This window comes from Oncorhynchus mykiss, chromosome 17, assembly GCF_057628025.1.
Source record: "Oncorhynchus mykiss isolate SJ-2025 chromosome 17, ASM5762802v1, whole genome shotgun sequence".
NCBI classification, from domain to species: domain Eukaryota; kingdom Metazoa; phylum Chordata; class Actinopteri; order Salmoniformes; family Salmonidae; genus Oncorhynchus; species Oncorhynchus mykiss.
Genome location: NC_143038.1, coordinates 64,867,286 through 65,155,643, shown reverse-complemented (window position 1 = coordinate 65,155,643; position 288,358 = coordinate 64,867,286). Strand labels below are relative to the sequence as shown.

Genomic DNA, 288,358 nt, shown 5'->3' with positions numbered 1-288,358 from the left:
ATAGGAGGTGACATTAATCACCATTAAAGCTGGTGGATGCGGAGGGCATGGACTCCTCCTGACCGGGGCAGCTCCATGCGAGGTGTCCCGGCTCATCGCACTCATAGCAGGGCCTCTGATCTTGGTCCAGCAGCAGATGTCCCCCCCCATTCACGACGCAGCTGGTTCCGTCCGGGCCCCCTTGAGTCCCTTGCCTCTCTCAGTGCTTTTCTGGAAGTTCTGGTGGATTTCCGACATGGTCAGCAATTTGTCCATGCTCTGGGGTTTCTGCATGCTCGCCGCCTTCCTCATCTCATATGGGAGGGCCTGAAGGTACCGTTTATCAGTAGCCATCCCTAGGTCAGGCGCACCAGGTTGCTCATCTGGGGGGAGATGGTGGAGTCAAAGGCCCAGTCGTGGACCAGTTGTGCTCCGAGTGCGGGGCTGAATCCATAACGGCTCAGGATCTCACATTTGTGTCCCTTATAATTAGCTGCCTGGTCGGCATTCAAGACGAAGTAGGCCTTCTGGGCTTCCCAGGAAAGATAGGGTGCCAAAAGGCTGGCCCACTTGGACTTGGGTCATCCTTCTCTCTGCGCCGTCCCCTCGAAGGTGCACAAATATGTCTCCACATCATCTTCCTCCTTTAGCTTGACCAGGAACTGATTCGGGCTAGACTCCAGAACCATCCTACACTTCACCTGGGATACCTCCACTACCAGTTTTGTTGGCACTGCTCCTCCAGCACTTGTTTCTGTAGAGCCTGTTGCTTCTGCTGACAGGATAAACTGAGCCACCAGTTCCTCCGTGGTAATCTCTGTACACCCAACCCCACGGCACTGAAAGCTACTGAGATGCATTCATTCTCCACCCTATGTGATAAAACGTGAGGAGTTGAGTTGAGCATGCAGAGGTTAACACAAATACAGGGAGGTTCTAGTCAGTCATGACTTTACTAGGCAACAAAATAAACATAAGAACAAAATTTAAGTTTGGCTCGGTCCTTCTTCTCAGATTCTGCTCCGTGTCTATTTCTCTGTCTCTCCTCGAGGGGTGTCACGGTGCTCCTTTTATGTGGCCTGCACGGCTGGTTGACACTCTCCCCTAATTACCTCTACTTGGGCCATCAGCGTCAGGGTGCCAGCCTGTGTAATCCCAGCAGAGGGAGCCAATGTCGAGGCACGTACCTCCCCTCTATCACCAACCCCCGGGGTAGACCTCCCGGGATACCACAGCACATTTATTGTAACGTGCTACCCACATCCTGGCCAGCAACATTGTAATGGCAACAGTCATAATGGTAGTTATGGGCGGCATGTAGCCTAGCGGTTATTAACGTTAGGCCAGTAACCAAAGGTCGCTAGTTTAAATCCGTAAGCTGGCAAGGAAGAAAAAAAATGCTTTTATTCCCTTGAGTAACGCAGTTAAGCCTCAACAACAACTGCTCCCTGGGTGCCAATGATGTCGATTAAGGCAGCCCATCACACTTCTCTGATTCAGTGCGGAAGAAACATTTTGGTTGAACACATTGAATTGTGCAAATGATTAGCTATCTCCCTTGCCAGTTGCAACATTGTTAGGGGGAAAAATTGTGTTAGATAATAATATAGTTGTGCTGATTCAGACAGATTTAAAAAAAGGTCATATGAATTACCAAAGACTATGCAATTACAAATGCAATACACAACAATAGACAAAGACTAGACTCCCAGTCAGGACACCAAATTCTCAGTGGAAACAAGCATGGGCTAAAATATATACATGGCAAAGAAGAAGCCTCTTTTTAAAAAGTGAGCTTTATTTTAATCCCCTTTTCAAAAACTTTCCATCTGGCACATAAATATCTGCTCTTTTCCACCATCCCTGCTTCACTGGGGCATATGATGGGAGAGGTTTCAGCACTGTCCCAAGGTAGGAGATCTGTGGGAGATGACAGGTTCCATTTTTATTATGATTTATTCCGGCCAGCCAGTTTTCTGTAATGGAAATTCATTTGAATCAACGCCTCTCTCTCTTTCTCTGCAGAGCCACAGACAGTCTAAAACCATACTCGACATCTCTGAGCCAAGAGACATGGAAACTGCCCCTGTTTGAGCCAAAATGAAGAAAACCTTTTGTTTTCTTCAATACAAAGGTACAGAGCTCTGAAACCAGGCTTCAAGCGCAATTTCTGTTTTTCTGTTGGCTGATATAGTCAAAATAAAATCTGCAGTCGAGTTGTGGCTGGTTCCATTATCCTGCATCTCTGTTTTGTTGATTCAACAAAACCTGCATGTGTAGAAACAGACACTTGAGTTTACAAAACATTATGAACACCTGCTCTTTCCATGACATAGACTGACCAGGTGACTCCAGGTGCAACTCAATATTAGGAAGTTGTTGTTAATGTTTGGTACACTTAGTGTATATCTACCAACATAATGTATTTTTTAAATATTTGTACTAATATTTGCCCTCTGATTGCAATAACAAAGATAAAAGACTTGTGATAATCAACAGCTTGAGTGCCACTTTCAAATGTAGACTAAAAGATCAAGCCCATTTCTCCGTGTTACGTCTATGGGAATTATGTGATACATTTCTTACTACAGTAGGATTTCCTTTTATACTGCATGCATATATTGCAACAGGGCATTAGCGGTTGACAGAATGACATATTAAACATCATCTCTAGAAAGCAGATTCAACAGGACTAACATGTCTCAGACTAACAGGTCTCAGATTTGTATTCAGAATGAACATGAAAACCACCACTGGAAGTGCGTGTGTATCTATCTATCTTGACATGTATGTTCCTCCTTAATTCACTAGCAGCAGTAATTCTCTATTAAAGACAGAGTGGTATGCTGCTATGGTATGCATTTTCAGTGAAGGATCTTTTCGTTCTTGCTTGAGCGTTATACATTTCTCAACAATCTTTAGGGAAAAAAATCAGCTATCACAATATTCCAATTAAGAATCATCCAAGGTTTTCATCCTTGGAACTACAGTGAATGATTTGCTTAATCATTAAATGTATTTCAGCAAAATCAGATTGATCTAGGAAATCTTATTAAGTCATGTGTGAGTGTGGCCATTTGTCTTACAAAGTATTTGGAAGACAGGATTTTGTTTTTGTAAGAAGTATAAAGACTGTTATATGACCAAAACAGTTTCTGCAAAATCTGACAACTAATCTGCTTTAAAAAAACATTCAAATTGTAACGGTTTTCTTCTGTGGACGAAGGATCGGACCAAAGCGCAGTGTGGTTAGAGTTCAACATGTTTAATAAAGACCATAAACGTGAACACTACAAAACACCAAAACAACAAATGTGAAAAACCGAAACAGTCCTATCTGGTGCATAGACACAAAGACAGAAGACAACCACCCACAAAACCCAACACAAAACAGGCTACCTAAATATGGTTCCCAATCAGAGACAATGACTAACACCTGCCTCTGATTGAGAACCATATCAGGCCAAACATTGAAACAGGAAAACTAGACACAACATAGAATGCCCACTCAGCTCAGGTCCTGACCAACACTAAAACAAAGAAAACACAAAAGAACTATGGTCAGAACGTGACAGAACGTGACGAGGGGTAGCTAAGGACCGAGAGGTAGCTCAGGACCGAGGGGTAGCTAAGGACCGAGAGGTAGCTCAGGACTGAGAGATAGCTCAGGCTGGTTGACAGCTCTGGCAGCTTCTGGCGGCTCTTGCGGCTCTGGCGGATCGTGGCGGATCCTGGCCGACTGGCGGCTCTGGCGGCTCCTGTCAGACTGGCGGCTCTGGCGGCTCCTTGCAGACTGGCGGCTCTGGCAGCTTCTTGCAGACTGGCGGATCTGGCAGCTTCTTGCAGACTGGCGGCTCTGGCAGCTCCTTGCAGACTGGCGGCTCTGGCGGGAGACTCTGGCAGCTCTGGACAGGCGGGATACTCTGGCAGCTCTGGACAGGCAGGAGACTCTGGCAGCTCTGGACAGGCGGGAGACTCTGGCGGCTCAAGACAGATGGGAGACTCTGGCGGCTCAGGACAGACGGGAGACTCTGGCGGCTCAGGACAGACGGGAGACTCTGGCGGCTCAGGACAGACGGGAGACTCTGGCGGCTCAGGACAGACAGGAGACTCTGGCGGCTCAGGACAGACTGGCGACTCTGGCAGCTCAGGACAGACGGGAGGCTCTGGCGGCTCAGGACAGACTGGCGGCTCTGACAGTGCTGGGCAGGAGGAAGGCTCTGGCAGCGATGGACAGGCGGGAGCACCTGTAGGGAGAGGACCGAGAGACAGCCTGGTGCGGGGGGCTGCCACCGGAGGGCTGGTACGTGGAGGCGGCACCGGACAGTCCGAACCGCAAAGGCGCACTGGAGCTCTTGAACACCGAGCCTGGTTGAATGCTCCCCGTAACCAGGCCAGTGCGGCGAGGTGGAATAGCCCGCACTGGGCTGTGCTGGCGAACCGGGGACACCATGCTTAAGGCTGGTGCTATGTACACCGGCCCGAGGAGACGCACTGGAGACCAGATGCGCTGAGCCGGCTTCATGGCACCTGGCTCGATGCACACTCTAGCCCGGTCGATACGAGGCGCTGCAATGTACCGCACCAGGCTATGCACACGCACTCTGCGCACGCCTCTCTCTCTACAGGTAATGAGTGGAGGACAGAGGAGCCTCTTAAAGAAGAAGTTACAGGTCTGTGAGAGCCAGAAATCTTGCTTGTTTGTAGGTGACCAAATACTTATTTTCCACCATAATTTGCAAATAAATTCATTCAAAATCCTACAATGTGATTTTCTTGATTTTGTTTTTCTCATTATGTCTGTCATAGTTGAAGTGGACCTATGATGAAAATTACAGGCCTCTCTCATCTTTTTAAGTGGGAGAACTTGCACAATTGGTGGCTGACTAAATACTTTTTTGCCCCACTGTATATATATATATATATTTTTTATATATACATATATTAGTTGGTTCTGTATTGCAGCAGTGTGACTGGACGTCCTGGATAGTTTTTATTATTAACCTTTATTTAAACAGGGCAAACAGGCTGAGTCTCTTTTACAGTTGTGCCCTGTTATACAACAATAAACACAACACAGCAAATCATAATCAAACAACCAAACCAAATTAAAACATAAAAAGTACAAGATAGAGATTAAAAATATTAAAATAAATAGATTCTAGAAGAAAAACACACATTACAAAAATCACAGTTTATAATAAAGTAAATGTAACATGCATTTAAACTATCTTACAGGCACCAAAACATCTAACTGGAGTTCTCTCTGCAATTCATTCCATTACCAAACATACAATCTGTAAACCCACCCCTCAGCCACTCTCAGCTCATCCCAACTATCACCATAGTCCACCCTCGTTTGGTTTCCATGTGTCATATAATTTGATATACAGAAGAATATACATAACTGTCTTATGATTTATATTATCTTGTTTGATATTGTAAATTTAATTGTAATTTATTGTTCCTAGGCCGTCATTGAAAATAAGAATTTGTTCTTCACTGACTTGCTTAGTTAAAAATAAATGATATTCAAATGCTGTTTTGCCTCATTTTTATTTTACCTTTATTTAACTAGGCTAAGAACAAATTCTCATTTATAACGATGGCCTAGGAACAGTGGGTTAACTGCCTGTTCAGGGGCAGAACGACAGATTTGTACCTTGTCAGCTCAGGGATTTGAACTTGCAACCTTCTGGTTTCTAGTCCAACGCGCTAACCACTAGGCTACCCAGACACCCCTGACATTCAATTCCACTCAGAGTGATTCCAGGGTATCTCTAGCACTAGCATGTCCTGTGACCAAGTCTGATAAATACTGTTTGACCACTGGATTTTTGAGTTAAGATATTTAGGATGTTTCTGTAAGACAGGTTTATAAACAAATATCAACCAGAGTTCATAACAGCCCCTGCATGTAGTGCACTCTGTCTCCGTCTTGAGAATGAGATTACAGTGGTATAGATAAAGGGGAGAATGTTAAAGATTACTGCAGTAGCTCACAGATGAATGCTTCCCATGTGTGAGGGCTGAATCAGTTAGCATGGATGAACCCATTAACACTGTATAGGCAGTGGGTGTGGTTGACAGGGTTGTCAATATAAGATCAAATTGATGACTGGTGATGGTCAGCATCTCAATGGTTCTTTTTGGGGTTTTTATGGTTCCTATTTTTTTTAACACAACCATAGTGGGCTATACCGTTACTGCTTCCCTGTTTCCCTTATGACTGTATATCTTCAGGGTAGCCAGGGTAAAGACTTCATTAAAGCAGTGATATTGTACTGTATGAAAAGGAGAGGAAAGCCTTGTGAAGAATATTGACTTGAATTAATTGTATTAGACTTTTGTAAAGCACTTACCCCAGGTACTTTTTAAATCGTTTTGTTTTCAGAAATAACTACCATAATTAGTGGTTATGATTGCAAGTCATTTTATTCAAATGTAAATATTTTTACGCTACACAAAGGCCAAATTGGATTAGAGGAATAATATTACCTATGAAAACAAATCACTCTTTTTGACAGTTTATGCAGTTTAACTGTTGGAAGGATATGAAAAGCAAATGATAGAGAAGATATGAATAAAACATTGACATTTAGAAACATATATAAATGGGCTGGGTATGTTTTATGTAAATATGCTAAACAAATATCATTCCCGGATATACATAAATGTGATCTTCCTACGCATGGAAATCAAAGGAAACGTGGTAGGAATGAAATGTCAGTTTGATATAAAATAAAAGCACTCATCATGAAGGAATGACAATGACAGTGTCATGAAGGAGAGGAGCTATTGCACAGAGAGAGAGGGGAGAGAAGACATGCTCTTTGTTTGGATTCAATGGGGTTTACTCCTGAGGTAGAAAACAGTATCCACAAGTTCATCTGACTCTGGGGAAGTAGATAAAGGGCCTCATTGCCAAAATCCAGAAGTATCCCTTTAAGAGCACATCTCTCTCTCTCTCTCTCTCTCTCTCTCTCTCTCTCTCTCTCTCAAAAACAATATCTCACTGTTTAAGGAAAGTGGTTTGCATCAAACAGTCTGCATTAATGTAAAAATAATTATGAACCCATCCACATTACCAAACATATGATCTTTAAACCCACCCCTCAGCCACTCTCAGCCCATCCCACCTATCACCATAGACCTCAGCTCTTTAAACCCACCCCTCAGCCACTCTCAGCCCATCCCACCTATCACCATAGACCTCAGCTCTTTAAACCCACCCCTCAGCCACTCTCAGCCCATCCCACCTATCACCATAGACCTCAGCTCTTTAAACCCACCCCTCAGCCACTCTCAGCCCATCCCACCTATCACCATAGACCTCAGCTCTTTAAACCCATCCCTCAGCCACTCTCAGCCCATCCCACCTATCACCATAGACCTCAGCTCTTTAAACCCACCCCTCAGCCACTCTCAGCCCATCCCACCTATCACCATAGACCTCAGCTCTTTAAACCCACCCCTCAGCCACTCTCAGCCCATCCCACCTATCACCATAGACCTCAGCTCTTTAAACCCACCCCTCAGCCACTCTCAGCCCATCCCACCTATCACCATAGACCTCAGCTCTTTAAACCCACCCCTCAGCCACTCTCAGCCCATCCCACCTATCACCATAGACCTCAGCTCTTTAAACCCACCCCTCAGCCACTCTCAGCCCATCCCACCTATCACCATAGACCTCAGCTCTTTAAACCCACCCCTCAGCCACTCTCAGCCCATCCCACCTATCACCATAGACCTCAGCTCTTTAAACCAACCCCTCAGCCACTCTCAGCCTATCCCACCTATCACCATAGACCACCCTCGTTTGGTTTCCATGTGTCATATATTTTTCAATTGTACTGTGATGTTTTACATGAACTTCTAACCTTTCTAATCATATAGTATCCACAGAGTGTGAGCTAAAGATGAAAATCTTTCCTATGAGTATTATTATATTATTGATTGACTGACTATGGCTTTCCAAATCACCAACACTGATATTTAGAAGATACATTTTAAGGGAATGTTATGATTTGATTACCATTACTGAACCTGTGACCAGTGACTACCTTAGCCAAATACATTTACACTCAGTTTTTCACAATTCCTGACATTTAATCCTAGTAGAAATTCCCTGTCTTATGTCAGTTAGGATCACCACTTTATTTTAAGAATGTGAAATGTCAGAATAATATTAGAGAGAATGATTTATTTCAGCTTTTATTTATTTCATCACATTCCCAGTGGGTCAGAAGTTTACATACACTCAATTAGTATTTGGTAGCATTGCCTTTAAAAGGTTTAACTTGGGTCAAACATTTTGGGTAGCCCAAAATGGGTGAATTTTGGCCCATTCTTCCTGACAGAGTTGGTGTAACTGAGTCAGGTTTGTAGGCCTCCTTGCTCACATACACTTTTTTAGCTCTGCCCACACATGTTCTATAGGATTGAGGTCAGAGCTTTGTGATGGCCACTCCAATATCTTGACATTGTTGTCCTTAAGCCACTTTGCCACAACTGGAAGTATGATTGGGGTCATTGTCCATTTGGAAGACCCATTTGCGACCAAGCTTTAACTTCCTGACTGATGTCTTGAGATGTTGCTTCAATATATCCACATCACCCCCAGAACATGATGCTGCCACCTCCATGCTTCACGGCTGGGATGGTGTTCTTCGGCTAGCAAGCCTCCCCCTTTTTCCTACAAAACATAACGATGGTCATTACAACAGTTCTATTTTTCTTTCATCAGACCAGAGGACATTTCTCCAAAAGTACGATGTTTGTACTAAAAGTACAATCTGCAGTTGCAAACCGTAGTCTGGCTTTTTTATGGCGGTTTTGGAGCAGTGGGTTCTTACTTGCTGAGAGGACTTTCAGGTTATGTTGATATAGGACTCGTTTTACTATGGATATAGATACTTCTGTACCTGTTTCTTCCAGCATCTTCACAAGGCCATTTGCTGTTGTTCTGGGATTTATTTGCACTTTTTGTACCAAATTACGTTCATCTCTAGGAGACAGAACATGTCTCCTTCCTGAGCGGTATGACGGCTGAGTGGTCCCATGGTGTTAATACTTGCGTAATATTGTTTGTACAGATGAACGAGGTACCTTCAGGCATTTGGAAATTGCTCCCAAGGATGAACCAGAATTCTGGAGGCCTACAATTTTTTTCTGAGGTCTTGGCTGATTTCATTTGATTTTCCCATGATGTCAAGCAGAGCCACTGAGTTTGATGGTAGGCCTTGAATTACATCCACAGGTACACCTCCAACTGACTCAAATTATGTCAATTAGCCTATCAGAAGCTTCTTTTATATATAGCATCCTGTTGGTGCCAAGAATTTTTAATAATAATTGAATTGAAAACCTTGAAGTGTTGAATAAAGTGTTGTTATTTGTATCAGTTCATATACCATGTGCCATGGAATCCATACATGGAAGATCTCTTCCCATGTATTTTGCACCCTGTATGGCACAGCTGTAAACATTTCTGTCCTCAAATGAAACTCTTATTTTTGTCTATTTATGCCAAACCTTTTCAGCCAATTTGTATCTTTAATATTTGGCAGCAGTTGCAATTTCTGCATGTAAATCTTGCTGAGGCAAATGCCATTAAAGCCACTACAGAACACAACACTAAACAATCCATTAATTGCACTATAACGTTGACAAAACGGTGCCCACAAACTGTTAGAGCCTACATAAAGCTGTCCCAACAGCAGAGCTTTCTTTTCAGCACCATGGAGTGAATCCTTATCACTGCCACACCTGGTTATCAGCGTACCCTTGTCTGGCAACAAACCAGTTAATTCAGCCTCTTTTCTGCCTTTAAAAAAACATAGCTGATATGGCTAACTTGCTTAAACAAATGTGGTTTCTTCTGACAATTGAGATGTACATAAGGGGACGATGAGCGGATAAGAGGCAATCCGTAATTTTGATTAAGACATTAATGAGCGAGCTAGGACAGACGTAGTCAATATAACTATTTGTTCAGCACTTTTTAAAATGTACAGCGACAGAATTCAGAACATGAGCCGTTATTACAGTATTGTCCCTGTACACCATGTTAGAACCGTAGGATAAATAAAGGGGGCATATAAGCCAACAATAAATGATTACATTTCTATAAATCAGGCTATAACCTACATGTACACCACTAAGAACAGTAAGATATGTTATGAGGGGGAACGGGACCAAATTATTATGGTGAGGCACAAGGGCTACAACAGCTTACTACACAACATACACTTAGTATTACTTTCTTAGCGACAGTATACACTACCTGGCATATTACATAATTTATGCAGCAGTATACAAGAAATTTTTTGGACTCAACTTGTTGTGCTGTACTCACTTGAACAGGAAGGTGGCACGGCAGTCCTTGTGGGCACATTTTGTCATCAAAGTCTAGCATTCTCTCGATTTATGGTGCTTTTAAGACAGCTGGAACTCGAAAAAAAAAACAGGTTGAATCATGACATCCGTGATCTTCAGTTCGGAACTCCAGAAAGGGGCCCGAGTTCCTGACTTGGAATTCCGAGTTGGATGATCGTTCAAAATGCATTTTCCCAGTCAGAGCTACATTTTTCCCAGTTGTCTTGAACTCACTAAAGTCTGAGATTTCCAAGTTCCGAGTTTCCAGTTGTTTTGAACATGGCAGAGGTCAAATGAGTGTTATGTGAATGTGTATCCTTTAAAGCTTGGATGAGAGACAATTAAACCCAGACTTGGACCACACTGAATAGCAGGCTGGTGTTTGCTTTGCAACTCTTGCCACTCATTCCTTCAAACCACTCATTATTGAATTAGCAATTTCCAACTTTTGTAATCTTCATGTCCAAGGGTTGATGAGCACCAAATACTTACATTTTTATTTATTTAACCATTATTTAACTAGGCAAGTCAGTTAAGAACAAATTTTTCTTTACAATGACGGCCTAGGGACAATGGGTTAACTGCCTTCTTCAGGGCGATTTTTACCTTGTCATTTCGGGAATTCGATGAAGCAACCTTTCAGTTACTTTCCCAACGCTCTAACCACTAGACTACCTGCCGCCCCATTATAGATACATTTTTTCTATAATTATCATATGACAAGGGTTGAAAAGGATTTGTCAATAGATTGTCGACGTGATTCATGATCATGACTGCATGCTAGCTAAGGTTTCGAAAGTATGACGTTGACATGATCAGTCCAATCAAATATACAGTAGATATAATGGTCTGTGGCCATTGACCTCTAACCATCTTGGATGGGCACTTTGAATGTAACTATGGTAGCACCTAAGGGACTAGAATATTCGAGCTCTCCCCCTAGATTTTGCTGTGACATAGTGTCCCCATGAGTGACAGAACACTGAGCCAATCACGGCGCGAATTGAGAACATTTCCCAATCACCACAGAAAGGACTGAGCTAGGCTGAAACACCTGCATTTTGGAGCTGCCTTACTCAAAAAAACAAAAAAGAAACCATGTTTGTATTAATTATTATTATTTTTACATTGTTTGCAAACTGATATGTGACATGCATTAATGCCAAAATAACATACAAAACAGGCAACAACAAGGCTCTGCCCTACCTGCCCTGAATGACGGGTCTCCATTGTATGGCAGACAAACAAGTTCCCTACCTTCCACTAATGCTGCAATCAGTTATATTTTCAATAGCTGCATACATGACATACCTCCATCATTTCTACTCATAATATAATTCATAAATACAATACAATTTGTTAAGAGAGATTCAGTCTACATAAAGTTAACATGCATTCTCTGTGCATTGTCAGAGGAAAGTGATCATTAGCAAAACATTATTGCAAACCAGTGTTTGACTAATGCTGGTGCTAATGTATCAGCAGTCAAGTCTACACCATTTGTTTACCATCTATAGTGATCAGTGGGTGTGGTGACCAAAACAGATATGCAGAATGCTGTTTGACAAGCAATTTAAATTGCATTAATACAATCTTTATTTACAGTGGTCCTTACTATCAATCTCATCCCCTGAACAGCTATTTGATATGGTGGGCTTAATGAAGCAAACCAATTCACTTCATCTGTGCAACAGTGTAATAACCCAACAACGGGATTATGGAAATGGATTGATTATACACACAACTGATGATTATGTCAGATCACAAACATTTGACGCTGTAATTGGAAATTATAATTAAATATCAACACATTTCTGAATTGTTATAACATTGGCAGTGTATCAGTGTTATTTCTGTCACTCTCATCACCCCAATCTGGGCTTGAACCAGGGACCCTTGCACACATCGAGAACAGTGACCCCCGAAGCATCGTTACCTATCGCTCCACAAAAGCCACAGCCATTGCAGAACAAGGGAAACAAGTACTTCAAGGTCTCAGAGCGAATGATGTCACCGATTGAACTGCTACTAATTAGCTAGTCATTTCATATTGGTTACAGTAGCATAAAAAGCCTAATGAATTCTCATGAAATCTGAGCCATATCCAAAAAGCCTCTCAGAGTAGGATTGCTGATCTAGGATCAGTTAAGACTTTAGATGTTAATGAAGAGGATTATATGGACAAATCTAAATCAAATCATATATTATTTGTCACATGCACCATGTAGACTTCACTGTGAAATGCTTACTTACAAGCCCTTTCCCAGCAATGCAGTAAAAATAAAATACTATTATTATTACATTTTTTGTAAATTGTAACACAAAATAACGAAGCTATATACAAGGAGTACTGGTACCGAGTCGGTTGTACTGGGGTACAAGGAAATATGTACATGTATGTTTTGGTAGGTGATTTATTGAAGTACTACAGTATGTACATGGAACTTGCCTAGCTGTTTAATTAACTGTTCAACAGTCTTATGGCTTTGGGGTAGAAGTTTTTCAGGAGCCTGTTGGTACCAGACCTGATGCTCCGGTACCACTTGTCGTGTGGGGGAGCTGAGAGAAGAGACTGTGACTTGGTTGGCTGGCTGGAGTTTTTGACAATTTCTTGGGCCTTCCTCTGGTATAGAGGTGGGGACTTGATCCTAGATCAGCACTCCTACTCTGAGGCGCTTTGTGGATATGGGTCCTGGTCTATCTTGTGAACGTAGAAACAGAATATCACAATATATCCGCTTTCTTTGATTAATGCATTATTATGTAGGAACAGATACAAAATATAACCTCAATTGCGTGCTAAAAAGTTTGTTGTCTGGTATAAGGACTCATGCTGGACCTGGCAGGATATTGCCTCGTCTTGCATAAGCATGCTTTGTGAATGCAACATCAGCGAAACAATGTCTTAGTATACAGTTGCGGCCAGATACATTGGCAACCTTGCAGGACCAGTTTGAATTTTGTAAACTTTTTTTAACAATTTTTATTTACAATAAAAAGACAAATGGCATGGACAAAATTTGGCGCCCCAGAGCTAGTATTTGGTTGCACAACCTTTGGCCAAGATACCTGCCAACAAATGCTTATTTTAGCCACCAATCAACAGCACACCAATAATACTTCAGTGTTTGAGGTGCCCTCTACTAACTGCTGTTTTCAGCTCTCATCATAGGCTATGGATGTGATTCAGATCTGGACTCTTCGCTGACCACTCCAGAACAGTGCAGGGTTTCTTCTTGAACCATTCCAGGGTGCTTTTGATGTGTGTTTGGGGTTGCTGTCCTGCTGGAAGACCCACAACCTATGTTTGATTGTAGGGTGTGTGTTCTTTTCTTTGAATAGTTTCTCACTCACTGTTAACCAACTATATGCTGGAATGGTAAGGTTATAGATACATTTCATAATTTGAATACCAAGTGGGGGATTTGAGACACCATATCAATATGCAATGCAACATAGGGTAACCTAAATCTACCTACAGTTAAAGTCCGAAGTTTACATACACTTAGGTTGGAGTCATTAAAACTTGTTTTTCAACCACTACACAAATTTATTTTTAACAAACTAGAGTTTTGGCAAGTCGGGTTGGACATCTACTTTGTGCATGACACAAGTAAGTTTTCCAACAATTGTTTACAGACAGATTATTTCACTTATATTTCACTGTCTTACAATTCCAGTGGTTCAGAAGTTTACATACACTAAGTTAACTGTGCCTTTAAACAGCTTGGAAAATTCCAGGAAATGATGTCATGGCTTTAGAAGCTTCTGATAGGCTAATTGACATCATTTGAGTCAATTGGAGGTGTACCTGTGGATGTATTTCAAGGCCTACATTCAAACTCAGTGCCTCTTTGCTTGACATCATGGGAAAATCAAATGAAGTCAACCATGACCTCAGAAAAAAAATAGACCTCCACAAGCCTGGTTCATCCTTGGGAGCAATTTCCAAATGCCTAAAGGTCCATTGTTGATCTGTACAAACAATCGTACGCAATTATAAACACCATAGGACCACACAGCCATCATGCCGCTCAGGAAGATGAATTTTGGTGCCAAAAGTGCAAAACAATCCAAGAACAACAGCAAAGGACCTTGTGAAGATGTTGGAGGAAACAGGTACAAAAGTATCTATATCCACAGTAAAACGAGTCCTATATCGACATAACCTGAAAGGCCGCTCAGCAAGGAAGAAGCCACTGCTCCAAAACCACCATAAAAAAGCCAGACTATGGTTTGCAACTGCACATGGGGACAAAGATCGTAGCTTTTGGAGAAATGTCCTTTGGCCTGATGAAACAAATTTTTGACCATAATGACCATCGTTATGTTTGGAGGAAAAAGGGGGAGGCTTGCAAGCCGCAGATCACCTTCCCAGCGGTGAAGCATGGGGGTGGCAGCATCATGTTGTGGCGGTGCTTTGCTGCAGGAAGGACTGGTGCACTTCACAAAGTAGATGGCATCATGAGGAAAGAGAATGATGTGGATATATTGAAGCAACATCTCAAGACATCAGTCAGGAAGTTTAAGCTTGGTCGCAAATGGGTCTTCCAAATGGACAATGACCCCAAGCATACTTCCAAAGTTGTGGCAAAATGGCTTAAGGACAACAATGTCAAGGTATTGGAGTGTCCATCACAAAGCCCTGACCTCAATCCTATAGAAAATGTGTGGGCAGAACTGAAAAAGTGTTTGTGAGCAAGGAGGCCTACAAATCTGACTCAGTTACACCAGCTCTGTCAGGAGGAATGGGCCAAAATTTACCCAACTTATTGTGGAAAGCTTGTGGAAGGCTACCTGAAACATTTGACCCAAGTTAAGGTATTTAAAGGCAATGCTACAAAATACTAATTGAGTGTATGTAAACTTCTGACACACTGGGAATGTGATGAAAAACATACAAGCTGAAATAAATCACTCTCTCTAATATTATTATGACATTTCACATTCTTAAAATAAAGTGGTGATCCTAACTGACCTTAAACAGGGCATTTTTATTAGGATTAAATGTCAGGAATTGTGAAAAACTGAGTTTAAATGTATTTGGCTAAAGTGTATGTAAACTTCTGACTTCAACTGTATGTTGCACTAACCTGTGTTTCCAAATCAATATTCAGATGATGCCAGGAAGATAAGGTCTGTTGGGTTCACAAACATTGCATCTGGAACAAAGTCACTATATTAATCAGTGTCAAATGTTTATTTATTATTTAGGGTCAGGTACAATGTGAAATGTTGAGATGTGAAATGTCACGTTATGGGAATTGTGTGTCTCCAGTATGTCTACCTAAAGAAAAATATACAATCAACTGTTACAAGGCATTATATTCCTGGGACGTAATTTGCAGTGTTACTATGACAATCTCTCATTTCTAGTAATCTGCAGCTAGATAATTATCTTACTTACATGCAGTGCAACCAACCACTATCACTTAGCATGCATTTTTTAAGAGACTTATTTATAATTCAGTCTCTGAAACTATTATTTTCAGGTAAGTGCACATTTACCATTCAGGGTCTATAACCTACACATTTTACCTTCACATTACATAGTTGGATCAATGCAGTGCTGGAAAAAGAACCCAATTGTCATACTTGAGAAAAAGTCAAGATAACTTGAGTCATTTTCTATTAAGGTAAAGTGAAAGTTACCAGTAAAATACTACTTGAGTAAAAGTCTAAAAGTATTTGGTGTTAAATATACATAAGTATCAAAAGTAAATGCAATTGCTAGAATATACTTAAGTATCAAAAGTAAAAGTATAAATCATTTCAAATTCCTTATATTTTAGCAACCAAGATGGCACCAAGTTACAGATAGCCAGGGGCAAGCTCCAACACTCAGACATCATTTACAAACAAAACGTGTTTAGTGAGTCCCCCAGATCAGAGGCAGTAGGGATGTTCTCTTGATAAGTGTTGTAAAGGCTCAGGAGAAGACCCAGATGCAGACAGTATCGAAGTAACAAAAGTTTATTTTAAAAACAGTGGGGCAGGCAAACGACAGTTCAATGGCAGAAAGAGGTCAGTAGTCCAGAGCCAAAGGGTACAGAACGGCAGGCAGGGACGCTGTTAGGCTTGACAAAACAAAGCGAACTGGCAACAGACAAACAGAGAACACAGGTATAAGTACACTGGGGATAATGGGGAAGATGGGCAACACCTGGACGGGGTGGAGACAAGCACAAAGACAGGTGAAACAGATCAGGGTGTGACAAGTGTCTGAATTAGAAAATTTTCCTGCCCTGCTAAGCATAAAAAATTTAACGAGTACTTTTGGATATCAGAGAAAATGTATGGAGTAGAACGTACATCATTTTCTTCAGGAATGTAGTGAAGTAAAAGTTGTTAAAAATATGAATAGTATAGTAGAGTACAGAAACCAAAAAAATACTAGTAAAAATACTTGAAAGTACTACTTAAGTACTTTACACCAATGGATCAATGCACTACTTGATCTGGTCTCTTGACTACTCTCTTGTTTTTGGCATTTTCCTCCATGGAGTCTTTATAATTCAAACCATCTAATGATGGATAACTGTTGTAGGAGGGTTGAAAACAGTTTTGATATATATTGCAATGGTAAAATGTAAATAACATATTTCTCAGACTTTGTTCTTTATTGTCTTTTCTGAGATGGTTCTGTATTTAAAATAGTTGCATACTGGTCAATTAGACAAACAACTAATGATGGTGGTATCATCATCATCAATCATCATCACCACCAGCAGCATCATTTAGTAGGCCTAGCTACATGAAATGCTTAAAAAGGGACGTGTCACCCATGTAATGGATACAGGGCGAACTGCTGAATGTTGATCAATGTGATGGAGGGAGGAGGCTCAGCTTGTCAGGGAAACAGCAGCCTCCCCAGGCAATCTCTACAGTCAGGAGATGGAATGAACACAGCCCTGAAATCCATCATATGCCACATTCGTATGAAGCGTCGTTTGATAGAGAGAAGCCACCGTCACAGTCCCCTGGGTTACACTACATGACTGATTTGGGATTTCAGCGCTCCTGGCACAATTTTCTGGGAGAATAATTAACTAATGCCACCCATTTCCTCCTAATGCCCAATGACTTGCTTTTTTTTACCCCCCCCCCCCCCCCAAACAAAACATACAAAAAATGGAGCTGATAAATGTCTGCGTTGAATAACTAGTCAAATGAAATTACATGGAGGAACATTTTAATAATTGTCACCATAGTCGCTCACATTAGATAGCGTTTAGTTGGATTTATTTGTTGTGTTTTGCGAGAACAATGGCATGTCTAATCTTGTGTGGCTGAACCTACTGTAGATATTGTAGTCTACATAAAATACAGATGAAATATCAATCACCTGTGATAGCGGCTGTGCTATAGAGTTACAGTAGAAGGTAAAGGGAAACGCTAGAGCAGTATTTCTCAACTGTTTGTACTAGGGATCGACATGCTTTGGTCCTTCCTCCTTGGAGGATTGCTCCATTAAAACAAACACTTGAGGACTGACTAAATCTGTGTCAGCTATGAATCTGAGCGAGCGGTCAGCAACATCCCAGGGTGGTACCAGGGGCTGAGAAACTGTGCAAGACAAGGAATATTATAATATACTGTATATAATGTATAATATATGCCATTTAGCAGACACTTTTATCCAAAGCGACTTAGTCATGTGTGCATATATTTTACATATGAGTGACCCCAGCGGGAATCGAACCCAGCTCTACCGACTAATCCACACAGGACCTAGTAGGATTATTAGAAGGAATATATATATATATATATGGTGTCTCTCTACCATCTCTTTAAAAATCCTCTGGAGCACATTTCTTTAGCTATGTACCGCAGATATGATTAGCCACATTTCTCAGCTCCTCACGGCAGAGTTATTTCCAGTCGCATCACTGATGTACTAACATGCTCTGCAGGGGAAAACAGATACTTATTACTGAGTATCTGACCCCAGTGAGAGATTACTTCATTATTTCATCAAAACAGCATTCCTTGCATTCTGAATCTCTGTATTTTGATACTCTTGCATTTGGGCCTTTCACCTGCATGTGACGGCACTCCGCAGGTTATCATAAATAATTAATTAAAAACAAAAACAGCTACTCAAAAATGGGTGAAAAAAGACGACTGTGGCCTTTAGTCCTCAACATACTTTGTCATGTCTGAGACGCACTCAGCAGCTGTTTATACCAGTGGAGGCTGCAGAGGGGAGGACGGCTCATACAAATGGTTGGAACAGAGCAAATGGAATGTCATCGAACACATAGAAACCATGTGTTTGGTGCATTTGATACAATTCCACTTATTCCGCTCCAGCCAGTACCACGAGCCCGTACTCCCCAATTAAGGTGACACCAACCTCCTGCGGTTTATATAATCCTCATAGGTACTGTAGGTTCACTAAGAATACACTCCCATTTATGGCAGCATGATCCACACCCTCTAAATACCATCCTCTTTGGTACTCTGGCCCTGTTGGTAACAGGATACGTGCCTGATTGTTGACACTCTTTCTCCATTGTCGTTTTCATGTCAGCCCTCCTCCCTTGTCAGCAGAGAACAGATATCTGTTACCTTCAGCAGTCCAGCCACAAGTATAACCACCAATGAGACCATTAAGCCTCAAGTGACTCCTACTGCCCAACCTCATTCTTCATACAATGGACACTCGTTTCAATAGGGACCAGTTCCAGACAGTTTGGCCTGACATCAACAATGGTGTTGGCTGGAGCCCAACCACCAAGGAGACCACCAAGCCTCAAGTGACTCCTACTGCCCAACCTCATTCTTCATACAATGGACACTCGTTTCAATAGGGACCAGTTCCAGACAGTTTGGCCTGACATCAACGATGGGGTTGGCTGGAGCAGAAAGACTGGCACCCAGGTCCGTGTTTCTGCAGTCAGTAAGGGTTTGATTCAATCCATCCCCTCTCATCTCCACTCCAGAGATGCAGATGTGTCCTTGGGCTTCAGTGAAGTACTGTATGTCTGAGAGCTCTCTAACGTTAATTACATGAGCCTCTGGTTCTTCTCCAGTGTTCCCCTTGAGAGGTCTCAATAAAAGAGTTCTGGAGGGGAACGTTGGCATCGCTAGACATATTACATTTGATTGACTGTGTGACTATGGAACGTTCTGATCCTGCTGTCAGGTACAAAATGGTGAAGGATTGTTCGGGAACAGACGAAACGACAGTAACAGACCACTGAGGTTTGAAACCAAAGCATTCAATCACACTCACACTCCCAGTTCCGCCCTACCTGATCTGCCCACACAGATCACTATCGCTACAGTATGACTCTGCAAGTCTGCAGGAGGTGCCGTGGCTAGTGAATATTCAGCGTGATCACAGTATGTTAAATATTATACAGATGGAACAAACACAGATCAAAGCCTGTAATTAGCCATCAGAGAAGGGTTGGCAGAGAGGAAGGAGGTTGGGATTAACAGTAACCTAGCAGGGGTAGAATGGCACCTGGGCAGACTTTCCACTTGCGTTTTTCAGAAGAAACGGAAGCTAGGTTGAAAATACTATATCCCTGAAAACTGGATGTGAGCATTTTCTGGTGACTCCACTTAGCCTAGAACTAACAGAGACAGAGAGGAAAGCTCCAGTCATCTCAAACCCAGGCCTTCTTTTTCCCTGTTTCTGTCAACCAAACTTTTTCAGTGGCTGCCAGCCCAGCCAAAACTATTTAGACTATTTCTATTGATACCTCAGAGAAAGTGGAGACAGATTAATCTGATGTGTTTCTCTGTGATTCAGAGCAGCGCAAATATTACACAAGTAATATGATAAAACATGTACCTTCCTGATTAGATAGCACTACTACGCTATCATAGTGCTCCTATCCCTGCATGAGGAAAAACACTCCTCGTGTCATTGATATGTTCTCAGAAAAAAAACAGGAGGGTGAGAAACTACAAAAAAGAGACAGGCCCTGGAACACTTGTAGTCAAGGTCATAGCCATCAATAGAGTCACAGCATTGGTAGGAAAGGGGAGGCTGGACAGAAATAGCTTGGATTCCAAGCCCATTGTCATGGGAGGCATCTCCATTTCCCAATGGGTCGCATAGCGATAGAGATCTAAGGGCCAGGGTTGCGATAAAGATCACAGATTGACTGGGAAGCCTCCCTCGGGATTTAATTGAAGTCAAACCAAGTCACATCATCTAAGATGTAAAAGATGACCTAAGTAACAGTCCATTTTTCATTCAGGCTTTTTTTATCAACATGGCCCCTCCTATCCTTTATCTAAAATAGACAACAACCATGAAATGTGGCTGAATGTAATGCGACATTGAGTATCCTTGACTAGCCTTTATCCTGGGTTTGTTGTCAGTTGGGGCAATCTTCTCAATATTTAGTTTCATGCTTGCTGTATATTTGTGTGCTGCATACAATTAAGCGGAGGTTCCCATTATTTTCTCTTAAAGTACATTGTACGGCAATTACTCTTTGGCCCATTATGCTATTGTATTATGAGGTGGACTGAGCCATCCATTGCTTGACTTTTTTCCATCTCCACAGTTTAAGGTCGCAACACACCTGTCTTCATTCGAACTGTGGTCTGACAACAATACCAATATCATCACACAATTATCAACTTCAGCCTGACAGCCATTCAGACTGCCATCGCACTAATGTATTCACTATTCAATGCACAATCTTAATTACCTACCAGACTCACTGAGTCTGCTCCCTCCTTTCCACCATGGTTCAGATACATCCTAACGGTCGTGTGGCATGCACAGGGCTGTTATTACTGTAGCACGCCTGTCATTGTAGGACAAGGAGTGTGTGATTGATGAATTTCCCAGAGTGGAGGAATGTTCCGCTGAGTTGCCTCATGCACCAATAATGACACATGATGGAAACCCCTGTCAGGCCGTCAAGATGGGGAATGAAGATGGATAGTGTCCAGGATACAAGCTCATCTGGTCGAGGCAGGAAGTTAAGGAACGTTTTGGTTGCGATAATCTCACGCAATTAGGCAACCTCCCGCCTGCTGTGCTGCAGTGTTGCAGGAGACCTAATGGAGACCATTGTTTCTGCGCAGGTTACATGATATCAGTGGCTGTCCAATTGTACAGTCTTTCCTGTCATAGACGACTAGGGATGGGCATTTTACATTATTTCAAATCAAATCAAATTTATTTATATATCCCTTCGTACATCAGCTGACATCTCAAAGTGCTGTACAGAAACCCAGCCTAAAACCATAAACAGCAAGCAATGCAGGTGTAGAAGCATGGTGGCTAGGAAAAACTCCCTAGAAAGGCCAAAACCTAGGAAGAAACCTAGAGAGGAACCAGGCTATGTGGGGTGGCCAGTCCTCTTCTGGCTGTGCCGGGTGGAGATTAAAACAGAACATGGCCAAGATGTTCAAATATTCATAAATGACCAGCATGGTCAAATAATAATAATCACAGGCAGAACAGTTGAAACTGGAGGTGGACTGGGGACAGCAAGGAGTCATCATGTCAGGTAGTCCTGAGGCATGGTCCTAGGGCTCAGGTCCTCCGAGAGAGAGAAAGAAAGAGAGAAAGAGAGAATTAGAGACAGTATACTTAAATTCACACAGGACACCGGATAGGACAGGAGAAGTACTCCAAATATAACAAACTGACCCTAGCCCCCCGACACATAAACTACTGCAGCATAAATACTGCATAAATTATTTCACTATTCGACTAATATCATAAATATTTTTTAAACATTTTATTTAACCTTTATTTAACCAGGTAGGCTAGTTGAGAACAAGTTCTCATTTACAACTGCGACCTGACCAAGATAAAGTAAAGCAGTGCGACAAACAACAACACAGAGTTACACATGGAATAAATAATAACAAAGAAAAAAAGAAAGTCTATATACAGTGTGTGCAAATTATGTGAGGAGGTTAGGCAATAGGCCATAGTTGCAAAGTAATTACAATTTTGCAAATTAACACTGGAGTGATAGATGAGCAGATGGTGAGATGCAAGTAGAAATACTGGAGTGCAAAAGAACAGAAACGTATATAAAAACAATATGGGGATGAGGTAAGTAGATTGGGTGGGCTATCTACAGATGGGCTATGTACAGCTGCAGCGATCGGTTAGCTGCTCGGATAGCTGATGTTTAAAGTTAGTGAGGGAAATAAGTCTCCAGCTTCAGTGATTTTTGAAATTCATTCCAGTCATTGGCAGCAGAAAACTGGAAGGAAAGGAGGCCAAAGGAGCTGTTGGCTTTGGGGATGACCATATACCTGCTGGAACTATGGGTGCTGGAACTACGTGTGCTACGGGTGGGTGTTGTTATCGTGACCAGTGAGCTGAGATAAGGTGGAGCTTTACCTAGCATAGACTTATAGATGACGTGGAGCCAGTGGGTCTGGCGACGAATATGTAGCGAGGGCCAGCCGACTAGAGCATACAGGCTGCAGTGGTGGGTGGTGTAAGGGGCTTTGGTGACAAAACGGATGGCACTGTGATAGACTGCATCCAGTTGCTGAGTAGAGTATTGGAAGCTATTTGTAAATTACATCGCCTAAATTGAGGATCGGTAGGATAGTCAGTTTTACGAGGGTATGTTTGGCGACGTGAGTGAAGGAGGCTTTGTTGCGAAATAGGAAGCCGGTTCCAGATTTAATTTTGGATTGGAGATGTTTAATATGAGTCTGGAAGGAGAGTTTACAGTCTAGACAGACACCTAGGTATTTGTAGTTGTCCACATATTCTAAGTCAGAAACTTTCAGAGTAATGATGCTAGTCGGGTGGGCGGGTGCGGGCAGCGTTTGAGTTTAAAAGCAGTTGGAGGCCACGGAAGGAGTGTTGTATGGCATTGAAGCTCATTTGGAGGTTAGTTAACACAGTGTCCAAAGATAGACTTTCCTGACCAATCAAAATGATGCAAACGCACAGAGCTAAACATTGGACAACACTTCCTCTGTAGTTTTTCGCTAAATGAGACAGTGAAAGAGAAGTCAGATTTTTGCCATAATAGAACGGATTGTGTTGCAAAAAGATTTTCTGGTGAGTGTTTTGCATTAGGTGTATTTGCAATGTCAGGGCAGAATGGATGGCTACATGCGTAGCTTTTTCATTGTCAAAACAGTCCTAAAAATGTTTTCACTCAATCAAGTAATCGAATACTAATGTCCGTTGGGATATTCGGAAAACCCATCCATAATAAAAACAGATATGAATCATACACATCATACACATGGTTTTTGGTCCAGTTTATATTCCTGGATTGAGCTATTGTCTATCCCCCAAATAATTTATAGGAACAAACGGACAAGTCTCTGAACAATTTAATTATCAAAAGGGACTTTATTTGACCAGGCAAGTCAGTTAAGAACAAATTCTTATTTTCAATGACAGCCTGTTCAGGGGCAGAACAACAGATTTGTACCTTGTCAGCTCGGGGGTTTGAACTTGCAACCTTCCAGTTACTAGTCCAACACGCTAACCACTAGGCTACCCTGCCGCCCCAGACAAGACAGTCATTTATTTTCTTTAGCCACAGATCCCCTAGCATTAATAATTACAACTCATGGCTCAATCCGGGGCATAGAGATTGATGGAGATTGATGGAGATCAACATGTGATATCATTGTATGCACATTTTACTTTATTTATCTGAAGCAGAACATTCTCTCATTCTCTCAGGACTATTGTTGGACATTCAAAGTGAAATGGGAGAAATTTGGAATTGGCATTATTTCAGTTATGACTCAAGTTGAGATAGTACAGTTAAGTGGAAATGGACGTTCACAGATGGAGATCTCACCCTATTTCTATGTTAGGTAGGGTCAACATTATCAAAATGAAAATTTTACAGTGCCTTCAAAAATGATTCACACCCCTTGACATTTTTTAAATGTTGTTGTGTTAGACTGAATTTGAAATGGATTAAATTGAGATTTGTTATCACTGGCCTACACACAATACCCAATACTGTCAAAAATGTTTATGTAAATGTTGTTACAAGTTAATAAAACAATTAATTAATAAAACATTTGATTAAAAAAGTATTCAGCCCATTTGTTAAGGCAAGCCTAAATTAGTTCAGGAGTAGCAATTTGCTTAACAAGTCATGTAATAAGTTCCATGGACTCTGTGTGCAATAATAATGTTTATCATCACTACCTCATCTCTGTACACAACACATACAATTACAATACCGTTGTTTTCCATGAAAACATACATGAAATGAATTGCAAAAAAAGAATAGTAAATATGGTCAAGATGGTGACAAGGGTATAAATAATGATGTTTAATTTAAACAATAATTGTGTCCATCTTCGTCAAAGAATACTCCATTTGCAGCAATTACAGCCTTACAGACCTTTGGCATTCTAGTTGTCAATTTGTTGAGGCAATCTGAAGAGATTTCACCCCATGCTTCCTGAAGCACCTCCCACAAATTGGATTGGCTTGATGGGCACTTCTTACGTACCATACGGTCAAGCTGTTCCCACAACAGCTCAATAGGGTTGAGATCCGGTGACTGTGCTGGCCACTCCATTATAGACAGAATACCAGCTGACTACTTCGTCCCTAAATAGTTCTTGCATAGTTTGGAGCTGTGCTTTGGGTCATTGTCCTGTTGTAGGAGGATATTGGCTCCAATTAAGCGCCATCCACAGGGTATTGCATGGCGTTGCAAGTGATAGCCTTCCTTCAAGATCCCTTTCACCCTATACAAATCTCCCACTTTACCACCACCAAAGCACCCACAGACCATCATATTGCCTCCACCATGCTGGACAGATGGTGTCAAGCATTCCTCCAGCATCTTTTCATTTTTTCTGTGTTTCACAAATGTTCTTCTTTGTGATCCAAATGTTCTTCTTTGTTCTTCCTCTGTCCAGTGTCTGTGTTCTTTTGCCCATCTTAATATTTTCTTTTTATTGGCCAGTCTGAGATATGGCTTTATCTTTGCAACTCTGCCTAGAAGGCCAACATCCCGGAGTCGTCTCTTCACTGTTCAAGTTGAGACTGGTGTTTTGCGGGTACTATTAAATGAATCTGCCAGTTGAGGACTTGTGAAGCGTCTGTTTCTCAAACTAGTCTATCTAATGTACTTGTCCTCTTGCTCAGTTGTGCACCGGGCCTCCCATTCCTCTTTCTATTCTGGTTAGTGCCAGTGTGCTCTGTTCTGTGAAGGGAGTAGTGCACAGCATTGCACGAGATCTTCAGTTTCTCTGCAATTTCTCGCATGGAATAGCCTTCATTTCTCAGAACAAGAATAGACTGACGAGTTTCAGAAGAAAGTCCATAGTTTCTGGCCATTTTGAGGCTGTAATCGAACCCACAAATGCTGATGCTCCAGATACCTAACTAGTCTAAAGAAGGACCGTTTTATTGTTCTCTAGGAGTGGGATTCTGTAACGCTCCGGGTGTCATGGGTGTGGAGTCAGACGCAGGAAACAGAGAGTGCAATACTGTGCTATTTTATGCACTCACGCAACACTGGGTGCTCAAAAACCAAATGCCCCAAACACAGGGGACGAAAACAGTACAGCAGAATACACAACCAGGAACAAACACGTTCCTCTACTACATACCCGAAGGTCACAATAATTAATCGCGCGCAAAGAAACAGGCAGGCCGGCTGTCTAATAAAGCCCAACTAATTACTCACTAACAGGTGCTAACATTAAACATACAAGGAGGGGGAGGAAAGAAAATCAGTGGCAGCTAATAGGCTGGCGACGACGACCGCCACCCGGTCGGACTCGTGACAGTACCCCCCCCCCGACACGTGGCTCCCGCAGCGCGCCGACACCGGCCTCGAGGTCGACCCGGAGGACGAGGTGCAGGGCAATCCGGATGGGGGCGATGGAAATCCCTCAACATTGATGGATCCAAGATGTCCCCCACCGGTACCCAGCACCTCTCCTCCGGACCGTACCCCTCCCAGTCCACGAGGTACTGCAGGCCCCTCACCCGGCGTCTTGATTCCAGAATGGCCCGTATCGTATATGCCGGGGACCCCTCGATGTCCAGAGGGGGGAGAGGGACCTCCGGCACCTCACTGTCCTGCAGGGGACCAGCTACCACCGGCCTGAGGAGAGACACATGAAACGAGGGGTTAATACGATAATAGGAAGGGAGTTGTAATCGATAACACACCTCGTTTATTCTCCTCAGGACTTTAAATGGCCCTACACACTGCGGACCCAGCTTCCGGCAGGGCAAGCGGAGGGGCAGGTTTCGGGTCGAGAGCCAGACCCTGTCCCCCGGAGCTAACACGGGGGCCTCACTGCGGTGGTGGTCAGCACTCCTCTTCTGCCGTCCACTCGCTTGTTGGAGAGATTCCTGGACGGACCTCCAGGTCTCCTTAGAGCGCTGTACCCATTCCTCCACCGCAGGAGCTTCGGTCTGGCTCGGATGCCATGGTGCCAGGACCGGCTGGTACCCCAACACACACTGAAAATGAGACACGTTAGTAGAGGAGTGGCGTAGTGAGTTCTGGTTCATTTCAGCCCAGGGAATGTATCTCGCCCACTCACCTGGCCGATCCTGGCAATACGACCGCAGAAACCTACCCACCTGGTTCACTCTCTCCACCTGCCCATTACTCTCGGGGTGATAACCGGAGGTCAGGCTGACCGAGACCCCAAACGCTCCATGAACGCCCTCCATACTCGGGACGTGAATTGGGGGCCCCGATCAGAAACTATGTCCTCCGGCACCCCGTAGTGCAGAAAGACGTGGGTGAATAATGCCTCCGAGGCTGTAGGGCTGTAGGGATACCGGGCAACGGAAGGAGACGGCAGGACTTAGAGAACCAATCCACAATCACCAGAACCATGGTGTTCCCCTGAGATGGGGATAGATCGGTCAAGAAATCTACGGATAGATGTGACCATGGCCGTTGTGGAACGGGGAGGGGTTGTAACTTCCCTCTAGGAAGGTGCCTAGGAGCATTACGCTGTGCACACACCGAACAGGAGGAGACATAAACCTTAACGTCCCTAGCCAAGGTGGGCCACCAATACCTCCCCCGAAGGCTCCCCACTGTCCTCGTCACCCCAGGGTGACCCGAGGAGGGTAGGACGTGAGCCCACCAAATCAGTTGCTCCCAAACACCAAGCGGCACGTACCTTTGCCCCGACGGACACTGAGGAGGCGCGGGTTCCGCCCGTAACGCCCACTCGATGTCCGAGTCCACCTCCCATACCACCGCTGCTACCAGCCTCGAGGCGGGAAGGATGGCAATAGGCTCGTGGACTGATCCTCCGTGTCGTAAAGACGGGACTGTGCATCAGCCTTTACGTTCTGGGAGCCCGGTCTATAAGACATGGCCCACCTTGCCTGACGTGGGTTCAGTCTCCTCTCTGCCTGAATATACTCCAGATTCTGGTGGTCTGTCCAGATGAGAAAGGGGTGCTTAGCCCCCTCAAGCCAGTGTCTCCACACCTTCAGAGCTCTGACCACCGCTAGCAACTCCAGGTCCCTCACCGATATAAAAAAACACTCCCTGACCGCACAGGTCCCTGAGAATCTCATCTACAAAGGTCTGAAAAACGGCTGGAGCATTTTTAACCCATACGGCATGACGAGGTACTCATAGTGGCCCGATGTGGTACTAAATGCGGTTTTCCACTTGTCTCCCTTCCGAATACGCCAGACTATATGCGCTCCTGAGATCCAGTTTTGTGAAGAACTGCGCTCCCGTGAAATTATTCCACCGTCGTAGCGATGAGAGGTAGTTGGTAACTATACCCCACTGTGATGGCGTTTAGACCTCTATAATCAATACACGGCCGCAAACCTCCCTCCCTTTTCTTCACAAAAAATAAACTCGAGGAGACGGGTGAGATGGAGGGCCGAATGTAACCTTGTCCCAGCAACTCCGTGACATATGTCTCCATCGCCAACGTCTCCTCCTGGGACAATGGGTACACGTGACTCTTGGGGAGCGCAGCGTTTACCTGGAGATCTATCGTACAATCCCTTCCCCATTGATAAGGTGATAATTTAGTCGCTTTCTTTTTACTGAAAGCGATTGCCAAATCGGCATACTCGGGGGGAATGCACACCGTGGAAACCTGGTCTGGACTTTCCACTGACGTGGCACCGATGGAAACTCCCAGACACCTTCCAGAACACTCCTCTGACCACCCCTGGAGAACCCCGTCTCCACAAAATTTTAGGATTGAGCCGGGCCAGCCAGGGAATCCCTAGCACCACTGGAAACGCAGGCGAATCAATAATATAAAGGCTGCCTATGATTCCCCTGCGTCACCATGTCCAGTGGAACCGTGGTGTCCCTGACCATCCCTGACCCTAATGGCCGGCTATCTAGGGAGTGCACGGGAAAGAGAGAATCTATCGGCACTAGCGGAACCCCTAACTTAAGGACGAGTCCGCGATCCATAAAGTTCCCAGCTGCGCCTGAATCGACTAGCGCCCTATGCTGGGAAGAGGGAAAAAAGTGAAGGAAAAAAGTTAAGACAAACATGTGGCCAACAGGGGGTTCTGGGTGAGTTTGATGCTGACTCACCTGGGGTGATCGAGAAGCGTTCCGCCTGCTGTCTCTACTCCCAGACGGACCCCCCCTCCTCCTCCGGTACCCCTCGGCACGGCCCCTCCCAACTCCATCGGAATGGGAGCGGAGGGACTGGGTGGTGGAACACACAGGCCCAATCCGAACGCCCGCGGGCAGCCAGTAGATTGTCCAATCGGATGGACATATTGATTAGTTCATCCAGGGAAAGAGCGGTGTCCCGACATGCTAGCTCCCTGCGGATGTCCTCCTGGAGACTACACCTGTAGTTGTCGATAAGGGCCCTGTCGTTCCACCCAGATCCTGCTGCCAAGGTCCAGCACGTAATCCTGGGCGCTCCTCTTCTCCTGCCTGAGATGAAATAGTCGTTCTCTGGGTAGTGCTCCTTAGCTGAGTCTTGGCCATTCCAGACTGCGTTCGCCCACTCCAGAGCACGACCCGGGAGGCAGGAGATGAGGACACTCACCCTCTCCGCTCCCGAGGGAGTGGGTCTGACGGTGGCCAGGTATAGCTGCAGTTGAAGTAAAAAACCCTGGCAAACTGCCGCCGCTCCATCATAAGCCCTCGGGAGCGTCAAACGGAGAGTGCTGGAGTCGGGAGATGGGAGTGCCGAAGGTGGAGAGAGGAGACCACTCCTCGGTCCATTCTCTTCATCATTTGATCCATCGCCGATCCAATCCGATGGAGGACGGTGGTATGGTGGAGAACCCGTTCCTCCATCGATGGGAGAGGGTTGGCTGCTGCTCCTGCTGACTCCATTCTCTAGGAGTGGGATTCTGTAACGCTCCGGGTGTCATGGGTGTGGAGTCAGATGCAGGAAACAGAGAGTGCAATACTGTGCTATTTAATGCACTCACGCAACACTGGGTGCTCAAGAACCAAATGCCCCAAACACGGGGGACGAAAACAGTACAGCAGAATACACAACCAGGAACAAACACGTTCCTCTACTACATACCCGAAGGTCACAATAATTAATCCCGCACAAAGAAACAGGCAGGCCGGCTGTCTAATAAAGCCCAACTAATTACTCACTAACAGGTGCTAACAATAAACATACAAGGAGGGGGAGGAAAGACCATCAGTGGCAGCTAATAGGCCGGCGACGACGACCGCTGAGCGCCACCCGAACGGGTTGGGGAGCCACCCTCGGTCGGACTCGTGACATTTATTGCTTCTTTGATCAGAACAACAGTTTTCTGCTGTGCTAACAGATTTGCAAAAGGGTTTTCTAATGGCCAATTAGCTTTCAAAAAATTATAGCTAACACATCGTGCCATTAGAACACAGGAGTGATGGTTGCTGATAATGGGCCTCTGCATCTATTGGTAGATGGGTGCAAATAAGAAAAGGGCACACATTGAATATCCCTATGAGCATGGTGAAGTTATTAATTACACTTTGGATGTTGTATCAATACACCCAGTCACTACAAAGATACAGGCATCCTTCCTAACTCATTAGCTGGAGGGAAAGGAAACCCCTCAGGGATTTTACAACGAGGCCAATGGTGACTTTAAAACCGTTACAGAGGTCAATTGCTGTGATAGGAGAAAACTGAGGATGGATCAACGACATTGTAGTTACTCCACAATACTAACCTAATTGACAGAGTGAAGGACACCTGTACAGAAGGACACCTGTACAGAAAACATGCATCCTGTTTGCAGCAAAGTAATACTGAAAAAAATGTGGTAAAGCAATTAACTTTTTGTTCAGAATACGAAGTGTTATGTTTGGGGAAAATCCAATCCAATACATTACCGAGTACCACTATTTTCAAACATAGATGTGGCTGCATCATGTTATGGGTATCATTAATTAAGGACTGATACTAAAGAAATAGACTAGAGCTAAGCACATGAAAAGTCCAAGAGAAAAACTTGCTTCAGTCTGCTTTCCACCAGACACTGGGAGATGAATTCACCTTTCAGCAGGTCAATAACCTAAAAGACAAGGCCAAATATACACTGGTGTTGCTTACCAAGAAGACAGTGAATGTTCCTGAGTGGCTGAGTTACAGTATTGACTTAAATCTACAGCAAGACCTGAAAATTGTTGTCTAGCAATGATCAACAACCAATTTGACAGATTTTGAATAATTTTGAAAATAAAAATGGGCAAAGGTTGCCCAATCCAGGTGTGAAAAGCTCTTAGAGACTTACCCAGAAAGCTGTAATTGCTGCCAAAGGTCCTTCTACAGGGGCATGAATACTTATGTAAATGAAATATTTCTGTATTTCATTTTCAATAATATAGTATAATTATAGTATAATAGTAGTATAATAGTATAATCTAAAAACACTTTCATTATGGGGTATTGTGTGTAGATGAGGGAGAAAATAAATAAATAATCCATTTTGAATTCAGGCTGTAACAGGGTCAAAGGGTAGGAATACTTTCTGAAGGCACTGTGCCAAGGCAGATGTATTTATTCCAGACCCTGCCCATTTCAATTCCATCCAACTTTTTTAAATAAAATTTAATAAAATAAAATAAAACGGCCTGCTCTCCAACTTTATTTGGAATGGAAAAACCTTAAGAGTCAAATGGACTATTATACACTTACCCAATAAAGCTGGAGGTCTTGGACTACCTTAAATGAAGATGTATTACAGGGCTGCACAAATGCCTTCCCTTAAACAGGAGACTATCCTTGTCACGTCTTCTCCTGCTCCTCCCATAGGGTATACGACGTCGCCAGAGAACTCACCTCCGGTCCAAGGATTCATAATTACGCACACCTGGCACTCATCATTACGCGCACCTGTTAATCATTATGATTCACACCTGGACTCCATTACCTTCATAATTTCCACCCCTTTATATGTCACTCTCCCAGGTTCACTCACCAGTTGGTATTGTTCTTGTGTATCGGCGTTCTGCCTTATGTTAATGTCGTGTTCTTGGTTTTGTTGTTTTATTAAAACGTTTCACCTGCACCTGCTTCTGACTCACCACCCCATCAGTACAATCCTTGTGCAGGGAGGACTATCAAATCAAGTTTTAATTGTCTATCACATGCTTCGTAAACAACAGCTGTAGACTAACAGTGAAATGATTAGTTATGGGCCCTTCCCAACAATGCAGAAAACAATCAAATAACAACAATACAAAAATCTGTAATATACAATAAGCAACAATACTAATAATAAATACACAATAAATAATGATATCTTGGCTATATACACGGGTACCAGTACCGAGTACATGTGCAGGGGTATGAGGTAATTGAGGTAGATATGTACACACAGGTAGGGACAACGTGACTAGGCAGCAGGATAGATAATAGGTTTGGCATAAAGCTGGATTGGCATAAAGCTTGTGGTAAAGCTCCAGCGTTCTCTGGAGTGAAGAATCAAGCTTCATCATCTGGCAGTCCGACGGACAAATTTGGGTTTGGCGGATGCCAGAAGAATGCTACCTGCCCCAATTCTTAGTGCCAACTGTAAAGTTTGGTGGAGGAGTAATAATGGTCTGGGGCTGTTTTTCATGGTTTCGGGCTCTAGCCCTTAGTTCCAGTGGGAAATCTTAACGCTACAGCCTACAATGACATTCTAGATACTACTTCCGGCGCCGACAGAGATGGCCGCCTCGCTTCGCGTTCCTAGGAAACTATGCAGTTTTTTGTTTTTTTACGTGTTATTTCTTACATTAGTACCCCAGCTCATCTTAGGTTTCATTACATACAGTCGAGAAGAACTACTGAATATAAGATCAGCATCAACTCACCATCAGTACTACCAAGAATATGTTTTTCGCGACGCGGATCCTGTGTTCTGCCTTACAAACAGGACAACTGAGTGGATTCCATGCAGCGACCCAAAAAAAAAACAACTCTGAAAAAGAGGGAAACGAGGCGGTCTTCTGGTCAGACTCCGGAGACGGGCACATCGTGCACCACTCCCTAGCATTCTTCTTGCCAATGTCCAGTCTCTTGACAACAAGGTTGATGAAATCCGAGCAAGGGTAGCATTCCAGAGGGACATCAGAGACTGTAACGTTCTTTGCTTCACGGAAACGTGGCTCACTGGAGTGACTCTATCCGAAGCGGTGCAGCCAACGGGTTTCTCCACACATCGCGCAGACAGAAACAAACAACTTTCTGGTAAGAAGAGGGGCGGCGGCGTATGCCTTATGACTAACGTGACATGGTGTGATGAAAGAAACATACAGGAACTCAAATCCTTCTGTTCACCTGACTTAGAATTCCTCACAATCAAATGTAGACCGCATTATCTACCAAGAGAATTCTCTTCGATTATAATCACAGCCGTATACATCCCCCCCCAAGCAGACACATCGATGGCTCTGAACGAACTTTATTTAACTCTTTGCAAACTGGAAACCATTCATCCGGAGGCTGCATTCATTGTAGCTGGGGATTTTAACTAGGCTAATCTGAAAACAAGACTCCCTAAATTTTATCAGCATATCGATTGCGCAACCAGGGGTGGAAAGACCTTGGATCATTGTTACTCTAACTTCCGCGACGCATATAAGGCCCTGCCCCGCCCCCCTTTCGGAAAAGCTGACCACGACTCCATTTTGTTGATCCCTGCCTACAGACAGAAACTAAAACAAGAGGCTCCCACGCTGAGGTCTGTCCAACGCTGGTCCGACCAAGCTGACTCCACACTCCAAGACTGCTTCCACCACGTGGACTGGGACATGTTTCGTATTGCGTCAGACAACAACATTGACGAATACGCTGATTCGGTGTGTGAGTTCATTAGAACGTGCGTTGAAGATGTCGTTCCCATAGCAACGATTAAAACATTCCCTAACCAGAAACCGTGGATTGATGGCAGCATTCGCGTGAAACTGAAAGCGCGAACCACTGCTTTTAATCAGGGGAAGGTGTCTGGTAACATGACCGAATACAAACAGTGCAGCTATTCCCTCCGCAAGGCTATCAAACAAGCTAAGCGTCAGTACAGAGACAAAGTAGAATCTCAATTCAACGGCTCAGACACAAGAGGCATGTGGCAGGGTCTACAGTCAATCACGGACTACAGGAAGAAATCCAGCCCAGTCACGGACCAGGATGTCCTGCTCCCAGGCAGACTAAACAACTTTTTTGCCCGCTTTGAGGACAATACAGTGCCACTGACACAGCCGGCAACGAAAACATGCGGTCTCTCCTTCACTGCAGCCGAGGTGAGTAAGACATTTAAACGTGTTAACCCTCGCAAGGCTGCAGGCCCAGACGGCATCCCCAGCCGCGCCCTCAGAGCATGCGCAGACCAGCTGGCCGGTGTGTTTACGGACATATTCAATCAATCCCTATACCAGTCTGCTGTTCCCACATGCTTCAAGAGGGCCACCATTGTTCCTGTTCCCAAGAAAGCTAAGGTAACTGAGCTAAACGACTACCGCCCCGTAGCACTCACTTCCGTCATCATGAAGTGCTTTGAGAGACTAGTCAAGGACCATATCACCTCCACCCTACCTGACACCCTAGACCCACTCCAATTTGCTTACCGCCCAAATAGGTCCACAGACGATGCAATCTCAACCACACTGCACACCGCCCTAACCCATCTGGACAAGAGGAATAGCTATGTGAGAATGCTGTTCATTGACTACAGCTCGGCATTCAACACCATAGTACCCTCCAAGCTCGTCATCAAGCTCGAGACCCTGGGTCTCGACCCCGCCCTGTGCAACTGGGTACTGGACTTCCTGACGGGCCGCCCCCAGGTGGTGAGGGTAGGCAACAACATCTCCCCGCTGATCCTCAACACTGGGGCCCCACAAGGGTGCGTTCTGAGCCCTCTCCTGTACTCCCTGTTCACCCACGACTGCGTGGCCACGCACGCCTCCAACTCAATCATCAAGTTTGCGGACGACACAACAGTGGTAGGCTTGATTACCAACAACGACGAGACGGCCTACAGGGAGGAGGTGAGGGCCCTCGGAGTGTGGTGTCAGGAAAATAACCTCACACTCAACGTCAACAAAACTAAGGAGATGATTGTGGACTTCAGGAAACAGCAGAGGGAACACCCCCCTATCCACATCGATGGAACAGTAGTGGAGAGGGTAGCAAGTTTTAAGTTCCTCGGCATACACATCACAGACAAACTGAATTGGTCCACCCACACAGACAGCATTGTGAAGAAGGCGCAGCAGCGCCTCTTCAACCTCAGGAGGCTGAAGAAATTTGGCTTGTCACCAAAAGCACTCACAAACTTCTACAGATGCACAATCGAGAGCATCCTGGCGGGCTGTATCACCGCCTGGTACGGCAACTGCTCCGCCCTCAACCGTAAGGCTCTCCAGAGGGTGGTGAGGTCTGCACAACGCATCACCGGGGGCAAACTACCTGCCCTCCAGGACACCTACACCACCCGATGTCACAGGAAGGCCATAAAGATCATCAAGGACATCAACCACCCGAGCCACTGCCTGTTCACCCCGCTATCATCCAGAAGGCGAGGTCAGTACAGGTGCATCAAAGCTGGGACCGAGAGACTGAAAAACAGCTTCTATCTCAAGGCCATCAGACTGTTAAACAGCCACCACTAACATTGAGTGGCTGCTGCCAACACACTGACACTGACTCAACTCCAGCCACTTTAATAATGGGAATTGATGGGAAATGATGTAAATATATCACTAGCCACTTTAAACAATGCTACCTTATATAATGTTACTTACCCTACATTATTCATCTCATATGCATACGTATATACTGTACTCTATATCATTGACTGTATCCTTATGTAATACATGTATCACTAGCCACTTTAAACTATGCCACTTTGTTTACATACTCATCTCATTTGTACATACTGTACTCGATACCATCTACTGTATCTTGCCTATGCTGCTCTGTACCATCACTCATTCATATATCCTTATGTACATATTCTTTATCCCCTTACACTGTGTACAAGACAGTAGTTTTGGAATTGTTAGTTAGATTACTTGTTGGTTATTACTGCATTGTCGGAACTAGAAGCACAAGCATTTCGCTACACTCGCATTAACATCTGCTAACCATGTGTATGTGACAAATAAAATTTGATTTGATTTGATAGATGATTCTGTGCTTTCAACTTTGTGGTAACAGTTTGGGGAAGGCCATTTGCCTTTTCTGCATGACAAGGCCCCCATGTACAAAGCAAGGTCCATACAGAAATGGTTTGTCAAGATCAGAGTGGAAGAACTTGACTGGCCTGCACAGAGCTCTGACCTCAACCCCAATCTAACAACTTTGGGATGAATAGGAAAGGCGACTGCAAGCCAGGCCTAATTGCCAAACATCAGTGCCCGACCTCACTAATGCTCTTGAGGATGAATGGAAGCATGTCCCCGCAGCAATGTTCCAACATCTAGTGGAAAGCCTTTCCAGAAGAATGGAGGCTGTTATAGCAGCAAAAGGGGGACCAACTCCAAATGAATGTCCATGATATTGGAATGAGACGAGAAGGTGTTCACATACTTTTGGTCATGTAGTGTATTTTGCAGTCTTATGGGTTGGGGGTAGAAGCTGGTCAGGAGCCCTTTCGTCCCAGACTTAGCACTCCGGCAGTGTTTGCCGTGTGGTAGAAGAGAGAACAGTAAATTACTTGGGTGGCTGGAGTCTTTGACAATTTGTAGGGGCTTCCTCTGACAATGCCTGATATGGAGGTCCTGGATGGCAGGGAGTTCAACCCCAGTGATGTACTGGGCCGTACACTGTAGTGCTTTGAGGTTGGATTTTGAGCAGTTGCCATACCAAGCGGTGATGCAGCCATTCAAGATGCTCACAATGGTGCAGCTGTAAAACTTTGAGGATCTGAGGGCCTTTGCTAAATCTTTTCAGCCTCTTGAGGGGAAAGAGGCGTTGTCATGCCCTCTTCACAAATGTGTTGGTGTGTTTGGACCATGATAGGTCCTTTGCGATGTGGACACCTAGGAACTTGAAGTTCTCGACCCAGTCCGCTACAGCCCTCTTGATGTAAATGGGGGCGTGTTAGGTACATTACAATTGGTTATTTAAAGAAGAAAAAAACAGCAAATGTTACATCATCCTCCACATAACAACAACATTGCGGCTCATGTTGACCTTTGATGAAATGTACTGTATCACAGAAACAACAGCCTAAAACACTGCCTTGGAGCATTTTTAGACGGATTAACTAATCTGCCATCTATCTTATGTGTGCCTGTCAAATAAAACCGGCTTGTGTATATATGCAGGATTAATAATGTTTCTAGTCATTAAAGGATTACTCAGTCACTCACTGTGTGTTCCACATATGTCCCTGCCATACAGATGTAGGATCTTAATTTGAGCCAGTTTGCTACAGCAGGAAAATTATCCTGAAAATTCTAAACTTAAAAAAAAGCCTTTTTAAATCTCAAATTCACTGCACGTTTTAATTGTCCTGCATCGCAGGAAAGTTATCCTGCAACAGGGTGATCAAATTAAGATTATACATCTGTACACAGTCCTGGCATGTGAATCTAAAGTGATAATCATCCTTTAGAGAAATCTCTTAGACTGCAGGAGGGAACTGGCACAATTGCAAAGGCAATAATGAAACAGTAGGATAATACTGTAGCTGTATGTTTTGGATGTGAACATGAAGTGCTAGCTTGGCATTCGTTCACTTAGAGGAATCATCCTCATTTCATATCATCCAATAGTATTACAATTAAATAACCTAGAGAACAGTAGTTGCGGCTCAGCAAGCCAAGGGGAGGGGAGGGATTGCTAATAGCCTCCTCTCCTCTCCAGTTTGCAGCACAGGCCCTTCACTTGAGCTGGGTGATTTTAATTTGTCAAAACTGTTTACCAGCATGGCTCCAAGGCTATTACCAGCATGTCATAAGGGAGCAGATAGGTAATGAAAAAAGAACTGCAGGAACCGGGGGATGTGTTTATTGTGTTTATTGTGTAAGGACTGGAGGAGACAGCTCCAACGACTGTGTCAGCGATACAATACACCACTCAGACCTACAGTTCGCCCAGTAGTAAGAGGGTGTCTGATATTATCGCTCTCTCTCACACAGTGTTGTAAACCTACCAAAAGTGTCATCTTTCAACCAAATTGACTCTCAATCCAATTTAGATATCCACCAATATGAATGATTGGATACATTATTTTGCAGTGTTAAATGAAATGTAAAATATCACTTTGATTTCAAGTGACTGGATAATGGGGTAAACAAGTGGTGCACAATGGCATCATCATCTTTATCCATGTCTGATTGATGACATCATCATCTTTGTCCATGTCTGAAGTAAAAAATATTTTCATGTACTACGTAAGTATTTTGGGAGGGGTATCTGTACTTTACTTTATTTTTGACTACTTTTACTTTTACTTCACTACATTCCAAAAGAAAATGATGCACTTTTTACTCTTTACATTCCACAAAAGCACTCATTACATTACGAATGCTTAGCATGACAGGAAAATGGTCTAATTCACACACTTCACACAAGAGAACATCCCTGGTCATCCCTACAGTCTTTGATCTGGCGGACTCACCAAACACATGTGTCACCTGTCCCTGTGATTGTCTCCACCCCCTCTAGGTGTCGCTTATTTTCCCCAGTGTATTTATCCCTGTGTTTCCTGTCTCTCTGTGCCAGTTCGTTTGCTAGTCTTCCCGGTTTTGATCACTGCCTGACTCTGGACTACTTTCCTGCCTGCCTGATCATCCTGCCTGCCCTGACCTTGAATCTGCCTGCCCTTCGGTACCTATTGGACTCTGAACTGGTTTTGACATTTTGCATGTACACGACCATTCTCTTGCCTACCCTAATAAACCCTAATAAACATCGTATGACTCTAACCATCTGCCTCTTGTGTTTGCATCTGGGTCTCGCCTTGTGCCTTGATACAAATGCTTCGTTTGCAAATGATGTTGGAGTGTGCCCCTGGCTATCCATAAATAAAATCAAAACAAGAAAATTGTGCCGTCTGGTTTGCTTAATATAAGGAATGTGAAATTATTTACTTTTGATACTTAAATATATTTTAGCAATTGCATTTACTTCTGATACTTACACATATTTCAAACCAAATACTGAGACTTTTACTCAAGTAGAATTTTACTGAGTGACTTTCACTTTTACTTGAGTCATTTTCTATTAAGGTATCTTTACTTTTTACACCACTGCTCTGAAACACAAACACACACACAAACACACACACACGCTGAGTTCTAAATAAAAACAACACACTAAAATGGTCTTTGCCTTTTCAGTTTTGTTTGTTCATCACTTGGATTTGCTAACATATTGGCAGTGGTAGATAACACAAAGTGAAGATCTATGAATACTAACGGAATTTCACAGTGTCTAAGTGCATGGTGGCTAGGAGTGAGTTAGCTTGATCCTACAGTGCATGTCTACTCAGAGGTGTGAAAGCAGACCGGCACAGCCCTACTGCAATCAAGGATGGTCTCTATTCATAAACCACACATCAATGTCCCTGTTCTACCCTTTGCTGTCATTTGATAGGAACAATAGACCACTGGACCAACCCACTGAATGGATGCATAACATTACACACTGTGCATGCCTATCAAACTAAATATAGTTCAACATATAGGGCTGCAAATGCTACCGTCATGGTAGCTCAACGTTAAGCAGCGTCGAGGAGGATAAGATGAGAGACACACACACATGCACACAGATAACAAAGAAACGTCTGGCCAGCTCTCATCGCTGTGGTTCTATTGAACAGGCCCCCAAACAGTCAACCTTCATTACTGTCACTATCCCATCATGGGGAATTAATTGCATCCCTGTTAATGACATGGCACTTATAATGCCTACCTAGCGAAGGACAACATCTGGATTGAAGACGTCAATGCCACTCCTTTTGCAGTGTTACTCCACGTCGCTAAATCAAATTAAGGGGCGGCAGGTAGCCTAGTGGTTAGTGTTGAACTAGTAACCGAAAGGTTGCAAGATCGAATCCCCGAACTGACAAGGTAAACATCTGTTGTTGTACCCCTGAACAAGGCAGTTAAACCACTGTTCCTAGGCTGTCATTGAAAATAACAATTTGTTCTTAACTGACTTGCCTAGTTAAATAAAGGTAATAAAAAATAAATAAAAAAATGTTATTGGTAGCATTTGCAGATGTTATCACAGTGTCACATTCTGACCTTAGTTATTTTTGTTATGTCTTTGTTTTAGCATGGGTCAGGGCATGAGTTGGGTGGGTAGTCTATGTTCCTTTTTCTATGTTGTGGTTTTGTGTTTGGCCTGGTATGGTTCTCAATCAGAGGCAGGTGTTGTTCGTTGTCTCTGAGAATCATACTCAGGTAGCCTTTTCCCACCTGTGTGGTGTGGGTGATTGTTTTCTGTTGAGTGTTTGTATCTGCACCAGACAGAACTGTTTCGGTTTCGTTCGTTCACTTTCTTGGTTTTTTTCAGTGTTCTATTACTTTAAAAAATATAAAAAATATGGACACTTACCACGCTGCGCATTGGTCCTCACCTTCTTCCACCACCAACGGCCGTTACAGAATCACCCACCAACCAAGGACCAAGCAGCGTGGTATCGGGCAGCAGCGGAAATCTCTGGACTCATGGACATGGGAGGAGATTCTGGACGGAGAAGGACCCTGGGCACAGGCTGGGCAATATCGCCGCCCCAAGGCAGAGCTGGAGGCAGCGAAAGCTGAGCGGCGGTGGTATGAGGAGGCAGCACGGCAGCACGGCTGGGACGAGAGGCAGCCCCAAAAATGTATTGGGGGAAGGACACGGGGAGTGTGGCTAAGTCAGGTAGGAGACCTGAGCAAACTCCCCGTGCTTACCGTGGAGAGAGGTGGACAGGGCAGGCACCGTGTTATGCCGTGAGGCGCAAGGTGTCCCCGGTGCGCAGGCATAGCCCGGTGCGTTACATCGCAGCGCCTCATATTGGCAGGGCTAGAGTGGGCATTGAGTCAGGTGCCATGAAGCCGGCTCAGCGCATCTGGTCTCCAGTGCGTCTCTTTGGGCCGGGGTACATGGCACCAGCCCTACGCACGGTGTTCCCGGTTCGCCAGCACAGCCCAGTGCGGTCTATTCCACCTCGCCGCACTGGCCTGGCGACGGGGAGTATCCAGCCAGGTAGGGTTGTGCAGGCTCGGTGCTCGAGACCTCCAGTGCGCCTCCACGGTCCGGTCTATCCGGTGCCTCCTCCACGCACCAGGCCTCCGGTGGCAGCCCCACACACCAGGCTGTCTCTCCGTCTCCTTCCTCCAGGTGCTCCCTCCTGTCCAGCACTGCCAGAGTCTCCCGTCTGTCCTGAGCTGCCAGAGTCTCCCGTCTGTCAGGAGCTGCCGGAATCACCCTTCACTCCAGCGCTGCCGGAATCGCCCTTTACTCCGGCGCTGCCGGAATCTCCCATCCATTCAGGGCCCGCTGCTAGTGTCCCCAGTCCGAGGTCGGCAGCAAGGGTCGCTACTCTAAAGGCGCTACTGTGGCAGGGAAAGAAGTGGGCAAAGACTATGGTTGGAGGGGGGTCCACGTCCCGCTCCAGAGCCGCCACCGCGGACAGACGCCCACCCAGACCCTCCCCTATAGGTTCAGGTTTTGCGGCCAGAGTCCGCACCTTTGGGAGGGGGTACTGTCACGTTCTGACCTTAGTTATTTTTGTTATGTCTTTGTTTTTGTTTTTGTATGGTCAGGGCGTGAGTTGGGTGGGTAGTCTATGTTCTTTTTTCCATGTTGTGGTTTTGTGTTTGGCCTGGTATGGTTCTCAATCAGAGGCAGGTGTCGTTCGTTGTCTCTGATTGAGAATCATACTTAGGTAGCCTTTTCCCACCTGTGTGGTGTGGGTGATTATTTTCTGTTGAGTGTTTGTATTCTGCACCAGACAGAACTGTTTCGGTTTCGTTCGTTCACTTTGTTGTTTTTGTTCAGTGTTCTATTACTTTATTAAAAATATGGAAATGTGCACTGAGTGTACGAAAACATTAAGAACACCTGCTCTTTTCATGACAGACTGACCAGGTGAATCCAGGTGAAAGCTATTATCACTTATTTATGTCTCTAAATCCACTTCATTCATTGTAGATGAAGGGAAGAAGACAGGTTAAAGAAGGATTGTTAAGCCTCGAGAGAATTGAGACATGGATTGTGTATGTGTGCCATTCAGAGGGTGAATGAGCAAGATGAAAGATTTAAGTGCCTTTGAACAGGGTATGGTAGTAGATGCCAGGCGCACCGGTTTGTGTCAAGAACTGCAACACTGCTGGGATTGTCCACACAACAGTTTCCCATGTGTATCAAGAAAGGGTCACCACCCAAAGGACATCCAGCCAACTTGACACAACAGTGAGAAGCATTGGCGTCAACATGCGCCAGCATCCCTGTGGAATGCTTTTAACACCTTGTCCATGCCCCAATTAATTGAGGCTGTTCTGAGGGCTAAGGTGTAGTACTCAAGAGTAGTTATATAGAATGAGCCTTGACTAGAATGCAGTTCATACCTACTGTATCGGTCCAATGTTGGGACACACCTACTCATTCAAGGGTTTTTCTATATTTTTTACTATTTTCTACAGTACCTTGTAGAATAATAGTGAAGATATCAACACTATGAAATAACACATATGGAATCATGTAGTAACCACTAAAGTGTTAAACAAATCAAAATACATTTTATATTTGACATTCTTCAAATTAGCCACCCTTCGCCTTGCTGACAGCTTTGCCTAGAGTTTGAAGCTGTTTATCAGTCTCTCGGTACCAGCTTTGATGCACCGGTACATTCTCCGCCTTCCAGATGGAAGCAAGGTGAACAGGCCTTGACTCGGGTGTCTGAGGTTCTTGATGATGATCTTCTTCGCCTTCCTGTGACACCGGGTGCTGTAGATGTCCTGGAGTGCAGGAAGTGTGCCAGCTGGGATGTGTTGGGCCAACCGGACCACCCTCTGGTGTACCAGTGATGGATGGTGATAGTTGGTGATACAGCCTTACAGGATACTCTCAATGATTAATCTGTAGAAGTTTGTGAGGGTTGTAGGGGCCAAGACAAATTACTTCAGTCGCCTGAGGTTGAAGAGGCACAGTTGAACCTTCTTCACCACACTGTCTGTGTGAAGGCGCCATTTCAGGTCGTCAGTGATGTGCACACCGAGGAACTTGAAGCTTTTCACCCTTTCCATTGCGGCTCCGTTAATGTGGCCGTGCTCTCTCTGCTGTCTCGTGTAGTCCACGATCAGATTGTTTTGTCGATGTTAAGGGAGAGGTTATTTTCCTGGCACCACTTCGCCAGGGCCCTCACATCCTCCCCGTAGGCTGTCTCGATGTTGTTGGTAATCAGGCCTACCACTGTTGTGTCGTCAGCAAACTTGATGATTGAGTTGGAGATGTGTGTGGACACGTGGTCATGAGTGAACAGAGAGCACAAGGAGCACACCTTTAGCCAGTGTTATACAGACCTTTATACAAGCCTACCTTATTACTAATAGAGTTATTTAACACATCCCCCATCAACTGTGAGGACAGAGAGGCCAGACTGTGGAGCCGTGTGAAAACACAACAGCTGAAGTAACTTGTGGAGGCTTCAGTAGGACACCGACACACCAGGGTTAATTAGCCCTCAGAAACAGAGGGATCACTTGATCCACTGCTTTCGAAGTGAACCGCAGGCTGGTAATCAGGTCACATCGAAGATTGATATGATAATCCCAGGGGCAGCACATAAAAGGAAAGGCTAACTCTGCATTGACTGAGAGCGAGCCATGGATGGAAGTGGGGGATCTATCCCTCTGAAGTCAGATTTATTTTTTTTATGCAAGAAGAATTACTCACTAGCTAGCTGTGTTTCTTCTTTGACGTCTTCTCCTGTATAGATAGATAGATGGAGGTATGTGTGGAGCATTTTTTTCTCTCATCAATGGAAAACTGCGACTTTGTGAGAAGTGAAGTGGCAGCCAGTGTGACAGTGTGTTGTGTAGTGTTACACCATCCCATCCCATCCCATCTAGGAGACACGGTGTCAGGGCTTAAGATCTGACAGTGAAAAGAAGAGGTGTGAAAACCCTCTGAGGAGAAGCTGTAGCGTGATGAGTCACCTTCCTGGTACAGCTGCTGGTTTTTAGATGCTCAACAATACCAGCGACTGATACAGTAGGAGTTACTGATAGGAACAGCTTCATGGAGCTTACATTTTTACTTGGCAGGTAACAATCACAAAAACAATGACAAACTCTGACACAACAAAGAAGTGTTGTATTCTGAAAGTTAAAAACCTACTGTATGAGATTCACAGTTCATGGAAGAAACATCATGAATTGGTTTGGTTGTGATCTAATGTCACACAACTGAACAGTAACATGTGATGTATGCACAACTGAACAGTAACATGTGATGTATGCACAACTGAACAGTAACATGTGATGTATGCACAACTGGAACTGGAACTGGAACTGGGTCAATTATTCTTCAATTCAAGTTACATGCATGTCTCAAGTTAGCGTTCAACCTCGGCATTATATCCCTCAAATCTAGATGATGGAGGAAGATCCTGGCGGGAAATGTGCAGAATATTTGAGCACCATATGAAGGAACCTGTTTGCTAGCTTTCATGTAGAAAGTTAATATAACATTATTTCAAACATAGCCTGGGTTTTGATTTTCCTTCCATATGCTTCATGCACACTGAAGAATTCTGCCCCCATATTAAAGAACTGGTATGGCACAGAGGGAGATTCCTAGTCCTAGGTGACTGTCTGAGCTGCATTGCGGGAGCTGTGTGGGACACTCGGGCACAGCCACTCATCAACGCAACGCTCTGTCTGACATTTGCAATTGCTTGGCCATTACCAAAAAGGGCTCGACTCTTCCAGACTGACATTTAGGCCCCGAGTGAGATATATCAACATTACATAGGCCGAACAGAACAGGGACCGATACCTTCTCTGCCTTCAGGGAAATGTTAGGACTGAAACAACAGGTGGGATGGGATCTCAATAATATAGAGAATAGCTTCATTAAAATTGGGACAGCCAGTGATTTATCCCTTCCCTCTCTCAGGGGCAAATTCATTCAACAGCCCGTTTAAGCCCACTAATGAGGCAGTGTCACGGTGATCATAGCAGAATTTTTTTTTCGGCACCATTGGGCATATCCACTTTTAGAAAGACAGTTTGGAGAGTCCCAACGGCTCAAATGATCCATGTGCAATTCCCGGTGATACTTCAACTTCACCCAGAGTCACTGTCTTCTCGATTATGATCATTTAAATCACAGTGTGTCCTACATTTGTCCCTGCGTATCCTAATCCTCATCATTTAAATCCAATACTTCAAGAAAGTCATTGCTCAGTCGGGATATGTTAATTAACTTCTTATGACTACCACCTCTACAGGTTTAGAAGACTCAAGTCTGCCCTGTTCTTCAGCAATCCTATAATAGTTTTTCTATCCCGTTAAAAATGTGATCCTTTCACAGAGCATGTGTTATCACTACCCCATTTCCATATCAAGGGAAAGACTCAGAGTCGGGAGGAGAGAAAGGAGCAGAAGACTGCTTCAGGAACACGATGTTCCAGTGGGAAAAAGGGAATGCACCTATCAGATGCAGTTCACGCAGCATGCTGTACAATGGAGTGACGCTTCTTTGGAGAGGCCGGGTTGACCTTTTCACTATTCATCACAAGATTGCATCTCCAGTCCCCAAACCAATCAGGATGGGGGAATTTTCAGGTCAGCATCACCACCTAAAAGTAAAGGTCAGCAGGGAAGCATCCAGGGGTGGCTTGCCTCCTGAAGCTGTAGGAGGTGGAGGAGGACTTATCTATCAGTAAAATAAGATGCCTTATCTCATCTTGGTCTGGGTCTGGTTCAATCAGCCTTCAGGACTGCTACTCACAAAATGTCTGGCCTTTCTTCACAGAGATGTTCCGGTTCACAGAAAGGCTGGCCCCTTAACTCAATTCACAATGTGTTGATGAGACATTGCTGGGAACAGACTCCGACTCATGATGCGACTAGTGCTGCGAAATACTTGGGAAGTTATTCAACCCGAGTTTAATATATTGAAAAGTACATATCTTTCAAGACATGAATATGTCATGGATTTCTACAACGAAGACATACTGTAACGCTGCATAGATAATGTGATGACACCATTCTCAAATAATTCATAGATCAATTTGATAACTTATTCAATCAAAAACAGATGATTTAACGAGGTGAAAATATGAATAACTCCCGATCAGACTTCAGTTTCTCATCCCAGTGGGGATAACCTACTGACGCTATTTATCAAATGCAACCCACCTCTCAGAATCAATGCCGAGTGAACCCAGTCAATGGCGCCCTGCCTAGGGAACCCGTGGGTAGAGGGGTGGGAAGGGATGGGGGAGGGGGTGAGAGACAGAAGAGGTCTGATGTGGGCTCTCTGATGCCTAAAAGCAAAATATATCTCCCAGTGACATTGAGGAGGGGTCGGCTGAATGAGGCGAAGGAGGAAGGTGGCAAAGGAGGAGGGAGGTGCAGGTGGAGGAGGAGGGGGGTAGGAGGAGGAGGAGGTACAACCTCCCTCAGCCTGGCTTCATCGATTTCCAGCCAGCACTCCATCTTCCACCTCAACCTCCACTACCCACAGCCTCGCAGGGATTCAGATCTCAGCTGTTTTATCACCAAGGTGTGATAGAGAGATGGGACCAGGGCCAATGTCCACAATGTTGTTAATTTTATCCACAGGAACCACCTCCAGTTAGACTACTCCTCGCTAAGTGCTGTAAAGTCCCCCGATAAGCTCTGTCAACAATATAGTCTGCTTTAGAAAACCACCACAATGTGCTACAAACCAGATCATTAATTTCATGATAGAAAGGAAGACTGACCTTTGACTTTTCCTAATCTTCATGTTAAGTATGAGAAATACTAACAAGGAAAAGAAGAGACCAACTGAGATAGAGGTTGTATGCAAGAGAGTGTGATGGAAATAGCCCTGTTGTCCATGAGGGAGTCACAAGGTGAAGAAGCAATAATAAGTGAAATGCCTGCTATATTATATATTATATATTATACACACAGTTGAACCAGAAAGTTGATTAGATGGAAATACAGATTAAAGGCTGGATTTCAATAAAATCTGAAGTGCAGAAATAGATGAAAATGAGTGATATTGCAGATATTGCACATCAAATAGCATTTTACAAACACCTGCAATAGAACCGTCCAAGAACCAGGAATGTTTTATTCACGGTCTGGTCTCTACAGTCGCTGCTATTCAAGATGAACTAAGCCATTATGAGATTTCAATTGTTTTTCAACAACAATAAAAAGCCGCTACAATATTAGCAACAGATATTCTTCCCTCTTAAATTTCTGCTCAAGCCTGTCTTGTGTCTTAGTGACATATTGTTTGAGGTAGACTACCTTAGCTCAGCGAGTATTAAAAGATTGAAAATGCAATACTGTATATACATAAACAAAACTGCAGAATGTTGTCCAAGGTCAAATGCTCAAATGAATTCCGTTTCTTATTTTGCCATCGGGATACAGAAATCAAGGTTACATTATCTTTGTATAATTACTTCCTTTAATTTTGGTGAATGGCAGTCAATGCATGTGTCACGACTTCCACCGAAGTTGGTGCCTCTCCTTGTTCGGGCGGCGTTCAGCGGTTGACGTCACCGGCTTTCTAGTGTCCACCGATGTACATTTCTTTTTCCTTTTGTTTGGTCTTGATTGTACTGGTTTCCATTACGTTATCATTTATTCCCTATTTAACCCTCTGGTTCCATTATGGTTTTGTGCATGTTTATTGTTGTCAAGTCGTCTCGTTTATGTGCTCTGGAATTTTGTTCTCCTTGATGGAAGATTGTTTATTGAGTCAAGTTACGATTATTACTGCTCTCTGTGTCCTGCGCCTGACTCCGCCTTACCCACATCACCTAGACTTTTGACAGCATGCGACACTATAAAGCACAAAAACAACACAAAAACATGCAAATAGCAATCAACAGACAGCAGAAGGTAATGCTTTACATGAAGTTGCCCCTATTACAATGTAACTAACAATGTAATAACTATTATCAACATAGTAGTCACATAGGTTTTGCTATGTAATTACATGGTAATAGGGTGATTGTGGAATAAGTTATTACACAGATGGAATAAGGACTGTGTAATTACGCATTCACTTGCTGAAGGTTATTCCACATGTGTAACTGCTGATGTTGTTACACATTGTCTTGTTCCACTCTCTAACTAATGTTCTGTAAACACACATTTGAAAGTCAATTACCATGTTAATAATCTGACCTTGTTACATCTACTGGATGTTACATCTACTGGATGTTACATTTACTGGATGTTACATTTACTGGATGTTACATTTACTGGATGATACATCTACTGGATGTTAAATTTACTGGATGTTAAATTTACTGGATGATACATCTACTGGATGTTAAATTTACTGGATGTTACATCTACTGGATGATACATCTACTGGATGTTAAATTTACTGGATGTTACATCTACTGGATGATACATCTACTGGATGTTAAATTTACTGGATGTTACATCTACTGGATGATACATCTACTGGATGTTACATCTACTGGATGATACATCTACTGGATGTTAAATTTACTGGATGTTACATCTACTGGATGATACATCTACTGGATGTTAAATTTACTGGATGTTACATCTACTGGATGTTACATCTACTGGATGTTAAATTTACTGGATGTTACATCTACTGGATGATACATCTACTGGATGTTAAATTTACTGGATGTTACATTTACTGGATGATACATCTACTGGATGTTAAATTTACTGGATGTTACATCTACTGGATGATACATCTACTGGATGTTACATCTACTGGATGATACATCTACTGGATGTTAAATTTACTGGATGTTACATCTACTGGATGATACATCTACTGGATGTTAAATTTACTGGATGTTACATCTACTGGATGATACATCTACTGGATGTTAAATTTACTGGATGTTACATCTACTGGATGTTAAATTTACTGGATGTTACATTTACTGGATGATACATCTACTGGATGTTAAATTTACTGGATGTTACATCTACTGGATGATACATCTACTGGATGTTAAATTTACTGGATGTTACATCTACTGGATGATACATCTACTGGATGTTAAATTTACTGGATGTTACATCTACTGGATGATACATCTACTGGATGTTACATCTACTGGATGATACATCTACTGGATGTTAAATTTACTGGATGTTACATCTACTGGATGATACATCTACTGGATGTTAAATTTACTGGATGTTACATCTACTGGATGTTACATCTACTGGATGTTAAATTTACTGGATGTTACATCTACTGGATGATACATCTACTGGATGTTAAATTTACTGGATGTTACATTTACTGGATGATACATCTACTGGATGTTACATTTACTGGATGTTACATCTACTGGATGATACATCTACTGGATGTTACATCTACTGGATGATACATCTACTGGATGTTAAATTTACTGGATGTTACATCTACTGGATGATACATCTACTGGATGTTAAATTTACTGGATGTTACATCTACTGGATGATACATCTACTGGATGTTAAATTTACTGGATGTTACATCTACTGGATGTTACATCTACTGGATGTTAGTTACATCTACTGGATGTTACATCTACTGTACACTCTTACTGAGAGTTGTGGCTGCTTTTGCGTGATGTATTGTTGTCTCTTCCTTCTTGCTCTCTGTGCTGTTGTCTGTGTCCAATAATGTTTGTACCATGTTTTGTGCTGCTACCGTGTTGTGTTGCTACCATGCTGTGTTGTCATGTGTTGCTGCCTTGCTGTGTTGTTGTCTTAGGTCTCTCTTTATGTAGTGTTGTGTTGTCTCTCTGGTCATGATGTGTGTTGTGTCCTGTATTTATATATTTGATGTTTTATTTTTAGTCCCCCATCCCCGCAGGAGGCCTTTTGCCTTTTGGTAGGCTGTCATTGTAAATAAGAATTTGTTCTTAAATGACTTGCCTAGTTAAATAAAGGTTAAATAGAATGAAATAAATGCTATGACAGAATCAAGTGTAATGCAAAAGCAATTTAGTTGCATATGTTATACTTGTAATGTACCTACCCAGGATCAAGCAACTTAATGTAAAGTGAAACCTAGTAGGGTATAACTTCTATAATTACTATTTAGTTACAATGTAACAACCTTTGCAGACAATGGGATCACCAGGAGAAATTAGGAGACAGGACAACATTAGGTATAACCCACTTAGTTACATTGTACTTACAATGTAACAATTTTTAACAATGAACTCTGTAATTACAATGTTACATGGGATATACATGTATTTACAATGTTCTTACCCATGGGAAAGCAACTTAGTGTAAAGTGAAGTGACATTTGAATATTTTTTTAGTTACAACGCAACAACCTTTGTAAACAATAGGCTAACCAGGATAAATAAGGAGACAAAACATTTTTCAGTGGATTTGACAAGATTCATATTTAAACCATTCAAATTCAATTCCCCATTTCATACTTATTAAAAACACTGAGTGGTAAAGCTAGCTAGCTAGCGTTTCCCCATCATTCACTAATTCAATGAAGCCCTTTATCTACTTACCCAGAATCAGATGAACTCGTGCATGCCATTGTTATGTCTTTGTGTCCAGAGTTAGGGGTAGTTTTGCGAGCCAATGCCAACTAGCGTTAGCGCAATGACTGGGAATCTATTGGTATCTACATGCACTAATGTGTTATCACTAACACACTGTGTCATGTTACTTTTGTCTTAGTTTGACTCCATAAAAATATATATATAAAAAACTTCCTTGACAGAATTTGTATTCTCCTCTTTGATTGTGCATTTTCGGTGGTTCTTACTTTCGCCACTAGAGGGCGACCTGATGATTTCTGAGGGTCAGTACTCCCGAAGTTGTTGACTGTTTTTGTGCTTGCCAGTTAGCAGCCAATGGCTCGTTTCTTACTGGCGATAAAAATGCATCATTACTAATTTACTTAAGCATTTCGCTACACTCACATTAACATCTGCTAACCATGTGTATGTCACAAATAAGATTTGATTTGATTTGATTTAATGTAGCAAATCAAACATTAAACCTCATAAACAATTCAGTTAGACCTGGCGTTTATTTGAAACAGGTGTTTATTTGCTGAAATGTGTGCCATTGCCCGGCTATAAAAAGGGGCAGTCAGATATTTGAGACTCTACATTTAATTGAAGTTTTACTGTAATTGAAAATGACTGGTAGTTAATCACAGGGTGTACCTTGTTACAATTGTTGTTACCATGTCCTATCCTATTTATCAACCCTGGCATTAAATGTAGATTCAATGGTAGTGGTACCTTGAATATACAGTACTTGTAACAAGGTCATATTTTGGTATGAGTTAATAGCATGGCAATTCACAAGTGACTTTATACATTTGTAATTACAGAACATCAGTTACATAGTGGAACAAGAGAATGTGCAATCACACTATGGAATAACCTTAAGCAAGTTAATTTGTAATTAAACATTCCTTGTTCCAATTGTTTAATAATTGCTGTTAACACTTATTACTGTGTTAGTTACGTAGCAATAGGGACAACTTAATGTAAAGTGTTACCAAGAAGGGTGACAGGAACACCTTCTTCCACTCTGACAATTCCTGTGCTGACATTTGCATAATTCAATTCGAAAACCACATGCATTTTTTTTGTATTTAATATTCATGTCAATCAACCTTAAATTGATACAACTGATACAAACGATTGACCTTAACCATAAATGACAGAAACTGCATGTCTGCATGCATCAAGTTGCGTAAAGTGTTTTGGGGTTATCAGCATTGAGCATGTACTGTATTCTCTTAACCATTATTCGCTGTACTCTGCGGAATCACCAGTAGTTGTTAAATATTCCCACTGATAACCCAGGCACCCTCTGGTTCTCTTCCCAGCATTGGGGGTAAACCAAGAAAAACATTCCTTTGAGGGGAAATATCTGCACAGGAGGGAAAGAAATACCATAGAAACAACATATGCTGGAGCTACTGAGAGAAGTTGGACAGTGCACAGACAGTTTCTTATTGCAACTCTTCTGGCACTAATGGTCAGGAGTGAACATTGATACTCTACTCCTGGATATTTAATCACCCAATCAATCTTGCCTTTGACAAAGGCTCCTTAGCGTCCCTTTCTGCAAGAACATCTCTCCCTGCAATCTCCCCACATCTCCCCCTCCATACGACTCAGGGGAGAAGGGGGAGGAGGGGGTGTTTAATCTAGTGATTCAATTCCTGCGAATGCACGTCATTCTCTTTTTCTGTCAGAGAGGGCAAATGAAGCATGCAGCTGAAAACACCCAGACCAAATCACATTTTCTCTCGAGTTCTCTCGCCTCCTCCCTCTCTCCGCTCTCTCCAGTGCTCCCCTTCGAAAAATGAAGCCTTTGAATTCGCTGCTGATCTGAAGAAATCAACAAGGTCCAGACAGCTGTAGCAGAGTGTGTCTATTTGTTGTCATGAACAGATTGCTGTCAACACGTCTGGAGGCCAACCAACCCAGTCGATAAAGACACATCAACACCCACCCACTTGCTTCATTTGAATTCTTCTTATTTAGTCATGTTTATCCATGATTTATGGTAATTGTTTCAGTCCATTACGTTTTATCGTTTCCTTCTTTGTGGTCACAGGGTAGTTCCATGTTGGGGGCAAGGTGATATGAAAAGTTGTCAAGGTACCAATTATCACAGGATGTTTGCTACTGTATTGGCCACCCTAGACCCACTTCAATTTGCGTACTGCCCTAACAGGTCCACAGACGATGCAATCACCATCACACTGTACACAGCCCTATCCCATCTGGACAAGAGGAATACTTTTGTAAGAATGCTGTTTATTGACTACAGCTCAGCATTCAACACCATAGTACCCTCCAAGCTCATCATCAAGCTGGAGGCCCTGGGCCTCAACCCCGCCCTGTGCAATTGGGTCCTGGACTTTCTGACGGGACGCCCCCAGGTGGTGAGGGTAGGAAACAACATCTCCACCTCGCTGACCCTCAACACTGGGGCCCCGCAAGGGTGCATGCTCAGCCCCCTCCTGTACTCCCTGTTCACCCTTGACTGCCTGGCCATGCACGCCTCCAACTCAATCATCAAGTTTGCAGACGACACAACATTAGTGGTCTTGATTACCAACAACGAGGCAGTGCGGGCACTTGGAGTGTGGTGTCAGGAAAACAAACTCTCACTCAACATCAACAAAACAAAGGACCCCCTTATCCACATTGAAGGGACAGCAGTGGAGAAAGTGGAACGTTTTAAGTTCCTCTGCGTACACATCGCCTCGTCAACCTCAGGAGGCTGAAGAAATTTGGCTTGTCACCCTAAACGCTGACTAACTTTTACACATCCACAATCGAGAGCATCCTATCGGGCTGTATCACAGCCTGGTACGGCAACTGCACCGCCATGAACCGCAACGCTCTCCAGAGGGTAGTGAGGTCTGCACAACGCATCACCGGCGGAAAACTACATGCCCTCCAGGACACCTACAGCACCCGATGTCACAGGAAGGCTAAAAAGATCATCAAAGACAACAACCACCCGAGCCATTGCCTGTTCACACCTTTACCATCCAGAAGGCGAGGTCAGTACAGGTGCATCAAAGCTGGAACCAAGAGACTGAAGAACAGCTTATATCTCAAGGCCATCAGACTGCTAAAGAGCAATCACTAACTCAGAGAGACTGCTGCCTACATGGAGACCCAATCACTGACCACTTTAATAAATGGATTAGATATTACTGCACTGTCAGAACCAGAAGCACAAGCATGTCATTACACTCACATTAACATCTACTAACGATGTGTATGTGACAAATACAATTTGATTTGATTTGATGTATTCAAGTTAGTATTCGTTAACATAATATTTATAGAATTTACCTGCCCATGAATTGCCTTCCACTGCTAATTCAGTAAAAGTGCATTACACAGTAAGTTGTACTAGTCTGTAGAAAATCCCAGAGTTTCAATGACCATACTTTGTTTTTACACGGAGATATGAACGCCATGACTTGGTTGTTTTCAGCTGATGTTAGGTGTGCACCATGGGACAGGTGAAAAGTGGGTTATAGTGTTCATGAGAACCAGCCTGAACATACTGCAGCTGTATCATTTTGTTCTCACTTCCCTCAGCTATTCATTTATCTCAGCTCTGTAACTACAACCAACTATTACTCTAGTGTTCACCTTGACACACATCAGAAAGGCATTGAGACGCAAATAGTAGCTGTTGACAACCTATAACTTTCACTCAAAAGGTTGTCTTGGGGATTTAATTCAGTATCTAGTTGTATATGGTTGAGTAGATTTTCAGAAAATACTGTACCTGTAAATGTTGTCTGTTCCTGAGGCAGATTACATACAGCAAATGTAATATTAATAAGTAAAAGGCTAGTGTTTAATCTGCCTCAGTTTTTAGAAGTTAATCTCAATATCATCACCCATTTTCCTCCTCATCCCGCAGCATCTTGATGTGGGTGTCAATGTCTAAACATAGTATTCAATATTCATCAGCAAAGCACTGGGCCGTGGCAATACGCATGGTCTGTCAGTATTAGTCATTGATAATCTAAATGTCATAAGAAGAAAAAAAAGAGTACAGTATTGAATATCTGTCACCCACAACCATTTCTCAGTTGTGTGCTGCATCGTCAGAGCATGGCTTCTTTCTCTATACTCCTGCCAGCTTTACTGAATTGACAAATTAGCATACAGGCCTTATGTTATGTCTATTTATCCATCTCTGCCAGGCCCAAGGCTGTAAGTGCAGCAGTGCCGCTGTAAGCTTTGTCACCCGCACATGGAGCCTGTCTGCCTGTGCTCCACACCAACCAGCCAGTCAGTCAGCCAGCCAGCCAACCAGCTCCCAGGCTCCTTCATTTACACTGAGCATAATTAAGAGTGTTCGACCCTGAGAAAGCTGGTGGCTCTCTTGTAGACAACTCCCAGCGGATTTCACACTGAAGCTGGCAAAGCAACTGAGAAGTACTGTAATTTGAAAAAAGAACATCACAAACATCCAGCCTGGGTGACTCTGCGTCTCTTTCAAGCTACTTAATGGAATTATGTTATGCTCAGTGTGTGGGTAAATTCAACAGACATGTGAGGCCAGAGGGGGTTGCAGTTTATAAAATACAGTCTCTTTGTTATACTGTATACAATGCAGAAAGCAGCCTAATATATTTCAAATGTGATTTCATATAATGTGATTCCATATAATGTAAATACATGCAACAAGGTTGTGATGCCGCGTCCTCAGAGCATGTGCAGACCAGCTGGCTGGAGTGTCTACAGACATGTTCAATCTCTCCATAACCCAGTCTTTTGTCCTCACTTGCTTCAAGATGTTCACCATTGTTCATGTACCCAAGAAAGAGAAGGTAGACTCACTGCTGTCATCACTTCTGTCATCAAGAAAATAAGGATCATGTCACCTCCACCTTACCCTACACCCTAGACCCACTACAATTCACATACCGCCTCAACAGATCTACGGAAGATGCAATGGCCATTGCACTGCACACTGCCCTATCCCACATGGACAAGATAAATAGCTATGAAATAATATTGTTTGTCGACTACAGCTAAGCGTTCAACATGCCGTACAAGCTCATCACACAACAACGTCAACAAAACGAAAGAGCTGATTGTGGACTACAGGAGACAGCAGAGAGCACGCACCCCATCCACATGGATGTACCGCACCTCACCGTGCACATCACTGAGGACCTGAAATGGTCCCTTCATACAGACAGTGTGGTGAAGAAGGCACAGCAGTGCCTCTTCAACCTTAGGAGGCTGAAGAAATGTGGCTTTGCCCCCAAGACCCTCACAAACTTCTACAGATGTACCATTGAGAGCGTCCTGTTCGGCTGAATCACTGCCTGGTAGGGCAAGTCTAGTGCCCGCAACCAGAAGGCTCTCCAGAAAGTGGTGCGCTCAGCCAAGTGCATCACCAGGGGCACACTGCCTGCCCTCCAGGACATCTGCAGCACCCGGTGTCACAGGAAAGCCAAGAAGATCATCAAAGACATCGGCCAGCCGAGCCACAGCCTGTTCCCCCCGTTATCATCTAGATGGCGGAGTACAGGTTTATCAAAGCTGGGACCGAGAGACTAATAAACATTCTCTATCTCCAGGCCATCAGACTGTTAAACAGTCACTACTAGCCAGTCTCTGCCCAGTACCCTGCCCTGAACCTTAGTCAATGTTGTTAACCAACTACCACCCGGTTCTCTACCCTGCACCTTAGACTGCTGCCCTACGTACATTGTCATTTAACACTGGTCACTTTAATAATGTTTACATACTGCTTTACCCACTTCATATTTATTTACAGAGATGGTCAGTATTTATGTATTTCAATTACGTCTGAGTATTTAGTCATTTGTATTACACTTCACTCTGATGTATTTTGTAACAAGATACTTTCGAGAACCGTAATTTGTACTTTCAAAATACAAATTACTTTTCTATAACATGTTTTTTTATAGCAGTTCACTATTTTGTGGCCCCCTTTCACACTGCATTGGTATCAGAAGTCGCACTATGGTGTGATAAGAGCATCTGCTAAATGAACTAAATATAAATGTACTGTATATGTAAAAATGGACAATTCCAAAGCACACTGAATATAATTCTATTGAGCTCCGCCCTGAAACAATGGCAATAATAATACACAGTGTGCTTTGCAGTTTATTTTGGTGTGTTCACTTTCACATATACTGTACATTTACATTTAGGCAATTTAGCAGACACTCTTATCCAGAGTGACTTACATTCAACTAAGGTAGATTAACAACAACATATCATAATTATAGCAAGTTAAACGTTTCTGTAACTGTTACTGAGAATGTTGTTGCTGTGTGGACCGGCTACTTGTAAATATATCTCTGTATTTTAAAATAGAAAATACACATATTTTACTAAAATACATTTCAAAATACAAGTATTTTGTAGTTTATTTTGATACAACGATCTTTATGGTATTTTGTTATTGTATTTTGTAATTCTTGCCCATCCCTGTGTATATACTGGATTCTATTTACAGTATATACAGTATATATACAACACTGTACAGTACTAGTCAAATGTTTGGACACACCCACATTCAAGTATTTTTCTTTATTTTACTATTTTCTACGTTGTAGAATAATAGTGAAGACATCAAAACTATGAAATAACACATGTGGAATCATGTAGTCACCAAAAAAATCTAAATATATTTTATTTTATATTTTAGATATTTCAAGGTAGCCACCATTTGTCTTGACAAAAGCTTTGCACACTCTTGGCATTCTCTCAACCAGCTTCATGAGGTAGTCACCTGGAATGCATTTCAATTAACAGGTGTGCCTTGTTAAAAGTTCATTTGTGGAATTTCTTTCCTTCTTAATGCGTTTGAGCCAATCAGCTGTGTTGTGACACATGCAATTATCTGTAAAGCCCCTTAGTTTAGCAGTGAATTTCAAACACAGATTCAACCACAAAGACCAGGGAGGTTTTCCAATGCCTCACAACGGGCACCTATTGGTAGATGGGTACAAATAAAAAAAACAGACATAGAATATCCCTTTGAGCATGGTGAAGTTATGAATTATGCTTTGGATGGTGAAATACACCCAGTCACTTCAAAGATACAGGCATCCTTTCTAACTCAGTTGCCAGAGAGGAAGGAAACTGCTCAGGGATTTCACTATGAGTCCAATGGTGACTTTAAAACAGTTACAGAGTTTAATGGCTGTGATAGGAGAAAACTGAGGATGGATCAACAACATTGTAGTTACTCAAAAATATTAACCTAAATAACAGAGTGTAAAGAAGGAAGACTGTACAGAATCAAAATATTCCAAAACATGCCTCCTGTTTGCAATAAGGCACTAAAGAAAAAACTGCTAGAAATGAACTTCATGTCCTGAATTCAAAGTGTTATGCTTGGGGCAAATCCAACACAACATATCACTGAGTACCACACTTCATATTCTCAAGCATTATGGTGGCTGCATCATGTTATGGGTATGCTTGACGTCGGCAAAGGAGTTTTTTGGGATAAAAATAAACGGACTAGAGCTAAGCACAAGCAAAATCCTAGAGGAAAACCTGGTTCAGTCTGCTTCAGTCTGCTTTCCAACACAAATGTACCTTTCAGCCGGACAAGAAACCTAAAACGCAAGGCCAAATACACACTGTATTTGCATACCAAGACAACATTGAATGTTCCTGAGTGGGAGAGTTACAGTTTTGATTTAAATCGGCTTGAAAATCAGAAAGACTCACAGCTGTAATCGCTGCCAAAAAGATGATTCTAACATGTACTGACTCAGGGGTGTGAATACTTATGTAAATGAGATATTTCTATATTTAGTTTTCAATATATTTGCTAACGTTTCTGAAAACATGTTTTCACTTTGTCTTTGTGGAGGTATTGTGTGTACATGGGTAAGACATTTTTTTTTAAATCAATTTAGAATTTAGGCTGTAACACAATAAATTGTGGAAAAAGTCAAGGGGTATAAATACTTACTTACTTTCAATAAATAAGCATTGTCGTATTTCAATGCAACAAGCCTACAGTAATGCTGTAGGTACTATATGGTGTGCGTTGATTGACCAGTGTGTCTATGTGCGCATGTGAATGTGTGTGTTTCCAACCACTCATTATTCACTACATTACGTCACAGCAGATAACCCCAACAGAAAAGCTTTATGAAATCAGCTAAGCCCATATTCCCCTACCCTCACCTAGCATTCCACCAGGAATAATACCACCAAGATTACTAACAATCAGGTATACAGGGATTCAAAGCCGCCATAATCTACCACATAACACCGTCACACTCAATATCCCATCTACACATAACAGAGGCCATTTGAGAGAGAGAGAGATACTAGAGAGAATACAGAGAGATAGAAAGAGAGAGAGAGAGCTCCCCTGCACCAGAGTGAGAGAAAGAGAGAGAGAGAGAGAGAGAGAGAGAGAGAAAGAGAGAGAGAAAGAGAGAGAGAGAGAGAGAGAGAGAGAGAGAGAGAGAGAGAGAGAGAGAGAGAGCTCCCCTGCACCAAAGATTAAAGAGGTGACCCTTATTTCCTGTGGGAGCACTTACATCCCACATCTCCCCAAATCCCCAGTGAATACATGATCATCCCTGAGACTGCGTCTGAGATGTAAACAGGCAGCAGAGGAGAAGAGAGACACCTTTCCACCAGACCTCTTTTATCAATCTGGTGGGAGGTGTTCAATGTTATTTTTTAAGCAGTCAGCCAATATCCATGCAATCTGTCAAGGGCGGGCTGAGGAGAACGAAGGTGAGACAGACAGACAGACAGACAGACAGACCCCTGCCCTGATCACCGAGTGTGCATAACAACCACAATATGACTGGGTTCCAATCCCAGAACACCAAAATCATCAGTTAATGGCAGGGTAGGGGGTGGGGGGGATTGACTGGATCTGTGCAAGCTGACCTCTGTAGCCTCTCCTCAGCTCCACTATGTTAGCCTTAGTCAAATGTATATAGTACACACACCATCACAGCGCAAACAGCTCAAACACACAAATAACCCTGTACCATTGTTGGAGGTACACAAACCAGAGTATATAATACCCCAAGGTAGTGATAGTGAGGTGTTAATCACTCCCCGTCCTGCAGTAACTATAATTCACAACAGTTCAAATAATCTATTTCATTCATTTAAGGTCAAAGTAATTTGCCAATTGCATCCATTTTTATGTTCAGCATGATTCACTGATCCACAGTAGCCTATACCCAGTAATGTGTTTCATTGCATCAGGCAGTTACAAACTAGATGAAATAACCAATACTATTAAATGTCAGATGACCTTGGACATGCTGAATCAAATTTTGAAATATAAAAGCTACATAAAAACCTCAGGGCTACCATATTTTCTCAACTTAACGACAGAGTAAATATCTATTGGGAAAACCTAGTAAAACAGTTGTATGTGTTTGTGTTATTAAGGTAGCCTAGCACTAACAAATGGGGATTGAGTGCTATAGGAATGTCTTTATCAAATTACACCCACAAAGCCAAGGATAGCACAAAATACCCTTGCTGTTAGCAGGTTGTTTGCAGGCAGCAATGAGCTTTCTCTTTTGTATGACAACATGCAGCTTGAAAAACATTGGGGATGGACTATCTAGCCAGTCCTGTTTTTCAATGGAAGCATCCTCACAGCTCCAGTACTGAAGCCTTGTATGGGTGGTTTACTACCAGTGCCAGAGCCAAGAAGGGATGTTAGAAGGCAGAGATTCTGAGACAGATTTCTGTCTTTTTTATTGAACCGTTATTTAACTAGGGAAGTTAGAAGGCCTGGCTTCACAGCCTGATGGTTTGCTCCCACCTCTACAATCCACAAAGCATCGTTACCTATTACTCCACAAAAGCCGCGGCCCTTACAAAACAAGGGAAACAACTACTTCAAGTGATGTCACCGATTGAACACTACTAGGGCACATAGCTAAATAGCTAGCCATTTCACATCAGCTACGTGTGTGTGTTTATCCTCCAATCTAATTCATAGATAAAAATGCTCCATATACTGTATATTTAAACTTATTAACATAAGTATTCAGACCCTTTGCTATGCAACTCGAAATTGAGGTCAGCTGCATTATGTTTCCATTGATCACCTATATACATATATAAGGTCCCACAGCAAAAACCAAGCCATGAGGTGAAGGAATTGACCGTCGAGCTCTGAGATAGGATTGTGTCGAGGCACAGATCTGGGGAAGGGTACAAAAACATTTCTACAGCATTGAAGGTCCCTTAGAACACAGTGGCTGCCATCATTCTTAAATTGAAGAAGTTTGGATCCACCAAGACTCTTCCTAGAGCTGGCCGCCCAGCCAAATTGAGAAATTTGTCCTTCTTGGTCAGAAACACTGACCAAGAAGGGCCTTGGTCAGTGAGGTGACCAAGAACTCGATGGTCACTCTGACAGAGATCCTTGATGATCCTTGATGAAAACCTGCTCCTAAGCCCTCAGAATCTCAGACTGGGGTGAAGGTTCCCCTTCAAACAGGACAACGACCCTAAGCACACAGCCAAGACAACACAGCAGGGATTTCAGGGCAAGTCTCAATATCCTTGAGCGGCACAGCCAGAGCCTGGACTTGAACTCAATGCTGTAATCGCTGCCAAAGTGAGTCAACAACGTACTGAGTAAAGAGTCGGAATAATTATGTAAATGTGAACCTTCAGTGTTATATTTTTAATACATTTGCAAACATTTCTAAAATCCTGTTTTTGCTTTGTCATTGTGGGGTATTGTGTGTAGATTGATGAGGGGATAAAACAATGCCTTAATGTAACAAAGTCTGGAATAAGTCAAGGAGTCTCAATACTTTCCAAATGCACTGTATGTTCCTAGAAACTGTATATTCCTTCATTTCAATACCGGACTTCTCTTTAAACAAATGGTAGAGGAAGGCCATCGTTCTAATGAAAGTAGGCCAACTAAAAAAAATGAGTAGTAAAATGGGAGTCCACATAAAACAAACATCAATTAGCTATATATATATTCAGTCATATTCCACAAATCTAGCAATGTAGTTTGATTATATTCCATTTCAAAGGTATTTATACAAAGTGCATATATATATATTTTTATAATTATACACTTCTATTTTCGCAATTTGAATTACATTTAGCAAAAACTCCTATACCAACAATACATTGCAGTTTTGACTTCAAGAGCGTAACAGCCTGCAGGTGGCTTCAGTGATGCCATGGAGGCGAAACAGGTAAGTAAGTACTAAAGGGCCCAAAGAGTTTTGTCATGTTATGATGCTAGTAGATGTTTAAAAAAAACTAAGATAGCCAGCTATTTAAGTGCACTGGGGCATGCAAAACGACGAACTGGCCCACTCGGATCTAGCATGGCGTTTGGGGATGGTATAAGCTAGCTAGTTAGCAAGCTAGAACAACTCCATCAACATTGCACGTTTTGCAGAAATGAATTAATGCTTAATTGCCTGATCTTTATAGGCCATTATACCTGGATGTACTGTTACTGCTGCTAGTTGTCAGGACCCGGTTACGAACACAGGTCTCCGGTGTGAGAAACAGTCACTTAGCAAACTGAGCCACGACTAGTCAGCAGAACCCAGAAGATGAGGCAGACACAGCAGTACTTGAGACAGTGTTTTAATAAAGTAAAAGGAAAGTTCTTCAGGCAAAAATATAAATCCACAACGTCAAAAGGAATTCCAAGAGAACAAAGGTAATCTTCCAAGTCAAAAAGGTAAATCCACAAGGTGGTAGGTACAGCAGAAAAAAGCCTCAAAAGATAATCAAAAAATAAATAAACAAGAACAAAAACAGAGTACCACAAGAGAGTCCAACTGGAGGACCAAATGTTCACAGCATCACTGGGGCTGGGTGCTAACATTCAAACACAGAGCAAAGAACTGAGGAAAACTAAGGGTTTAAATACATTCAAGGGAAACGAGGCACAGGTGCAAATAATAACTGGAAACAAGGGAAAACAAAAGGGTCAAAAAGCACAATGGGGGCATCTAGTGACCAAAACCGGAACAACCCAGGCAAAATCCTGACACTAGTAACGTTAGTACTCAGGTTAGCATGTGATTAGCTATAGCTACCATAAGCCAACAATAGAGTTTTAGCCAGTTTGGTTATCGACGTCTAATGTCTACTATGATGGTAAAGGTTTATCTTGAGTGTGTGTAATAGTACGAGAAATGCTGATGTGCTGAACTGCTCATAAGTGATGTGTTACAAGGCTGCTAGTGGTTAGCTTAAAACAAATCAGTATTAGACTTAAAACGAATCATCCAGCGATCATACACTGTTTACCAGGGGGCAGGGCTACCGTCGTTAAGGCTAATCTGAAGATGGTGCTGGCTAAAGCTAAAACTAATCACTGATCAAAAACTTGATGTGATTGGCCTGACTGAAACATGGCTTAAGCCTGATGAATTTACTGTGTTAAATGAGGCCTCACCTCCTGGCTAAACTAGCGACCATATCCCCCGTGCATCCCGCAAAGGCGGAGGTGTTGCTAACATTTACGATAGCAAATTTCAATTTACCCCCCAAAAATATGGCGTTTTCGTCTTTTGAGCTTCTAGTCATGAAATCTATGCAGCCTACTCAATCACTTTTTATAGCTACTGTTTACAGGCCTCCAGGGCCATATGCAGCGTTCCTCATTGAGTTCCTTGAATTCCTATCGGACCTTGTAGTCATAGCAGATGATATTCTAATCTTTGGTGACTTTAATATTCACATGGAAAAGTCCACAGACCCACTCCAAAAGGCTTTCGGAGCCATCATCGACTCAGTGGGTTTTGTCTAACATGTCTCTGGACCCACTCACTGTCACAGTCATACTCTGGACCTAGTTTTGTCCCATGGAATAAATGTTGTGGATCTTAATGTTTTTCCTCATAATCCTGGACTATCGGACCACCATTTTATTATGTTTGCAATTGCAACAAATAATCTGCACAGACCCCAACCAAGGAACATCAAAAGACGTGCTATAAATTCACAGACAACACAAAGATACCTTGATGTCCTTCCAGATTTCCTCTGTCTACCCAAGGACGCCAGAGGACAAAAATCAGTTAACCACCTAACTGAGGAACTCAATTTAACCTTGTGCAATACCCTAGATGCAGTTGCACCCCTAAAAACTAAAAACATTTCTCATAAGAAAGTGGCTCCCTGGTACACAGAAAATACCCGAGCTCTGAAGCAAGCTTCCAGAAAATTGGAACGGAAATGGCGCCACACCAAACTGGAAGTCTTCCGACTAGCTTGGAAAGACAGTACTGTGCAGTACCGAAGAGCCCTTACTGCTGCTCGATCATCCTATTTTTCTAACTTAATTGAGGAAAATAAGAACAATACAAAATTCCTTTTTGATACTGTCACAAAGCTAACTAAAAAGCAGCATTCCCCAAGAGAGGATGGCTTTCACTTAGGCAGTGATAAATTCATGAACTTCTTTGAGGAAAAGATCATGATTATTAGAAAGCAAATTACGGACTCAGTTATCCTGAGTCTGCACAACTCTGCCAGGATCTAGGATCAAGAGAGACGCTCAAGTGTTTTAGTACTATATCGCTTGACACAATGATGAAAATATTCAAGGCCTCTAAACCTTCAAGCTGCATACTGGACACTATTCCAACTAAACTACTGAAAGAGCTGCTTCCTGTGCTTGGCCCTCCTATGTTGAACATAATAAACGTCTCTCTGTCCACCGGATGTGTACCAAACTCACTAAAAGTGGCAGTAATAAAGCCTCTCTTGAAAAAGCCAAACCTTGACCCAGAAAATATTAAAAAACTATCGGCCTATATCGAATCTTCCATTCCTCTCAAATTTTTTTGAAAAGGCTGTTGAGCAGCAACTCACTGCCTTCCTGAAGACAAACAATGTATACGACATGCTTCAGTCTGGTTTTAGACCCCATCATAGCACTGAGACTGCACTTGTGAAGGTGGTAAATTACCTTTTAATGGCATCAGACCGAGGCTCTGCATCTGTCCTTGAGCTCCTAGACCTTATTGCTGCTGTTGATACCATCGATCACCACATTCTTTTGGAAAGATTGGAAACCCAAATTGGTCTACACGGACAAGTTCTGGCCTGGTTTAGATCTTATCTGTCGGAAAGATATCAGGTTGTCTCTGTGAATGGTTTGTCCTCTGACAAATCAACAGTACATTTCGGTGTTCCTCAAGGTTACGTTTTAGGACCACTATTGTTTTCACTATATATTATACCTCTTGGGGATGTCATTCGAAAACATAATGTTAACGTTCACTGCTATGCGGATGACACACAGCTGTGCATTTCAATGAAACATGGTGAAGCCCCAAAATTGCCCTCGCTAGACGCATGTGTTTTAGACATAAGGAAGTGGATGGCTGCAAACTTTCTACTTTTAAACTCAGACAAAACAGAGATGCTTGTAAACTCAGACAAAACAGAGATGCTTGTTCTAGGTCCCAAGAAACAAAGAGATCTTCTGTTGAATCTGACAATTAATCTTAATGGTTGTACAGTCGTCTCAAATAAAATAAAACTGTGAAGGACCTCGGCGTTACTCTGGACCCTGATCTCTCTTTTGAAGAACATATCAATACCATTTCAAGGACAGCTTTTTTCCATCTACGTAACATTGCAAAAATCAGAAACTTTCTGTCCAAAAATGATGCAGAAAAATTAATCCATGCTTTTGTCACTTCTAGGTTAGACTACTGCAATGCTCTACTTTCCGGCTACCTGGATAAAGCACTAAATAAACTTCAGTTAGAGCTAAATACGGCTGCTAGAATCCTGACTAGAACCAAAGAATTTGATCATATTACTCCAGTGCTAGCCTCCCTACACTGGCTTCCTGTCAAGGCAAGGGCTGATTTCAAGGTTTTACTGCTATCCTACAAAGCATTACATGGGCTTGCTCCTACCTATCTCTCTGATTTGGTCCTGCTGTACATACCTACACGTACGCTATGGTCACAAGACGCAGGCCTCCTAATTGTCCCTAGAATTTCTAAGCAAACAGCTGGAGGCAGGGCTCAACCTTTAAGTCTTTACTGAAGACTCATCTCTTCAGTGGGTCATATGATTGAGTGTAGTCTGGCCCAGGAGGGGAAGGTGAACGGAGCAACGAACCGCCCTTGCTGTCTCTGCCTGGCCGGTTCCCCTCTTTCCACTGGGATTCTCTGCCTCTAACCCTATTACAGGGCTGAGTCACTGGCTTACTGGGGCTCTTTCTCACCGTTCCTGGGAGGGGGTGCATCACTTGAGTGGGTTGAGTGGGTTGATGTGATCTTCCTTTCTGGGTTGCCCCCCCCCCCCCCCCCAGATCTTTGTGGGATATACTCGGCCTCGTCTCAGGATGGTAAGTTGGTGGTTGAAGATATCCCTCTAGTGGTGTGGGGGCTGTGCTTTGGCAAAGTGGGTGGGGTTATATCCTTCCTGTTTGGCCCTGTCCGGGGGTGTCCTCGGATGGTGCCACAGTGTCTCCTGACCCCTCCTGTCTCAGCCTCCAGTATTTATGCTGCAGTAGTTTATGTGTCGGGGGGCTAGGGTCAGTTTGTTATATCTGGAGTACTTCTCCTGTCCTATTCAGTGTCCTGTGTGAATTTAAGTGTGCTCTCTCTAATTCCCTCTTTCTCTCTTTCTTTCTCTCTCTCGGAGGACCTGCGCCCTAGGACCATGCCTCAGGACTACCTGACATGATGACTCCTTGCTGTCCCCAGTCCACCTGGCCGTGCTGCTGCTTCAGTTTCAACTGTTCTGCCTTATTATTATTGGACCATACTGGTCATTTATGAACATTTGAACATCTTGGCCATGTTCCGTTATAATCTCCACCTGGCACAGCCAGAAGAAGACTGGCCACCCCACATAGCCTGGTTCCTCTCTAGGTTTCTTCCTAGGTTTTGGCCTTTCTAGGGAGTTTTTCCTAGCCACCGTACTTCTACACATGCATTGCTTGCTGTTTGGGGTTTTAGGCTGGGTTTCTGTACAGCAGAGATATCAGCTGATGTACGAAGGGCTATATAAATACATTTGAATTGATTTTGATTTGATTTGATTTAGCTACTCGGGGTAAGTCAGGGGTGGAAGGGTTAAGAGCTTGTGCACTGTATAAGTGCTGAAACATATTTTAGCTGATACAGAACGAAGAAGTCACAGGATATGGTCAAATGATCAATGTGCTTTATTCACAGTGACAAAATATGTTGTGTGTCTTGATGTGATGTGTGTCTTTTCCCTCTTATGTGGACAGTGGCTTCACTCCTGCTGTGTATCCACGTGTGTGCTTTCTTGACATCACCTTTGCGAAAGCTTGTCTGACAGGACTTCGGTCCATTTCTGTAGGAGAATAACAATGTCTCCCATAATACAAATGTAAAGTAATGGTCTGTAATATTGGGAAGGATGAAACCAATCAGAATGTCTAACAGCAACCTAATTCAGCAATCTTTCCTTCAACACACACATGCATCTGCCAGTCAGGCAACTATGGATGGATTCACAAAGAGAGGCTTTTCATTTGAAGAACACACTGGCATGTTTCCAGATGTATAATTCATGACATACGCCTGCCTTTTCTCAAATGTTTCCTCTACCTACATTCCAGTGGGTTTCTGCATGCTATGATTATTCATTACGAAGGCCTGTACCATCCACAGTGACAGTGTTCATTATGATGGAGTGGGTTTTGTTTATCCTGCCTCTCACGTGCAGCTAGGCCAGCTGAATACTGAGTGACTCACCATGCAGTACAGGTGTGATACAGCATCACTTCACTCACTCATAAATCTACCATGTCACTGAGCAAACATAGGTCTGATATGACGGTTACCAGTTTGGCCACAATACTTCCCTGCACAACCAACCACATCCCATGGACTCTCTTGAGAGACATTAAAAGAAAAATAATTCAAAATCCATTAACAGAGTCCATTAAGAAATGTTTATTTTCAGTGTATATTTTAAAATATGCACACTCGCACACTGCCTAATTTGTTAATATCATTTATTGAGCTGCTCATGATGAAAATAGGCAATCCAATTGAGTGAATGTAATTACCTACTTAGTAATTAATCTATATTGTACATTTCTGCATTTGACACACACTGCATTTGGAGTGCAGTTATTATTAAATCATCTCGAAACACAATGACTGAATACAAACAGGGTCCAAAACAATGGAAACGCCATGGAAACGGTATTAGATAGAACATTGCGGCCCTGCCCGCCTGTGTGGCAAACAACCTGTGGTTACCTAGGTTACCCCATTGCCTCACAGCAAAACAATCACCTTTTTCAAATGCCTTCTTTTTGTCAATTACAAAACCACATTTAAGAAAAGTACAACGTCTAAATATAACTTTTCAACATTGTCTGCTCCCGAGCGTTCTCACTACTTAGAAAACTTACTATAGTAGGGCTTCCGTCATGCCCATTTTCATGCCCATACTAGACGCAACGTGAGTTAGTGAATGGTACCTAGCTACCGACCGGAACATTAAGCTAGCCAAGACCAGCAAACGGACTATACAGCTACAAGTAGTGAGTGGATTTACAAATGGACAATACTAAACAAGTTAAATGTCTTACCTGTAATGAAATGTTTTCCACACTCATAGCTACGTGTGTCCTACTTGGACACCGGGTCACCACATTTCCCACTATCCCACTCTGAATAGCCTGAAGCCCCACGGCTCTTCTCGCAGGCCCTATTTCCCTATGTAGGAGCATTGTGAACCGCAGGCCCTATTTCCGTATGTAGGAGCATTGTGAACCGCAGGCCCTATTTCCCTATGTAGGAGGAGCATTGTGAACCGCAGGCCCTATTTCCCTATGTAGGAGCATTGTGAACCGCAGGCCCTATTTCCCTATGTAGGAGCATTGTGAACCGCAGGCCCTATTTCCCTATGTAGGAGCATTGTGAACCGCAGGCCCTATTTCCCTATGTAGGAGCATTGTGAACCACAGGCCCTATTTCCCTATGTAGGAGCATTGTGAACCGCAGGTCGGGATTTTGACCTGGTGACATGTACATTGAATAACACAGCAGCTTTTTGGCATGTTTTGTTGTTTCTGTATAACAACATATCGACTACGAAGTTGGCTCTTTTACAATGAGGGTCAATGGGAAATAAATCAAATCAAATGTTATTAGTCACATACACATGGTTAGCAGATGTTAATGCGAGTGTAGCGTAATGCTTGTGCTTTTAGTTCCGACAGTGCAGTAATATCTAACAAGTAATCTAAGAATTCCCCAACAAGTACCTAATACACACATCTAAAGAGGTGAATGAGAATATGTACATATAAGTAAATGGATGATTGACGGCCAAGCGGCATAGGCAAGGTGCAGTAGATGGTATAAAATACAGTTTTGATATGAGTAATGTAAGATATGTAAACATGATTAAAGTGGCATTATTTAAAGTGGCATTGTTTAAAGTGAATATTGATCCTTTTCTAAAAGTGTCCAGTGATTGGGTCTCAATGTAGGCAGCAGCCTCTCTGAGTTAGTGATGGCTGTTTAGCAGTCTGATGGCCTTGAAATAATGTTTGTTTTCCCCAATTTGTGGGTGTGTTTGAGGGGAATTCCTTATTAGTGTGTGAAAATCGACTCGGAGCATTCCTCCATAGGAGAAAGATTAAGAATCTCCTCATTGCTGCCTATCAAAATGATACTACATTTAGGCCAGTGTGCGAATTACAGGGGGCCCCGAGTGAGACATGAGCTCCCCTAAATGCAACAAAAGTCAAACCTTGGGGGAGTCTCTAATTTAACCATTATCCTACACCGTTAATATTATGTGCTTTGTAACACCAACACTAGTAGCAACAAACATGCATACAACATCCTGTAAAAGAAGTTTAGAAGTGTTGAATTACCCACAATCCTCTAAAAACAGAGCCACGTGGCAAGATAGGAAGTACAATGATATTAAAACCAGACTTCCAATGATTTAAACAGGTCATCTTTTGTTTGTTTATTCCATGTGTAACTCTGTGTTGTTGCTTTTGAAGCACTGCTTTGCTTTATCTTGGCCAGGTCGCAGTTGTAAATGAGAACTTGTTCTCAACTAGCCTACCTGTTCAAATAAAGGTGACATTTTTTTTTTATTAAAAACTCAAAGGAGATGAAACGTTCTCTTTGCTGGAGTGGGAGCATTACCGGAAAAGGTTGAAATCACAATTTAGATGTTTTGAGTTCTGTTTAGTGCAGATACTTTCTATATTGTTTTTTTTTCCTCTCTCCAAAGCTTCTAAAAACAATTATGGTTTTTCAAATCCTGTCTTGTGTGGAATTAGATCTGGAGTATTTTAATATTTAACGTTGATATATTTAACCTTGTTACAGATCATTTGCTAGTTTAACCCATTAACCCATATAAAACTATACTTTTCTTTTTTCAAACATGCATACAACATCCTGTAAAAGAAGTCTAGAGGTGTTGAATTACCCACAATTCTTTAAAAACAGAGCCACGTGGCAAGATAGGAAGTACAAGGATATTAAAACAAGACTTCCATTGATTTAAACCTGTCAACCTGTCAACCTCTTAATCTTTGATAATACTCATAAAATATAAATTAACAAATCATTGAAACTGCTTTCATTCATTTTTATGAAGAATATGTTTTTATTGTCAATTTAAATTAGCCCCACAAAAAATTATTCACAGTGTGGCTGTGTGCTTGAGTGTGTAAAATTCTAATTCAATTTAAATTAAATTTACCATCTGGTGCCCCAGAAGTCAGAGGTTCAATTCCCGCTTCCGTATGTCCCACATTTACTCCTTCTCTGTCTCCTCCTGTTTCTAATCTTTCTAAATAAAACATTGAAAAAATTCAGCCGAAATTCCACAAAAAATATTCTCCATAGGCCCTTGCATGAATCAATATTTAGGCTAGAAACCATTTGCATTTCTCAACCATTTGATTATCTGAGAGAAACAGTCTTCAAAAACAGTCTGTTTTGATGCTGCGCTTTACATGCACTGTGACCCCAAAAAAGGTTTTCACAACAGTCTCTTAAAAACTCCAACATTCAGATTGAGGAACTACTTTGGGTGTTTCAGAGTACTTCTATTTGGTTTTGAAACACTTTCAGTGTACCATAATGCTTACATAGGGTTTACATAAAAATAAAAAATAAACGCCAGATCTCATGTTAGGTAGACTACGTTTCATGGTTTCATTACACTATAATTTATTCCAAATTAAATGAACACCCCCACCTCTCTGTCATGGTTTAAACCAGTGACAGATGCTTTAGGTTCTTTCAAATAGCATTAATCTCTACTCTGCCTGTCTGCAACTCTGTCTGTCTTCAGTTTTGCTAGTGATCTTGCAACCTTGTATCGATCGGGTTCAGCCCGCTAGAGAACTTGCAACATTGAGTATGTTTACATGCACACTAATAACTCGATATTTAACGGATTATGTCAGTAGGCTGATCATGTAATAGTCATGTAAACACTTTACTCTGTTTATCTTAACCGGTGTAAGGTCAAAAGCGATTTTCTGCATTTTCAGAATGAATAGGGAAATCGTTCTTCTTGCAAAGTATGGAAACGGTTTAATCAAACTAATATATTAATCTGATTATGCACAATATTCACATTATTTTGTGCACGTAACCACACTCAGTGTTTCAACTGGGTTCAGCCCGCTAGTGAACTTGCAACATTATCGACTGGGTCCAGCCTGCTAGCAAATATGCAATGATATTTCAACTGGGCCCTCACAGTTTGGGTTTGGGACAGACACAAATGCGTCAATAAGATACAAAAAAATGAATTGAGGGCACATGTTGGTGTTTTATAACAGATGTCTATTTCCATTCATCCAACTGTTTGGAGGCTGGAATTATATTTTGAAGTGGATGAATGTGCACAGGTAGCCTACTTTTTGAAGTGCTTTGTTTGACAATCAGATGAAAACATGACTGCTTGTGTTCACGCCACATTAAAAGGTAACACATGTTTACCATTAAAATACATGTCTTTACTTTTCGGCCCATATATACATTTGCGAAATGTCCATTGAAAAAACTACAGACCCCCGAACGTAACAGTATAATTCGTACTCTGATTAATGCTATTGTTTATACGTGTATTTCACAATATTTTGGGGTACATGTTTGTATGGATGACAACCCCAAATCATGTCGTAGTCACCAATGAACAGCATTACACTTAAAAAAAATATGTTTTCAACTACCACCACCGATTTCTATATGGCTAGGTACAGTGGTGGGAAACATACCTAATTATCATGCATGATTAAAGTAAAGACGCCTTAATACAAAATGACTAAAAGTGAAAGTCACCCAGTAAAATAATACCCAGTAAAAGTCTAAAAGTATTTGGTTTTAAATATACTTACAGTACCAGTCAAAAGTTGGGACACACCTACAGTTGAAGTCAGAAGTTTACATACACTTAGATTGGAGTCACTAAAACTTGTTTTTCAACCACAAATGTCTTGTTAACAAACGGTAGTTTTGGCAAGTCGGTTAGGACATCTACTTTGTGCATGACACAAGTCATTTTTCCAACAATTGTTTACAGACAGATTATTTCACTTGTAATTCACTGTATAACAATTCCAGTGGGTCCAGAAGTCTACAGTTGACTGTGCCTTTAAACACGTTGGAAAATTCCAGAAAATGATGTCATGGTATTAGAAGCTTCTGATAGGCTAATTGACATCATTTGAGTCAATTGGAGGTGTACCTGTGGATGTATTTCAAGGTGTACCTTCAAACTCAGTGCCTCTTTGCTTGACATCATGGGAAAATCAAAAGAAATCAGCCAAGTCCTCAGAAATAAAATGTAGACCTCCACAAGTCTGGTTCATTCTTGGGAGCAATTTCCAAATGCCTGAAGGTACCACATTCATCTGTACAAACAATTGTACGCAATTATAAACACCATTGGACCATGCAGCCGTCATACCACTCAGGAAGGAGTTCTGTCTCTTAGAGATGAACGTACTATGGTGCGAAAAGTGCAAATCAATCCCAGAACAATAGCAAAGGACCTTGTGAAGATGCTGGAGGAAACAGGTACAACAGTATCTATATCCACAGTAAAACAAGTCCTATCTTGACATAACCTGAAAGGCCGCTCAGCAAGGAAGAAGCAACTGCGCCGAAACCGCCATAAAAAAGCCAGACTACGGTTTGCAACTGCACATGGGGACAAAGATCGTACTTTTTGGCAAAATGTCCTCTGGTCTGATGAAACAAAAATAGAACTGTTTGGCCATAATGATCCTCACTATGTTTGGAGGAAAAAGGAGGAGGCTTGCAAGCTAAAGAACATCATCCCAACCGTGAAGCACAAGGGTGGCAGCATCATGTTGTAGGGGTGCTTTGCTGCAGGAGGGACTGGTGCACTTCACAAAATAGATGGCAAAATGAGAAAGGAAAATTATGTGAATATATTGAAGCAACATCTCAAGACATCAGTCAGGAAGTTGAAGCTTGGTGGCAAATGGTTCTTCCAAATGAACAATGACCCCAAGCATACTTCCAAAGTTGTGGCAAAATGGCTTAAGGACAATAAAGTCAAGGTTTTGGAGTGGCCATCACAAAGCCCTGACCTCAATCAACATTTGTGAGCAAAACTGAAAAAGCGTGTGAGAGTAAGGAGGCCTACAAACCTGACTCAGTTACATCAGTTCTGTCAGGAGGAATGGGCCAAAATTCACCCAACTTATTGTGGGAAGCTTGTTGAAGGCTACACGAAACGTTTGACACAAGTTAAACAATTCAAAGGCAATGCTACCAAATACTAATTGAGTTTATGTAAACTTCTGACCCACTGGGAATGTGATGAAAGAAATAAAAGCTCAAATAAATCATTCTCTCGACTATTATTCTGATATTCCACATTATTAAAATAAAGTGGTGATCCTAACTGACCTAAGACAGGGAATCTTTAAGAGAATGAAATGTCAGGAATTGTGAAACTGAGTTTAAATGTATTTGGCTAAGGTGTATGTAAACCTTCGACTTCAACGGTATGGTTTTTCTATATTTTTACTATTTTCTACACTGTAAAGTAATAATGAAGACATCAAAACTATGAAACAACACATATGGAAGCATGTAGTAAACATAAAAGTGTCAAACAAATCAAAATATTCTAGATTTTAGATTCTTCAAAGTAGCCACCCTTTGCCTTGATGACAGCTTTGCGCACTCTTGGCATTCTCTCAACCAGCTTCACGAGGAATGCTTTTCCAACAGTCTTGAAGGAGTTCCAAGCACCATCACACCTATTCCTCCATGCTTCCCAGTGGGAACCACACATGAAGAGATCATTCATTCACCTACTCTGCGCATCACAAAGGCACGGCGGTTTGAACCAAACATGTCAAATTAGGACTCATCAGACCAAAGGACAGATTTTCACAGATTTTCACCCCCCCCCCCCCCCCCCCCATTCAGCTGAAAAGGTGGCGCAGGGAATTAAAAAATATTATTTAGAAATATTTAACTTTCACACATTAACAAGTCCAATACAGGTTATACTGCTAACCTACAAAAGTTTTACTGCTAACCTACAAAGCATTACATGGGCTTGCTCCTACCTATCTCTCTGATATGGTCCTGCCGTACATACCTACACATACGCTACGGTCACAAGACGCAGGCCTCCTAATTGTCCCTAGAATTTCTAAGCAAACAGCTGGAGGCAGGGCTTTCTCCTATAGAGCTCCATTTTTATGGAACGGTCTGCCTACCCATGTCAGAGACGCAAACTCAGTCTCAACCTTTAAGTCTTTACTGAAGACTCATCTCTTCAGTGGGTCATATGATTGAGTGTAGTCTGGCCCAGGAGTGGGAAGGTGAACGGAAAGGCTCTGGAGCAACGAACCGCCCTTGCTGTCTCTGCCTGGTAGGTTCCCCTCTTTCCACTGGGATTCTCTGCCTCTAACCCTATTACAGGGGCTGAGTCACTGGCTCACTGGGGCTCTCTCATGCCGTCCCTGGAGGGGTGCATCACCTGAGTGGGTTGATTCACTGATGTGGTCATCCTGTCTGGGTTGGCGCCCCCTCCCCCCCATTGGGTTGTGCCGTGGCGGAGGTCTTTGTGGGCTATACTCAGCCTTGTCTCAGGATGGTAAGTTGATGGTTGAAGATATCCCTCTAGTGGTGTGGGGGCTGTGCATTGGCAAAGTGGGTGGGGTTGTATCCTTCCTGTTTGGCCCTGTCCGTGGTATCGTTTGGATTGGGCCACAGTGTCTCCAGACCCCTCCTGTCTCATCCTCCAGCATTTATGCTGCATTAGTTTGTGTCGAGGGGGCTAGGGTCAATTGTTATATCTGGAGTACTTCTCCTTTCTTATCTGGTGTCCTGAATTTTAAGTATGCTCTTTCTAATTCTCTCTTTCTTTCTCTCTCTCGGAGGACCTGAGCCCTAGGACCATGCCTCAAGACTGCCTGGCATGAGGACTCCTTGCTGTCCCCAGTCCACCTGGCCGTGCTGCTGCTCCAGTTTCAACTGTTCTGCCTGTGGCTATGTAATCCTGACCTGTTCACCGGACGTGCTACCTGTCCTAGACATGCTGTTGTCAACTCTCTAGAGGCTGATGTACGAAGGGCTATATAAATAAACGTGATTTGATTTGATCAAGACAAAGGGTCGCTACTTTGAAGAATTTAAAATATATTTTGATTTGTTTAACACTTTTTTGCTTCCTACTTGGTTCCATATGTGTTACTTCATAGTTTTGATAACTTTATTTATTTTACACTATTATTCTACAATGTAGGAAATAGAATAAAGAAAAACCCTTGAATGAATAGGTCTGTCCAAACTTTTGACTGGTACTGTACGTATAAATAGTAAATTAAATTGCTAAAAAAAATACTTAAGTATCAAAAGTAAAAATAATAAATAAATAATTTTACTTTCCTTATATTAAGCCAACCAGACCACATGTTCTTGTTATATTATTTTACAGATAGCCAGGGGCACTAACCAACACTCAGACATAATTTACACATGAAGCATGTGTTTAATGAGTCAGCCAGTAGTTCAAAATCCCCAAATGCATTCTGATTAGGCACCAAGCCATGCAATGTCATAAGGTACCGGAATTCATTACCTTGTTTAGGAAGCTCATTGCAGGGATTTGTTTCTAACAGATGGGGGAAAGTTGTTCACTTTTGCTGACAGCTACAGCTAATAATAGGCTTAGGCTAGGTAGCAGCTACTTGTTTCATTAAGTTTTGGTAGCGGCAAGGTGAATAATTATAGCTCGTTGGTTAAGCTTTGATCAACATGGATATCCAAAATGGCTGGGCACTGCCAAGAGCAATAACCTGAGGACCACCATGTCGATAGCGACGCCAAGTTCACCGACCAGCCTGCAGGCCTGACCACTGAGGCTGAGGAGCTTAGCATCAAATGTAATACCTGCACACCTACCCACACCACCAGCTGACCAATAAGATGGAGAAGACACAGGAGCACCAGGATAACATCACAACAAGCGCCTGCACCTCCGTTACTCCAGCCACTAGCACCTGACGACCTGTTGAATCTATCAAAAACTGAACTGGTGGAGGAAGAGTTTATTGTGGCTGGTACATTCTTACAAAGTCAAATCACAACCACAGCCAGCAACAACAAATGGACCCCACCCAGTGTTCTTCAAAGATACGGCAGGGCTTTGTCACCATTTCCCGACTGTGCGGTTGGCATTGAAACACGATTAAACATTTTGGGGTTACTCAGCAATGTGTGAAAAGGTGTTCTCCACCCTGAAGAACCTTTTCAGTGAAACCAGATTCTGAAAACAGTGCATGATACATCAAAGAAAAGCCCAGCTTGTCCAGCTGGGATTTGAGAGGGACCTGACAAGTACAATTAGCCAGGAAGGAGAATGGAATCAAAAACTTCTCATGAGTTTCAACAAAGCATCAAGGAGGCTGCAGGTCTTCTAAATGGTAAGCTACAACCTTTATAGCCCTGGCCACCATGCCATAATGATTTATTTATTGGTTTTCCTTCATGAAGGCCTAAGCCTACTGTTTGTTTGGTTCCTTTTTGAATGTAGTGTAGGCTATAGTTTAGTCCTTTGCTTTTTACTTCAATGCATATTTTAGATTAGCTGTGATTCTTAATGCCATTGCTTGCATTTGTGGGTCTAATTGCTATTGATAGATATACAGCTTTGCATTATTTGATGGGAATAGGGACAATTACCAATGTACAATTACCAATGCAGTCTAATTGGTTGTGCTCTGAGGTGAGCCCTGGCTCAGTGCCCCTGTTGTCCTGGCTGTCCACTCCGATGGTGCTGAAATTGGCAGCTCATCTAAAGTTATCCTTTCATCTTGTTGACTGGCGATAGCCTTCTTTCTGTCCATGGTCCTGAATCGATTGTTACGGTGTATGCTGTTTTAATGAGAGCATCTTGGGATACCAGTCTTCGTGGGGCTTCTCTTCAATGACACACACATTTTTCGCATCTACCCTGCTCTCTTGCTATAGTATTTGTGTAGGAAACTCTCCCACATGGAAAATATTGCGCGCCTGGATAAGTGATTGGCTTACTGTAGGTTCTTACTGCAGGTTCTTACTGTAGGTTACTCTTATTGTGTAGTGTCACACATTTTACATCAATGTAGCCTATAGTTGTAATTATTGAAGGCTGTAAGAATCATTGCCAGCACAGTTGTGCTCATCCTGAACATCTGACCTGTGCGTGTTGCTAGGAGTAAATTATGTGTAGGCCTACAGCAGCTACGAATGCATTTCAGATACACTTGTATGTAGTAGTGGGGAGCATATCTTTGTTATGTTATTCTATGAAACAACGGTTATTGATGTGTACGGCTACATTTCAGTAGTAGGGCCAATCTGCCTTTTATTAGGGCTCTAAATCAATACTAGTTGTGTTCCCTATGGATTTAAAATGCCCCCTCGGTCAAGTCTTCCTGGAGCCGGGCATGGTCGAGTTAATACAGTATTGGCCCAGTAACTTTAGAGTTTTTCAATCAAGCACTTTTGCTGATTATTTTTAATCATCTGTAGGCTATATTTTGTAAATAACATCTGGATTGTATCATCACCGGGACTGGTAAATAAATAGGCCTAGTACAACCTACTTTAGTTGATCTTCTATTAACCAGGTTGCCAGGTCCTCTATCTTTACCCCCAATTACTCAACATGAAAATAGAGATAGGAACAGAACTTGCAACAAACTCCCTAGCGACACTAGAACTTTGTGACGGCAACCCTCAAACCTCCCATTCAGACATTGGATGCAAATTAACGGTGCATTTCAATGTATTCACGATTTACAGTACAATACTGTAAAATCTTCCCCAGGTAGGTGTGAGAGAGATACAGTAATGAGTCAAAGGGCACGCGATCAGTTGATTTTGTATTCTCCCCAGACAGCCAGACCTCTGGCCCCAGGACACTGCTCTGCTCTGGGGGTCACATGGATAACAGGCTGGGTTCTGCATAGCAAAAGAGGGAAATGACGCACTGTTCTCTTCTCAGAAAGAGAGAGAGAGAGGCCAAAAGGAGAGTTTAACTATTATTGCATATCTCTTCTCCTGCACCTTCAGTATGCTCAGCTGAGCAGCGCTCCATTGACCTATAGGGACAGTAGTCAGTGGTATAGAATTGAGAATGCATGAGGCTGAATTGATCTCTGCAGGGTAGGCATATTAACACACCCTGATCTATTTAACCTGTCTTTGTGCTTGTCTCCACCCCCCTCCAGGTGTCACCAGTCTTCCCCATTATCCCCAGTGTATGTATACCTGTGTTCTATGTTTGTCTGTTCCCAGTTCGTTTTGTTTCGTGTAACCTACCAGTCTAGTTCCTGTTTCCTAGTTTTCCCGGTTTTGACCATTCTGCCTACCCTGACCCTGAGCCTGCCTGCCATTCTGTACCTTGCCACACCACACTGGATTATTGTCCCTCTGCCTGCTCTGACCTGTCGTTTTGTCAGCCCCTGTACTAGTATTAAACTTTTGTTACTTTGACACTGTCTGCATCTGGGTCTTACCTGAAACGTGATATAAAATGTCATGCTAAATGGATCAAAATGGGGTCTGAATAAGTAGAATCTAGTCTGGGGTTAAAACCACTATAAGGGAAAATATTTTTACCTGTGTGTGGTGTTCGGGTTTGTGGAAACAATTTTCAATGCTTACTAAAATAAAAATGATATAATAATTAATTGTTTCAATCTGAGACTCAATGGCCTCATTTTTATGTGAAGAACATGTAAAAGAACACATTTTCATTGAGTGTACACGGTGCACCCTTCTACACATTTACATGACATATGTGGTGTTCGGGTCATTTACAAAATAGCCTCCAACACTCTACTCATCAAACTGGATGCAGTCTATCACAGTGCCATCCATTTTGTCACCAAAGCCCCATATACCACCCACCACTGTGACCTGTATGCTCTCGTCGGCTGGCCCTCGCTACATATTCGTCGCCAGATCCACTGGCTCCAGGTCATCTATCTTTGCTAGGTAAAGCTCCACCTTATCTCAGCTCACTGGTCACCATAACAACACCCACCCGTAGCACGTGCTCCAGCAGGTACATCTCACTGGTCATCCCCAAAGCCAACACCCCTTTTGGCCGCCTTTCCTTCCAGTTACCTGCTACCAATGACTGGAACGAATTGCAAAAATCACTGAAGTTGGAGACTGTCTCCCTCACTAACTTTAAGCATCAGCTATCTGGGCAGCTTACCGGTCGCTGCAGTTGTACACAGCCTATCTGTGAATAGCCCATCCAATTATCTACCTCATCCCCATATTTTTTTTATTTACTTTTTTTTGTTGCTTTTTTGCACCAGTATTTCTACTTGCACATCATCATCTGCACATCTATCACTCTAGTGTTCATTTGCTAAATTGTAATTACTTCGCTACTATGGGCTATTTATTGCCGTACCTCCTTACTCCATTTGCACACATTGTATATACATTTGAAGTCAGAAGTTTACATATACCTTAGCCAAATACATTTAAACTCAGTTTTTCACAATTCCTGACATTTAATCCTAGTAAAAATTCCCTGCCTTAGGTCAGTTAGGATCACCGCTTTATTTTAAGAATGTGAAATGTCAGAATAATATTGGAGAATTATTTATTTCAACTTTTAATTCTTTCATCACATTCCCAGTGGGTCAGAAGTTTACATACACTCAATTAGTATTTGGTAGCATTGCCTTTAAATTGTTTAACTTGGGTCAAACATTTTGGGTAGCCAGCCTTCCACAAGCTTCCCACAATAAGTTGAGTGAATGTTGGCCCATTCCTCCTGACAGAGCTGGTGTAACTGAGTCAGGTTTGTAGGCCTCCTTGCTCACACAAGGTTTTTCAGTTCTGCCCACAAATGTTCAATATTATTGAGGTCAGGGCTTTGTGATGGCCACTCCAATACCTTTACTTTGTTGCCCTTAAGCCATTTTTCCACAACTTTGGAAGTATGCTTGGGGTCATTGTCTATTTGGAAGACCCATTTGCGACATAGCGATGGTCACTATGGCATAACAGTTATATTTTTGTTTCATCAGACCAGAGGACATGTCTCCAAAAAGTACGATCTTTGTCCCCATGTGCAGTTGCAAACCATAGTCTGGCTTTTTTAATGGCGGTTTTGGAACAGTGGCTTCTTCCTTGCTGAGCGGCCTTTAAGGTTATGTCGATGTAGGACTTGTTTTATTGTGGATATATATACATTTGTACCTGTTTCCTCCAGCATCTTCACAAGGTCCTTTGCTGTTGTTCTGGGATTGATTTGCACTTTTCGTACCATTGTACGTTCATCTCTAGGAGACAGAACGCGCCTCCTTCCTGAGTGGTATGATGGCTGCATGGTCCCATGGTGTTTATAATTGCACACTATTGTTTGTACAGATGTACATGCTACCTTCAGGCATTTGGAAATTGCTCCCAAGGATGAGCCAGACTTGTGGAGGTCTACAATTGTTTTTCTGTAGGTTTGGCTGATTTCTTTTGATTTTCCCATGATGTCAAGCAAAGAGGCACTGAGTTTGAAGGTAGGTCTTGAAATACATCCACAGGTACACCTCCAATTGACTCAAATGAGACTCAAATGATGTCAATTGGCCTATCATAAGCCTCTAAAGCCATGACATAATTTTCTGGAATTTTCCAAGCTGTTTAAAGGCACAGTCAACTTAGTGTATGTAGACTTCTGACCCACTGGAATTGTGATACAGTGAATTATAAGTCAAATAATCTGTCTGTAAACAATTGTTGGAAAAATGACTTGTGTCATGCACAAAGTAGATGTCCTAACCGATTTGCCAAAACTACAGTTTGTTAACAAGAAATGTGTGGAGTGGTTGAAAAATGAGTTTTAATGACTCCAACCTAAGTGTATGTGAACTTCTGACTTCAACTGTTGATTTTTCTAGTGTGTTATTGACTGTACTTTTGTTTATTCCACGTTTAACTCTGTGTTGTTGTTTATTGTCGCACTGCTTTGCTTTATCTTGGCCAGGTCGCAGTTGCAAATGAGTACTTGTTCTCAACTGGCCTACCTGGTCAACTGGCCTACCTCACTCAACTGGCCTACCTGGTCAACTGGCCTACCTGGTCAACTGGCCTACCTGGTCAACTGGCCTACCTGGTTAAATAAAGGTAAAAAAACACTCTCTTATCTTGGCCTGCTGTAACTATATATGTGAGTGAGTGAGTGATTGAGATATTAGTAATACAATTCCTGAACTAAGTGTTTTTATCATTCTAGATTGCAGCCTTTAGCAACAAAAAGAAGCACTGCCATGTGTGTGGCCCCAAAAAGGACAGAATTTTGCAACTCACACACAGTAAAACTCTGTCTGTCATGTGGTGTGTAGACCGACCTTAATTTGTGTTCAATGGGGCTCAATTATCATTTCCATAAAATACTGTATGTAAAATTTGTCCTTCCAATTGGTTCAGTTCAAAGCAATACACATCAATAGTGAAAACCGTTATATTTGTTCAAGAGAAACATGATTTATTCCACCCATGTCTTGATTATAAATGCACATTTTATAAAAAAAAAAAAACGAATGCCACTTTTATTGATAAATGTGATCTAGCAGAGATAGCAAATATTAACCATGTATGCTGACTATATTCCTTGAAATTGAAGTCAAAGTATTTTTTACATACATCGTAATGCTTGTATTGTTTTAAAAACCTGATAATGTTGACCTGCGAACATTGCGTGAATAACAAAAACATGAACACCACACAAGGGTTAAATGCTGTATATTAAGTGTTTACTTGAGCCCATTGGTTCCACTGCACCAGACAAATGCTATTTGAACCCAGGTCTGGTTTAGCAGGCAGGCAGGCAGGAAGGCAGGCAGGCAGGCAGGCAGGCAGGCAGGCAGGCAGGCAGGCAGGCAGGCAGGCAGGCAGGCAGGCAGGCAGGCAGGCAGCAACAGTGGAGGATATGATAGTGTAAACTCCCCGCTGACACTATTAGGCTGGACTACATAGTGTGATTTAGACTGTTTATGACTCTGCCTTGGGTGCCCACTAACCTCTAAATAACCTGTCATCAAAAATATATTCTCCATAAGAGGCTTTTAGAGACGGCCCAGTGTTGCAGTTGGCCTATTGACTGGTTTAGCCGAACTAGTCCTTCTCACTTCCCCATCCCTCATCATATTGCAATTTATAGAAGACCTGTTTACCTGCCCTCTACCTCCTCTCCCTGTGCGTCCTCTCCCCTGCATGGTAGTGCTTCCTATCCACACTATGTGTTTACTATATTAAAACATAATCTTGCAGGTGCAGTGACTGTTTAATCAATATTGGTATATTTTACTGCTTGGTTTCTATTGAATAATTGATGTCGCACACACTCTTTGGTCTAAGATTGAAATAAGATGTAGAGGCATTCAAATAACTTATCTGAGATAAAAAGAAAATGGATAAAAAAAAGGATAGCAGAAATTAAAGGGGAGGGGAGGGACCCTGCGGCACATGCTTAGCATACAAATGGATAGGAAAATAGGAAACTTCAGCAAAAGTTATTGGTCCATTTATTTAGCTCCATTCTTTAGGGTTTAGTGTGTAGCAGTATTTATTGAAGTAATCAGACGTTTTATCACTGGCACAGACCAGTCCGTCACATTTTAAACAAGCCAGAGTCATTAAAGCCTGGTAGCATTTTTCCTCTAATGAAATAATGATTAGAAGACTGGAGGAGGAGAACAGCACAGTGGGTTTATTTGGTGTTGAGTGATACTCACGCCCCCTGCTGCAGCCCCTGCAGCACTGTAGCTGAGACTACAAGAAAGTTAAGTGAGTTAATTTACATCATTAGAGGTGCTGCTTGCTTTCCTGGCTTGGTTTGCTGTAGACCCAGGCCCAGTAGTCCATCCCCAATACAGGATAACTAAGACTGAAGACTAAAAGGGACTCCCAGAAAGAGAGGTATGTAGTAATGTACCTCAGCTCAGCTGGCTAAATAACCAATTCCAAACATCATCACCATCCTCTTTGTAGGCCATTTGAAGGAGAGAGGCCCTGTCCCTCCCAGCACCAATCACTCCTGAGAATGCAGTGTGCTGGTAGAAACACTCAGAGGACAAAACTCACTGCTGCCTGCCACCAACATGTCAGCAACAGGGGCACTGCTTCCTCTCCTTAGCCAGGCAGGTATCATTTGAATTCCAGGGACATACAGGGGAGAGTGCAGAGAACAGTAGGGCACACGGGTTATTCCTACTAATGGTTTTTACTGTACCTTCACCCTCCCTGTGAAGGTGAACGTGGCCCTTTCCCTGGGTGGGACACAGACCAGGACTGGACAAACACTGTTATTTTATATTTTATTTAACCTTTATTTGACTAGGCAAGTCAGTTAAGAACAAATTCTTATCTTACAATGACGGTCTACCCCGGCCAAACCCTCCCCTAACGCAGACGAAACTGGGCCAATTTTGCACTGCCATATGGGACTCCTGATCACAGCCAGTTGTGATACAGCCCGGGATCGAACCATGTTCTGTAAGTGACACCTCTAGCACTGAGATGCAGTGCCTTAGACCGCTGCACCAGTCGGGAGGGTCCGATGGCGACTGATGAAAGCACAACAACAACAAGCACCAGGGGCTGATGGATGACTCCTTGCATGGGAAGGGGGAGCGAAGGGATTGATCCGAGGCCCCGGTATCTGCAGTGTTTTTACCCACTGTCAAACATGTGCCGAGGGGAGATGGATGCTGTCTGCTCGGGCAGTGGATTAATGGCTGTCTGATACTGAGACGGGTCCCCACCCCACCATCCCTCACCCCTAACTCAGCCAGCTGAGAGGTAGGCTCCTCTCGGCAGAGTTGGAGAGGTATTGACAGGGGCTCAAGGCACCAGGAGATTGGAGACTTCCTAATATCCCCCGCCCAACTTCCCTACCTCCACACCCTGCAGGACAGAGCAAGGATGGAGGGACGGGGGGAGCATGGCCTGGCTCTCCAGACTAGGGCCACCACTTCTAGCCAGACAGACAGACTGATTGTTAGAGGGCTTGGCCTCTCTCTCTCATCCACCTTCCTTCGGATTCTTTGCTCTTTGCGTTGGCCGGACGTTCTGTAAAGAATGTGCATGTGTTGCTGGATGACGGTCACTTCACTCCAACAAAGAGCATATAGATTTCCAATTACTCTCCGTTAATGACCAAAACACAACCTCTCGTGCAATTGCCAGTGACATAGTTACTGTGCTCCAAAATAAATGTGTGTCATGAAATTACAATGAATGTTGTCTGTGCATGCATAGTGATGTATTCAGTAAGCAAACATTCCATTAGTGTAATTGAGATGGGGAAAAAAACATGCTGCATCTATTTCAACATCAACCCAACCCCTTCGCAAAACAGAATGATGTTTCAAATGATGGTGCGATGAATATGTTATCTAGTGAGGGAAGGACACACAAATCATCGATACAGAAAGAATCAATAGTACTGAAATAGTATAATCGTGTGTGTGTGTGAACTAACAGAATGTTTGTATCTTCAAGGATTTTATGTAATCTATCAGAAGACATAGTGGCCCTTTAAAGTACTTCAGATTAACACAGGCGTCTGTTATAATCTCTGGTGCTAAGTGTGGCCTTGTCACATCTAAAACATGAAATCAATGAATAAGATTATTTAATTACAAAAAAATAGAATGCCAAAGCTGTAAAACATTATCCTAAATATAAACCATGAATTTAGTGAATACCATTCCTGTTTTTAATTAATATGAGGGTTTCAGCATGAAATATCATTTATATATTTTACTATGTCAAGATGTATTTGTTGTCAATGTTTTGGCGTCAAACTGGTGGCAGTTGTATAAAAAAAAACGTAATCATTTGAAGAGGTGCAACGTTCATTTAAAATAATGCCACAGTTGATTAGATGCTTTTTTCAATTGTTAGGCAATTTTATCTTGAACCATTTGGTCTATCTACAAGAAACTGAACAATATGGGCACAGAAATAATATACCGTTAAAAAAGTTATTTAATTATAAATTACCAAAATTACAATATATTGCCATAGATTTTTCGCTAATTAACAAAGATACTGAAGATTCCGGTAACCTTGGTAAATTACCATTAGCTTTGCAACCCTAGATGGAAGTAATACAGGAGATTGTGTTACATGTGTGCGAAACATGAATTGGAAATTATTGTACTTAAAAATATATATAATGTATAATAATGTATTAACAGTGGCTTCGGAAAGTATTCAGACCCCTTGACTTTTCCTCGTTTTGTTACATTACTCCCTTATACTAAAATGGATTAATAAAAAAATAAAAAGAAACACAAGGTTTGTAGCGTCATACCCAAGAAGACTCGATGCTGTAATCGCTGCCAAAGGTGCTTCAACAAAGTACTGGGTAAAGGGTCTGAATACTTATGTAAATGTATTATTTCTGTTTTTGTATACATTTTTAATATTTCTAAAAACTTGTTTTTGCTTTGTCATTATGGGTTATTGTCAAGGGGTATGAATACTTTCTGAAGGCACTGTATATATATGTTCTCTGATTGTCTTCCCAGAAATTGGCCCATTCTTTAGCTTTGGATTTTTAAAGAAAGTTATATGACCTCAAACTATATGAGTTGTAATGATGAACAGGCACAACCTCATTGGTATTCATATACTGTAGGACACATTGAAGGTCACAGTCCAAAAACAAGAACTCAAAAATTGTATGGATTTCTTTTAGGTTTGGGCATGTTGTGTGGAGTGAGAGTGGGGCTTCAGTATGCTGTTAGTGTTCTCTCTCTCTCCGCACAGCTCTGCCTCCAAATTTCTTAACTCTGCCTGCAGAAAATGCTACGGCTGGTTTTCACAAAAGATGCTCAGTAAGACAACAGGGTGTGTTCTGTCTCAGATTAATGAGCAGTTAAATGCAGGCGGACAGCAATGGAATTAACAAGAGCCTTCAATCCCCCCCCCCCCCCCTCTCTTGTTTTCACAAGATCTTCCTCAGCTTATATCTAATTAAAAAACTGCACCATGAAATATGCACTTCACACTTTTCTCCTCAGGATTGTTCCTTTATAACCAAAATATCTATGAAAGGTATGAAAAGAGGACACTGGTGTTTAATCAAGCCAGACTTTATATTAGAAAGTATGGTTCAATAGATAGCAGGTTGTATAATATACCTGTTCCTTTACTTCAAGAAGACACAACACTGCACACACTTCCCACTGAAATTAACAATTATTTTCATTGGATTAAGGTTAAAAGTTGGGTAAAAAAAAAGAAAAAATCCTTAGGTTGATGATTTTTCCAAATCCAATACATTTTCCATGTTTATTCAACATCATCACATTACATTTTTGGTTGAAATGACATGGAACAGCGTTGATTCAACCAGTTTTTGCACATTGGGTTGTAGGACAAGCTCCATTACCCAATGCAACCCCCCCCCCCCCCCCCCCCCCGCAAAAAAAACCAAAAGAAAGAGAACCACTTCATTTCCAGTGACATGGTTCTATCCCAGTAGAAGATGGCATCGTAGTGTGATCAAACACCAGCCAAAGTTTAGATCCAGCAGGAGGGGGACCCTCAGAGAATAATTACACACAGGTTGGGTTTGTGTGTCTAAAAGTAACCAGCAGTCATGGGAGCGGATGATCAATCAGTCCACAAGAAAATGGGAATGTGGAATCAAGATTGGGAATCAAGTGATTTGCAGACAGGACAGAGAGAGGCCCAGGGTTGGGGGGTTAGTGATGGATTGTTTTCTGTGAAGGGGAGAGAGGACTTGGAGTACTTTTTCTGCTGTCCCCAATCGTCCCATTTATCTGTGTCACAGAGCAGCTTAACACAGATGTGTGAATCTGGGCGTGGAAGAGAGGAGTTATTTTAAAAAGAGGACTTTATTGGGAAAGAACAACTCGGCAATCATCAATTCATCCTGTTATCCAATTCCAACCAAAGACGTTCAAAGAGGTTTATACTGCTCCTGGGTCATATCAAACAATAACTTTGGCCAAAACTGAACGAATTCAGAAAAATTACATTTGGTCAAATGATAAATACTTTCAACACACTTGAAAGTGGATCTATACTTCTCCCAATTGTTCTATTATCTATGCTATTCATATTTACATTGTATATAATACAATGACCTTCTCCAGGTTCCCCCAATCTTGACACATTGAATACATTTCCTTGACTCTAATTGGGTCAAAACAAAACAGATATGTCATTTTGTTTTTGCTGCAATTGATCATACCTTGGATATGTTCATAGAGACATTTTAAGAGGCAATGATTGTAGCTAAAGAGAGCAACTGGCCAGACATAAGGTTAACCTCTACACAGAACAAAAATAAAAGCACAACATGCAACAATTTCAAAGTCTTTACTCAATTACAGTTCATATAAGGAAATCAGTCAATTGAAGTAAATTGATTAGGCCTTAATCTATGGATTTCACGACTGGGAATACAGATATGCATCTGTTGGTCACAGATACCTTTAAAAAAGTGGGGGTGTGGATCAGAAAACCAGTCAATATCTGGGGTGACCACCATTTGCCTCATGCAGAGCGACACATCTCCTTTGCATAGAGTTGATCAGGCTGTTGATTGTGGCCTGTGGAATCTTATCCTACTCATCTTCAATGGCTGTGTGAAGTTGCGAGATATTGGCAGGAACTGGAACACGCTGTTGTACACGTCGATCCAGAGCATCCCAAACGGGCTCAATGGGTGACATGTCTGATGAGTATGCAGGCCATGGAAGAACTGGGTCATTTTCCGCTTCCAGTAATTGTGTACAGATCCTTGCGACATGGCGCTGTGCATTAATATGCTGAAAGATGAGGTGATGGTGGCAGATGAATAGCACAACAATGGGCCTCAGGATCTTGCCACGGTATCTCTGTGCATTCAAATTGCCATCACAAAAATGCAATTGTGTTCAATGTCCATAGTTTATGCCTGCCCATACCATAACCCCGCCGCCACCATGGGGCACTCTGTTCAGAACGTTGACATCTGCAAACCGCTCGCCCACACGACACCATACACGCCATCTGCCCGGTACAGTTGAAACCGGAATTCATCTGTGAAGGACACACTTCTCCAGCGTCCCAGTGGCCATCGAAGGTGAGCATTTGCCCACTGAAGTCGGTTACGACGTCGAACTGCAATCAGGTTAAGACCCTGGTGAGGAGCATGCAGATGAGACAGTTTCTGACAGTTTGTGAGAAATTCTTCGGTGGTGCCAATGTCCAATGTCATCAGCTGTCCAGGTGGCTCATCTCAGAAAATCCAGGTGGGGCATATTTTTTTATTTCACCTTTATTTAACCAGGTAGGCAAGTTGAGAACAAGTTCTCATTTACAACTGCGACCTGGCCAAGATAAAGCAAAGCAGTGCGACACAAACAACATGTCACGTTCTGACCTTTATTTCCGTTGTTTTGTATTTATTTAGTATGGTCAGGGCGTGAGTTGGGTGGGCAGTCTATGTTTGTTTTTCTATGTTTTCGGCCTAGTATGGTTCTCAATCAGAGGCAGGTGTCATTAGTTGTCTCTGATTGAGAATCATACTTAGGTAGCCTGGGTTGCACTGTTTGTTTGTGGGTGATTGTCTATGTTGATGGCTTGTTTCAGCACAGGTCTCATTTTGTAGCTTCACGGTCGAATTTGGTTTATTGTTTTTGTTACTCGTTTGTATAGTGTTCAGTCTTTCTTTATTAAAGATTTTACCATGGACACTTACCACGCCGCATATTGGTCCTCTGATCCTTCTCGCCTCTCCTCTTCAGACGAAGAGGAGGACGGCCGTGACAGAATCACCCACCAACCAAGGACCAAGCGGCGTGGTAGAAAACAGCGACGACAGCAGCAGCAGCAGCAGCAACAACAGCGGCCGGTATCACAGGACTCCTGGACATGGGAGGAGATACTGAACGGAGAGGGACCCTGGGCACAGGCTGGGGAATATCGCCGCCCCAAAGCAGAGCTGGAGGCAGCGAAAGCTGAGCGGCGGCGATATGAGGAGGCAGCACGGCAGTGCGACAGGTACGAGAGACAGCCCCAAAAATTTTTTTGGGGGGGGCACACGAGGGGTGGAGCTAAGCCAGGTAGCAGACCTGCGCTCACTCCTCGTGCTTATTATAAGCAGCGCGATACTGGGCAGGCACCGTGTTATGCGGTTAAGCGCACGGTGTCGCCAGTACGTGGCCATAGCCCGGTGCGCTATAGGACAGCCCCCCGAGAGTGTCATGCGAGTGCGGGCATCGAGCCAGGGCGTATGGTGCCTGCTCAGCGGGTCTGGTCGCCGGTACGCAGTTTTGGTCCAGGGTATCCTGCGCCGGCTCTGCGTGCTGTGTCTCCGGGGCGCTGGGAGGGTGCAGTGCGTCCTCTGCCTGCGCTCCGCTCGTGCCGGGCGAATGTGGGAATGGAGCCTAAGGGAGAGGTGCGTGTAGTAAGCACTAGATCTCCCGTGCTTACCCACAGCCCGGTTCAACCTGTGCCTGCACTCTGGAGGGTCCGGGCTAGAGTGGTTATCCAGCCTGGGGAGGTGGTGCCAAGGTTGCGCACCAGAGCTCCAGTGCTCCCCCACAGCCCGGTCCTTCAGGTGCCTCCTCCTAACCCCAAGCCTCCTGAAGGGCTCCCCAGCCTGGTGGTACCTGTGGCAGCCCCACGCACCAGGCTGTCTCTCTGTCTCCTCCCTGCAGGTGGTCCCGCCTGTCCGGCGCCGCTGCCGGAGCCTCCCGCCTGTCCGGCGCCTCTGCCGGAGCCTCCCGCCTGCCCGGCGCCTCTGCCGGAGCCTCCCGCCTGCCCGGCGCCGCTGCCGGAGCCCCCCGCCTGCCCGGCGCCGCTGCCGGAGCCCCCCGCCTGTCCGGCGCCGCTGCCGGAGCCCCTCTGCCCAGAGCAGCTGTCTCTCTGTCCCGAGCAGCTGTCTCTCTGTCCCGAGCAGCTGTCTCTCTGTCCCGAGCAGCTGTCTCTCTGTCCCGAGCAGCTGTCTCTCTGTCCCGAGCAGCTGTCTCTCTGTCCCGAGCAGCTGTCTCTCTGTCCCGAGCAGCTGTCTCTCTGTCCCGAGCAGCTGTCCCTCTGTCCCGAGCTGCCCCTCTGTCCAGTGGGGTCATTGAGAGGGGTGGTCATGCTGAGAAAGCCACGGAGGCGGACAATAAGGCGGACTAAGACAATGATGAGGTGGGGTCCGCGTCCCGCGCCAGAGCCGCCACCGCGGACAGACGCCCACCCAGACCCTCCCCTATAGGTCAAGGTTTTGCGGCCGGAGTCCGCACCTTTGGGGGGGGGGTACTGTCACGTTCTGACCTTTATTTCCGTTGTTTTGTATTTATTTAGTATGGTCAGGGCGTGAGTTGGGTGGGCAGTCTATGTTTGTTTTTCTATGTTTTCGGCCTAGTATGGTTCTCAATCAGAGGCAGGTGTCATTAGTTGTCTCTGATTGAGAATCATACTTAGGTAGCCTGGGTTGCACTGTTTGTTTGTGGGTGATTGTCTATGTTGATGGCTTGTTTCAGCACAGGTCTCATTTTGTAGCTTCACGGTCGAATTTGGTTTATTGTTTTTGTTACTCGTTTGTATAGTGTTCAGTCTTTCTTTATTAAAGATTTTACCATGGACACTTACCACGCCGCATATTGGTCCTCTGATCCTTCTCACCTCTCCTCTTCAGACGAAGAGGAGGACGGCCGTGACACAACAACACATGGGATAAACAAACGTACAGTCAATAACAGAATAGAAAGATCTATATTCAGTGTGTGCAAATGTAATAAGATTAGAGAGGTAAGGCAATTAACAGGACATAGTGGCAAAATAATTACAATATAGCAATTAAACACTGGAGTGATAGATGTGCAGATGATGAACGTGCAAGTATAGATATTTGAGTGCAAAGGTGGGCTATTTACAGATGAGCAATGTACAGGTGCAATGATCAGTAAGCTGCTCTGACAGCTGATGCTTAAAGTTAGTGAGGGAGATATGAGTCTCCAGCTTCAGTGATTTTTGCAATTCGTTTCAGTCATTGGCAGCAGAGAACTGGAAGGAAAGACGACCAAAGGAGGAATTGGCTTTGGGGGTGACCAGTTAGATATATCTGCTGGAGCGCGTGTTACTAGTGGGTGCTGCTCAGGTGACCAGTGTGCTCAGATAAGGCGGGGCTTTACCTAGCAGAGACTTGTAGATAACCTGTAGCCAGTGGATGTGGCGACGAGTATGAAGCGAGGGCCCACCAACGAGAGCGTACAGGTTGCAATGGTGGGTAGTGTATGGGGCTTTGGTGACAAAACGGATGGCACTGTGATAGACTGCATCCAGTTTGTTGAGTAGAGTGTTGGAGGCTATTTTATAGATGACATCGCCGAAGTCGAGGATCGGTAGGATGGTCAGTTTTACAATGGTATGTTTGGCAGCATGAGTGAAGGATGCTTTGTTGTGATACAGGAAGCCGATTATAGATTTAATTTTGGATTGGAGATGCTTAATGTGAGTCTGGAAGGAGAGTTTACAGTCTAACCAGACACCCAGGTATTTGTAGTTGTCCACGTATTCTAAGTCAGAGCCGTCCAGAGTAGTGATGCTGGACGGGCGGGCAGGTGCGGGCAGTGATCGATTGAATAGCATTCATTTAGTTTTATTTGCGTTTAAGAGCAGTTGAAGGCCACGGAAGGAGAGTTGTATGGCATTGAAGCTCATCTGGAGGTTAGTTAACACAGTGTCCAAGGAGGGGCCAGAAGTATACAGAATGGTGGCGTCTGCGTAGAGGTGGATCAGAGAATCACCAGCAGCGAGAGCAACATCATTGATGTATACAGAAAAGAGAGTCGGCCCGAGAATTGAACCCTGTGGCACACCCATAGAGACTGTCAGAGGACCGGACAACAGTCCCTCCGATTTGACTCACTGAGCTCTATCAGAGAAGTAGTTGGTAAACCAGACGAGAAAATCATTTGAGAAACCAAGGCTGTCGAGTCTGCCAATAAGAATGTTGTGATTGACAGAGTCGAAAGCCTTGGCCATGTCGATGAATACGGCTGCACAGTAATGTCTCTTATCGATGGCGGTTATGATGTCGTTTAGAACCTTGAGTGCATTAGGGACAGAGAATAAAAGGAGCAGATTTCTGGGACTGGAAGAATAGATTCAGGGCATAATGTACAGACAATGGTATGGTAAGATGTGAGTACAGTGGAGGTAAACCTAGGCGATGAGTGACGATGAGAGAGGTTTTGTCTCTGGAGGCACCAGTTAAGCCAGGTGAGGTCTCCGCATGTGTGTGGGGTTGGACAAAAGAGCTGTTCAAGGCATTTTGAGCAGAACTGAGGGCTCTACAGTAAAATAAAACAATAAGAACTAGCCAAGATAGCAGTAGACAAGGCATATTGACATGAGAGAGAGGCATAAAGCAATCAGAGGTGTTGATCAGGAGAGCTAAGACAAGAACGGGTAAATGACGATGAATGGCAGAGCGGGTCAGTTAGGGTCATACAGGACCTGAGTTCGAGGCTGGGGCCGACAGGGAAACAAAATGAGGTACCGTGTTATTGAAACCGTGTTATTAAAACAGCGGGCATCAGCTGTGTAGCTGAGTGATCATAGGGTCAAAAGAGCAGCAATAGGTGAGTCAGGGTGCCGTTCGGTAGCCACTACTATGATAGGTGAGCAGGGGACACAGTGTTCAGAAAAGCTAGCGGGCCGGGGCTGGTAGTTGGTTCTTCGGCGACATCGTAACAGAATAGCTTGTTGAGACCACATCGGGTGATCACGTCGGTAGTCCAGTAATGATTGATTATCGGGGCTCCGTGTCTACAATAAAGGGTCCAGACCAATTGACAAAGGAGGTATTGTAGCCCTTGAATTAGCTGGTATATGGGCCAGGCTCGAGGCTAGCTCAAGGCTATTTGGTGCTTGCTTCGGGACAGAGGAGTTAGCTAACAGCGGAAACTCGTTTGCAGCTAGCTAGCTGCGATGATCTGGTGTAATTATCCAGAACGGCAGGAATCCGTTGATATGGTAGAGAGAAGCAGTCCAATATGCTCTGGGTTGATATTGCACTGTGCAGACTGGCAGGTGTTGTCCAGACTAAGGCTGGCTGGTAACTGAGAAAAAGGTGAAGACCGCTAGCCGTGGCTAACAAAGACTAGTAACTAGTTAGCTGGCTAGCTCCAGATGGAAGTTCCAGTTATAAGGAATAAAAATAGCATATCCGTACCACATTGGGCGATGCGGGTTGCAGGAAAGTATATTTAGTTCGTAGATAGAATGTGAGATTAAGACATATATGAAAAAGACAGGATAAGACACGGGATAAGACACGGGATAAGACACGGGATAAGACAAAGACAAATACACATATCCTACTGCTACGCCATTTTAGATTTTTAAAAAGTTGATATACAGTACCAGTCAAAAGTTTGGACACACCTAATCATTCCAGGGTTTTCTTTATTTTTACTATCTTCTACATTGTCGAATAATAGTGAAGACATCAAAACTATGAAATTACACATATGGAATCATGCAGTAACCCAAACATTTTTAAACAAACCAAATATATTTTATATTTGAGATTCTTCAAAGTAGCCACCCTTTGCCTTTTTGACAGCGTTTCACACTCTTGGCAATCTCTCAACCAGCTTCATGAGGTAGTCACCTGGAATGCATTTAAATTAATAGGTGTGCCTTGTTAATAATTAATTTGTGGAATTTTATTCCTTCTTAATGCATTTGAGCTAATCAGTTGTTTGGTGACAAGTTGGTATACAGAAGATATCCCTATTTGGTAAAAGACCAAGTCCATATTATGGGAAGAACAGCTCAAATAAGCAAAGAGAAATGACAGTCCATCATTACTTTAAGACATGAAGGTCAGTCAATACAGAAAATGTTACGAACTTTGAAAGTTTCTTCAAATGCAGTCGCAAACACCATCAAGTGTTATGATGAAACTGGCTCTCATGAGGACCACCACAGGAAAGGAAGACCCAGAGTTACCTTTGCTGCAGAGAATACGTTCATTAGAGTTACCAGTTACCAGCTCAGAGAATGTGTGCAAAGCTGTCATCAAGGAAAAAGGTGGCTATTTTGAAGAATCTAAAAATGAAAAATGTATTTTGGTTTGTTTAACACTTTTTTGGTTAGTACATGGTTTGACATGTTCTTTCATAGTTTTGATGTCTTCACTATTATTCTACAAACCCTTGAATGAGTAGGTGTGTCCAAACTTTTGACCTGTACTGTATATATGTTTGTATTGCTTGTTTTGCATGTTATTTTGAAGCCTCACAGTAATTGGACACAGATAAAATGACGTCAAATCAAGTTATATCTACCATAGCTTTGATTGGACTGATCATGTCAACATCATACTTTCAAAATATTAGCTAGCAAGCAAAATGAGCAGTCATTATCATGAATCAAGTCAACAATCTACTGGCAAATCCTTTTCAATTGTTGTCATATGAAGAAAAGATATAGATAAAAAGTATCACTGCTCATTGGCCATTGGACATAAACAATACACAACAAGTTGGAAATCGCAAAATCAATGAGTGGTTTGGAATGAATCAGTGGCTAACTTCAAGCGTTCCAAAGCAATCACTGGTCTGCTATTCAGTGGAGTGGGTGTGTGGACCAAGTCTTGGTATAAAGGTCTCTTTTCCAAGCTTAAACGGATAAACATTCACATACAACACCATTGGCCAGAAAAGGTTGAATAGTTGGCCATGCTGTCAATCCTGCCGCGTTCAAAACAACTGGAAACTTGGAACTGTAGAATCTCAGACTTCAGTGAGTTCAAGACAACTGGGAACTCGGAAAAGAACAAGCTCAGACTGGGATAATATGTTTTGAACGGTCATCCAACTTGGAATTCCAAGTCAGGAACTCTGGCGTCTTTCTAGAGCTCCTACCTGAAGATCACTGACGTCATGATTCAACCTTGATTTTTTTTTTTAGCTCCCAGTAGTCTTGAAAGTACCATAAATCCAGAGAATGGCAGACTTTGATGTCAAAGTTTGATGTATGCTGTAGCTAAGAAAGTAATACTAAGTGTATGTTGTGTAGTAAGCTGTTAGTAGCCCATGTGCCTCACCCTAACAATTTGGTCCCTGTCCGCATCTTAGCTTAGGATACTGTTCTAAATTGGTGGTGCACACATAACCTATAGAGCTTTCATTGTAAGAGCTTTCATTGTCTGCTTATTTGCCCCCTTTATTTATCCTACGGTTCTGACTTTGTGTACAGGAATAATACTGTAAGAGCGGCCCATGTTCTGAATTCTGTCGATGTACATTTCAAAAGTGCTGAATAAATAGCTATATTCAATGTGTCTGTCCTAGCTCGCTCATTAATGTCTTTTTCGAAATTACAGATTGCCTCTTATCTGCTCGTCATTCCCTTTTACCATAGTTTATAGGTACATCTCAATTATCAGTAGAAACCACATTTGTTAAAACAAGTCAGCCATATCAGCTATGTTTAAAAAAAATGGCAGTAAAAGAGACTGAATGAACTGTTTCGTTGCCTGACAAGGGTCCGCTGATAACCAGGTGTGGCAGTGATAAGGATTCACTCCATGGTGCTGAATAGAAAGCTCTTATGTGGGACAGCTTTATATAGGCTCTAACGGTTTGTGGGCACCGTTTGTCACCGTTATAGTGCAATTAATGTATTGTTTAGTGTTGTGTTGGGTTGTGTAGTGGAGTGGCTTTGCTGGCATGCATAAAAAAAAAACATTTTTGAGTTTGCCCCACCAAGATTTACATGCTAAAATCACCACCGCCCCCAGCACCAGGTGCACCTGTGTAATGATCATGCTGTTTAATAAGCTTCTTGATATGCCACACCTGTCAGGTGGATGGATTATCTTGGCAATGGAGAAATGCTCACTAGTGGGGATGTAAACACATTTGTGCACAACATTTTAGAGAAATAAGCGTTTGTATTCATGGACATTTCTGGGATCTTTTATTTCAGCTCATGAAACATGGGAACAATGCTTTAAATGTTGCGTTTATATTTTTTGTTCAGTATAAATAACATTAGTGATTTTTTTTAGCTATTACTATTTGTAGAAAACATTGTTTTTCTCTCTCTCTCTCTCTCTCTCTCTCTCTCTCTCTCTCTCTCTCTCTCTCTCTCTCTCTCTCTCTCTCTCTCTCTCTCTCTCTAGAACCGAGAGGTTCGTACTTGGAGTTTAATGAAAGACAACTCATGCATAGCGGAACACCCAAACCTTCTGTTGTGATGCATTCTGAAACTTCAGAATGCATCCCAACAGAAGGTTTGCGTGTTCGAGTTTCAGAATGCATGCTAACAGAAGGTTTGCATGCTAGCGTTTCAGAATGCATCCTAACAGAAGGTTTGCATGTTAGGGTTTCAGAATGCATCCTAACAGAAGGTTTGCATGTTAGGGTTTCAGAATGCATCCTGACAGAACCATGCTGTATGAGTGCTCTTCTTCACTCTCTCTCTCTCTCCCCTTCTCTCTCTCAAATGTAATTGTAATACATTGTCAACTTGTATCTACTGTAGCTCTTTTCATTACATGTGTTTCTTTTGCCAACACAGATACAGTAGATGGTAGTCTGCCTTCTGTGCTTTCACATTACCACACACACACACACACACACACACACACACACACACACACACACACACACACACACACACACACACACACACACACACATCAATATCATTAGTCCCTAACGTAACCATCTGTTCTTCTGTAAATTTCTTATGCATAAACTGCTAACCAATTCTTGGCAAAAAGCCTTCACTCTGAGCTTCACATGCATCACAGCTAATTAATGACCTACCTGGGAGAGAACATGAATTGATATTTTGTGTGAGTCTTATGGGAAATTAAAAAATGCCTAACAACCCTGACTCACACCAAGTGGAGAGTGCTGCCATTGCCTTTCTGGACATTGTCATGACACCGCAGACAGTACTGCCAGTGTACACACTAATTGTCACAGAAGGAAGTAGCCGCTACGCCACCTTGTTTAATGAGGTGAGGTCTTTGAATAAATAACTAAATACAACTAAACATTAAATAACAAAAACACAAGTTCTTCACATCAGGGGTGGAGCATGAAAATTACAAGACATATTGCTATAGAAATTATATTAGAAAAATATTTTATTTACTGCAAGGTAATGAGAAGCAGACAAGCAGTAATGTGATCAATGAATTATGAATAAATAATAGGAGCGCTCCACATATCTCAAACGTCATCACATCTCAAAAATCATCACATCTCAAACGTCATCACATCTCAAACGTCATCACATCTCAAACGTCATCACATCTCCAACGTCATCACATCTCAAACATCCTCACATCTCAAACATCCTCACATCTCAAATGTCATCACATCTCAAATGTCATCACATCTTAAACATCATCACTTCTCAAACGTCATCCCATCACAATCGTCATCACATCTCAAACGTCATCACATCTCAAACGTCATCACATCTCAAACGTCATCACGTCGCAAACGTCATCACATTGCAATCGTCATCACATCTCATCATCACATCCCAAACGTCATCACATCTCAGACATCAACGCATCTCAAACATAATCTTCATACAACAAGCTATCCAATAAACAGATTCAATATTAGTTTCAGCACTAAACACTAAACAGTCAATCAGTATTCACAATAAGTGCACACAATTAAGGAGAGCGTGCCCTGGGAGAAGGAGAGCGGATCTGGAGGGAGTTGGGCACTCACGCACACTCACACATTCTGGTTCCACTGAATTTGGACTATGACACAGTCCCCACTCTCATTCTTTCAGCACACGCAAACCTGTACACACATAAACCAGATTTGCTGGACACGGGGAAAAACTGGCTATTCAAAAGGAAAACCCCACCCCCCTACCAACAGGTAGCACCTGGAGATAATCACAATTGAATGTCACATAATAATCACAGTCAACCCAGAGAGGGTTCAAAACTGAGAGGCTTAAAAGAGTGATTACATACAGTGTGTCTGTAAGTAAAACATGAATCAAAACAAGGTTAAGCCGAATAGGACAGCATTCGCTTGAATTGACATCAACAGTTCGCCCATGTTAGTGATATCACCTTGTAAGAAACTTTCAAATAACTTGTCAAAGCCACCATTCTCTTTGTTGAACGTTGTACTGTACATGTCCAGTTTTGGCAATATAACCCTATGAGCATAATAAGTTGAGAAGGTGAGAAGATGTCTTTTTGGTTGAAAATACATAGTTTCAATGTCTTTTTAATCAAAAATATGTTTTTTCATGTCATTTGATTACTGGGAACCTGATCCCACAGCATGTGCTCACTGCTCAGCTTGCCACCCCATTGTTTTCTAGCGTGATCAGGGATTTATATTGGAGAGACTGTTTCTATGCATCTTCCTACATTGTTTATCTTTGGTCACCCACAGAGTCCTCCCTTTTCTCTTCTGCCTTCCAAAAGGATATCATCAAATCCAGACGCAGTCGCCTGCAAAGGAATTGGGATCTCAGATTTGCTGCATATAGAGTGCATTCGGAACATATTCAGACCCAATCACTTTTTCCACATTTGGTTACATTACAGCATTATGCTAACATTTTTTTTTTTTTTTTAACTAGGCAAGTCAGTTAAGAACAAAAAACATTCATTATATAAATAAAAAAATCCTCATCAATCTACACAATAACCCATAATGGCAAAGTGAAAACAGGATTTTAGATATTTTTGTAAATGTATTAAAAATAGAAAACAGATACCTTATTTACATAAGTATTCAGACTCTTTGCTATGAGACTCGAAATTGAGCTCAGGTGTATCCTGGCACACACCTGTCTATAGAAAGGCCCACAGTTGACAGTGCATGTCAGAGCAAAAACCAAGCCATGAGGTCGAAGGAAGTGTCTATAGAGCGCCGAGACGGGATTGTGTCGAGGCACAGATCTGGGGTAAGGGTGCCAAAACATTTCTGCAGCATTGAAGGTCCCCAAGAACACAGTGGCCTCCATCATAATAAAATGGAAGAAGTTTGGAACCACCAAGACTCTTCCTAGAGCTGGCCGCCTGGCCAAACTGAGCAATCAGGGGAGAAGGGCGTTGGTCAGGGAGGTGACCAAGAACCCAATGGTCACTCTGACAGAGTTCCTCTGTGGAGATGGGAGAAACTTCCAGAAGGACAACCATCTCTGCAGCAATAAGGCCTTTATGGTAGAGTGGCCAGATGGAAGCCACTCCTCAGTAAAAGGCACATGACAGCCCGCTTGGAGTTTGCCAAAGGGCACCTACAGTAAAGGACTCTCAGAACATGAAAAACAAGATTCTCTGGTTTGATGAAACTCTTCGCCTGAATGCCAAGTGTCACGTAGGGAGGAAACCTGGCACCATTCCTACGGTGAAGCATGATGGTGGCAGCATCATGCTGTGGGGATGTTTTTCAGAAGGCAGGGACTGGGGGACTACTCAGAATTCGAGGGAAAGATGAACGGAGCAAAGTACAGAGAGATCCTTGATGAAAACCTGCTCCAAGGCGCTCAGACTGGGGGCAAAAGTTCACCTTCCAACAGGACAACAATCCCAAGCACACAGCCAAGACAACGCAGGAGTGGCTTCGGGGACGTCTCTGAATGTCCTTGAGTGGCCCAGCCAGAACCCGGACTTGAACACAATCGAACATCTCTGGAGAGACCTGAAAATAGCTGTGCGGCGACGCTCCCCATCCAACCTGACAGAGCTTGAGAGGATCTGCAGAGAAGAATGGGAGAAACTCCCCACATAGAGGTGTGCCAAGCTTGTAGCATCATACGCAAGAAGAATCGAGGCTGTAATAGCTGCCAAAGGTGCTTCAACTAAGTACTGAGTAGAGTCTGAATACTTGTATACATGGAATATTTTTTTTATACATTTTGCAAAGATTTATAAAAACCTATTTTCACTTTCTCATTATGGGGTATTGTGTGTAGATTGAAGGGGGGAAAACAATTGAATCAATTTTAGAATAACGCTGTAACGTAACAAAATGTGGAAAAAGTCAAGGGGTCTGAATACTTTATGAATGCACTGTATTTAATAATTTGAGAGAGAAGCCATAAATATTCTGTAACTCTTTGAAAACCTTATTTTGAATGTTTCTTATTCACAGCACACTTCACACTCCTTGACAAGAGATATTCAGGGATCAAATCAAATTTTATTTGTCACATGCACCGCATACATGAAATGCTTACTTACGAGCCCCCCAACCAACAATGCAGTTCAAGAAATGGAGTTAAGAAAATATTTATTGACTAGAGCGTTTTTTCCCCTCTGGTTGCACATGTGACATGCTGGTAGAAATGAAGTAATACCGATTTAAGTTTGCCTGCATGAAAGTCCCCGACCACTATCAGTGCCTCTTCTGGATGAGGATTTTCTTGTTTGCTGATGGCCTTATACAGCTCATTGAGTGCCGTCTTAGTGCCAGCATCGATTTGTGGTGGTAAATAGACAGCTACGAAAAATATAGATGAAAACTCTCTTGGTAGATAGTGTGGTTTACAGCTTATCATGAGGTACTCTACCTTAGGCGAGCAATTCCTCCTTTAATATTGTGCACCAGCTGTTATTGAAAAATAGACACACACCACCACCCCTCGTCTTACCAGACGTAGCTGTTCTGTCCTACAGAACGATATTGATTGTCATATAGGATACATATTTTAGGAAACCATGGGTTCGTAGAAAATGTTTTGCTCTGCATATCATTCAGCAAATGTACTGTAAGATTGATATAATGTAAAGTTCTTGACATGTCTGAACAACCTGGACTCGGGTAGACGTAACATAGTGAATGTAAATCCGGGACACACCAATTAGTATTATATATTACCTACAGGGATGTATTGTTGCCATAGTGCGGTGGACCGGCGCTCCCTCACTTTTTTCAATTTGAGAATACACAGAGCTTGTAAAAAATATTTCTGGAAAATGTATTCTGGTAAATTCGAAATAAAGTATATTTCATTACCATTCCATGAAAACGATAGAATGACAAACTAAATAAATATGTAGGCTATAGCAGCCTATACGTGGGTAAATGTTGGTTTCTACCCTGTCTTCTCTCTCTCTGAAGGTGGCACAAATGATGAGTAACTGCAGACGTGTGCAGAGCCCTGTCGGTCGGAGCCTTGACCACTTTGAGCAGGCCAAACCAGACAGAACAGCCACAGACAGAAAACTCTACCAGGGGTTGCTAAAACGGATGTCCTCAAAACATTTTGTTATGGACTTGGGGCTCATGTAAGGCTACGACGCATTTGAACTCGGACTACTGTCTGAGTGCTTATCTTATAGAAACGTACCACCTCTATTGCACATACAGACAAACTGATCCACTGCATGGACCTTATCATCACACTAACGAGATCTAGGATCCAAATTCACCGCGTGTCTGCCTTGATGTTCACAAACCTCCACGGGACTCCTCTTGGGCAGTGGAACCCATATATCACGATTTAAAGGGCGCTTTAAAAATAACCCTCATCAAGATCTGTTGCCTACACCTAATAGTCCTACTCTTCACTTATTATTACAATAAGTCATGAGTTATTAGAAATAGAAGATTCACTTCTCACAGTGGTGCCACTTTAGTCGAGTTACATCAAAGCTGAATCAATGGCTTGCAAGATCACATTGATGAATGAGTATTTTCCATATCAGAACCAGATATAAAAGTGTAAAGGCTACTGTAGCAGTAGGCCTATAATACAGTATGTTACACCAAAAACACCTCAGTACATTTCTTATCTGAAGCTGAATGGTCACATTTAATTCCTCCTGCCGCCAAAATGTCACGCCTGCTCCCGCTCCCCAGCATTACGCACTCCTGCCACCAACAGTACTCACACCTGCCTTTCCCCATCACGCGCATCAGCGTATTATTGGACTCACCTGGACTCAATCACCTGTTCATTACCTCCCCTATATTTGTCAGTTCCCCATTTCTGTTTGATGCTGCTGCATTGATTGTTGATTGTCGTTGTGTATCCGTGTGCTGACGGTGTTCCTGTCTTGTTTCCAATTAAATGTCAACTCCCCATACCTGGTTCTCCATTCCAGCGTCGGTATTTACAGTAACAGCGCGTGCAATTAGGCAGGATAGACTTTGATTGAAACTAAATACAAGAAAGGCTAATATTTTGTTAACACCATCTGCTTCAATTCGCCCACGAAACAGTCATTCAAGAAGATCTAAATGCATATTTACGTGAAACTGCTTGAGATCAGGTGATTGGCATGTGGACAGAGTTTGGACATTTCACTGGTAAAACGTGAAGAGTTATCATTCATGATTGACAGTGATGATAGCCTATTTTTAAACGAGGTATGCCTGACTTTGTTTTGTGGGTATTAAAAATAGAAAAACGTGTGGGCTTAGGAAGACGTTGCAATTGGAGAATGCATTTTATCCATAGAACTATTCTACAACGATATTCAATAGTCTACACCTCTCTGTACAAACTGATTGAGAAATGATAACATCATGAAAAAATAGCACTACACCACCGTTTACGTAATTAGCAACTTTGCAACTACTTAATTACGTTTTACTATGTTACGTCTAGTCTAGGAGACCAGGCTGGACTGAATGGTAATGACTATTCTAGATTTTGTCTTCGGGATCCAAATGAACCATATGTAACTGAAGGGTGAGATGTTAGACACCAACTGTGTTTCACTGTAAACACCGAACAAGGGAATGTTTTCATATCTATTCTAACCAATTATTATGAATTATCACCAATTATTATCCAATTATCCAGTTATTATAAAATGTTTTAAATCAAATGATTCTGAATATTAATGTAGTCAGGAGAGATGGGAGTCAGAAGGAACGGTAGTGTTACAGTAGAGCTACTATGTTTGGGAACGTCTTTCCAACATGTTACATGAGCATCCTCCTGTGTGATTCTGTGTAGCCAGATGACTAGGAATTAAAGACAGCAACACTATCCAGCCAGTCAGCACATCCAGTAACCCTCTTCCACCTCCCTTATCCTCACCTCGTCTCTCTACCAACAATACAGCATTATCTAAAACACAGCCCCAGGTGGTTGCAGAAGTCACTCTACATCCATATCATGACAATGCTGCTTCCTTTTTCCCAGTGGCAGTGACCTTATGGATTCCCTGTGATCTGTAGTGAAAAGACAGCCACCCCAACGCTAACATTGACAGGACTGCAAAGCCAGCCAACCATAGCTTAATCCATTCTAGCTGTAGTCACATGGTCTGGCTGAGTAGGTTCTTTTAGATGTTGAACCTCCCTCGACTTTCGTATCCATTATTGTTTTATCATTCAGCCTATTAGCACACTAGGTACTGTAGCGTCCGTGGGTTTTTATACAACTGGCATAACCAGAACTGTTAAAAAGCTAAAAACACTCTTATTTCCACTGACCTTCACCTTTTGAACATTTCAGATGGTGTTTGCAAATGTTTTGTGTGCTGTTTTAATTTGATCTTCTTGTAAATACTTCTTTGTTAAATTATTAATGTACGTACATGTGCTAACATGCTCATTGCAGGCTGTACTGTTAAGTTAAGAGCAGAGAACTTGATTACAATGTTCAAATCCTAAATTTCTTTTGGAAAGGATCCACACAAGATTAGGAGTTACAGTTGACTCAAATCGCTTGGGCTTGCATTTCTCACAAATTGTTCAATTTAATATTGTAAAGTTTATTGTGGAGGTCTGAAATGTCTCATAGGTCATAGATGAATTGATTGCTAATTAGTCATGTTAGGGTTAGCCATCACTGTGTGGTTACATCCTTGATCACATCTATTTAAAAAAGGTCTGTTCCCATAACAGTCGTGTTCCAGCATAAACCACACATTTATGTATAGCTATTGTGAAATCTTTCTACTAACACTTGAGTTTTTGTATGGTTGAGTAGCACTAAATATACACACAGTCAAAACTTGGTGTGCAATGACTTTATTCTAAGCCATGTAGAGTAGGACAGTTATCCAGTAGGCGTACAGTGTCATCAGTTTTCTCAGCAATCTACACACGATACCTCATAATTAAAAAGTGAAATCACGTTTTTCAACATTTTTGCAAATGTATTGAAAATGAAATATCAAATTTACAAAAGTACTCGCACCCCTGAGTCAAGACATTGTAGTAGAACCTTTGGCAGCAATTACAGCTGTGAGTCTTTCTGTGTAAGTCTCTAACACCATGCCCAGACTGGACGGCACGTGGGCCGTCGTGCGTAAATTGATTTTGTCCCCCCACACCAAACGAAATCACGACATGCAGGTTGAAATCTCAAAACAAACTCTGAACCAATTATATGAATTTGGGGACAGGTTGAATAGCGTTAAACAGTTATGGTAATTTAGCTAGCTAGCTTGCTGTTGCTAGCTAATTTGTCCTGGGATATAAATGTTAAGTTGTTATTTTACCTGAAATGCACAAGGTCCTCTACTCTGACAATTAATCCACACATAAAACGGTCAACCGGATCGCTTCTAGTCATCTCTCCTCCTTCCAGGCTATTTCTTCTTTGAACTTTATATGGTGATTGGCATCTAACTTTCAGTATTACCACGACCGACCGACCGACCTCACTTCATCTTTCAATCAGCCACGTGGGTATAACGAATGAGGAGATGGCAAGTGGGTATTTGCTTCTATGAACCAATGAGGAGAGGCAGGACTTGCACCTTCATTGTCACAAATAGAACTGTCTTCTATTTTAGCATTTGGCAACGCAGACTTGTGGCAAACAAGATGCATATTTTGTAATATTTTTATTCTGTAAAGGCTTCCTTCTTTTCACTCTGTCAATGAAGATAGTATTGTGGAGTAACTACAATGTTGTTGATCCATCCTCAATTTTATCCTATCACAGCCAGTGGTGGAAAAAGTACCCAATTGAGTAAAAGTAAAAATAAAGATACTCTTTGTGAGGCATTAGAGAACCTTGTGGTTGAATATGTGTTTTAAATTCACCGCTCGACTGGGGGACCTTACAGATCATTTTATGCGTGGGGTACAGAGATGTGGTCATTCAAAACTCATGTTAAACACTATTATTATGTGAATTGTTAAGCACATTTTTACTCCTGAACTTATTTAGACTTGTATACTTATTGACTCAAGACATTTCATCTTTTAATTTATTACTAATTTGTAAAAAAAAATAAAAAATCTGAACAAAATCTACATTTTATACATTTTAAATGCAGGCTGTAACAACAAAATGTGGAAAAAGTCAAGGGGTGTGAGTACTTTCTGAAGGCACTGTATATAGTAGACTGCAGGTAGCTGAGTGTGTTGCTGGTAGGCTAGACTCAGTGCTTCTGGTTCCCTTGTACAGATGGAGGGGAGTGCCCCAGGTAACAGGAGAACCGGAGACAGAGCCAAGGATATGAAACACAGATGACCAGCCTCCCACAGGATGGGATTCAGGGATATGTGAGATCTGCGCTACAATAGATAATTAGTTTGGAACATCTGTTAGAGGAGGTTCCCCAGTACCTCAGTTGGAAAATAATCTTAAATCACTCTATGGCTGTGGAAACCATGGTGAGCTTTTCTTATTTACTTTGATTAATTGTTTGTGCTCATCATCAAGGTCCACTTGTTTACATGTACAGTAATACCATATGGTTATGATAGGGTGGCAAGCTGCCTCAAGTGTTTTACAAGTAGTTCAAGAAGTTCAATGTCATTAAAAAATATATATCTGATGAAGAATCAAACAAGAGAGAAACAAATTAAACATTCTACAAGCCCCAATTTTCCTCCAGACCTTATCTTCCCTTAAAAGTATCTCTCGTTTCACCCCTCTAATAAAACAGCATTTTTAAAATGAACTGTGGAGGTGATATAATCTTCTACCAGAGTCGATTTTGTTTGAAATGTGGACACATGCTATCTCTGCAAATTACATCAAAAGCAAGAACAGATATCTTCTCAGATCCCTGCCAAGCTTATGTAACGAGAGCCTGGCCGTCTGTATTGGAGGGAAGACGCTGTGCACACTGCAGTGTTCAGTCGGGGAGAACCAGCATGGAGCTATAGCTTCAAGTTGCACTGCTTCCCTGTGATTTCAGTCTCCAATTGAATAGCTACACATCAGCCTGACTGACCGTGCCAGTGATGATAACAAACAAAAACAACTTGTCTATGACTGAAACAGGTGAGAGAACATTTGATGAGATACATTTTCAGTTTGTTCTAATCGTCATCAATCTTCTGCCATCTTCTAAATGATGGGCCATTGAACTCATCAAAGGGTAACTTTGGAAATGTATCTTTAATTTCCCCAGAATCGTTAACTGCCTCATTGGACCCAACCCAAATCATGCTACGGTAACTTGTCCAAATGCACACGCATCAAAAAAATGGAGCCAAGGATTAAAAAAGACAGAAATACATCAGAATGTCATTTCGTGCCTCTCTCCCTCTCTCTCTCTCCCTCCCTCTCCCTCGCTCTCTCTTTCCCTCTCCCTCCCTCTCTCTCTCCCTCCCCCTCTCTCTCTCTCGCCCTCCCTCTCCCTCTCCCTCTCTTTCCCTCTCCCTCCCTCTCTCTTTCCTGCTCTCCCTCCCTCTCTCTTTCCTGCTCTCTCTCTACCCCTCTCGCTCTCTCCCCCTCCCTCTCTCTCTCTCTCTCTCTTTCCCTCTCCCTCCCTGTCTTGCTCCCCCTCTCTCCCCTCCCTTACTCCATCTCTCCCCATCCCTCTCTCTTTTCCTTCCCCTCCTTCTCTCTCTCTCTCCCCCTCCCACCCTCTCTCTCTCTCCCCCTCTCTCTCCCTCTCTTCCTCTTGCCCCGTCCTGATAGGCATTAGCTCTTTCAAGTCTCACTCCCATTAACCTGTTCACAGGTTGCAAGGAGAGGAGTGTTACTTTCTTATTTTCTGTCCTCCTCCCCTATCTCTCTCTGATCTCTCCCACTTTCCATCTGTCTCAGTAACTATCACAAAAATATAATTTCCTTTTTAAATTACAGCAGGCCCTTTGTTATGACCCCTGGGCATTGTGATAATGCAGTGTGGGAGTGGAGAGAGTCTATGATGAGGATTCCTAACAGAAACAGACGCGCTGGCCAGCACTAATGCCAGACTGACAGACAACAGTATATTCGGACACAAGGATACGGGACCTCTACAGTAACACAATGGGAGGGAAAGGCTCCATCGAACCTAGTTGGACAGATTCATACATTCATTATGTGTCATGGAAAGGGCAAAATCGATGAGTGAGGGCCTGTATAATCAGCTGTCACCTACTTCCTCCTGAATCCATCATTAGTGTACGCAAGGAGAGGACTTGTCCAGAGCAGGTAGAGAAAATCCTTTGAAAGGGGGAACATACAGTGTGAATGACTGACTGGATGTAGCTGCTTGAGGGCCATGTTGTGTGATACACACGATGAATAGCCTCAGTCCAGGCAAGCATGAGGAACATGAAGAGGAGGAAGTGTCAGGTACAGGCATACAGGAATAGTTTGATATTAAAATGCCAGCCGCTATGCCTTGGCCCCGAGCACAATAATCCCATTGTGCTGCAGGTCATAGCAGAGAGAGAAGTGGCGCTGCCTCACTTCAAACTAAATTGCTTATTCTGACGAGAAGAACACAAAACAACCATCAGAATAGCATGAAATTCCCACCTAAAGTGAATTAGGGAAAACATCCAATTTAGATGATATGGGGAAGACATGGTGAGATATTGAGAACGGAGAGAGAGGCCAAACAATTAGATCAACATGTAGGAGGAACTTTCTTCACCGGCAGACTTCTACAGTTCATCTCAAGTGTTTTCAAGATCCAATGGTTTTTCATTACACTCAGTCAGATTTCATTACGAGGTGAGAAAATCTAATTTTGTTCCATGTATCTGACAGTTTTTCAGACTAATTCATCCTGTCAAGGTGCAGCCTCAACAAACTCACCAGATGGTGTTTATGTGTGCTGGAGCTAGTGTTTCTTGTTCATGTGTCTCTTAAAGTCAAGCGCGGTAGTTAGCTACTAGCTACTAGTTACTTAGCTACTAGTTACTTAGCTATTCGTTTTTCTGTTTATAAATGAGGTCTTCTCCTTCATAGGCCTATTTAATCAACAGAGCTTCCTCTGTCCCTGTTCTGAAATTCAATCATATATGTTTTTGGAGATCTCCATGCGTATTGGGCTGATGAACATACACAAAAGGTACTGCTATAATAGTGATAGTACTGCAATCATATTCAGACAGGCCTAAGAAAGTGCACAGTATTACGCTACACTCGCATTAACATCTGCTAACCATGTGTATGTGACAAATACCATTTGATTTGATTTAGTAAGCCTAAGCCTAAGCCTAAACCTAAGCCTAAACTCAACTATCCAGCTGTGCACTGGACAATGCTGTTAACAACATAGTAAGCCTTATCTTCTTAAATGTAGGATCTCTTAAACATATGACACATTTCACCATTTAGACATCCTTGCAGACAAAGGACATCCATTCATAGCAAAAGCTCAGCAAATACTGCAGTGAATATGGCACAAACAAAAACTCCACTCCTCTAGTCAGATTCTTATTTTCTGTGACAAGGTTACCGGCTTGAGAACTCTTGAGTGTCTTTTCAAAATGTCAATAACATTCTTAGATTCAAGCTGTGGTTTTCAAAACACCCTGAAATTATTTCTTGCTCTCAAGCTTTCGTTGAAAGCCTTTTATGCCTTGATATGCAAAACCCCAGAGGATTCATTTGTGAAAAGGCTTTCCAGTGTTAATAGAATATTAGAGCACATAAAGGTAAATCACTGAAGGAGTGTGTTTTAATACGTCCGGGATGTCATAGTGCAGAACAGGTTCATTCTCCTATCCAAGGGTAGATTCAAATCATTGTTAGTAGATTGAAAGGGCCTTTCTCTGGGACCGGTTTCATGTGTCCTCTTTCTCTTCTACCGAACGCCACAGTGGGATGCCGTCTGATTAATCTTAATGAATTATGGAAATTGCCTTTATCTCAAATAATTTAGGAATGTTTCTGTATTGTTTTATTAATGCACTTTTGAATTACTCTGTATAATCACGTAGCCTTTCTCTGAGCCGTTCAGTGTTTGTTCTTCATTGCGAGCTCTTTATAAAATCCTTGGTGGTCTCTGGCGTATTGCATGCTGGAACGAGATATTAGTCATTACTGTAATTTAATGATTTCTAACCAAACAAGAGTCAACCTGGATCACTAAACGTATCACCCCGTATCGCTCTATTCCCCGCGGTCTGGTCTTTGAGAGCATGTCTCGCCTAAAATGTTAATTAATTGTGTCCATCATCCGGAGAATCCTGTGTTGAATGTACTGTTTCAACTGACAGACAAAATATAAAATGCCTGACTGAAGCCCCGGAATAGCAAAATGGCACAAAGAACCTATTTCATTTCAGGTGTAATTTTTGTGTAGGTGAATACTTGAGTTAAATGAGTGATAGCCTGTAACAGACAATTGTCTGGCCGTGAAGACGGCTGAGTACAAATAGAGATTAAGCATCTGCTCTAAAGTGTAGTTATATAAACGCAACATGCAACAATTTCAAAGATTTTTGCTGAGTTACAGTTCATATATGAAATCAGTCAATTTAAATAAATCTATTAGACCCTAATCTATGGTTTTCACATGACTCGGCAAGGGCGCAGTGGGGAGCCATGCCCAGCTAATCAGAATGATTACTTTATTACAGACAAAAATACTCCTCTACTCCACTCCATCCCCTCAGATGATCCCGCAGGTGAAGAAGCCGGATGTGGAGGTTCTGGACTGGCGTGGTTACACGTGGTCTGCAGTTGAGGCCGGTTGGACGTACTGCCAAATTCTCTAAAACGTTGTTGGAGGCGGCTTATGGTAGAGAAATGAACATTAAATCTCTGACAACAGCTCTGGTGGACATTCTTGCAGTCAGCATGACAATTACATACTCCCTCAACACTTGAGACATCTGTGGCATTGTGTTGTGTGATAAAACTGCATATTTATTGTCCCCACCACAAGTTGCACCCGTGTAATTATCATGCTGTTTAATCAGATTCTTGATATGCCACACCTGTCAGGTGGAGGAACTATTTTAACAAAGGATAATATGCTCACAAACAGGGATGTTAGCAAATTTGTGCACAACATTTGTGAGAAATATGCTTTTTGTGCGTATGGAACATTTCTGGGATATTTTATTTCAGCTCATGAAACATGGGACCAACACTTAACATGTTGCGTTTGTATTTTCTGATCAATATATTTGCCAAGTTTATATTCCCTAAGAGTTATTCCTTTCCACTGAACATTTAGTGAACTGTCATCTCTAAATGCACCATCCAACCACTCCCAAACCAAGACTTACAGCTGTTACACAAGAACCTTTATGCTTCATCAAATCTGTCACTGATGTATCAGACGTTACCATTAGAGCGGCATCACAGACATACAGGAATTTCCATATTGTCACCAATTTATACCCAGGAACCATATCTATGTATCTACATGTCCCAATCATCCTTATCATACCAGCAGAAGCAGAACCCCACATTATAAGGTTACATATCATAACATTACAGGGTGTGCTGGGGTTAGGAAAGCCATAGGAGCAAATTCAACACAGCTCCATCTGTGTCCTCCGTATCTCTGTGCTTCCTGTGAGCAGCCTGCCTGCCTCTAACCTGTTTTTGGTTTCCACAGGGAGGGGAATAGAGCTGCATGTTGATAAGAACATCAAAAATTACAATGGCCGCAGTATATATCGGTGTGGAAATGGAAGAGTGTGCCATTCGCCCTTGGCCCCCCACAGATTAAGGCTGCAACACAAACAGTCAGAAGGTTCAGCATGCAGGACTAAGCCTTCTCTTCTCTATTGCAGCTAGGCCCTCTCTCTCTCTCTCTCTCTCTGCGCTCCATCCAGTTCCACCCCTGCTCGAGACTGTACGTCTTGAATTCCGGTTTATTTTCTGTAAGCTTTTAATGACATGCACTAACAACGTTTTTGGGATTTCTCGGAGGTGGCTTTCTAACAGGAAATCGCTCAGAAGGAAAGAGCATCTTTGTGCAAAAGGGCTTTCATTGAACGGCTTTGGCAGAAGGAAGGGTAATGGGCTACTCACTAAACAGGGTAAAAAACGCCAGCAGTTGGTTTAAGAAACTAACCCGAATGGTCCATTTTACAGTACTTGTTTTGGTTACCCTTAAAACATGTCTTTATTTAATTTATTTGGTGTTCTTATACCACTTATACCACAATCAAGGTCTACTATTGTTTTTAATGTATTTTTCTTCATAAAAAGCACAAACACACTCTTCAGAAGGCGGGGGGGGGGGGGGGGGGGGGTGAAGACCAGAGGAAAAACAGTGTGCCATGTATACAACTCTGGATTAATGCAACTCTGGATTAATGCAACTCTGAATTAACACAACTCTGAATTAACACAACTCTGGATTAATGCAACTCTGAATTAACACAACTCTGGATTAATGCAACTCTGAATTAACACAACTCTGAATTAACACAACTCTGAATTAACACAACTCTGAATTAACACAACTCTAAATTAATACAACTCTGAATTAACACAACTCTGAATTCACACAACTCTGAATTAACACAACTGTAAATTAATACAACTCTGAATTAATACAACTCTGAATTAATGATCAGCGCTCTTCCACTTCAATTAGTCCACTATTTGCAGGAGTGGCTAATTATAAATTAGTTCCAGTGTGGATACTGGACAATTATCGTATGCTAACATCATTTCCCTTGCACAAGACAAGTCCCACAGAGGTTGTCTGGGACTGTGACATAAACATGACTTTTTTCATGTAATCTGAGTTCATGCATATGCTAACCTCTGTGACAGTTGATGGTTTCCCAGAGAATGCAATGAAAGGGGATACCTTTAGGTTACTGGCCCAACACTCTTAACTGCTAAGCTACCTGTGGGAGAGGTGCTATATGACGTCAGTGCAGTAGGTTGCCCCCTTTTCATGCAGTTCATGGTTTCCCATTCTGACCTCTGTTTCATAATGCGTCATCAACCCCCATGACAGGACCATGTCAGAATGACCACTTTTAGTGTTGTTGATATCCTGCCTCACAGTAACGTTAACATTCAGTACTACGCTACTGTGATATAGCACAAACAAGTGCATGGAACGGTATTTTATATTTTTTTATTACATTTTGTGCTTGTACTGTGGGGGTTTATATGCACAGTAGGGGTGTTGAAATTCTTGGCTTTTTATTTTGGCTTTACAGTATTTGATGGTCTTGCGATGGTGGCCTCGACAATGTTGTAAAATCTATTGTGTTGCAGAGGCGTTTGAAACTATGATACAAAACCAAACCCTTGTTCACCCAGTGTTATCCTTTTGAAATAGGTTTATTGAGATAATACTGACACTTTTACTCAATGTTGGTCACCAGGCTTTTAAAAACAGATAGTAAAACAGTTAGTAAAACAGTTGGAGCTCAGCTTATGTCATTTTAATTGGTTTGGTGAAACCATCCTACTGGTCACACACACGGGTTAAATCAACATTGTTACCACGTCCAATCAATGAAATGACGTTTAACGGACATGGAAAATATGTTGAATTGACGTCTGTGCCCAGTGGGATGGTGTCTTTTGATTCAAAACACTGAAACATAGAGGTTAGAACTGTTTTTTCTACTGTGCCATCTCCTTTGATGTCTCAAGTTCTCAAAAACACTTCATATTTTTTGTCCAAATCAAAAACCTTAAAAAGAAGAGACATCTGCTTCACAAAGCTAAAAAGGGATGGAAATGCTTATGATCTAAAATCCATCTCGAACACAGACACATTGTTTTGGAGTCACTGAGCTCTCAGTGACAAAAAAGAGGGAAAAGATTTGAAAATGTCACGTCACATATTTCGAATTAAGGGTTATCTCGCTTGCGTAATCCACAGTATGTCTTTTTAATGAATAAATACCTTGCAGGTTGGATCTCCTACTGTAGTAGTCCGTTGGAGGAAAAAACACAAACAGGAATTTGGTGGGTGATACAATAACGGCTAGGAATTGGATGTAATCAGTAGTCCAGTTGTCTGGATAGGTGGTTCTATGCTATTTCCAGGTCAAGTCTCTGCTCTGCATCCGTTCAGTAGAATTTCAGGAGTTTTCCATGTTGCCTTACTGGTCCCTGGTTCCTTCCCAAAATCATTCAATACATAGTTCTCACATCCAAGAAGACCCAGTGGTTTCTGTCAAGGAAGAAATGACTGATGACACCAAGTCTTCAGATCCAGGACAGACAGCACTATCGCGTGACCTGTAAACAGGGGAGATAGCAGGGTGTTAGTTCATATTAATGGACACTACAGATTAAACTAGGATTTGCAACTATTTATGACACAGGCAGTGTGTAAAAACCTCACTCAGTCTGACCTGGCTGCTGGGCTACAAAACCAGAAGAAGATTTAGTGATTAATTACACAACATAGATAGAGCGTTGTTTATTCCAAAAGATCCATCTCAAAGTAAGACCCACACTGCCTGTTTCTGTGTAAATCTATATTCTATATCTGTCATACTGTGTAGATCTATCTGTCAAATGGGCTGCATACACCAGGCTGAGTTTGAATCCCCAACTGCTATGGCCATCACTCACCTGTCCTAGGGTGTCAGAGTCAAATACATTGTACTGTAGTATTAGGAATTAGAACTCTATTGCTATGCATTCCAATTAGACTAGTTTGGATTCCTGCTTCACCAAAATGGTTGCCATCATCAGTACATTCTGGAACTATGAAGGTCTATGACATCAGCCCCTGCTTGGTGGTACAGTACGTATGGTACAGTATATGTTATTTCAAAACATACTGCACATGATTCATTTTGACACCCTATTAAGCCAAGTATTTCACTGAACATTAATCCAAAGGGCCTTCAAAAAGTAGCAGGTTGACGTTTATTGTCATGAGTCTTGCCCAAGAGGCAGAACTAAGCGGTTTCCGCTAGATGGCCCAGCTGCAAAGTCAAAAATGTCTATAGGCCTATTGTAAAACAATATATTATTGTTCTTCATTTAAGGCTAGGGTTAGCCATTAGAGTTAGCAATGTGGTTAAGGTTAGTGTTAAGGTTAGTTAGTGTTAAGGTTTCAAATCAGATTTGATGACTAGCCTGCAGAGCTACCTCCAATAAATGACAACCTGTGAATATTAATCCAAAGGGCCTTTACAAAGTACTGTATGACGTGCCATATTTGCTGTTAACATGGTCATATTAACAGTGCTGTTTCCCAGTACGCGAAAAATTCCTCCCGCTTGCTATTTTCCGCTTTCCCTGCGGCCAAAACTATAATTTTCTACTGCCAGTGGGCGAGGGGAGTTTGCCATTCAAAACGTGATTTGCATCTCTGGTGGGTAGCCTCCACTCATACAGTAGGTCCGCTATAAGCCCTTGGCAGGCCACTTTTGCATCTCTGGCGTTTATCCCCCACTCAGAGGACAGTTATAAGCCCTAGGCAAACCATCTAGACATGAGTTCATTTGAAAGACAAGGAATTTCTCTAACCTCAAATTGGGCCTGTCACCTTCCAGCTAATCTCAGACAGCCAGAGGCTGCAAGTTGTTTCTGTTGTTTCTATAAATACCTTACATTTGTTGTGATTTTAATATGATTCGATTTTTTTGCCAATTTATAAACACAATACAACCACATGTGGCCAAACTGCATCTAAAATCATAGAAGATGACTCAAAGTGATACACCTAATCATTTACAGTTCAAGTAGATTCATGATATCATGATTATGACCAAAAATAGCCTACATTTTTGCCATTGATTTAATATACTATACTGTATTTGAAGCAATACAAACGGTTCCTCCTTAAAGCTCCTCACACACTTGAAGAAAAGTGTTAATCACTACGTACAATATTGGTTGTGGCACATCTTAAACACCACAGAAGAAGCCGAAAAGCCTTCACCAGGAAGTTATCCTTGTTACCTCCTTTGCTTCATTGAGTTTTCAGACCTGTCTTGATGCCTTGATAGTAGCCATTAGCTAGCTTTCATAAAATAAAAAAACACTGGAGTTAAAGATCGGTTGAATTGTTTGTATTTATCTCCACTGAATGTTTTGTGTGAGGAAACGGCAAGTGAATGGCAGGAGAACGGCTGCCGCTTTACAAAGCGGCATGTCGGGGGTGAATGAAGAAGATGGGCAAAAAAGCCGTCTCACATCGCTCGAACACTCTGGAGGGACGCCGGCCTCCCGAGTGCTCACTGCTAACTGGGTAGTTGTCCTCTCTTTACTGTTAACATGGTCATTGTAACAGTTCTGTTAGGTGTCCTCTCTTTACTGTTAACATGGTCATAGTAACAGTTCTGTTAGTTGTCCTCTCTTTACTGTTAACATGGTCATAGTAACAGTTCTGTTAGTTGTCCTCTCTTTACTGTTAACATGGTCATAGTAACAGTCCCCTTTAAGTACAACATGCTAACATATTTAGTGTGAAGAAGTATAAGTGGGTCTCATTATCACACACATTCATAGGTGTTCCTATTTGTGTATTGGCACATATTAGTGTCATTCAATTAGTGAGTGGCGGAGGCTCCATGGTCTTGGCCTGAAAAGCAGCGCGGAGCCTAGGGCTCGGAGCCAGGCGACAGGATGTGTCAGTACTCCAGTGCACACTGTTCCAAGATATGCCTTAATCCAAATCAAATCAAATGTTATTGGTCACATGCACGTGTTTAGCAGATGTTATTACGGGTGTAGCGAAATGCTTGTGTTTCTAGCTCCAACAGTGCAGCAATGTCTAACAAGTAATATCTAACAATTTCACAACGCATACCTAATACACACACATCTAAGTAATGGAATGGTATTAAGAATATATAAATATATGGACGAGCTATGTCAGAGCGGCATAGACTGAGATACATGTAGAGTCTCACTTTCTAACAGACATCACACACCAACATCTAACATTTAAAAATAGATTAGGCTGTAGTTTTCTGTTCACGGGTGCTGGAAAAGGGGAACATAAGTCAGTGAGACTCATCAGGAAGCTGGGATAAAAGAGCACATTTGACTGGTCAGGCTCAAACTAAGCCCTGATTCAAAGCTTCATGGACAAACAAACAAAAAACAAACACAAACAAACAATTGCCTACCCCTGATAAACAAAATGATGTTGTTATTTCCATGTTGTTCTTTGCTTGTCACCAATAGGGATTGGATGACACAGTAGGTTTGACATAGTATCTGCACTAGCATTGAAGGCTCAACCATGTAACGTCATGTGTGGCAAGGCTTACAATGAGTAAGAACGTCCATCACAGTGGACGTACAATACAGAAGCTCAACATGGGTCCCAAGCACCCTTCTTCATTATCTTAGTCCAAACTAGGGGTGTGAACAGTTTAAACATTACAATATTTAAACGAGGTTGGTATGCTTAACGTTAAGAAAAATCCCTAAACGAGAAAACAATTAAAATCACAGTGCCGTTATCACAAAACATGATTTCCCATGTTATAGCCATGTTATAGCCATGTTATAGCCTAACCAGACTATATGGCTATAAAGGCCTGGGGAAAGTTGTGTAATTTAAATTAAACCAGAGAGGAGGAGGAAAACTTTAGGCTACTTTGGTGAATATGTGAGGCATGCAAGACAAGACATATCCACATGGTTCTGCCTGCCCCTCCTCTCTCTCCCTCCAGCTGGCCTGCCTGCCTGCTCTTTCTCTTAGTTAATGACACAGGTGTGTATTCAGTCTTCGGTCTGTATTCGGTCTGATGCATGCAGAATATCCTAGTTTAGACAATTCATGGGACTGATGTCTCCGTAGTACAGAAGTATCTTCGGGCCAGTCTTGCGAGCACAGAGTAGGCTCCTCTTTGTTTCTGAGTGGGTGAGGATGTTTTTCACTCATAATATGAAATTACAGTAGGCTACCGGTATAGCCTGTATCGATTACCCTATAATATAATGGTAGGTGGCCCCTTGAAAGCGCCTCGGCTACTGTGTGTATGCTTGGCTGTTAAAGGCTCTGCATGATCAATCTGAAATCTGCAGTGGCTGTACATAGAGCAGAGCAGAGCTGTTGTGTCGAAAGTTGTCAAGGAAGTGAGTTTGTGTTTATACAGGACCTCTCGTCCCAACCTACCGTCAACCAATCAAGTCAATGCAGAGCTATACAGAGCCCTCCACATTGTTAAAACATTTGGGAGAAGCACAGCGATGCAGTATGGAGCTCGATTTGGCCTCCGCAAGCTCTGTGATTGTGTCAAACCCTCCGTGATTGTGTCAAACCCTCCGAGATTGTGTCAAACCCTCCGTAAGGACCCTCCTGATCGCATTTCCAGAGCAAGCATCCCAGCTAGCAATGAGAAATCGGCCCAGAAGCGGCCCGCTTCCCGGGGGACAGAACTGATTGTATCGGCACGGAATCGGGTGTCGGACTCGGCCCGGAATCAAAATGAATGACTGCCCAGAATCGGCCCAAGTACATAGAGCCGTTTCCGTTTACCAGAATTCATCTTAGCAGAATCCTCCCAGAAGCGGCCCGATGTAAGTGTAAATAAATGTATACAAAATATCCCAATTTAGTCATTTTAAATATTACTATTATACATTGCAAATTATACCCACCCACAAAGAAACATGTCTCGGAGGAAACACCATGCACCTGGTGACCGTGTCACTGTGCAATCGCCTAGCCCGCCACAGGAGTTACTTCAGCGCGATGGGACAAGGACATACCGGCCGGCCAAAACCTCCCCTAACTCGGATGACACTGGGCCGGATGACACTGTAGAAATGCAGTTTGCACTGTTACGCCACTCGGGAAGTTCCTTCCACAAAGTTTTTAATGCTTATCAAATGCCTTGACAAAGTATCAAAATACTTAAATACTACACAGGATTCTTAAAGAATTTCATTTAAATGTTAATTGTATATTTTTATCACAGAAACAATGAAAACATTTGGAAAAATAAATAATGAAATGTTATTTATATAAAGCAGCCCGTGTAATCTTCTGCCAGAGAGTAAAGTTAGCCCCAATCGGCCTGAGCCGCAAGTAATATATTTGGGCCGATAACTCTCACCGGAATGGTCCAGAGCTCAATCCCCACATCCTAGCCATAAGTGATACTGCCGAAGGCGACCCAGACTCGGGCCACATGACGTTGGCCGAGTTTGACTCTCAGCCGAGTGCCACTACTATCAGCTGGAATCGGTCCAGTTCCACTGTGCTAGCTGGGATGAATGGGTTTTTAGGGTAGGCTACACTACAGCTGTACGCAGACACCCTCTCTGGAGACATGAATGGCATTTTACTTGTCTGTAAAGTAATTCCTAACTTCCATCACTTGGCAACCTGAACTCTCAAACCTAGCCTGCCTGCTGCCTGAGCACAGACCACTCTTTCCTAAAAAAGTAATTTCAAGTTAGTTAAATATTGCTACTTATCAAGACATTTAATAGAACGAAAGCACATCTAGCTATCCTACCATAAAACAAACTGCTTAAACAACACAGCAGCACATAAATCAGCAATGTTTATTGTTGTCAGGGAAACAATAGAACAAAGAGACAGACGCCCTTTTTTTAGTTGTCTGAAAAGTTAAATTATCCGCGTTACTGTAGCTGCGTTCTGTGTCTGTAAAGGGTCGCGGTAGATAGAACTTCATTGCCCGGCCCTAGTGGTCATATACCCTTAATAGGAATATTATTCTGCAATGTGAATTGATGTGGAATTTTATGATTTTTATTATAATTTTGAAAGAAAAACATTAAAAAAATGGCAGTTTAAACGTTAAGAAATGTTCTCCATTTGTTACATCCTTAGTCCAAACACAGTAAGCCCTTTGTAGGCCTGTTATTTTGCAATCTTACCCAGCTTCTCATCACAGACATCCAACTAATTCTCTATTACATCACAACACTTGTCCTGTGAAATTGCTCTGTGACGCTTGTTATGTGTGATGTGTGTTGATTGATATGATGTGAAAGCAGGGGTGAGGGCATGACTGGTGACATTACCGGAAGGATTCTAACCCCTGGTCTGGTCTTGCCTGGCCAGTGTGAGGCTCTGTGTCTGCTCTTTGACATGGGGAGAATGGAGAGCTGCTAAGGTCGTTTGAGAGATGCCCTGGGGGCTTTGTGGAGGTGATTTGTTATTGTGAATCTGTCGTGATGTGATGTGACACCGTCATTTGTTATCAGCCATAAATAGGACTTGGATCAATATGGAGAGATGGTGAGCCACTGATAGTCTATTGATAGTTTGTTGATTTATAGGGGGACTCTATTTATTACAAAATAATGTATTACCAATTTAACATCGTAAAAACACACATTAGCACATATAGAAAACAAAGCATTGAATGAATGCTACTACCCACACACACTTCTTATTCTGAAAACGAAGTAAGTATCTATCTTTTTAGGAGCATGTAGATTTTTACAGAACCCCAAAAAATGCAAAGTTTAATTAGACCACTGAACAAAAACCTACTGCTTAAAAACAAACTTCTCATTTAGAAAAGAGCCTATGTGGCATCGATATGATGCTACAAAGAGTAAATAGGATAATTTTTGTAATAAAGTCAAGTCAACAATATTTTTTTGTGAGACTTGTGTTCTTGACTGCATCACAAAGTCAATTAAGGTTTGTTTCAATCCTGCCCACATCTGGCAGCACACAAGTAATTATCAATTCGAAGTGAAGCTGCACGCGACCCAATCGTAATGCCTGTGGTAAATTGGGTTGACTTTGGATATCCCTATGGGGCTAGTTAGGGACCATCTGTAAATTACACAATGTACAGGAGACTAAATCGAACAAACTGAAATAAAACCTACTTCCCCAAATCAAACAAACTGAGCTTCTGTCTAGCCCTACTGTAATGTAGCAGTCACCTGCACACCAGGCTGCCTGCCTGCCTCTCTGACTGCCTGTCTGCTGCCTGCCAGTCTGCCAGTCTGCCAGTCTGCCAGTCTGCCAGTCTGTCTGTCTGTCTGTCTGTCTGTCTGTCTGTCTGTCTGTCCGTCCGTCCGTCCGTCCGTCCGTCCGTCCGTCCGTCCGTCCGTCCGTCCGTCCGTCCTTCCGTCCGTCCTTCCGTCTGTCTGTCTGTCTGTCTGTCTGTCCGTCCGTCCGTCTGTCTGTCTGTGTGAGAGAGAGGGGGTATACATTATTAACCTGGCTAAAGTAAAATAAAAAGTCTGCCTCGCCCAGGCCCTCCACACAATGAATAATGGAGAAGGCAGCTCAAGTACAGGCGTTTGGTGAGTCAAACACCAGGCCGTGATAGATGGCTCTGGGCCCACTGTGTCACACACCCCCCTTCCTCCCTCACCCCCAACTCCACCCCAAACACAGACACACATAACCTCTGGAATCACCCTGAACATCCACCTCCACGGCTCAGTTTTTCTTCACAGGCTGTTTGTTTGTTTCTTTGTTGTTTTTTGACTGCTTTGTTTCCTTGCTGATGTTTGAAGTTACATCCAAGACTACTCAGATTTGTTCAAAAGCAGGCCCCGACCCAAGCCTGTTCTCTTATCCCATTGCCAAATGTAAGTGGGTCAGATGGAAGCGCAAGAGTTCTCTGTATACCGATAGGCAGGCAGGCAGGCAGGCAGGCAGGCAGGCAGGCAGGCAGGCAGGCTGGCAGGCAGGCAGGCAGGCTGGCAGGCAGGCAGGCTGGCAGGCTGGCAGGCTGGCAGGCAGGCTGGCAGGCAGGCAGGCAGACAGGCTGGCAGGCAGGCTGGCTGGCAGGCAGGCAGGCAGGCTGGCAGGCAGGCTGGCTGGCAGGCAGGCTGGCAGGCAGGCTGGCAGGCAGGCTGGCAGGCAGGCTGGCAGGCAGGCAGAGATATTTAAAGGCCCCCAATGCAGCCGTTTTTATATACATTTCTAATAATTTCTGGGTAAAAATTTGCTGCCTTACTATAAAAGATTTCCATTAAAATCTCAAGGAAGAATTTTGCAAGGACTGCCTGGATCTGAGTGGGAAGGGGAAAACTGAAAACTAGCTGTTATTGGCAGAAATGTTTGGAACTCTCTTTTTTATTGGTCTATTAACCAATTTACAGCATGGTGATGTCACCATGGAAATCAGAAACTCCAGCCCATGCAAACCTGCTGATTAGAAGGTGCTGTGTAGATTGTATTTTCAACCAACAACTGTCATAAATTAACACAGATAAAAAAAATCAGAATTGTACAGTGTTAGTTTCAACAGATGTTGTATAATATGATATAAAACACAGAAAAGATGAATGTTGACTGCACTGGGCCTTTAAGGATAATGTTGGCTTTCCTAGGTGGGCATGTTTTCAGCCGATGTAGGAGCTGGGATATACAGTCATTTGAACCATAGACTTGCATTTTCTATTTCAAGGTGATTCTTTTTCATATATATCACCAGAGCCTGCTGTCAAACTGTCATATGTACTTCAGAATTACACTTTTCATATGGAAAAAAAAAAATGGGTGAATATAATATTGATTCATTTTACCTTTATCTGAATGGGAGTCACCATTGAGACAAAGGTCTCTTTTACAAGGGAGCCCTGCATATACACAATTGACAAAATAAAGAAAAATGCAATTGTCACATCTGATCCTCCCCTCCTGCGTTCGATGTCTCCAGTTTACGAACCACCGGCCCTGGCTACCCATCATTACGCACACCTGCGCCTCATCAGTTACACCTGGACTCTACCACCTTCCTGATTACTCCCCGTATTATAGCACTCTGTTGTTATTTCCCATCAGCCGTTATAGACTGTTCCTATGTCCCGACGCTACTCCTGTTTTTGTATTGTTTATTGTTCGTGCTCTATTAAACTCTCCAAATGCACCTGACTCTCAGCGTCTATGTTACAGAATAACGTCTCAATATTATGGAAGCAGCAGTTGATCAAGGCTTCTCCTAGATGGTCAGCGAACAGGGAAACCTACTTCGCCAACACCACAACCAGCTGGCTCAACTGGGAATGGCTATGGAAGAGGTCCTCTTCGTTCTGCAGCGTCTCGACGTTATCCAAGGGGCATCACCTCCCTCGGGCGGAGGATCATCAAATCAATTCATATTTGTCACTTGCGCCGAATACAACAGCGTGAAACGCTTACTTACAAGCCCTTAACCAACAATGCAGCTCAAGTAATAGAGAAAATATGCCCTAAATAAACTAAAGTAAAAAATAATAAAAAGTAACACAATAACGAGGCTATATACAGGGGGTACCAGTACCGAGTCAATGTGCGGGGTACAGGTTAATCAAGTTAATTTGTACATGTATGCAGGGGTAAAGTGACTATGCATAGTAACTTCACCCCTAGAGAAAACAGTCTATGACTTGGGTGACAGGAGTCTTTGACAATTTTTTGGTCTTTCCTCTGACACTGCCTAGTATATAGGTCCTGGATGGCAGGAAGCTTGGCCCCAGTGATGTACTGGGCCGTACGCACTACACTCTGTAGCGCCTTATGGTCGGATGCCGAGCAGTTACCATATCAGGCGGTGATGCAACCGGTCAGGATACTCTTGATGGTGCAGCTGTAGAACTTTTTGAGGATCTGGGGACCCAAGCCAAATCTTTTCAGCCTCCTGAGGGGGAAAGGTGTTGTTGTGCCCTCTTCACGACTGTCTTGGTGTATTTGGACCATGATAGTTTGTTGGTGGACACCAAGGAACTAGAAACTCTCGACCAGCTCCTGTCACGTTCTGACCTTAGTTCCTTTTTTTATGTCTCTTTTTTTTGGTTTGGTCAGGGCGTGAGTTGGGGTGGGCATTCTATGTTTTTGTTCTATGTTTTGTATTTCTGTGTTTGGCTTGGGTTGGTTCCCAATCAGAGGCAGCTCTCTATAGTTGTCTCTGATTTAGAACCATTCTTAGGCAGCCTGTTTTCCCACTTTGGGTTGTGGGTAGTTGTTTTCCGTTTCAGTGTTTGCACCATACGGGACTATTTCGGTTTTCATTTATTCTCTTGTTCTTTTGTATTTAGTGTTCAGTTAATTAAAGGAAATATGAACACGTACCACGCTGCGCTTTGGGCTACTCCTTCTTCCTCGGATGAACATCGTTACAGCTCCACTACAGAACTGTCTAAGTTAATAGTGGCCTGTTCGGCCTGCTTTTTCTCCTGTAGTCCGCGATCAGCTCCTTTGTCTTGCTCACATTGAGGGAGAGGTTGTTGTCCTGGCACCACACTGTCTGGTCTCTGACCTCCTTCCTATAGGCTGTCTCATCATTGTTGGTGATCAGGCCTACCACTGTGGTGTCGTCAGCAAACTTAATGATGGTGTTGGTGTCATGTTTGGCCATGCAGTTGTGGGTGAACAGGGAGTAAAGGAGGGGACTAAGTACACACCCCTGAGGGCCACCAGTGTTGACGATCAGCATGGCAGAGTTGTTGCCTACCCTTACCACCTCGGAGCAGCCCGTCAGGAAATCCAGGATCCAATTGTAGAGGGAGGTGTTTAGTCCCAGGGTCCTTAGCTTAGTGATGAGCTATGTGAGAACAGTGAGCTGTAGTCAATGAACAGCATTCTCACATACAGTGGGGCAAAAAAGTATTTAGTCAGCCACCAATTGTGCAAGTTCTCCAACTTAAAAAGATGAGAGAAGCCTGTAATTTTCATCATAGGTACACTTCAACTATGACAGACAAAATGCGAGAAAAAAAATTCACAAAATCACATTGTAGGATTTTTAATGAATTTATTTGCAAATCTCAAAATTAAAGTGGAAAACCACACTACAGGCTGATCCAACTTTGATGTAATGTCCTGAAAACAAGTCAAAATGAGGCTCAGTAGTGTGTGTGGCCTCCACGTGCCTGTATGACCTCCCTACAATGCCTGGGCATGCTCCTGATGAGGTGGGGGATGGTCTCCTGAGGGATCTCCTCCCAGACCTGGACTAAAGCATCCGCCAACTCCTGGACAGTCTGTGGTGCGTTGGTGGATGGAGCGAGACATGATGTCCCATATGTGCTCAATTGGATTCAGGTCTGGGGAACAGGCGGGCCAGTCCATAGCATCAATGCCTTCCTCTTGCAGGAACTGCTGACACACTCCAGCCATATGAGGTCTAGCATTGTCTTGCATTAGGAGGAACGCAGGGCCCACCGCACCAGCATATGGTCTCACAAGGGGTCTGAGGATCTCATCTCGGTACCTAATGGCAGTCAGGCTACCTCTGGCGAGCACATGGAGGGCTGTGCGGCCTCTCAAAGAAATGCCACCCCACACCATGACTGACCCACCGCCAAACCGGTCATGCTGGAGGATGTTGCAGGCAGCGGAACGTTCTCCACGGCGTCTCCAGACTCTGTCACGTCTGTCACGTGCTCAGTGTGAACCTGCTTTCATCTGTGAAGAGCACAGGGCGCCAGTGGCGAATTTGCCAATCTTGGTGTTCTCTGGCAAATGCCAAACGTCCTGCACGGTGTTGGGCTGTAAGCACAACCCCCACCTGTGGACGTCGGGCCCTCATACCACTTTCATGGAGTCTGTTTCTGACCGTTTGAGCAGACACATGCACATCTGTGGCCTGCTGGAGGTCATTTTGCAGGGCTCTGGCAGTGCTCCTCCTTGCACAAAGGCGGAGGTAGCGGTCCTGCTGCTGGGTTGTTGCCCTCCTACGGCCTCCTCCACATCTCCTGATGAACTGGCCTGTCTCCTGGTAGCGCCTCCATGTTCTGGAGACTACGCTGACAGACACAGCAAACCTTCTTGCCACAGCTCGCATTGATGTTCCATCCTGGATGAGCTGCACTACCCGAGCCACTTGTGTGGGTTGTAGACTCCGTCTCATGCTACCACTAGAATGAAAGCACCGCCAGCATTCAAAAGTGACCAAAACATCAGCCAGGAAGCATAGGAACTGAGAAGTGGTCTGTGGTACCACCTGCAGAACCACTCCTTTATTGGGGGTGTCTTGCTAATTGCCTATAATTTCCACCTGTTGTATATTCAATTTGCACACCAGCATGTGAAATTTATTGTCAATCAGTGTTGCTTCCTAAGTGGACAGTTTGATTCCACAGAAGTGTGATTGACTCGGAGTTACATTGTGTTGTTTAATAAGTGTTCCCTTTATTTTTTCGAGCAGTGTAGATACTTTTGTACCTGTTTCCTCCAGCATCTTCACAAGGTACTTTGCTGTTGTTCTGGGATTGAAGTACGTTCATCTCTAGGATACAGAATGAGTCTCCTTCCTGAGCGGTATGACGGCTGCGTGGTCCCATGGTGTTTATACTTGCTTTGTTTGTACAGATGAGCGTTGTACCTTCAGGCATTAGGAAATTGCTGGATGAACCAGACTTGTAGAGGTCTACAATTGTTTTTCTGAAGTATTTTGAGCAAAGAGGCACTGAGTTTTAAAGTAGGCCTTTTAATACATCCACAGGTACAACTCCAATTTACTTTGTCAATTGGCCTATCAGAAGCTTCTAAAGCCAGGACATAATTTTCTGGAATTTTCCAAGCTGTTTAAAGGCACAGTCAATTTAGTGTATGTAAACTTCTGACCCACTGGAATTGTGATACCGTGAATTATAAGTGAAATAATCTGTATGTAAACAATTGTTGGAAAAATTACTTGTGTCATGCACAAAGCAAATGTCCTAAAAAAAAAAAAATTAAAAAAAAACTATTGTTTGTTATCAAGAAATTTGTGGAGTGGTTGAAAAACAAGTTTTAATGACTCCAACCTAAGTGTATGTAAACTTCCGACTTCAACCGAAGCTCCTCTGGTAGGTTCGCGTCATTGGGCAGCTCGCGTGTGGGTTTCCCTTTGTAGTCCATAATAGTTTGCGAGCTCTGCCATATCCGAAGAGCGTCAGAGCTGGTGTAGTTGGATTAAAACTTAGTCCTGTATTGACGCCATGGCTTCTGATTGGGACGTACTGTAGGGATGACGTCGTCGATTCACTTATTGATGAAGCCGGTGACTGAGGTGGTACAGTGGTTTGTCCTGTAAAAGTTGCAGCGTACTGCAGCACAGCTTGTGTGGTGTCGCAGAATTCTATGGCATGTTATTTAAGTGCCAACCACTGGTACCATTAATGCTAGTTAGTGCTAGTTTGGCCACCAGAGGGTATCATTGAGAATCATTTGATAGCCTTCAATAGTGTCTGTACTAGAGAATTTAAAACCTTTTTTGTAAGAACATAGTATATGGGACTGATTTTAAGAAATGTTTAATATATTTTATTAATATTATGCTGTTTCTATTAAACAAAATGAAAACACCTCAGTTTCAGTTAGGATGGAATGGAAAATATGGCACTGTCAAACATGATGGTCGAGAGTAGGACACAGTACTTGGTTATTTAGCTAAAGAATCCCTGTGTCGTGCGGGCACGCGGGAGACCGGGATTCAATTCCCCGACGGGGAGGAAGGAATAGTCTGTCTTTGTAAATAGGAATCTGACTTGCCTAGTTAAATAAAGGTTACACTAAGAGCATAACTGTCATGTACTGTCATGTTGTCTTGTCTCTGTCCTTTCCCTTCACCCTGTCTCCCTCTGCTGGTCGTGTTAGGTTACCTTTTCTCCCCCGCTTTCCCCCAGCTGTCCCTTGTCTCCTCTAACTACCCATTCACCCCGTTCCCCACCTGTTCCCTTTTTCCCTCTGATTAGGTCCCTATATCTCTCTCTGTTTCTGCTCCTGTCCTTGTCGGATTCTTGTTTGTTTGTGTCATTCATGCCTGAACCAGACTGCCGTCATGTTTGCTGTAACCTTGTCCTGTCCTGTCGGAATCTGCCGGTCCATCTGAGCCTACCTATGTTTGGTAATTAAAGAAGCTCTGTTTAAGTTGATTCGCTTTTGGGTCCTCATTCACGCACCGTAACAGAAGAATCCGACCAAGAATGGACCCAGCGACTTCGGATCCTCTCCACTCAGCCGTCGAGATCCAGGGAGCGATGCTAGGCAGACACAAGCAGGAATTGTCTGCTGCTCGACATGCCGTTGAGACCCTGGCCACCCAAGTCTCCAACCTCACAGAACAGGTTCACCATCTCCGCCTCGATCCACCGGCCACTTCCAGGGCTTTCGAATCTCCGGAGCCCAGAATCAATAACCCGCCGTGTTACTCTGGGGAGCCCACTGAATGCCGCTCGTTCCTCACCCAGTGTGATATTGTGTTTTCTCTCCAGCCCAACACTTACTCCAGGAGCACTGCTCGTGTCGCCTACGTCATATCTCTCCTTATTGGACGGGCTCGTGAGTGGGGCACGGCAATCTGGGAGGCAAGGGCTGAGTGTACTAACCAGTATCAAGACTTTAAGGAGGAGATGATACGGGTTTTTGATCGATCTGTTTTTGGGGAGGAGGCTTCCAGGGCCCTGTCTTCCCTATGTCAAGGCAATCGATCCATAACAGACTACTCTATTGAGTTTCGCACTCTTGCTGTCTCCAGTGGCTGGAACGAGCCGGCCTTGCTCGCTCGTCTTCTGGAGGGTTTCCGCGCAGAGGTAAAGGATGAGATTCTCTCCCGGGAGGTTCCTTCCAGCGTGGATTCCTTGATTGAACTCGCTATTCGCATTGAGCGACGGGTTGATCTTCGTCACCGAGCTCGTGGAAAGGAGCTCGCGCTCTCCGTCGCCTCCCTCTCCGCATCACTACCATCTTCCTCTGCCGGCTCGGGTGCTGAGCCCATGCAGCTGGGAGGTATCCGCATCTCGACTAAGGAGAGGGAACGGAGAATCACCAACCGCCTCTGTCTCTATTGCGGTTCCGCTGGTCATTTTGTCACTTCATGTCCAGTAAAAGGCCAGAGCTCGTCAGTAAGCGGAGGGCTACTGGTGAGCGCTACTACTCCTGTCTCTCCTTCAAGATCCTGCACTACCTTGTCGGTCCATCTACGCTGGACCGGTTCGTCAGCTTCCTGCAGTGCCTTAATAGACTCTGGGGCGGAGGGCTGTTTTATGGACGAGACCTGGGCTCGGGAACATGACATTCCTCTCAGACAGTTAAAGGAGCCCACGGCCTTGTTCGCCCTGGATGGTAGTCCTCTCCCCAGGATTCAGCGTGAGACGCTACCTTTAACCCTCACTGTTTCTGGTAATCATAGTGAAACCATTTCTTTTTTAATTTTTCGTTCACCTTTTACACCTGTTGTTTTGGGCCATCCCTGGCTAGTTTGTCATAATCCTTCCATTAATTGGTCTAGTAATTCTATCCTCTCCTGGAACGTCTCTTGTCATGTGAAATGTTTAATGTCTGCTATCCCTCCTGTTTCCTCTGTCTCTTCTTCACAGGAGGAGCCTGGTGATTTGACAGGGGTGCCGGAGGAATATCACGATCTGCGCACGGTGTTCAGTCGGTCCAGGGCCACCTCTCTTCCTCCACACCGGTCGTATGATTGTAGTATTGATCTCCTTCCGGGAACCACCCCCCCCCCGGGGTAGACTATACTCTCTGTCGGCTCCCGAACGTAAGGCTCTCGAAGATTATTTGTCTGTAGCTCTTGACGCCGGTACCATAGTCCCCTCCTCCTCTCCCGCCGGAGCGGGGTTTTTTTTTGTCAAGAAGAAGGACGGGTCTCTGCGCCCCTGCATAGATTATCGAGGGCTGAATGACATAACAGTGAAGAATCGTTATCCGCTTCCTCTTATGTCTTCAGCCTTCGAGATCCTGCAGGGAGCCAGGTTTTTCACTAAGTTGGACCTTCGTAACGCTTACCATCTCGTGCGCATCAGGGAGGGGGACGAGTGGAAGACGGCGTTTAACACTCCGTTAGGGCACTTTGAATACCAGGTTCTTCCTTTCGGCCTCGCTAACGCTCCAGCTGTCTTTCAGGCATTAGTCAATGATGTCCTGAGAGACATGCTGAACATCTTTGTTTTCGTTTACCTTGACGATATCCTGATTTTTTCACCGTCACTCCAGATTCATGTTCAGCACGTTCGACGTGTCCTCCAGCGCCTTTTAGAGAATTGTCTTTTTGTGAAGGCTGAGAAGTGCACTTTTCATGCCTCCTCCGTCACTTTTCTCGGTTCTGTTATTTCCGCTGAAGGCATTAAGATGGATCCCGCTAAGGTCCAAGCTGTCATTGATTGGCCCGTCCCTAAGTCACGCGTCGAGCTGCAGCGCTTTCTCGGCTTCGCGAACTTCTATCGTCGTTTCATCCGTAATTTCGGTCAGGTGGCAGCTCCTCTCACAGCCCTTACTTCTGTCAAGACGTGCTTTAAGTGGTCCGTTTCCGCCCAGGGAGCTTTTGATCTCCTCAAGAATCGTTTTACATCCGCTCCTATCCTTGTTACACCTGACGTCTCTAGACAGTTCGTTGTCGAGGTTGACGCGTCAGAGGTGGGAGTGGGAGCCATCCTTTCTCAGCGCTCCCTCTCTGACGACAAGGTCCACCCATGCGCGTATTTTTCTCATCGCCTGTCGCCGTCGGAACGTAACTATGATGTGGGTAACCGCGAACTGCTCGCCATCCGGTTAGCCCTAGGCGAATGGCGACAGTGGTTGGAGGGGGCGACCGTTCCTTTTGTCGTTTGGACTGACCATAGGAACCTTGAGTACATCCGTTCTGCCAAACGACTTAATGCGCGTCAGGCGCGTTGGGCGCTGTTTTTCGCTCGTTTCGAGTTCGTGATTTCTTATCGTCCGGGCTCTAAGAACACCAAGCCTGATGCTTTGTCTCGTCTCTTCAGTTCTTCAGTAGCCTCCACTGACCCCGAGGGGATTCTCCCTGAGGGGCGTGTTGTCGGGTTGACTGTCTGGGGAATTGAGAGGCAGGTAAAGCAAGCACTCACTCAAACTCCGTCGCCGCGCGCTTGTCCTAGGAACCTTCTTTTCGTTCCCGTTCCTACTCGTCTGGCCGTTCTTCAGTGGGCTCACTCTGCCAAGTTAGCCGGCCACCCTGGCGTTCGGGGTACGCTTGCTTCCATTCGCCAGCGTTTCTGGTGGCCCACCCGGGAGCATGACACGCGTCGTTTCGTGGCTGCTTGTTCGGTCTGCGCGCAGACTAAGTCCGGTAACTCTCCTCCTGCCGGCCGTCTCAGGCCGCTTCCTATTCCCTCTCGACCGTGGTCTCACATCGCCTTAGATTTTGTCACCGGACTGCCTTCGTCAGCGGGGAAGACTGTTATTCTTACGGTTGTCGATAGGTTCTCTAAGGCGGCTCATTTCATTCCCCTTGCTAAGCTTCCTTCTGCTAAAGAGACGGCACAAATCATCATCGAGAATGTTTTCAGAATTCATGGCCTTCCGTCAGACGTCGTTTCGGACAGAGGTCCGCAATTCACGTCTCAATTTTGGAGGGAGTTTTGCCGTTTGATTGGGGCTTCCGTCAGTCTCTCTTCCGGCTTTCACCCCCAGTCTAACGGTCAAGCAGAACGGGCCAATCAGACTATTGGTCGCATCTTACGCAGTCTTTCTTTTCGCAACCCTGCGTCTTGGTCAGAACAGCTCCCCTGGGCAGAATACGCCCACAACTCGCTTCCTTCGTCTGCGACCGGGCTATCTCCTTTTCAGAGTAGCCTCGGGTACCAGCCTCCGTTGTTCTCATCTCAGTTCGCCGAGTCCAGCGTCCCCTCCGCTCAGGCTTTTGTCCAACGTTGCGAGCGCACCTGGAAGAGGGTCAGGTCTGCACTTTGCCGTTATAGGGCGCAGACTGTGAGAGCTGCTAATAAGCGTAGAACGAAGAGCCCTAGATATTGTCGCGGTCAGAGAGTTTGGCTCTCCACTCAGAACCTTCCCCTTAAGACGGCTTCTCGCAAGTTGACCCCGCGGTTCATTGGTCCATTCCGTATCTCTCAGGTCATTAATCCTGTCGCAGTGCGACTTCTTCTTCCGCGATATCTTCGTCGCGTCCACCCGGTCTTCCATGTCTCCTGTGTTAAGCCCGTTCTTCGCGCCCCCGCTCGTCTTCCCCCCCCCCCCCCCATCCTTGTCGAGGGCGCACCTATCTACAGGGTCCGTAAAATCTTGGACATGCGTCCTCGGGGCCGTGGTCATCAGTACCTAGTTGACTGGGAGGGGTACGGTCCTGAGGAGAGGAGTTGGGTTCCCTCTCGGGACGTGCTGGACCGTGCGCTGATTGATGATTTCCTCCGTTGCCGCCAGGTTTCCTCCTCGAGTGCGCCAGGAGGCGCTCGGTGAGTGGGGGGGTACTGTCATGTACTGTCATGTTGTCTTGTCTCTGTCCTTTCCCTTCACCCTGTCTCCCTCTGCTGGTCGTGTTAGGTTACCTTTTCTCCCCCGCTTTCCCCCAGCTGTCCCTTGTCTCCTCTAACTACCCATTCACCCCGTTCCCCACCTGTTCCCTTTTTCCCTCTGATTAGGTCCCTATATCTCTCTCTGTTTCTGCTCCTGTCCTTGTCGGATTCTTGTTTGTTTGTGTCATTCATGCCTGAACCAGACTGCCGTCATGTTTGCTGTAACCTTGTCCTGTCCTGTCGGAATCTGCCGGTCCATCTGAGCCTACCTATGTTTGGTAATTAAAGAAGCTCTGTTTAAGTTGATTCGCTTTTGGGTCCTCATTCACGCACCGTAACAATAACATTACCAATACCCAAACGGAGATTAAAAAATGTCATCGATTAATCAACCAGTCCACATGCTTGTCTCAGAGCAGCGCGAAATGGTGCTAAAATAGTTGTAGGCTATTGCTTCAAATCCTATTACTTCTAACATCAATATGCTCTTTAAATAAATAAGACCTATACCACTTTTAACATCACACTACTAAACATTAGTGAGACTCATGTCAAAATATGATGTGACTCTCCACCAATAATTACATAAAGAGGATTGGAGGATTCTAAATTAAAACCAAAAGCTGCCTCATGGGTCTCCCGGTGGCGGCCGGGTATCGAACCTGCATCTGTAGCAACGCATTTTGCTCTGCGGGAGACCCCATCCACTCTGGAGCGCCCATCCACAAAGTATCAAAATACAGAGAGGTGTTGCTAATCGGGCTTCAAGTGTTTGAAAACCTGTTTTCAAAATGTCACCAGCTGTCCATCACTACTTTAAATAAAAACACAGCATCTTGTTCACATTCTTTATTATATAACGACAATGTCACAAATAATTTGTACAGCCAACCTAACTTAGATATACATTTGACGATAGAATTCAAATCAAATCCAATTTATTTGTCACATACACATGGTTAGCAAATGTGAGTGTAGCGAAATGCTTGTGCTTCTAGTTCCGACAATGCAGTAATAACCAACGAGTAATCTATCCTAACAATTCCAAAACTACTACCTTATACACAGAAGTATAAAGGGATGAAGAATATGTACATAAAGATATATGAATGAGTGATGGTACAGAACGGCATAGGCAAGATGCAGTAGATGGTATCGAGTACAGTATATACATATGAGATGAGTAATGTAGGGTATGTAAACATATAAAAGTGGCATAGTTTAAAGTGGCTAGTGATACATGTATTACATAAAGATGCAGTAGATGAAATAGGGTACAGTATATACATATACATATGAGATGAGTAATGTAGGGTATGTAAACATTATATTAGGTAGCATTGTTTAAAGTGGCTAGTGATATATTTTACATCAATTTCCATCAATTCCCATTATTAAAGTGGCTGCAGTTGAGTCTGTGTGTTGGCAGCAGCCACTCAATGTTAGTGGTGGCTGTTTAACAGTCTGATGGCCTTGAGATAGAAGCTGTTCTTCAGTCTCTCGGTCCCTGCTTTGATGCACATGTACTGACCTCGCCTTCTGGATGATAGCGGGGTGAACAGGCAGTGGCTCGGGTGGTTGTTGTCCTTGATGATCTTTATGGCCTTCCTGTGACATCGGGTGGTGTAGGTGTCCTGGAGGGCAGGAAGTTTTCCCCCGGTGATGCGTTGTGCAGACCTCACTACCCCCTGGAGAGCCTTACGGTTGTGGGCGGAGCACTTGCCGTACCAGATACAGCCCGACAGGATGCTCTCGATTGTGCATCTGTAGAAGTTTGTGAGTGCTTTTGGTGACAAGCCGGATTTCTTCAGCCTCCTTCTTCACAACACTGTCTGTGTGGGTGGACCAATTCAGTTTGTCCATGATGTGAACGCCGAGGAACTTAAAACGTACTACCCTCTCCACTACTGTCCCATCGATGTGGATAGGGGGGTGCTCCCTCTGCTGTTTCCTGAAGTCCACAATCATCTCCTTTGTTTTGTTGACGTTGAGTGTGAGGTTATTTTCCTGACACCACACTCTGAGGGCCCTCACCTCCTCCCTGTAGGCCATCTCGTCGTTGTTGGTAATCAAGCCTACCACTGTAGTGTCATCCGCAAACTTGATGATTGAGTTGAAGGCGTGCATGGCCACACAGTCATGGGTGAACAGGGAGTACAGGAGAGGGCTCAGAACGCACCCTTGTGGGGCCCCAGTGTTGAGAATCATCGGGGTAGAGATGTTGTTACCTACCCTCACCACCTGGGGGTGGCTCGTCAGAAAGTCCAGTACCCAGTTGCAAGGGGCGGGGTCGAGACCCAGGGTCTCGAGCTTGATGACGAGTTTGGAGGGTACTATGGTGTTAAATGCTGAGCTGTAGTCGATGAACAGCATTCTCACATAGGTATTCCTCTTGTCCAGATGGGTTAGGACAGTGTGCAGTGTGGTTGAGATTGTATCGTCTGTGGACCTATTTGGACGGTAAGCAAATTCGAGTGGGTCTAGGGTGTCAGGTAGAGTGGAGGTGAAGTGGTCCTTGACTATTCTCTCAAAGCACTTCATGATGACGGAAGTGAGTGCTACGGGGCGGTAGTCATTTAGCTCATTTACCAAGGCTTTCTTGGGAACAGGGACAATGGTGGCCCTCTTGAAGCATGTGGGAACAGCAGACTGGGATAAGGATTGATTGAATATGTCCGTAAACACACCAGCCAGCTGGTCTGCGCATGCTCTGAGGACACTCTGAGGACGCATGCTCTGGAGAGCCGTTTGGGCCTGCAGCCTTGCGAGGGTTAACACGTTTAAATGTTTTCCTCACGTCTGCTGCAGTGAAGGATAGTCTGCAGGTTCTGGTTGCGGGCCGTGTCAGTGGCACTGTATTGTCCTCAAAGTGGGCAAAACATTTATTTAGTCTGCCTGGGAGCAAGACATCCTGGTCCGTGACGGGGCTGGTTTTCTTTTTGTAATCCGTGATTGACTGTAGACCCTGCCACATACCTCTTGTGTCTGAGCCGAAGAATTCTGACTCTTCTTTGTCGCTATACTGACGCTTAGCTTGTTTGATTGCCTTTCGGAGGGAATAGCTACACTGTTTGTATTCGGTCTGTTTGTATTCGGTCATGTTTTCGGTCAATGCAGCCTCAGGATATGTGGTTTCCAGTTTACATAGAGTCAAATAAAGTTTGTTCAGGGCCATCGATGTGTCTGCTTGGGGGGAATATATACGGCTGTGATTATAATCTAAGAGAATTCCCTTGGTAGATGATGCGGACGACATTTGATGTGTGAGGAATTCTAAGTCAGGTGAACAGAAGGACTTGAGTTCCTGTATGTTGTTGTGGTCACACCACGTCTCGTTAATCATAAGGCATACGCCCCCGCCCCTCTTCTTACCAGAAAGATGTTTGTTTCTGTCGGCGCGATGCGTGAAGAAACCAGCTGGCTGCACCGATTCCGTTAGCGTCTCTCGAGTGAGCCATGTTTCCGTGAAGCAAAGAACATTACAGTCTCTGATGTCCCTCTGGAATGCTACCCTTGCTCGGATTTCATCGACCTTGTTGTCAAGAGACTGGACATTGGCGAGTAGTATGCTAGGGAGTGGTGCGCGATGTGCCCGTCTCCAGAGCCTGACCAGAAGACAGCTTCGTTTCCCTCTTTTACGACGTCTTTGTTTTGGGTCGCAGTCTGGGATCCATTCCGTTGTCCTGGGTGGAAGGCAGAACACAGGATCCGCTTCGGGAAAGTCATATTCCTGGTTGTACTGATCAAATCAAATCAAATGTATTTATATAGCCCTTCGTACATCAGCTGATATCTCAAAGTGCTGTTCAGAAACCCAGCCTAAAACCCCAAACAGCAAGCAATGCAGGTGTAGAAGCACGGTGGCTAGGAAAAACTCCCTAGAAAGGCCAAAACCTAGGAAGAAACCTAGAGAGGAACCAGGCTATGTGGGGTGGCCAGTCCTCTTCTGGCTGTGCCGGGTGGAGATTATAACAGAACATGGCCAAGATGTTCAAATGTTCATAAATGACCAGCATGGTCGAATAATAATAAGGCAGAACAGTTGAAACTGGAGCTGATGGTGAGTTGACGTTGGTCTTATATTCAGTAGTTCTTCCCGACTGTATGTAATGAAACCTAAGATTACCTGGGGTACCAATGTAAGAAATAACATGTAAAAAAACAAAAAACTGCATAGTTTCCAAGGAACGCGAAGCGAGGCGGCCATCTCCTAATTCAGTGATATTTATTCCCATAGTAATTCGTTATGGATCCAATAACTAAATAAACTTTGGCATTTTGAAAGATTATTTTTATAATTATTTTATTAACGAAAGCATAAAGATGCCATTGTTGGTTACATTGTTTTAGATTAAATGTGCAGACTGGCTCTAAAAACAGTGGGAATGATTCCCTAGTCAGCGCCATTATTAGTGCAATGCCCCCTAAAGTGTTGCTATGTGCTACCCAGTGTGGTGGGGTGGGGATCCACCATTCGGGAGCCATGACCAATATGACCAAAATACACTACCGTTCAAAAGTTTGGGGTCATTTAGAAATGTCCTTGTTTTTGAAAGAAAAGCAAAAATTTTTGTCCATTAAAATAACATCAAATTGATCAGAAATACAGTGTAGACATTGTTAATGTTCTAAATGACTATTGTAGCTGGAATGGAATTCTAATTCTATTCTAATGGAATATCTACATAGGCGTACAGAGGCCCATTATCAGCAACCATCACTCCTGTGTTACAATGGCACGTTGTGTTAGCTAATCCAAGTTTATCATTTTAAAAGGCTAATTGATCATTAGAAAACCTTTTTGAAATTATGTTCTGATTAAAGAAGAAATAAAACTGGCCTTCATTAGACTAGTTGAGTATCTGGAGCATCAGCATTTGTGGGTTTGATTACAGGCTCAAAGTGGCCAGAAACAAAAAACTTTCTTCTGAAACTCATCAGTCTATTCTCGTTCTGAGAAATGAAGGCTATTCCATGCGAGAAATTGCCAAGAAACGGACGATCTCGTACAACACTGTGTACTACTCCCTTCACAGAACAACACAAACTGGCTCTAACCAGAATAGAAAGAGGAGTGGGAGGCCCCAGTGCACAACTGAGCAAGAGGACAGGTACGTCAGTTTGAGAAACAGATGCCTCACAAGTCCTCAACTGTCAGCTTCATTAACCCTTCTGTTGTCTTAAGGGTCAAAAATGACCCGCCACTATGTTTTACAGCAGAGAAATCCCCACTAAATAATATATTTTCAACTTGAAATTGTATGACTTTTCCTAGAGTGACCCCAACATTTGAAAAAGTGAAACATTTGTTCACATTTCCATGAAAGCTGTACACCACCAGGGTACAAAGATTGTCTTAGGGTCATTTTTGACCCTGCAGTTATAAAATAATTTACACACCACATAAACCAAAGACACACACACACATGCACACAATGATAAATTGAGATTATGTGTGCTACTGATTGAACTCAGACAAAACTAAAACTTCTTTGTCCATGGGCAGCATCTCCCCTCCACGACCCCACACAGGACTCAAGTTCACAGACAATAAAAACAACTTCAGACAAATAAACAACATTTCAGGCAAAATAAACAAAAGGGTTTTCTAATGATCAGCTTTTTAAAATGATAAACGTGGATTAGCTAACACAACGTGCCATTGGGACACAGGAGAATAGTTGCTGATAAGGGCCTCTGTACGCCTGTGTAGATATTCCATAAAAAAATCTACCGTTTCCAGCTACAATAGTAATTTACAACATTAACAATGTATACACTGTATTTCTGATCAATTTTATGTTATTTTAATGGACAAAAAATGTGCTTTTCTTTAAAAAACAAGGACATTTCTAAGTGACCGCAAGTCAATAAACAGATCACTGACCATTTTGAATCCCACCGTACCTTCTCCGCTGTGCAATCCGGTTTCCGAGCTGGTCACGGGTCCACCTCAGCCATGCTCAAGGTACTAAACAATATCATAACCACTATCGATAAAAGACAGTACTGTGCAGCCGTCTTTATCGACCTGGCCAAGGCTTTCGACTCTGTCAATCACCGCATTCTTATCGGCAGACTCAACAGCTTTGGTTTCTCAAATGACTGCCTCGCCTGGTTCACCAACTACTTCTCAGACAGAGTTCAGTGATTCAAATCGGAGGGCCTGTTGTCCGGACCTCTGACAGTCTCTATGGGGGTACCACAGGGTTCAATTCTCGGGCTGACTCTTTTCTCTGTATATATCAACGATGTCACGCTTGCTGTGGGTGATTCCCTGATCCAGACAATACCATTCTGTATATATCTGGCCCTTCTTTGGACACTGTGTTAACAAACCTCCAATCGAGCTTCAATGCCATACAACACTCCTTCCGTGGCCTCCAACTGCTCTTAAATGCTAATAAAACTAAATGCATGCTTTTCAACCGCTCGCTGCCTGCACCCACCCACCCCACAAATACCTAAGTGTCTGGCAAGACTGTAAAATCTCCTTCCAGACTCATATTAAACATCTCCAATCCAAAATTACATCTAGACAATTCTGCTTCCTATTTTGCAACAAAGCCTCCTTCACTCACGCCGCAAAACATACCCTCGTAAAACTGACTATCCTACCGATCCTCAACTTCGGCAATGTAATCTACAAAATAGCCTCCGACACTCTACTCAGCAAATTGGATGCAGACTATCACAGTGCCATCAGTTTTGACACCAAAGCCCCATACAACACCCACCACTGCGACCTGTATGCTCTTGTCTGCTGGCCCTCGCTACATATTCGTCGCCAGACCCTCTGGCTCCAGGTCATCTATAAGTCTATGCTAGGTAAAGCTCTGCCTTATCTCAGCTCACTGGTCACGATATCAACACCCACCCGTAGCACGCGCTCCTGCAGGTATATTTCACTGGTCATCCCCAAAGCCAACACCTAATTTTGCCACCTTTCCTTCCAGTTCTCTGCTGCCAATGTCTGGAACGAACTGCAAAAATCGCTGAAGCTGGAGACTAATATTTCCCTCACTAACTTTTAACATCAGATATCTGAGCAGCTAACCTACTGCTGCAGCTGTACATAGCCCATCTGTAAATAGCCCATCCAATCTACCTACCTCATCCCCTTTTGCACTCCAGTATATTTACTTGCACATCATCATCTGCACATCTATCACTCCAGTGTTAATTTGCTACTATGGCCTATTTATTGCCTTACCTCCTCATGCCATTTGCACACACTGTATATAGACTATCTTTTTTTCTATTGTGTTATTGACATGTTTATTCCATGTGTAACTCTGTGTTGTTTGTGTCGCACTGCTTTGCTTTATATTGGCCAGGTCGCAGATGTAAATGACAACTTGTTCTCAACTAGCCTACCTGGTTAAATAAAGGTGAAATAAAAAATAAAAACATTGGTGCAAAGAAACTAAATGCAGATTTACCCAACTCTGAGGAGACCGAAGGGATTTCCACAGGTAGCCATTCCTGAATTAAGGCCATTCCCTTAATTATGTGAGGTACTGGTTCCCAACCAGGGGTACTAGGACCCCTGGGTGTACTTGGCCTATCCACAGGCATTACATTAGAAGGTAAATCAGGGGTATTCTGGGCAGTGCACATTTCAGTTGGTGGTACAGTAACCGAAAAAGGTTGGGAATCACTAGTGGGAGGTATGGCTGGAGTTTTTGTAAGAGAGCTTTATAGATAAAATAAATCACTGAATTGACCTACATAACTTCAAAGAGAGTCAGCCTACTTTCTGTAAAGAATGCAGTCATAAGTACTGCACCTATCACCCTTAATAAAACGGTGTGTTACGTAATACGTGATAAGTGGCTAAGTTTGCGTGTGTGGGTCTCTCACTGCAACCTCTAGATACTCCTCCTTCTATATACACATATTTGGCAGTATCTCAGCAGAATTGAGCCTTTTTGATCATATGCACTTTGAATGTATTGGTCCTGACAGGTACAGACACACAACCAGTAGGTGACTACAGTTGGCTATGTAGAGGACCAATAAACACCTTTACTTACTGAAGATTCTACGTCATGGTGGACTTTAGAAGAAACAAAATTGTGTGTGTGTGTGTGTGTGTGTGTGTACGTTTTTGTGTGTGTGTAACAGTACATGTGATGCGTTTGCTTACATTATGCACCCACCTTCGTCGTCTTCACTTTGTTTCCCGTACTGCAGCTCCAGCCTTTCAGATCAGGCAAAACTTTACACTCCTCCCCATCCATACATGGATGCATCTGACACCACCACTTCTGGGCAACTATGGAAGCTGCAAGAGGCAATGAGAGAGGGACACAAGCGATTAAAGTGTGCCCTTTACAAGTCAGTGAAAAGATACACCCACTAGTAGACTGCAGTAACAACTGAACCAACAAAAATATGTCTGTTTCTACAAACATGTCAATGAAAGTGAATGGAAAGTATTTTGATACACGACTGACAGTACAGTAGTGAGATCCTCCATGACTGACAGTACAGTAGTGAGAGATACTCCATGAATGACAGTAGAGTAGTGAGATCCTCCCATGACTGACAGTACAGTAGTGAGAGATACTCCATGAATGACAGTAGAGTAGTGAGATCCTCCATGACTGACAGTACAGTAGTGAGATCCTCCATGACTGACAGTACAGTAGTGAGATCCTCCATGACTGACAGTACAGTAGTGAGATCCTCCATGACTGACAGTACGGTAGTGAGATCCTCCATGACTGACAGTACAGTAGTGAGATCCTCCATGACTGACAGTACAGTAGTGAGATCGTCCATGACTGACAGTACAGTAGTGAGATCCTCCATGACTGACAGTACAGTAGTGAGATCCTCCATGACTGACAGTAGAGTAGTGAGATCCTCCATGAATGACAGTACAGTAGTGAGAGATACTCCATGAATGACAGTAGAGTAGAGAGAGATCCTCCATGACTGACAGTAGAGTAGTGAGAGATCCTCCATGACTGACAGTAGAGTAGAGAGATCTTCCATGACTGACAGTACAGAAGTGAGATAATCCATGACTTGACAGTAGAGTAGAGTAGAGAGAGATCCTCCATGACTGACAGTAGAGTAGTGAGATCCTCCATGACTGACAGTACAGAAGTGAGATAATCCATGACTTGACAGTAGAGTAGAGTAGAGAGAGATCCTCCATGACTGACAGTAGAGTAGAGAGAGATCGTCCGTGACTGACAGTAGAGTAGTGAGATCCTCCCATGACTGACAGTACAGTAGTGAGAGATACTCCATGAATGACAGTAGAGTAGTGAGATCCTCCATGACTGACAGTACAGTAGTGAGATCCTCCATGACTGACAGTACAGTAGTGAGATCCTCCATGACTAACAGTACAGTAGTGAGATCCTCCATGACTGACAGTACAGTAGTGAGATCCTCCATGACTGACAGTACAGTAGTGAGATCCTCCATGACTGACAGTACAGTAGTGAGATCGTCCATGACTGACAGTACAGTAGTGAGATCCTCCATGACTGACAGTACAGTAGTGAGATCCTCCATGACTGACAGTAGAGTAGTGAGATCCTCCATGAATGACAGTACAGTAGTGAGAGATACTCCATGAATGACAGTAGAGTAGAGAGAGATCCTCCATGACTGACAGTAGAGTAGTGAGAGATCCTCCATGACTGACAGTAGAGTAGAGAGATCTTCCATGACTGACAGTACAGAAGTGAGATAATCCATGACTTGACAGTAGAGTAGAGTAGAGAGAGATCCTCCATGACTGACAGTAGAGTAGTGAGATCCTCCATGACTGACAGTACAGAAGTGAGATAATCCATGACTTGACAGTAGAGTAGAGTAGAGAGAGATCCTCCATGACTGACAGTAGAGTAGAGAGAGATCGTCCGTGACTGACAGTAGAGTAGTGAGATCCTCCATGACTGACAGTAGAGTAGAGAGAGATCCTCCATGACTGACAGTAGAGTAGAGAGAGATCCTCCATGACTGACAGTAGAGTAGTGAGATCCTCCATGACTGACAGTACAGAAGTGAGGTCCTCCATGAATGATAGTACAGTTTTTTATTTTTTTATTTCACCTTTATTTAACCAGGTAGGCTAGTTGAGAATAAGTTCTCATTTACAACTGTGTCGTGTCTTTACTATCATTAACTGAAGACTGATAGATTTTATCAAAGATTCTCTGTAATTAGTATTACGCGATTAGACTGATTAATCATGTAACCGTAATTACTAGGAAGTCGGGGCACCAAGGACAAATATTCAGATTACAAAGTTATCATTTCCTAAAATAACTTTTCAGATATTTTATCTGATCAATGAGTCTTCGAATTAATGAATTATTTACTTTACCTCACGTTAGTCTCATTCCAAACGTCGTAAATTGTTGGTTATCTGCACGAACCCAGTCTTCACTATGATTCATCCATACATTAATTGTCTTAAATCATTTATTTATTACTAACTAAGTAATTCACAGAAATGCATAAACAAACAAACAAACAAGGTAAATGTGGTTACAAGAAATGATAGGAGAATGTGCCCTAGTGGGCTGAACCGGCATGGTGGCTTGTTAGACAAAAGGGGAAGTGGGGGTCGACTAAGAAGCCACTACAGAGTGATATTTATAACAATTGAAATGCTAATCCTTTACACATGAACGCTCACTCATTCGGGAACAATTGCAATGAATATATATATATTTACGCTCAGTGTCGTCTTGATCGCTGGTGAAAAGTTTGTTTCTTTTGTAGAATTGTCCGTCTCTCTCCCTCTGTCGTGGTTATAGTGGATAGTTCAGAGTGACATTCATTTGTTTTGTTATAGAGTGGATGTTTCGGCGGTTGTCGTTCTCACAATTCCCCACGGGAGAGTGCAGATGCTCTCCGCGCACTTGGCAGGGATCGCCTTTACAAAATCGTCAAAAACTTCCACCTTTTTGACCCCGTTCCCGGGAAAGCCAAACGACACTGAGACATTCTTAGCAGACATACAGGACGCCTTGGATGGCTACCCAAATGCTATGAATGCAGACAGGCTCTAGATTTTGAAGCAAACGTCCCACAGACACGTGACAAGGTTCATCCGTCTACAAGAGCAACACGTGCAAAACGACTATGCTAAACTTGCCACGGTTTTGAAAATAGAATTCAGTGGTTCTGCGACTCGCAAACACGATAGCTCATTGGCTAACAATATTAGACAAGCTCGAAATGAACATCCACAAGCCTACTATCACCGGCTTCGTTCAGCTTAATTTGGTATGCTCAATGAAAGCCCTACTGCCCACGTTGGGTTGCCAATCTCGAGCCTCCGAGAACTTGCAAGCACAGCTTTTGAAGCATCAAAAGCAAGCCGGGCTAAGAGCCCGGACACCTCGACTTTCGAGCTTAGGCAGGAACCAGTGAAGGTGCTGCAACGGGGACATGTGGGGTAAAAGATGACGATCAAAGGTGGTGGCTACCACGTAACCACCACCCCGCCAACCACCGCCATAATAATAGCTACGAGGAACGTCCCCAATCTAACAGATCCCCTAGAGATCAACCTAGCCGAAATGCCCGTGTGCCTAACTCTCACAAAGGGTCAGGACCTAAGGGTAACAAGCGTAACAAAGTGTTCAACAATGATCTAAACACTAACCAAAATTATCTAGAAGCTCTGATAAGAGATGTACTGCATCGCAAGATATCTGAGAAGGATGACAAGGATAAGTCATCATGACTAGGCGTAAAATTGTTGGAAACCAAGTTTTTAAATTTGACCCCTTTTTCTCCCCAATTTCGTGGTATCCAATTGTTTTTAGTAGCTACTATCTTGCCTCATCGCTACAACTCCCGTACGGGCGAAGGTTGAAGGTCATGCGTCCTTCAGATACACAACCCAACCAAGCCGGACTGCTTCTTAACACAGCGTGCATCCAAGCCGGAAGCCAGCCGCACCAATGTGTCGGAGGAAACACCGTGCACCTGGCAACCTTGGTTGGCGCGCACTGAGCCCGGCCCGCCACAGGTCAAAACCAACCCAGCAGACGTAATCACGAACGGACCCCCTATGGGAATCGTTCTCAACGACAACCTCATAATTAACTGCAGAGGTGTATGTCCGCCTAGATGCAGAGAATGTGTACCGTCAACGCATTCCACCTGCGGCGCATTTGAGTTGGGCCGGGGCTGACTGGACCAGCCAGGCAATTAACCACGCCCAGCTAGACACTGCCCATATGTTGGCCCAACTCCAAAAGTTCACAGTAACCCAGTCAGAACTAGCAGAGCCCAGGCGAGAGAAACGATTCGTCGGGGCGCTATTATCGATAGGGGCAGCCGTAAGGTCACTATTATCCCTAGGTACCACTGCCATCAACGCAGTCAGTCTAGCCACAGTCAAGAGGAATGTTAGGGAGATTACTGAAGAGATGCCACTTTTCCAGCAGCAGATGAAGGCGCAGGCCCTCAGGTTGCAGCATGTGGGAAAGTCTCTCCAGGACACTATTCTGGTGGTCAACACATATGCCACTGTCCTGAACAAAACTATCCTGTTTGTAGGAAAGCTAGCAGAGGTCATGAACCATGACTATGCCCATGTCCAATTGGTTCGATTGTTACTGGAGGATTTTCTCTGTGAAGTTAGCTCTTCTATGGACAACTTGGCCATGAATAGAATCCCCTCATATCTAGTGCCCCTCTCAATGGTGCACAACATATTGACCTCAGCTACTTCAACCACGATAAGGCCATAACAGTCACATTTGGGGTCGGCCAGAATAAATTCATAAAAAATCCTACAATGTGATTTTCTGGATTTTTTTTCTCATTTTGTCTGTCATAGTTGAAGTGTACCTATGATGAAAATTACAGGCCTCTCTCATCTTTTTAAGTGGGAGAACTTGCACAATTGGTGGCTGACTAAATACTTTTTTGCCCCACTGTATATAGAACATAGTCCAAATTAGATGATTAAGGTGTGGTAGACACATTTTGTATACTTTTATGTTTTTATTCCATTATTTTTCGCTTCATTTCCTTTGACACTTAGGAACCAGTAGAGCCTAATGCCGCTCGTTTGGGGAGGAAATGTAATGATGTATTGGCTGAGTGTTGTGCGTTATTAACGTCTGCCAAGTTACTGCCTAGGTCCACTAACCGGGATAACCGGACAACGGGTCGGAACACAGAGCCACTGCCGAACCTCCCGGGTCCATTCTGGTGGTGGTCCGCAGTTTGCGGAAATCCTACCAGGGTGAACCATCAAAAGGGGGGGGGGGAGACTGCTATGATGATCCACAAACCAGGACATCCATCCATTCTTATGGTGGGTTGCAACATACAGAATCATTCCAAGTTGAACCTACCAGAGGGGGACTGTCATGACTGTCTTGGTCAGGTTACAGGAGACCACAACCCTACAGATTATCTCTCAACCCCAACAGAGGGGGATAGATCTAGGGCTCTGATGATGCGGGGGGTTTTATGGCCCCTCACGGCCCTGGTAAATCTCAGGCCACAGACAAATTCCTTTGTCCCGTTACTATGGAGAACCAGCCTCAGAACATTAAACATGAAATAAAGGGACTTCGGAACAATGGTTTCCGTCAGCCACAATGATGGACTATGAAAATGTATGTCATTTTTGTTCTGTTATTAAAGGTTAATAGATGACGTTATTATGAAAACATTGTAATGTGAAGGGTTTTCCTAGTGTATGTCTGATGTTTATACCTTGTACGTAGTATGGAAAATATCCAAATCAAAGAGAATGTTTTGGGGAAGATGAAATGTTAAGTTAGTTGTCTAAAATGGGATTTGAGAAAAACCTAACCCTTGCCTCATTAACTTGGTACGCCCAGAGAATTTCCCTAAAGGCGGTTACGCCCACTTCTGACCCTAGGGTATAAAACCTGTGAGTATAGAATTTAAAACAGAACTACGTGACCCCAGCTGCAGCAGGGTCTGAAAAAGTCAACCAACCCAGAACTCAACGCAAGTTTGAGGACAAAGAAATCCTTTTCTACCCAAGCTACGGATGAGTAAGCGGGTGAATTCAAGTCGAACCACCTAGCTTCCATCTCCCATCAAATCGTGGTATCTAAAGGGTTTCATTCCTATGCTGTGAGCTCTGAGCTACAGAGGTGTCTGTCCTCAGAAGACCCCTTCCAGAGAAAAGGGGGGGGGGGACAGACTCCTAAGCCAAAAGGGACACAGACACCGGGAGGACGAGCAACGAGGTGTGCAGGAGAAATGCATCATCGAACAACAGAACGGTCCACGCAGAGAATCCCCGGAGATCACCCCCCACGTAATTACATCATTATATTCTGACCCATAAGAGCGGCAGTTTGAGGCAAGGCTAGGGTTAGAATAGCATAGCTGACAAATTCACCAAATGTATATTTCTCTTGTGTACTTCTTTTTTTTCCTCTCTTTTGAAATTCCCATTGTGGGTAACACGTGCCATAGTGTGTTGGCCCGTTATACTAAGTTCTAATCAATAGCCTATAATGTGTTTTGTCTATGTGTATCTTTTATCATCATTTTAGCTTTTTAGTAAATAAATATTCAATTAAGATTGGTGTGGTACGAATTCATTAGTGGGACTCGGATCCGTGCAGATTCGAGGGCTATACGACGTTCAGATTATGAGACTGGTAGAGGAAACTGGTTAATTAGCGGCTGTTGTAAAATCGATATTCTGATATTCTTTGAGTTAATTTGGGAAATGGAAACTCAATAAAAACTAGTTTACCCATGGTGCCCCAGGTTAATGAGTTAATAATTGCTTGATTCAGTTAATCACGTAATTAGAAACTTGTAATCATTCGATGAGCAACAGTCGTCACATTAACTAATACAACGTCACGACAATAGTCTAAGAGTTTAACCACGTGGTATGGTTAAAAGATTCAGCAATGGTCTACGACCTTTGTCTCCACCTAATGGAGAAAAGCATGGTCTGGTGATAATTTCTCAAAGTTGGGTTTTATTCGGAATGGCAGAAAAGGGCTGTCCCAGGATGTCTGACCCTAACTGGGCTCAGGGGCGGTCCTCTGATTTAGTTCACTCCAATCCTCTTTTTGAGTTTTCCTTCATTAAACAGTCCAAAATCATATTACACCATTTTACAAACAGTATCATACTCACTCATTCATCTTATACAACAATTGGATGTAAACCTCATATCTGAGGCTATTATATAAACAGTGTTATGCTAATGTTGCCACACTGTCTCCCATGAGCTTCCCCAAGTTGTGACAAACGGACCAGTTCGTAGCTGGATTCTTCACCGACCTTTTATACTTTCTCCGGAACATGACATTTGTTCGTACCTCAAGTTCTGTGAGGTGGAAGGAATTGCTTTGTTCTCTATGAAAATTTACTCTCTCTATACTGTGTCCATGAGGAGATCCTCAGGAATTTACGTCTCTCTGACCACAGCAACCTAGTTGAAGGAGGCAAGGGGGAGGCAGGGAGAGGGGGCTTGCTATACCCAAAGATGCCAACCTCCCCCATACCCCCCCTAGTGGTTTGGATCTTGTTTGTCCTACAAGTTACAAATCAACATAAAATCATGAACACTTGATGTCCTGTTTGTAGATCATCGTTACGTGATGTCCTGTTTGTAGATCATCGTTGCTGTCCCCTCTGGTGGTTGAACTTGGTAGGCTTCTCTGAGAGCGGAGCAGTCCACCACAAGGATGGCAGTTGATGTCCGGTTGGTGATCGCCGTTGCGGTCCCTTCTAGTGATGTACCTTGGTAGGTTCCCTGGAGCTGCAAAGTACCCCAGGGAGGGCCAGGGGATGTCCTGGTTGGTGATCGCCGTTGCGGTCCCCCCCACCCCCCTCTGGTGGTTTACCTTGGTAGGCCGCCACAAGGATGGGCCGTGGGTGTCTGGATTTGGGGTCGCTGTTCCGGACCCGTAGTCTGGCCGTCGTCCAGACTGGAAAGATCTGGGCAGTAACTTAGACAGATGTTAACAACGCACGCACGCACGCACACACACTCATGAAATATATATAATTACATTCATTCCCCAATGAGCGGCGTTGTGTCACTAAGTGATGGTTGTATGGGGACTTTGTTTATGGCGCTATCACATCAAAGGAACTGAACCGAAAAGGAATGAAAGCATAAACAAAAGATATACAAAAATAATCTAATTGGACTGTATTCTATATACGTACAATGTTCTGGCAAAATGACTATCATAGCATTGTCTCTAATGCCATATCTAGGGTTTGCCTACTTGGTATGTTGCTTAGGCACTATCCTAAGTTGATAACTATATGATAAGTCTACAGCTGTAAGGCACTAGTTTTGGGCAGTCTACAGGGATGACCTATGAACTTCTGGGAAGAAAACTGGTGAGTGCTGTAGAGTCAAAGGCCTAGAAGTAAATGTTCAACTTTACTAAGGCTGGTATTTTGCTTGGACCCTTAAGTGATCCTAGTATAAATACTAATTGGATGTACCGTTGTGCATGTGCGCTTATGCTTACACAAGCGCGCATGTCAAAGAAGGAAGAAAATCAAGTATCCTGGCAGATTACAACTTGTCCAGAATGAGTCTGACGTAGTCAGGTAATTTTCAGGTCAATGCCTGGAGGTCAGTCAGAATTGGTGTCCAGGGAATCTGTAGTAGTTTTTACTACAAGTCACTGTGTCTTCCACTATTGTAGTGGTGATAGGTATGAAGTCTATTTCATAGCTATGTTATCCACGGAGGAGCTAACCTCACAACGGAAGTACTCTTTAAGTATTGGACCAGTCGTATTGGTATTGGACCAGTTGATCATGGTTAATGACTTCTAATAATTTCCTCCTGAATGGAGGATTCTATTTGTTAGTGACATGCGTGTTAACCATTGGAAGAGTGCACTGGAGATTCCCTTCCACGTGTTGCACTCTGAGTGACTCCTATATCGCTACTGTCAAGGGTAATTTGATTGGTTAGGTCTCTAACCTTCTTACTGATTGTAGCTAGACTGACTGTCACTGGTATTGGTACTGGTGCTCAAAGGGACCAGTTATCCTACCAATTTATTCTGAAATATTATACTACCGGAACACATGACTGGAGCATTTTACTAGTTGCATTGTAGTTGAACCTACACATGGCAAGGAATTATTATTGTTGCCATTTGTTTTGGAGGTGGACAAGTCCACTGGACTTCCTTTACGACCAGTGTGGTACACCTCAGTACTATCTTAGATGTGTTCTAAGACAATACCAGTCTAGGGGCCTGTCTGGTCCTCACTGTTCTCATAGGGGAGTTTCCAACTAGATTTGATTTATGCTCTGGCGGCCTGGTACGGTGTTGTCCGTAGTCTCGACCCCCCCAACGGCCTCGATGAGGCTCATCATGGGTCTGGGCTACTATTTCCCCCCCTGTGTGTCTCCGGACTCCCCCACCAGCGGGTGGTGTTGGTGTCCGAGGGGCAATGTACGAGTTGTCAGCGGCCGAGTTGTTATGAGAATGGCTGTAACCTTTCAACCAAATCACCTGGTGTTTGTGTTTCAAAACGCTCAGTGGCTGTCGAGGCATGTCAGTCACCACCGCGTCCGCGTGTGGCAACCTCTTCAGTACCTGCGAACTGAGACGAGGATATCGGTCTGTGATATCGCAAAGTGTTTCAGCAGTGGGAGTCATCGGCTTAGTTGCTGGACTGACGCCATTTGTGTCATTGTAAGGGGTGACAGTCCCCAACAAAGCTGAAGGTGTATCATCGGAAGCAGAGTATACTCTGCGCATCAATGTGGTCAGGGCTCTTAGCGTTGTGAACTTTTGATGTCTCAAAAGCTGTACTTGCAAGCTCTCTGAGTTTTAAGATAGGCAAGCCAATGTGGGCTGGAGGGCCCAAGTAGGTAATGAAGGTGGGATACATGTTCGACAGGAACATTTGTTTAAAAGGTAACAGGTCTTCCATGCCTGTTTCAGTAGGCCAAAGTAAGCTGAACGAAGCCTATGGTAGTAAGCTTGTGGGTGTTCGTTCCAAGCTTGTTTGACGTGTTAGCCAGTGAGCTATCGTGTTTGCGAGTCGCAGAACCACTGAATTCTCATTTCAAAGCTGTGGCAAGTTTAGTGTAGTCATTTAGCACATGTTGCTGTTGTAGGCAAATGAACCTTGTCACGTGTCTATTCGACGTTCGCTTCAACAGGTAAACCCTGTCAGAACCCGTAGTGTTCGGGTAGCCATCCAACGCGTCCTCTATGTCAGCTAGGAACGTCTCAGTATCGTTTGGCTGACCTGGAACGGGGTCAAAGGTGGGGAAATTCTTGATGAGTTTGTCAAGGTATTCCACGCCAAGCGGGCGGAGAGGGTTGGCTTCATCCTGTGGAGAGATTGCGGCCGAAAGGCCAAGAGGAGAAGCCAAGCCTTGTTGTTGTTGTTGGCTAAGAGGCACAATATTACTCAGTGCCGAATGGCCAAGAGGAGAAGACTGAGGGACACATGAGGGAGGCAAGGTCTTGAACCTATCGTCTTTACTCCGGTGAGTACAGGGCTCGGTTGCTTGGATTGGTAGTCCCGCTGTGACCATTCTGGACTTCCTCCAGATGGTACCTAAGGGTGGTATTCTGCTGCATTGCAGAGTCCACTTGAGCACTTAGAGTACTGATTTTGGACACATGAGTGTCACACTTGCTCCTTTCGGTCTCAAACGTATCTGTCATGGTTTGCAGATAGAGGTCTTGAGTACGGAGTGAGAGATTCAGTGATGAGATTTCCTACACTTGCTTAGAAATTAATATTTCCATCTTCATCACCTGAGTTCTCTCATCATTCATTTGGTCAGCGACTTCAATGAGTTCTGCTGATTTGTCATCCAACTTTGTCATTGTGTTCATTAACTTATCGTCTTTGGTCTGTAGCTTTTTGAGTAGAACCGTGTTACTCTGAGTAACGTTCAAGAAAATTTCATGCATGTTATCAAGTTGAGCGCTCCTGTTTGTAGATAACTCTTCAAATTTATCTAGTTTGGAGTGGACATCATCGTACTTAGTTCTGGCTAAATCGAGTGCCCCTGTAGCATATGATTTTGTTCCTGTGGAAGACGATTTTGTTGAAGAGCTTGTGCCTGTTCATTGTCATACATTTTTGCAATTACATTTAATTGTTTAGTTTTCAAGCGCAGTTCCATAGCTAGCAGAATTTTTCCTATTTCTGCATTTGTCATTGGTTTCCCGGTTCTCTACCTCTGTCCCTTTATGTCTCCCATTACCTGCTCGTGCTTCAGCTGTGCACTGCGGTATTGGACAGATGCCAATCTCGGATGGCAAGACATCAGGGCTAGACTGGAGAGAACCTTTACGAGGCCTGCGCCCGATAGTGGATTTCGGAAAGCGCTATTGTCTGCTTTTCCACTAATGGCATAATTAGGGTTGGTATTGCTGCTGACTTCAGAGATCAATCCATTTGCGGGTGGAGCTTCAGTAATTAGCGGGCGAGTGGGGACTACCCCCTCTGATAGCTTGCACATTATTAGAACTTTTTGAAAGGAAAAAATGTTTTTCCTAATTTTCCAAAGTTTGGTTTTGGAATATATTGGGAGCTGCAAAGATGATTTTAATATATTTATAGATGTTAATGAACCACCAGTACTGGACAGTACTGTGGAAGTTGGACGTGAATGAATTTGCAAAAGCAAATTGAATTAATCAATGATAATGATTAATCATACCTGGATTGGCTATCTGGGTATTAAACTTTAAATTAACCTGGGAAGTTGGTTCATCTAGGTTACTATTGCAAATTTTAAGGTGTCTCATTTAATTGGAAGAACCTAGAAAAGTATGTTCGACAATTTAAATAAATAAATTGAATGAGACGATAATACCCAAGCAATTGAGATTGCTGGATTATCATAAAGATAATGTTAGGTACATTTACCACTATGGTACACTTTCCCCTCAGGCCAAAGCCATATGCAGACGATGAATGTGCAAGTAGAGATACTGATGTGCAAAGGAGCAAAAAAATAAATAACAATATGGGGATGAGGTAGTTGGATGGGCTAATTACAGATGGGCTATGTACAGGTGCAATGATCTGTGAGCTGCTCTGACAGGTTATGTTTAAAGTTAGTGAGGGAGAGATGAGTCTCCAGCTTCAGTGATTTTTGCAATTCGTTCCAGTCAATGGCAGAAGAGAACTAGAAGGAAAGGCGTCCAAAGGGGGAATAGGCTTTGGGTGTGACCAGTGAAATATACCTGCTGGAGCACGTGCTACGGGTGGGTGCTGCTATGGTGAACGGTGAGCTGAGATAAGACGGGGTTTTACCTAGTAAAGACTTATAGATGACAGTAGTGAGAGATCCTCCATGACTGCGAGCTGACTGGCTGCTTGGCTGCCTGGCTGGGCTGTGTGTTTCCAGAAGTGAATTACAGTCCGTGGGTCAATGTCAAGCCGATGAACACAGTGGCAGGAGCGGAATAAACAGAGCGGCGTAGTGGAGGTGGGAGAGGAGCAGAGCTCCAAGGTCTACAGCTGCCTCTAAGGAGGCCTGTAGGGGGTAAGGCTTCCCTTGAGATTTCTAATGCTTCAGCAAGCAGTGTCAAGACGGGAGGAAGCCCCTGTCAGAGCCATTACAGTACAGAACACAAGACAGGGATCGATTCACCTGTCGGAGGGGCCACTGAGGACATGATATTAAATGACCTGTCCCCGTCTCTACTTCAGTGAGCCAGCGCAGCAGCTCCCCAGGTCTTAGTGTCTCATAATCCAGCAGACAGACTGCAGACCGACAGCATATAGCTGGCTGGCTCAGTAAGAAGTTGACTGGGTCAGTTTGAAGTATCCTAAAACAGATCACATACAGAATGCTCTAAGACAAGTGCTCTAAAGAGCTCTTAACCAATTAAATGTTTAGATTGTTCAGTAGATTGTTCAGTAGATTGATCAGTAGATTGTTCAGTAGATTGATTAGTAGATTGTTCAGTAGATTGATCAGTAGATTGTTCAGTAGATTGATCAGTAGATTGATTAGTAGATTGTTCAGTAGATTGATCAGTAGATTGTTCAGTAGATTGATCAGTAGATTGCTCAGTAGATTGTTCAGTAGATTGATTAGTAGATTGTTCAGTAGATTGATCAGTAGATTGTTCAGTAGATTGATCAGTAGATTGATTAGTAGATTGTTCAGTAGATTGATCAGTAGATTGTTCAGTAGATTGATCAGTAGATTGCTCAGTAGATTGTTCAGTAGATTGATCAGTAGATTGATCAGTAGATTGTTCAGTAGATTGATCAGTAGATTGATCAGTAGATTGTTCAGTAGATTGTTCAGTAGATTGTTCAGTAGATTGTTCAGTAGATTGATCAGTAGATTGTTCAGTAGATTGTTCAGTAGATTGTTCAGTAGATTGTTCAGTAGATTGATTAGTAGATTGTTCAGTAGATTGATCAGTAGATTGTTCAGTAGATTGATCAGTAGATTGATTAGTAGATTGTTCAGTAGATTGATCAGTAGATTGTTCAGTAGATTGATCAGTAGATTGTTCAGTAGATTGATCAGTAGATTGATTAGTAGATTGTTCAGTAGATTGATCAGTAGATTGTTCAGTAGATTGATCAGTAGATTGTTCAGTAGATTGATCAGTAGATTGTTCAGTAGATTGTTCAGTAGATTGATCAGTAGATTGTTCGGTAGATTGATCAGTAGATTGTTCAGTAGATTGTTCAGTAGATTGATCAGTAGATTGATCAGTAGATTGATCAGTAGATTGATCGGTAGATTGATCAGTAGAAGAAAATATTTTACCCTAAATGTGACCCATCACCTGGATTCGGTCTTATGTAGCAACATTTGAAATGGTACTTTTACATAGGATAAAAGACTCCGAGCTACAAATTTGTATATCATACACTGCAGTTGAGAAACAACGGGAAAGTGAGTCTGCATTGAAAGTTAATAAACTTGTAACCCCACTTTTTAGAAAATGACACATGATATTTTTGGTACACCTACTGGAGAGCTCTTCTTTGTCTACACCCATTCAGAATTGTTCACACCCTCTTTAGCCTTAGCCCCACCCATTACTTTAAGGTTTCACATATGAGGCCATGTGCTAAACAGAGTGAATACGTAGTGTAGTAAACAACCAAAGATTTCAAGTCTAAAAGTGGTGAAAGTAGCAGCAAAAAGTAGTAGTATGTTGGCCTATATTCTAATCTGAATTTGGTGCAGGTCATGTTGTACTTTACATTACGCTCTCTGGTAAACACCCACTCTATCAAATAAAATCAAACTTTATTTGTCATATGTACAGGATACAGAAGGTGTAAACAGTACAGTGGAATGGTTACTTGCACAGTGGAGTCTTGCATAGTGGAGTTAGCTAAACAATTAATCATCATCCCAACTCATAATACCATGCACCATGCATGAATCTGCAGGTTACTAAAGCTAACCAACTAGGTTCAATGTTAGTTAGCTAATATTAGGCTATAACTAGCAATACAAATGGCTTTCTGAGATACAAATAATATTACTAAACAGATCCTACATGTAACGTTAGCTAGCGATACACATAATGTTAGCTTGCAATGAAAAACAACTTTCTGAAAAGATTTGAAACATATAATATCTGAAAATGTAGCTAAACTCTTACCCGTATACATTGATGAACATTTCTCCCTGTGTCATGGATGCCATGGTTGCCCTTAATTTGAAGATGTAATCCAGAGACAGGTGCTTTATACAACAGCCTCCTCTGTTCTCTTTTTGACTCTCTCCGTATTTGGCAATCATCTCTCTGCTTCCACCGGGCATTCCACTGATTTCAAATCTCAGTCAAATTCTTCCGTGACAACAACACTGTTGATCGTTGTTTCTTCCCCTATCACGGTCATCAGAAGACTTTACAATTTCAAGTTCAATGAAAATGTTTTTTTTTATACCTAAATCAGGTATTTCCTGATCATCTGATTTAGTCAGAGAGAGTCAACATGGCACATTCGTCCTCCAGAAAGTAGTCCATCACAACCTTTTCCCACTGATCTTTGTCAATAGCGCAATCATCTTCAGGGCAGCAATGCAACACTTCAGTTATTCATGATATCTTAAAAAAGAACGCTGTGGTAGAAAGGATTATCCACACATATTGAGCAGCTCATGTTATAGACAGAAGCATGTTACATGGCAGACCAATCCGAACTCATCTCTCGACATGTACAGCTTATCCATTTTCTCAGCCAATAATGGATAGCAGGAAGGTTCCTGTATTTTTCCGTGGCTAAACCAACTAGACTCAGAATTTAACAATTGTATTCAAATTTACAGATGGCATACAAGTTTTCTATTAAGGCACATGAAAGATCACATGTTCCAGAAGGCATTTTGGCCAAAAAACGCATACATTAAAAAAAGTATTTTTAAAAAACGTTAAAATGTCTTTCCTGTGAAGTAGTGACGTGCAACATATTCCTAGCTTCTTAAACGGGTAACACATTTTGAAAATTTGAAGAAAACATTTGAAACAACACTATTTCTAGGTGATACATGAGTGAAACTAGACCAATGTTGGTCCAATATATAGCCTCTTACTGTGGTGTTAATCCTGTCAATAAAAATACAAAAATGCGAGAGAAAAAACAACGACCGTACCGTCCACACAAGATGGGGCCGCTCTTGTTGTCCCGGCAACCTGTCCGGGGAAGCAGGAACATTTCACCGTCTGGGATCTCTCTTCGATCTTGTTCTTGTTGCAGCAGCGGTGGGCGGCGGTCACTTCACAGGTCCCTGCTTTGACATGCACTGCAAACACAGAGGTGGTTCCATGTTAGAATCATGTTCAACACTCCAGCTCCTGCAGAACAAACACTGTAAGCTACAGCTATGTCTGTAAGGACAGATCTCAAATGACCCTATTCTCATTAGTGCACTCTGTATGTTTGGCCCAGGTTTGAACAGTCACATAGGGCTGCCACATTGGGCTCTGGTCAGAATAGGGCACTACATGAAAAAAGTAGTGGAACTGGCTTTGAGGTCCATATCTGAATTTGAGGGCTACAGGGAGACAAAGACGGTACCCTACAGAGGCTTTGAAACACATACTCTTTGTATGTACCCTACAGAGTCAATAAGACACATCTTTCTTTGTACCCTACAGAGTCTATAAGAAATCTTTCTACAGTATCTACACTTCAGAGTCTAATCCAACTAAAGCAATGAGTATATTGATTGGGAATATCCCTGCTGATCTTAAATGGCCTTTAAAAAAGCCAGAGAAGAGTGGGCAGGAGGAAGTGTATTAGAACCTACCAGGCAGGGACCTCTATATAGCTGACCTGCAGCTCACTGCAAAGATACATCTCTCGTGTACTTTCATGCTTAAATTGTTCTCCACGTAGGGGGCCTTTTCTTTCCTGCAACTGATGAATTATGCATAGGGAAAATCCTTCTTTAAAAGCTGAGAGGGCCACAACTTCAGTGGTGAGAACACGGACAATATAGTCATTGCTTCATGAAGTAAGAGATATAAAAAATACCCCATATAGATTGGTGCTGAATTATTAATTACAAGTATAAAATGTAGACTTTTTTTTGTGGAGATGTTTGAACTAGCAACGCATCAATCCACAGCAATGTTAGCAGAAATACGTTGTCGATGTTGTGTTTTTAAATGCCTCCTTTGATGTAAGGAATCGTGGGCTGAAAGACCACAGAATTGTTGTGTCAATTGAGTTTACATCAATAACAGTATGACCTGTGTTATACCATTTAAAGAATGAGCATTTTAATATTTAGAATAATAATTTACTGCGGGTGATGATATCCTTCATGTACGCAGTTGTCTTTTTAGATTAAAAAAATAAAAATAAAATCTATTTGTGTCTATTTTATATTCATTACCTTTCTTCTTAGTAGGCTTTAGTTTTTTACACATCATTGTCAAGGGGGAAAACGATTCAAAGTTTCAGTGTTATTTTCAGATCAGCCTTAATTACGCCTGTAAAGATTTTCAATTTGGGACCTGAATTGAAAATAGATTGAAAATGGGCCTCCATCTTGTCATTAGTGAGCAATCCAAAAATCTAATCTACAACATTACAAACATTTTGCTTCCAATCAATAAGGGGCCATTCAAATTCCAACAAAAGGCCAGTTAACAATTGGTGATTGAGTGTTTTCCAGCCAACACAACCTTACTGATGCAAACACAGGTGAGGGTCTTCGTCTGTGATGTGATTATCTTTAAGCCAAAGGCATACCCCTGGGTCACAGTTTCAATTGCTCAAATTGAGTATTCAAACTTTTTTGAAGAGGGGTGATGTATGTGACTGATACATAATCAATAACGGTCCAGTAAAGCTCCGTGACACTCAGTCACTCAGTCACTCTGTTACACTGGGAGATAAACAGAACAATCGAATGTCAGAGTTGAAGGAAATGATCTTATAAGTGATCAAGAGGAGAATTTGAGAACACACAATAGATTCAGAAAACTGAAATGTCATAATAATAGCTACCAGTGATTTCTCCATAGTAATTTGATCAACTTGTTCACTAAAATGTACTGAGCATTCCACAGCAGAGAACTTTCTGCTCCAAACCGAGCAGCCATGTTTGCTAGCCCTGCATGGCTAGCTTTGCCAAGTCACCAGGTTCATCGGCTGCGCCTCCACCCTACGCCCACCAGGCTATTTGTGGTTGAGAGGAGGAGAGCCAGCGCAACAGAGCTACCGTACAGGGTTAGGTCTGGGCTGGATAGATGGAAGACTGGAAGGGTTTACTCATTAAGGTGCAGTTGGCAGCATGCAGCCAGAGCTGTGAGGAGAGGAACCTGTGAAAAATACTGATTAAACCTCAGGCCTCAGCAGCCCTCTACGGGTCAAGGTCACTGACTCAGGAGTCAAACCCCACACCAAGCAGTGTGCATGGTGGGGAGGGGGTAGAGGGGCAAGGTGAGGGAGATTAGGGTGTGAGTTACAGGGGTGAGGTGAGGGGTGAGGCGAGCCTTGGTTGGTAACTACACACAACAAAGAAAAGGCCATAAGCTGGATGACTGCTGATCCTATACCCTCAGCCTACACCCTCAGCCTATTGGGAGAAGGTGGAAGTGAAGTGTGAGAAATATGATGGTCCTGGTGCCCATACTGTAGGTGGACAGGATGCCCATACGGTATATGGGCTAGTTTCCCTGTTATACAGTACATTCGGAAAAGTACTTAGAACCCTTGCCATTTTCCACATTTTGTTACGTTACAGCCTTATTCTAAAATGGATTCAGTTGTTTTTTTCTCATCAATCTACACACAAATACCCAATACTGACAAAGCAAAACCAGGTATTTAGACATTTTTGCAAATATATACAAAAACATTTACGGAAATATTACATTTACATAAGTATTCAGACCCTTTACTCAGTACTTTGCTGAAGCACCTTTGGCAGCTATTACAGCCTTGAATCTTCTTCGGTAAGAAGAAGTGTCTCCCATTCTTCTGCACTGGCTGAGCCACTCAAGGACATTCAGAGACTTGTCCCAAGCCAATTATGCATTGTCTTGGCTGTGTTCTTAGGGTCGCTGTCCTGTTGGAAGATGAACCTTTGCCCCAGTCTGAGGTCCTGAGTGCTCTGGAGCAGGTTTTCATCAAGGATCTCTCTGTACTTTGCTCCGTTTATCTTTCCCTTGATCTTGATTAGTCGACCAGTCCCTGCCAATGAAAAACATCCCCACAGCATGATGCTGCCACCACCATGCTTCACAGTAGGGATAGTGCCAGGTTTCCTCCAGATATGACACTTGGCATTCAGGCCAAAGAGATCAATCGTCGTTTCATTAGACAGGGAATATTTTTTTCTCATGGTCTGAGAGAGCTTTAGGTGCACTTTGGCAAATCCAAGTGGGCTGTCATGTGTCTTTTACAGAGGAGTGGATTCCGTCTTGACACTCTACCATAAAGGCTTGATTGGTGGAGTGCTGCAGAGATGGTTGTCCTTCTGGAAGGTTCTCCCATCTCCACAGAGGAACTCTGGAAATATGCCAGAGTGACCATCAGGTTTTTGGTCACCTCTCTGACCAAGGCCCTTCTCCCCAAATTGCTCAGTTTTGCCAGGCGGCTAGCTCTAGGAAGAGTCTTGGTGGTTCCAAACTTCTTCCATTTAAGAATGATGGAGGCCACTGTATTCTTGGGGAATTTTTTTGGTACCCTTCCCCAGATCTGTGCCTCGACACAATCCTGTCTTTGAGCTCTATGGACAATTCCCTCGACCTCATGGCTTGGTTTTTGCTCTGACATGCACTGTCAACTGTGGGACCTGTTATGGATGATGCGAATTTTCGCAGCTTTTTGTAAAAAATTGCGCAACATTTCAAAGTCCTGCTACTCATGCCAGGAATATAGTATATGCATATGATAAGTATGTGTGTATAGAAAACACTCTGAAGTCTCTAAAACTGGTTAAATCGGGTCTGTGGCTATAACAGAACGTGTTTAGGAGTAAAAATCCCTGGTAAAACTGTTTACCAAAAACACAAAAAAAATATCCGTCCGCCATTCAATGTATTGTTTAAGGCGACCTAAAATAAATGAAAAAATCCCCTGTAAACGCCTACAGCTTCCACACGATGTCGCCATTGCTGTCAATTTCTGACTCATTTATCCTTGGTTACAACACGAATAGACCCCTCCTTTCTTGAGGCGCACCACAGTATGTTGTGAAACTGAAAAAATGGACGATGATTTCCAGACTTGCTGCTATCGAATACAGATCGCCCCGTGATCAATTTGATACATCCTTAACGTACGCCCCCTTTGGAGAGATTGGGTACCCCTAGTAAACTGGAAAAAAAATCTGTCAAAAATTGCTAATATATGCAAATAAAAATTATTATTGGATAGAAAACACTCTAAAGATTCTAAAACCGTTGGAATTATGTCTGTAAGTAGAGCAGAACTCACAGGGCAGGCATTCTTCCAAACTAGTTTCTGTGGCCATGAAAGTTGGAGCAACTTTGACGTCATGGCCCCCACCCTTCCCAACCAGTTATGATTCTGGGGACACTTTCTATCTCTTCCGCTAGATGTCCTCTTTCAGTAGAGCTTTGAATCGTTCAAATCCCGCGAGAATTGACCCTATGGGAGTGAAATTAGTGCGTGCCACGAGAGAATAGGCTGTGCGTATGGGCGCGAATTGGTCCCAGCCATTCCTTTGTTCCAGCACTCAAGAGAAGGGCAGACGATGGCCGATTGAATTGAAGTTTGTTTTGCGTGTCTAAAACATCATAAAGCTTGCTTCTGCACTTAGTTTGACCTGTTTAGTCGACATATAATATGTAATTTTGAAGTTTTGATGCGCAACTTTTCCGGACCAGAGGACGTTTTGGGTGCATTTCAGCTGATGTTATTAGCAGTAGCTAATACAAAGACGCAAGACTTGAAACCAAACGATGTATTGGGTAAGTATGAAGCCTTCCAGAACATTCTGAACGAAGACCATCGAAGGTAAGGGAATATTTATGCTTAAATCTGTGTTTCTGTTGACTCCAACATTACGTAGAAATGTAGCTTGGAACTGAGCGCTGTCTCAGCATATGGAATAGTGTGCGATTTCTGTAACGTTAAAAATAAATCTAACACAGCGGTTGCATAAAGAAGCAGTGTATCTTTCTAACTATATTTAGAACATGTATATTTAGTCAAAGTTTATGATGTCTATTTACGTTATCTTGCCGCGCTACATAGATTTCCTGCGGGCATTTTTGAGTAATTTCTGAACGTGAACTCACTGTAAATTGACATTTATGGATATAAATGGCATATTATTGAAAAAAAAAAATGTACTGTGTAACATGTCATATTACTGTCATCTGATGAAGATTTTCAAAAGGTTAGTGAGCGATTTATTTTTTAATCCTGCGTTTGTTGATTGCATGTTTTGGCTATTCAAATGAGCTGTGTCTGGTGGTGGTTTTACATATATATGTGCTATGTTTTCGCCGTAAAACATTTTAGAAATCTGACTTGCTGGCTAGATGAACAAGGTGTTTATCTTTCATTTGAGCTATTGGACTTGTTAATGTGTGGAGGTTAAATATTTTTAAGAATATTTTTGCGTTCCATGCGCCACCGTTTCAGCTGAACGTGGGAGGGTTGATTCCCAATTGGGAACCAGTATCGTAGACAGGTTAATACCTAAAGTTGGTTTAGAAAAGTCGTTTGAAGTGATTTGTAAAAGTTTATAGGCGACTTTTGTAATTTTAAAAAGTGACGTTGCGTCTTGTAAATGGGCTTTTTGCAGCATCAGACTGGCCTTCAGCAAATGACATTTTGGGTATACAATGACGGATTTAATCGGGAAAAATACCCAATTGTGATGTTTATGGGACATATAGGAGTGCCAACAAAGAAGCTCGTCCAAGGTAATGAATGTTTTATATTTTATTTCTGCGTTTTGGGTAGCGCCGGCTACCGCAAAATCTGTTGTTTACGTGTCGTGCTGGTATTTTGGGGGGGTGCATGCTATCATATAATAGCTTCTCATGCTTTCGCCGAAAAGCATTTTACAAAACTAACTTGGTGGCTAGATTCACAACGAGTGTAGCTTTAATTCAGTACCTTGCATGTGTATTTTTATGAAAGATTGAGATTTATCGAGTACTATACTCGAGTACTATAGGTGGCGCTCTGAAATTTCCGCTGAGCTGTCCCTGTGCAGGGACCACCTCCGTAAGAAGTTATATAGACAGGTGTTTGCCTTCCCAAATCATGTCCAATCAAATGAATTTACCACAGTGGACTCCAATCAAGTTGTAGAAACTTTTATAAATTTTAGAATAAGGCTGTAACATAACAAAATGTGAAAAAGCGTAAAGGGTCTGAATACTTTCAGAGTGCACTGTATACACTAGATGACCAAAAGTATGTGTACACCTGCTTGTTGAACATCTCATACAAAAATCATGGGTATTAATATGGAGTTGGTTCCCCATTTGCTGCTATAACAGCCTCCACTCTTCTGGGAAGGCTTTCCACTTAGATTACTGCGGCTTCCATTCAGCCACAAGAGCATTAGTAAGGTTCGGCACTGATGTTGGGCGATTAAGCCTGGCTCACAGTTGGCGTTCCAATTCATCCCAAAGGTACAACTTTGCACACTCTTTGCATCCTCTCAACCAGCTTCACTTGGAATGCTTTTCCAACAGTCTTGAAGGTGCTGAGAACATGCTGAGCATATGTTGGCTGCTCTTCCTTCACTCTGTGGTCCAACTCATCCCAAACCATCTCAATTGGGTTGAGGTCGGGGGATTGTGGAGGCCAGGTCATCTGATGCCGCACTCCATCACTCTCCTTCTTGGTCAAATAGCCCTTACACAGCCCGGAGGTGTGTTATGGGTCATGATAGTCCCACTAAGCGCAAACCAGATTGGATGGCGTATCACTGCAGAATGCTGTTGTAGTCATGCTGGTTAAGTGTGCCTTGAATTCTGAATAAATCACTGACAGTGTCATCAGAAAAGCACCCCCACACCAGCACATCTCCTCCTCCATGCTTCACGGTGGGAACCACACATGCGGAGATCATCCGTGCACCTACTCTGCGTCTCACAAAGACACAGCGGTTGGAACCAAAAATGGCACATTTTGACTCATCAGACCAAAGGACAGATTTCCACCGGTCTAATGTCCATTGCTTATGTTTCTTGGCCCAAGCAAGTCTCTTCTTATTATTGGTATCCTTTAGTAGTGGTTTCTTTGCAGCAATTCGACCACAACAGCCTGATTCACGCAGTCTCCTCTGCACAGTTGATGTTGAGATGTGTCTGTTACTTGAACTCTGTGAAGCATTTATTTGGGCTGCAATCTAATGTGCAGTTAACTCTAATGAAGGTAACTCTGGGTCTCCCTTTCCTGTGGCGGTCCTCATGAGAGCCAGTTTCATCATAGTGCTTGATGGTTTTTGCAACTGCACTTGAAGAAACTTTAAACATTCTTGAAATTTTCCGGATTGACTGACGTTCTAAAGTAATTAAGTATTGATGGGCTGTCGTTTCTCTTTGCTTATTTGAGCTGTTCTTCCCATAATATGGACTTTTTTTAAAAACCAAACAGAGCTGTCTTCTGTACCAGCCCTGCCTTGTCACAACACAACTGATTGGCTCAAATGTATTAAGAAGGAAAGAAATTCCACAAATTAACTTTTAAGCACACCTGTTAATTGAAATGCATTCCAGGTGACTACCTCATGAAGCTGGTTGAGAGAAGGCCAAGAGTGTGCAAAGCTGTCATCAAGGCAAAGGATGGCTACTTAGAAGAATCTCAAAAATAAAATATATTTGGATTTGTTTAACACGTTTTTAGTTACAACTATTCCATTTGTGTTATTTCATAGTTTTGATGTCACTATTATTCTACAATATAAAAAATAGTAAAATTAAATAGAAACACTGGAATGAGTAGGTGTGTCTAAACTTTGACTAGTACTGTATATATAATAATAATAATTTGAAGGGGTGTCCACATACTTTTTTATATATAGTGTACCATCAGGCTCATTAGGATCTCTTTGAGATCAATGGAAAGGATGCAAAGTACTAATAGTATAGACAGGATCATGTCTCAATGTGCCAGCTAGATAGAAGCTTATCCTCTTTCTCTTGCAGTGTTGCCCTGCTGTGCTCGTCCAGACAGCTGGACCAAATGGCTCCCAACACCTGTGATCAATACGTTTCACTTAAAGAATGTATATTAGGATTGTCATCAGTTAGAATCCCCCAGCACCCACGTCAGCAGGAAGGAGAAACTAATGAGGACTGGCGTGAGGTCCGGACCTCCGGGCAATCAATAGCACTTTAAGCACAGTGCTCCTCTCTGCAATCATATTAATTGATCCCTGAATGATAAGTGCCAACATGCATCCAGAAGTTATTTAGAGCTTTGATGAGTCACAGAAGAGAGAAACAAGCTAAGGAAGCAGCTAATGACTATGTTTTTCAGATTGTCTCATAGTATGATGGCATGGGGAGCTTTGCTTTTAAAGGCACAGCTTGAATTAATAAATGCTGTTGCAATACATTCTGAATATTTTCTTATTGAGCTGACAAGTATAGCACACACACAATTATATTTGATCTATTTTTTTTACAATAATCTACCCAGTGGACCTGTAGTTTGCAAATGTTCTATACTGTCATCCACATTTTATAAATAACTGCAAACTGTATTGCTGAATGCTTGTGTAATTAAATTCATCCTGTACAAAAGTAGACAAAAAACAGTACATTATAGTTTTGCTAGTTGGCTAGTTTTGTGGTAAAAAAAAAATATAATATTAAAATGTTATGTAATATATTCAAACAGCTGTAACAAAATGTAAATGACAATGAAGGATTTATGTTGACAAGCAATTCCAGACACAAGGCAATTTTAAGGTTTGGAGACTAACACTTGTCGAAAGCTATTTTCTTCTCAGGAATATGTTTGTTTTCAATTAATGTATGAGAATGATTGGTGGAAACGTCTAAAATAGAAAAATAGAAATGTGACCTTCCATGGAGGCTATGAGCCATTTAAAAATAAAACTGTGCATAGTCAGTCTGCATGTAGCCTCAAACAAAAAAAGGAATATTTGATGGGATGTGCTCTCCTTTCAATTTCCCTGCTCAAAGATATTATTTTTGAGTTGCTGTCATATTTTTCATCAATTGTTTGCTAACATGATGACAAATAATAAACAAAAACAAATGGAAAAGAATAGCCACATTTCCTGTGAGTTTATTTATGTCTGTTCATGGGGGAAATTAGCATTGCAGTGTGGCAGTCACTTGTCTTGATACACCCTGTATTCTCCAGAAAGTGTCTCAGGCGTTTGTTTTGTGCGGCATACAAAACACTGACAAAGAGGTAGAGAAAGTCAAGCCACAGCAGAAAATAAAGAGAATTGCGCATTGAACCCAAGAGCAATGAAAACTGCATCGCTGTGAATATTAGAATTTCAGTTCATACAACATCCTAGATAAAAGAAATGTACCTTTTAACTTGTCAGTCATACTAAGTGAAAATAACGCAAAAAAATGGCACATATGCATCATAAAATAATGGTGATCGTGGAACATCTTCAGTGAAACCTTCGAAGCAAACATCTGCTTTTGGTCAACATTTACCAATGGTCCATGCTATGTGGGATCCTTGGGACATCCCTACCCAATTGAAGTATACATTTTCTGGTTAAGGTAAGTGTTAGGGTTAGGTAAGGGTTATGGTTAAGTTTGGGGTTAGGTAAGGGTTATGGTTAAGTTTGGGGTTAGGTAAGGGTTATGGTTAAGTTTAGGGTTAGGTAAGGGTTATGGTTAAGTGTAGGGTTAGGGTTAGTTAAGGGTTATGGTTAAGTTTAGGGTTAGGGTTAGGTAAGGGTTATGGTTAAGTTTAGGGTTAAGGTAGGAGTTAGGGTTAGGTAAAGGTTATGGTTAAGTTCAGGGTTAGGGTTAGGTAAGGGTTATGGTTAAGTTTAGGGTTAGGGTAGGAGTTAGGGTTTAAAATAAGGATGTCTCAAGGATCTTGAATAGTACTAACCATTTACCATGCCTCCTCTCCGTGAACAAGTTTCAATCAGCAGGTGAATAAATGACTGTCCAGTATGTAGGTGGCAGGTAGCTTAGTGATTAAAGCGTTGGGGCAGTAACCGAAAAGTTGCTGGATTAAATCCCTGAGCTGACAAGGTAAAAATTGGTCGTTCTGCCCCTGAGCAAGGCAGTTAACCCACTGTACCCTGGCGTCGAAGAAGTGGATGTCCATTCTGGCAGCCCCCGCACCTCTCTGATTCAGAGGGGTTGGGTTAAGAGGTTGGCGTTGGGTTAAATGCGGAAGACACATTTCACTAGGTATCCCCCTGTCCCTACTCTGGCTAAATTAACTCCAGAGCTGACTTGTTTCCCAGGCCCTTACTAGAATGGGCTCTAAGGTAGCACAATTCTTCTAGCTTTCCCAAAATTCCCTGGTTCCCAGAAAGCCTGATTGGAAGCTTCCCAGAATCAGGAGGCAATAAGCAGGAAATCTGGTATCCTCAAACCATGACTTTTGTAAAACTTGGGAATTTTGCAACACTAAGGGGTTCAAAAGCATTCTAGAGGAATGTTCTTCAACCGTCATCTACTTCAAATGCACCTCAGACAGAGAGTCTCCCTTCTAACTGTACACTTCTGACAGCGTGCATCAGACTCAGCAGTTCAGTCTAGCACAAGGAGGCAAAGGAGAGGACACAGTGTTCCGCCATCACATCAGCCTTCACCACTGCAACAACCTTGGAGAGAACTCTAACTAACAACCTCAGTCTGGTCAATGTGCAGCGATTGTTGAGGGTTGTTTTAAGCACAGTTCTGTATATCATATGTTTTGGCTCACTGACACAGACATAGGGCTTATAATACGGCAACATGAGAGAGGGGCGTTTTAAATGCCTGTAGGCTTTTAAAGCATCCACTGGCTTTTTACTGTAGAAATCTTCAATATATACAAAGGCTTAACTGAAACAAGGTTAAAGAGGGTTAGAGCACTGTAGAAGCTACAGTATAAGATCAAACAAGACCCATTCAGTTAGGACTACTGTGTTTTTCACAGTTTGATCTAATACTGTAGTCATGATAAGCTTCATGCTCCCAGCACATCCTCATGGTTATTATTACTCACTCACAGACACTGCTGAGGGCATTAAAAGCTTTTAGGATAGAGAGAGAGAGAGAGAGAGAGAGAGAGAGAGAGAGAGAGAGAGAGAGAGAGAGAGAGAGAGAGAGAGAGAGAGAGAGAGAGAGAGAGAGACAGAGAGAGAGAGAGAGAGAGAGAGAACCCAATCACCTAGTCACCACCACAGTAATTTACATCAGTCACTTATGAAGCAGGTATGATCGGGTATGAACTAATGAGAGAACCAACCTGACCATCTGGGCTGCGCGGGAACAGAGCTCAAACACACTCGCACGACAGGACCCAGGCTGGGTCACACTATCGGGGAGGATGAGTTAGTAGGCTGATCTAAAATGTTCAAATTGAATTAATGTCACAAATGTAAACGTTGTTTCCTCACTGTGTTGTTGACAGCAATAGTCTGTGTTTGTATCTCCCTGACAGACAGGAAACGAACTTCTCTGTCCACTGAGGCACGAACGGACCCAAGCCTCTGGTTTAGCTTCACTGACTCCTTTTAACCAGAAAAGGAAGAAAACAAAATGTCCTTAACCTAATTTCCTGTTTGTGCTGCTCTCCCTTTTCAACCCACAGAATGGGGAGGCTAAATCACAACACTGTCAACAGAGTCACGGGCGGGCCTGGGCCCAGACCACAGCAGCCAGCAAAACAGGTAGACAATAGAAACACCATGAATAAATGATGACTAGATTTTATGCTCAAGCTGCTCATGTAGCATTTAAGACAAAGGAGAGATGGTACTGTACAGTACAGCCACAAAATGCTGAGTATATGACTGTCTGTCTGCTACATTTTGTATTGTCAAAAGTCTAAGCAGTGATGTAATACCTGGGATCAATCCTAAGGTCCTCATAACGCCAGTTAAACATTTGCAAAAAGAGAAAGAAAGGGAGGACAGAGCGAGGAGGGAGAGATGTCTAGGTGAAAGAGGTATATGAAAAAGAGAAGGTGGAGATAGTTTTTCCCACCTCTATCATGTTATGGCATTTAAAGCAGGCATAGAAATATTGGTTCCCTGAGACATTCATCCCTCAAGCTTCCTGAGCAATGGGAGTACGTTTCAGAAGACTTATGCTTAATTGGCTTACGGTATTCTGAAGAGATTGACTCATATCTCTCCTGCTGTAAACCTGCTGAGCTCGACAATCACACTTGGTTGTGCCCAGGAAATAAGCCCACATCACAGAGACAGGCTAGAGAAAGCTCCACAGATGCCAAAGTGTCTCTGAGTATACTTTCGCACTAGGCCTTACTGCCGCTTTTCAATAGTTTCACCTGTGCAACAAAATAAAACTATGGAAGACTGTAAAAAGTCAACCAAACCAAATGTTTGCTCGACTTTATACAGGCTTCCACAGTTTTTCCATGGTTTTGTTTTGTTGCACAGGTATAGTACTAAACTATAGTTAGCATAAGGCCTACTGAGAAATATAAGGTGCTCTTAAAGCAACAAGGAGCAAATATAGAAGACATAATATGATACTATACATAAGCCATAAACTATGGACTTCAGACAGATGAGCACGCCTTACTTGACCATCCCTACAACATCAACTGTATCTTGACACCCTCAGTCACAAGCCAGACTCTTGACAGTTGTTGTAAATGCAGGACTGGAGGAGAACATTATTCAACTTTGGCTCAGAGAGCATCATATGCCTCGAAATCCACTGTGTTGATGAGTAGAGGTGTTTCTGATTGTGAAGCTCCTTTTCCTTGGTAGAATCAATAACTACTGTGTAAACTTGGGAACGCCAGACACACACTGCTGTACGTTATTGTGTTAACATAAAGAGTTATTCTGCAGTACATGCACATTCTACCAGGGTTTGTTTCGTCTGCATTGCAGCATTGCACAGACACTTGCTATTTGACTAATCTACTCTATCACACATTGGCATTATAGTTCCATTCACCAAAGCTTATTATCTGTATATAACATGTTATACAGGATTATTAACCATTATTAATCCTCTCTGGTTCATTACCATAAAACAGATACACTTTCTCTCAAAATATCCCCAACAGCAATGGCCTCAGCTCTCCTTCTCAACCTTGTCGTCTGCAGTGTGGTGACAACCCTGCAAGAGGCCTTAGCAGGAGAAAGTTCATAGTGTATAGTGTAGCAGCATGTGAATCTTGTTCATTTCTATATTCTCTCATCTCACACGCCACACATACTCGTTATCTGTCAGAGAGCCGTCATGTCATCTCTAAATGGGTTGCAGTCTCCTCTCTCAAAGTGTAAACCGATTGTGCTAACGCTCCACTCTCGGGGTTGATTGACAGGCAGAATGTCAGGAGACATCCAGAATGTCAGGAGACACCCAGAATGTCAGCAGACACCCAGAGCTGTGGAGCAACAAAGGGGGGGATAAGGCCCTTGTTCGTCGCGTGAGAGTGGCACACATTTCCAGTTCTATCTCCAGTCGGCTACAATAAGGGAATCATGATTTGAATACTGAGAGGTGTCTTTATCTCTCTGAGTTTTGCTACTGTAGATATAATCAGTTGAACAGGCTGCATATACAGTGCCTTCGGGAAGTATTCAGACCCCTTGACTTTTTCCATATTTTGTTACTTTACAGCCTAATTCTCAAATTGATTTAAAAAAAAATGTCCTCAGCAATCTAGACACCATACCCCATAAAGACAAAGCGAGAACAGGTTTTTAGATTTTTTTGCAAAATAAAACGTTTTTACACAAGTATTCAGACCCTTTGCAATAAGACTCGAAATAGAGCTCAGGTGCATCCTGTTCCATTGATCATCCTTGAGATGTTTCTACAACTTGATTGGAGTCCATTGTGGTAAATTCAACTGATTGAACATGATTTGGAAAGGCACACCCCTGTATATATAAGGTCCCACAGTTGACAGTGCATGTCAAAGCAAAAACAAAGTCATGAGGTCAAAGGAATTGTCCATAGAGCTCCGTGACAGGATTGTGTTGAGGCACAGATCTGGGGAAGGGAACAAACAAAAAAATCTGCAGCATTGAAGGTCCCCAAGAACATAGTGGCCTCCATCATTCTTATATTAAAGAAATTCAGAACCACTAAGACTCTTCCTACAGCTGGCCGCCTGGCCAAACTGCGCAATCGGGGGAGAAGGGCCTTGGTCAGGGAGGTGACCAAAAACCTGATTTTCACTCTGATAGAGTTCCAGAGTTCCTTTGTGGAGATGGGAAAACCTTCCAGAAGGACAACCATCTCTGCAGCACTCCACCAATCAAGCCTTTCCGGTAGAGTGGCCAGATGAAAGCCAAATGACAGCCCGCTTGCAGTTTGCCAAAAGGCATCTAAAGATTCTCAGACCATGAGAAACAAGATTCTCTGGTCTGATGAAACCAAAATTGAACTCTTTGGCCTGAATGCCAAGAATGGTGAAGCATGATGGTGGCAGCATCATGCTGTGGGGATGAGACTCAGGGACTGAGAGACTAATCAGGATTTAGGCAAAGATGAATGGCGCAAAGAGATCCTTGATGAAAACCTGTTACAGAGCGCTCAGGACCTCAAACTGCAAATGTTCATCTTCCAACAGGACAGCAACCCTAAGCACACAGCCAAGACAACGCAGTAGTGGCTTCGGAACAAGTCTCTGAATGTCCTTAAGTGGCCCAGCCAGAGCCCGGACTTGAACCCAATCAAACATCTCTGGAGAGACCTGAAAATAGCTGAGCAGCGACGCTCCCCATCCAACCTGACAGAGCTTGAGAGGATCTGCATAGAAGAATGGGAGAAACTCCCCAAATACAGGTGTGCCAAGCTTGTAGCGTCATACCTAAGAAGACTCAAGGCTGTAATTGCTGACAAAATTGCTTCAACAAAGTACAGAGTAAATATTGTACTTATGTAAATGTGATATTTCTGTTTTTTCTGTTTTTTCTTTGTCATTATGGGTTATTGTGTGTAGAGTGATTAGGGAAAATACAATTTAATCAATTTTTGAATAAGGCTGTAACCTAACAAATTTGGAAAAATTAAAGGGGTCTGAATACTTTTCAAATGCACTGTATTTGTTTTGAAATCCACTTATGACCAAATGTGGAATATTACCTATACTATGTGCAGTAATATCCATTCTCATACTAAATAGTGGATTGCCTTGGAGAACAATGGATTTGGGTATTCACCAACCAACCTGTAGTGCCCAGCTGCTGAGTTGCTATAGTCACCCCCAGGTCAAGGTGAATATGACCTGACCATTTTCTCTCGACACACAATATCTATGTGAGTATGTGCCTTTCCCTAATAGGCCACACTGCAGAACAATGTCAAGAGACCTTTAAAAAAAGCAATTTCCAGAAACTATCTAGCAGTCCCACCCATTATATTTTATGCTCCATTCACATAAAACGTGCTGCTCAGCCTTGGTTGTGTTTTTTATGGGTTCGATGTGGACACTGTGCTGTGCTGTGCTGTACTTCATTCCAGCAGAGAGATGCAAGCCGGGGGGTAAAGGAGATATTGAGCACAGCTGAGAGATGGAGAGGCGATTGATAGATTGAATTTTAGAAGCTTACATTTCCATCGTAGCATGGCTGAAAAGAAAGGAGTGGAAGAAGAGACGACCCAGGGCTCTGTGACTGCCACTGAAAACCCCGTTCAATGTTGCTTGGCTGGGGATGAGCACTGTAAATGTCTGGTAGGATTTATATTATCAAACTGCACTTCAAAGGACAGTTATTAAAGCACATTTCTTTAATTAACAATCAGGGGCCTTCAATCTGCAACAGTAATAACAGCATGGGAATTAGTGTTTAGAAGAGGAAATTAAACTTGCCTGATTTATTGTCAGCAATGTTGGGATAGCACTGTGACAAAACACTCCGATGGTAGGCTACTTGAAACATTCAGTCAGATGCTAAGCTATTTGAAACATTCAGTCAGATGCTAAGCTATTTGAAACATTCAGTCAGATGCTAAGCTATTTGAAACATTCAGTCAGATGCTAAGCTATTTGAAATATTCAGTCAGATGCTAAGCTACTTGAAACATTCAGTCAGATGCTAAGCTATTTGAAACATTCAGTCAGATGCTAAGCTATTTGAAACATTCAGTCAGATGCTAAGCTATTTGAAACATTCAGTCAGATGCTAAGCTATTTGAAATATTCAGTCAGATGCTAAGCTACTTGAAACATTCAGTCAGATGCTAAGCTATTTGAAACATTCAGTCAGATGCTAAGCTATTTGAAACATTCAGTCAGATGCTAAGCTATTTGAAACATTCAGTCAGATGCTAAGCTATTTGAAACATTCAGTCAGATGCTAAGCTACTTGAAACATTCAGTCAGATGCTAAGCTATTTGAAACATTCAGTCAGATGCTAAGCTATTTGAAACATTCAGTCAGATGCTAAGCTATTTGAAACATTCAGTCAGATGCTAAGCTATTTGAAACATTCAGTCAGATGCTAAGCTATTTGAAACATTCAGTCAGATGCTAAGCTATTTGAAATATTCAGTCAGATGCTAAGCTATGCCTCGGCTGTGGGAGGGAAATAAAGCATAATCACAATAAAGAGCCCACAAACATATTACCCAGAGGGAATGGAAGAGATATGTTGTACAATGGTGTATTTATTTGGATCCCCATTAGCTTCTACTTGAAACTGAATAGGTCTTAGAAAATAAAATGTCTTCTAGGAAGTGGCATGAGCCAATCATAGCTCACCATGAAGAGAACCAATCATCACTCACCACATTTGATTAGAATCATGACATCAAGGATAACAGAAATATCCATGATCTTCTGCCAGATGTTAGTACTTCCTCCAAAATGCTACTATCCCTCTCTGTAGAAATATCATAATCTTAATGAGCACTTGAAGAAATGTTTTCAATCACCAAGAGAAAAATGGAAAAATACATTGAACTGACACAACTCATGATCTTTACCCATGTACTAAACATGCTCCCTGTAAATAGCACATAGGCCTACATATATAGCCTACATGGGCTGAATATTTCAGCTCAATCACGAGCTAATCACACACAACCAAGAGGAACATGTTCTGAACCCTAATCCGGACATTGACACAATACCACCATATAATCTTTATAGTATATAATGCCCATCATTAACATATTTATTGCTCTAAATGATTCAAGCCATTAGAAATTCAACAGAGAGTGTTAAAATCCGAGTGCAAAAGAATGGGACGGTTGCCAATTTGGAAGGTGATATCCTCGGTGCTCAGCCTCAACCAAGCGTTTCCAGTTAACAACAACACAATTGACTGAACTTAAAAGGGGTTCCAATTTCCAGGTAAGGGCAAGGCTCTCAGTGTAGACCCAATTACTGCTACGCTGTTAGCACTTCTCCGCTAATTGCATTCATCATCACTGCAAATTCATTATCATCGAATCGAAGATCAAGGATCTCATCCCCGTCCCTCATTTCTATCAAAATCTAAAAGCCACCAGGTTTCTTTTGAGTTACAGGGTAGTTAGAGGTAGGTAACTATCTTCCAATGTGGTGTGGGATAATGCCATTCTATTGGAACTCTAATTGGAGAAGGACAGGAGAGAGTGATCACTGCAGAGATGTGTGAACCGCTGGGCCACAGCAGGGGGTCCGTTAGTACAATGAAAGATCATTTGAGATCATTTAGAGACACTCAACTAATTGACTTGTCTAATTAAACCACTCTTGACCTGACAACTACAGTAGTAACGACTCTTAACCTGATAACTACCATAGTAACCACTCTTAACCTGATAACTACCATAGTAACCACTCTTAACCTGATAACTACCATAGTAACCACTCTTAACCTGATAACTACCATAGTAACCACTCTTGACCTAACAACTACAGTAGTAACCACTCTTGACCTAACAACTACAGTGGTAACCACTCTTAACCTGATAACTACCGAAGTAACCACTCTTAACCTGATAACTACCATAGTAACCACTCAAATTACTAAAGTAATATTCAATCATAGCTCACCATGAAGAGAACCAATCATCACTCACCACATTTGATTAGAATCATGACGTCAAGGATAACAGAAATAAACATGATCTTCTGCCAGATGTTAGTACTTCCTCCAAAACGATACTATCCCTCTCTGTAGAAATATCATAATCTTAATGAGCACTTGAAGAAATGTTTTCAATCACCAAGAGAAAAATGGAAAAATACATTGAACTGACACAACTCATGATCTTTACCCATGTACTAAACATGCTCCCTGTAAATAGCACATAGGCCTACATATATAGCCTACATGGGCTGAATATTTCAGCTCAATCACGAGCTAATCACACACAACCAAGAGGAACATGTTCTGAACCATAATCCGGACATTGACACAATACCACCATATAATCTTTATAGTATATAATGCCCATCATTGACATATTTATTGCTCTAAATGATTCAAGCCATTAGAAATTCAACAGAGAGTGTTAAAATCCGAGTGCAAAAGAATGGGACGGTGGCGAATTTGGAAGGTGATATCCTCGGTGCTCAGCCTCAACCAAGCGTTTCCAGTTAACAACAACACAATTGACTGAACTTAAAAGGGGTTCCAATTTCCAGGTAAGGGCAAGGCTCTCAGTGTAGACCCAATTACTGCTACGCTGTTAGCACTTCTCCGCTAATTGCATTCATCATCACTGCAAATTCATTATCCTCGAATCGAAGATCAAGGATCTCATCCCCGTCCCTCATTTCTATCAAAATCTAAAAGCCACCAGGTTTATTTTGAGTTACAGGGTAGTTAGAGGTAGGTACCTATCTTCCAATGTGGTGTGGGATAATGCCATTCTATTGGAACTCTAGTTGGAGAAGGACAGGAGAGAGTAATCACTGCAGAGATGTGTGAACCGCTGGGCCACAGCAGGGGGTCCGTTAGTACAATGAAAGATCATTTGAGATCATTTAGAGACACTCAACTAAACCACTCTTGACCTGACAACTACAGAAGTAACGACTCTTAACCTGATAACTACCATAGTAACCACTTTTAACCTGATAACTACAGTGGTAACCACTCTTAACCTGATAACTACAGTAGTAACCACTCTTAACCTGATAACTACAGTACAGTAGTAACCACTCTTAACCTGATAACTACCATAGTAACGACTCTTAACCTGATAACTACCATAGTAACCACTCTTGACCTAACAACTACAGTAGTAACCACTCTTAACCTGATAACTACCATAGTAACCACTCTTAACCTGATAACTACCATAGTAACGACTCTTAACCTGATAACTACCATAGTAACGACTCTTAACCTGATAACTACCATAGTAACCACTCTTAACCTGATAACTACCATAGTAACCACTCTTAACCTGATAACTACAGTAGTAACCACTCTTAACCTGATAACTACCATAGTAACCACTCTTAACCTGATAACTACCATAGTAACCACTCTTAACCTGATAACTACAGTACAGTAGTAACCACTCTTGTGTGATAGTTGTTGTTGTTCATACTAACCCAACAATGCTTGTAAGTGTAAGGTATTGTTAACATTCAAGCAAATCAACTCATGTCTTTCTGTTATGACTCAAACTTTTACACGATAAATAATTCACCTGATGTGGCAAAGTTCCTAAACACCTCACAAAGCACAGAAGAAGAACAACATACTGCAGTCTGCATATGAAAGATTCAAATCTCTAAGCATTTACTGTCCACTACTTAAACAAATCGTATTTCTACATCAAATGTCTTCCTCCAGAACCTCAGTCCTTCATGGATAAACACTGCATCATACCTCACATCCTCCCAGCTCATATAACCAGCTGCCATTCAGAGAGGTCTATAGCATGGGACTCATCTCAATGGTCTACCACTAGGAAACAGAGCCACCTGACCTGACCCCCTCCGCTGTCTGTCACCAACAGCGCATTTCAAACAGGCCCCACGTCTCCATCACTTCCGTTTCCTCATCTTTATCTCCTCATCCTGATACATTGACATGGACCACACACACGCTCTGTCTTCTCCACAACGCTCAGCTCTGTCCCTAGGGAGGCCATGACCTGCTCTGCCGCCACTGCCTGCCCGCTGCCCAGCAGAATGACAGCACTAGTCCCAGAGCTATGCTGTTCTCTCTGCCCTATTTTGGCTGTAGGCTACTTGATGTACACCATTACAAATCTGCAAGGCTCCCTAAAGACCGACATGGCATCCAGAGTACAGAGTACAAACATCAGTCAGCCAGTCAGAACCAGTCTGATGTCATTATCTCACTGTTAGAAGACAATATACTATATCTTTAAGGGGGGGGGGATATGGAAGCAGGAAATACATTACAGTGACTGTTTGATTTCAAATCAAATCAAATTTTATTTGTCACATGCGCCGAATACAACAGGTGTAGTAGATCTTACAGTGAAATGCTTACGTACAAGCCCTTAATCAACAACGCAGTTTTAAGACAAATAAGAAATAAAAGTTTAAAAAAATTAAAGACCATCAGTAAAATAATAATAGTGAGGCTATATACAGTCGTGGCCAAAAGTTTTGAGAATGACACAAGTATTAATTTTCACAAAGTCTGCTGCCTCAGTTTGTATGATGGCATGTTGCATATACTCCAGCATGGAGAGTGATCAGATAAATTGCATTTAATTGCAAAGTCCCTCTTTGCCATGCAAATGAACTGAATCCCCAAAAAACATTTCCACTGCATTTCAGCCCTGCCACAAAAGGACCAGCTGACATCATGTCAGTGATTCTCTTGTTAACACAGGTGTGAGTGTTGACGAGGACAAGGCTGGAGATCACTCTGTCATGCTGATTGAGTTCGAATAACAGACTGGAAGCTTTAAAAGGAGGGTGTGCTTGGAATCATTGTTCTTCCTCTGTCAATGTCACGATCGTCGTATGGAGTAGACCAAAGCGCAGCGTTGTGTAAATCCATTATTTTATTGAATGACGAAAAAACCTGAAGAACACTTAAGCAAAAACAACAAAACGAACGTGACGCTATGACAACGAGTGCAGACACAGGCAACTACACATAGACAATAACCCACGAACCACAATACAAAACAGGCTACCTAAATATGGTTCCCAATCAGAGACAACGACAAACACCTGCCACTGATTGAGAACCATATCAGGCCAAAACACATAGAAACAGACTAACTAGACATGCAACATAGAATGCCCACTCATATCACACCCTGACCAAACAAAACATAGAAACAAACAACAATAATGACAGTCAACCATGGTTACCTACAAGGAAACACGTGCCATCATCATAGCTTTGCACAAAAAGCGCTTCACAGGCAAGGATATTGCTGCCAGTAAGATTGCACCTAAATCAACCATGTATCAGATCATCAAGAACTTCAAAGAAAGAGCGGTTCAATTGTTGTGAAGAAAGCTTCAGGGCGCCCAAGAAAGTCCAGCAAGCACCAAGACCGTCTCCTAAAGTTGATTCTGCTGCGGGATCGGGGCACCCCCAGTACAGAGCTTGCTCAGGAATGGCAGCAGGCAGGTGTGAGTGCATCTGCACACACAGTGAGGCGAAGACTTTTGGAGGATGGCCTGCTGTCAAGAAGGGCAGCAAAGAAGCCACTTCTCTCCAGGAAAAACATCAGGAACAGACTGATATTCTGCAAAAGGTACAGCGATTGGACTGCTGAGGACTGGGGTAAAGTAATTTTCTCTGATCCCCTTACCGATTGTTTGGGGCATCTGGAAAAAAGCTTGTCCGGAGAAGACTAGGTGAGCGCTACCATCAGTCCTGTGTCATGCCAACAGTAAGGCATCCTGAGACCATTCATGTGTGGGGTTGCTTCTCAGCCAAGGGAGTGGGCTCACTCACAATTTTGCCTAAGAACACAGCCATGAATAAAGAATGCTAACAACACATCCTCCGAGAGCAACTTCTCCCAACCATCCAGGAACAGTTTGGTGACGAACAATGCCTTTTCCAGCATGATGGAGCACTTTGCCATAATGCAAAAGTGATAACAATGTGGCACGGGGAACAAAACATCGATATTTTGGGTCCATGGCCAGGAAACTCCCCAGACCTTAATCCCATTGAGAACTTGTGGTCAATCCTCAAGAGGTGGGTGGACAAACAAAACCCCACAAATTCTGACAAACTCCAAGCATTGATTATGCAAGAATGGGCTGCCATCAGTCAGGATGTGGCCCAGAAGTTAATTGACAGCATGCCAGGGCAGATTGCAGAGGTCTTGAAAAAGAAGGGTAAACACTGCAAATATTGACTCTTTGCATCGACTTCATGTAATTGTCAATAAAAGCCTTTGACACTTATGAAATGCTTGTAATTATACTTCAGTATTCCATAGTAACATCTGACAAAAATATCTAAAGACACTGAGGCAGCAAACTTTGTGGCATTAATATTTGTGTCATTCTCAAAACTTTTGGCCACGACTGTTCAGGGGGTACCGGTACAGAGTCAATGTGAATTGATTATTAAAATGGAAAAGCTGAAGGCAGGAACAGGTTGTGGGTTGTTTCAACAGAGAAGAAAATAGTAAATATCGGAAGAGGCTTCGCTGACTTAAACATTTGGTTTCTATTCTAAACAGACAAGAGATTAGACAGAGCCAAGTCACGGCTGGTTCACATAATGCTAGTCATAAGAATTACCTCTGCACCCTGTGATTGGTCGACATCTCTGTCGATGTGACCTTTTTCAGTTAAACATCTATGGTACGCATTATATGGTTGTTAGATTCTCGTTAATTCCTCATTGATCACACAAGACCTGTGTGATAGGTGTCAGGTGATGCCACTGCGACTGACAGGCAGTAGTAGCTCCCTCTAGAAATTCAAAAATGAAAATCTCCCATCAAAGAAGACATAAGTATCCAAACCACCATGATATGCTGCATCTCAGTTCAATAGGTGTCACTAAAGTCCTTGGTTTGAATCACCTCCGGCCGTGATTGGGAGTCACATAGGGAGGCGCACAATTGGCCCAGTGTCGTCTGGGTTTGGCTGGGGTAGGCTGTCATTGTAAATAAGAATGTGTTCTTAACTGACTTGCCTGGTTAAATAAAAAAAACATGTTTTTGACTAAAATGCTAATGCATATTTGCATAAAAAAACAAGTATCTCATGGAGCATAAGAACCAGTGTGAGAATGATCCATTAGAGTGCATTACACAGTTTTTACAAAGTATTCACCATAAGCAAATATGCAAATATGGCGCTGGAATGCAAATGAGGGGGAATGACTGCACAATTTCAACTCATAAGCATATCTGCACAGTCTCATGTGACGTTTGTTAAACCTTAAACCCAACATAAACCAACAAAATAAATAAAAAAATCGAATACATTTTAGGATTCAGAGTTTTACAGCATCTATGAGCAGTAAGGTTTAATCCCTTACACTGTGAGATGTAACAGAGTGTGAGCATTTCATCTCCAGAAAAGCAGAGCTGTCACACCGCATCACACAATCAGCTTGGCCAATGTGTTTTTCACGCCCGTTTTCCTTTCCACTGCATTTCAGCATCTGGCCATCCGGCTGCTGACTGACTAACAAATCAGAGAGAGCCTGATTGCTCTTTTCAAAATGAGAGAAAAAAATGGATCTGTTCGTAGTAATGTTTTTTATTTGAATGAAATGAAGCTATTGAAAAATGTCCACACGATTGATGTGTTGTGTGTGATTCAGGCGCACTTTTGATCTAGCGATTTCATGGATCTAAGTTGTATACTGTAGATCACACCAGCAAAAAGAAAAACTGGTTTCTCTGTTCTCCCCCCCCCTCTCATGACTATAACTAATGAATGTGGATGGTGCTTTGGGGGCTTGCAGTCTTATTAATGTGCTTTGCTGTGCTCTCGTCAGGTTACGGTGAAAGGTTCAATTACTCTGGCGAGGCCCCCACCTCAATAAACAGCGGTGCTAAAGAGGTTTGTTTATTGGGCAGACCTTGGCTTGACCTCTGGAGCTGCGGGACCTGCCTTGTGATTACCTCAGTGTTGGCCCTGCCCTCAGAGACCAGTGGCTGGCAACTAGTCCACTTCCCAGGGCTGTCGAGTGGCTGTGTGGTCTGGCCATCTCTTCAAAATCAATCACACTCACTCCGCATAGTGGTGCACCCACCTCTGTGGAAACGAACATGGCTTGTGGCCATACTACAGGCGCTTGGATACTAGTAGATTTTTGGAAGACTAATAATGTACTCAAGTGAGTTTATCATGAACATTTGAAACTTCAGGTATTTTCCCTGTCTCTAGTAGCCTGGGGTTTCATTTCATCTGGGATCACAGTGTTGCTGTTCCAGTGTTGTTGTTTTGTCTAATGCAGAGACGTCTCTCCAGTCGGGTATCGTTGTGACCTCATTATTTCAATGTGATGTCACAGTTTCTACCTTTTCGCCCAGGGGAGCACTGACTCTCTCCCCATCACTAAAATCACTCTGAACTTCACAGTTCTCCTAAAGCTGCAAATGTCTGTTGTTGTTTTGTTATATTGGCTTTTTGTTCGAAGCCAAAAAAACTACAAATCAATATGTGACCCCCAGAGCACCGTACATTCCTGTCTACATCAGCCTCTCCTCATTTCAGTGTCGCACAACTAATAAGTGTCCATTAATTATTTACAGTGAGATCTGTTGGAGCGAAGAACTGATCAATATGACTGCTTTTACAGTGAGATCTGTTGGAGCGAAGAACTGATCAATATGACTGCTTTTACAGTGAGATCTGTTGGAGCGAAGAACTGATCAATATGACTGCTTTTACAGTGAGATCTGTTGGAGCGAAGAACTGATCAATATGACTGCTTTTACAGTGAGATCTGTTGGAGCGAAGAACTGATCAATATGACTGCTTTTTATTTATTTGATTTATTTCACCTTTATTTAACCAGGTAGGCTAGTTGAGAACAAGCTCTCATTTGCAACTGCAACCTGGCCAAGATAAAGCAAAGCAGTGCGACACAGACAACAACACAGAGTTACATTTGGAGTAAACAATAAACAAGCCAATAACACAAACAAGTCAATGGCACAGTAGAAAAATAAGGTATATATACAGTGTGTGCAAAAGGCATGAGGAGGTAGGCAATAAATAGGCCATAGGAGCGAATAATTACAATTTAGCAGATTAACACTGGAGTGATAAATGAGCAGATGATGATGTGCAAGTAGAGATACTGGTGTGCAAAAGAGCAGAAAAGTAAATAAAATAAAACAGTATGGGGATGAGGTAGATAGATTAGGTGGGCTATTTACAGATGGACTATGTACAGCTGCAGTGATCGGTTAGCTGCTCAGATAGTTGATGTTTAAAGTTGATGAGGGAAATAAAAGTCTCCAACTTCAGCGATTTTTGCAATTCGTTCCAGTCACTGGCAGCAGAGAGCTGGAAGGAAAGGCAGCCAAATGAGGTGTTGGCTTCGGGGATGATCAGTGAGATATACCTGCTGGAACGTGTGCTACGGGTGGGTGTTGTTATCGTGACCAGTGAACTGAGATAAGGCGGAGCTTTACCTAGCATAGACTTATAGATGACCTGGAGCCAGTGGGTCTGGCGACGAATATGTAGCGAGGGCCAGCCGACTAGAGCATACAGGTCGCAGTGGTGGGTGGTATAAGGTGATTTGGTAACAAAACGGATGGCACTGTGATAGACTGCATCCAGTTTGCTGAGTAGAGTGTTGGAAGCTATTTTGTAGATGATATCGCCGAAGTCGAGGATCGGTAGGATAGTCAGTTTTACTAGGGTAAGTTTGGTGGCGTGAGTGAAGGAGGCTTTGTTGCGAATAGAAAGCCGATTCTAGATTTGATTTTGGATTGGAGATGTTTAATATGAGTCTGGAAGGAGAGTTTACAGTCTAGCCAGACACCTAGGTATTTATAGTTGTCCACATATTCTAGGTCGGAACCGTCCAAGGTGGTGATGCTAGTCGGGCGGGCGGGTGCGGGCAGCGAACGGTTGAAAAGCATGCATTTGGTTTTACTAGCGTTTAAGAGCAGTTGGAGGTCAAGGAAGGAGTGTTGTATGGCATTGAAGCTCGTTTGGAGGTTAGTTAGCACAATGTCCAAGGAAGGGCCAGAAGTATACAGAGTGGTGTCATCTGCGTAGAGGTGGATCAGGGAATCGCCCGCAGCAAGAGCGACATCATTGATACATACAGAGAAAAGAGTCGGCCCGAGAATTGAATCCTGTGGTACCCCCATAGAGACTACTAGAGGTCCGGACAACATTCCCTCCAATTTGCCAAACTGAACTCTGTCTGTAAAGTAGTTGGTGAACCAGGCGAGGCAGTCGTCAGAAAAACCAAGGCTATAGAGTGTACCGATAAGAATACGGTGATTGTATATGGTGATTATGCACAGTACTGTCTTTTATCGATGGCGGTTATGATATCGTTTAGTACCTTGTGCGGGGCTGAGGTGCACCCGTGACCGGCTCGGAAGCCGGATTTGCACAGCGGAGAAATTACGGTGGGATTCGAAATGGTCAGTGATCTTTCGAAGACTTTAGATAGGCAGGGCAGGATGGATATATATCTGTAACAGTTTGGGTCTAGGGTGTCACCCCCTTTGAAGAGGGGGATGACAGCGGCAGCTTTCCAATCTTTAGGGATCTCGGACGATACGAAAGAGAGGTTGAACAGGCTGGTAACGGGTTGCAACAATGGCGGCGGATAGTTTTAGAAAGAGAGGGTCCAGATTGTCTAGCCCAGCTGATTTGTACTGGTCCAGGTTTTGCAGCTCTTTCAGAACATCTGCTGTCTGGATATGGGTGAAGGAGAAGCTGGGGAGGCTTTGGCAGGTAGTTGCGTGGGGGGCGGAGCTGTTGGCCGGGGTTGGAGTAGCCAGGAGGAAGGCATGGCCAGCCGTTGAGAAATGATTATTGAAATGTTTGATTATCATGGATTTATCAGTGGTGACCTTGTTACCTAGCCTCAGTGCAGTGGGCAGCTGGGAGGAGGTGCTCTTTTTCTCCATGGACTTTAAAGTGTCCCAAAACTTTTACAGTGAGATCTGTTGGAGCGAAGAACTGATCCATATGACTGCTTTTACAGTGAGATCTGTTGGAGCGAAGAACTGATCAATATGACTGCTTTTACAGTGAGATCTGTTGAGGCGAATAACTGATCAATATGACTGCTTTTACAGTGAGATCTGTTGGAGCGAATAACTGATCCATATGACTGCTTTTACAGTGAGATCTGTTGGAGCGAAGAACTGATCAATATGACTGCTTTTACAGTGAGATCTGTTGAGGCGAATAACTGATCAATATGACTGCTTTTACAGTGAGATCTGTTGGAGCGAAGAACTGATCAACATGACTGATTTTACAGTGAGATCTGTTGGAGCGAAGAACTGATCCATATGACTACTTTTACAGTGAGATCTGTTGGAGCGAAGAACTGATCAATATGACTGCTTTTACAGTGAGATCTGTTGGAGCGAAGAACTGATCCATATGACTGCTTTTACAGTGAGATCTGTTTGAGCGAAGAACCGATCAATATGACTGCTTTTACAGTAGGCTACATTATCCTTGCACCTGACCATTGTAAACAACCTCACCTATTCAATGTGATAGCTCATAGCAATGTGTTGTGGTGAGCTTTCTAGCCCAAAATCTCGGCCTGACATCGACTAGTTGGAAGCTACTAAAGCGATACAATGTCAAGTGCTTTGAGGCCCTGGTGGAAGAGATACGTTAAGCCATGTAAATCAAATCCACCATACTGTATAGGAAATATTTTACATTAAGTATTGTGTTATAACATGTTACATAGTAGGTGCTTTGCATTTACCCTGTAATAGTTGAACAGTTTACGTTATTGCACATTGCTGACAGTAATTACACACCATCATTATGATGAGGATGTGTTCGACGTGCCCATAGAGATGCATACAGTATCTACTGTAATTGTGTTGACATACCTATGTGACTTCTGTGTGACGAAGCGAGGGTCAGCTGTCCCCAGAGAGACACCAGACAGACGGCCAACAGAAGCACCCTTCTGCACACACTCCGTAGGTCTCTCTCCCGCATTCTGAAAAGACAGGGTGGGGAAAATTTGTTCAGTCACATATCAGTCATTAGGGCATTTTTGGGGTGTCATGCAGGAGTGGCGTAGCGACAACACTACAGCACAACTCCAATAACATGATGCGATCTCTATTGTACTCCACACATTTCACTGTAAGGTGACTACAACTACACCTGTTGTATTCGGGTGCATGTAACAAATACAATTTGATTTGAATAAGAGCAGGTTCCATGTCAGCTCTGCCCTGCACAGAGACAGCAAGACAAAATCACAATGGAGAAAGCAACTGGCTTTGTGCATTGGACCCTTTACGAGCACTAGTGATCAGCATCATCTGTCCCATCCTGCTGATACAGTACAATGTGGCTTCCTTCCCACAAACCAGAATAACAGATTCAGGATCTTAACTTGATCACCCTGTTGCTGGGTAACTTTTTGGCAATGCAGGAAATGAAAAACTTGTATTGTATTTGAGGTTTCAAAAAGCTTCTGAAGCTTGTAATTTCCACTTAGAAATTTCAGACTTAATTTTCCATTATGAAAAAAATATCAGCTCTTACAAAAATGCAGTGCTTTCCTTCCACCACTGTGAATTCCAGTTTACTGTTTGATCGACTGCAAGGATTCGTGTTTCGCATAGCTTTCTTCACAGAGACGAACACACCCATGTTGATTCAGTGTGAACTGACTTAGGTAAATAACTTGTTAGTAATCACGTGTAAACATACAGAAGAGAGGTGCTTTTCATTTCTCCTAAAATTATGTGTTGTATTATCTTACCAAAACATAGCTACAGGAACGCTGCAGCAACCGCAAACCCACCACAACCTCCAGTATTGTACTTCTCTATAGTCCAAGAAGATCTACAAATAGAATGTCTGACTGGCCCTTATTCCCCCCGTTTCCCTCTTTATAAATGACATCAGACTGTCACTTATTCCCGTTTCCCTCTTTATAAATGATGTCTGACTGTCCCTTATTCCCCCGTTTCCCTCTTTATAAATGACGTCAGAATGTCACTTATTCCCGTTTCCCTCTTTATAAATGACATCAGACTGTCACTTATTCCCCTGTTTCCCTCTTTATAAATTACGTCTAACTGTCCCTTATTCCCCCGTTTCCCTGTTTATAAATGACGTCAGACTGTCACTTATTCCCCTGTTTCCCTCTTTATAAATGACATCAGACTGTCACTTATTCCCGTTTCCCTCTTTATAAATGATGTCTGACTGTCCCTTATTCCCCCGTTTCCCTCTTTATAAATGACGTCAGAATGTCACTTATTCCCGTTTCCCTCTTTATAAATGATGTCTGATTGTCCCTTATTCCCCTGTTTCCCTCTTTATAAATGACGTCAGACTGTCACTTATTCCCCTGTTTCCCTCTTTATAAATGATGTCTGATTGTCCCTTATTCCCCCGTTTCCCTCTTTATAAATGACGTTTGATTGTCCCTTATTCCCCCGTTTCCCTCTTTATAAATGACGTCTGATTGTCCCTTATTCCCCCGTTTCCCTCTTTATAAATGACGTCTGATTGTCCCTTATTCCCCTGTTTCCTTCTTTATAAATGATGTCTGACTGTCCCTTATTCCCCGGGGTCCCTCTTTATAAATGACGTCTAACTGTCCCTTTCCCCCATTTCCCTCTTTATAAATGATGTCTGACTGTCCCTTTCCCCCCCGTTTCCCTCTTTATAAATGACGTCTGACTGTCCCTTTCCCCCCCGTTTCCGTCTGTCTTTCACTTATTCCCTTGTTTCCTTTCCCCCTCCTCCCCCTAGAACCAGGAGGGAGGTTACTAGGTAATAGTGTTTGGGTGGTCTGTCTTGGCTAGCATTTCCCAGCTCACTAATCTTCATGTAGTGTTCAGGGTCTGTTGTCCAGTAATACAGTGTGGCTGTGTAAGAGGTCCTGGGAGAGGACTACAAACAATGCAATCAGAGGCTCATCTTATTGCCAACAGAGCATGCTCCGCTCACAGGAAAAAACAGCCACAAATCACAGGCATCCTTTCAACGCCTTTGCAGTGTATCCACTTGAATTAGTGAAAAGATTGTTTTCATGCAAAGAGCTTAACTCTTGCTTATTTGGCAGTGGCTGGTGAAGGGAGTAGAGAGGGAGACATCAACAGTTGTAGAGCTGGGTGGCATCTAATGGGAGGTTCTATCTACTATTGTCTATGTAGAGGAGGCTTCTCTGATGGCTTCTGTCAAGTACAACCAGACCTGGATTCGGATAGTATTTTTTTCCCTTTCTTTGAGCGTTTCATTCAGCCAGCCTTGAGTGCCAGATGGGTGGGTTTTTGAACCATTTTGGGGCAATTCCATTTTGACACCTGGTTCTATTGCGCCGCCAGGTAAGATGAACAGCAAGAATGGAAATAAAACAAATACTATTTGAACCCAAGTCTGGGCACAACCTCCATCTACCTAAGCAGACCAGACCAGGCCACCGTGTTCAGGTGGCTTAAGGGACTTGGAAAACAGGACAAGTATCCCCCTGATAGAGATGATGATGGGACCAGGTGGCGTATCAGAATGGTTGGGAGAGGAATGGAAAACCAGCTGAACAGGTGAAAATATCGCTTGGTGTGTAACGGTTGTCTGACGAGGAGGAGTAGTAGGAAGGATCGGAGGACCAATGCGCCGCGTGGTAAGTGTCCATATTGTTTAATAAGAAATATGAACAAAAAACGACAACGTGAAATAACAAAACCGAAACAGTTCTGTGTGGAACAAACACTGACACGGAAAATAATCACCCACCACTCAAAAGTGAAACCAGGCTGCCTAAGTATGGTTCTCAATCAGGGACAACGATTGACAGCTGCCTCTGATTGAGAACCATACCATGCCAAACACAGAAATCCCAAATTATAGAAAAAGTAACATAGACTGCCCACCCCAACTCACGCCCTGACCATACTAACACAACGACATAACAAAGGAACTAAGGTCAGAAGGTGACATGGTGACTACTGGTCCTAGACCTTTATGTGCTTTATTTAGCCAACTCTGACTATTGTTGTCACACCATCCATGTATGGCATGACAACGATTGTCAGACGAGTTGGCTCAACTCCATGCATGGCAACAATTATAGAGGAGTTGGCTCAGGCACATACAGGTCTGGGACATAACACCACCAGGGTAGTTGAGGGAGGCTGAGGGATGGTCTTTCTGCATACAGTGGGGCAAAAAAAGTATTTAGTCAGCCACCAATTGTGCAAGTTCTCCCACTTAAAAAGATGAGAGAGGCCTGTAATTTTCATCATAGGTACACTTCAACCATTACAGACAAAATTAGAAAAAAAATCCAGAAAATCACATTGTGGGATTTTTAATGAATTTATTTGCAAATTATGGTGGAAAATAAGTATTTGGTCAATAACAAAAGTTTATCTCAATATTTTGTTATATACCCCTAGTTGGCAATGACAGAGGTCAAATGTTTTCTGTAAGTCTTCACAAGGTTTTCACACACTGTTGCTGTTATTTTGGCCCATTCCTCCATGCAGATCCCCTCTAGAGCAATGATGTTTTGGGGCTGTTGCTGGGCAACACGGACTTTCAACTCCCTCCAACAATTTTCTATGGGGTTGAGATCTGGAGACTGGCTAGGCCACTCCAGGACCTTGAAATGCTTCTTACGAAGCCACTCCTTCGTTGCCCGGGCGGTGTGTTTGGGATCATTGTCATGCTGAAAGACCCAGCCACGTTTCATCTTCAATGCCCTTGCTGATGGAAGGTTTTCACTCAAAATCTCACGATACATGGCCCCATTCATTATTTCCTTTACACGGATCAGTCGTCCTGGTCCCTTTGCAGAAAAACAGCCCCAAAGCATGTTTCCACCCCAATGCTTCACAGTAGGTATGGTGTTCTTTGGATGCAACTCAGCATTATTTGTCCTCCAAACACAACGAGTTGAGTTTTTACCAAAAAGTTATATTTTGGTTTCATCTGACCATATGACATTCTCCCAATCTTCTTCTGGATCATCCAAATGCTCTCTAGCAAACTTCAGATGGGCCTGGACATGTACTGGCTTAAGCAGGGGGACACGTCTGGCACTGCAGGATTTGAGTCCCTGTTACTGATGGTAGGCTTTGTTACTTTGGTCCCAGCTCTCTGTAGGTCATTCACTAGGTCCCCCCGTGTGGTTCTGGGATTTTTCCTCACTTCTTGTGATCATTTTGACCCCACGGGGTGAGATCTTGCGTGGAGCCCCAGATCGAGGGAGATTATCAGTGGTCTTGTATGTCTTCCATTTCCTAATAATTGCTTCCACAGTTGATTTCTTCAAACCAAGCTGCTTACCTATTGCAGATTCAGTCTTCCCAGCCTGGTGCAGGTCTACAATTTTGTTTCTGGTGTCCTTTGACAGATCTTTGGTCTTGGCCATAGTGGAGTTTGGAGTGTGACTGTCTTTTATACTGATGACAAGTTCAAACAGGTGCCATTAATACAGGAAACGAGTGGAGGACAGAGGAGCCTCTTAAAGAAGAAGTTACAGGTCTGTGAGAGCCAGAAATCTTGCTTGTTTGTAGGTGACCAAATACTTATTTTCCACCATAATTTGCAAATAAATTCATTAAAAATCCTACAATGTGATTTTCTGGATTTTTTTTTCTAATTTTGTCTGTCATAGTTGAAGTGTACTTAATTACAGGGCTCTCTCATCTTTTCAAGTGGGAGAACTTGCACAATTGGTGGCTGACTAAATACTTTTTTGCCCCACTGTACATACTGTATACAGACTGTATAATATACGTCTCCTTCTCAAAACCCATTGGAGGAGAAGATCAGAGGCGAGGGACTTTCAGAGGCTTTCTCATCCAATGGGATTTTGAGAAGGAAACGAGGAGAGAGGACGTGAGGAGTATGCAATTGAGATTTTCCCACAGTACATCTCCAAAGCTTAAAGATGCAGTATTTCCTGGTTAATGACAGAGATGAGTCGTTGGGACCAATCGGGCAGCTGGGTGGACAAAGCTGACGTGTCGTGGTTGGAGGGCAAAACAAACCGGTGTTGTTGTTGTTGAGGCTGTTTTTTTCTGTGTGATGCAGCTGGCTGTGTGCCACTTGTCATGCCCCCGAGCCAAGCCAAGCCAGGACTACTCTCTCGCAACAGAACCTAGATAAATATGCATCTTTCTAATGAATTAGATAGAGAACATCTGGGCATACTAAATAGCATACCAAACCGGCTTCATTGAATTATATTTATAAGGGTTGATCATTAAATGTTTTCTGGTTATGCAATTAATTATATTGCACAGAAATCAGCAGTTATTCACAAATGAATCCCCCCCAATGTGTTGTACCTACCAAAGACAATACAATATGTATAGCAGCTCTGAATTCCTTAAAATGAAACCACAACATGGAATTTCAACACATTTCTCATACCATATATTGTAAATAAAAGCATACTGTACAGTGATTTGACCAAACCTACATACAGTATCAACATTGAATCACCTTATCAAGTTTGTTTTGAAGGAAAGTTAAAAGGCAAAACAATTAAATACAAAGTGAAATGCTACTTTAACCGTGGTAAGAAGAATTCTCCCAACAAACACTCCAACATATTGGACAGAGTGAGTCAGCAATGCAGGCTTGGGTTGCACTCTGTACCTGATTTCTAGAAGAGTGGTATGGTTTCAGATGAGAGGCTCAGCTGGCTTATTTTCTCTAATTAGTCCCTTTGGAATTCTTCCCTACATGTGGGAAGATGCCTGACATATTTATTTTTGCTCCTGCTTCTAAACTCCCTCTCATTCCTCCACTAAGGGATGTACTGTAGCCAAACTGTAGAGATGTTCAGGATGGAACAGGATGTACTGTAGCCAAACTGTAGAGATGTTCAGGATGGAACAGGAGGGATACTGTAGCCAAACTGTAGAGATGGTTCAGGATGGAACAGGATGTACTGTAGCCAAACTGTAGAGATGTTCAGGATGGAACAGGATGTACTGTAGCCAAACTGTAGAGATGGCTCAGGATGGAACAGGAGGGTTACTGGAGCCAAACAGTAGAGATGTTCAGGATGGAACAGGATGTACTGTAGCCAAACTGTAGAGATGTTCAGGATGGAACAGGATGTACTGTAGCCAAACTGTAGAGATGTTCAGGATGGAACAGGATGTACTGTAGCCAAACTGTAGAGATTTTCAGGATGGAACAGGAGGGATACTGTAGCCAAACTGTAGAGATGTTCAGGATGGAACAGGAGGGATACTGTAGCCAAACTGTAGAGATGGTTCAGGATGGAACAGGATGTACTGTAGCCAAACTGTAGAGATGTTCAGGATGGAACAGGATGTACTGTAGCCAAACTGTAGAGATGGCTCAGGATGGAACAGGAGGGTTACTGGAGCCAAACTGTAGAGATGTTCAGGATGGAACAGGATGTACTTGTGCCAAACTGTAGAGATGTTCAGGATGGAACAGGATGTACTGTAGCCAAACTGTAGAGATGTTCAGGATGGAACAGGATGTACTGTAGCCAAACTGTAGAGATGTTCAGGATGGAACAGGATGTACTGTAGCCAAACTGTAGAGATTTTCAGGATGGAACAGGAGGGATACTGTAGCCAAACTGTAGATATGGTTCAGGATGGAACAGGATGTACTGTAGCCAAACTGTAGAGATGGTTCAGGATGGAACAGGAGGGATACTGTAGCCAAACTGAGCTCCTCCCCTCTGGGCTCTCTGCCTGAACATGCTAAGCTAGGCTGTAGCACAGTTTCGGTCTGGACCAGCTTTAGACCTTTAGATCTGCTACAGTATAGTACACAGAGGGTTGAGATGTAAAGAAGAAATTACTGGAATGATTTCATGGCAGGAAGCCAGAGAGGAACACAGAAGGGCATGCTAAACCAGGCCTCAGGTGTATTACAGGTTCATGGTTCATGACCTAAAGACCAGTTGATAATCAATAGATTACCAGTATATCAACCAGTAGATTACCAGTATATCACCAGTATATCGTGAGTATATGACCAGTATATCACCGGTAGATAATCAGTAGTTAAACAGTATATCACCAGTAGATCATCAGTAGATCATCAGTAGGTTAACCAGTATATTACCAGTATATTACCCGTGTATCACCAGTCGATCATCAGTAGGTTAACCAGTATATTACCAGTATATTACCAGTAGATCATCAGTAGGTTAACCAGTATATTACCAGTAGATCATCAGTATATCACCAGTAGATCATCAGTATATCACCAGTAGATCATCAGTATATCACCAGTAGATCATCAGTAGGTTAACCAGTATATTACCAGTATATTACCCGTATGTCACCAGTATATCACCAGTATGTCACCAGTATATCACCAGTATATCGTGAGTATATGACCAGTATATCACCGGTAGATAATCAGTAGTTAAACAGTATATCACCAGTATATCACCAGTATATCACCTGTATATCATCAGTATATCACCAGTAGATAATCAGTAAATCATCAGTATATCACCAGGAAATCACAAGCATATCACCAGTATATCACCAGTAGATCATCAGTAGGTTAACCAGTATATCACCAGTATATCACCAGTAGATTACCAGTAGGTTAACCAGTATATTACCAGTATATCACCAGTAGATCATCAGTAGGTTAACCAGTATATTACCAGTATGTCACCAGTATATCACCAGTAGGTTAACCAGTATATTACCAGTATATTACCCGTATATCACCAGTATATCACCAGTAGATCATCAGTATATCACCAGCATATCAACCAGTAGATTACGAGTATATCACCAGTAGATCATCAGTATATTACCCGTATATCACCAGTAGATCATCAGTAGGTTAACCAGTATATCACCAGTATATCACCAGTATATCACCCGTATACCCGCATGTCACCAGCATATCACCAGTATATCACCGGTAGATAATCAGTAGTTAACCAGTATATCACCAGTAGATCATCAGTAGGTTAACCAGTACATTACCAGTAGGTTAACCAGTATATTACCAGTATGTCACCAGTATATCACCAGTAGATCATCAGTAGGTTAACCAGTATATTACCAGTAGATCATCAGTAGATCACCAGTAGATCATCAGTATATCACCAGTAGATCATCAGTATATTACCCGTATATCACCAGTAGATCATCAGTAGGTTAACCAGTATATTACCAGTATATTACCCGTATATCACCAGTATATCACCAGTAGATTACCAGTAGATCATCAGTAGGTTAACCAGTATATTACCATCATCAGTAGGTTAACCAGTATATTACCCGTATGTCACCAGTATATCACCAGTGGATTCCAGTAGGTCATCAGTAGGTAAACCAGTATATTACCAGTATATTACCAGTAGATCATCAGTAGGTTAACCAGTATATTACCAGTATATTACCCGTATGTCACCAGTATATCACCAGTAGATTACGAGTAGATCATCAGTAGGTTAACCAGAATATTACCAGTAGATCACCAGTAGATCATCAGTATATCACCAGTATATCACCAGTAGATCATCATTAGGTTAACCAGTATATTACCAGTGTATTACCAGTATATCACCAGTAGGTTAACCAGTATATTACCAGTAGATCATCAGTATATCACCAGTAGATCATCAGTATATCGTCAGTATATCACCAGTATGTCACCAGTATATCACCAGCAGATAACCAGTATATCGCCAGTAGATAACCAGTAGATCATCAGTAGTTAACCAGTATAGTACCAGTATATTACCAGTATGTCCCAGTAGATAACCAGTATATCACCAGTAGATAATGAGTAGATTACCAGTATATCATCAGTATATCACCAGTATATTTCTAGTAGATAATCATTAGATCACCAGTATATCACCAGGTTATCACCAGTAGATAACCAGTATATCACCAGCATATCACCAGTATATCCCCAGTATATCACCAGTAGATCACCAGTAGATCACCAGTATGTCACCAGTATATGACCAGTATTTAACCAGTATATCACCAGTATATGACCAGTATATCACCCAGTATATCATCAGTATATCACCAGCAGATAACCAGTATATCCCCAGTATATCAGCAGTATATCACCAGTATGTCAACCGTATATCACCAGTATGTCACCAATATATCACCAGTAGATTACCAGGATGTCACCAGTAGATAATCAGTAGTTAACCAGTATAGCACCAGTACATGACCAGTATATTACCAGTAGATAATCAGTAAATCACCAGTATATCACCGGTAGATAATCAGTAGTTAAACAGTTTATCACCAGTATATCACCAGTATATCACCAGTATATCACCAGTATATCACCACCAGTATATCACCAGTTTATCAGCAGTATATCACCAGTATATCACCAGTTTATCAGCAGTATATCACCAGTATATCACCACCAGTATATCACCAGTTTATCAGCAGTATATCACCAGTATATCACCAGTATATCACCAGTATATCACCACCAGTATATCACCAGTAAATCACCAGTATATCACCGGTAGATAATCAGTAGTTAAACAGTATATCACCAGTATATCACCAGTATATCACCAGTATATCACCACCAGTATATCACCAGTTTATCAGCAGTATATCACCAGTATATCACCACCAGTATATCACCACCAGTATATCACCAGTAAATCACCAGTATATCACCGGTAGATAATCAGTAGTTAAACAGTTTATCACCAGTATATCACCAGTATATCACCACCAGTATATCACCAGTTTATCAGCAGTATATCACCAGTATATCATCAGTAGATGTCCTTGTAGCACCCTACTGAACCCTATGGATAACCCAGACTCAGCTCAAAATATAGCACACAGGTGAGTACATCATTAGCATGTAACATACTTGCCAATGGTGGAGATGGTCACTTTCAATACCACTAGGCATGACAGAGTGCCAGCCCTCGACTTTGCGACACACTGAATAACTGACACATGTACAGATTCTTCGAGAATACTTAAGCATGGTCTGTGGCATGCAATCAAGGAAACAAAACCCAAACATTCTGGAACGTAAATGCAATTAACATTGGAGCATATGGCTAGATTGGCAGTGGAATGCAGAGTTGAGTGGATTTCTATTTATGGCATCACCCTACTTTGGTAAGAGCCAAAGACTTAAGAACCAAAAGCGTAACCCACAGAGATGGGAATTTCAATACTTTTAAGAAAATATGTAGATCTATTTCAGATTGATTTGAAGTGATGCATAATCAATGATGCATCCACTCTTGTCTAAAAGTTAAGGTTACAACCAGTAAAGAACATCATGGGAAGACTTCAGTTGGGTCTTTAACCATGACCCAGGGGTAGCTTGTTGACACCCAATTGTATACATTCCAAGAAATCATTTTGAAAACAGAAACACTATGGGCGATGTTCTAAACTCAGACTTTCACATACAAATCATTCATTTATGTCAATGGGAGACTTTGTGAGAGTTAAACTTCCAGTTTAAGTGCACGGATCTCAAGTCAAAATACTGCCTTATGATGTATAACAGATTAGTTTAAATCTTGGATCAATCCTGCACACACAAAAAGTATTTGTCTAAAAGTTGGAATGGGAGAAGATTAACTCAGCTCTGTTGCCCTCGGTCTTGGAAGTATGGATTTAGAAAATATATTTGGGGTGAGGCTTATGAGTCCAAGGCACACACCCAGTGCTCGTCTATGGTGCGTAGAGAACTCCTGCCACGGTTCTGTTTCTGAACCAATCAATTAGAACTAGCGCCATTGTGCTTCCAGGGAAATAGCAACAGCATTCTAAGAGCTATTAGTTTGCACTATTTAACAATGGCTCCAAGATATCTGCTCCCCCTTTACAGACACAGACACTCTCTCCCCTGGTTCTCTCTCTCTCTTTTTCCCTCTCCCCTCTTTCCCCTTCTATTTCCCCATCTTTCTCCCCCATCTCTCTCTCCCTTCTCTATCCCGGCCCTCTCTCTCTCTCCCCCCTCTCTCTCTCTCTTCCCCCTCTCTCTTTCTCTACCCCCTCTCTCCTCGCTAAACCCCACTGATTTGCATACTTCTTTTTGGTTCAATAACCCACCACAAACACACTGAGAGCGACTGGCAACCTTTATCTCGTCTTAAGCTGACAACCAAATTGGGGTTAGAAGTTGAATGAAGCCCCAACAGAATTCAGCAAACCAGAGTAGAGAAATGCGGCTGAATCTCAGAGTTCACTCCCCACTGGGGTCTCAGAGTTGGCAACATTAGTTCCAGTACTGGAAGAGGCTGACAAAGCCCTGTTGGCCCTGTTAACGGAGCTAAATTTGGGAAGGCTGACCTGGCTGAAAAGATCCCCTCCAGTTTATAATATGGCAGAGGTCATCTCAATAATGTTGGAGCTCCCCTGCCTGCCACGGGTAGTCCATAATGCCTGGCTGCACTCTCGGAGTTCTCCGGGTTTATATGGTCCCGCACACACGCGTGCACCCACACACACACTCCTGACTCATCCACTCTCCTCCCAGCGTGTTTTGGGCAGTGCACTCAGGGTGGATAACCTAGGGAAGAGGTGAGGGCTCAGATAACTATTGTGTTGCTACAGAATACACCCAAGACCACAAGGCTGGCTACAGAGCAGCAAGAGGAACTGCCCCTCTCTACCTTCAGGCTATGCTCAAACCCTACACCCTAACCTAAGTACTCTGTTCTGACACCTCTGGTCTCTTGGCCCTCCCACCCTTATGAGACTGCAGCTCCCACTCTGCCCAGTCCAAGTTCTTCTCTGTCCTGGCACCCCAATGGTGGAACCAGCTTCCCCCTGAAGCTAGGACAGCAGAGTCCCTGAACATCTTCCAAAAACATCTGAAACCCCACCTCTTCAAAGAGTATTGTAAATAATCCCACAGCATGCCTGTCTACAGTTGGACTACCCAGTGGTTCTGACCGACAGCATGCCTGTCTACAGTTGGACTACCCAGTGGTTCTGACCGACAGCATGCCTGTCTACAGTTGGACTACCCAGTGGTTCTGACCGACAGCATGCCTGGCTACAGTTGGACTACCCAGTGGTTCTGACCGACAGCATGCCTGTCTACAGTTGGACTACCCAGTGGTTCTGACCGACAGCATGCCTGTCTAGAGTTGGACTACCCAGTGGTTCTGACCGACAGCATGCCTGGCTACAGTTGGACTACCCAGTGGTTCCGACCGACAGCATGCCTGTCTAGAGTTGGACTACCCAGTGGTTCTGACCGACAGCATGCCTGTCTAGAGTTGGACTACCCAGTGGTTCTGACCGACAGCATGCCTGTCTAGAGTTGGACTACCCAGTGGTTCTGACCGACAGCATGCCTGTCTAGAGTTGGACTACCCAGTGGTTCTGACCGACAGCATGCCTGTCTACAGTTGGACTACCCAGTGGTTCTGACCGACAGCATGCCTGGCTACAGTTGGACTACCCAGTGGTTCTGACCGACAGCATGCCTGTCTACAGTTGGACTACCCAGTGGTTCTGACCGACAGCATGCCTGTCTACAGTTGGACTACCCAGTGGTTCTGACCGACAGCATGCCTGTCTAGAGTTGGACTACCCAGTGGTTCTGACCGACAGCATGCCTGTCTAGAGTTGGACTACCCAGTGGTTCTGACCGACAGCATGCCTGTCTAGAGTTGGACTACCCAGTGGTTCTGACCGACAGCATGCCTGTCTAGAGTTGGACTACCCAGTGGTTCTGACCGACAGCATGCCTGCCTACAGTTGGACTATCCAGTGGTTCTGACCGACAGCATGCCAGGCTACAGTGGGACTACCCAGTGATTCTGACCGACAGCATGCCTGGTTACAGTGGGACTACCCAGTGATTCTGACCGACAGTATGCCTGGTTGCAGTGGGACTACCCAGTGATTCTGACCGACAGTATGCCTGGTTACAGAGGGACTACCCAATGGTTCTGACCAACAGTATGCCTGGTTACAGTGGGACTACCCAGTGATTCTGACCAACAGTATGCCAGGCTACAGCTGGACTACCCAGTGGGCAAAATGAGTTGCATTGATGTCAGGCTGACATCGTATATAACGTCATGGTCAGGTTGTATATTTGCTGTAAAAACACGTTTCTACACTGCCAAAACATGACTTCTTTCCCAGACACCTTGAAATCATTTTTTAAAATTATTGTTCTGGTTTACCTGATTGTATAATGTATATTCAACCGTCTTTTAAAAGGTATTTTCAAACATTTGAAAGAAAGAATCCACTCCTTAGCACCGCACGCTAACTACCCTACTCTCAGTTACATTGAAATTATTTCCACAACTGGATTAAAGATTTTGCGGATATATGGCAGAGTTATTAGCATTTTAGAGGAATTAACTCCCAATAAGCTTTGCTCGTTGGTTCTATGCGGGGGGCTTTTCGTCAAAGCTGTTGTCACTTCTGATATAGACTCACACATCAAATGACATTTTTGGACTGTGTGTTCCATTCCCCTAAATGAATATTCAAAACCGTGAAGAGAACACATAAATTGAATGCATGAGCTGTAATAAGATCAAAGTCATGCTAAGTGGATCTTCAAGCTTTATTTCCACATTTCATCCAACAATGTGTCTGCTGAAGCAGAAAATTATACTGCTGCTTTAAAGCAATATAAGTCACTCTAGAATAAACACAATAAACTGTGATGCTCGTACTCATGTGATTAAACTCCAATACGACTGAATGCCCAGATCTGAATTATCAGGAAACTGATCTCATAGAAAGTGACTGATTATGGGGCTGAACGAGCCATGCCAAGCACCAGCCTCTTTCACCATGGACCTGTCTCTTACATTTCCCCTTCAATGATCCTCAATGATTTACTGGCATAATATTCTAACTCTAGAGTCACATGATGTGGAACATGATGAAGCCCACTGGTTCCTGTGCCGGACCAGGCTGGCAATTACAAAGTAATGGGAGGACTTTCTGCTGACCCCAATACCACCTCCAAATTAAATGTTGCATGAGGTAACCTTTCATCCCTCTTAGAGGAATGACAGAATCTTGATGCTATTTCCCCTTTAGCAAGCACTTTTTTCCCACAGTGAAGCCCTACATTGAGTCTTAAATAGGTTAAACTTGAAAGCATTCAAGATTTTGCAAAAACTTTTCAAACTGACATAGCATCTTCAGAGTAAAACTATATTCATGTGATAAAGAGCGTCTTAAATCATCCCACAGCAACCCCTCTCGCACCGTGAACCAACCCAACCACCAAAAAATGTAGAAATAAAGCCTTTCATGAACGAACACTTGCACTTTTAGCGGTTATCATGAGAATCTCAGTGTTTCAAAAGAAAGAAAAAAAACAACCAATACATAACATGAGTAGCCTAGCTATAGTTAGCTACAGTAGGTCAACCAATACATCATCATGAGTAGCCTAGCTATAGTTAGCTACAGTAGGTCAACCAATACATAACATGAGTAGCCTAGCTATAGTTAGCTACACTAGGTCAACCAATACATCATCATGAGTAGCCTAGCTATAGTTAGCTACAGTAGGTCAACCAATACATAACATGAGTAGCCTAGCTATAGTTAGCTACAGTAGGTCAACCAATACATAACATGAGTAGCCTAGCTATAGTTAGCTACAGTAGGTCAACCAATACATCATCATGAGTAGCCTAGCTATAGTTAGCTACAGTAGGTCAACCAATACATAACATGAGTAGCCTAGCTATAGTTAGCTACAGTAGGTCAACCAATACATCATCATGAGTAGCCTAGCTATAGTTAGCTACAGTAGGTCAACCAATACATAACATGAGTAGCCTAGCTATAGTTAGCTACAGTAGGTCAACCAATACATCATCATGAGTAGCCTAGCTATAGTTAGCTACAGTAGGTCAACCAATACATAACATGAGTAGCCTAGCTATAGTTAGCTACAGTAGGTCAACCAATACATCATCATGAGTAGCCTAGCTATAGTTAGCTACAGTAGGTCAACCAATACATAACATGAGTAGCCTAGCTATAGTTAGCTACAGTAGGTCAACCAATACATCATCATGAGTAGCCTAGCTATAGTTAGCTACAGTAGGTCAACCAATACATAACATGAGTAGCCTAGCTATAGTTAGCTACAGTAGGTCAACCAATACATAACATGAGTAGCCTAGCTATAGTTAGCTACAGTAGGTCAACCAATACATCATCATGAGTAGCCTAGCTATAGTTAGCTGCAGTAGGTCAACCAATACATAACATGAGTAGCCTAGCTATAGTTAGCTACAGTAGGTCAACCAATACATAACATGAGTAGCCTAGCTATAGTTAGCTACAGTAGGTCAACCAATACATCATCTTGAGTAGCCTAGCTATAGTTAGCTACAGTAGGTCAACCAATACATAACATGAGTAGCCTAGCTATAGTTAGCTACAGTAGGTCAACCAATACATCATCATGAGTAGCCTAGCTATAGTTAGCTACAGTAGGTCAACCAATACATAACATGAGTAGCCTAGCTATAGTTAGCTACAGTAGGTCAACCAATACATCATCATGAGTAGCCTAGCTATAGTTAGCTACAGTAGGTCAACCAATACATAACATGAGTAGCCTAGCTATAGTTAGCTACAGTAGGTCAACCAATACATCATCATGAGTAGCCTAGCTATAGTTAGCTACAGTAGGTCAACCAATACATAACATGAGTAGCCTAGCTATAGTTAGCTACAGTAGGTCAACCAATACATCATCATGAGTAGCCTAGCTATAGTTAGCTACAGTAGGTCAACCAATACATAACATGAGTAGCCTAGCTATAGTTAGCTACAGTAGGTCAACCAATACATAACATGAGTAGCCTAGCTATAGTTAGCTACAGTAGGTCAACCAATACATCATCATGAGTAGCCTAGCTATAGTTAGCTGCAGTAGGTCAACCAATACATAACATGAGTAGCCTAGCTATAGTTAGCTACAGTAGGTCAACCAATACATAACATGAGTAGCCTAGCTATAGTTAGCTACAGTAGGTCAACCAATACATCATCTTGAGTAGCCTAGCTATAGTTAGCTACAGTAGGTCAACCAATACATAACATGAGTAGCCTAGCTATAGTTAGCTACAGTAGGTCAACCAATACATCATCATGAGTAGCCTAGCTATAGTTAGCTACAGTAGGTCAACCAATACATAACATGAGTAGCCTAGCTATAGTTAGCTACAGTAGGTCAACCAATACATAACATGAGTAGCCTAGCTATAGTTAGCTACAGTAGGTCAACCAATACATCATCATGAGTAGCCTAGCTATAGTTAGCTGCAGTAGGTCAACCAATACATAACATGAGTAGCCTAGCTATAGTTAGCTGCAGTAGGTCAACCAATACATAACATGAGTAGCCTAGCTATAGTTAGCTGCAGTAGGTCAACCAATACATAACATGAGTAGCCTAGCTATAGTTAGCTACAGTAGGTCAACCAATACATCATCATGAGTAGCCTAGCTATAGTTAGCTACAGTAGGTCAACCAATACATAACATGAGTAGCCTAGCTATAGTTAGCTGCAGTAGGTCAACCAATACATCATCATGAGTTGCCTAGCTATAGTTAGCTACAGTAGGTCAACCAATACATCATCATGAGTAGCCTAGCTATAGTTAGCTACAGTAGGTCAACCAATACATAACATGAGTAGCCTAGCTATAGTTAGCTACAGTAGGTCAACCAATACATCATCATGAGTAGCCTAGCTATAGTTAGCTACAGTAGGTCAACCAATACATAACACGAGTAGCCTAGCTATAGCTAGGCTTCTCATGATGATGTATTGGTTGACCTACTCATGATGATGTATTGGTTGACCTACTGTAGCTAACTATAGCTAGGCTACGCATGATGATGTATTGGTTGACCTAGTGTAGCTAACTATAGCTAGGCTACTCATGATGATGTATTGGTTGACCTAGTGTAGCTAACTATAGTTAACTAGGTCAACCAATAAAGGACAAGTCTTTGAGTGTATGCATCATCTAAAGTTGGAGAGGACAGTTCATGGCTTGATCAGAGGAAGGTGGTCAGGGAGATGGGTGATGAAGAGTCTGGTGATGATCATGTAGAGGGCTACTGTGGGAACCAGCCTGAGTCATTTAGCTACTGGACTTCGCTTTCACTCTATGTTGCAGCCAATTGGGTGACGTCTCAGCAGCTCTGGGCGCCTGAAAGCTCACCACTACAAAGTTTAGAGTAGTAGCCAGTCGTCCTCACCGTGAGTCCTCTGCCTCAGCACTGCATTCCTCTACTGCATATCCCATTACTTTCAAGCTTCAGGTGACTCCTCAATTGATGTTTTCAAAAGATCAGCAAAAAAGCTGGTACATCGTCCAGATGCATCATTCAAACAACAAATACATTTTATTCAACAGGTCGAGGCAAAGCAGAGATGATCAAAAATCTTTCATTTCAGCCATACAACAATATAACCTATTATTAAAGTACAGTACTGTATGTTTACAATATCATAAACAATCTTTTACACGTTCCAAATTACATTTTCTATATTCATATGGTTTAAGGGGCACTTTTGTTGTGACGACAAGGTGAAGGTGCTCTCTACTCAAATGGCACAACAGAATCATTCAGATAGTCCAAAGCACAGCAAATGACACCCATCTCATATAATTAATATCTGGAAAAGGCCGAAGTAGAAACTGCTGCTGCAGTACTGCTCATCTTCACAGTGGGAATCCAGTCGACATGGTGTCTTGATAGAGTTCAGCTGGTGTACATAAACCAATGAAAAGCACACCCCCGGACCCCCGGTCGCGGCCGGCTGCGACAGAGTCATACTGTAATGTCCAGTCAGTACTGACATGTCCTGTGTGGCTCAGTTGGTAGAGCATGGCGCTTTCAACACCGGGGATGGTTCTAAAGCATGGCTCTAAGGCATGTCTCTATGGCATGGTTCTAAGGCATGGCTCTTTGTGAGTCACCATAGACCTACAGGTCATAGACACTAATGATGTTTGTGATACACGATAGGCTTCTGTTCTGATTAAACAAATTATACTTTCTAATAATAACCTTTAAATACTGATCAGCACCCTTTCAGTGTTGCTGTGAGTGCAAACCCGGGCGGATTCATAAATACAAGGGCTGCTCACAATGTGGGCAGGGCCCAAATAATCAGAAAGGACCTCATCAGTGACCCTTTGGCAGCAGCTGAGTGCCTCCTTCGACCACCTGATTGGGACAGAGGCCAAGGCTCCCAGACCCTAACAAAACAATATGCTCTAGCACCTAAATGTCTACTAATACTTTCCAGTGACTGAGGTTAATTCCTGCTGAATAATTTACAATGGAGGCAGGCAGGTTCTCGTTCCATTTGCTTCCACAGAAGTAACTTTGCATGCACTCATGTATTATTGACTGGTGACCGCGGCCACAGTGCATGGGAAAAGGGAAAGAGCAATGGCAAAAACAAAAATGGGCTGCCCAATTGCACAAACATGCATGAGAGTACAGACAGACTGAGGATGAGCAGGCTAGTCTGGATATGGGAAAACAAAGTCTGTGTTAGCCAGTCACGCGCAAAGCACTGGTTGATGACAGAGACAAAAAAACAACAAGGGTGAGGAGGCTGCAAAAGCTAAACAAAGAAAGAAGGCCACATTTGGTTGTGCTTCCCCTGTGCTGATACAATCCAACTGCATGTCAGGACGACAAAGTATGCAGAATAGACAACTACAGGCTTTAGAGATGGGGGTGAGCTCATGTCTCAACCTTTTGGGACTGGGGACTCCTTTTGTGATAATAAATTCATCAGGGACCTCTTCATAATCAAAACAACTTGAGTGACATAAAAAAAATAGCATACAAGGAGTTTATCTATGACTTCGACATGCATGCCCCGATGAACCAAGTCTCGGCCCCTGGAAGGGACATTTTAAAGAACCACTTCTTGGCATCAGAGAAAACATTTAGCAAATTTCCAAAAATTCTATCACAGGGGAGAAAGACTTTTTGTTGTTGCAGTTTTAAAGCTAATATCCTGTAATTCTACACACATTGACATAAGGCAGAGAGAAATGTTTACGGTTTTAAAGCTAATATCCTGTAATTCTACACACATTGACATAAGGCAGAGAGAAATGTTTACGGTTTTAAAGCTAATATCCTGTAATTCTACACACATTGACATAAGGCAGAGAGAAATGTTTACGGTTTTAAAGCTAATATCCTGTAATTCTACACACATTGACATAAGGCAGAGAGAAATGTTTACGGTTTTAAAGCTAATATCCTGTAATTCTACACACATTGACATAAGGCAGAGAGAAATGTTTACGGTTTTAAAGCTAATATCCTGTAATTCTACACACATTGACATAAGGCAGAGAGAAATGTTTACGGTTTTAAAGCTTAAATGACAGTTCTGGGGAATTTTATGGAATAAAATAATTATCAAGTTGAAAATGGATCATTGGTGGAGTACCGTGAATACCAATATCCCTGTGAGCCTCCCAGACCCATGTTGCACAGGACATAATTGAAGATGAATAATATTACATTGTATTGTATTATACTCTCTGTTGTTAATAATATTAATAAATGTAAAAAATATGCGGTATATATAATATATATAAATCACATCAAATTTTATTTCTCACACGCGCCAAATACTACAGATGTAGACCTTTCCCTGAAATGCTTACATACAAGCACTTAACCAACAATGCAGTTAGGAAAAGGAGTTAAGAAAATATGTACTCAATAAATAAAAGAAAAAATATTTAAACTAATAATACATCCAATCTATGTACAGTTGAAGAAGTTTACATACACCGTAGCCAAATACATTTAAACTCAGTTTTTCACAGTTCCTGACATGTAATCCTAGTAAAAACTCAGTCTTAGGTCAATTGGGATCACAACTTTATTTTAATAATGTGAAATGTCAGAATAATAGTACAGAGAATCATTTATTTCAGCATTTATTTATTTCATCACATTCCCAGTGGGTCAGAAGTTTACATACATTTAATTAGTATTTGGTAGCATTGCCTTTAAATTGCTTAACTTGGATCAAAAGTTTCAGGTAGCCTTCCACAAGCTTCTCACAATTGGGTGAATTTTGGCCCATTCCTCCTGACAGAGATGGTGTAACTTAGTCAGGTTTATAGGCCTCCTTGCTCACACACGCTTTTTTAGTTCTGCCCACAAATTTTCCATAGGATTGAGGTCAGGGCTTTGTGATGGCCACTCCTATACCTTGACTTTGTTGTCCTTAAGCCATTTTGCCACAACTTTGGAAGTATGCTTGGGGTCATTGTCCATTTGGAAGACCCATTTTGAAGACCCATTTGCGACCAAGCAAGACTGATGTCTTGAGATATTGCTTCGACATATCCACATAATTTTCCTCCCTCATGATGCCATCTGTTTTGTGAAGTGTGCTAGTCCCTTCTGCAGCAAAGCACCCCCACAACATGATGCTGCCACCCCCGTGCTTCACAGTTGGGATGGTGTTCTTGCAAGCCTCCCCCTTTTTCCTCCAAACATAACGATGGTCATTATGGCCAAACAGTTATATTTTTGTTTCATCAGGCCAGAGGACCTTTCTCCAAAAAGTACGATCTTTGTCCCCATGTGCAGTTGTAAACCGTAGTCTGGCTTTTTTATGGCAGTTTTGGAGCAGTGGCTTCTTCCTTGCTGAGCGGCCTTTCAGGTTATGTCGATATAGGACTCGTTTTACTGTGGATATAGATACTTTTGAACCAGTTTCCTCTAGGATTGTTCTTGGATTGATTTGCACTTTTTGCACCAAAGTACATTCATCTCGAGGAGACAGAACGCGTCTCCTTCCTGAGCAGTATGAAGGCTGCGTGATCCCATGATGTTTATACTTGCGTACTATTGTTTGTAAAGATGAACGTGATACCTTCAGGCGTTTGGAAATGTCTCCCAAGAATGAACCAGACTTGTGGAGGTCTACAATTTATTTTCTGAGGTCTTGGCTGATTTCTTTTGATTTTCCCATGATGTCAAGCGAGTTTGAATGTAGGCCTTGAAATACATCCACAGGTACACCTAAAATTGACTCAAATTATGTCAATTAGCCTATCAGAAGTATAAAGCCATGACATAATTTTCTGGAATTTTCCAAGATGTTTAAAGGCACAGTCAACTTAGTGTATGTACACTTCTGACACACTGGAATTGTGGTACAGTGAATTATACGTGAAATAATCTGTCTGTAAACAATTGTTGGAAAAAAATACTTCTGTCATGCACAAAGTAGATGCCCTAACCGACCTCCCAAAAGTATAGTTTGTTAACAAGAAATTTGTGAAGTTGTTGAAAAATTTGTTTTAATGATTCCAACCTAAGTGTATGTAAACTTCCGACTTCAAATGTATATATAAAACATTTAAAAATCAAGAAATGTTTTTAAAAAAAGGAGCAACAATAAGGAGGCTATATACAGGGGGTTAGTTGAGGTAATTGAGTAGGCAAGGGTAAAGTGACTATGCATATTTTTAGGGCCTTCCTCTGACACCGCTTGGTATACAGGTTCTGGGTGGCAGGAAGCTTGGCCCCAGTGATGTACTGGGCCATACGCACTACCCACTGTAGCGCCTTGCAGTCGGAGGCCGAGCAGTTGCCATACCAGGCGGTGATGCAACCAGTCAGGATCCTCTCGATGGTGCAGCTGTAGAACTTTTTAAAGGTCTGAGGACCCAAGCCAAATCTTTCCAGTCTCCTGAGGGGGAATAGGCGTTGTTGTGCCCTCTTCACGACTGTCTTTCATCAATGATCTCTCTGTATTTTGCTCCGTTCATCTTTCCCTCGATCCTGACTGATCTCCCAATCCATGCTGCTAAAAAACATCCCTAACGCATGACGCTGCCACCACCATGTTTCACCGTAGGGATGGAGTATATATATATATATATATATATATATACAGTGCATTCAAAAAAGTATTCAGACCCCTTGACTTTTTCCACATTTTGTTACCTTACAGCCTTATTCTAAAATGTTTTAAAAACAAAAATTCCCCATCAATCTACACAGAATACCCCATAAGGACAAAGCGAACACAGGTTTTAGAAATGTTTGCAAATGTATTAAATATAAAAAACAGAAATACTTTATTTACATATTCAGACCCTTTTCTATGAGACTCGAAATTGAGCTCAGGTGCATCCAGTTTCCAATGATCAACCCTGAGATATTTCTACAACTTGATTGGAATCCACCTATTCAATTGATTGGACATGATTTGGAAAGGTACACATCTGTCTATATAAGGTCCCATAGTTGACAGTGCATGTCAGAGCAAAAAGCAAGCCATAAGGTCGAGGGAATTGTCCATAGAGCTCCGAAACAGGATTGTGTCGAGGCAAAGGTCTGGGGAAGGGTACCAAAACATTCCTGCAGCAGTGAAGGTCCCCAAGAACACAGTGGCCTCCATCACTCTTAAATGGAAAAGTTTGGAACCCCCAAGACACTTCCTAGAGCTGGCCAAACTGTGCAATCGGGGTAGAAGAGCCTTGGTCAGGGTGGTGACCAAGAACCTTATGGTCACTCTGACAGAGCTCCAGAGTTCCACTTGTGGAGATGTGAGAACCTTCTAGAAGGACAACCATCTCTGCAGCACTCCACCAATCAGGCCTTTATGGTAGAGTAGCCAGACAGAAGCCACTCCTCAGTAAAAGACACATGACAGCCCTCTTGGAGTTTTCCAAAAGGCACCTGAAGGACTCAGACCATGAGAAACAAGATTCTGAATGCCAAGTGTCACGTCTGGAGGAAACCTGGCACCATCCCTACGGTGAAGCATGTTGGTGGCAGTTTCATGCTGTGGGGATGTTCTTCAGCAGCAGGGACTGGAAGACTAGTCAGGGTTGAGGGAAAAAATGAATGACCCTAAGCACACAGCCAAGACAATGCAGGAGTGGCTTCGGGACAAGTCTCTGAATGTCCTTGAGTGGCCCAACCAGAGCCCGGACTTGAACCTGATCGAACATCTCTGAAAGACCTGAAAATAGCTGTGCTGCAACACTCCCCATCCAACCTGACAAAGCTTGAGAGGATCTGCAGAGAAGAATGGCAGAAACTCTCCAAGTACAGGTGTGCCAAGCTTGTAGCGTCATACCCAAGAAGACTTGAGGCTGTAATCGCTGCTAAAGGTGCTTCAACAAAGTACTGAGTTAAGGGTCTGAATGCTGATGTAAATTTAAAATTTCAGTTTTTATTTTGAATATATTTGCAAACATTTCAAAAAAATTGTTTTTACTTTGTCATTATGGGTTAGTGTGTGTAGATTGATGAGGAAAAACAACAATTTAATTGTTGTTATATTTAGCTGTAATATATGAAAATATGGAAAAAGTCAAGGAGTTTGTATACTTTCCGAATGCACTGTGTATATATATATTGAAATCTGTCCAGGACCCCCAGCAGTAGTCCATGGACACACTTTGAGAACCCCTACTCTAACTAAACGTAATACTGTGATGGATCGTAACTTCTTAGCTCAACTGTTGCTGTTCAACATCAACTGACTATTGTTTATATAAAATTCCATTAGAATGAACAAATCAAGAATTTTCAGGTTCAGATTCATTAGAATTCAACACTTAAAGAGGACTAACAAGTCAACCATCTACTGCTGTTGTTTAGTTTAATGATTTTAAATTATATTAATTTGGCTGGTAGTTAATGAAAGTGTTTACAACACCATCCCCTGTGAGAGCAGCTCAACAATAATTGAGTGTCTGCTAATTGACTTGCCTGACATGTTTGGACAAGCTAATTCTCTGAGCAATTTGGAGGTTTAATTTGACTTATTACCAGCTTCGAGTCTTTGTTCTCATCAGCAAGGGGCCCCCAATGGGTTCTGGCTTCACAGAGTACAGACATGGCATTTAACCACCCCCAACTTCAGCCTCTCAAGGCCTGCTACAGGTCAGCTAACCAAATCCCTAAAGATTGGTAGAAGTACAACATCATGCATGGATTTTGTGAAGAAAAAAAAAACACCAGATTAAAAATCTGTTACCAAGACAACAAAATCTGAGCAATGAGCTGGGAACCCACTAATTAGATGAGAGAACATCCGTTGGGTAGCAAGCAAGTGTGTTTCCTCATATTATGTGCTAACTAGTGATGCTGTATTCTGTGTGAGGTTGGTTTCTTTGCACAATAGATCTGCAGTGAGCCACTGTACGTCAGGCTGTAGCCACTTGGCAGCGCCCCATCCATTCTGGGAAAAGGAAAAGCAGCGAGGCAGAAGAGGGAAAGCTAAAAGAATCTCTTTTCAACCCAAAGCCAGTTGTGTTTTTGGACAGGCCTGCTTAATTCCCTTTTAAAGTCCCTTCAAGAGATTTTGTTCAGTGCTGTTCCGTTGTGTATTTCCTGCAGGGAGTCTTCTGTTGTTGGTGTTTTGAGGACACGCTTCAGCCTATTTATGCCAGATCATTTCCAGCATAAATGAGGGCGTGCTTTTTGGTGAATGTGCACACAATTGCAAGTGGGAATAGAGTTGACTGGTTCTTCATTTCGCCTATAGCAAGGGAAAGTGAGAACGCAGGCTCTCCCTCGACTCCTCAAGGAAATGCTGCTGAATACAATCACAGAAAATCTACTCGCCATAAGTAATATATAATAAAGTGGTATTTACAGCAGGTGCAATAAATACAAATATATTTTAATTCTACAACTACACTGCCTTTATTCATCTGAGAAAAACACAACGAATTAAGTGCTCCCGTCCCAACAACAAACTAAGATGGTAATAGTACACAACAAACTGAGACTTCCTCCGTTGAAAAGAACACTGCAATATATACAGGACATTTAACACTCTCGCTCCCAGCTGCAAGTCCCCTACACGCTGCTCAGATCAAGAAGAAATTTGCTCGCCAGCCAAGCATGGACACTGCTGGGATTGTGTCCTGGCGCTACAGAAGAAAAGTGACAAGATGAGGAGTGAGGAGGCAAGAGTTGCTGTCGCGTGACTGGAACTTCTGCTGCTCTCCTATCTACATTGTTCCTGAGTTTAGTGAGATGGATTTAATAAAACAATATATATATATACAGTATATATGACTGGAAGTCTCTTCTACAATTTCAACACACTTTAGGAGTGGGGGAGGATGGGGGATTTCTAGAGTTGTTGGAATGCCACAGTAGGCTATGTTCACTAAACGCAAATAGTTGTGCCTCAATGTGCCCATTGGAAACAGCACCATTGAAGGGGAGAAACGTAAACCATGAGAGAAGTCCTACTCCTACTGTACAGATACATAATTGTCAGTTAGTCCTTTGCAGGTGACCTGGGGCTGAGATGTCACCCCCAGAACAAATGACTGCTTCATTGAGCATGTCCACATGTCCCTACATTATCAGACCTGCGATAGGTCCTACAGGGAACAGCCCAGGGGCTGCCCAGATGGTCTGTGTGTGTGAACAATATAATTGTTTCTGCTTTCCCTCCCTCTATCTCCCTATCTCTCTACATGGTATCCATATGCCTCTGGCTCTCTAGCAGCTCTGAAGATATTCCTCTGTTTATTGTCCCTCTCCTCTCAGGGGGATTGATTCATTCCAATCAGCAAGTGAGGTGTTTTTAATTACAGTGTCAAATGATCTGTTAACCAACACAATGAAATCCATGATATCCTCCAAATGCATTGGTGAGCCCCCTATGTATCATCCTGGTCTTCAGTGGCTACAGGGTCAGCTAGGATTACTGCAGGATGAACCCCCACATAGAGCAACACTTAATGAGCTGTCACTCCTCTCTCTCTTACCGTCTCTCTCTTACCCTCTCTGTCTCTCTCTGTCTCTTATCCCCTCTCTATCTCTTACCACCTCTCTCTCTCTTACCCCCTCTCTCTCTCTTACCCCCTCTCTGTCTCTTACTCTCTCTCTCTCTCTCTCTCTCTCTCTCTGACTCTCTCTCTCTCTGACCCTCTCTCTAACCCCCCCCTCTCTTGCCCCCTCTCTCCCTCTTACCCCCTCTCTCTCTCTCTTTCTTACCCCCTCTCTCTCTCTCTCGCTTACCCTCTCTATCTCTCTCTCTCTCTTACCCTCTCTCTCTCTCTTACAACCTCTCTCTCCCACCCCTTCTCTCTCTCTCTCACCCCTTCTCTCTCTATCTCATACCCCCTCTCTGTCTAATACCCCCTCTCTGTCTCTTACCCTCTCCCTCTCTGTCTAAGACCCCCTCTCTGTCTCCTACCCTCTCTCTCTGTCTCTCTCTGACCCTCTCTCTCTGACCCTCTCTCTCTGACACTCTCTCTCTCTTACCCCTTCTCTCTCTCTTACCCCCACTCTCTCTCTTACCCCCTCTCTCTCTTACCCTCTCTCTGTCTCTGACCCTCTCTCTGTCTCTCTCTCTGACTCTGACCCTCTCTCTGTCACTTATCTCTCTCCGTCGCTTACCCCGTCTGTCTCTTACCCCCTCTGTCTCTTACCCTCGCTGTCTCTCTCGCTAACCAACTCTCTCTCTCTGACCCTCTCTTTCTGTCTCTGTCTCTCACACACACCCCCTCTCTCTGTCTCTCACACCCCCCCTCTGTCTCGCTCTCTCACCCCCCCTCTGTCTCTCTCTCACACCCTCCCCCCTCACACCCTCCCCCCTTTGTCTCTCACACACACATACCCTCTGTCTCTCTCTCACCCCCCCCCTCTGTCTCTCTCACACACACATACACCCTGTCTCTCAAACACACACACCCTCTGTCTCTCTCTCACACACACCCCCTCTGTCTCTCTCTTTCTCACACACACACCTCTGTCTCTCTCCCTCACCCCCCTCTCTCACACCCCCTCTCTCACACACCCCCTCTCACACACCCCCTCTCACACACCCCCTCTCTCACACACACACACCCCTCTGTCTGCCTCTCACACACACCCCCCTCTGTCTCTCTCTCTCACCCCCCTGTCTCTCGCTCTCACACACACCCCTGTCTCTCTCTCACCCCCCCCTGTCTCGCTCACCACCCCTGTCTCTCTCTCACCCCCCTCTGTCTCTCTCTCAACCCCCTCTGTCTCTCTCTCTCACACACACCCCTCTGTCTCTCACACACACAGCCTCTGTCTCTCTCCCTCACACCCCCCTCTCTCACACACCCCCTCTCTCACACACACCCTCTGTCTGTCTCTCACCCCCCTCCCTCTGTCTCTCTCTTACACACACCCCCTCTGTCTCTCTCTCTCACACACACACCCTCTGTCTCTCTCTCTCACACACACCCTCTGTCTCTCCCTCACACACCCTCTCTCTCACACACCCCCTCTCTCACACACCCCCTCTCTCAACCCCCCCTCTGTGTCTGTCTCTCACCCCCCCCCCTCTGTCTCTGTCTCTCACCCCCCTCTCTCTCTCTCACCCACTCTCTCTGACCGACACCCTGTCCCTGACCCTCTGTCCCTGACCCTCTGTCCCTGACACTCTGTCCCTGACACTGTCCCTGACCCTCTGTCCCTGACTCTCTGTCCCTGACCAACCCTCTCTCTCTCTCTCTCTCTCTCTCTCTCTGCTCAATTTCAATTTAAGGGGCTTTATTGGCATGGGAAACATATGTTTACATTGCCAAAGCAGGTGAAATAGATGATAAACAAAAGTGAAGAAAAAAATGGACAGTAAACATTACACTTACAAAAGTTCCAAAAGAATAAAGACATTTCAGATGTCATATTATGTCTATATACAGTGTTGTAATGATGTGCAAATAGTTCAAGTACAAAAGGGAAAATTAAAAAAAACACAAATATAGGTTGTATTTACAATGGTGTTTGTTCTTCACTGGTTACCCTTTTCTGGTGGCAACAGGTCACAAATATTGCTGCTGTGATGGCACTAGGGTTGCACATTTTGGGTGTGATTCAGAGGTGGAAACTTTCAGAGGAATTTACGGGAATATATGGGAATTAACGGAAATATGCAAATTAATATTAATACCATTTAAATGTAGATGTTTTTTTGCATTGTATATATTTCCCATATCATTTGGAGACAGAAACAAACATTTTACCTGATCATAATTAAACATAATTACAAATGATGAAATCCTTCCAACAGAAATAATAGTTACCAATTGAACTTTAATGAAATGAGTTGACTCTTCACATGGGATGATTTCATTGAACAACAAAAAAAAGGGAATATTGAAAGATCCCCAATGATCCATCTCATCTTCCAAAAATGTTTTCAACATAAAATGATAGTCTAGAAACTAAAACTTTGGTTGTCTTCCTCTCAGGCTTCCATGTCTTCTCCCTGGACTTCCTCAATGACCACCTCTTGAACATCAGACTCTGAGGCCTCATCTTCGTTGTCACTTTCCAACCTTGTTGAGGATGGCTCGTTGTCAGGCTCAAAAAGCCTCAAATTTGCCCGGATGGCCACCAATTTTTCAACCCTTGTATTGGTCAGCCTGTTGCGTGCTTTGGTGTGTGTGTTCCCAAACAAGGACTAGTTGCGTTCTGAGGCAGCTGATGTTGGTGGGATTTGGAGGATGATGGAGGCAACAGGGGAAAGAGCCTCAGATCCACAAAGTCCCTTCCACCAGGTGGCTGATGAGATATGTTGGCACGACTGCCATATTGCATTGCAAGACTGCCAAGAATCTTGCCCTCATCCAGGCCAAGAGGGCGAGACATGGTAGTGATGACACCATATGCCTTGTTGATCTCTGCACCAGACAGGATGCTCTTACCAGCATACTTGGGGTCCAACATGTAAGCTGTGGCGTGTATGGGCTCCAGGCAAAAGTCTTCACGCTTTTTGATGTATTTCAGAACTGCAGTTTCCTCTGCTTGGAGCAACAGTGAAGTGGGCAGGGCAGTACGGATGTATTTTCTTACATCTTAAAGCAGAGTCTGAACATCAGACAGGATGGCATTGTCTCCCTCAATCAGTGCAATGGCTACTGCTATAGGTTTCAGGAGTTTCAGGCTGCTTACCACTCTCTCCCAAAATACATCATCTAGGAGGATCCTCTTGATGGGGCTGTCCATATCGCCAGACTGTGATATGGCCATTTCTTGGAGAGACTCCTTCCCCTCCAGGAGACTGTCAAACATGATGACAACACCACCCCAGCGGGTGTTGCTGGGCAGCTTCAATGTGGTGCTCTTATTCTTCTCACTTTTGCTTGGTGAGGTAGATTGCTGTAGATTGCTAATGACCCTTCACATACCTAACCATTTCCTTGGCTCTCTTGTAGTGTGTCCATTGGTTTCAGTGCCATGATGTCCTTGAGGAACAGATTCAATGCATGAGCAGCACAGCCAATTAGTAGATAAAGCATGTCTGGTTGGAGGAGTGTATGCTGGGCAAAGAACATTCAGAAATCTCTTCCAATACACATTGCCTGTGAGCATTGGAGGTGAACTAGTTGCGTACACAGCTCGAGCAAGACATTCGTCAGCATTTCTCTGACTATGTTCCTCCAGTGAGTCAAAAAAACTTCTGATTCCAGGAGGACAATGAGCTGTTGCTATCGATAAGGTGACTGATTCATAATTTTCACCTCGAATATAAGTAGAGGGACTTTTGTCAGAGGTTGCTTGTTGTGAGAGCTGAGGGAACTTTATGCACTTGGCCAGATGATTCTGCATCTTTGTTGCATTCTTCACATATGATTTGGCACAGTATTTGCAAATGTACACAGTTTTTCCTTCTACATTAGCTGCAGTGAAATGTCTCCACACATCAGATAGTGACCGTGGCATTTTCCTGTAAAGATTAGAAAAAATGAGTAAAAAAATAAATAAAAATACAATTCCATGTACAGATAAATAGTTAAGCAGTTAGATTGAACAATTCCTTTGTAAGGTAAATGTTTTAAGAGGAAACATGTATGGAAACAGGTGAATTAACACTTCTCAGTTAGCAGGCTCAAGCAAGCTAAAAACCCACATGGTAGCAAAAACTAACTAGCAAAAATTGTTATAAAATTAACAAATAATTTAAACACACTTTGCTGGAGGCTACTATTTACTAGTTACCAAAAAAAATCAAGTATGTCATATAAAATATATTCACCCCAACCAGTATTGTAATCAAAACTTACCAGAAAGCATGTAGTGTGGGCTCAATAGCATCTCATTAGTGTGCAAGATCTTGAGAATCAGCTGTACATCTGATGGAAGAGTGCACCGCACATGATTACCGGGAATTTACTGGAAAGTTTCAGACTCTGTGCAACTCTAGATGGCACAGTGTGGTATTTCACCTAATAGATATGGGTTTATCAAAATCGGATTTGTTTTCAAATATGTCTGGGTCTGTGTAATCCACCTAATTTTGTGGGCGGTGTCCACATAACGGGTGGCGGTGTCTTCTCTTGAGAGCCTGGTATGCCTTCGGCGGCCTTTCTCAATATCAAGGCTATGCTCACTGAGTCTGTACATAGTCAAACATTTCCTTAATTTTGGGTCGGTCACAGTGGTCAGGTATTCTGTTTTTTGTAAATTCCTTCCTTTTTACATTCCAGTTAGTGTCAAGTAATTATCTTCTTGTTTTCTCATGATTTGGTTAGATCTAATTGTGTTTCTGTCCTGGGGCTCTGTTTGTGTTTGTGAACAGAGCCCCAGGCTTGCTTAGGGGACTCTTCTCCTGGTTCATCTCTCTGTAGGCGATGGCTTTGTTATGGAAGGTTTGTTAAATGCTTCCATTTAGGTGGATGTAGAATTTAACCGCTCTTTCTGGATTTTGATAATTAGCGGGTATCTGCCTAATTCTGCTCTGCATCCATTATTTGGTGATTTACGTTGTACACAGAGGATATTTTTGCAAAATTCTGCAATTTGGTGTCTCAATTTGATGTTTGTCCCATTTTGTGAATTCTTGGTTGGTGACCTCACAATCATAAAGGGCCTAATTGATCCTAATTGTTATGAAATGTTCCTTTTGATGGCATAGAAGGCCCTTCTTGCCCTGTCTCTTAGATCAATCACAGCTTTGTGGAAGTTACCTGTGGCGCTGATGTTTAGGCAGAGGAATGTATTGTTTTTTGTGTTTATGGTTCTGGGAACTGGACTTTTTTTGGAAAACCATTATTTTTGACTTACTGAGATTTACTGTCAGGGCCCAGGTCTGACAGAATCTGTGCAGAAGATCCAGGTGCTGCTGTAGGCCCTTTTTGATTGGGGACAGAAGCACCAGATCATCAGCAAACAGTAGACATTTGACTTCAGATTCTAGTAGGGCGAGGCCAGGTGCTGCAGCCTGATCTAGTGCCCACGCCAATTTGTTGATATATATGTTGAAGAGGGTGGGGCTTAAGCTGCATCCCTGTCTCACCCCCGGCCCCATGTAAAGAAATGTGTGTTTTTTGCCAATTTTAAATGCACACTTGTTGTTTGTGTATATTCATTTTATAATGTCCTATGTTTTTCCCCCAACACCACTTTCCATCTATTTGTATAGCAGGCCCTCACACAAAATTGAGTCTAAAGCTTTTTTTAAATCAACAAAGCATGAGAAGTCTACCTTTATTTTTGTTTGTTTGTTTGTTTGTCAATTAGGGTGTGCAGGGTGAATACGTGGTCTGTCATATGGTCAATTGGTAAAAAGCCAATTTGACATTTGCTCAGTACATTGTTTTCGCTGAGGAAATGTACAAGTCTGCTGTTAATGATAATGCAGCCAATTTTCCCAAGGTTGCTGTTGATGGATATCCCCACAGTAGTTATTGGGGTCAAATTTGTCTCCATTTTTTGTGGATTGGGGTAATCAGACCTTGGTTCCAAAAATTGGGGGGAAATGCCAGAGCTGAGGATGTTTTTAAAGAGTTTAAGTATAGCCAATTGGAATTTGTGGTCTGTATATTTTATCATTTCATTAAGGATACCATCTCTCTCTCCCTTTCCGTCTCTCTGTCTCTCTCTCCCTTTCTGTCTCTCCCCCTCTCTCAATTCAATACACTTTATTGACATGGCAAGTTAAATTACTTATATTGTCAAAGTATACATATAACAAAAATGGTGGGAACAACAGCATCTTATCTTTCTGTTTTCTCATGATTTGGTCTAACTGTGTGTGTCTCTCTCTCTCTCTCTCTCTCTCTCGCTCTGTCAGTCTCTCTCACTCTGTCTCTCACTCTGTCTCTCACTCGGTCTCACCAGTTAGTGTTGAAATACAGTAGAAGTCAGACCCTCATGATTTCGAAGACTATGCAGTGAGGAAAGCTTAATAGTAAAAACCTGAAGTGAATATTTGAAAAGTGAGCAACCTTGATGTTGTAGTCAAATAACTGGTGGAGTGTGGTGCCACACTTCGAGAGGCTCAAGGCCCCGAGGTAAAGAAATGCTTTCAGTGCGTTCACTGTGAAATGATAGCACAGCACATATTATAATAACATTACACCTAACGTCAGGTCAATGTGGATATGTGCTGTGTTATCAATTTCATAGCCATCCTTTGAAGGCTTTCTCTGGGCTTTTGTTCTTCTTTTTACAAATGAAACATTTATCTCCCCATCAAGGGTGTGTGACCTTCTATGATTTGTGTTTCAACAACTACTGTTTGGACATAAACAGAAAACATGAAAACACTAAATATGGCCTTCAGTCTCAGGATAATATTCTGCTATTGTTTCTTTACACAGTGTGTTCTTTGAATGAAATCCTTTCCTGTTATGGTGGTGAACTGAATAACACCATCATATGGGTCAAAGGAAAGGGCTCAACACCGGGAGGAGGAATATGTTTAAGAGACTCCCCACTCCAGACATCCTCAGACCATTACTTCCAGGGGCAGTCACCGACTAATAAATGTAGCAGAGCTTCTCCTCTAACTGTGGTCTGTTTCGAATCGAGTGCTGGCTTGCAAGAGCTAAGAAAACTCTATCTATCTATCTATCTATCTATCTATCTATCTATCTATCTATCTATCTATCTATCGAGAGAGAGAGAGAGAGAGAGAGAGATAACTACTATGCTCATACGTAATAGGCCAACGGTCATGGTGAGATTAGCACAAGAACTCCACCATCCTCACACAACATCAAATCAATAAAATCAATTGTTATTAGTCACATGCGCCGAATACAACAGGTGTAAACCTTACAGTGAAATGCTGAATACAACAGGTGTAGTAGACCTTACAGTGAAATGCTGAATACAACAGGTGTAAACCTTAGAGTGAAATGCTGAATACAACAGGTGTAGTAGACCTTACAGTGAAATGCTGAATACAACAGGTGTAGTAGACCTTACAGTGAAATGCTGAATACAACAGGTGTAGTAGACCTTACAGTGAAATGCTGAATACAACAGGTGTAAACCTTACAGTGAAATGCTGAATACAACAGGTGTAGTAGACCTCACAGTGAAATGCTGAATACAACAGGTGTAAACCTTACAGTGAAATGCTGAATACAACAGGTGTAAACCTTACAGTGAAATGCTGAATACAACAGGTGTAAACCTTACAGTGAAATGCTTACTTAAAAGCCAACATTGCAGTTTAAAAAATATGAATAAGAATAAGCCTACTAACACCTCTCTCAGACCACAGAAATATCACAGTGTATCTGAGAAGAGCGGAACCCAAACATGAAGCATCACGGCCCAATAAATGACATGGTACTAAACAGGCCTATAGATATAGTGCGAACAGTACAGTAATCTACAAAAAGCAATTACTAGCTAAAAAATACAATCTCTCCTAGACAACTTTTTAGCATTAACATTCTCCTGCAGCAATGAAAGTATACATTTGGCCATTTGGAACAAACTTTATATTTGACAAATTAGCGTCCTTGGTTAATCTAAAGAAACCTAAGAGCAAATTAAAAATAATAGAGAATGAAAACGGTGTGATAATGATTCCAAAAATCTAAAGGAATGAATTAATATCTAATCAAAAACACAGAGACCCAGACAACAAAAATATAGGCCTTCAATACGGAGAAACACTGAAGCAATACAAACACACCTTAAGAATAAATCAGGAACAGCACATTAGAAATCAGCAGGATGGAATTGAGGAATCTATAAAATCAAACCACTTCTGGGAGGATTGGAATAAATTAAAACAAGCCTCATCATGAGGAATTGGCTTTCCAAAATGGAGATATGTGGAGAAATCACTTTGCAAACGTCTACAGCAATATAACAAAGAGCCCAGAACAAAAAGATATACAAGAAAAATGACAAATCCTTGAATCAGCAGTCAGAGACTATCAGAATCCTGTGGATACTCCAATTACAGAAGAAGAATTATTGGAAAACCTATGCACTCTACAACAAAAAAAGGCCAGTGGTGCTGATGGTATTTTAAGCACATATATTTTTTTAACCTTTATTTAAATAGGCAAGTGAGTTAAGAACAAATTCCTATTTACAATGACGGCCTAACCTGGCCAAACCCTCCCCTAACCCGGATGACGCTGGGCCAATTGCGCGCCGCCCAATGGGACTCCCGATCACGGCCGGTTGTGATACAGCCCAAGATCAAACCAGGGTCTGTAGTGACGCCTCTAGCACTGAGATACAAACGACAAATTCAAATTGGCTATACTCAAACTCTTCAACATTATCCTCACTGCAGGTATTTTCCCCGATATTTGGAACCAATGATAGATCACACCAATCTATAAAAATAAAGACAAATTTGACCCAAATAATTAGAGGAAACACAACATCCTGAGCAGAAGCCAGATTAGATTTTTTATTATCGTACAACAGATCACATTTCCACCCTCCACACTCAAATTGACCAACAAGTAATCCACCTTTCTTGATGTTTTGTAGACATCAAGAAAGCATTTGATTCAATTTGGCACAAAAGTATTTTTTCCAAACTAATAGAAAGTGGTATTGGAGGGAAAACACATGATGTTATTAATCAATGTACACTAAAAACAAATGTGCAGTTAAAATTGGCAACAAGCAAACAGACTTCTTCTCTCAGGGATGTGGAGTGAAACAGGGCTGCTCAATAAGTCCAACAATATTTAACATCTACATTAATGAATTGGCAAAAACATTAGAAGAATCTGCAGTACCTGGTCTCACCCTACACAACACTGAAATTAAGTGTCTGCTGTATACAGATGGCCTGGTGCTGCTGTCTCCCACAAAGGAGGAGTTACAGCAGCACCTAGATCGTCTTCACAGGTTCTGTCAGACCTGGGCTCTGACAGTTAACCTAAAAATACATTATATAATGATTTTCCAAAAAAGGTCAGGAAAATCAGGATCACAGACATTAATTCTATTTGCACACAGTACTATTAGAACACACCAAAAATGACAGGTATCTAGGACTAAATATCAGCAACACAGATATCTTTCACATGGCTGTGAACGAGCTGAGGGACAAAGCACGAAGAGCATTCTACGCCTTTAAAAGGAACATTAAAATCGAAATTCCAATTAGTATCTGGTTCAAAATGTTCCAATCAGTTATAGAACCAATTGCTCTATATGGCAGGATAGCATGGGGTCCGCTCTCTAATAATTAATTTACCAAATGAGACCAACATCCAATCAAAATACTGCATGCAGAGTTTTGCAAGCCTGTATTGCAAGTGCAAAGAAAAACTACAAATAATGCATGTAGAGCCAATACCCCCTCCTTATTCGAATAGAAAAAAGAGCCATCAAATTTTACACCCATCTAAAAACAAGTGAACCCAAAACATTCCATAACACAGCCCTGATGATAATCCCATTTCCACTACTACTATTATTACTGTTGGTCCGAGCATTTCCACTATTACTATTATTACTGTTGGTCCCACCATTTCCACTACTACTATTATTACTGTTGGTCCCACCATTTCCACTACTACTATTATTACTGTTGGTCCCACCATTTCCACTACTACTATTATTACTGTTGGTCCCACCATTTCCACTACTACTATTATTACTGTTGGTTCGAGCATTTCCACTACTACTATTATTACTGTTGGTCCCACCATTTCCACTACTACTATTATTACTGTTGGTCCCACCATTTCCACTACTACTATTATTACTGTTGGTCCCACCATTTCCACTACTACTATTATTACTGTTGGTCCCACCATTTCCACTACTACTATTATTACTGTTGGTCCCACAATTTTTGTTATATGTACAGTTGAAATCATATGTTTAAATACACTTAGGTTGGTGTCATTAAAACTCATTTTTCAACCACTCCACACATTTCCTGTTAACAAACTATAGTTTTGACAAGTCGGTTAGAACATTTACTTTGTGCATGACACAAGTCATTTTTCCAACAATTGTTTACAGACAGATTATGTCATGTGGAAGGACCACCAGAGGGCAGGCTGGGCTCATGGATAGTAGCCCAACAAGGCATGGGAGACAAGGTAACCAGAGGCAATTAAGCACAGCTGACGGTACTAATGACATACTCTCCTTCCCCTATAAGAGAGAGATTGGAACCAGCAGAGAGGGGGAAAACTATCTCTGGAAGATGGCCACCGAGAGAGAGGAGCTATCCAGGAAGAACCAATAAGACGGTGACAATCCCGTGACTTTTTGTTGTAGTTTAAAGATAATCCTATTATGTTCTTGTTTCATCTGGAGAAGAAGATGTATGTTTTTCCTTGGAAGATTTTCATTGATTATGTTGGAGTGTTTGTGTTGACCCAATGTCCTCAATAGAGAACTGTGTTCAATCAAGAAAACTTACTCCTGACTCGTTTATTCCACCTTCCCGCTTTAGAGTGACGCCCAATTACTTGGTCCGCTCACATTGGTGGAGGATGCGGGCATTAGGTGGATGAGTGACACAAGGATAAGTGAGTAAATCAAGATTCTTCCAGTAGACCCGGAGGAACCATTCAAGAACGATGGATAACGCCCTACTACAACAATTGATCACGGCACAGCAGACAACCATAGAACTCCTGCAACAACAGCTGAGCCGACGAGAAGAACCTAGAGTTAAGCCAAGAGCGGCTGCTCACGCCATCTTACCTCGTCTCTCCAAGGAGGATGATATTGAGGCCTTCCTCATGACCTTCGAAAGGACGGCCACCTTGGAAGAGTGGCCGCCAGCAGAATGGGCGAGCGCATTAGCCCCTCTTTTGACCGGGGTGGCTCAGGAAGCCTATTTTGACCTGGATTCCCGCGAAGCTGCGGACTATGGGCAACTAAAAACCGAGATCCTGTCCCGGTACCAGCTGACTGCCAGAGATAGGGCTGTAAAATAAAATATACAGCTGATCAACCAGTCCGTGCCCAGATCTTCGCATTAATACGACTGACGAAACAGTGGCTAGAACCTGGAAAGGGAGTAGGACATGTGATAGAGACTCTCGTAGTGGACAAGATATTGAGAGAATTACCCAGTGACTTAAAAAGGGTTGTGGGGCTAGCCAACCCGTTGTCAGCCGACGACATAGCCCAGGCGGTGGAAACATATCGGTCTACAGGGGAGTTGTTAAAAAGTGACAAGGAGGAACGGAAGGAGTCTTCCAATCCCGTACCACGACTCACCCCGGCGCGCCCGCCACCGAAACGTCCAAACCCCCCCCGGAGGTGGGAGAAGTCAGCCACCACACAGCAGGGTCGGTGTTATAAATGTCAGTCTCCCAACCATTATGCCCCACAATGTCCTAGCAAGGATGAGCCCATGGTCACGGAGTCATCACTGCCTATCCCCACACATCCCGTTTTGAGGGGGCAGGATCAACACTGTTGGTTAGCAGAGATAGCTCCAGCCTCAGAGATTCCGGTGCGAGTCGAAGGACAAGATGTGGTAGCTATTCTCGACTCGGGAAGTATGGTTACGTTAGTAGAGGAGCGGATGGTGACCTCCGCAACACTGCTACCAGACAAAGTAGCCGTATCCTGTATCCATGGAGACACCCACTATTACTCCACTGTGAATCTGCCTATTCTCACTCCAAAAGGAAGGTGTACAGTCAGGGCAGGGAAAGTGCCCCAGCTGAAGGTGCCATTATTGATCGGGAGAGACTGTCCCCTATATAAGGAGCTTCGGCAGATGACGTTATGTACGGGAAGAAGGGGGACAGGAAAGAAGAGAAAATCCAAGCCCGAGGTAGTAGTCCTACAAGGAGACGTAGCCGCGTCCTCGTCCTCTACAGCAGAGGAAGAAATAGCGACCCAACGTTTACTACAGATATTCCAGGAAACCACCGATGAAGACACATGTGAAGGGTTATACACAACGCAGGAAGAAAGGAGCAACCAGGCGCTAAGGGATATATTTGAAGCTCCATCCGAGGAGGGAACCTGGAAGGGATTCTCCTCGGTCACCCCTGATGGGGATGTGGAACATCCTCCACATCCCTCTACCGAGGTCGACCTGCCCCAGGAATTAAAGGGACAGTTCGGCACCTCGCAGCATAGAAACCCAGACCTAAGGGAGGCCATGAGGAAGGTGAAGGTGATCGACGGGAGGAACGTCGACGGATCAGGTGAGCCCCCTCTTCCTTACTATGCAATCAGGCAGGGTCTCTTATACTGGGTCGTACGACGAAGGGGGGAAAACCAGGAATTACTAATGGTGCCTAGGCCATACAGGGATACAGTTCTACAGTTAGCCCATTCCCACGTCCTAGGAGGACACCTTGCACGAGACAAGACTATTGACAGAATCATGCAGAGATTCTATTGGCCCCGGGTCACCCGGGATGTGGCCAGGTATTGTAGGACGTGTGATCAATGTCAACGTACAGCCCCACGGCCACACCTACGTAACCCTTTGATTCCTCTCCCCATCATAGAGACTCCCTTTGAACGCATAGCTATGGACCTCGTAGGACCCCTCCCAAAATCCGCCAGAGGACACGAGTACATCCTAGTGGTTATAGATTACGCTACCAAGTTCCCGGAGGCCATACCCCTGCGTAACATGTCGTCAAAGGGAATTGCCAAGGAGTTATTCCTGATGTTCTCTCGTGTGGGCCTCCCCAAGACTATCTTAACCGATCAAGGAACCCCGTTTATGTCCCGGTTGATGAAGGACTTGTGTCGGTTATATCAGGTTCAACAGATACGTACAAGCATATTCCACCCTCAAACAGACGGATTGTGTGAACGCTTGAACAAAACGATTAAAAGCATGTTGAGAAGAGTGGTGTCCCGAGACAGGAAAAACTGGGACATGCTTCTCCCACACTTAATGTTTGCCCTGCGAGAAGTACCCCAGGCATCCACTGGATTCTCTCCGTTTGAATTGCTCTATGGCAGACCCTGTCGAGGGATCCTCGACTTAGCCAAGGAGACCTGGGAGACCCAACCATGCCCCTTTCGATCCACAATAGAACACGTTACCCTGATGAGAGACCGCCTGTCAGCAGTGTGGCCCATAGTCAAGGAGCATATGGAGAAGGCCCAAAGGACCCAAGGCCGGGCCTATGATAAGTCCGCGACCCCCCGTGAGTTCACCGTGGGAGAGAAAGTGATGGTGCTTGTGCCCACGGCCGAACATCGCTTGCTGGCGCAGTGGAGGGGGCCCTACGAGGTAATGAAAAGGGTCTCACCGGTCAATTACCTCATCAAGCAACCTGACAGGAGGAAGAAGGTCCAACTCTATCACATAAACCTGCTGAAGACGTACCATGGACGAGAGGAGGAGGTGGCTTTGATGGCCCTGGAGGGCAAAGGAAAAGAGGAGGCTCTACCACAGGTGCGCCGTGGCCAAACTCTCCTACCGGAGCAGTCAAGACAGCTAGACAAGTTGATTATGAACTTCGGTCGAATATTCTCTCCATTCCCAGGACAAACAGATGTCCTGTTCCACCATATCCACACTGAACCCGGCAAGAAGGTGCATATCCACCCTTACAGGATTCCTGAGGCTCGCCGAGTCATCGCTAAGAAAGAGGTGAGGGAAATGTTGAGGATGGGCGTGATCGAGCCCTCGACGAGTGAGTGGTCCAGTCCCATAGTCCTGGTCCCCAAATCCGATGGTAGTATGAGACTCTGCAACGACTTTAGGGGCGTGAATGCCATCTCTACATTCGATGCGTATCCCATGCCCCGCGTGGATGAACTCTTGGAGCGCTTAGGAAAGGCCAAGTTCATCACTACCCTGGATTTGACGAAGGGATATTGGCAAGTGCCGGTGGCTCCGGAGGATCGCCCAAAGACTGCCTTCGCCACCCCAGAGGGGCTTTTCCAGTATGTGAGGATGCCCTTCGGACTGCACGGTGTCGCTGCAACTTTCCAACGCCTCATGGATGCCATTCTACGGCCCCATCAAGAGTATGCAGCGGCGTACATAAACGATGTGGTCATCCACAGCGAGGACTGGGATAGTCACCTCCTGCGATTACGGGCGGTGCTCGTGAGTTTGGAAGCCACAGGGTTGACAGCCAATCCAAATAAATGCTGCCTGGGACTGTCCGAAGCGGAATACCTGGGGTACACCGTGGGGAATGGGAAAATACGCCCACAGGCAGAGAAGACAAGGGCAATTCGTGACTGGCCTCGACCCCGGAGCAAGCGAGATGTTCGGGCCTTCTTAGGGATAACAGGATATTATCGCCGTTTTATCCCGGGATATGCAACCATTGCCAACCCCCTCACAAACCTCATCAGGAAAAACCTGCCAAACCAGGTAGAGTGGAAAGACGAGACGGAAGAGGCCTTTCAATTGCTAAAAGATGGCCTGTGTTCTGATCCCGTTTTACAGGCTCCGGACTTCTCACAAGAGTTCATTGTGCAGGTCGACGCCTCGGATACAGGGCTCGGGGCCATACTAGCTCAGGGTAAAGGTGAAGAAGAGAAGCCGATTCTCTTCATTAGTAGGAAGCTCAGCGATCGGGAACAGAGGTATTTGACCGTAGAGAATGAGGCCTTAGCCATCAAGTGGGCCCTCGATTATCTCCGGTACTACCTACTGGGTCGGAGGTTTGCATTAGTTACTGACCATGCGCCCCTCACGTGGATGGCTGGTAAGAGAAACAATAACAACAGAATAGCCAGATGGTTTTTGTCTTTACAACCGTTCTCTTTCCATGTCATCCACAGGGCCGGATCGAGGAACGGGAATGCAGACGCGCTGTCCCGACGCGAGCAAGACGGTGCGTCTGGCGTCCGACCCTCCGGTTCGGTCCTGGGGGGGAAGGTATGTGGAAGGACCACCAGAGGGCAGGCTGGGCTCATGGATAGTAGCCCAACAAGGCATGGGAGACAAGGTAACCAGAGGCAATTAAGCACAGCTGACGGTACTAATGACATACTCTCCTTCCCCTATAAGAGAGAGATTGGAACCAGCAGAGAGGGGGAAAACTATCTCTGGAAGATGGCCACCGAGAGAGAGGAGCTATTGAGGAAGAACCACTAAGACGGTGACAATCCCGTGACTTTTTGTTGTAGTTTAAAGATAATCCTATTATGTTCTTGTTTCATCTGGAGAAGAAGATGTATGTTTTTCCTTGGAAGATTTTCATTGATTATGTTGGAGTGTTTGTGTTGACCCAATGTCCTCAATAGAGAACTGTGTTCAATCAAGAAAACTTACTCCTGACTCGTTTATTCCACCTTCCCGCTTTAGAGTGACGCCCAATTACTTGGTCCGCTCACAGTCACTTATAATTCACTGTACCACAATTCCAGTGGAAGTTTACATACACTAAGTTGACTGTGCCTTTAAACAGATTGGAAAATTCCAGAAAATTATGTAATGGCTTTAGAAGCTTCTGATAGGCTAATTGACATCATTGGAGTCAATTGGAGGTGTACCTGTGGATGTATTTCAAGGCCGACCTTCAAACTCAGTGCCTCTTTGCTTGACATCATGGGAAAATCTAAAGAAATCAGCCAAGACCTCAGAAAATAAATTGAGACCTCCACAAGTCTGGTTCATTCTTGGGAGCAATTTTCAAACGCCTGAAGGTACCACGTTCATCCGTACAAACAATAGTACGCAAGTATAAACACCATGGGACTACGCAGCCGTCATACCGCTCTGGAAGGAGACACGTTCTGTCTCCTAGAGATGAACGTACTTTGGTGCGAAAAGTGCAAATCAATCCCAGAACAGCAGCAAAGGGCCTTGTGAAGATGCTGGAGGAAACAGGTACAAAAGTATCTATATCCACAATAAAACAAGTCCCATATCGACATAACCTGAAAGGCCGCTCAGCAAGGAAGAAGCCACTTCTCCAAAACCGCCATAAAAAAGCCAGACTACGGTTTGCAACTGCACATGGGGACAAAGATTGTACTTTTTGAAGAAATGTCCTCTGGTCTGATGAAACAAATATAGAACTGTTTGGCCATAATGACCATTGTTATGTTTAGAGGAAAAAGGGGGAGGCTTGCAAGCCAAAGAACACCATCCCAACCGTGAAGCACGGGAGTGGCAGCATCATGTTGTGGGAGTGCTTTGCTGCAGGAGGCTGGTTCACTTCACAAAATAGATGGCATCAAGAGGGAGGAAAAGTATGTGGATATATTGAAGCAACATCTCAAGACATCAGTCAGGAAGTTAAAACTTGGTCACAAATGGGTCTTCCAAATGGACAATGACCGCAAGCATACTTCCAAAGTTGTGGCAAAATGGCTTAAGGACAACAAGGTATTGGAGTGGCCATCACAAAGCACTGACCTCAATCCTATACAAAATTTGTGGGCAGAACTGAAAAAGTGTGAGCAAGGAGGCATACAAACCTGACTAAGTTACACCAGCTCTGTCAGGAGGAATTGGCCAAAATTCACCCAACTTATTGTGGGAAGCTTGTGGAAGGCTACCCGAAACGTTTGACCCAAGTTGAGCTATTTAAAGGCAATGCTACCAAATAATAATTGAGTGCATGTAAACTTCTGACCCACTGGGAATGTGATGAAAGAAATAAAAGCTGAAAAAAATCATTCTCTCTACTGTCATTCTGACATTTCACATTCTTAAAATAAAGTGGTGATCCTAACTGACCTAAGGCAGGGAATTTTTACTAAGATTAAATGTTAGGAATTGTGAAAAACTGAGTTTATATGTATTTGGCTAAGGTGTATGTAAACTTCCGACTTCAACTGTATACTTGGACAATGTAAGTAATTTAACTTGCCATGTCAATAAAGTATATTGTATTGAAAGAGATCGAGAATGATCAAACGAGAGAAAGTGAAAATGATAGAGAGAGATAGACAGAGAGAGAGACAGACAGATATTTGGCTCTAAACAGAGAGTACACAGTGGCAGAATACCTAACCACCGTGACTGACGAAAAATTAAGGAAATCTTTGACTATGTACAGACTCAGTGAGCATAGCCTTGCTATTGAGAAAGGCTGCCGAAGGCAGACCTGGCTCTCAAGAGAAGACAGGCTATGTGCACATTGCCCACAAAATGCAATGGAAACTGAGCTGCACTTCCAAACCTCCTGCCAAATGTATGACCATACTAGAGACACTCACTTGCTTTGGTTGGCAATGTAAACATTTGTTTCCCATGCCAATAAAGCCCCTTAAATTGAATAGATTGATAGTGAGTGAGAGAGAAACAGAGAGCGAACGAAAGATAGAGGTAGAGTGAGAGAGGTAGAGTGAGAGAGAGAGAGCGAGAGAAAGAAAGAGAAACACAGAAAGAGAGAGAGAATGAGAGAGAGAGAGAGAGAGAGAGTGAGAGAGGGAGATAGAGAAAGAAACACAGAAAGAGAGAGGAGAGGGCGAGAAAATGAGATTGCGAGAGAGTGAACAAAAAATAGAGGGAGAGAGTAAGAAAGAGAGAAACAGAGACTGACTTTTTGTCCTTCTTTAATGAAACATTCTCATTTCATTAAACCTCTCCTTAAAGATAAATCATCAAAATATATCCTGTACTGCATACATGTACCATACTCACCTTGCCCTCTACCACACAATACAACACCACACATCACAATAACCAAAAACCTCACCACTTCTACAACCATATGTCCAAAACATATTCCCCAGCTATACAGACAGCACCCCCAACACACCATATCTCCTGAAACACCTCCACACTTTTTATCAGTTCACAGAACTCAAATTCTACCCTAGGGCATGTAGAGACCATCCCAATAAATAATAGGTAATGGTATGTTATCCCCCCACCTTTGACCCTGTTCCTCCTTGTTAGCCAAATAGCCAACTTTGTCTGAGCAAACAGAAAATTCAACAAAAGACATTTGGCTTTCTCCTTATTTGAATACCTGTACCCCATTATAAACATCCCAACAGTAAAAACCGCCTCCAACCTCTTACACAGACATTCCAACATAGACATTAATGGCATTAAACTGGTGCACACAGAAAACACATGAATCACAGTTTCTCTCATAACACAGAAAGGACACCCCTGCCCGATTCCCAGTTCAACCAGTTGTTAGTGGCCAGGGCTCCATGTAGAACCCTCCACTGGAGGTCCCCTGACGTCTTTTGTACTGGGGTTTGTAGAGCCCCCTCCATCTAAAGCCCACCATACTCTCCACCCCACATACCCCCTGCCATTGATGTGCCTTCACTCCTGTTAGGCTCCTAATGTTCCTTATCTTAACACAGAGGTTGTAGAGGGCTTTACCTCCCACTCCTTCAAACTCCCCCAGGCTCGGAGTGTTCAAATCTAACAAGTCCTCCAGACCCCCTTGCCAGTCCCCAGTCTCTGCTGTCACCTGCAGTGGCGGAAACATTGGTGGAAACATTGGTAGCCCTTCGGCCACTCAAACACTCCCCTCACCGGCTCAGACAGTGCCTCCTGGACCTCCTCCAGGAATCTCTCCAGCAGCCTAAGAGACATTATTCCTGTTTGTTGTGCCAGAACTTCCAGGGATTGGCCTACTGAGCCCCCCTCACACCTTGACCATACATGACTCCCCAGCATACATCTTCACACAGATCAAAAAACCTTTCCCAAACCCAAAAACAGACATCATATTAAACAGATACTCATGGTCCACTCATGGTCCACTCTTCTCTTGATCTAAAAAGACCAGTCCAAAGTTCACATTAGAACCTCTCGAAAAATCCAACATGTCCCTGATTACTAACAAGATTGACCGTCCCGGGACACAATATGTTTTCTCCTTGTGTAATGTAGAGTCCAGATGGGACTTCAGTCTGTAAGAGAGGACCTTAGCAAATATATTTTAGTCCGCACAGAACAATGCCACAGCCCTCCAGTGCTTAAGTTCACACAAGTCCCCTTTTTTGTGCAGGAGTCAGAGCCGCCCAACGGCAGCTCATCTGCAACTCTCCTACACTGACGCATGCACGCAACACGAAAAAAGAAGTCCAGTCCAATTATTCCCCAGAATTTTTTATAGAACTCCACTGAGAGTCAATCAACCCTCGGTGCACGGCCGGGGGACATCTGTGTTACGGCCTCTGCCAGTTCATGGGACAACAGAGGAATGTCAATTTCATCCCTCTGTGCCAGAGAGCGCTTAGGGAGTTCTGTGAACAAGACCTGAGCACACGTACGATCACACATTTCTGCCCTATACAACTCAGTATAAAACTCCACAGTTTGCTAATGCATCTCTCCCACCACAGAGGTCACCCACCCATCAGACAGCCGTAGACAATGCATACCCTTGGCTTCACCACTCTGTCTTTCCAAACCAAAGAAGAAGGAGCTGGGAGCGTCCATCTCCTGAATCATGGAGAACCTAGCTCTTACAAGTGCTCCCTTTGCTTTAACCTGGAAAAAACTTCCCAGGTCCCTACGTAATTCAGCTAAATTAGCCTGGAGGCCTTTCCTTGCCCCACCATCTCTACCTCCATCTCAATAATACTACGCTTGAGTTTCCCCAATACTCTCCTAACCTCTGAGGATGAGAGAGCTGTATACTGTTGACAGAAAAGCAGAATTTGGACTTACCCCACATCCCACCATTGACTCAGAGACTCATACGTCTCTTTTTGCTGCCTCCACCTTTCCCAAAAAATCGGAAAACCTGAGCAAAAAGTAGCATCTTGTAAGAGCTTACATTAAACTTCCAATAGGATGCATGCCGAGGCCCTGGTGAAATAGACAGCCGAGCCATATGATGATCTGAAAAACCCACCAGGAGAATGGTAGTGCACAACAGCCTATTGATCTGATTCCTGGACATGTAAAAACGATCAAGTTGGGCTGCACTCACCCTAGACCCAAAACCTTCACCCATGTAGGATGTTTATGTTTGTGTCAGGATGTTTAGTTCTCCAAACATCCACTAGGTTGAACTGATTAATGATGTCCCTTAACACTCCCACGGACCCTGAAAAAAACACCTCAAGATAAACTTTTTCCCCTTGGTCTCATTCAGGAACCTTGTCAGTTCCCTCACCGTGTACTTTGACCCCTCTGCTTGACTGGCTGTCAGCCATTAAAGAGGAGTCTGAAAAAAGGCCTCATCATCCTCTTCCTCAGACTCTCTTTCCTCCTCCACATCTTCCATCCTAACCACCTGCCCTTCCTCTCTGGTCAGGGCCTCCCCCCCAGCACCACTCAAAGGTTTCTTGGTGCCTTTGACCACCTAGCCTCTCCCCTCCCAACTTCTTTCTTCTAATCATGTAAAAACAACATGGGACCACACAGCCGTCATACCGCTCAGGAAGGAGACGTGTTCTGTCTCCTAGAGATGAACGTGGTTTGGTTCAAAAAGTGCAAATCAATCCCAGAACAACAGCAAGTTACCTTGTGAAGATGCTGGAGGAAACAGGTACAAAAGTATATATATCCACAGTCAAACGTGTCCAACATCGACATAACCTGAAAGGCCGCTCAGCAAGGAAGAAGCCACTGCTCCAGAACCGCCCCAAAAAAAGCCAGACTATGGTTTGCAACTGCACATGGGGACAAAGATCGTACTTTTTGGAGAAATGTCCTCTGGTCTGATGAGACAAAAATATAATTGTTTGGCCATTATGACCATCGTTATGGTTGGAGGAAAAAGGGGGAGGCTTGCAAACCGAAGAACACCATCCCAGCCGTATAGCATGGGGGTAGCAGCATCACGTTGTGGGGGTGCTTTGCTGCAGGAGGGACTAGTGCATATATTGGATATATTGAAGCAACATCTCAAGACATCAGTCAGGAAGTTGAAGCTTGGTCGCAAATGGGTCTTCCAAATGGACAATGACCCCAAGCATACTTCCAAAGTTGCGGAAAAATGGCTTAAGGACAACAAAGTCAAGGTATTGGAGTGGCCATCACAAAGCCCTGACCTCAATCCTATACAACATTTGTGGGCAGAACTGAAAAAGAGTGTGCGAGCAAGGAGGCCTACAAACCTGACTCAGTTACACCAGCTCTGTCGGGAGGAATGGGCCAAAATTCACCCAACTTATTGTGGGAAGCTTGTGGAAGGCTACCCAAAACGTTTGACCCAAGTTAAACATTTTAAAGGCAATGCTACCAAATACTAATTGAGTGTATGTAAACTTCTGACCCACTGGGAATGTGATGAAAGAAATAAAAGCTGAAATAAATCATTCTCTCCATTATTATTCTGACATTTCACATTCTTAAAATAAAGTGGTGATGCTAACTGACCTAAGACAAGGAATTTTTACTAGGATTAATTGTCAGGAATTGTGATAAACTGAGTTAAAATGTATTTGTCTACGGTGTATGTAAACTTCTGACTTCAACTGTACATATGCATTGCAACATGTGTGCTGTCAACGTGCAGCAGTGAGATAGATATCAAGAGAGGTGTAGCTAATTACTGTGTGTCAATTAACCTCACGCCTGTGAGCCAGATGCATCAAAACCCACTAACAGCGTGCACCATTTCCTCAACTGAATCCACATGTCATATGCGATTTGGATCCTGAGTAGTTGTGTCTCTACAATGCAGCCGTATGCTCAGCCTGGGAGACTCGGTTGAGTGAGCAGCACTGTGATCTGGTGACCAGTGTTCATTAAAGTATTACTCCACGGTCCTGGAGAGAGAGAGAGAGAGAGAGAGAGAGAGAGAGAGAGAGAGAGAGAGAGAGACAGAGAGAGAGAGAGAGACAGAGAGAGACAGAGAGAGAGTGACAGAGAGAGAGAGAGACAGAGAGAGAGAGAGAGAGAGAGAGAGAGACAGACAGAGAGAGAGACAGAGAGAGAGAGACACAGAGAGAGAGAGAGACAGAGACAGAGATAGACAGCGAGAGAGAGAGAGAGAGAGAGAGAGAGAGAGGGAGAGAGACAGACAGACAGACAGACAGACAGACAGACAGACAGACAGACAGACAGACAGAGACAGACACAGACACAGACAGACAGACAGACACAGACAGACAGACAGACAGACAGACAGACAGACAGACAGACAGACAGACAGACAGACAGACAGACAGACAGACAGACAGACAGACAGACAGACAGACAGACAGACAGACAGACAGACAGAGGACTTTCCTCTTATCCTCTATCCCTATCCCCTTTAACCATACTTAAAACCTCTTGAAGCTAGAGGGCACTATTTTTATTTTTGGAAAAATAACGTTCCCAAAGTAAACAGACTATTTCTCAGGACCAGATGCTAGAATGTGCATATAATTGACAGCTTAGGATAGAAAACACTCTAAAGTTTCTAAAACTGTAAAAATATTGTCTGTGAGTATAACAGAACTGATATTGCAGGCAAAAGCTTGAGAAAAATCCAATCAGGGAGTGACTCTTATTTTGAAAGCTCTGTGTTCCTATCCATCCCTATTGACCATTGGAAGGGATATCAACCAGATTCCTTTTTCTGTGGCTTCCCTAAGGTGTCTACAGCCTTTAGACGTAGTTTCAGGCCTTTATTTTGAAGAATGAGCGTAAACGTCCACATTGCGTAAGTGGTCAGTTGTTGGCTCTCAGTGTGATTTTTGCGCAAAACAGAGAGGAAGCCATTTTTCCTACCGGTCCTAGTGAAAAGCCAACTGTCCCGGTTGATATATTATCGAATAGATATTTGAAAAATACCTTGAGGATTGATATAAAAAACGTTTGCCATGTTTCTGTCGATATTATGGATATAATTTGGAAATTTTGTCTGCGTTGTCGTGATCGCTATTTCCGGTGGATTCCTGGGCATAACGCATCAAACTAACGGAGGTATTTGGATATAAAAAATATCTTTATGGAACAAAAGGAACATTTGCTGTCTAACTGGGAGTCTCGTGAGTGAAAACATCCGAAGATCATCAAAGGTAAACGATTCATTTGATTGCTTTTCTGATTTTAGGTGTACATAATGTTTTGTTAGTATATCGATAAACTTACACAAACGCTTGTATTGTTTTCGCTGTAAAGCATAATTTTAAAATCTGAGATGACAGGGTGATTAACAAAAGGCTAAGCTGTGTTTCGCTATATTTCACTTGTGATTTCATGAATATGAATATTTTCTAGTAAGATTATTTGACCGTTGCGCTATGCTATTTAGCGTAGTTGATGACAATTATCCCGGATCCGGGATGGGTGGTTCCAAGAGTTAACATTCTTCTCTACTAAGTACTGCCGCTTAATCCCCACCAAAAACAAGTAATGCACATATGTTGGGAATGGGGAGGCTGGGGCTATGAAATACTTAATTCAACAGTTCAGTCAGTGAGGGCTGCTGGTGGCTGGTGCTGTGGCTTGTGTGGCTGGCTGAGGCTCCAACCACTGCTTTCAAAGCGGATCCGAATAAGTGCTGTCCTGCTCGTGGCGAGTGAAACTCCACCCCATGCCTGCTCTGTTAATGCCCCAGGATTAAACACAGCTCAAAGACACAGATTGGGTGATGCAGTGGAAGGGGAGCTGATTGGCCCAACAGATGGGTTTTAGTAGGGAAAGAAGCTTTAATCAATCCAGTTTGGACATTGTTTACAGAGTCCAGCAGCAGGGAGCACATTGTATATAGCACAGAGGAGGAGAGGGAGGGAAGGAGAGAGAGGAGGGGAGGAGAGAGAGGAGGGGAGGCGAGAGAGGAGGGGAGGAGGGGGGGGGGAGGAGGGGAGGGGGAGAGGAGAGGGAAGAGGGGAGTGGAAAGGATGGGAGAGGAGATCATAGCCAGTAGCATTTGATTACACAAGATGAGATGTGAACAAGGCTAGTGAACCTGGGTGGTGTAGGCCTATGGTTGTTGCTATAGCGATAATGACTATTCACTGGCAATGACAGGAATTAAAATACATTTCTGTACATTGAACAATAAGATCAATATTTTGAAGTAAGATGTGTCATGATTCACTTATGAATTGTTGATTATTGGGTAGGCCTTTTGGGGGGTTAAAATGAATATCAGCCGAATCATTGGTGCATGTAAAATAAACATAAAATGAGGGCTGAAACATATATTAGCCCAAAAGCAATAATCATTGTAAGCTGTCAGAAGAATTAGGCAAACATGACAGATGAGATGAGGTCCATTTCAAGGGAGAATAAAGATAGCCTCATTAGAGTCAAAAGAAAGTCAATGGGAAAAATGGAATATATTTGCTGTGCTTTTATCAGTGTTTAACGTCTGACAAGGAGCTGTCATTATCCTACCAGCTTGACTTGAGATGAACATGACACATCATGAAACATTATAGCTCAGTACTGATAAAGGTAGTGAGGCGTGTAAATGAACTTTAGCGACTACGACTGAAAATAGAAGTGTGTGTTGACAGCACTGTTCTTCAGCTGACTGTATCTTGTCTCTATACCATCTGGAGGTCTAACACAAGATTCTTGCTTAAAATAACATTGAAGACTGAAGTTTAGGACCACTGCAGTTATTCCATCACAATATAACTAATTGAATAGGTCTAATAAAATAGCAATCAGCCCTCCTCTGTGTACACATCTAGCGTATGTAGATTTGTATTTATCAGATATAATCTGTAAACAATATTAAGGCGGTATACTCCTGCATGGGGCAGTTTGACTGCTGTGGTGGACTGCTTACTGCTGTGTCCCAGGCCTCTCCTCTCTTTTTTCACCTCTCCTCTCCAGCAGCAGTCTGTCTGTCTGTCTGTCTGTCTGTCTCCCTCCCTCCCTCCCAGGCCTCTCCTCTCTTTTTTCAACTCTCCTCTCCAGCAGTAGTCTGTCTGTCTGTCTGTCTGTCTGTCTCCCAGGCCTCTCCTCTATTTTTTCACCTCTCCTCTCCAGCAGTAGCCTGTATGTCTGTCTGTCTGTCTGTCTGTCTGTCTGTCTGTCTGTCTGTCTGTCTGTCTGTCTGTCTGTCTGTCTGTCTGTCTGTCTGTCTGTCTGTCTGTCTGTCTGTCTGTCTGTGTCTGTCTGCCTCAGTCCCAGAATCACTGACACCAGGGGACATTTAGCTGAGAAATACCTAAACCTATTTTCTCATTACTAGTTGGTAGCAGGGTTGAAAGATAAGGCACAGAAAGGTTTATTGTGAGACTGACCTTTTCTCATTTCTCCACAGAAAAAAAAGCAAGAGGAAAGCCAGCATTAGCATGGATCAAGGGAATAATCTAACAACAAACATACCAGTGAGGAAATACTGTATGCAGACTGGAGATTATGTGTTACTTATTCTGGCTGAAAATCTAACCACCATCTTCTGGTTGGCCATGTTTTAAAAGGTGTCACTGGTAGAGGAAATGTCTAGAACCAAATTAAGTAGAACATGGAAAACAACATGAAAAATAGCATGTTCCTTCCTATAGCTAGAATAGTGTGTGAACCATGGGTTAGTTAGTTTTATCCAGCTTCCATCTCCTGTTAATCTAGGATATGATCAGTGTTTTTCTCCTGTTTCTCTAATGTGCTTTTCTTCCAACTTATTCAATTCCTTTATGATTAAACATTCAGTAACATAATCAAAAGGAAATTCCCACAAGCAATGTAGGAGCATGAAAACAGAACATTTGTGAACATTTCACACCAGCACCTATTTCAAGACATTACCTTTAGAAATGTGGACCACCACCTATTTCAAGACATTACCTTTAGAAATGTGGACCACCACCTATTTCAAGACATTACCTTTAGAAATGTGGACCACCACCTATTTCAAGACATTACCTTTAGAAATGTGGACCACCACCTATTTCAAGACATTACCTTTAGAAATGTGGACCACCACCTATTTCAAGACATTACCTTTAGAAATGTGGACCACCACCTATTTCAAGACATTACCTTTAGAAATGTGGACCACCACCTATTTCAAGACATTACCTTTAGAAATGTGGACCACCACCTATTTCAAGACATTACCTTTAGAAATGTGGACCACCACCTATTTCAAGACATTACCTTTAGAAATGTGGACCACCACCTATTTCAAGACATTACCTTTAGAAATGTGGACCACCACCTATTTCAAGACATTACCTTTAGAAATGTGGACCACCACCTATTTCAAGACATTACCTTTAGAAATGTGGACCACCACATAAAAAACGTGCCACACAAATGTGATAACATAGGCAGTGAGAATCTAAAGAAAACGAACCACTGGCACCTACAGCAAAAGCAATTCTTTTTACAAAAGTGCTACATTCCGTGACTAGTGGAACATCTTCATAGTGGTTCTTGACTGGGCTTAACGTGGCTTATACCCCAGCTAAAAGCCATACCTAGAACTATTACTACATAATTCAACAACACCGGTCAATCAGGAAGTACAGACGCGTTCCCCTGGGTCGTCCCTCAGAAGAGGCAGTTTAGTGGCAATCTTCTATCCACGTCAGCCTGCAACCTGAGAGCCTTGTCATATTGAACCATGTCCTGTCACATTGCGTGGCACTGCTGAAATGTGTCCTCCACCACACCGAGGCAGACAGACAGGCAGCTCTACAGCTCGGGCCGCGCACGCACTCATCACACATTACTCAGGTCCAACGGTAAACATTGAGATTAAACAAACTAGAAGCACTCTGGAGTTTTGACATTTCCGTTGTGTTGCATACCTCGGACAAGGCCGGCTGTAATGTTCTTCCTAAAAGGTATTTCATGTCAACATCCCTTAACAGCCTTTAGAGGTAAGAACATAAACAGTAAAAGAGACTGTCCACTGAAGCAGCACAAAATGGGTTTGTGAGCTGACCCCCTCTGCTGGTCAATGGCATTGCCTGCACTGATTGATCGACTGAGAGACAAGCGTTGTGGAGGAGCGACGCCATCTGACGTGAGACAATGGTGAGACAATGGTGATATGGTCAGTAGGGCCCTGAGTTTCTCTTGAGGACCATGTCACCTGACCATGACCTGATCACCATTTAGCCAGTGTTAACATGGTGTTCCAAGGATTCTATTTAATGGATTCTAGTTCCACTGCTGTTGTGTAGTGTGTTGTGGTGGTCTGTTCTGGTGTTGTGTGTTGTGGTTCTGTTGGTGTGTTGTGGGGGGGGGGGGGGGGGGGGGGCAGTCAGAGGACGACATGTCACAGAGTGTCTGTGCTGCCTCCGTATTGTCTTCCAGAGAGAAACGGGAGTGCTTCCAAAACAATCAGCACATGCATCACAAACACGCCCGGCAATCTAAAGTTCACTTCAGTTCAGACATGTGATGGGTGGTGATGACATCTAATCTACCTCCCACCTCCTCTCCTCCTTCCTCCATCACACAGACATCCAGAAAGTGACAAGACAAGCAGACAGTGTTTGCTCTGCTAGAGATAGTGTGAAGCCTTCTTGTTGCGCGAACAGAGAAGTTGCTTAATGAATTGGCAGTGTCTCACCACGTCCTCTGCCAAACAGCAGCTATATAGCCCAGGCATCTGTTTCTCAGCCAGGAGGGGCCCATCTCTCCCATCCTCCTATTGTTTCCCTCCCTTTTTCATTTACTCATCCTAATTTCTTCTCAATCGGTTTCCCCTGGATGTACAGCCTCACTACTTTGTGTTCCTAATGACCTCAAGGCTATTCATTACCAGCGACACACTGAACATCTCAGCAGAACAAGACACAAAATGGAGCTCATTACCAGCGACACACTGAACATTTCAGCAGAAGAAGACACAAAATGGAGCTTGCCATCATACTGTGATCTTAATTGATACAAAGGAAGATAAAGAAAAGCTTTTATATTTTGACAAAATGCTACACAAGGGCGTGAATACAGTATGTTCTTACATTGTAGCATGACTATGAAGTAAGTACTGAGGGTTAGAAACTGTCAAAGGAGTTGGCCTTGCTTGAGAGAACATAGAGCTGTAGAAGCTGAGAGTTTGATCTAGTCTGAGGTGTAGTGATTGACCTAGGCATACTGCACGTCTGACAGGGAGACAGCTCCACAATGCCCCCATCGAAGGATCCTGCTGAGATGTTTCTATTTCGACTTCACAGAGAACACTTAGCTGTCAATGAGCTTCTGCCCTCATCTTTCAACAAGAAGCTCTGGATGTTTCACAGCTCTAAGCGTGTCTCTTTTACTGAAAGAACAATTAGTCAAACTGCCAGGTAGCCCGATTTCGCCATTTGTTAATTAATCAATGATGGATCTGCCCATTTTGTCCTTTTTTTCTCCCACCTATACTTGGGGTTTGACCATCTCTTAACACTCAGCCATACACTTTGATTGACTTTCCAAGCAGTATACTCCTGCCCTGGCTGTCTACAGCTGAAAATCCAGTGGTCCAGCCATCCCTGGCCGTCCAGAGAGGCTGAGTGAGGCTGCCGTCTTAAGGGGATTGGACACAGTCACACTCCTCAAGACAAGTTCCACTGATCCATGAATTGAGTCTTAACCACAGATCAGTGGACAACATTAGGACTACAGCAGCTTCCTTTCTATGAACAGGACTGGGAGAGCTGGGGGAGTGGTGGAAAGATAAAGAGGGGAGAGAGACAGCCATTCATACAGTACTTCAACTATTGGCAGATTGTTAAAACACTGTACATAACTAATAATATAACATTTGGAGACGGCCTTATTCCTTTGAAACTTTTATGAGTGTAATGTTTACTGTTAGTTTCTGATTGTTTTCAAGTTTGTTTATTGGTTTTCATTTGCTTTGCAACATAATTTGCTTCGCCAATAAATCCCCTTTCAATTGATTTGAGAGCCGGGGGAATATGGGGCTGCGGGGCAGGGGGCGATTAAGAGCAGTAGGGGTTCAATTATCCCCATTTCCTGCTGATACAGCCGCCACTTCTGATTGGAGCTGGAATATATCACCTTCTTAAATAAGCTAATGAGTGTTTGTTGGGGGATCATTTCAAACAAGGGTTGATTTTGTATTATTACATGGAATGGCAAGCTGTTAGAGAATAGTAAACATTTGATTATGCATAATTACATGGGGAGTGTGAGCAGAGCGAGCAGGCTGCAAAAAGAGAATTACAGATATTTCCAAACATTGTTCAAAAACCCTCAATCCCAACAGAAATGATGTCATTATAAACAAATAATAAGCTCCCTTATATTCTCAGTAGTGTTCAACTCAACTCAATTTCCCTGTCTCACTTAAATGTGATGTGTATTTATCTCTCTCTCTCTCTCTCTACCATCTCTCACCCATGCTGTCTGTCTGTCTCTCTCTCTCTACTCTCTTTTCCTTTATTATTTCTGAATCATGCTGTCTGTATGTCTGTCTCTCTATTTTACACACAAACCACACATTCACTATGCACACGCACACACACACACTCACACGCAGGTTGAAAAATCATTTCAGACAAACTTCCATGACTCTGGGATGACGACGGGCCAGTTCAAACAGCTTCTGGATGTTTGGAAACAGAGAGTGGCAGGGAAAGCATGCAGAGCTGGATTTGTTCTGCGTATTTAGAAAGCTATTCCTGAGGGGAAGGCAAAGAGCAGCAAAGCTCAAACAGAGCCACAGAGTCATTATTTTTAGTCCTGTTTACTGTGCGGCTGTTGGAACGTACGCCCTTCTCCTCCCTAGGAATAGAGAGAGAGAAAAAAAGAGAAGAGAAATGGAACAGGCCCCAAGGAGAGCACACACCATTATAAAATCAGATGCAACATAATTATAATCTGTTCAGTTCATTTTACAGCGCAGAGATAATATCGCAAAAATAGACATTGTAAGGAAATAAAATGGGCTTAGTGTTTCAGGATGAACATTTATCGTAATTCTGTTTATAAATCAGAAGTTGGAACCTATTCAGGGAACAGGACCGAAAACCAGAAAATAACTACATTTTTTAAGGAACAGAAAAGGAACCTGGAACGAAAGTCATCCATACTGTTCCGGAACAGAACCGCCATTTTAAAAGCATGGAAACCGGTGAATAACGTTATTATACGTTGCATTTTTTCTAGTCCTACAACAAAACGCATCAAAGCACCAATGCAAAGTCCTCACTCTGTCACTCAGAAACTTATTCCAGTGTCTGCTTGCAAACTGAACATCTTTTCCTGTGTGTGTTTAGGCTACCTGCCCCTCCCCCTTCAAATCAAGTACTGATGATACATGTGTGATTCAGAAGACAGGGAGAGAGCTGTTTAATTAGCTAGAGAAGAATGGATTAACTTATTCAATGCTAGTTAAGGATCCTATAGGCTTAGTTATCACGTTGGATTTATTAACTACAAAAAAATATAGTGGTTCTGTGTTCAGAACGAAATTATTGGAAAAGTTTCTACCCCTGTATAAACTCAACTCTTCCCATTGCATCACATGATAACTCATGTGTGCTGTGTGCTGCCACACCTAGTGGATGTTTGTTTTTACAGAACATGAAAGAAAATAGTAGAGATCCACCACGAAGGTACCACTGGATGGGTTTCAGGTTGAAAATGCTCCTTCATCATCTCTGGCCCTGAGTTCTCCCTGCAGTGCCTGTCAAAGCGCCATTCACAGAGGATCCACCTCCGTATAACAGCTACAGAACAAAGCCAAGCTGGCGATGACATGAATGATCTATCACACTCAACCACCTGCTTCCCAAAAGCAGGCCATTTAAATTCCACATCTGCTCCGTGCCGCCCTCCACAGACACTGAAACGCTGCAGAATAGACACACACACACACACACACACACACACACACACACACACACACACACACACACACACACACACACACACACACACACACACACACACACATGCATGCATGCATGCATACAGTCACAGACACACACAAACACACACACAGCAGAAAAAACTCTGATGCACAATCCAACCTCATTTTCAGGTCATGGTACAGTAAGGCGTTTGGAGAGTCACATGTCTAGGGCTGGTGTTGGACAGCAGGCTGGGGCCTGGGAGCCTGAGAGATCCCTGGAGGTCAATGACGCAAGGCTTCACAGACCAACCCAGGCCCATGGTGACCGCAGACCACCAGATTAATCACCAACAGACTCCGGCCACCTGTCTGCTCTCGGCCCACTGACTGGACAACCGGACACCAATCCCAGTGGTGCTCCCCCTCCTCCATTCCCTTCCCACTTTTTGGTCATCCATAGGGAGGGTATTATAGTGTATCGCTTTGGTACTATTTTCACAAGCACAGTGCCTTCAGAAAGTATTCATACCCCCATTCCCCACATGTTGTTGTGTTACAGCCTGAATTCAAAATGGATTAAATAGATGTTATTTTATTCACCCATCTACACACACTACCCCATAAAGAAAAAAGTGAAATCCATGTTTTTAGAGATGTTTGCAAATGTATTGAGAATGAAATACAGAAATATCTTACTTACATAAGTATTCACACCGGAGTCAATACTATGTTAATACCCCCAAAGAACTATCAGAGAATAACTATTGTTATGTGTGATGTAGGAAAAAATCAGCTTGTAACTGAATTTTGTTGCAGGTGGCTTCATTGAGCTAGTAAGTGACCACGTTTTGGCAGTCCGATGCCAATGTGAGACTGCAGTTATTTATTTTTGCTTTAAGTTGGTTTCCTAAGCTAGTTCTTTAGGAAAAGTAGAGATATTGTACCAGATCTGGAGTTATTGTGGATAAACGGAAGTGGACAATTGGACAACAGATAGACTTATTAAGAGATCTCCAACATTCTTCGGCTTGACTTTAGGGTTTCTATTTTTATGCAAAGTTTTTTTTTTGTATTAGGGTTTATTATTTTCTTGAAGTGCACTAATCTATGTATTCAATAAATGGCAGCTATTTGTGTTCTCTTTCCAGAATAGTCTAATTTAGTTCTATCTGTTTAAGTAATCTAAACACACGTTACATAACAAAAAATAACATCATTCCATGTTGACATTATGGGGTATTGTGTGTAAACTAGTGACAAAGAATCTAATTGAAATCCATGTTAAATTCAGGCTGTAAAAAGTCAAAAGGTATGAATACTTTCTGAAGACACTGTATGTACAAAACTCCAAACTGGTAAACACTTAATGCAGCCAGTCTTACATTCAAAACCTTTCACTGTGCATTCATTTTGCTGGTAGACATATGTTTACTGTGAAATATAATGAGTACCTTGGTTTAATCACCAAAACACAACATAATGATATATTCTCAATGTAGTACTTTTAACAACCAGTTAATCCAATAGCAGAACATGTAAAATACATGTTTCAGAAGTACTGTATTGTACAGTACATTACACTGTTTTCACATTAGCCAATACACTTGCACTACCCAATAAAATTGACCGAATATCAAATTTCTATCATTTCTATCCCATGTCTGATCAAAGGTGTGATCCTTGAAGACAGCTTTCACAATGTAATCAAATTAAAGAAATTAAAGGAACATCCTGTTTAGCAGGCACTAGTTTGCATCATTTGGCCATAAGCTCTCATTGAATTCACAGTAAATATCATCATTGTTCATGCACCAGGGGAAAAACCTTTTGGCATGGCAAATCCACTGCCTGGATTGAAATCATTGCATGCCTCATCCATGGCCTCAAGGAGCGTGGTACACTCATGGGGATGGCAATCATACAACTTCCACCCGTATTGTAATTGTGTATTGTATTTTAAAGTACTGTATTGTAGGCCTCCCGAGTGGCGCAGGGGTATAAGGCACTGCATCGCAGTGTTGTGGCGTCACTACAGCCTGGGGTGTGATCCCAGACTGTGTCATTACCGGCCGTGACCGAGAGTCCCATAGGGCGGAACACAATTGGCCCAGCGTCGTCTGGGATAGGGGAGGGTTTGGCCAGGGGGGGCTTTACTTGGCATATTGTGCTCTTTTGGAGGGCCGAGCGCCTGCAGGCTGACTTCGGTCGTCAGTTGAATGGTGTTTCCTCTGACTCATTGGTGCGGCTAGCTTCCGGGTTAAGCGAGCGGGTGTTATTAAGAAGAGTGGTTTGGCGGGTCTTGTTTCGGAGGACGCATGACTCGACCTTTGCCACTCCCAAGCCCGTTGGAGAGTTGCAGCGATGAGACAAGATCGTGATCACGAAATTGGGGAAAAAAGGGGGTAAGAATTACAACGAAAAATATATACAGTACCAATCAAAAGTTTAGACACACCTACACATTCAAGTATATTTCTTTATTTTTTACTATTTTCTCCGTTGTAGAATGAAAACTATGAAATAACACATATGGAATCATTTAAAACCAAAAAAGCGTTAAACAAATTCAAATATATTTTAGATTCTTCAAAGTAGCCACTTCATGATGCAATTGTTAGCCTCTTGGTGTTAGGGGGCAGTATTTTCATTTTTGGGAAAAAAACGTTCCCGTTTTAAACAGGATATTTTGTCAGGAAAAGATGCTAGAATATGCATATAATTGACAGCTTTGGATAGAAAACACTCTAACGTTTCCAAATCTGTAAAGATATTGTCTGTGAGTATAACATAACTGATGTTGCAGGCGAAAGCATGAGAAAAATCCAATCCGGAAGTTCCCCACGTTTTGAAAGCGCTGCGTTCCAATGACTCCCTATTCAGCTGTGAATGTACCATCAACGAGCTTACACTTTCTACGTATTTCCCAAGGTGTCTACAGCATTGTGACGTAGTTTTACGCATTTCTGTTGAAGAATAGCCGTAGGCAGCCACATTGCGTAAGTGGTCACATGGTGGCTCCGAGAGAGATTTTTGCGTAAAATACAGAGGTAGCCATTACTCCAATTGGTCAGAGTGAAAAACTAATTGTCCTGACTGATATATTATCGAATATATATTAGAAAAACACCTTGAGGATGGATTCTAAACAACGTTTGCCTTGTATCTGGTTATATTATGGAGCTAATTTGGAATATTTTTCGGCGTTGTGGTGACAGCCAAACGTGAAGAACAAACGGAGCTATTTCGCCTACAAAAATAATATTTTGGGGAAAAATGAACTTTGGCTGTCTACCTGGGAGTATCGGGAGTGAAAATATCCAAAGTTCATCAAAGGTAAACGATTTAATTTGATTGCTTTTCTGATTTCCGTGACAAGTTTGCCTGCTGCTAGCAAGGCATAATGCTATGCTAGGCTATGATAAACTTACACAAATGCTTGTCTAGCTTTGGCTGTAAAGCATATTTTGAAAATCTAAGATGACAGGGTGATTAACAAAAGGCTAAGCTGTGTTCCAATATATTTCACTTGTGATTTTCATGAATAGGAATATTTTCTAGGAAGATTTATGTCCGTTGCGTTTTGCTAATTAGTGTCAGATGATGATAACGATCCCGTTCACGGGCTGGGCGTCACTACAGGTTAAAAGTTAATTTGTGGACTTTCTTCCTTCTTAATGTGTTTGAGCCAATCAGTTGTGTTGAGACAAGGTAGGGGTGGTAAATGTGCTGTGATGAAACTGGATCTCATGAGGACCTCCACAGTGCTCAGCATATGTGGGAACTCCTTCAAGACTGGAAAAGCATTCCATGTGAAGCTGGTTGAGAGAATGCCGAGTGTGCAAAGCTGTCATCAAAGCAAAGGGTGGCTACATGATTACTACATGATTCCATATGTGTTATTTCATAGTTTTGATCTCTTCACTATTATTCTACATTGTAGAAAACAGTAAAAATAAAGAAAATCCTAGAATGAGTAGGTGTGTCCAAACCTTTGACTGGTACTGTTTATATTGTACTGAATTTATGTATTGTGGCTCAGTTCATAAGAACATGGCACTAGCAACACCAGCGTTGTGTGTTTGATTCCCACTGGTGTCACATAGCCAAAGTGGACTGTTGTCTTCTATATAAATGGCATATATTACAGTATTACAGTACTGGATTGGCCAAATGCAATTTTAGTACAGCAATGTTTTGAGTTTTGTACTAAGAGCTGTTAAAATATACCACATACTTGTGAAAATTTCACCAAAGCTATTGAAAAAAAACCAGTATATTTGTGCTGTGCTACGGTCAGTACAGGATCAGTGTTCGCTGTGTGTGTGTATCGTGTGTTTGTATCCGCACAGTTGTGAGTGTGTGTGTTTGCTTGAGCTGAAGCTGTTTTATTTCAGCTTACTTGTTGAGTTAGAGAGAGAGCCAGGAGGCCAGCTGTGGCTCTGAGGAGACTGCTGAGGCTATTTTAATGAGGGTGATGAATAGGTGCGTCTGAGCTCTCTGTCTGACGCCACAGAAGATGCTTCCAACAGGCCATTTTAAAACGGAATCTAAAGCCCCAAAATACCATGATATCCACCCCAATACACACACATCTCTGTTAAGAGAGAAAATACATAAAACACATGAAACTTTAGTCTTTTCGTCAGAGTAAGCGAGACAGAAAGAGCATGGCCAGCTCTATACCACTGTTCATTAGCAATTAACCATAATTATTATATTTCCTCCCTTTTTAGGGCAGATTTATTCTCCTTAGTGGTTGGAACACTGGACCACTGCAGTGTCACAGACTGTCTTGTCAGGATTGTCCGGTTACATCACAGAACAGAACATGCTCTTTGAAAAGGACACGCTACTACTGTAGGCAAGCCTTCCCACATCAAGCTTCAAGCTTCCAGAAGCTCTAGTGACGCTTGGGAAGATGCCTTCAGATTAGAACCATCACCATGGCCGTGTCCATGTCAGTCTAGTTCCAACACCACCAACACTCCAAAGGCTTAGGCCAGGCTCTGTCAGAGATGGATCCAACTCCTCCTAATGCCGACTTAGCTACTGTCCATCAAGATCAAGACAGCTCCTCCTTAAGCACCATTTAGTCCATACACACTGTCAGTGAGATGAACCTGTCACGTTCTGACCTTTATTTCCTTTGTTTTGTATTTATTTTGTCTGTCTGTTTGTTTTTCTATGTTTTGGGGTATTTCCATGTTTCGGCCTAGTATGGTTCTCAATCAGAGGCAGGTGTCATTAGTTGTCTCTGATTGAGAATCATACTTAGGTAGCCTGGGTTTCACTGTGTGTTTGTGGGTGATTGTTCCTGTCTCTGTGTTTTGCACCAGATAGGGCTGTTTTTGGTTTTCCACATTTATTGTTTTGTAGTGTTTGTGTTTATCGTTTTTTCATTAAACATGAATCAATATAACCACGCTGCGTTTTGGTCCGCCTCTACTTCACCACAGGAAAGCCGTTACAGAATCACCCACCACAACAGGACCAAGCGGCGTGGTAACGGGCAACAGCAAAAGCAGCAGCAGGAGAAGCAACAGAGGCAGCAGCAGCAGGAACAGCAGCAGCAGCAGTGGGAGAGGCTGCACTATTTGGAGGAATGGACATGGGAGGAAGAATTGGAAGGTAAAGGACCCTGGGCACAGCCTGGAGAATATCGCCGCCCCAAAGAAGAGCTGGAGGCGGCGAAGGCGGAGAGGCGCTGGTATGAGGAGGCAGCACGGCGGCGTGGATGGAAGCCCGAGAGTCAGCCCCAAAAATGTATTGGGGGGGGCACACAGGAAGTGTGGCGAAGCCAGGTAGGGGACCTGCGCCAACTTCCTGTGCTTACCGGGGTCTGGAGAGACCGGGCAGGCACCGCGTTATGCTGTGAAGCGCACGGTGTCCCCAGTGCGGGTGCATAGCCCGGTGCGGTACATTCCAGCTCCGCGTATCGGCCAGGCTAGAGTGGGCATCGAGCCAAGTGCCATGAAGCCGGCTCTACGCATCGGGTCTCCAGTGCGTCTCCTTGGGCCGGTTTACATGGCACCAGCCTTGCGCACGGTGTCCCCGGTTCGCCTGCATAGCCCAGTGCGGGCTATTCCACCTCGCCGCACTGGCAGGGCGACCGGGACCATTCAACCGGGTAAGGTTGGGCAGGCTCGGTGCTCAAGAGCTCCAGTGCGCCTGCACGGTCCGGTCTATCCGTCACCACCTCCACGCACCAGCCCTCCGGTGGCAGCCCTCCGCACCAGGCTGTCTCTCCGGCTCATCCTTACAGGGGCTCCCGCCTGTCCAGCGCTGCCGGAGCCTTCCTCCTCTCCAGCGCTGCCGGAGTCTCCCGCCTCTCCAGCGCTGCCAGAGCCTTCCTCCTCTCCAGCGCAGCCGGAGTCTCCCGCCAGTTCGGCGCTACCAGAGCTCCCGCTCCTCATTCCAGAGGCACCAAAGCTACTCAGTCCAGCGCTGCCAGAGCCTTCCTCTCCAGCGTTGCCGGAGCTTCCCGTCTGCCCAGCCCCATCTGAGCTTCCCGTCTGCCCAGAGCCATCTGAGCTTCCCGTCTGCCCAGAGCCATCTGAGCTTCCCGTCTGCCCAGCGCCATCTGAGCTACCCGTCTGCCCAGAGCCATCTGAGCTACCCGTCTGCCCAGCGCCGCCTGAGCCACCCGTCTGCCCAGCGCCGCCAGTGCCGCCAGTCAGCCAGGGGCCGCCAGTGCCGCCAGTCAGCCAGGGGCCGCCAGTGCCGCCAGTCAGCCAGGGGCCGCCAGTGCCGCCAGCCAGCCAGGGGCCGCCAGTGCCGCCAGGGGCCGCCAGTGCCGCCAGTCAACCAGGGGCCACCAGTCAGCCAGGGGCCGCCAGTGCCGCCAGGGGCCGCCAGTGCCGCCAGTCAGCCAGGGGCCGCCAGTGCCGCCAGTCAGCCAGGGGCCGCCAGTCAGCCAGGGGCCGCCAGTGCCGCCAGTCAGCCAGGGGCCGCCAGTGTCGCCAGTCAGCCAGGGGCCGCCAGTCAGCCAGGGGCCGCCAGTGCCGCCAGTCAGCCAGGGGCCGCCAGTGCCGCCAGTCAGCCAGGAGCAGCCAGTGCCGCCAGTCAGCCAGGGGCCGCCAGTGCCGCCAGTCACCCAGGGTGTTACGGTTTTCTTCCGTCGAAGGAGAGTCGGACCAAAATGCAGCGTGGTAATTTTCATACATGTTTAATAAACGAATAAACACGATAATACAAAAACAAGAAACGGAACGTGAAAACCTATACAGCCTATCTGGTGACGATAAACACAGAGACAGGAACAAGGACAATCACCCACCAAACACTCAAAGAATATGGCTGCCTAAATATGGTTCCCAATCAGAGACAACGATAATCACCTGCCTCTAATTGAGAACCAATTCAGACAGCCATAGACTATGCTAGAAAACCCCACTAAGCCATAATCCCGAAACCTACGAAAAACCCCAATACATAAACATACCACAAAATAAACCCATGTCACACCCTGGCCTGACCAAATAAATAAAGAAAACACAAAATACTAAGACCAGGGCGTGACACAGGGGCCGCCAGTGCCGCCAGTCAGCCAGGGGCCGCCAGTGCCGCCAGTCAGCCAGGGGCCGCCAGTGCCGCCAGTCAGCCAGGGGCCGCCAGAGCCCCTCAGCCCAGAGGCGCCAGAGCCCCTCAGCCCAGAGGCGCCAGAGCCCCTCTGTCCCGAGCAGCCGCCCCTCTGTCCCGAGCAGCCGCGCCCCTGTCCCGAGCTGCCGCCCCTCTGTCCCGAGCTGCTGCCCCTCTGTCCCGAGCTGCTGCCCCTCTGTCCCGAGCTGCCGCCCCTCTGTCCCAAGCTGCCGCCCCTCTGTCCCGAGCTGCCCCTCTGTCCATTGAGAAGGGTCGCCATGGTTAGGAGGCCACGGAAGCGGACAATAAGTCAGACTAAGACTATGGTGAAGTGGGGGCCACATCCAGCACCAGAGCCGCCACCGCGGACAGACGCCCGCCCAGACCCTCCCCTATAGGTAAAGGTTTTGCGGTCGGAGTCCGCACCTCTGGGGGGGGGGGTACTGTCACGTTCTGACCTTTATTTCCTTTGTTTTGTATTTATTTTGTATGGTCAGGGCGTGAGTTGGGTGGGCAGTCTATGTTTGTTTTTCTATGTTTTGGGGTATTTCTATGTTTCGGCCTAGTATGGTTCTCAGGTGTCATTAGTTGTCTCTGATTGAGAATCATATTTAGGTAGCCTGGGTTTCACTGTGTGTTTGTGGGTGATTGTTCCTGTCTCTGTGTTTTGCACCAGATAGGGCTGTTTTTGGTTTTCCACATTTATTGTTTTGTAGTGTTCGTGTTTATCGTTTTTTCATTAAACATGAATCAATATAACCACGCTGCGTTTTGGTCCGCCTCTACTTCACCACAGGAAAACCGTTACAGAACCACTCTACTCCAGATTTCTCCTTAGCTGGACCTCCCCATTCGAAAACAATGGGACTGTCAGCCGGTGGAATAGTGGCCCTTTAATTAATCTCCCAGGATTCTGGAATAGGACTGTTTCCAAGCTGTTAATAAAGGTAGGATGAACTAACTGTACATCTTTGCATAAGGTGTACATTCTTCAGCATGGATTACAGTGGTGAGCACTGCACATCTTATTTCATCATCAAAAATGAAGTGTGATGCTTTCTGTACCAAAAACCTGTGTAGGATGGCTTTATTAAACCGTTGAGAGCAGATTAGAGATCTAAAAGACAGAATTTACACTCAGTGCTTAAAAACAGATAGATTATCAGTGTTTAAAAAACGAGGGCTATTCTGGATTGAAACTCAAATGAATGGGGGAGAGTGTCCAGAGCTGGAAGCCAACATCTCTGGGCTAAAGATCCATCTGAACGTTCTGTGACGTTTACGTGTGCCACATAAATAAATACTGCTATGGTCATTTACATTTTGGCAGGTCATTGTGTTCTGCTATGTGAATCAGCACAGAAAGAGATACTGTAGTTAACACACAGTATGATATCTTGACCTGTTGTCAGTAAAAGTAGCTTCAAGCACCAAAATAGCATCAAATGTAGCATTATTTATTAATGGCAATATCCATTCCGAAATCCCCTCTCATTATAAGGTTCCTGCATCATAAGGCCTGGTACTCCTCTCCTATTATAGGACTGAATAATAAAAGCACTGATGGTTTTAATGAGACAATCAGTTCACACACTTCATTAATTAGACTACCTTCACAGGAAGAGTAGCAAGATGTTCAATCACCCACATGCATGCAGTAGTCCCCACCCAGCCCAGACTTATTTCCCTGTTTAATGCTGTAGTTTTCTTCTCGCCTCCATTGGCCCTTGTTTTGTCAGCATGTGTGGGGGACTAAATAATTGCCTCTATATTTCCTGAATTGATTTTCTTGCACAGTTCTAACACAGTGGTCAGGCATGCACTGAGGGATCCGTGTCAGCCTTCTTCCCGTAGGCTTTGTGTTTCAAAGCAGCGCACGCACGCACGCACGCATGCACACACACACACACACAGCATCCCTGACAGTCTCTTTACTGTGTTTTAAAAGAAGAACACTTAGTCCCATTCAGAGTAAAGGCAGCGGCCCCTCTTTCTTCTGTCTCATTATGGGGGCCAACGTTACGCGTACAATGTTACCCACACCCTTGTAGAAAATACCTCTTTGGGTGTGATCAATGGTTTTACAGATATGCACCCTAAACCTCTACTGTAAACAGTATAATTTGTGTCGATAATCAAGTCAACTGTTACTAAGCGAAGACATAGTTAATGTTGCTGTGGTGATCCAGAATCGTATTTGACACACTTCACCAAGTTCCTTCCTGTAGTCTTTATTTGACCTTCCGTTCAGCCTCCTTCACTTTTAATCTCTATGGAAAAGAATTAGTAAGTGTGGCCCTTAGCCTCCTCCTCAAGGTCCAGTAACCACCTTCATACCAGACTGACAGGGGGAGGAATGTAGAACCTGGCTCTTGGGGAACAAAAGGAGGGCAGTAAGAAAGTAAGAAAGAAAGAACCTATCCACTGACACTCCTGTAGTCTTACCATCGCTGAAATTCCTCTCTTCCAATCTCACCCCTCATTGTACAGAGAGGCATGGGTTCCCTTGAGGTTTGAGGGATGAACACACTCTACAGAACAACATCACGACATTACACCTCTGCTGAAACCCCTCATCCCTCTGTCGGGGAGAGAGACAGGACATGGTAACAGAGGGAGGGAAACAGGAGAAAGAGAGTGCTTTAGTGAAGGAGAGTTGGGGCATCGACTGTGGCATTAATTAATGAGAGGCCTGGCAGCGTTCATACAGACGCACTCTGCTCGGGTGTTACCCAGGGAGGAGGGGGCCACCATGGGGGACATGAATAATTGAAGCCCCTGCTTTAAAAGTTTAAATGAATTAGGACTGGGGAAGGGGGGGTTAAAAGACATGCAGGGAGAAAACATCTCAATTATGTTAGTAATTATGGAAGTTGGAGGGGCTGTGAGGTGTTGCGGGGTGTGTGGTGGGCTCACTGTGGTAACAGCTTACTATTCAACTTCAATAACTACCCCCCCCCCCCCCCCCCAAAAAAAAAGGTTGAGACTGAACTTGTACTGGTACCCACTTAATTAGCCATTTTCACTTTTTGGGGTGAACAAGTTCACTTCCATATGCTTCCTTTAAAGGTGTATCAGAACCTGCTTGGTGAATTCTCAAAGCCAAAACTTGCATCTGATATATTTTCTACCCATATTTGATCTAGTGGGAACAGACACCTTGATGGATAATCAATTACTGTCACTGTTGCACTTGTATGCAAATGCAGATGTGGTTGAAGTTGAGTCTTTCTGATATAAATGTAACCAAAATTGTATTGTCAATCCATGCTAAACTCTGCTGAACTCCGACAGGAGGTTGATAACAGACGGAGAAGAGAACCCACTGCCCTTTTGAGTGACAGCTGCTTTCCACTATACTGACATCCACATAGAAGCAAAAACATCTGCGTTGTCCTTCTCCAGAGAAAGAAGAGGCTCACGGTTGCTTTACGATAGATCCAGTGCCTTGAACTCTTTGAGAGTAAACACTGATCATACTGTGAACACAGTGACACTGAAGATACAAGCAGGCCTCGCATGCTGGGCTCACACAGGGCTGGGGAGAGAACAGAGAGAAGGACCTACGGGGAAGATGAGAGGAGATATCCGGCTTCTATGATGTTGGCAGCCTTCTCTAAGCTGCCAAGCCGAGCACTGCCTCTCCCTCTCCTCTTTCCCCTTCATTTTCTCCTCCCTTTCGCCCTTCTCTCACTCCAAAGTCCAAAGCCCAAGAGAAATTAGTCACCTGCACACTGTACAAAGAAAGCTGAGGCAATGAGTGAGAGGGAGCGAGACAGAGCGAGGGAGTGAGAGAGAGAGAGAGAGAGAGAGAGAGATCGAGAGTGAGAGAGAGCGAGGGAGTGAGAGAGAGAGAGAGAGAGATCGAGAGTGAGAGAGAGCGAGGGAGTGAAAGAGAGAGAGAGAGAGCGAGAGAGAGAGAAAGTGAGAGTGAGAGAGAGAGAGAGAGAGGGCGAGAGAGCGAGAGAGAGAGAGAGAGAGGGTGAGAGAGAGAGAGAGAGGGTGAGAGAGAGAGAGAGAGAGAGGGTGAGAGAGAGAGGGTGAGAGAGAGAGAGAGAGAGGGTGAGAGAGAGAGGGTGAGAGAGAGAGAGAGAGAGAGGGTGAGAGAGAGAGAGAGAGGGTGAGAGAGCGAGAGAGAGAAAGAGAGAGAGGGTGAGAGGGAGAGGGAGAGAGAGAGAGAGAGAGAGAGAGAGAGATTAAAATATAGATGTTTTCCCTTGGATGGCTCATAACTCTGCCCTGGATCTGGAAATTGATACCAGTCAAAAGTCTCTAAAGCCCTAAAAAAGGACGTATCAGGGTCTCACAAGATTTAAAAGCTGAAGTTAAAAGAATTGGGTCTCAAGGAAAATGGCAAGAGCTACAGACGGGACCGGGATAAAGTCCCTTTAGGCTGTAGCTCAGTAATGATCATGTAATTAACAAGTCACAAAAACAAAAGAAAATTATGAGTATTTTTATCATGCAAATCCCAATTTCTATATTTGCATATGTATTATTGAGATCAATCATTTAGCAAGTTCTTCATATATATCTTTCGGCAGATGAAACGCGGTGGAGAAAGAATCCATATTTTCCATCATTGTTATTATAAACATTTCTATAGCATAAGGCCTTGTCTGTCCTCCTTGATTGTTAACCTATCAAGTACCTACCTCATACAGTGCCTTGCGAAAGTATTCGGCCCCCTTGAACTTTGCGACCTTTTGCCACATTTCAGGCTTCAAACATAAAGATATAAAACTGTATTTTTTTGTGAAGAATCAACAACAAGTGGGACACAATCATGAAGTGGAACGACATTTATTGGATATTTCAAACTTTTTTAACAAATCAAAAACCGAAAAATTGGGCGTGCAAAATTATTCAGCCCCTTTACTTTACTTTACAACCTCCAATACCCTACTCAACAAACTGGATGCAGTCTATCACAGTGCAATCCGTTTTGTCACCAAAGCCCCATACACTACCCACCATTGCGACCTGTACGCTCTCGTTGGCTGGCCCTCGCTTCATACTCGTCGCCAAACCCACTGGCTCCATGTCATCTACAAGACCCTGCTAGGTAAAGTCCCCCCTTATCTCAGCTCGCTGGTCACCATAGCATCTCCCACCTGTAGCACATGCTCCAGCAGGTATATCTCTCTAGTCACCCCCAAAACCAATTCTTTCTTTGGCCGCCTCTCTTTCCAGTTCTCTGCTGCCAATGACTGGAACGAACTACAAAAATCTCTGAAACTGGAAACACTTATCTCCCTCACTAGCTTTAAGCACCAACTGTCAGAGCAGCTCACAGATTACTGCACCTGTACATAGCCCACATATAATTTAGCCCTATCAACTACCTCTTTCCCAACTGTATTTAATTTATTTATTTATTTTGCTCCTTTGCACCCCATTATTTTTATTTCTACTTTGCACATTCTTCCATTGCAAAACTACCATTCCAGTGTTTTACTTGCTATATTGTATTTACCTTGCCACCAAGGCCTTTTTTTGCCTTTACCTCCCTTCTCACCTCATTTGCTCACATTGTATATAGACTTGTTTATACTTTATTATTGACTGTATGTTTGTTTTACTCCATGTGTAACTCTGTGTTGTTGTATCTGTCGAACTGCTTTGCTTTATCTTGGCCAGGTCGCAATTGTAAATGAGAACTTGTTCTCAACTTGCCTACCTGGTTAAATAAAGGTAAAATAAATAAAATAAAATAAATACTTTCAGTGCAGCAAACTCTCTCCAGAAGTTCAGTGAAGATCTCTGAATGATCCAATGTTGACCTAAATGTACCAATGATGATAAATACAATCCACCTGTGTGTAATCAAGTCTCCGTATAAATGCACCTGCACTGTGATAGTCTCAGAGGTCCGTTAAAAGCGCAGAGAGCATCATGAAGAACAAGGAACACACCAGGCAGGTCCGAAATACTGTTGTGAAGAAGTTTAAAGCCGGATTTGGATACAAAAAGATTTCCCAAGCTTTAAACATCCCAAGGAGCACTGTGCAAGCGATAATATTGAAATGGAAGGAGTATCAGACCACTGCAAATCTACCAAGACCTGGCCGTCCCTCTAAACTTTCAGCTCATACAAGGAGAAGACTGATCAGAGATGCAGACAAGAGGCCCATGATCACTCTGGATGAACTGCAGAGATCTACAGCTGAGGTGGGAGACTCTGTCCATAGGACAACAATCAGTCGTATATTGCACAAATCTGGCCTTTATGGAAGAGTGGCAAGAAGAAAGCCATTTCTTAAAGATATCCATAAAAAGTGTTGTTTAAAGTTTGCCACAAACCACCTGGGAGACACGCCAAACATGTGGAAGAAGGTGCTCTGGTCAGATGAAACCAAAATGTATCTTTTTGGCAACAATGCAAAACGTTATTTTTGGCGTAAAAGCAACACAGCTGAACACACCATCCCCACTGTCAAACATGGTGGTGGCAGCATCATGGTTTGGGCCTGCTTTTCTTCAGCAGGGACAGGGAAGATGGTTAAAATTGATGGGAAGATGGATGGAGCCAAATACAGGACCATTCTGGAAGAAAACCTGATGGAGTCTGCAAAAGACCTGAGACTGGGACGGAGATGTGTCTTCCAACAAGACAATGATCCAAAACATAAAGCAAAATCTACAATAGAATGGTTCAAAAATAAACATATCCAGGTGTTAGAATGGCCAAGTCAAAGTCCAGACCTGAATCCAATCGAGAATCTGTGTACTCAAATCGTGTACTCGTGTACTCAAATCAAATTGACAGTTATTTCAAATAAACAATGAAAGATGGGTCCCCAGCATCTAGTACAAGTCAAGTACATTTTGCCACATACAGTATACATAAGACAAAAAAATTATGTTGGAATTTGATCGAAGCGAGAAACTGATGTTGCCCTTCAGCTAATTCCATCAACAGGGGAGACAACAGCAAAACTGTCTGATTTCAGTTTCTCTTTCCCATCTTGTACTGCAGATAGATCAAGTCTTTCCCATTGTGTACTGCAGATAGATCAAGTCTTTCCCATTGTGTACTGCAGATAGATCAAGTCTTTCCCATCGTGTACTGCAGATAGATCAAGTCTTTCCCATCTTGTACTGCAGATAGATCGTCTTTCCCATTGTGTACTGCAGATAGATCGTCTTTCCCATTGTGTACTGCAGATAGATCGTCTTTCCCATTGTGTACTGCAGATAGATCAAGTCTTTCCCATCTTGTACTGCAGATAGATCAAGTCTTTCCCATCGTGTACTGCAGATAGATCGTCTTTCCCATCTTGTACTGCAGATAGATCAAGTCTTTCCCATCGTGTACTGCAGATAGATCAAGTCTTTCCCATCGTGTACTGCAGATAGATCAAGTCTTTCCCATTGTGTACTGCAGATAGATCGTCTTTCCCATCGTGTACTGCAGATAGATCAAGTCTTTCCCATCTTGTACTGCAGGTAGATCAAGTCTTTCCCATTGTGTACTGCAGATAGATCAAGTCTTTCCCATCGTGTACTGCAGATAGATCAAGTCTTTCCCATTGTGTACTGCAGGTAGATCAAGTCTTTCCCATCTTGTACTGCAGATAGATCAAGTCTTTCCCATTGTGTACTGCAGATAGATCAAGTCTTTCCCATCGTGTACTGCAGATAGATCAAGTCTTTCCCATCGTGTACTGCAGATAGATCAAGTCTTTCCCATCGTGTACTGCAGATAGATCAAGTCTTTCCCATTGTGTACTGCAGATAGATCAAGTCTTTCCCATCGTGTACTGCAGACAGATCAAGTCTTTCCCATTGTGTACTGCAGATAGATCAAGGCACAATATATCTAATGACACAGGTACATTATTTTCATGATAGGCTTTTCTTTGAAGTCCCAGCTCTTCTGTAAAGGGATCTGATGATGAGAAACTTGAACCGTCTGTTTATGTCATAAAATCAACACCCCTTTCCATTTTTTGCAGGTTGGTGTGAATGAGTCAATCCCCTAGTCAGAGAGACCATATTGTACACCAACTTATAGGAGAGTCAGTTCAGCTTAACTTGCAGTGAAATCAGGCCCTTAAAGGAGAGAACTTTGACATAATCGACAGTTTTATTGCATCGTATTCCCTTAATTATAATCAGAGCTGGATTGCTTTCCCTCAGCCTTTCTCCACAAAAAAATAACAAGCGTAGAAAACAACAGGCACATTTTTAAACCATGTAATTGCAATTTTCTACCCAAATTGCAGCCTAATGATTACAGGCATGAGGTGGAGCTTGACAACAGCAGCAGAAAGAGAAAGAAGAAACATCTCTGCCAGGGAGCCTTGGGCATTTAAAAAAAAACAATATGAGAGAAAATGACTGCTCTCTTCCTCCCAAAGGGAGCGCAGTGTAGAACTGAATCTCTCTAAAGCTTCAATTCCCCATCCAGGCCTTTCGCAGTGATGATGGTAAAGGTATGCCTCTAGTTCTCTAGCATTGCCTGGTGCCATAGAGAGGGAGTTAATAGGAATTCACTGCAATGGCAAAGTATTGGGAGTGAAGGCTGTCAATCACCGACACTCTCAAACGGGGCGAGGTGGAGAGGGAGGGGATTGGGATGAAGAGGGATGGGGAGAAGGGTTGCCAGCTAGCAGTGCTGATCCTCTATAGAAGTGTGTGTGAGTTCCTGAGCTTTCCTGAAGCTGCTGGGTGTTCAGGGCTCAGACTCCTGTGCTGTCCACTTCCAGGCCCTGGATAGAGGACACTCCCCTAATTCCTTCATTGTACTGTAGTCCTTCATATGGTGAGAATGGGCTGGAAGAGACATTAAATGATATGGTAAAACGACTGAAATGTTTAGTTTCTTGAATGTGTATGTGCTGCTAGGTGGAAGCCATTGAGTTATGACAGATAATTATGCATGTTTTTCTTGCTTCGCTTGACTTGAATTATGGCCCAGCATTAAATAAATGGTTGCAATACAGTTACAGTCGGTTGTGACCAGGTTTTTCTGGGGATTTCGCTTGCTGTTCACGTTCTGTTATAGTCACAGACATTATTTAACCAGTTTTAGAAACTTCAGAGTGTTTTCTATCCACACATACTAATCATATGCATATACTATATTCCTGGCATGAGTAGCAGGACGCTGAAATGTTGCGCGATTTTTAACAGAATGTTCGAAAAAGGAGGGGGTAGACTGAAGAGGTTACAGTCGGTTGACAAATGTTACAATCGTATACACATTGAGTGTTTGATGATATAACTTGGAATCTAATTAAAGTTCAAAATAGTTCAAACAAAAGTCTGTTGAATGCGATGTGGCATCCTGCCCCCCGGGCACTGTGCAAGCTGTTTCCCAGCGTTTCACAACAATGCCATATGAACTTTACGTGAAAGACCCCCGCAGGAATCCAATCTGCAGCCACATCAGGTACACTGACTGGACAACAGACGCAGCTGAGATCCGCTCTGTTTGACAAACCTGTAACAATGCAAGCTGCTGCCAAAGCAAGCTGGTGCCCCTCCATCGCAAACACATTCGTCCACTCTCACACACACACACACCAACACACAGCACATTGTTTTCTCTAGGATGTTTTTTTCAGCAGCAGTGGCAAAGTTAGCATGGGGGTGGGGGGGGGGGGGGGGGGGGATCAGGGAGGGGGGTGAGGTAGTGTGTGGGGGGGGGGGGGGGGGGGGGGGCAATATTGTTGTCCAGACAGAAATATTAGAGGCTCTCGTCTTGGCCGCAGAGACAAAATGTTCCTGTTGTAAACCTAATTTCCTGCAATTCTACACATGTTGCCATGGGAAGGTGAGAAAATATACAATTTTAAAGCTAGTTCCCTTCAATTCTACACAGTTTGTCATGAACTGCAAGAATATTTGCAGTGTTAAAGAAACTGTCCAATTAAAATCATATTCTGTTAACTCAAATCCGGATAATGTTGGTGACACCATTAATTGTTTTTGTGGCCAAAGCATAAATTGGAGAGAAAAAAACACTTCAAAAAAAACACCTCAAACCTGTATCTCAAACAGACCGTTTCAAAAATGCTTGCTATTTCCTCATAGAGCATGATGTCATACTCCTGAGGAAGATGAGCTGGCCAATTAGAATTCTAGATGAGGATGAGCTGGCCAATCAGCAGTCTACTCATATTCATATTTTTTATGACGTATATGCCCATACCATTGTTGTTGGGGTACTCCCACACCATTCAAAAAAGGAAAAGCTGCTTTATTGCATTTTACATACAATTTTTTGGAAGGAAAACTATTCCAATCAAGCAATTATACAGTGCCTTCAGAAAGTATTCATACCCCTTGACTTTTCTCCACATTTTGTTGTGTTACAAAGTGGGAGTAAAATGGATTGAATTAGCATTTTATGTCAACAATTTACAAAAAATACACTGCAATGTCAAAGTGGAAGAAAAACTCGAATATTTGTAATAAAAAAAAATACAAAAATAAAACACTAATATATCTCGATTAGATAAGTATTCAACCCCCAGAGTCAATACATGTAAGAATCCCCTTTGATCATGCTCTCCGTAGCCGACATGAGTATGACCTTTAAACAGGTCAACATACACAAGGCTGCGGGGCCAGACGGATTACCAGGACGTGTGCTCTGGGCATGTGCTGACCAACTGGCAGGTGTCTTCACTTTTAACATGTCCCTGATTGTCTGTAATGCCAACATGTTTCAAGTAGACCACCATAGTCCCTGTACCCAAGAACACAAAGGCAACCTGCCTAAATGACTACAGACCCGTAGCACTCACGTCTGTAGCCATGAAGTGCTTTGAATGGTTGGTCATGGCTCACATCAACACCATTATCCCAGAAACCCTAGACCCACTCCAATTTGCATACCGCCCAAACAGATCCACAGACGATGCAATCTCTATTGCACTCCACACTGCCCTTTCCCACCTGGACAAAAGGAACACTTACGTGAGAATGCTATTCATTGACTACAGCTCAGCGTTCAACACCATAGTACCCTCGTCATTAAGCTAAGGATCCTGGGACTAAACACCTCCCTAAACACTGAGCATGCTGTAACGACAGATTTCCTCTTCTTCGTCTGAAGAGGTGTAGCAAGGATCGGACTAAAACGCAGCGTGGTAAGTGTCCATGTTTTAATAGTATAAACTGAACATGACACAATACAAAATAACAACGTGAATATAAACGAAACAGTCCCGTGTGGCACAAACACTGACACAGGAAACAAACACCCACAAACCAACAGTGAAACCCAGGCTACCTAAATATGGTTCTCAATCAGGGACAACGATAAACAGCTGCCTCTGATTGAGAACCATATTAGGCCAAACACAGAAATAGAAAAAACATAGAAACACAAACATAGACTGCCCACCCCAACTCACGCCCTGACCATACTAAATAAAGACAAAATCAAAGGAAATAAAGGTCAGAATGTGACACACGCCCCCATTCTCATCGACGGGGCTGTAGTGGAGCAGGTTGAGAGCTTCAAGTTCCTTGGTGTCCACATTAACAACAAACTAGAATGGTCCAAACACACCAAGACAGTTGTGAAGAGGGCACGACAAAGCCTATTCCCCCTCAGGAAACTAAAAAGATTTGGCATGGGTCCTGAGATCCTCAAAAGGTTCTGCAGCTGCAACATCGAGAGCATCCTGACTGGTTGCATCACTGCCTGGTACGGCAACTGCTCGGCCTCTGACTGCAAGGCACTACAGAGGGTAGTGTGTATGGCCCAGGACATCCTTTTTTGCACTACTGGTTAGCGCCTGTAAGTAAGCATTTCACTGTAAGTTCTACACTTGTTGTATTCAGCGCACGTGACAAATAAACTTTGATTTGATTTGAGTCTTTCTGGGTAAGTCTCTAAGAACTTTCCACACCTGGATTGTGCAACATTTGCCCATTATTATTTTTTTGCAATATTACTTTGGGGCCTTGTTGTAAACAGGATGCATGTTTTGGGATATTTGTGTTCTTTATAGGCTTGAGATGATCTCATAAAAAATTATACAGCTCCATTATCTTTCTATATAATAATGACTATCTGCTTTTAGTCATTTAAGGTCATTTAAAAATATTTTTTATTTGTATTTGCATCTGGCAAATTAATATATGGGAAATACTGCAGTAGTAGAGTGACACAAAATAATCATAAATAAATATGAGATAGAGTTGTGTTTCACTGTCCAATCTGAGGAGCAGCCAGCAGCAGCCTGCACCGTACTGCACCGTACTGTACACAGCATCAGCCCATAGTGACTGGGACCCTGCTGGCTCCCGGGCAACCAATTTGTTTGTTTATTGTCTTGGTGTTTTGGCATGGTTACAGTTCATTGCAGCCAGCCCAGCTTGGGCATGCTTCTTTAATGTCATCTATAAAACATGGGATCTGCTCCACCACCTCCTCACATGACAGAGCAGAGTGTACAGCGGCACGATGATGCTGCTGCCACTCGCTCTCTCACTAGCCATGATGGAGCTTTGACGTTCTTCTGAAACCCTCTCGGATCCACCTCAGTGGTTGCACGGGGAGGCGGGACATGCTGTATAATGTGATATACGACACACCTATTAGCCCATAAAGAACACCCGTGAACAGGCCCTGCACTAAAGTATTTTGAACTGCTAAAATATGGTGCAATCCTGTGTATGGCCAGCTGCCTTGTGAAGACTAAAGTACTACACATCTGATGCCAAACCTAAAGCCTCCCCAGCAACAAAATACCCATGATCTGTGTTTGGCTTTCTGAATAGTTGCATCACACTAGTGTACATTGTATTGTTGTCACTTGAAGGAAAACTTGAAGGCTGGCATATTGAACTGGCATATTGACAGTGTAAAGCGTCTTTGACAATGCTTTGGGTATGTGATTGGTTAAAGGGGACATTGTAGTACTGTACTCATTTTTTATCCTAAAAGTGACATAAGCAGTAGATGCTGTTTGTTGGGACAGTTGATGTACTGTACATGTATGTGTTAATCTGCCAAATGGTGAGTTGGTTCATTTTTAAGAAGAATCACAAGATCTTTGCTTCTGGCTGCCTGAGTATGTCTGAGTGTGTCTGAGTATACCCGAGTATAACTGAGTATACCCACGTATGTACGAGTATGTCTGAGTATGTGCGAGTATGCCCGAGTATGTCTGTCTGAGTATACCTGGGTATGACTGAGTATTCCCAAGTATGTCCGAGTATGTCCGAGTATAATCAAGTATAACTGAGCACACCCAAGTATGGCTGATGATGTCTGAGTATGTGCGAGTATGTCTGAGTATGTCTGGGTATGCGCAAGTATGTCTGAGTATACCTGAGTATAACAGAGTATACCCAAGTATGTCTCAGTATGGCTGGGCATGTCTGAGTATACCCGAGTATAGCCGAGTATATCATAGTATGTCCCAGTATGTCTGAGTATGTGTGAGTATGTCCGAGTATGTCCAAGTATGTGCGAGTATGTGCGAGTATGCCTGAGTATACCTGAGTATAACCGGGTATACCCAAGTATTTCTGAGTATGTTTGAGTATAACTGAGTATAACTGGGTATACGCAAGTATGTCCGGGTATGTCTGAGTATGTGCGAGTATGTCTGAGTATTTGCGAGCATGTATGAGTATACTCGAGTATAACTGAGTATACCCAAGTATGTCTGAGTATACCTGAGTAGTCCCAAGTATGCCTGAGTATGTGCGAGTATGTCTGAGTATGTGCGAGTATGCCTGAGTATAATTGAGTATGCCTGAGTACAATTGAGTATGCCTGAGTATAATTGAGTATGCCTGAGTATGTACGAGTATGCCTGAGTATGTGCGAGTATGCTTGAGTATATTTGAGAATGCCTGAGAATGTGCGAGTATGCCTGAGTATGTACGAGTATGCCTGAGTATGTACGAGTATGCCTGAGTATGTGCGAGTATGCCTGAGTATGTACGAGTATGCCTGAGTATGTGCGAGTATGCCTGAGTATGTACGAGTATGCCTGAGTATGTGCGAGTATGCTTTAGTAAGCTAACAGTACAATTTCAAACTGGACTTCAAATAAAATGTAAAATACATATTTTGCTTGTCTCATGCATGCAAACTGCCTTTTCATATTGATCTGACAGCCAAGAGCTAGCACAGAGCACAAATACTGCCTAGGGGTTGCTCCTTAAAACTAGACACAAGCCTCTTATCCCCAATGTTATCTTCTTCTAGAAATCACCTGCTGTCTTATGCATATCAAGTGTTCACAGATCCAGCACTGTTGGCCTGCCACGCTCAGACTCCTCTCTTTGTTGCCAATGTGACAGCTTTTATTTTCAAATGACAAAACCCTGAACATATCCTGGCTGGTGTATCGCTCCACCACAATGTCTCTTTCAGCACCAGGACAATATTAGGTCAGAGAATGAGAGTGCGAGAAAGAGAAACAAATAAGAACATGTTTTATTGTCGCACACTGGATAGACACAGATGAAATGGGTCTGTGAGAGCCACCTTCTTTCCTTCTGTTAGTACTGCTGCTTCATATTGTAGAACAGACTTGGTCACTACGCTCTACAGCAAGGTTCCCCAACTGCTGGCATGTGGGCTAAATCTGGCCCGCCAGCAGTATTATTTGGACCCGCAAAGCCCCACAAATGAATTAGGAATATTTGTTTAATAAAAAAATATATATATAGAGAGTTGAAGTCGGAAGGTTACATACACTTAGGTTAGAGTCATTAAAACTTGTTTTTCAACCACTCCACAAATGTCTTGTTAACAAACTATAGTTTTGGCAAGTCTACTTTGTGCACGACACAAGTCATTTTCCCAACAATTGTTTGCACACAGATCATTTCACTTATAATTCACTGTACCACAATAACAGTGGGTCAGAAGTTTACGTAAACTAAGTTGACTGTGCCTTTAAGCAGCTTGGCAAATTCCAGAAGATGATGTCATGGCTTTAGAAGCTTCTGATAGGCTAATTGACATCATTTGAGTCAACTGGAGGTGTACCTGTGGATGTATTTCAAAGCCTACCTTCAAACTCAGTGTATCTTTGCTTGACATCATAGGAAAATCAAAATAAATCAGTCAAGACCTCATTTTGGTCCCTTCAAAATGCCTGAAGGTACCACATTCATCTGTACAAACAACAGTACACAAGTATAAACACCATGGCACCACGCAGCCGTCATACCACTCAGGAAGGAGTGTCTCCTAGAGATGAACGTACTTTGGTGTGAAAAATGCAAATCAATCCCAGAACAGCAGCAAAGGACCTTGTGAAGATGCTGGAGGTACAAATAAGTACAAAACTATATATATCCATAGTAAAACTAGTCCTATATCGACATAACCTGAAAGGCCGCTCAGCAAGGAAGAAGCCACTGCTCCAAAACCGCCATAAAAAGCCAGACTACGGGTTGCAACTGCACATGGGGACAAAGATCGTACTTTTTGGAGAAATGTCCTGTGGTCTGATGAAACAAAAATAGAACTGTAGAAAATGTTAGTAATTGTGAAAAACTGAGTTTCAATGTATTCGGCTAAGGTGTATGTAAACTTCTGACTTAAACTGTATATTATCTTGGACGTGAAAATACCGCCTCCGATCCTTAAGAAGTTAAACTGTATATTATCTTGGACCTGAGATGCAAAAAGTCCCAAATGCAATGTACCAAGAAGGAAGTAACCCTACCTAAATAATGCAGAAGTTACATTTTAACTTAATTAAAATCGGAGAGAGAATGCAGGACACAGTCAACTAATAAAGCAGGCAGCGGACCATTTTGTGGTGCTGAAACGTAAAGCTGCAACCACAGAGCAATCAATAGAAGGTGAACAGTGCCTGCTGCTGAAAACAGATGGAGCCCAACTGCCCAGCAACAGATGGAGAAAAGCTACACCAGTCGAATAATTCATTTCAACATTAATCTTAATTTTAATTTGACTTTACAAACAACAAGAGGGCTTAATTGGAGTTTATTATTTCTGAACCAAGGCCCATATAAAATAACTTAACTTCTGAGGTAGGCTATGTGGCTTAACAGCATCTTTCACTAGAAAAGAAAATGGCCTAATAGAAGTGTTTTATTTTTTATTAGACCTACTTACAACTGCAACTGGCCAAGAATGTAGTATCCTACATAAAACAATCATTTAAAGAAAAACAAGGCGATGTCTGTGTCTGAATGTTTGTATCGGGAGTCTCGGGATAACCTGCTCCTGTAATGACAAAACAAACAGAAAATACTGTCAGCATGAGACCTAAATATTGCTGGATAAGCACTAATAAAAATAATAATAATCACAATAATGTTAGTAACCTTTAACTATTTATTAAATACTAAGTTACTTACTTAATGGGAAATGTTGCATTTCCCCTCGGACAGGATCTTGTGGATGTGTGGTGAGAGGGATGTGGTTTTGATGTTCAGACAGTCCTCGATTAACCTTTGTGAAAGCCAGTTCCTGTCGTAAGTCATGTTGGAAAAGGAGGACTCACAGGTGTAAGTCGATCCTAACTTTGTTAGAACATAAAATGCTAGTTACTTTATTGTGCTGTATTCCTCTGAGCATGCCACCCAAAACGCACTCAAGGATTTGGCACTCCTGAGCGCATCCCTGATTGGGCTCGATGTCTGGAGTTCAATCAGTTCAGTTTGAATTGCGGCCTCTATCGTTTTCTTAGCAAGGGAGGAGAATTCTCCACCTGGGCGGACTGTGAAAGGATCATGTACAAACACAATGATATCCTTGTGCATGCTGTAGTCTTTAAATCTGGTGGAGAAGGTGTCCCTCAGCTGCTTGATGAAATCTTCCATCACCTCTGTGACAATGCTTCGGCCTGGTCCCTCTGCCTGTCGTTTCTTCAGTGTGCTGAAGTGCAGTAGCCTTCCAGATGACAAGTCCAAATCGAACAACTCAACTCAAGTAAAGGCCTCAAGTTTTTCCACCACATCCATTACTGTTGTCCCTCTTCCTTGTAACTGCAGATTTAACTAGAATATGTCAGCCAAATAGAGCTTTCCTTTACTCAGCCAGAGCACGTTGTTGTGAAGCAGGAGATCATCGAGCGTGGCCTCCTCTGACTCTGTCACAAGCTTGCAGAAAAGATGGTGTTGTGAAGCAAGAGATCATCGAGGGTGGCCTCCTCTGACTCTGTCACAAGCTTGCCGAAAAGATGGTGTTGTGAAGCAGGATATCATCGAGGGTGGCCTCCTCTGACTCTGTCACAAGCTTGCAAAAAAGATGGTGTTGTGAAGCAGGAGATCATCAAGGGTGGCCTCCTCTGACTCTGTCACAAGCTTGCAGAAAAGATGGTGTAGTGTTGCTTGACATCCCCCTGACAAAGTTGATTATGCACATTACTTTATCCATCACATCTCTTAGCTCACTGTTTAGTCTGGCACACAGCACACTCTGATGGATGAGACAATGCAAGCCATTCATTTGTGGGGCGATTTCCAGGCCCCTGTATCTGCCCACCACAGCAGGAGCCCCGTCGGTGACAACAAAGTGGACTTTTTTGAATGACAAGCCATGCTGCGTACACAATTCTTCCAGATTTGTGAATATGTGTCCTTCGAGGGGAATCAGTGCCAGTAGCTCTTTTATAAAGTAATTTCCCTGAAAATAACAGACATATACACACAACTGTGCTACATCGGTGTTGTCAGTACTCTCATCAATAGCCAGGGAAAAATGCTCAACATGACTGAGCCCCTCTAGAACAATCCTATGCAGGTGATCCGCTAGAGCATAAAGGTGGCTATTGACGCAGACAGGGGCACCTGTTTGACAGACGCAATTATGCTTTCCATAGACTTGTCGGTAGCCAATTCCTCCAAAACTGTCACCATGCACTTTTTAAATATATCCGCGTCTGTGATGAACATGTTGTGATTGGTTATAACCCAGGATGCTTTTATGATGGCACTTGTGACCATCTGTTCTTGGGTCAGGCCACGAAGGAGGATTCTGCTTCCATGTGTGTAGCTTGCAGTCAATGCTTACATTTTTTTGCGTCAGGCCTCTGTCTGGGGCGGGAAGGCCACTTTGATAGTACCATGCTTAGATTCATAATGCCGTCTGAGATTTAATTATTTGCAAACAGCGACATTGTCATTGTAAATAAGACACACTGGATTGGCATTGGAAAAAGATGTTGAGATAAACACATACAGTGCCTTGCGAAAGTATTCGACCCCTTGAACTTTGCGACCTTTTGCCACATTTCAGGCTTCAAACATAAAGATATAAAACTGTATTTTTTTGTGAAGAATCAACAACAAGTGGGACACAATCATGAAGTGGAACGACATTTATTGGATATTTCAAACTTTTTTAACAAATCAAAAACTGAAAAATTGGGCGTGCAAAATTATTCAGCCCCTTTACTTTCAGTGCAGCAAACTCTCTCCAGAAGTTCAGTGAGGATCTCTGAATGATCCAATGTTGACCTAAATGACTAATGATGATAAATACAATCCACCTGTGTGTAATCAAGTCTCCGTATAAATGCACCTGCACTGTGATAGTCTCAGAGGTCCGTTAAAAGCGCAGAGAGCATCATGAAGAACAAGGAACACACCAGGCAGGTCCGCGATACTGTTGTGAAGAAGTTTAAAGCCGGATTTGGATACAAAAAGATTTCCCAAGCTTTAAACATCCCAAGGAGCACTGTGCAAGCGATAATATTGAAATGGAAGGAGTATCAGACCACTGCAAATCTACCAAGACCTGGCCGTCCCTCTAAACTTTCAGCTCATACAAGGAGAAGACTTATCAGAGATGCAGCCAAGAGGCCCATGATCACTCTGGATGAACTGCAGAGATCTACAGCTGAGGTGGGAGACTCTGTCCATAGGACAAAAATCAGTCGTATATTACACAAATCTGGCCTTTATGGAAGAGTGGCAAGAAGAAAGCCATTTCTTAAAGATATCCATAAAAAGTGTCGTTTAAAGTTTGCCGCAAGCCACCTGGGAGAAACACCAAACATGTGGATGAAGGTGCTCTGGTCAGACTGGTCAAAATTGAACTTTTTGGCAACAATGCAAAACATTATGTTTGGCGTAAAAGCAACACAGCTCATCACCCTGAACACACCATCCCCACTGTCAAACATGGTGGTGGCAGCATCATGGTTTGGGCTTGCTTTTCTTCAGCAGGGACAGGGAAGATGGTTAAAATTGATGGGAAGATGGATGGAGCCAAATACAGGACCATTCTGGAAGAAAACCTGATGGAGTCTGCAAAAGACCTGAGACTGGGACGGAGATTTGTCTTCCAACAAGACAATGATCCAAAACATAAAGCAAAATCTACAATGGAATGGTTCAAAAATAAACATATCCAGGTGTTAGAATGGCCAAGTCAAAGTCCAGACCTGAATCCAATCGAGAATCTGTGGAAAGAACTGAAAACTGCTGTTCACAAATGCTCTCCATCCAACCTCACTGAGCTCGAGCTGTTTTGAAAGGAGGAATTGGAAAAAAATTCAGTCTCTCGATGTGCAAAACTGATAGAGACATACCCCAAGCGACTTACAGCTGTAATCGCAGCAAAAGGTGGCGCTACAAAGTATTAACTTAAGAGGGCTGAATAATTTTGCACGCCCAATTTTTCAGTTTTTGATTTGTTAAAAAAGTTTGAAATATCCAATAAATGTCGTTCCACTTCATGATTGTGTCCCACTTGTTGTTGATTCTTCACAAAAAATACAGTTTTATATCTTTATGTTTGAAGCCTGAAATGTGGCAAAAGGTCGCAAAGTTCAAGGGGGCCGAATACTTTCGCAAGGCACTGTATCTCCCTGTCCTTTACTTCCTGAAACTTCGATTTTCATCATCCACTTTTCTTTTGATCGTTTTTGAATGCAACATTTTCTCTTGCTATCGAGCTAATTGTTCTGAACGAACGTTGACATTAAAAAAGGTGTGTAGACTACAGTAGGCTACTCAGAACTGTTTTTCCCAAACAATCAACCTACAGAGAAATAGATAAAAAGTAATAATTGAATAGCGAAATTAGAAATGTTAGGGGCATAATTAGATGTTATTGTCACTGAATTTATATTAATTGTGCTATTTTTACATGCTAATTATGTTCTGGCCCGCCGACTATTAGCTCAGAGAAAATTTGGCCCGAAGCCGAACCTAGTTGATGAACTCTGATCTACACGTAAGCACTAACAATTACAACACTGCACCGAGTTGCAGTGCAATCATCTCCACTGTCAAACACTTTCATCACACGTCGAGCTAGTGCAGATTTGAAACAAATTGCACAAACATAGGTGTCCTAATTTGACCATGATTACAGGACAATTGGGGGGTCGAATTGGATCAAAGCCTTTCATAGACCACCTTACCTCACACCCACCATCCTAACCCTCCAACCACCATCCTAACCCTCCACCCACCATCCTAAAACTCAACAAACCATCCTAAACCTCCATCCACCATCCTAACCCTCAACCCTCGATCCTAACCCTCCACCCACCATACTAACCTTCCACCCACCATCCTAACCCTCCACCCACCATCATAACCCTCCAACCATCATTCTAACCCTCAACCCACCAGCCTAACCCTCAACCCACCATCCTAACCCTCAACCCACCATCATAACCCAACATCCTAACCCTGCACCCACCATCCAAACCCTCAACCCAACACCCTAACCCTCAACCCACCATCCTAACCCTCAACTCATCATCCTAAACCTCAACCTACCATCAAAAACCTCAGCATACCATCCAAACCCTCCACCAACCATCCAAACATCCTAAACATCCAACCACCATCCTAACCTTCTACCCACCATCCTAACCCTCCACCCACCACCCTAACCCTCAACACACCATCCTAACACTCAACCTACCATCAAAACCCCCTACCTACCATCCAAACCCTCCACCAACCATCCAAACCCTCCACCCACCATCCAAACCCTCCACCCACCATCCTAACACTTAACCCACCATACTAACCCACCATTCTAACCCTCCACCCACCATCCTAACCCTCAACCCACCATCCTAACCCACCATCAAAACCCTCAACCCACCATCCCAACCCTCTACCCACCATCCTAACATTCCACCCAGCATCCTAACCCACAACCAACCATCCTAACCCTCCCCCCACCATCCAAACCCACAACCAACCACCAGAACACGCCACCCACAATCCTAACCCTCCACCCACCGTCCCAACCTTCCAACCACTATCCTAACCATCAAAACACCCTTCTAACCCTCCACCTACAATTCTAACCTTCCACCCACCATCCTCCAAACCCTCAACCCACCATTCTAACACTCCACAAAGGATCCTAACCTTCCAAACTCCATCCACCACCCTAACCTTCCACCCACCATTCTAACCCTCCACCCACAATCCGAACCCACCATCCGAACCCTCTACCATCCATCCAAACCCTCAACCCACCATCCTAACATGACACCCATCCTCCTAAACCTCCACCCACCATCCTAACCTTCCACCCACCATCCTAACCCTCCCCCAAAATCCTAATCCTGAAACCACCATCCTAACCCTATACTCAGTATGTCAAATCGGAGGGCCTGTTGTCTGAACCTCTGGCAGTCTCTATGGGGTTGTCACAGGGTTCAATTATCGGGCCGACTCTCTTCTCTGTATACAACCCTCCACCCCAATACATTCTCATGAATTGTCCACCATCGTTTACATCCAGTTTAACTGTCACAGGCACTGACGCCCAAATAATCCCAATGTGGCCTTTGCTCCATCTGTCAGCAATACCTACCAATAACACAGCCCAATAAACCCCCCTCAGAACAAGCAGCTCCGGGGGGCTACTGACGGCAATCTATAAAACACTATAATGGGTTGCCTGTCAGTGGGTGTGAAAGGGAAGATCTAACCCTCCTCTGACTCTCTGGAGGGACTTCAATTAATCACAGCAGAGCTGTATCGTCGCCACGCAGTAAGATCCATAAGGTTATTACCATCAGTGTTCCGCAGGATGAAATGCGATGATAGCACTAATTGCAGAAAAACAGCTGACCACACAATGCATATCAGGGGGATGAAGGACAGATGAAAGAAAGGAGAACCAGGAAGGATCATATAGTCAGACGAAGATAAAGAGCTGAGGGTGTTGAAGAAGGAGGGAGGAAGAGATGAGAGAGAGAGAGAGAGAGAGAGAGAGAGAGAGAGAGAACAGAAGAAGGAATATGCACCACTGTGCTGTGGTGGTGTGTGGCATAAGCATAAATATCTACAGTGGCAGACAAGGAAAAGCAAGGCTGATTTCCTACGAGGACAGTGTTTGTTTCCCCAAATCACAAATCCACTGTTTCTCTGTCTCCTTCATCAGACACCTGATTTGTTGGAGCATTGAGAGTAAACAGAAAAAGTCACATTTAAAAGACAGATCCCATAATGTGAATAGTCAAATCCACTGCCTCCTCCAATGTGCATTGTCTTAGCATTGGGAGCTCATCTTTTCCTAGTTGTCAACACACAGACTGTTTAGATAATAACTTCTGAGAAACAGACTTGATTGTGAATTGATCAAAGACTTGATTTTTGAATTGATCAAAGACTTCATTTTTGAATTAATCAAAGACTTCGTTTTGAGTTTAATGTTTAAAAAAACTAAGTTATTAGTCATACAAGTCATGTATATTTTTTGTTAAGCTGATTCATTGAAGCAAACATTAGTGTGAAATATTCCCTGAACTGCACCAGAAAAATGGTGCTGCACCCAAACAGGACAGACAGATTAAAGGCAATACATCACACATCCATGTGATTACAGTTGAGTATGCGATTAAGGGTCTCCGCCATTCACCACTCCATCATGCAGCAATATACAGTATATTATATAGGCCTACAATGAGGGGTACATAAAACAGTCTGTGTGTGTGTGTGTGTGTGTGTGAGAGAGAGAGAGGGGGGGGGGGGGGGGGGTCTACCATTGCATGCTTTCATTATTAGAATTTCTTCAAAATGCCCTCAGTTATGGGATTCACATTATGAGAGAAGTTATCCACTCACAGACCTGTATCTGAGCTGCACCAGGAACTGTGATATACACTGGATACAATTATTTAATGTTTCTTCTCATTTTATTATTGAAATGAAACCCATCACAACTAATTTACAGCATCATTGAATATTAGGCCTATGTTCATATGGATCTCATTCATAACCTCGTGTGCCAACTTTTGATGCAGATTCTGTGGGCTAATATGCAGATACCCATAAGGAACACGGTGTTTTACACACATGATAAAGAGAAGAAACCAATACCCAACACTCTGTAGATAACATGTTTAGACACACGTGAACGCTTTAGTCATCAGCCATTATTTATTGGGATTGTATTGGTTTGCATCTCCATCTAAGATAATGGTTTGCATGCATCTATCCCTATCACAAATGAAGCACACATGTAAAATTATAGTTTTCGTAAACAAAAATAATAATTACCACAAAAGGGTATTTGAACATCGGATAGATTGTTCAGTATGTAACAAAGTCACATGTTTAAGTCTGTAGAAATCGCTGTAAATTCATATATTAAGTCCACAGAATGTGATTGATGAAGGCTATTCCATACAGTGCGCGGACGTGTTATGCTCACACAATAAGCGTTAATAATTTCGATGTATAAAAATACCAAGTGATTTAGACGTGATGAAATTATGTAGCCTATTGAGAAAATCGTTAAACCTACCTGTCGTTGTGCTGTCAATTAATCCCGGGAAATGCCCCTCTCATTTGCTCTCCATTTTCAAAAACAAAAACAGGGTAATGTTAAAGAAATACAATTTCCTTTAGCCCGTGAATGTGCCCACCACGACAAAACATAACCTAGGAAAAATGTGTAGACATCAAGCTTTCAAAACGCCAAATCCCTGAGTCAAAAGATGTCAAAAGAAAATGTAGCCTATTGCATAGACTTTCAAACTCGACCGGGCTCCCGGATTAATCGGTCGACTGCATATATAGCAACTCTGAAGTCTTCTAAAGTTCCTGGTCCTTTAGCGTTTTTTCACAACTTCCCAACCGCAAAAGCAAGAGAGCTTGAAAGCAACGACTGATAGTCAATCATTGTTTCTACAAAACAGATTGTTCTTATTGCAGTTCATCCAGTATTGTTTCGTTCATGTGTTGTGTGTAGACTATGTCTCTTCACGGTCCAGACGACGCATTTGAGATGAGGGGTCCACTCCGGAGCGTTAGCAACGGCAGGCAGAGGAGGACACGCACCTGAGACAAGTGTATTATTTCAAGCTACATTACCAGTGAGCCCGGGAAAATACGGGCTATGATGATTTGGCGCCACTCAGTGGCATTTTCACTTCCGGCCTTGGCCTCGTGCAATAAATATGGCTCATAAAGCGCTAATAATAGGACATGAGATTTATCCTCTTAAATGTAATGGTTTATTAAAGATGTGATGTGTCTTTGATATACTGTATGGTGCCAAGGAAATTGCAAGTACAAAGAGGTGGCCTGTCACACATGCACATTGTAATTAATTGCATATTAGTCTTGGATCGAAATAATGGGTAGGCCTACCTGGAGGAAATAATGGGTAGGTCTACCTGGAGGAAATAATGGGTAGGCCTACCTGGAGGTAATGATAGGTAGGCCTACCTGGAGGAAATAATGGGTAGGTCTACCTGGAGGAAATTATGGGTAGGTCTACCTGGAGGAAATTATGGGTAGGTCTACCTGGAGGAAATGATGGGTAGGCCTACCTGGAGGAAATGATGGGTAGGCCTACCTGGAGGAAATAATGGGTAGGCCTACCTGGAGGAAATAATGGGTAGGCCTACCTGGAGGTAATGATGGGTAGGTCTACCTGGAGGAAATGATGGGTAGGCCTACCTGGAGGAAATAATGGGTAGGTCTACCTGGAGGAAATGATGGGTAGGCCTACCTGGAGGAAATAATGGGTAGGTCTACCTGGAGGAAATAATGGGTAGGCCTACCTGGAGGTAATGATGGGTAGGTCTACCTGGAGGAAATGATGGGTAGGCCTACCTGGAGGAAATAATGGGTAGGTCTACCTGGAGGAAATAATGGGTAGGCCTACCTGGAGGTAATGATAGGTAGGCCTACCTGGAGGAAATAATGGGTAGGCCTACCTGGAGGAAATAATGGGTAGGCCTACCTGGAGGTAATGATGGGTAGGCCTACCTGGAGGAAATAATGGGTAGGTCTACCTGGAGGAAATTATGGGTAGGTCTACCTGGAGGAAATTATGGGTAGGTCTACCTGGAGGAAATGATGGGTAGGCCTACCTGGAGGAAATTATGGGTAGGCCTACCTGGAGGAAATAATGGGTAGGCCTACCTGGAGGTAATGATGGGTAGGCCTACCTGGAGGAAATAATGGGTAGGCCTACCTGGAGGAAATAATGGGTAGGCCTACCTGGAGAAAATGGGGGAGGGACATGCTTTTTTAATTTCAGTCAAGGGGAGGATTTAGTAATTTTTAAAAAATGTTGTCCAGGGGAGGGTAATAACATTTGTAAATGATGAAATGTCTATATTTCTCAGTGTTTTATAATGACTTGCTTATTAGGCTAAATATCGATGTGTGCCCAGTGCTGCCTCTCATCTCTGATTCTCTGCTGCTCGCAATATCAAGTGTACCTGTAGGCTATTTACTGTGGTCTCAATCAAATGATCCATAGGCTATAGGCTACAAACTGCATGCTCGGAGAAGCACAGAGCAAAAAATATATATTTCTAAGGTAGCTGCTGGGATGGCATGAATAAAACTAGGCTGCATTACACACTGCAAAGGATATTCCAACGCTGAGCCCCAGCCTGCTATGCTGTTGCTGTTGCTGATCAAAACTGGTTTTGTGTGCTGCCTAACCAATGTCTGTGCTGTGTAGGTCTATGGTGCCAGTTCATGAGGAGAGTCAAAGGCGTATTCCGAAAATAATTTTTGATTGCGAAGATGAGGAGGACCGGAGGTCAACTTTGATAGCTTGATACTACTATAATATATTTTTTCTTAAAAACAATATGTTTCTTGCCCATGATGTAGGCCTATTTATCAGAGTTATTGACCTCACAATAATGCAGACTTGAGTAACTTACATTGTGGTGCTGAAACTTGAACTCCCAATAGACCCAGATCTAGCCTACTGTCAATTTGGGATGATGGTATCGCTAATGCACATAAATTCAGATTCAATAACTAAAAAACACTATTGAGATGTACTAATTAATCCAATGTTTCATTTTAAATGTTCAAACCCATCCAAGAAAGTACCTTACTAAATATATTAACGTATGCATTTATAACTCATTTTGACAATAGCCTTCAAGAAGCCCTAAGGAAGGTAGCAAACAGGCATTATCAGACACAGGCACTATGTCTGAGAATGCCTGTTTGTGCCCCCGCACATTGACTCTGTACCGGTACCCACTGTATATATTGTTATTTACTGCTGCTCTTTAATTATTTGTTTTTGTTATCTCTTACTTTTTTTCTCTCTTTTCTTAAAACTGCATTGTTGGTTAAGGACTTGTGAGTAAGCATTTCACTGTAAGGTTGTATTCGGCGCATGTGACAAATACAATTGGATTTGATTTGAATGGAGTAGAAACCTGGAGGAAACTGACGACAAGGAGATAGTTGAAAGAGGTGCTTTGGAAAGGCTGTAGCACAAAGCAGCAAAATTATAACTATTTGTTAGGATTTCAGAGAAGCCCTGACCTTGATTGTCTGCATGAAAAAATCTTCAGAGAGCAGCTGATGTGTTATAATATGCATTATGTCCCTGACATACTCAGGTTGGGAGTACGCTCCTGTTGTTCTCAGACTCACTCTCACCTCCCAAAGCATTACCACTCAGTCTAAAAGGGTTTCTCTCTAGTAATTGCATTATTATCTCTCCATTTCTCAAGCGTTGTATTTTGTCTTCCCCAAAAGACAGGAATGGGCAGAATAATCAAGATAATGCTTTGAAATGGCCTCTGGAGAGAGGAGGCAAACATTTGGATTTGACTTTGATTGCTTTTGGACACCCTCAGAGTGTTATCATCATAAACTCAAGCTATCTACCTCTCAGAGAACACACACACACACGTACGCACACTCGCACACACACTGACACACTGACATCCCCCCCCCCCCCCACACACACACACACACACACACACACACACACACACACACACACACACACACACACACACACAGTGAACAGAGCCAGTGGGCAGGACATGAAAATCACTGCATGACTGATAATTAATGTTTGGGGGAAAAACATCTGGCCATTTTAATTGACTTATGACATTATATTCTGTGTCGTTATTGAAGGAACTTACTGAAGTCATGGCTACAGACATCGCATCACTCCTTACAGAATGTGTAATTGTAAAAATCCATGCCTTTAAATTATACCATCATACAGTTTGTGTTTTGATGTGTCTATCAAAACACATACCAGAATGTGTAGATTTAACAGGGAGCTTTGGATCACTAGAAGCCTGTCAACAACTTCCCCACCACAAACAAACATAAACACACACATAGACACACACATAACATAAGTGCGCACAAGTACACTCATGCACGGACACACCTGCATACTAAAATGAGATTATCTCATTAATCTCCAGTGCTAATGTGTATTTACATTGTAAGAGGAGCAGCAGCTCATTCCACTGACACATTTCTGTGGACACACTGCTCTCATTAAGTCATGTGATTGGATGGCTTCAGCCATGAGGTAAGCCTCCACAAGGAGAAATCAAAGCAATCCCAGCCCTGGAGTCATACCCACACATCTTTATTATGGGCATACTTCACCAAGGTCCCAGCATTAGACAGACAGAGGGATTGCCATGAAGCCTCATGGCCATTCAACACTGTTCCTAATATGTGCCAGGTCACATAACGGGCAACTTCTGTAGCTAAATCTATGAGGGGGAATTCAATTATATGGGGATGCTATCATATGCACATTTGACATCTCCCGTGAAGGACCTCAGCAGTGAATAATAGTGAAAGCAGTGAGTACAAAGTGGGACTGATGAGTTTTCTGTGTCGACCCCGCATAGACTACAATGTCAGCCCCTGCTTTCTCTCAATTCAGCAGGGTGGAAAATAACACTGAAACACTCCCAGGCCCAATGGATGGAAATTATTGTGGTGGCTCTGCTTAAAATAACAGGCCCTGCGTTTGGAGTAACCTCTTTGCCTCCTCCCCAGGCAGTCCTCGTCCTGAACCCCTCCCTGTCTTCACCGTAGATGGGATGAAGACGGTGTGACATCCAGCAAAAAAAGTGCAGGAGGTAAAATAGGAGGCATAATGGCCTCTGGGATGTAGCTGTCCATCAATTATTCAGCAGCAGCAGCAGTTAATGCCCCTTGATTCAACAGGTCCGCAGACTCACAGACACTTATTTTCGTCTTCCGTCATTTTGACCACAGATAGAGGATACCCAGGAGAAAGGCAGAGAGACGCATTAGGCTTTACGGCTACTACAATAGTCTTTGTACCAGGTCTTTCCAAGTATCTACTCCATCCAAATACTGGCTGCAGCCTTCACTAATGGGTTTGCATCAAGTGGCATTGTAAATGTACTGTAGTTTCCACTTTTCAACTACCTTCGCTCCCAGTGGCAATTCTCTCAACTGCAAGAATATGGAAAATAGAAGACTAGTGAAGATATTGCTGCAATTTGTTGCATATAAGCTAATAAAAGAGAAAGCCCCTCCATTGGGCTCTGCACTATCATATTTCAAGAGTTTTCCACCCTTTCTGTTTTTCATCAAAAGTAACATAGCTAAATGCCAAAGACAGGATGAAAAGTTGAAACAATAAGAATGCCTTGTGCTGTAATAATATGAAACCAATATGTCCTGGTTTGTGAAATGAATTTGACCATTTAATACCACAACACCCACTCTCAATGCTTCAAATCAATAAGAAACTTTATGTTCCACAAATCAGACTGCAGTAAAATTCACAGATTGGTAATCAGTGGTGCCTCTTTATCTGTTAATATAACTATAATGATGTGGTTTTTAGATGAAAGTATGTAAGGGATAATCAACGAGGGGGTATGCATTCTATGGGAAATAATTAACAACGTGCAAGGTGTGTTCCACGACATGCTAGCGGACTGGAACTGACTTTCCACTGAGTTGCATTATTTTCCAGAGAACGCATAGAGCCCCGAGTTGATTATCCCTTTTATACCATGGCTATAGTTTAACACAATTGCCGCTATACAGTAAATGTGTTCATGTGTAGCTAGCAAGTTTACAAGATAACTACAGTAGTTGCGGTGGTAACCAAACAAACAGACTTGCTAGCAGTGGTGTAAAGTACTGTAATGACCTGGCTAGATCATAAATTAACAAATGTCCAGACAGAGGATTGTGCTTACAAATTCCCGGTTTCTTAACCAAACTCAACACAGGCTACTGTTTGGCTGTAGTCCACGGCAAATAAACCAAGGAAAACAGTATCAAACAACAGCGACCCATCTCTGACCAGACGTAAAGAGAGAGAACAATGGCTAAGCATGGTCTTAAACTTGCAGTGCTCCACCTCCCCCTTTTACTCAAGTATGACAATTGGGTACTTTTTCCACCACAGCTTGCTATTTTCGCACACCAAACCATCTGTCACGACTTCAGCAGAAGTTGGTCCCTCTCCTTCTTCGGGCGGTGATCGGCGGTTGACATCACCAGCTTTCTAGACACCACCGATCTATGTTTCATTTTCGTTTTGTTTTGTCTTGATCATACACACCTGGTTTCTATTCCATTAATTATGTTCCTTATTTAACCCTCGTATTTCCCTCTCTGTTTTGTGTGTTATTGTTTGTCATGTGGGTTCTCGTTGTTCGTTCTTGGGATTATAGTATTTGTACCTAGTTGGAATCTTACTTATTTTGGAATACATTTTGGATGATTACTCAGAACTGTGTCCTGCACCTGACTCTGCATTTTGTCATGTTACCAACGTCCTCACAGAATAACGCACCAACAAATGGAGTCAGCAGGTACAGCCAGCCCTCCTCTCCCAATGGAGGAGCGTGTTCAGCAGCACGTGACCATGTTACAGAGTCTCGGCACAGCCATGGATTGCGTGCTGCAAACCATGGACCGATTGGAGAGAGGGGGTTTTCCGGTTCACCAATCAGCACCTTCCCAGCTCCCACATCAACTGATCCAGAGATCCACACTTCCTTCATCAGAATCCAGTGGGATTCGACCCTCGCTCCCGGGAGCATATGATGGAACGGCTGCCGGGTGCCAGGGGTTCCTACTCCAGCTGGAGCTCTACCTGGCAGCTGTTCAGCCAGCCCCCTCAGGACGCGAGAGAGTGAGCGCCCTCATCTCTTTTCTGACTGGAAAAGCACTGGTCTTGGCCAACGCCATCTGGGGAGAAGAAGGCCCAACGTTGGACAATTACGAAGATTTCACCCGCTGCTTCCGGGCGGTTTTCGATCATCCTCCTGAGGGGAGAGTGGCGGGGGAACGTTTGTTCCATTTAAGACAAGGGATGAGGAGTGCTCAAGAGTTTGCTCTGGATTTTAGAACTCTGGCCGCCGGCGCAGGATTGAATGAGCGGGCCCTGATCTGTAGTTTACGCGAGGCGTTCATAGGGAGTTAGCCTGCAGGGACACCACCCTTAATCTGGACCAGCTGGTGGACCTATCCATCCGGCTGGATAACCTGTTGGCATCCCGCGGACGTCCAGATCGGGGTCCGTCAGTTCCATCCCCCAGCACCTCTGATCCTACCCCGATGGAGCTGGGAGGTGCTGCTATGAGGGAAACCGGAGGGGGGACTGTTCCCTGCACCAACTGTGGCCGCAGAGCACACACTGCTAGTCGGTGCTGGGGAGGTTTTCCAGGTAATCGAGGTGGCAGGCAGAGCACTGGTGGATCATCTCAGGTGATTAGGCACACACCTCACCCAGAGCTCACTGTTGCACACATGTGGTTGTATGTAGCCTTTCCTGAGTTTTCCCAGCATTCCCAGCATAAAGCACTAGTAGATTCAGGCGCAGCTGGGAACTTTATTGACCGTGCCTTTGCACTTAGTTTAGGAATTCCTATTGTTCCTGTTGATGTCCCCTTCCCTGTACATGCCTTAGATAGTCATCCGTTGGGGTGAGGGCTAATGAGGGAGGTCACAGCTCCACTCCGTATGATAACGCAGGAGAACCATGAGGAGAGAATTAGTCTCTTTCTGATCGACTCTCCTGCATTTCCTGTTGTGTTGGGCCTTCCCTGGTTGGGTTCTCATGATCCTATTATTTTGTGGCAACAGAGGGCATTCAAGGGAGGGTCTCGTCAGTGCACAGGGAGGTGTGTAGGTGTTTCCTTAGGTGCCACTACTGTGGAGAGTCAAAATCAAGTATCCACCATGGACATTCCCCCCGACCTATGCCGATTTGGCACTGGCCTTCTGTAAAAATAAGGCAACTCAATTACCACCCCATCGACAGGGGGATTGTGCGATAAATCTTCTGGTAGATGCTGCACTTCCCAGGAGTCACGTGTATACATTCGGCCTTCCATTTCACCTGTCTCCTCGAGTTTCTTTTTTGTGAAGAAGAAGGATGGAGGTTTACGCCCATGTATTGACTATCGAGGTTTGAATCAGATTACGATAAAATACAGTTACCCACTACCTCTCATAGCCAGTATGACAGAGTCATTGCACGGGGTGCGCTTCTTCACAAGATTGGACCTCAGGAGCACTTACAACCTGGTGCGTATCAAGGGAGGGGATGAGTGGAAGACACTACATCTGGGCACTATGAATATCTAGTCATGCCGTACGGGTTAATGAATGCTCCATCAGTTTTCCAATCCTTTGTAGGCGAGATTTTCAGGGACCTGCAAGGGCAGGGTGTAGTGGTGTATATAGATGAAATTCTAATATACTCTGCTACAAGTGCCGAGTATGTGTCTCTGGTGCACAAGGTGCTTGGTCGACTGTTGGAGCATGAACTGTACGTCAAGGCTGAGAAATGTCTGTTCTTCCAACAGTCCATCTCCTTCCTAGAGTACCGCTTTTCCACATCAGGGGTGGAGAATGACCGCATTTCAGCCTTGGTAATTGGCCAACTCCAACCACTGTAAAGGAGGTGCAGCGGTTCTTAGGGTTTGCCAACTACTACCGGATAAATCTCCGGGGGTTTTGGTCAGGTAGAGGCTCCCATTACCTCCTTGCTGAAGGGGGGGCCGATGTGCTTGCAGTGGTCAGCTGAGGCGGACAGGGCTTTTTGTTAACTGAAGGCTCTGTTTACCTCGGCTCCTCATAGTGGAGGTGGATACGTCCGAGGCTGGGATAGGGGCTGTGCTGTCTCAGCGCTCGGGTACGCCACTAAAGCTCCGCCCCTGCGCTTTCTTTTCAAAGAGGCTCAGCCCGAAACTATGATGTGGGGGATCGGGAGCTGTTGGCTGTTGTCAGGACTCTGAAAGCGTGTAGACATTGGCTTAAGGGGGCTAAACACCCTTTCCTCATTTTACTCACCACCGCAATCTGGAGTACACCTCGCCAGGCGAGGTGGGCCATGTTTTTCACCCGCTTTGTTTTCACTCTATCCTACTACAGACCAGGTTCCCAGAATGTTAAGGCAGACGCACTGTCCAGGATGTATGACACGGAGGAGCGGTCCGCAGAGCCTACTCCCATAATTCCTGCTTCTTGCCTGGTGGCACCGGTGGAATGGGAGGTGGACGCGGACATCGAGCGGGCGTCACGTGCAGAGCCCACTGCATTTTTTCATGTTACCAACGTCCTCACACCACCAGTCTTAGCTTGACATTATGAAACTTGAATTCAACAATGCTAATGTGTCTTCAATTCTATGTTTGCTTTCAGAAGCAGCTCAAACATAGTACATGTAAGAATGGATTATAGTCATTGAATTCTACCATGTAAATATACTGTGCTTTATTTAAGGCATAAGGCCTGAAGGGTTGTAGTATATGGCCAATATACCACGGCTAAGGGCTGTTCTTACGCATGATGCAACTCGGAGTGCAGATACAGCCCTTAGCCGTGATATACTGGCCATTTATCACAAACCCCTGAGGTACCTTATTGCTATTATAAACTGGTTACCAACGTAATTAGAGTAGTAAAAATAAATGTTTTGTCATGTCCATGATATACGGGTTGATATACCATGACTTTCAGCCAATCAGGATGCAGGGTTTGAACCACCCAGTTTATAAAGGGAAATAATGCACGCTCTAGAATGCCTTTCAAGCCAATCAGAAAGAATTATTCAACAATGCCATGGTATACATTGCAATACCAAATGTAATGATTGATTTACAGTATAACCAGCCAACATATGATTCAATGATGTACTGTAAATCTAGCCAAGGTGAACCACAGATCATTTACACAGGACTGCCTTTCATCTCATTCTCTGTCCTTATTCTGCACTCCCACCCACCTGGCATTCTCTCTCTCCCCTCTCTCTCTTTCTCTCTCCTTCTCCCCCGCTTTCCCGCTATCTATCTCGCTCGCTCCGTCCATCCCCCTCTATCCCAACTTGGACCTGTCAGTCTTGGCTGCCTCTCCCAGAGCACACACCCCCACAGAGAGCGAGAGAGAGGAGATCAAAGAAACTAAGTCACGTGTCATTCTCCCTTTTTCCAATATGATACAGCTCAGGTCTGGGGTTACACATTTGGGCCCAGTAAATCATTCCTCTGACAGGCAAGTAGAGGGCCTTTTATCAGCTCAGAGATTACATCTTCAATGCCAACCACAGTCAGTTGGTAAGTTGGGAATACTCCATCTTAGACAAAATAGAAAATTACAAAACATTGTCCTTTGAGGCTAAAATTCTCATTTTGTTTTCTGGTATAATTTGCCAGGGTTGCTTCCTGGCATTGTTGGCAGCATGTATTTTAGAGTATCTAGATCACCAACAGTGATCGCAGCAACATAACCACAGTTATTAGTTATGGTAAGCAAAAACATCCATTAAATGTAATTTGAATGCATTCTCTTCAGCAACATAATGCCCATCAGCCATTAACAGTAAGTACAAATATGGCCTGTATCCCTTCATAAACACTTGGCTCCAAGGGCCCAGTTGATTGGAGCATGGTGTTTGCTACAACATATTTGTGGATTTGATTCTTGCATGGGTCATAGATACTTAGTTTAAAATGTGTGGTAAATGCAAATCACTTTGTTTACAAGCGTCTGCTAAATAACCATTACTACATTACATTTTCATCTGTTCATCAGCTGATGAGCCAAACTGCTTCTCATCTCCTATACTCTGGGTCCCTCTATTGGGGAAATATTTACACTACACGACCCTGGAGTAATTACAGAGAAAAGGTGATGTGATCTCTCTGTGATTAGACTACCACTTTTATTAACTGAACACAACACGTTTTTTAATTATGTTTTCTGTCAAAGACTGAAGACCTTGAAATATATGCGTCATCCTAGACCTGGAAAAACCTAACCATGGTGGAATTGGCAGACCCTCATCCAAAAGTCATTACAGTAGTGTAGCAATTGAAGGGGAACAGATCCATCAGCTCTGGATCTTGAACAACCTGTCTTGTGCCAGGTCCAGACCTCTTTACAGAGACAGTAGTAGGCCTACGTTTAGATACAAGGAGGCAACACTATTCCCCCTCTCATGTGTAGTTGTGCCCCAATGGGAACAAAGAGTGAGGGATTGTCCCACCACTCCCACCAGTGTAGCGTTGTAGGGAAACAGGCCATGTCATAAAGGTCCAGACCCCTCAGGCTTTCATATCTAAATCACACTGAAATGTATCATCACAAAAATAATGCAGGTGAGTGTCAATTTGTCCTTGATATAGGCCAGGGATTTTGTAGGCCGACAGATCCATTTTCAACTCTGGAAAGCATGCAGTTTACTAGGCTACAGATGAAATAAATTATGATGTACAACACAGGGTGGTGAAAGTGTAAAGTGATGAGCTTGATGTTCCTTTCCAATAAATATCAAGGGTCTTATTCTGGTGACACAATGATCGATGCTTGGCTGCTGTTTTACAAATTAAAATAATCTCTCTCTTTTGTCCATAATAATCTCATCATGTATGCTATACCCGCACTGTATCTGCCAGCTTTTGGCTAGAGCGAACGTGCCAATACCAGAGTGGGCACATTTGCTATAAACAGGATTGTTTTGGTGACAAAACCAAAAAGTTGAAAATGCGAGGGAAACCCATTTCATTTTTATTTTTCATTCAGTACATGGAAATTTAACCGCAAAATGTATTTTTATGTGTACTACCTCATCACGCAACACTTTTATTCGCAACAAGTAAATTTGATGGAAATACATCTCTGGTGGGAAAATTAATATTTTATTTAGGCAGATTTTAGAATATTCGCATGAAAATCTGTCACCAATTGGGTTGAAACCTGACAGTCACTCAATTAGCCCATGTCAGCTACATTTGTTTAGATTGTAAATTAGTCTCGCAGCCAGCTATCTAAACTTGTAATCATGGTTGAATAACCAACAGGGAGGGGGCCCCATTGATTTTGTTAGTCACTCTTAGTCAGATATCATATTAAAAACTGCAACATTGTTCTCCACCGTATTGCAAAATGTATAGAATTGCAGGAAATGAACTATAAAACTGCACATTTTTCTCTACGGCCCATGGTAAAATGAGTCGAATTGCAGGAAATGAACTATAAAACTGCTAAATCTTCACTACGGCCCATGGCAAAATGTGTAGAATTGCAGGAAATTAACTCTAAAACTTCGCTTAGGGCCCCCAACCCCATAAAAGTGGCCCATCCCTGATAGAGACTATCAATTTGTTTTGATAAATGGACCGCTCAAGAGTGTGCATTTTCTTCATTGTGACAGGGAATAGTTATTTTGTGTCCAGTCCAGTCCAGACAAGCGCACGATTTGGAGTGTGTCCCCCCACAGACAGCAGCATTCACTAAACCCCTGCCTTCTCAGGGATTCCTTGGTTATTTTATGCACTGAGTGTGTAAGGGGTAGGCTATATTTTCAGTGAGGAAAACAGTGCCTGTCAAACGTCACATGAGGCCGGAAACGATCGCTTCCTGAAATGCTGTTTATAGTCATTGGATCATTTTGTTCTTCGCTACGTTAGTATTGGGTTATTAATTAATTTATGTGTCGGGTTAGGTTATTATTCCCACCGCAATGATAAGTAAAGTAAAAAATGCGATGTCCACGCTGGTGGGAGGAATGATACCCCACGGTCATCACCAGCACCACGGATCCGGGAACGTTCATCACCAGAACTGTCACCAGGACGGTCTGCCTCCACTGTTCCCTTACGGTCGACCCGAGTTTCTGGACCTTACATCGGAGCTTCTTCAATACTCGACAGAACATGCATCTCGACCTGTGCTGACTTTGAAGAGGGACAGCAGGCTTCCCTGGCGGACAGGATACGCAGAGTGAGTGGTTTCTCGACTGGTCATTCATATGCAGTGTTGACAATAAACGCGTTTTAGTGTAGCAGTAGAGAACGCAATTAACGGTGTGTGGCGAATACGGACACGGTGTTGCTATTGCAAATTCACCAAATAGCACACAGCCTTCTGCTGCTGCTGAAACTGATGCTGTAGCAGCCACTGTCTGGTTACTATGAAACAGTGTAACACACAATGAACTGCTACAGATGTTGCAGTTCAATATTTTTGGGGATCTTGTGATTAATAGGATCTCGCAAAATGTAGGATAAACAAAAACGTAGTCTATGATCATTTGTGCACGTCAATAATGATTTATTATAAACCGTTTCTTTCTTAATTGGACAACAAATAATATAAATCTTGAAGGATATGGATGGACTGTGTACTACTATACTACTTGAACTTGTCAAAATACGTTTGGTCTCTTTCATAAAGATTCAATAATTCGCATAGTTCAGTTTTTTTTTCACGGTTCTTTTGCTTTAGTTTTGCAATGACTTTGCCAGTACATGGCCAGACGAACCAAATCTTGGGCCTTGGAAAGGGCCTTTGGCATCGGAGAGAAAATGTTACTCTTTTCATCAAATTTCCTGCAATTCTGCACATTACAAGAGTACAAGAAATAGGGAGTTGAAAAATGTATAATTGGTGGAGTACTGTGGATACCTGTAAACCTCCCAGGCCCATGTTGCCCAGGGTGAAGAACATAAATTGTAGAAGAATAATGTTACATTGTATTGTATTACACCCTCTAAATGTTATTTATCCACAGATCCCTTGGCCACAATGTGTTTAATCTTTTGTAGGGCTAGGCGATATGGACAAAATATTTTTCACATTTGTGATGGTATTTGACATTATTTTATGTTTTTGAATAATAAAAGTTCAAAATCGTTTTTATAAGTAGTTCATGACCCCAGGGTGGCAACAGTTAAATTATAAGTGATTTTAGCCATTCTGATTGTTTTATACTGTTCAATCCAACTTCAACCCAAATACATTTTCAGCATTTTCATCAATGTCTGCATTTCCTGCACTTGTTATAATTTCCACACGGTGCCACACAGGGCTGTGTGATGTGGGTAGAAAAAGCTAGGCCTAATTCATTGTTGAACTGTTAAAATCATGGAAATAGAATGATTATTTTAATTCTATAGTTGGAATATAGTGGGCAGCACTTTGAATACAGTGTTGTTTGATGAAAAAGCCAGGGAGGAATTTTTGTGTTGCTCAGTGTTTCCCAGGGGACCCTAATTAGATGTTACATGACATGTTTTCTCTTCATGTAGCTAGCTTGTTTTTGCATTGTCAAGAACCAGCACGTAAGCATTTTGTTGGAAGGTGTATACCCAGGACTCTGAAGTGCTTCCAATTTGGTGGCACATGCGACTTAAAATGTTGCTGTGCGACCACTACTTTTATTTTGGGAGCACCCAAAAAATGATCCAATAAAGAACAAAATGTGTAACAAAAACACTCCTCTCTTCACTGCTCAAGCAAGACAGGCTGATACATTGTTTACCAATCATAACCAATCACAATGCTACAAATGTTCTGTTTTGTATATTACATTTGTTTGTCCAAAACGAATCACCTATGTAAATATGTTTGCAGTTTGTTGTTGCACTTTTCAATACAATTATTAAAAGTTATTTGAATTATTTTGTCTTGCCCACTCTCTAGTGATGTGTTCTACATCATCAAAGTATCAACTGATGACAATTAAGAATGATAGGACAGTCATTTGCATTAAAAAATAAATAAATGCAATCTGGTGCTCCAATATTTTGTCTGGTGCTTCTTACTTTTTAAAGTTAGGAGCACCTGTGCTACCAATGAAAAAAGTTAATTTAGAGCCGTGTATACCATGTGTGTCCCATACATACAACTAATAAAACATGAAACTAGCTAGCGCTAGCTAACATATTCATGCTTCCACTATAGACCTTTATAATTCATAAAGGTAATGTTGACTGGCATATATTATCTCACACAAACAAAACATACAGCATAAGCTCTCCTAAGCCTGTGTTAACCTCAGACCTTATTTTCAGCATTTATCCCCATTAATTTCCCCCCATAGGAATGGCTGAAAAAAACAAAGGTAACTTATTTCCAGCTTTTAGGACTACAAGCTGGCGAGCTCTATTCCTCTCTGATTTAAAATATACCGTTGCACAAACAACATGCTGATCTAGACCTACACCAGCACAAATACCAGGCTGTATTAGCTAGCTACCTTTGCCCGGACTCTTTGTACATTTAGCTAGCTTGATAGCCAGCTAACTAGCGATTAGCATTTATCAGCCAACACAATTTATTTTAGTCACAACTTACTAAGAAAAGACAAACTAACTGTTTGCAGACAGTTAGATACACAAACTAATAGTGTAATTATAGAACACTTGTGGATTTATATTAAGATGCAAAGTGGAAATCTGCATCGTTGTCACCAACATTTTGTTGCATCTGACCGTGCAGACAGAGTGAATGGCACGGCTTGAGTAACAAGAGGCAAGGCTTGGTGTCGGAAACGCATGGGGAAGCGGCATGCAGGACGAGAGGGAGAGAGATGACTCAAGTAGCAAACAGAGAAAACTATAAAAACAGTTATTACACGCGCCATAGTGGCATATCACATTTAACAAACCAAACATTGAAATACCATTATAGAAGGTAAAGTTAAATCCAAAACTGGTCCTTGCATCAATACCGATATATAGTAAAATATGGTTTACTGCCCAGCCCTAATCTGTTGTTGTTAGTAATAGTCATTAAAAAAAATGTAAATATACTATTTGCTAATTAAGTACAATAGGTTTTTCAACCACTCCACAAATTTCTTGTTAACAAACTATGGTTTTGGCAAGTCGGTTAGGGCATCTACTTTGTGCATGACACAAGTCATTTTTACAACAATTGTTTACAGACAGATTATTTCACTTATAATTCACTGTATCACAATTCCAGTGGGTCAGAAGTTTACATACACTAAGTTGACTGTGCCTTTAAACAGCTTGGAAAATTCCAGAAAATTATGTCATGGCTTTAGAAGCTTCTGATAGGCCAATTGACATCATTTGAGTCAATTGGAGGTGTACCTGTGGATGTATTTCAAGGCCTACCTTCAAACTCAGTGCCCCTTTGCTTGACATTATGGGAAAATCAAAAGAACTCAGCCAAGCCATCAGAAAATAAATTGTAGACCTCAACAAGTCTGGTTCATCCTTGGGAGCAATTTCTAAATGCCTGAAAGTACCATGTTCATCTATACAAACCACGCAGCCCTCATACCGCTCAGGAAGGAGATGCGTTCTGTCTCCTAGAGATGAACATACTTTGGTGTGAAAAGTGCAAATCAATCCCAGAACAACAGTAAATGACCTTGTAAGATGCTGGAGGAAACAGGTATAAAAGTCTATATCCACAGTAAAACGGGTCCCATATCGACATAACCTGAGAGGCCGCTCCGCAAGGAAGAAGCCACTGCTCCAAAACCGCCCTAAAAAAGCCAGACTACGGTTTGCAACTGCACATGAGGACATAGATTGTACTTTTTGGAGAAATGTCCTCTGGTCTGATGAAACCAAAATAGAACTGTTTGGCCATAATGACCATCGTTATGTTTGGAGGAAAAATGGGGAGGCTTGCAAGCCGAAGAACACCATCCCAACTGTGAAGCACGGGGTTGGCAGCTTCATGTTGTGGGGGTGCTTTGCTGCAGGAGGGACTGCTGCACTTCCCAACATAGATGGCAACATGATCAAGCAAAATGATGTGGATATTTTGAAGCAACATCTCATGACATCAGTCAGGAAGTTAAAGTTTGGTCGCAAATTGATCTTCCAAATGGACAATGACCCCAAGCATACTTCCAAAGTTGTGGCAAAATGTCTTAAGGACAACAGAGTCAAGGTATTGGAGTGGCCATCACAAAGCCCTGACCTCAATCCTATAGAAAATGTGTGGGCAGAACTGAAAAAGCGTGTGTGAGCAAGGAGGCCTACAAACCTGACTCAGTTACACCAGCTCTGTCAGGAGGAATGGGCCAAAATTCATCCAACATATTGTGGGAAGCTTGTAGAATGCTACCCAAAACATTTGACCCAAGTTAAACAATTTAAAGACAATACTTACTACCAAATACTGATTGAGTGTATGTAAACTTCTGACCCACTGGGAATGTGATGAAAGAAATTAAAGCTGAAATAAATCATCCCTCTACTATTATTCTGACATTTCACATACTTAAAATAAAGTGGTGATCCTAAATGACCTAAGACAGGGAATTTTTATTTTTATTAAATGTCAGGAATTGTGAAAAACTGAGTTTTAATGTATTTGGCTAAGGTGTATGTAAACTTCTGACTTGAACTGCACATAGATTGGATGTATTATTTCATCAAACTGCAACAGCTAAATTAGTGGCATTAAAAGTGTGTATTTAGTTTGACACAGCCATTTTAGAATGGAGAAGAATTTAGCTGCTCCCTCTGTACCGATGATCATTACTAAGTCCATATATAACCTCCATGCTGTTTTTTAAAGTGCAGTCCAAATCAATCTAGTCAGGACAGGGTGGAAACAATGAGCACACAGTGAAGATGGACTATGGACGCTCCAGCTGGTCAAACTTAACAATGTAAGTTCAGATGTGGTCATTTTGATATCAGAATTTGCATCCAGTCACAATTATTTTCTGTCCTCTACATTAATGACCTCGTCTTCACTACGGTCAGGACAGCAGACTAAAGAACAATCTCTT

General features: G+C 43.1%; 2 protein-coding genes and 1 pseudogene across 7 annotated transcripts in view; 1 reads left to right on the top strand and 2 right to left on the bottom strand.

The window, feature by feature from the left end:
• Positions 1-112,346: 112,346 nt before the first annotated feature.
• On the bottom strand, positions 112,347-271,418 carry LOC110494696 (chemokine-like protein TAFA-2). Of its 2 annotated transcripts, none has more exons than XM_021569989.3 (5): positions 270,845-271,418; positions 182,686-182,798; positions 154,745-154,894; positions 139,311-139,435; positions 112,347-113,277 (listed from the first exon to the last, which is right to left on the bottom strand). In XM_021569989.3, exons 2-5 carry the CDS (start codon positions 182,795-182,797, stop codon positions 113,266-113,268), a joined length of 399 nt encoding a protein of 132 aa, XP_021425664.1. In that variant the 5' UTR covers position 182,798; positions 270,845-271,418; the 3' UTR covers positions 112,347-113,265. The 2 variants fall into 2 exon arrangements, with proteins under 2 accessions (XP_021425664.1, XP_090062439.1); XM_090206313.1 differs by having other exon boundaries at positions 139,298-139,435; positions 270,845-271,417.
• Positions 263,470-264,478, bottom strand: LOC149976227 (zinc finger BED domain-containing protein 5-like; annotated as a pseudogene).
• Positions 271,419-283,114: 11,696 nt separating the features above from the next.
• Positions 283,115-288,358, top strand: part of LOC110494695 (protein phosphatase 1H) — a 21,633-nt gene continuing 16,389 nt past the window's right edge. For 4 of the 5 annotated variants that reach the window (XR_016488077.1, XR_016488076.1, XM_036950751.2 and 1 more), the window contains exon 1: positions 283,159-283,575. Coding sequence is in view for 3 of the 5 variants with exons in the window: in XM_036950751.2 (XP_036806646.2) it covers positions 283,316-283,575 (260 nt within the window). In the remaining 2 variants the exon portion in view is untranslated. Of the gene's footprint in view, positions 283,576-288,358 lie in introns of all 5 variants that reach the window. The other variant, XM_036950749.2, reaches the window with a different exon arrangement.

Coding starts and splice junctions, on each gene's coding strand:
- LOC110494696 (XM_021569989.3), bottom strand. CDS start 182,797: ATGCGGGAGAGAGACCTACGGAGTGTGTGCAGAAGGGTGCTTCTGTTG. Junction 154,895..182,685: donor GTCACACAGAAGTCACATAG/GTATGTCAACAC, acceptor CTGTGTTTGCAG/TGCATGTCAAAGCAGGGACC. Junction 139,436..154,744: donor GGCCCCATCTTGTGTGGACG/GTACGGTCGTTG, acceptor TGCCTCTTGCAG/CTTCCATAGTTGCCCAGAAG.